This window comes from Schistocerca nitens, chromosome 5 (assembly GCF_023898315.1).
Source record: "Schistocerca nitens isolate TAMUIC-IGC-003100 chromosome 5, iqSchNite1.1, whole genome shotgun sequence".
NCBI classification, from domain to species: domain Eukaryota; kingdom Metazoa; phylum Arthropoda; class Insecta; order Orthoptera; family Acrididae; genus Schistocerca; species Schistocerca nitens.
In genome coordinates this window covers 83,340,020-83,628,377 of record NC_064618.1, presented here as the reverse complement: position 1 = coordinate 83,628,377, position 288,358 = coordinate 83,340,020, and the positions used below count along the sequence as shown (strand labels likewise).

The following is a 288,358-nucleotide window of genomic DNA, read 5'->3' as shown; positions in this document are numbered from 1 at the left end:
AAGAAGTTCCGTTCTGATGAAGAGTGACGCCACGCGGTGCATGAGTGGTTGCGCGGACTACCAAAAGAATTTTTTTCGAAAGGAATTTATGCACTTTGTATGCGCTGGAGGACTTGTATTGAGCGTGGGGGAGATTATGTTGAAAAGTGATACAGCTTTGTACCACTTCTGCACAATAAATAATATTAAAAAAAATGTATTTAAGGTTTTCATTTGACTCACCCTCGTACAATAGTCTACTAGCTTTTAACGATATGTTGTGTCCCACAAAGACAGTCCTTGATCAAAAACTGCATCACTACCTACTTTTACTTTATTGTGGTTGCAGGTAGGCGTATTGCCACTCAGCCTGAGGAAGTCAGTGGAGAGCGATATCCTGAGAAGAACGCACGTTCCCAACGGATGTTTTCTCGCCTTGTGTCGCTTCACGAAACAGCAAGATTCAACCTAAGGTAACTCATCAGTCGTACGACTCGCACAGACGAAGTTACTAATAGCAATAATTCACGTGGCTCAACGGCCGGGTATTGGTCTCTCAACTGGACGCCAGTTCGGCGACTTGCGTGTTCCCAATCTGCTTGTTACCGAACTGGGGGAAGTTTAATGTGGAACCCGAATCACGTGTCGATCTCACATCGGTGAGAGATGAAGGATAGATAAAAGGCAGACTGAAAACTTCCAGGATTCCATCCCGCGACCTCTCGAGATACAGGCATCCCACTTTACCACCAGAGCACGAGACTCGACACGAAATCACTGATCTCGCTTATGTAGTAATGAATTCACACGTCAGTACGCGGCAACTTGGACAGGAAATCCGTATCGTCAAAACCAGTGTACATCGCATTCAACAGTCCCATTCTTATCTCAAATAAGAAAACATTATTGCTGTTACTATCCCGCTAACTTTCATTCTCCATAGATGAGCTTCTCTTCGTTGGTGTAGACTGTACTCACACAAACCTTCAACTGAAGTCGATTGACTGAATGACTGGCGTGCATTTTTCTTCTCTTTCCATTTGTTAGTCTAGCAACTGGATGTGCTAGTTACCTGTGGTACTTGCACTGTGTGCTGATACAGAAGAGACAAAAGCAATTTTGTGTTATGCTTTTAATAACCTCATGTTTACGTGAACAGTACACTGCAATACCTCTTTGAACAGCTATTCAGGAGAGGAAATGGATTACCGAATTAAAAAAAAAAAAAAATACGGTGCTAGTTACACAAGACATAGTGCTGTCCACATCTTCGTAACGAACAAAGACACGAGAAAAGCAATCATGCTGGCTTAAATCCCCTTGTTAGCTGGCAACAATTGCTTGATTTTGAATTTTGGTGAGATTAAGGAAAATTATTTAAGGAAGATAATACTTATATTAAAAAACAAACATATAGCTCCATCGGACGGCATGTCAAGTACTGTAGAAAAAAAAATGCATGAAATAAGTAATTAAACCTCTAACCTGCCTCATGATGCATTATAGAAAACGTTTATCCTAGTAGTCCAAAAAGAAGCATTGTTAAACGAGTGCATAAGAGGGGAAGCACAAAAGAGGCTTCAGACTGACTGCCCGATGTCATTGGTCTCTGCTTTTAGTGAGATTTTTGAAATGGTTACCCTTTCTCACGTCTCTGGTTGTTTCACACAAACAAATCTTAACAGAAACACACCATGAGCATGATTTTAGGAAAGGTCGCTGCTCAACAACTGGAGTTATTGAAATGCTCCATAAAGTGCACACCCTCCTACACGAAGGAGTGAAGACAATTAGTAATTTATAAATCTTTTCAAAACCTTTGACAGTCCACCATGGGCTGCTTATTAGGAAACTGAAGGCATGTAGTATCAAAGACTCATCTATGCAGTTACTGTCCACACACTTAACAAATGGAAAGCAGTGTACTCAACTTTCAAGCAAAACACATAATAAGCTCGTAGATTTCCAGTCTGGAGATACAGTAATCCAGGAGGTGCCGCAGGGATTAGTCCTCGGTCCCTGGCCGGCCAGAGTGGCCGTGCGGTTCTAGGCGCTACAGTCTGGAGCCGAGCGACCGCCGCGGTCGCAGGTTCGAATCCTGCCTCGGGCATGGATGTGTGTGATGTCATTAGGTTAGTTAGGTTTAATTAGTTCTAAGTTCTAGGTGACTGATGACCTCAGAAGTTAAAACGCATAATGCTCAGAGCTATTTGAACCATTTGAACCTTGGTCCCTTCCTCTTCTTGGTGTCAGTGACATGACACAACCCTTCAATACACGTCTAGTAAGCTATGCTCTCTTATTTTACTAGAAAGACTTTGAGGCATCACACTCTAAGGGTGCAACTAAGGGTGTAACGGGAATAACCACATATTTATTACACCAAGGCCTAAACACCAACATCAGTAAATCCCAGCCACTAACATTTAAAACATGTGTCTCGCATGAAGTTGAAATAAACAATATGTGTGATATTGCTTCAGTAAATACAGATAACATTAAATTTCCTGGACAAAAATCTTCGTTGGGTAATCCATATTAAGTCTGTATTTGAGAATATCAACAATAGCTTGTATTTGATAAGCCAACTGGCAAAAATTGTTCCAAGTCAAACCTCAAAAACGGTATACTGCGGAACAATTTATCCATTTCTTAATTATGGTACTGAACTGTGGGGCGGACATACATCTGAATAGAATATTAATATTACAGAAGAGACCAATTAGGTTAGGCCATCGACAGAGATCGAGAGAGTCCTGTGATGAAACATTTGTGCAACATAAACATTTAACAATATATTCCTTATATCTGTATAAACTAATTATATTTTTGTGAATAGTTAAGACAAAGTAAATCAGTGCAATGATACATAATGATACTAGAGGTAAGGGTAACTACTTTAGGCAGAGGATAAAATTAAAAACAGCTGGCAATAGTCCTTGCGTCAGTGGGCAGACACGGTTCAACAAACTGCCACATACTGTAAAAATTTGTGAAGCAAAGCTATTTCATAGGGAGTTTAAAGCTTTCCTAGTAACGAAGTGTTTGTATACACTCTGCGAAGTCTAAGTTACATGTCCTCTCTTACAAGATGTAATATGTTTAGAATATTAAAGTAAATATATGTACAACTACTACATGTGTTATTTATATTAATTTACGACACAAACCATGTATGAAGTTGGCAAAAGCCATAAGTTCGATGGTAACATTCGAAAAATGTAAATAAATAAATAAATCTTTTACTTCGCTTGAGGACAAAAGTTATTTGGGATGTCCAAAATAAATGGGACAGCCTATATACACCGTTAATCGTGTGAAATGTAATTAAGCCGAAAGAGTGCCCGCACGACCATCCTGCCAGTAGGAAAAGACGTCTGAGGGTTTCGTATAACACGATTGTGACAGGACGTATTCTTATTTAGAATTTCATCCAGAGCAGAGGATACATGAAAAGCTATCCTGCCTGAATAGAGAGTGCGTTTTTACACATACTTGTTTCCTTAATCTTTGCCAACTTTCACTTAGCTCTTTCCCATCTTCCGCGAACGTCTCAATCGAATAATGAGGGAGGAGGCCCGCAATATACACTCCTGGAAATTGAAATAAGAACACCGTGAATTCATTGTCCCAGGAAGGGGAAACTTTATTGACACATTCCTGGGGTCAGATACATCACATGATCACACTGACAGAACCACAGGCACATAGACACAGGCAACAGAGCATGCACAATGTCGGCACTAGTACAGTGTATATCCACCTTTCGCAGCAATGCAGGCTGCTATTCTCCCATGGAGACGATCGTAGAGATGCTGGACGTAGTCCTGTGGAACGGCTTGCCATGCCATTTCCACCTGGCGCCTCAGTTGGACCAGCGTTCGTGCTGGACGTGCAGACCGCGTGAGACGACGCTTCATCCAGTCCCAAACATGCTCAATGGGGGACAGATCCGGAGATCTTGCTGGCCAGGGTAGTTGACTTACACCTTCTAGAGCACGTTGGGTGGCACGGGATACATGCGGACGTGCATTGTCCTGTTGGAACAGCAAGTTCCCTTGCCGGTCTAGGAATGGTAGAACGATGGGTTCGATGACGGTTTGCATGTACCGTGCACTATTCAGTGTCCCCTCGACGATCACCAGTGGTGTACGGCCAGTGTAGGAGATCGCTCCCCACACCATGATGCCGGGTGTTGGCCCTGTGTGCCTCGGTCGTATGCAGTCCTGATTGTGGCGCTCACCTGCACGGCGCCAAACACGCATACGACCATCATTGGCACCAAGGCAGAAGCGACTCTCATCGCTGAAGACGACACGTCTCCATTCGTCCCTCCATTCACGCCTGTCGCGACACCACTGGAGGCGGGCTGCACGATGTTGGGGCGTGAGCGGAAGACGGCCTAACGGTGTGCGGGACCGTAGCCCAGCTTCATGGAGACGGTTGCGAATGGTCCTCGCCGATACCCCAGGAGCAACAGTGTCCCTAATTTGCTGGGAAGTGGCGGTGCGGTCCCCTACGGCACTGCGTAGGATCCTACGGTCTTGGCGTGCATCCGTGCGTCGCTGCGGTCCGGTCCCAGGTCGACGGGCACGTGCACCTTCCGCCGACCACTGGCGACAACATCGATGTACTGTGGAGACCTCACGCCCCACGTGTTGAGCAATTCGGCGGGACGTCCACCCGGCCTCCCGCATGCCCACTATACGCCCTCGCTCAAAGTCCGTCAACTGCACATACGGTTCACGTCCACGCTGTCGCGGCATGCTACCAGTGTTAAAGACTGCGATGGAGCTCCGTATGCCACGGCGAACTGGCTGACACTGACGGCGGCAGTGCACAAATGCTGCGCAGCTAGCGCCATTCGACGGCCAACACCGCGGTTCCTGGTGTGTCCGCTGTGCCGTGCGTGTGATCATTGCTTGTACAGCCCTCTCGCAGTGTCCGGAGCAAGTATGGTGGGTCTGACACACCGGTGTCAATGTGTTCTTTTTTCCATTTCCAGGAGTGTAGAAGCAAATTGCTGCCAGCTGTCCGTCACACCTCTGTCGGATTATTGTAGTATGGAGAGGACAGTAGGAGGACGTATTCAGTGCAACAGAGTCTGTTTTGTTCCTGCCAACAACATCTAACATCCTCTTTCTTTATTGGTGTGGTTATCGCTCATTTATTTACTAGAAGTTAGCCCCGCCACTCTGGGACTCCCACTCTCAGAACTTCTCCCGGTATAAACCACAGAATACGTTTATGCGCTGGTGTCCAACATTAAAGCAACAAACCGCTATTTCCCCGTCCTGCGTCAAATTCACGATATAATCATACTGTCAACCAGATGTCCCTACGATCTTGTTCCGCATGGAAGATGGCATTCCGCTCAACGGACAACAATCGCTGGGTACGCATTCACAGACGGTGCAGTGTGGTGCAGAGAATATGCCTACCAGACTCTCTATGGTGGAGAGCCATACAAAGAACGGAAGCAGGACAGTTGCAAACCGATGCGGCCTGATGGCTTAGGGTCAATCGTTCTGTTGTTTCTCGGATGACGCGACAATTTATAAGAGACCGAAACTGTATCCCGAAGACCACGTGTGACTTCAGAAGAGACGACTGTCATTTTGGTGTAAGGGCACGACAGTATCGCCTTAGTACTGCACGGGATCTGGCATGTGAGCTCGCAGCATCCACTGGACGCGTTGTAGCGAGGCAAACGGTGTGCAGAAGGCTTCGGCAGAGTGGCCTTTACTGTCAGAGACCTGCGGTATGTCTATCTCTGACGCGTCTTCACAGAAGGGAACGTCTGAAGTGGATTCATCAACATGCCACCTCGGCAGTCGAATAGTGGTCCAATGTTGGTTTCACAGGTGAGTCCCGATTTAGTCTGGAGACTGATTCACGACGGATTCGCATCTGGATGGAAAGTGGAATACGATTTCGGGGCCGGCCGGAGTGGCAGAGCGGTTCTAGGCGCTACAGTCTGGAACCACGAGACCGCTACGGTCGTAGGTTCGAAGCCTGCCTCGGGCATGCATGTGTGTGATGTCCTTAGGTTAGTTAGGTTTAAGTAGTTCTAAGTTCTAGGGGACTGATGACCTCTGCAGTTAAGTCCCATAGTGCTCAGAGCCATTTAAACCATTTGATCGACCCAAACGTTGTGGAAAGAGACCGATATCGAGGAGGATCGGTAATGGTGTGGGCAGGGATTATATTTACCACTCGAACACCTATTGTACAGCTGAATCGGCAAGGTTTAACTGCTGTCAGGTATCGTGACGAGATCTTGGGGCCTCATTTTCGGTTGTTGCGACGTGCTGTGGGCCCAGACTTCCTATTGATGGACGATAATGCTCGACCTTACAGAGCACGGGGGTTGGCGTTTCCTTGAAAACGGAAGATACTGTACGCGTGGCGTAGCTTTCTCGCGCTCCCCATTTGAATCCCATAGAGATGTTCAAATGTGTGAAATCTTATGGGACTTAACTGCTAAGGTCATCAGCCCCTAAGCTTACACACTACTTAACCTAAATTATCTTAAGGACAAATACACACACACACACACACACACACACACACACACACACACACACACACACCCATGCCCGAGGGAGGACTCGAACCTCCGCGGGGATCAGCCGCACAGTCCATCACTGCAGCGCCCTAGACATAGAGATGTCTGGGTAGCACTAGAGAGTCAGCTGGCATCACGTCAGCATCCACCAATCACTCTCCAAGACTGCTTGCAGCTCTGCAGGAAGAGTGGGTGTTACTGCCTCAACATGAGACTGATTACGTCACTCACAGTATACCCCATCGTTGTCTGGCCTGCATTGCTGCCAGAGGGGGTTACACCCCATACTGAACAAATTAACCAGTTGCCAGAATGTGTGTGCAAATCCGTTTTTGTTGGAAAAAATGTTTACGTTCTGAATTCTTTGCAGTCTTTCTACTTTATTATCACCTGTTTATACTGTTTTGTGGGATAATGAAAACAATCTTGCAAAATTTCCGTTTGTTTCTTTAATTTTGGACACCAGTGTACATTAAAGGAGTGAGCATAGCCTACTGCGCATGTTCTCAGCATTACACTCGGCTAATCACGAGATTTTGGGACGACACGACTTGTTTACAATTTGCACTAATGACGTAACTTCAATATTACAAGTTTTCGCCTTGTTTTTTTATGCGTTTCCGCACATTTGAAATCTAGTAACAGGTATGGTCCAGTAATGTCTTTGCTACAGATGTAAAGAAAAGTATGCGAAAGTAGAACCAGTTACTTTTCGTAAATATGTGCAACACATGCCATAATGATATGAGGCAATTTATATGTTGAAAAATATCAGGACACAGTATTATAAAGTCTTGCATTGTTGAGATAATTTCTGCCATTTTATGGCTGACAGGTGCTAGCAGCGAAGGTTGGAACTTGAATAGCGGCAACTATTTATTCACAACCGATACAAAAGAGTTACATGTTTGCACCTGTTACTGTCCTTCAAACTAGTCACCAGCCTTGTCTAGAACCCGTTGGCAGCGATGTTGAAGGCGTAGTATACCGTTAGCAGAACGTGTTCTGTTGATGGTGCGAACAGAGCGATCTACTGTCTGTCGAATCTCTGGAACAGTTCAGAAGCGAATGCCACGAAGTGGTTCCTTCATCTTCGGAATCAAATCAAAGTCACAAGGACTTAGGTCAGGGGAGTATGGTGAATGGTACAGTACTTCCCAGTCCCATCGGCCGAACAGGGCAGCCACAGCTTGCGCTGTATGCGCCCGCTCATTGTCGTGCAAAATGATGAGTGGGTTGCGCAGAAAGTCTCGCCGCTTCTTTCGCAAAGCTGGTCGCAGGTGATGCTCCAAGAACGAACAGTAGTACTGTGCAATGACGATCTGCTGTGGAGGAACGTAATGCGCTAGGATAACACCATTACAGTCGTACACGAGAATCACCATAACTTTAGACCGCTCCATTCGCACCATCAACAGAACAGGCTCTGCTAACAGTATACTACGCCTTCCACATTGCTGGCAACGGCTTCTACACAACGCTGGTGACTACCTTGAAGGACAGTAATAGGTGCAAACATGTAACTCTTTTGTATCGGTTGTGAATAAATAGTTGCCGCTATTCAAGTTCCAACCCTCGTGTAATGCAAGTGTGTTTGTATAAACAGCTAGACAGTGCATACCAGGTGTAGAAGTATGAAACCAGAATTTGATTGCAATAATTACACGTCTATGTTTTGAAACTGATAAACAATATTTTATTCAAAATAATCTCCACTGATTTTTATACATTTCTCCCACCTCCCCGGCAGACCGTGAATACGACGCAAAAAAAAAAGGCAGTTCTTCTTTTGAAGCGAACCAGTCAGCGAGCCATTTTCGTACATTTTCATACGAATTGAAGCGTTGTTCAGCGACAGCGTGTCCAAGAGATGTAAATAGATGATAATCCAAGTCTGGCGAATAAGCCTCATGCCCTAGTATCTGCCAACTGAACGCCTCGATCGTTTCTCTGACGCGTTTTGCTGTGTGTGGTGGGGAATTATCATGGAGCAATATGACTTTATGTTGCCTTTTTCCATATTCCGGTCGTTTTTCACATAGTGATCGATTTAAATCGATCATATGCTGTTGGTAGCGATCAATCTTGACGGTTTCACCAGTTTTTAGCAGCTCATAATTGCTCACACTCTTCTGATCCCACCAAACACAGAGCATTGTCTTCTTTCCAAAGTGATTTGGTCTTGCAGTGGATGACTATGGTTCGCTTGGATTCACTCATGTTTAGGGCGCTTAGTATTATCAAAATATATCCATTTTTCATCACCTGTCACTATTCGATGGAGAAACGATTTTCTTTTGTATCTGGCGAACAGCATTTCAAAAATGGCTTTTCGATTTGCTTGGTGTCTTTCATTCAGTTCATGCGGAACCCATTTTCCCTCTTTCTGCACCTTTCCCATAGCTTTCAACCGAAGAGAAACGGCTTTCTACCTCACATTCTATTGTTCCGCGATTTCCTGTTGAGACTGAGTATCATCTTCATCCAATAAGGCCTGCAATTCGTCGTCTTCGTTTTCCATGTTTTCTCGCGCTCGCGGTTTCTCACGTCAAAATAACAATTTTTTATTTTTTTTGAAACACTCGAAACACTCTTTTCCCAAGAGCATGTTCGCCGAAAGCTTCGACAAGCATTCGATGCTATTCTGCAGCAGTTTTCTTCAAATGATAACAGAAAACTAATGCTGTGCGCAAATCGTAGTTCGCATGCACAAATGTCGACTTGTTTACAGTTTGTAATAGACACCGATGTATAGAAATTGGGTTACTGTGTGTTAACATTAGTCGTCAGCCGTTGCAGGAAGCAGATGGCACTGCAGATGCGGTCCCACGGGCCCGATATTGACGGCTAGCACCATCTATAGGGAAACAGCGGTTTCATACTCCTACACCTGGTACATACGAGGTGCGGCTAGAAAAAAACCGGACTGATGCCGGAAAAAACATTTATTTACAATTATTTACAATTTCATGTTATCTCCTTCAATGTTCTCTCCTCCTCGGTCTCTACACCGCTCCATACGAATTTTCCACTGTTCATAGCAATGCTGCAGATCATTTTCGGTAAGTCCATACATTACTTCCGTCGCTTTTTCCTTTGCTGCTTCAACAGTCTCAAATCTAGTTCCTTTCAAAGCTGACTTGACTTTAGGGAAAAGAAAAAAGTCACAGGGGGCCAAATCAGGTGAGTAGGGTGGATGATCTAAGATGGGAATGTTGTGTTTTGCCAAAAACGTCTTCACTGACAACTCACTGTGAGCTGGGGCATTGTCTTGGTGAAGGATCCATGACTTTTTTCTCCACAAATCGTTCCGTTTTCTCCGTACTCGCTCACGTAGGGTAGCCAGGACGCTAATGTAGTAATGCTGATTCACTGTTTGTCCCTCTGGTACCCGATCAATGTGCACAATCCCTTTGATGTCAAAAAAAAAAAAAAACAATCATCATTGCCTTGAATTTCGATTTTGACATTCGTGTTTTTTGTTGTCGTGGAGAACCAGGAGTTTTCCAATGCATCGATTGGCGTTTAGTTTCGGGATCGTAAGTAAAAAACCACGATTCATCGCAAGTAATAACATTTTGTAAGAAGGTGAGATCACTTTCAATGTTTTCCAGGATGTCAGAACAAATCATTCTTCGGCGTTCCTTCTGTTCAATTGTGAGACACTTTGGAACCATTTTTGAACACACTTTGTTCATGTTGAAACTTTCATGAAGAATCTGCCTAACACTTTCCTTGTCAACTCCTGTTAACTCAGACACTGCTCTGATTGTTAAACGGCGATCTTGTCGAACAAGTTTACCGATTTTTTCAATGTTTGCATCAGTTTTTGCTCACAATAGTCTGCCAGTGCGAGTGTCATCACTGGTGTCTTCGCGGCCATCTTTAAATCGTTTAAACCACTCAAACACTTGTGTCCGCGATAAACAATCATCGCCGTACACTTGTTGTAACATTACAAACGTTTCACGTGCAGATTTTCCTAGTTTGAAACAAAATTTGATGTTAACACGCTGTTCTTTCTGTACACTCAACATTTTCGGACGCACAGACAAAACGTCAACTACTTAAAACAGACGCCACGGACAGACTGAGTGCAGGAGGCAGATGAAACTCGAGCAGTAGGCGGAGCGAGAGTCACGTGACAGGCCACGCGACTTTCAGAATTATTGCATTCGTTTTATTGTTTCACCAGTACTAGTCCGGTTTTTTTCTAGCAACACCTCGTATGTTCATACGTTTACATGCAGATAAAGTTTATACATGACAGTCTGATTAATTTGCTCCATTTTATGCAGGTTCTCAAAACTTTGCATGAAACAGTTTCCTATATAGTGTCATTGTAACGTAATTAATTAGGACAGAGATTCGACAATATGAATAAGTGCAATAGAAAGTGCAAAACAATATTGTTGGCTGCCACCTCTGAGCTACCATACTGCAGCGAAAAAGCATCTATTCCTCTCACATCTTTACGCCAGCTTCAGTCCCTGGTACCTGTAAGAGGAGTGCGCTGCCTGCAATAGGCAAGACATAGGAGTCTCTGACCAGAGAGCAGTATGTTGTTAGTTGTTGCTTGTCGCTAGTCTGCAGTAGTCAGAGTAGTCTGCGCGTGTCTGCAGTCTGCTCTGGTCGGGACTCTGGAGGATGAGTATTATTGTATAAGGTAAAGAAGTAGCCTCGCGCATATCTAGTAGTGTATGTGAACTGTCATCCAATTTCTTTTAAAAAATGCCCTAATAATAATTTTTATAATATAAAGTAATTTTTTTTAAAAAAAAGCATTCATTTCAATTTAAAGAATTTATCCAATGCATGATCATTCCTTTCACGAATCACAAATGTATAGGCCAGCATTGCACGGAGGTGTGCCGAAAATTTTTTGGGTAAGAGCAGATATATTCGCCGTTTTTATTGAGGTAAGAATTTTTGCTTGTTTATTCAGAATACAGGGCCGTGGCGCAGCGCTGCTGTCGTCCTAAAATTTACCAGGTTACTGAATTTTTTTTATTATTTTGGGGTTTAGGAATTTTTCTGTTTCGAGCTTACATTCAATGAGAAAAGAATTTTGTGGGTACATTAAATGTGAATGCATTTCTGCACAGAGATTGTAAATGGGAACCAATTTTGTTCAGAGGTTACATTAAATTAGAATCACATTCATTATTCATATTTTTATTATTACGTGTGGGGAGGTTACACTCGGCGACATCCGACCAGGGTCGTATTTCTTTGTGAATCTCTGAGAAGTAGTCATATATCTGCTCTTATTTATTTAAACGTAGTTTGCATCTGGCGCAACGCATTTACTAATTTGTCACTCTTTCTTTCACAGATCATCGGCAATTTATTGCTCTTTGTTGTAATTGTTTGTTCCATTTTTTTGCTTTGTCTTTGTTTCATTTTGTGCTTAATTTTGATTAGTGAAAATGCCGCGAAAAACTGTTAACAGTATATCGCGATGTACAATGAGTGAAAAAGCTGACTCGAATAATTTGACCGATCATACTAGCGACAGTTTGTGTAATAATGATAGTCCTCCATTTACAGACAATCAGTGCGTACCGACCACTAATAATGATTTCGATTCTAATGATGAGCAAAAAAATTCAATTGTGTCCTCTTAATTTAACGACAATTGATGACGCGGGACGTTCTGTTACAATGAACGCTGCCCAGCTTGACACCCCTGGTTTGCAAAATTTAGGTAATGAACAGATAAATGTTTCTAACGAAAATGAACAATGCACTCAAAGTACGTCAAATTTATTTGATTCCAATTTAGCGACCAATAGTGCACATCCGAAGGGCAAACCTTTTTGTGAATTTCAGAATGACAAAATGGTTACAGAAAAAGTGACAAATGCAGATACACCAACACACAGCATAGAAAATAGAGTCGCTAATTTTGGCTTGGATCAAATTATGGCAGTATTGCTACAACAGAATGAAAGACAAGACAACAATCACAAACAACTTAGTGGAAATTTCAAACAACTTAATGAACAGAACAAACAACTTAGTGAAAATTTCAAACAACTTAATGAACAGAACAAACAACTTAGTGAACAGATTACAGCCGTTGCCGCGCAATGTCATGATACTAAAGAACAATTACGTGAGGAAATTAAGGCTTGTGCTAGGAGCAGTAGTGAAGAAATTAGATCTGTGGCACAAGAATTAAATAATACACATGCAGCTTCTACTAAATTACTTAGAGACGAAATTAGTGCAGTCGCTAAACAATGCTCTGAAAACGCAACACAGTTACGCGACGAGTTTAAATTAATGTCAGCAGAACTTTCACGCACACTGGATGCAAAAGTAGATGTGAAATTTGACCAACAGAACAGCCAAATTGACGAACGTTTTAATCACCACCTACAAAACAGTGAAACGCGTTACCGTAAATTTATACAGGAACAGAATAAAGTAAAGCGACTAGTCATTGAAACAATTACCGCACAGAGACAGGAAGATAAACGTAAATTGTTTACGAAAGCAAAAACATACGTAGACAACAATATTGCTACAGTATCAGACGAAATTAATACTATCAAACAGTTGAACACCGAATTGCATGATGAAATTTCCGATCTTAAATCAAAAACAGATACACACACATTAGACTTTCAGACAGTGACCGACAGACTTGAACAATTAGAACTAATTCAGGATCCCGATGCCATCAAAGCAGACTTTAAAAAATTGAACGAAACTACGCGTAAAATACAAAAACAAATTAATGCTTGTGGCACTAAAAACGATGATCAGGTAAAAATACTGACTGAAAAATATGATGATTTGGCCAGTCGTATTGACGTTATCGAAAGTAATAATGACACCAAATCAGACGATACGTCACCTGTTTCGTTTAATCAAACACCCGAATTCCAAAATTTACAGCAGACAATCAGTGAGATAGGTTCGTCCAATAATACATTACGTAGAAAATTGTCAACTTTACAGTAAGAGGTAACAGAGATGAAAAATGTTTCAGCGTTTAACACGTCACAGCATACGCCACTTTGCGAACATTTGTCAGACTCACACAGCCAGTATAATTTAGGTAATTTACAGAGAGTACGTGGGTTAGATTCCGAACAGTCACAGACAAATAGATTCTCATACAATCCTGAACCTGTTCAGACATAAAGAGACGATAATTTTTATTACAAGCACTTTCTATCCGTGAGAAAATTTAAAGTATTTAAAAATGACAGAATACAGATCCACCCCTTGGATTGGATACAACAATTTAGCTTTGCTTTTCCACCGACTTGGCCCGTAACACACAAACTGGAATTTATTTGCAGTTTTTTGGAAGGCGAACCGGCAACTCGTATGAGACCAATCGCGAGACAATGCTATTCGGTAGAAGAATTTCAGAATGCATTTTTGTCAGCGTATTGGTCGAAGACGACACAACGCGGAATCAAGGATCAATTAATTAGTTTACCGAATTATGAGAACTCAAATTTTTCCACTGCCACGCAATTTTTTGAACACATGGTCCAACAAAACCAGTACTTAAGTGAACCATAAAGTGAATCTGCACTTATCCAATTATGTATTTCTAAATTACCACGATCATTAAGACTATCACTTTTAACAGGACAGCAGAAAGAAAATATTTCGGCATTCAGAGATCTGGTACAGCTTTTGGAAGTTCAGCAATCAGATTATTCCTTCATAAACAAAACTTTTTCACATAATAACCAAGGTCAACAAGCATACAGCAATTACGATCAGTCAGGCTATTTCAATAGCAAAGGTAATAGACGCTTCAGGAACGACAACCACCAGAACTTTAATAACAGACAAAATTTTAATTATCAGTATCGTCAAAATTATCAGCAACAGGAACCACATTTTGGTAACAATAGAGGTTTTTCCCAACAACAGGATGAAAGCCAGCCGGTTAGCGTACCTAACCAACAATGCAGTCTGCGAGGTCAACCAAGCTTTAATGTTTCGCCGCCTACACGTATAGCGTCAGCTCCAACAAATAGTAACGCACAGCAACAAGGGAATCAGTACGTACAGAAAACACACCATTTCAATTGCTATCGCAATGCACCGTATAGAAATGACTATCATGACAGACGTAAAAGTAATGAGCACAATTTTCAGCGTACGTTTAATAACAGTCGGTCATATCAGCAGCAAAATCATCCGCAACAACATATTATCATGAATGAACCAGACAGTAGATATCATCCCGAACGTAATACGTCAGGACGAAATAACAGAACAGTACAAATAGTGGAAATGACACAGCATCCTCCCGAAAATAATAGCACGTCAGATAGAATTTCACTAGATACAGTACAGGTTGCATCTTCCAGTAACGCAAGCAATACTTTTGACACGCAGAATCTTGTTCACGAAAATGTTATTACTTTTGACGACATCCGAGACACTCTTTTGCAGGAAAGACCAGTTATTCAAAAAAACATTTCACACCCTGTCATCGAAGTAAAAATTGGATCATCCAAATTTTCAGCAGTAATCGATTCTGGATCTCCTATGTCAGTCATAAATGAGGAAACTTTCAACGAATGTAACAAAGAGAATACCTATCCTACATTACCATTAGGCAAAACTAAAGTAAAAGGAGCAGTATCTGGTAAAGGAGTAGATGTAAAATTACAGACACATTTATCATTTTGTATTGCAGGTCATACATTTCACTCAAATTTTTGGATTGTTCCCTTATTGACGACAGACGTTATTTTAGGTACGAATTTTCTGGTACAACACGACACAGTTATTGACTTTCAAAACTCCTATTTAATGTTAAAAGGATAAAAATGTACAACTGGCTTTAGAATTTCAGCACTCTTTATCTGCAGAAGAACAAACAATTAATCGTATAGAGGTCATTTCCGCATCACGTAACATAGACTGTCATTCCACATTGTTAACAGATACGTACGTACACAATTATAATACTCCAGACGAAGCCGACTATGACGTTATACAGATGATTTCTGACCAGTGCCCGCATCTCGTGGTCGTGCGGTAGCGTTCTCGCTTCCCACGCCCGGGTTCCCGGGTTCGATTCCCGGCGGGGTCAGGGATTTTCTCTGCCTCGTGATGGCTGGGTGTTGTGTGCTGTCCTTAGGTTAGTTAGGTTTAAGTAGTTCTAAGTTCTAGGGGACTGATGACCATAGATGTTAAGTCCCATAGTGCTCAGAGCCATTTGAACCATCTGACCAGTGCAAATACAGACGACGAACGCACGCAACTACGCAAAATTCTTTTACAGCAAGCTCCAGTTTTTGACAACGTTCCTGGTACTATGTCCGGTTTTATGTATGAATTTCAAGTTAAACAGCACGACACATTTAAAGCCAAACATTATCCCATTCCGTATATTCACAGAGAACAAGTTAAGAAAGGATTGCAAGCTATGCTTGATCAAGGAATTATTGAATCGGCAGTTAGTCCGTACATAAACCCGCTCCATATTGTTAAGAAAAAGGATGGTTCACTTCGCCTAGTACTTGATTCGCGTCACATCAACGACATTATTATTAATGAAACAGATCGCCCACAGACACTAGAAGAACTTCTACAGAAATTTCATGGTACTGCTATTTATTCCACATTAGATTTGAAATCGGTATTTTGGCAAATTCAACTCCATCCGGACTGCAGAAAGTACACAGCTTTTCTCTGTTTTGGTAACTGTTATCAATTTTGTAAATTACCGTTCGGTTTAACTATTTCTTCAGTAGCATTTATTCGCGGTTTGAATACAATACTTCCGACAGAACTTAAAAACAGAATCACAACGTATGTAGACGACATTCTTATTGCAGAAGCTAACTGGTCTGAACACAATATGATTCTTGAACAACTGTTACGAACTTTTCGTGCACAAGGACTCATAGTTAATCTCAGTAAATCGCTCTTTGGCAAAACTTCTATAAAATTTCTTGGACATGTAATTTCAGCAGAAGGCATTGCGCCTGACCCGGAAAAACTTCAAGCTTTACGTGACATTACTGTTGCTACGACGAAGAAACAACTACGCAGCTTTTTGGGTTTAATTAATTTTTTTCGTAAATTTATTCATTACTCTCCTTTAGACACCCCTAGATTATGTCAATTGACAGGTAAAAACACTATTTGGTCCTGGGATAGCCAAGCACATTCTGAATTTATGAACCTGAAAGAAGCTTTGTTGAATGCACCACTTTTATCACATCCAGATCTTACTAGAAATTTTTCTATTGCCACCGACAGTTCTAACACCGCTTTAGGCGTACACATTTTTCAGGAAATTGAAGAAGATGGCACTACAGTAATTAAAAACATCGACTTTGCAAGTCGCATTCTGTCACCCGCTGAACGCAATTATTCTGTTACAGAACTTGGAACATTGTGTGTTGCATGGGCATTTACGAGATTTAGGCATTTTCTTTATGGAAGACACACTACCGTTTACACAGATCATAGGGCTATACAGTTTTTACTTTCCGCTAAATTTACACACGATAGATTAAGCAGATGGAAATTTTTTTTACAGGAATTTAATTTTACAATTGTTCACATTCCCAGTACACAAAATATTGTAGCAGACGCGCTATCCCGTTCTCTCAGCAACAATCAGCAAGACATCGCAACCAACTTCTGCAAAGCAAATTTCAGCGTCATGTATATTCAACAAGTTGCATTTGAAAATTTCATTTCGTCGTCATTACTAGACATAGTGCAAGAGCAGAGTAAAGATAACGTGTGGAAAGAAATTAAACACCTTTGGCAAGATAGGAATAATGTTACCATTAGAAACCATTACACTATACGCAATAACATTCTGTTTCGCCGATCTCACCCTGACAGCAACAATTGGTTATTATGCATTCTTGGCGAACTTGTTAAAAATTAATCTGGTATACTCATTTAAGTTACGCTCATTACGGAGCCAGAAAATGTTTTCTTATACTGAGACAGAACTGTTATTTTACCAACATGGAGAAACGTATTCGACGAGTTTTAGCGTCATGTAAAATCTGCCAGAAACTTAAGTCAGATACGACTTCACATATTCCTCCATTACATCCCATTGTACCTGTTAAATTGAGACACATGGCCGCTGTAGACATTTTTGGTCCGATTCCCAGAACTAATAGAGGTTTTGTCGCTGTTGAACTCACTTCGAAATTTTTTACCTTGACTCCGTTACGCAAAGCTACTGCTAAAACTGTTTCGAAAGCATTTGTAAAACATTTTCTATTTCAAGTAGAGCATGTATTGAAAGTAATTTCCGACAATGGATTACAGTTTCGATCTGCTATATGGACACGGATGTTACGAGCTAGAAACATTTCTCCGATCTATATATCCAGGTAAAATGCTTCTTCGAGCCCTTGTGAACGACTAATGAAAGAAATTGGTAAACTGTGTAGAATATACTGCCATAAAAAACATATTGATTGGGACACACACATACTCTCATTCCAAGATGTAATTAATTCCATACCAAATGAATCTACTATGCTATCTCCGACAGTTATACTGAAAAATGTTGAACCACCTAACAAAATTAAAGAATTAGTAACCTTTCCTACATCTCGTCGACTACGACACCATGAAATAATCGACATTGCGCTGAACAACATCAAACGTGCCGCAGAGCGCCGGAGAAGACAGCAAAAACGGGTTTGTACACGCCGTGACTTTCACATTGGACAGAAGATATTAGTAAGCACACATTATTTATCTAACAGATGAAAAAGTAGATGTAGTAAATTTGAGCTTATATATGCAGGTCCATATCGAATTCGCAGCATTCCTCACCCCAATGTAGTACATGTCGAAACTCTGAGAACCAGAAAAAGTAGAGGCAATCACCATGTCTCCAATATTAAACCCTTTATTGGATGAACATACTTTATGATTTATCACACTGTAATGCCATTTCCTGATTTTTTATATAACCACTTATGCAATTATATTTACATGAACACTTACTGATGATTATCGTATTTTTTCTTGGCAAGTGCCCAGCAAGGTAAGGTTAACAGGTCGCTTTTCTTGTCGTTGCACATCAGACCGTGCACATTTTTCCAGATAAACTTACATATTTTATGACCAATTATGCCATTCTATCTAGTGACATATGAATTTTACCAAATTCTTTCTCCATGGAAGTCTTCAACTCTCGCCTCTATCAACTACACAACACACAAGCTGTACAAAGAGAGGCATTTCTTGTCGTTACACATCAGACCGTGCACATTTTCCATTCTTCATGTATGTTTGATTGTTTTCCTGTTTTGTTTGTAAGCACTATGAAATATTTAAGATATAACAAACACCAGTTGACTGACATTTTGCCTTATGATATCTCAACATCGTGACTATTTTACATTTTTTTTTTTTTTTTTTTTTTTTTTGCTGCTACATTGTGATACTCTGTGTACAATTTTGCACCTGAACGCTGTCTATGTTTTTGACATATTACGTTTTCTGTCATGCTATGCTGTATGCTTAATTATATCAGTAGAAACCAGTTTCTATTTAATGGGTATATGATTTAAATGTAAGACATTAATCATTGTTCATCATTTTCAGAAAGAAATAACGTGTCAAAGAAATAAATTAAACAAACCACAGTGGATTACTATGAAATGGGAATTTCACCTTTGGAATGAACGAAAGAAGATGCAATACCTCGTCACGAAGAGTAAATGGATCAGAATTAACAAGCATTAACAAGAATATACTATACACATCGTATGATAGCGGTCTTAACTAATTTTTTCTTTCAGAATACGAGGCGATTGATGCAGGCTGTCAGACAGAACTACACATCTTAGTTTTAGTGATGAAATATGCTAGAAATAAGGAACTCTATACTATGAATAGTTGTATGATGAAGTGTCTTTTTGCAGATGATAATGAATGGTGATGAATAGTGATGAAAAATATAGTAATATGAATAATGAAGTTTTTCTTTACAGGTGATGATAATAATGGAGTTATGGTGATATTAATAATGAAGTTTTTGTTTACAGGTGTTGATAGTGATAAACTTTATATGGCCACTAAACGCACCACTTTTAAGTTTTTCTTTGCAGATGAGGATAATGTTGAAGTTTATGTATTTATGCTATGTAGTTATTTAAGTATTTGTTGCAGTTCATCTTGACAGTATGTCTTATGTCGCATGGTATGATGACTGAAGGTTTTGGAAAGGACAGCTAGAGAACATATATATTGAATACACATTTCATTACCTGTTAATTCGAAGTTCACTACTTTTCAGCATAATATGCGTTTCTTCTTTCAGCTTAATAGTCCATTTTGTATTTTTTTTTTTTCAGGAGAAGCTATTCATGAAATTAATGTGCTATAAGCAGTTGGTGATTAAACCTGTTCTAGTACTTGCATTTTTTTTTACCCATTTGTGTGTGTCATTCATGAATGTGATCACATATACTTTATTTGTTTCATAACTTTGCTACAGCTGACTCATGACGAATGACGTTACCTATCCTCATTTGCAGCAATAAGTCAAAAGCAAATATTGTTATGCCTCAGAAATTGATTATCGATCCCAACGCAATGACCAGTCCCAAATAATGCTACCAGTTTAAGAGAGTTCTAAGTAATACTGAATGATGTTTTCTAACCACACACTTGAGTAATAGTTAATGTTACATTTTAAATATGTCATATGTCACTTGAATGATGAAAAATGTTTTGTAATATTCAATACTTGCTGGCCAACGAATGCCACTGTTTCTTATATTTTAAATTTGTATTATGTCACTTTCATGCTATATATATGAATACCAGTAGCTTGATGCTACACTCATTAGCTCCTGTTTTGAATGATGACTTCTGATGGTTTGTAACTGGTCAATGAGTGCCAATGTTCTCTGTAATCAGATGACGTATGAACATTATTCTGTAATACTTCGTACATGGTACGGAAATGTTCAGTAACTGGATGATGAGTGCCACCAATTACTCAAATCAGTTGATAGACTAGTATAATTCTTAATAATGACTGGCATAAGACTTAATGTCCTTCACCTTCTGACCTAATTACCAGAAATTACTGCAATATCCGTGTGTCCTGTCTATCCTCATGATCATGGAGCACTATATTTAGTTTTTGCACTAATTCTACGTTGGTGTACCTTACAAGAACGTGGTGTTGACACGACATGCTGTCCACCACCTTGAGCGATGGAGATGTTATTATGGTCCCACTGTTTGGTGTACCTAATGTACTACCAAAATGATAACATGGAATATTACTACGACATTTCAGTGTGTTGGCTACACTGATTAATACTTCAGGGAAAAGAACTTCAGATTGTCTCACTTGGTGTTGTGCTTCTGTAGAAAGATATGGACTTTCATTGCAGCTGCGTGGAACCTAATGTGCTACAACCACGATGCAATCCTTCCCTTTCCTATCCTAGTTCTTGTAAAATAGTGAAAAAACTACAGTGCGTGTGAACTTTATGTCATTTGTTAATATGATTTGTACTCATTGCGTATACATTTTGTGATTTCCTGATATATTCTGTACTACAGTGCGTGTGCACTTTTGTCATTTGTTAATATGTTTTGTACTCATTGCGTATACATTTTGTCATTGCTTGATATGTTATGTACTCAGGGCATGTGCACTATATTTTATTTCATGTTCTGCACTTATATATATGTATATATTCTGTGATTGTAAACTTAGTTAATTAAGAAAAATTTGTTGCTCATGGCAAGTCCAATTTACTCACCATCGCTGCCAAATTTTTGCCCCCCCCCCCCCCCCTCCCAGTGGAGGGTTATGTAAGAGGTAAGCGCTGCCTGCAATAGGCAAGACATAGGAGAGTCTCTGACCAGAGAGCAGTATGTTGTTAGTTGTTGCTTGTCGCTATTCGGCAGTAATCTGCGCTTGTCTGCAGTCTGCTCTGGTCGGGATTCTGGAGGCTGAGTATTATTGTATAAGGTAAAGAAGCAGCCTCGCGCATATCTAGTAGTGTATGTGAACTGTCATCCAATTTCTTTTAAAAAATGCCCTAATAATAATTTTTATAATATAAAGTAATTTTTTTCTAAAAAAAAGCATTCATTTCAATTTAAAGAATTTATCCAATGCATGATCATTCCTTTCACGAATCACAAATGTATAGGCCAGCATTGCACGGAGCTGTGCCGAAAATTTTTTGGGTAAGAGCAGATATATTCGCCGTTTTTATTGAGGCAAGAATTTTTGCTTTTTTATTCAGAATACAGGGCCATGGCGCAGCGCTGCTGTCGTCCTAAAATTTACCAGGTTACTGAATTTTTTTTATTATTTTGGGGGTTAGGAATTTTTCTGTTTCGAGCTTACATTCAATGAGAAAAGAATTTTGTGGATACATTAAATGTGAATGCATTTCTGCACAGAGATTATAAATGGGAACCAATTTTGTTCAGAGGTTACATTAAATTAGAATCACATTCATTTATTCATATTTTTAAAATTCATTAAATTATTTTGTGGGGAGGTTACATACCAAATCGTTAAGGTGTCTGTAAAATAAGTATACAATGTTTCACGGTACTTCTGAAGGTGAACTAGCTGTAGAAGGGAAGTAATAACACTCAAAATACGCAAAGCGCTATACGGCCTAAAATGCGCTGTCCCACAATCGTGTGACTTGAGCTACAGGAGATGTTGCGGACAGAAATCTCTTCCTGCGCGTCAGAATACTCATTCCACAGATACTTATACAGGGTGTTACAGAAAGGTATGGCGTGACTTCAAACACTTTGATACAGGAAATGTTGAGAAGCGTACGAACACTTCGACTGAAATGTGCAGGAGCTCCATCGTGCATGAACCACATGTTGTGTCGTACTTGTAAAGGCACATGTTCTAGCAGCACAGGTAGAGTATCCCGTATGAAATGATGATAACGTGCTCCATTGAGCGTAGGTGGAAGAACATGGGACCCAATCATGACATCACCAACAATGCTAGTACTGTAGAGTAATGAGTCGCATGTCAACACAAGCACCGAAGTCAACATTATCTTCTTTCAATTGGATCAACTGGCGGTGAATCGAGGAAGTACAGTAAATACTGACGAAACTAAAATGAGCTCTAATATGGAAATTAAGCGTTTCCGGACACATGTCCACATAACATCTTATCTTTATTTGTGTGTGAGGAATGTTTCCTGAAAGTTTGGCCATACCTTTTTGTAACACCCTGTATAGACTGCTCTGTGTACCGTACGAACAGTTTTCCAACGGCTACGCGCCTACCCACAAGCGACGGTTCAGAATGGGAGTGGCTCGCTCGGGCTAGAAGGCACGCGGAAACCGCGCTAGCCCGTTAATGACTTTCACGGATTTCGGAGCAATCGGCGGTGTTTCCTCTTCCGCAGGCCGTTGTTCGCAGAATGTCGACCGGGTCGACACGAGCAACGGAACCACGCCAGGCCGGTGACTGGCAGTGATTACCTGCGACAACAGCCCCGCAGGGACGCGAATGGCAGGCCGCGCGGAAGTTTCAACGGGACTGCATTGTTCCCACCCTGCAGAACGTGCGCGAGTGAAGAGAGGTAAGCCAGCGGTAAATTTCTGCGCTCGTAAACGACGGTGTCGTGCGTAGAGAGCCTTTCCAGTCGTCACCTACACATTTCCGGAAATGTAATTCTGGAGAGGACAGCAAAATAACTGACGATCGAGGAAGTAGAGAGGAACCAAAAGGTAGACTGTCAATACCAAGAAACGCGTTTCGGAAAATTAGAAACAGATTAAGATATTGTGTAAATATAAATGATATTGATTGAATTTCACGTCGGTGCTTGGCAGAACATAACTATAATATTAAACAGGAAGCACATTCTGATGCTCTGCAAAATTATACGAGGTGTGGCTAGAAAAAAACCGGACTAGTACTGGTGAAACAATAAAACGAATGCAATGAGGCTGAAAGTCGCGTGGCCTGTCACGTGACTCTCGCTCCGCCTACTGTTCGAGTTTCATCTGCCTCCTGCACTCAGTCTGCCCGTGGCGTCTGTTTTAAGTAGTTGACGTTTTGTCTGTGCGTCGGAAAATGTTGAGTGTACAGAAAGAACAGCGTGTTAACATCAAATTTTGTTTCAAACTAGGAAAATCTGCAAGTGAAACGATTGTAATGTTACAAGTGTACGGCGATGATTGTTTATCGCGAACACAAGTGTTTGAGTGGTTTAAACGATTTAAAGATGGCCGCGAAGACACCAGTGATGACACTCGCACTGGCAGACCATTGTCAGCAAAAACTGATGCAAACATTGAAAAAATCGGTAAACTTGTTCGACAAGATCGCCGTTTAACAATCAGAGCAGTGTCTGAGTTAACAGGAGTTGACAAGGAAAGTGTTAGGCAGATTCTTCATGAAAGTTTCAACATGAACAAAGTGTGTTCAAAAATGGTTCCAAAGTGTCTCACAATTGAACAGAAGGAACGCCGAAGAATGATTTGTTCTGACATCCTGGAAAACATTGAAAGTGATCCCACCTTCTTACAAAATATTATTACTTGCGATGAGTCGTGGTTTTTTACTTACGATCCCGAAACTAAACGCCAATCGATGCATTGGAAAACTCCTGGTTCTCCACGACAAAAAAAAAGCACGAATGTCAAAATCGAAATTCAAGGCAATGATGATTGTTTTTTTTTTTTTTTGACATCAAAGGGATTGTGCACATTGATTGGGTACCAGAGGGACAAACAGTAAATCAGCATTACTACATTAGCGTCCTGGCTACCCTACGTGAGCGAGTACGGAGAAAACGGAACGATTTGTGGAGAAAAAAAGTCATGGATCCTTCACCAAGACAATGCCCCAGCTCACAGTGCGTTGTCAGTGAAGACGTTTTTGGCAAAACACAACATTCCCATCTCAGATCATCCACCCTACTCACCTGATTTGGCCCCCTGTGACTTTTTTCTTTTCCCTAAAGTCAAGTCAGCTTTGAAAGGAACTAGATTTGAGACTGTTGAAGCAGTAAAAGAAAAAGCGACGGAAGTAATGTATGGACTTACCGAAAATGATCTGCAGCATTGCTATGAACAGTGGAAAATTCGTATGGAGCGGTGTAGAGACCGAGGAGGAGAGTACATTGAAGGAGATAACATGAAATTGTAAATAATTGTAAATAAATGTTTTTTCCAGCATCAGTCCGGTTTTTTTCTAGCCGCACCTCGTATTCGTACGGTCACGAACAGGCTTTCGGCTTCTCACGTCATCCTCAGGTGACAGCTGAATGTCACAAACACGCGACTTACACAGATGTTATTTACACAGAAGATACAAAAATGATGACATGCTGAGTGCTAACATAGGAAAGTATTACGCTTTTGTCACTCTGAAGCAATTTCATTAACTTAAAGTGACCAGACATTCCGTATTAGCCGACTCTCCCTCCTTCGTTCAGGTCTCTGTCCCGTTCTTTTTCTTTTTTTTTTTTAAATAATGGTTGAACAGAGCCCCAAAATGTCCCGTTTTTATGGTAGACTTATCGGTATAAAAGACCGTTAACTGTGGTTCCCAAAAATTCAAAATGTCCTGTTATTCATCAATTTGATGAAAGATTTAAAGATACTAACAACTGACAAAGCAAAGCACTGTTTACACACTGAAGCGCCAAAGAAACTGGTATAGGAATGCGTATTCAAATACATAGATATGTAAACAGACAGAATACGGCGCTGCGTTCGGCAACGTCTATACAACACTAGCGTCTGGCGCAGTTGTTAGATCGATTACTACTGCTACAATGGCGGGTTATCAACATTTAAGTGAGTTTGAACGTGGTCTTACAGTCGACGCGCGAGCGATGGGGGACAGCATCTCCGAGGTAGCTATGAACTCGGGACTCTAAAGTATGGTCATTTCACGAGTGTACCATGAATATCAGGAATCCGGTAAAACATCAAACCTCCGACGTTGCTGCGGCCGAAAGTGATCCTGCAAGAACGGGACCAACGACGACTGAAGAGAATCGTTCAACGTGACGGAAATTGCTGCAGATTTCAATGCTGGACCATCAACAAGTATCAGCGTGGGAACCATTCAACGAAACATCATCGGTACGAGCTTTCGGAGCCGAAGGTCCACTCGTGTATCGTTGATGACTGCACGACACAGCCGGCCGGTGTGACCGAGCGGTTCTAGGCCCTTCAGTCTGGAACCGCGCGACCGCTACGATCGCAGGTTCGAATCCTGCCTCGGGCATGGATGTGTGTGATATCCTTAGGTTAGTTATGTTTACGTAGTTCTAAGTTCTAGGAGACTGATGACCTCAGATGTTAACTCCCATAGTGCTCAGAGCCATTTGAACCATTTGACTGCGCAACACGAAGCTTTATGCCTCGCCTGGACCCGTCAACACCGACATCGCACAGTTGATGACTGGGAACATGTTGCCTGGTAGGACGAATCTCGTTTCAAATTGTTTCGAGTGGATGGGCGCGTACGGGCATGGAGACAACCTCATGAATTCATGGATCCTGCACGTCAGCAGTGTACTGTTCAAACTGGTGGAGGCTCTGTAATGGTGTGGGGCGTGTGAAGTTAGAGTCATATGGGACCCTTGATGCGTCTAGAAACGATTCTGACAGGACAAACATACGTAAGAATCCTGTCTGATCCTGCGCATTCCTACAAACTTGGGCAATTCCAGCAGGACAATGCGACACCCCACACGTTCATAATTGCAACAGAGTGGCTCCAGGAACACTCTTCTGAGTTTAAACACTTCCGATGGCCACCAAGCTCCCCAGACATAGGCATTATTGAGCATATCTGGGATGCTTTGCAACGTGCTGTTCAGAAGAGATCTCCACCCGCTCGTACTCTTACGGGCTTATGGACAGCCCTGCAGGAGTTATGGTGACAATTCCCTCCAGCACTACCCCAGACATTAGTCGAGACCATTCCACGTCGTGTTGCCCCAATTCTGCGAGCTCGTGGGTACCCTACACGTTATTAGGCAGGTGTACCAGTGTCTTCGACTCTTCGGTGTATTACGCGTCCAAATTCATATTCACCTGAAACCGTGTGGAGTCTGCTTGGAAAAGTGCAGGTGCGGACGATAATTGAACTCTTGTTTGATGTGAATGCCGCCAACAGTAATCGGAAATGTAAATCCTTAAGCTTGAGTACGAATAATAAGAAATTCACTACAACAATTCTGTGTTGTGCATTTGTGAGTGCTAAATCACTTGAAGTTAATATTGCGCCACTACCAAAAAGGAAGTGTGTTTTCAATAGCGACCTACAAAAGGAATACCCATCCATTGAAAATACAATTTCTGACTCAGATTTTCGATGCAATAACTTCGTATCTATTTTCAGTATAAGCCACGGGAGGGGCGATCGAATATATCACGACACATAAAGTGAAAAACCTGAAAGAATTATGCACGCAAGTGCTTCTTCTGGCACTGTAGTGACTAACTTTTTAAAGAAGTTAAAGTTTTGGTAATAAATTGGCAACTGTCCACCACAATCAATCTTTCGGATCAATGGAATGCATTGCTAAAGTTATCCAATGTGCTTTCCAACCAAACTTTAACTGTGGCCATAACTAAACCGAGTACTTATATTAAATGCATTAATCCCATTTGCCATTTCTCAACTAGAATCTGATTTACTGTAGGCTATTGTACTTTAATAGTGACTGATGCATCAAACTATAATGACGTAAAAATATTTCTTTTGCTTGTAAGATACTTTAATCCTACAGATGGGATCCAAATTCTTAACCTGGAGAAACTTCAGAATTCATTGCTATATTTTTGAGTGAATGTTTGAAAAATAATAACTTAAAAGAATAAAAACGCTCGCTCTTTGTGCAGATAATAGGAACTGTAATTTTCGTGGGGTAGAGTAAAGCATAACAAGGTGGCCCGCTTTATTCCCTGCAGTCGAACGTCTTCTGAGTATGTGTTCTTCTGATATCGTATTTAGAATGTCAAAATAAATTCTTTGAAAATCCTTTATCAGAAGTTTGAGTGTACTTTCTTCACAACCAAGCATCAACTTTTCACACTGCATTTCAAAGAGTAGAAAGTTAAACAATTACACTTTTACAAAATTGTTAAGGCTTTCGTGGCCACTTGTTGACAAACTGCTTATTGGCGTCTGTCTCGGGTTCTTCGGCCGACGTTCATCTAATGATTTTTCTGACGTTTCGCCAGCACGAGTGGCTGGCATTGTCAAAGCTTCACCCTCCATTGCGGTTCACCACCGGGAATGGAGGGTGAAGCTTTGACAATGCCAGCCACTCGTGCTGGCGAAACGTCAGAAAAATCATTAGATGAACGTCGGCCGAAGAACCCAAGACAGAAGCCAATAGGCAGTTTGTCAATTACACTTTTGACGTAATTTCTGAATGAAATGATTTGGGAGCTAATTTAGTTTCGAAGGGTGAAGATTGTTTCATAACATCAGCTATCAGATCAATTCTTGGTACACTGAAAATGATACATTACTATCATAGATTGCAAAATTAGAACATTTTATCAAACTGAAGCTGAATATTTAAATAAGTAGCTGAGTTTGCGGGACTGTAGTTGGGTAACACTTAAGGCAGGAGTGCCCTAATGGAAGGATACACAAGAGACAGAAGATTTCATTAGTGAAATGGCTCCTTCAACTATAATAGACGATATTGGCCTGTATAATAAGTATACATAGGTTAAACAATATACGAGTGTAAGTCAATTATTATCCGCAATTTAGCTACATTTTTGTTTTTTTTTGGTAGTAATGCCGTTTTACGTCGATGACGCATGCTTTGTTTATTTTTTGTTATATCTGTGCAATTTTCAAGCTGCTAGGTTAGTGTCGTTATCGCTGCCGCGCTGTTAATCATGGCTATTCCGCTGTCTATTTGCACCAAAGAAAAGCAATGTTCAGTGATCCGTTTTTTTGTGGTCGGAAGGCTACCAGGTGCCGAAATTCGAAGACTTTCGCTAACTACGGGAACAGTGTTTTGCCACAACGGAGTGTCTACGAATGGACTGAAAAATTCTGAAATGGTCGCACAAGTGTTACGCACTATGAAGGAGCCGGACGACCGTTTACCGCTACAAATGAAGAAACCACTGCGCGTTCACGTGAAATGATTTTCTTAGATAGACTATCAAGTATTGACGAAGTGGCACATCGTCTGCAAATTAGACAGTTCTGCCTACGAAATCATCCACAACAGACTTGAGTTTCATAAAGTTTGTGTAAGATGGGTCCCAAAACAACTCACACAGTTGTATAAACAAACGCGCTCGGACATCTGCAAAAAACATTTGGATCGCTATGGTAACATAGGGGACAACTTCTCAGTCAGGATCATTACTGGTGACGAAACATGGATCCATCATTACGAGCCGGAGTGTAAACGGCAGAGTATGAAATGGAAACATCCAAATTCGCCGTGCAAGAAAAAGTTCAAGACCCAACCATCCGCGGGAAAACTGATGCTTACCGTTTTTTGAGATGCACAAGGTCCAGTACTGGGACATTATGGGGTAAAGGGCACAACAGTAAACAGTGTACGTTACAGTGAGCGCATCAGGAAGCTTGTACAAGGGTGGACCAAGTGCGTTGAAACGCAAGGAGAGTATGTCGAAAGATGATGTGCTTGTCTAAGTTTCCTATTTGATTACAATAAAATTTTATAACTACTTTGCGGATAATAATTGACTTACCCTCGTACATCCCGGAAATATTAGAAAAATGGAAACTGGAAAAAACATCACCTAGCGACTGTTGGGTAGAAATAATTTCACATTTTAATATGAACAATACGCCTTAGATAAGTTGTTTTTTAAATATTAGAATTTCTTCTTTGCTTACTTGGAACTAACGTCCCCACTGAACGAGTGTTTTCCCGTATGAATGGTTTGTGGACAAATGACAAGAACACTATTACAGTACAGACTTTGAAAGCTGTGTTGACAAATAAGGTAACTTTATTCACACTTCCGTAAATTTTTAGAAACTGTTGTGTGGTAAAATGGACTTACTGAAGAATATGCAGCAAAATATCAACGAGGAATGACTAATGTACTAATAGTTCTACAGAATTGTTTGGCTGGAGTGAATCATAGCTACTATGTATGTAAGTTACACATTTTTATATGTTTATTAGTTTCGAAACCTTGATATTTATCACGAAACAATTTTATGCATTCTCTTTTGTCCCTTTTTCATCTAGAAATATTTATGACGTTCTTTTGTCTTGTTTCAAAAATATGGTCACCTTACGTTAACTGAAAAAAGGCCACAAAGCTTTTTGAGGAAGTACAACCAACAATTGATGAATAATTTTGAATTTACAGTTTCAGTCTATCATCATAACTAAAACTTAATTTGCAAATAATAGACCGAATTGGTAAATTCAAAATTATTCTTCATATGTTGTTAAACTTACCTCCCTTTATAGTTAATGGAATTATTTCTGCGTGACAAAAAATGTCCTACTTTCCTGTGTTAACACTCTACATCTCATCATTTTTGTATGTTTTGTGTAAATAATATCTGTCGCACGTCTTTGTATCTGTGTTTCCGACATTCATTTGTCGCCTAATGATGACTTGAGAAGACGAAAGCCGGTTTGTGTACAAATAAATACACTTTTGCGAACCATCAGGAAGTGTCTCCTATTTAATATTATAAATCTGAATGTTAGGATGTCTTTTCTGGCGGTATTTGTCTGGAGTGTAGCCCTGTACAGAAGTGAAATGTGAGCGTCAAACAGTTCAGATGAGAAGACAATAGAAGCTTTTGAAAAGTGGTGTTAAAGATGAATGCCGAAGATTAATAGAAGTAAAAAGAAGAAGAAGCTGTAAGATATTTTATGTGCAAAGTTCAGTTTTAACTTTATAAAGCATCGTAATGTTCCCTGTCAGGGAATATAAAGGTCCGTAGAGCTGAGCCATAGCTGCAAGGCCACTGAACGAGTGTTTCTTCATGTTCTGCTTCACTAAAGATTTACCCATATTTGTTCCTATATTCTATTCTTTCTTTCCTCTTACTTTCTTTTGTTTTTCTACATAGTTTACATCTGTTACATTAAATACAAATAGGCTCCGCAAAATGCTAAGACAACTATCACTCTTTCTGTAATTACTCTGCTGACAACCGGGACCTACACCTCCTGTTTGATCCCAAGGACAGAGCGTCCTTTAATTCAAAAGTATGGGGCACAAAGACGACACCTGACCTGACCTTTGTCACACGCGGCGCAACGGGCGTACCAATGCAAGCTACAAGAAGAGTCCTCGAAGCTTTCCCACGGTCCCAACACCTCCCGATTATTGTGGAGATCGGCCTTTCCATCTCGATCATAAAGATCCCCCCCCCCCCCCCCCGATTCCACGGTGGAATCTGAGAAAAGCAGACTGGGGGAAATATAAATCTTTTATTGACAAGACAATAAATCGAATACCACCAAGTCCAGAGAACTACCAAAGGTTTGTAAACCTGATATATAAAGGGGCCCTAAAGACTATCCCCCGAGGGGCCCGGAGGGAATACATTCCTTGCTGGTCAGAGGAGTGCGAGTCATTGTTAGAGCAGTATGAGAGCAGTGGGGAGGACGAGACTGCAGAACGACTGATCAACACTATGAACGAGGAACGTAGGAACAGGTGGAAGATGGTAATGGAGAACCTGGACTTTACCCATTCTAGCAGGAAGAGCTGGGGTCTACTACGGAAACTGGGTGGTGCCACAACACCACGAAGATCGGCTGCGGGTGTGGGCCCATCCGAAATAGCGACTGCCATGAAACAGACCTCCAAAATACGCCTGAAGACTGAGGAGAAGAAAAGGACCTCCAGGAACCTAACCAAGGAATTAGCCAATAATCCAACTAATCTAGATATTGTCAAAGCAGTAGACGGCGAGGAGATTACCCAGGCCCTAACACTAATGAAAACAGGGAAAGCAGCCGGACCCGACGAAATCCTCCCAGAATTTCTGAGGGAGCTGGGACCCATTGGGAGGAAATGGATGGCCAAGCTCTTCACGGAATGCATTAAATCAGGTGCACTCCCGAAGTTATGGAAAGAAGCTAAGGTAATAGCGGTACTGAAACCATGGAAGGATGGAGATAATCCAAAGAACTATAGACCGATCTCACTGCTTTGTACCTCTTACAAACTATTTGAGAGAATATTACTGGCCAGACTAGCACCATACATTGAGGCGAACCTCCGGGACTATCAAGCAGGGTTCCGTGTGGGAAGGAACTGCTGTGAACAAGTTTTGTCCCTTACAACATATATAGAGAAAGGCTATCAGAATAAGCTGAAAACGGGCCTGGTATTAATAGATCTTACATCAGCCTATGACACTGTCTGGACCGAAGGACTACTGCTCAAGCTTACTCGAATTATCAAATGCAATCAGACGTACACATTACTAAATAATATGCTGACAGGCAGGAAGATCAAGGTCTATCTCCATGGAAAGAGCAGCAAAAGCATGGTCATAAACAATGGCCTGCCGCAGGGATCAGCCCTGGCGCCGACCCTTTTTAATTTATACATATCTGATATGCCGAGCACCAGGTCGCGTAAATTTGCGTATGCGGATGATCTGGCCATCGCATACCAAAGCAAAAATTTCGAAGATCTTGAAAAAACATTGAATGCGGACCTTGAAGCGCTGAACACCTACTACCTTAAGTGGCATTTGCATCCCAACCCCAATAAAATGACCAGTACCATAATGCACCTTAATAACAGAGCTTCAAGCAGGAAACTACAGCTTTCCCTGAATGACCGGCATATCAGACATGAAGATAAGCCCAAATATCTGGGAGTAAAATTAGACCGTACACTAACGTTTAGCTCCCATCTGGAAGACACCGAACAGAAATTAAAATCTCGAAATGCCATTATGTCTAAACTGGCCGGAACATCACGGGGGTGCGGAGCTAATACACTAAGGACGTCAGCGTTAGCCCTCGTGTACAGCGTGGCTGAATATTGTTCACCAGTCTGGGCGAAAAGTGCGCATGCAAATAAAGTAGACACCCAATTGAAAGAGACGATGAGAATTATCTCAGGCACACTTAGGGCTACCCCATGTGACTGGCTCCCAGTCCTTGCCAACATAGAACCCCCTGATATGAGGCGCTCCATGGCGACCTCAAGAATATATAGGAAGATCGTACACAATCCAGAACTCCCTATACACCAAGACTTATCACCCATCAACAGGCTAAAATCTAGGTACCCCTTTTGGAAGATTGGCAGGGAATTACAGGACTTCGACCCAAAGCTAGCCTGGGGGGAATCATGGCGCAAAGGGACACACAAGAACCAAAAGCTTATCGATGACCCCAGCAAGAAGATAAATGGTTTTGATCTCCCTCGGAAGCTATGGGTTGCCTTAAATCGCCTTAGAACAAGCGTGGGAAGATGCAAACATCTAATGAATAAGTGGGGACTTGCGGAGAGTCCCGTGTGTGAATGTGGTGAAATCCAGACAATGGACCTCCTACTGGTGTGTGAAGTGGTAGGATACAGTGGTGAACTGAAGGACATACATTACTTGCCTGACCTAGCCATCGATTGGCTGAAAACTATAAGTAGCATTGTGTAGTGTTTTAATTTCCTGATGGATTGTAATGACACTGTAATATTTGCTTTGTATATGCCGAACGAATAAATAAAATAAGTAATTACTCTCAAACAAAATTGTATAACAAGCTGTGAATGAATGCAACAATTGTATATGATTAAATAGTGTAATTATGAGTTTTTGTCGTGTAATTAATAGATTACAGTGTCTGTCATAGTATCTAGACGGCGGACCGTAATGTTCACGTAGGAAGTAAATAAATAATGTTAGCTTGGGGTAAGCTAACCCACCAATCGATGACAGTGTCAAATCTTGCAGCGGTCGTAAAGCTGCGTTTGAATGAAAGTCCATTTCTGGTTGTATATCTTTAGGAAGTCTCAATTTAAACACCAAAGGCCACGCTCCCGGAAACCTTTTGCATTCAGAGGATAATGAGGTAAGCTGTTTGTAGCATTTGTGTAAAACATTTTCCAGTGAATATCAATTGTCATAAGAATGACCTGGAGAGTTGTCCCACAACCAGCCTTAATATTTTAAACACTAATTTCAGGAAGGAATCTGGATGAACGGCGACAGCTTCGGGAACTGCAAGGGGTGAGTGATTAATGCCTTTGGAAACTCTCAGACGAACTATATGAATCGCAGAGGTGCAGCATACGATATACTCCCCCCCCCCCCCCTCCGCTTCCACCCTTCTTTCTTCTTCTTCTTATCTCTCTCTCTCTCTCTCTCTCTCTATCTCTCTCTCTCTCTCTCTCTCTCTCTTTCGCCTCTTTTTTCTTTGTATAAACTTTCTTCTGTGCATATTCTGTCTAAAAAGAATGAGTGATGGATAACTTTACAGATGATGTCTGTGTTTTTAAATGTTAACATTTTACGTTATGTTTTACAGTGGCTTATTGATATCGACCGAAACAACACGTTTACCGCTAGCAGTCACAATTTATTTTACCCCACTCTGGGTTTCTAAGGTTTAAACTCCACCATTGCGTCGGTTAATACTACGTGTATGTGGCGTGTGTATGACACTGGGATAGCCCCTAACATTGTCTCCAGTGGTCACAGGCTGTGCTGTGTAACTTCACAAAAACATTGTAAATATAGAAGTGTTTTACCATGAAGGGAATGAATATGTCACAAATGACATCCCGACTTCGTCATAACGGAATCTGCAGATAGAACATACAAGGGCGTGCTGAAAAGTAATGCCTCCGAATTTTTTATGTGGAAACTCTTGAAGCTTTTTAAATAAAACAAACGTTATTAACATTCTACATCTTTATTCTTCATGTCTACATATTCGCAGCCTTCTGCCGCTACAGGTTTCCGAACTGTAGTGTGTAACATGGCGATCTGTAACGTGAGTACGTCGGTGAGTGAGAAACAGCGTGCTGTAATCGAGTTTCGAATGTGAAGAGTCCGTCGACACGTGGAACACCCTCCCCTTGAGTATGACAATGCCATACCACCCACTACAAGTCCGACGCCCAGGGTTCACTGGCATCGATCATCCTCCATACAGTCCCGACTTGGCCCCATCCGATTCTCATCTGTTTCCAGAACTTAAAGAACACATTCGAGGAGTTCGAGATGAGGTGGTGCAAGCAGAGGTGAGATTGTGGCTTCATACATAAAGTCAAACATTCTGTTGCGACGGTGTCAACAAACTGATCTCTTGTTGGGAGAAATATGTTCGTCGCCAGGGTGACTATGTTGAGAAATGAATATACAAATATGAAGAATAAAGACGTAGAATGATAATAACGTTTTTTTTAAAAAAGCTTTAATAGTTTTCAGATAAAAAATACGGAGCATTAATTTTCAGCTTGCCCTCGCAGCTCCTCTCGTACCACGTTAATGGCTCAAATGGCTCTGAGCACTATGGGACTTAACATCTGAGGTCATCAGTCCCCTAGAACTTAGAACTACTTAAACCTAACCAACCCAAGGACATCACACACGTCCATGCCCGAGGCAGGATTCGAACCTGCGACCGTAGCGGTCGCGCGGTTCCAGACTGAAGCGCCTAGAACCGGTCGGCCACAACGGCCGGCTACCACGTTAATATCCAAATAAACACAGAATTTCAGGTATTTATACACTACCACAAATAATTTTCACAAAATTTTACGTTGGGTATAAGCTTATTGATCTACTATTGCTGTTGCTGAAAGATGGCCCAGAAGTCGCCTATGTTACTGAACAGTTTTGTGACAGTTAACAATAGCACTACCATGTAGTTTATAAATAGTCTGAATAATCAGATAAATTTCCCCGTAATGAAAAGAAAATAGAGCCGAATATTTTTATTAAAAATTTATCGGAAGCAGAGTAGGAGAGGATTAGTGAGGTCGACTTGCGAAACATGGCGTTTGTAATGGACCAACGCCTAAACGGTCAGGATTTGGACGCCTGTCTGCATAGTTTTCGAAACATTTTGCATCAGAAGTAAATAAAGGAAAGAGATGTGTTCCAGGAGTACTCGAAGTACTGAGAACGTGTAGAAAGGTAAACATGCCCTGGTTCAAGTAAACGTTTACATAAATTGAGAAGACAGTAGCGGAAATATAGTTGAACTCGGTTGTTTGTGTAACATAATCAACAAGGTGGTACAAGAAAGTGTATCCCTTCTGCATGGTGAAACGTATCTTGTAGATAGCGCGAATGGTGGGCTGGCAGTGCACGGCGTGACGTGTGAACACGTTATCGGAGAGATACGGCAAAATAAACATCAAACTTCAGTTAGTTGCCACAAGCTATCATGAACTAGCATTTTCTTGCACTGCACAAGTACAAGCCCCACGAGAATACAAATTCTATCGTGCCCTCTGCTGTGATTTTAATGTACAAACACATTTTAAAGCGATGCATCAGTTTGTGAGAGCCGCTCCTTCACATCGCCATTTGTTTTAAATCACACCACAGGATGTGCCATACTGTGTCTCACAGAATTCGCACTATGAAAATCCGCAAAAAGGCAGAAGAAAGCTAAACATCAGCTCTTAGCCTAATAGAAGTCCTTTCAGGTTCTACATGGAATCTCTTGTTGAATTAGCGTCGACCTTAACGATAATTAACGGCCGATCCCTTGAGCAGATCAACAATTGGAAAAAGAGAACACGGCTCACTAATGTACGAAAAGGGTAGAAGAATTGACCCACGGAACTATAACCTTAAGACACTCATATTTGTCTGAAGCGTAATTTAAGGGCACATTTGGATTCCACGATTCCACGTATAATGGTCTGCCTTGAGCGAAACAACGATCTTCGTGAGAACCAGCATGACTTCCAGTGTAACTAATTAGATGAAAAGTAGATGGTCAACTTTCCTGCATACTGAAATTGACGGATACGAAGCGTATGAGCAAGTTGGTTGCGCATATTACTGCCCTGCGTTGCGGATACCGGTAACGGAAGAAACATCATTTCCACGCCTAAGTAACGTTCAAATGGTTCAAATGGCTCTGAGCACTATGGGACTTAACTTCTGAGGTCATCAGTCCCCTAGAACTTAGAACTACTTAAACTTAACTAACGTAAGGACATCAAACACATCCATGACCGAGGCAGAATTCTAACCCGCGTCCGCAGCGGTCGCGTGGTTCCAGACTGTAGCGCCTAGAACCGCTCGGCCACTACGGCCGCCGCGCGGGATTAGCCGAACGGTCTCGGGCGCTGCAGTCAGGGACTGTGCGGCTGGTCGCGGCGGAGGTTCGAGTCCTCCCTCGGGCATTGGTGTGTGTGTTTGTCCTTAGGATAATTTAGGTTCAGTAGTGTGTACGCTTAGGGGACTGATAACCTTAGCAGTTAAGTCACATAGGATTTCACACACATTTGAACACAACTCCGGCCGGCTCCTAAGTAAGGTTTATACTGCAGAGCGTAACTGCAGTTAGAAAAGCAATTATGTTTGACAACAAAAAGTAGAGCAAAATATTAGTTATTACAAAAAATGTTGTTCAGATGTGTGTGAAATCTTATGGGACTTATCTGCTAAGGTCATCAGTCCCTAAGCTTACACACTACTCAACCTAAATTATCCTAATAACAAACACACATATCCATGCCCGAGGGAGGACTCGAACCTCCGCTAGGATCATCCGCTCAGTCCGTGACTGCAGCGCCCTAGACCGCTCGGCTAAAGTTATTACAGACTCAAGAAGTGCTTTGTACAATTAGAGCACAGCAAGTGGATATCTATTAACAGCTGCATTTATGACGTGGTGGCTTTAGTAATGAAAGCCAAGAAAGAAAACAAATCTTCATTTATGTGTTTAGGGGAGCAATTAGATATTCGGTGCAACGAAGTACTGGATAGTCTTGCAAAAGACACATCAAAACGAGTAACCGCTACCTATATATCTTACGTATAGCAGTTTTTTCCACATACCAATAAAAGAGGCATTTCTGCAATTAGAAAATTAGTGACGAATGTCGCAGCAGAAAAAAGGGGATACGCATGCTTCAGTCCAGCGCAGAAAATCAACAAAAGCAGTGCTACAACCAGAAGAATCTTCGGAAGAAACATGTGACTCCAGTTATTTGAATAAAGTTGAGTCACACGTGTTTCAACTCTATGTTATTGGAATGACATACATGTAACGAACATCCAGAGGCCGAAGGAGGCGTAAAGACGTCATACTGGGATGACTAAATGTTAAATAGCGAATGAAAGGGCGCTCCGGTTGCTGATACGTAATTTATTAACGCTTTGTGGACTTAAATGTAGCTCATATCAGCAACTGGAGCAGACTTTCATTAACTGAGTACTCACTTGCGTGATAACAGCACTCTCTGAACATGTAGAAATTAATAAACGTACTAAATAAGATCCTCAAAAATATAAAGTCAAGAAAAACCGCACAAAAATGTGGTTTCTATTGCTAACAACTGTTCAAGTCACAGCAGTCTCAAAATTAACAGATTAATATTATGTTGTTTGCAAGAAGCGGATATAAATCTCTGATTAATCAAACGTTTGTAATTTTATATATATACAAAATAACTGTATACAGCAAGACTAGGTAATAAATTGAGCTGAGACCTGGACAAACTGAAAGGACCAGATGTTGCTTGGAGTTTCAAAGAGAGCATTAGGCAATTACTATTGACTGACAAGGGAACATTCCCAAGCGTCAGTAAACGACCTCGATGAAATCTCGCAGATTTGTAGAGAGGGTAAGATAATGCAATACGTATATTTTCGTTTGTACCCAATTTTACTTTTAAGTGGTAAAACACACCCCAAAACATAATTTGGCATATTAGGTTTGGAGGGAATATCTTCAAAACGCTTGTGTATAAAACGTTTCTCATATGAAAGTTGATACATAATAACCGTTCTTGAAAACTGTATAATCGAAGTTTGTAATAATCTAAAGTTTTGCAAAATATAGCACCACTGGAGCAGACATACATTAATTTTGATAAAAGGAAAACTTTTGATACAACATAAATAGAGAAGCTGTAAAACTACATACATTCGTGTGTAATAAAGCTGGTTTCTGAAATACCATTTCTGGAAAATAAGCTCTTATAAGTGCAGTCTGCTTTCTGTACAAGTTGCAAATAACCTTCGGTCCCTGTATTTAACCTTTACTTCCCTCAGAATTTAAAAAAAAAAAAAATGTATTCCAGTCAACATTGTCCCAATCTTTCTTTAAATCTACAAATGCTGTAAACGTAGATTTGCCTTTCTACAACCTACCTTCTAAGTCGTAGGATCAGTACTGCCTTGTGCATTCCTACATTTTTCTGGTAACCAACTGATTTTCCCCGAGGTCAGCTTCTACCAGCTTTTTCCATTGTTCTGCAATTAATTCTTATCATGTGGCTACGAAGGCTTTCCCAGCGTAATAATTGATAATATTCTTCTCGGGTATGCAGCCGGATCATAACGTCTTCATGACACAATATTTCCGCCGTCCATCTGGCCGCCATCTTCAGGTGAGAGTGCTGGTGCACGAACTCGCCGGAACTGACTTCCTAGCTTTTCTTTTTTTTTTACTTTATTGTTATTTTAAAGTCTGTACAACAGGCAGGCTGTCAGCAGCACTCTACGCTGCTCTTCAGCCATAGAATAGACAAGGAGCAAAAACAGTGAGAAGACACATAAGTTACAGAACGGTGGGCAATAAAACAGGAGACACATAGAGACAAACACGGAGCCGTTCACACTCGTCGATAATCCACACTGCTAACTGATGAGACGACGCACAAACACTGAAGATGACGATGGCACTGGTGAACGATGGAGTGTGACGGTGAACACGGAACGCTAAACACGACGGCACACACGAAACACTGATGGCGGTGATCTCCGGCGCGCGAATGTCCACTTAGCGTGTGCGAGTCCGGGGACCTGCCAAGAGGGGAACAGGGGTGAGGTGGGGGAGAGGGGAGAAAAAGGATGCCAATGGCTGAGGAGACGGGGGCAGGAGGAGAGGGACAGGGGAGGGGAGGCCCGGGGGAGGAGGGGGGAGAAAAGGAGGGAAAAGGGAGAGAAGGGAGGGAGGGTGCCCAGAGGAGCAAGCACAGGAGGAGGGCGGGAGGATCAAAGTTGGTAGGAGGGGTAGATGGAGGGGAGGAGGGCATCATCAGGGAGGGGGAGCTGGCGGAAGCCACCTTGGGAGAGGGTAAGGAGGGTGGAGAGATGGAGACCGGGTGGGACGTGCGAATACAGGCGCGGCAGCGGGCGGGGGTGGGAGAGGATCGGGGAGACGAGCGGGTGAGGAGGATCGAGTTTGCGGGAGGTGTACAGGAGCCGTATCCTTTCAAGGAAAAGGAGGAGGTGGGGGAAGGGGATGAGATCGTGCAGGATCCGCGTGGGGGAGGGGAGACGGATGCGATAGGCGAGGCGGAGAGCATGACGTTCAAGGATTTGGAGGGATTTATAAAAGGTAGGGGGGGCGGAGATCCAAGCCGGATGGGCATAACAAAGGAGAGTTCCTAGCGCAGCTGCAGCCCCTATATAGGCCGCAGAAGACCCACAACGCGTGCGCAAGAAACTGCCCTCTAGCGCAGTAAACATACCGCGCCGCCAGGGGTGGAAATAGGCGAAATCGAGATATCGCTGTCAAAAATTAAAAAATTTAAAAAAAAAATTTTTTTGTTCCGACGATCGAAACACAGACCGTTGTTTTTTGATGTCAGATAACACCGGGTCCCAAGTCTTACTTAAAAGATAGCCCTTGTCTCTATTAATAAGATTGTCAGATAAACGAATCTCTATGGATTCTTTTAAAACACAGTCCCATTAGCGAGATGCAGGAGCAACCATTTGTGTCTTGTCATAGAGCATTCTGTGTCCCTCGGTGAGACAGTGCTCCGCCACTGCAGATTTCTCAGGTTGAAGCAGCCGTGTGTGCCGCTGATGCTCAACACATCGGTCCTGAATGGTCCGGATTGTCTGCCCAATATAAGCCTTCCCACAGTGGCAAGGGATCTTGTACACACCGGGCTTCCTCAAACTCAAGTCATCCTTTACAGAGCCAAGGAGCGCTCTAATCTTGGCTGGCGGACGAAAAATACTTTTGATATGGCATCTTTTCAGAATTCTTCCTATCTTCGAGGAAATGCTCCCAGCAAAAGGCAGAAAAGCCACCGATTTGCAGGTATCTTCTGGTGGTTAGGGCGAAGGTCCATACTGCAAAGCACGACGGATCTGTTTATCTGTACAGCCATTCTGCTTGAACACAATCTTAAGATGGTCCAATTCTTGTGTCAAGCTTTCTCCATCTGAAATGGCATAAGCTCTTCTCGCCAACGTCCGCAAGACCCCCGTACGCTGGAACGATGGATGACAGCTAGAAGCATGCAGGTAACGGTCCGTGTGCGTAGGCTTTCGATAAACACTGTGCCCCAGTGTCCCATCATCCTTTCTGTGCACCAGAACATCCAGAAACGGAAGCTTCCCATCACTTTCCACCTCCATGGTAAACTTGATGCTAGGATGCAGGGAATTAAAATGATCTAGGAGGCGGTCAAGAGCTTCTCTCCCATGAGGCCACACCATAAACGTATCGTCAACGTACCTCCAGAAACAAGTTGGTTTTAAGGACGCCGTCTTCAGCGCCATGTCCTCAAAATCTTCCATAAAAAGATTGGCGACTATTGGGGACAATGGGCTCCCCATAGCCACTCCGTCAGTCTGTTCAAAATATTTGTCATTAAATAAAAAGTACGTCGACGTCAGCACGTGGCGACAAAGCCTGGTTGTTTCCTCATCCAGTTTCTCACCAATTAATTGCAAGGATTCTTCCAGAGGAACCCGGGTAAAAAGCGACACGACATCAAAGCTCACAAGTAAATCCGAGGGACTAAGAGACAAGGACTTCAATCTCTGAATAAACACCATAGAATTGGAAATGTGATGTTTGCATTTACCGACGTGAGGGCCAAGAACAGATGCTAAATACTTGACTAGATTGTAGGTAGGAGCACCCAAATTACTCACGATCGGACGAAGCGGGACGAAATATTGTGTCATGAAGACGTTATGATCCGGCTGCATACCCGAGAAGAATATTATCAATTCTTATCATCACTGTGTGCCGGACCGAGACTCGAAATCTGTGAGAACGGGCCGTGAGTCGTGCTTGGGTAGCTCAGCTGGTAGAGCACTTGCCCGCTAAAGGCCATGGTCCCGAGTTCGAGTCTCGGTCCAGCACACAGTTTTAATCTGCCAGGAAGTTTCATATCAGCGCACACTCCGCTGCAGAGTGAAAATCTCATTCTGGAATTCTTATCATCATTTTGCAAGTATGCCTTATTAAACTGATAGTTCATTTATATTCATACCCAAGCGGTTCTAGGCGCTACAGTCTGGAACCGGGCGACCGCTACGGTCACAGGTTCGAATCCTGCTTTGGGCATGGATGTGTGTGATGTCCTTAGGATAGTTACGTTTAAGTAGTTCTAAGTTCTAGGGGACTGATGACCTCAGATGTTAAGTCCCATAGTGCTCAGAGCCAATATTCATACCTGTCAGCACCTGTTGTTGTGTGTCATAGAAAACCTAGATTTACCTCAAGAGGAGGTCCAGTGGATATTACGACACACATAAAATATTATGATGTGTCGGCAGCTGGGCCAACACCTTGTAGATAGAGGTGGCTTAAAAGGCACGCGAGACTAACGCAGACGGGCGTGAAGTACTGGAACAGGATACGTAATTAATGCTATGAAGAAAAGTACGTAGCTGGTATCATACTTATCTTTAATCACTCATTGTGGTACATCGCACAAAGGAGACTTTAATTACAATCACTGTAAGGCTAATGGCGCCTTGCTAGTTCGTAGCCATTAACTTAGCTGAAGGCTATTCTGTCTCTCGGCTAATGAGAGAGAAAGGCTTCGTACGTCTAGTCGCTAGCTCTGTCGTCCGTACAACTGGGTGAGTTCGAGTCAGTCTCTCGAGACCTGCCTTGTGGTGGCGCTAGGTTTGCGATCACACAGTGGCGACACGCGGGTCCGACATGTACTACAGGACCGCGGCCGATTTAAGCTACCACCTAGCACGTGTGGTGTCTGGCTGTGACACCACATATTAGTTAACTTTAACATAACACTTTAATATCGAATAGCTAACTTTGATGCAATCCATGCCCACTTCAATGATAATACACAGGGTGATTAAATTTAAACTTTCAAAACGCTGTGGAAATAACACCACTGGTCAGAATGACGTCAAATTGCAGCGGAATATTATCGGAGAAGGTGGAAAAAGTATGGCAGAAGAAAAAAAATAGTGTGAAAATTAATCAGTAGATGGCGCTGTATGTGTCAGAATACGTAAGTGAAAACACCTGTCATGCGCACGACCCATTGAAGTTGGTATAAACACGCCGGGTACACGGCTTTTCCTCCTTTCGCGTATGCGGCCTTCACCATGACTGTCTCAATGTAGGATCGCGCTCTGCTTGTAAAGCTGTATTACAAGAATGATGACTTTGCACACGTCGCTCTACAGAAGTTCCGGACACTGAATGGTTTGAAAAAAGGCGTTGGTCCGATGACTCCCGTGGGTCTGGAGAAAATGATTCGGAAATTCTAAAAGACGGGTTCTTTTGAGTGCAAACTAGTAGAGGGAGGAAACGAATTGATTCGGCGTCAGTGGAAGCAGTGGCCATGCAACGCAGGAGGAGAAGAGCGGTGGTGTGCAAACGTGTAGTGCACGGAGAATTGTCCGACCTATGGACATACCCGTGAGCACAGTGCGTAAAATCCTACGAAATATCCTTCTTTGCTATCCATTCAAAATTACCCATGTGCACCAATTGCTTCCTGTTGACCTGCCAGCAAGGGAGATCTTTGCTTTAGAATTTCTTGCCCTCATGGAAGTGGACAATGATTGGTCGTGGAAGATTTTGTGGGCAGACGAAGCCCACTTCCATCTGACGATATGTCATTACACAGAATTGTCGAATATGGGCAACGGAAAATCCACACGCAAATCAACCAGTACCTCTTCATCCTGAAAAGGTCACTGTGTGGTGCGGGTTTACGGCATCATTTATCACAGGGCCATATTTTTTCGAAGAGACAGATGCTTCCGATCCTGTTACCTGTACCGTCACTGGTAAGCGCTATGAGTGTCTTTTGCGCGACTACGTCATTCCATCTCTCCAACAGCATGGATGTGTGGATGGGATCATGTTCATGCAAGATGGCGTACCTCCGCACTTTGCGAATCCAGTTAAGCAGCTGCTGAAGCACCATTTCGGTAATGCTACAATTATCAGCCGCCATTTCCCTACAGACTGACCACCCCGATCACCTGATCTTAATGCGTGTAACTTCTGGCTGTGGGGCAATCTGAAAGATGTTGTGTTCTGTGTTCCGATTGCAAACTTAGTTGCATTGAGGGCACGCATTGCGCAGCACATTCTGAACGTGACCCCGGAAACACTTCGATCAGTTGTGGAACATGTTGTTTCTCGATTTCAACTTGTTGCAGAAAACGGTGGACGGCATATTGAAAATGTTTTGCACCAGTCACACGGAAATTAATAATCCGCTCTGATTTTGATTGATGCTTTTTATGTGGTTTTTGGCCTCAGCACAATTAAAAACCGATGTGAGTGATGCTTTTTATGTGGCTTTTGACCTCAAGCTTCCCTCATGAACCATGGACCTTGCCGTTGGTGGAGAGGCTTGCGTGCCTCAGCGATACAGATGGCCGTACCGTAGGTGCAACCACAACGGAGGGGTACCTGTTGAGAGGCCAGACAAACATGTGGTTCCTGAAGAGGGGCAGCAGCCTTTTCAGTAGTTGCAGGGGCAACAGTCTGGATGATTGACTGATCTGGCCTTGTAACATTAACCAAAACGGCCTTGCTGTGCTGGTACTGCGAACGGCTGAAAGCAAGGGGAAACTACAGCTGTAATTTTTCCCGAGGACATGCAGCTTTACTGTATGATTAAATGATGATGGCGTCCTCTTGGGTAAAATATTCCGGAGGTAAAATAGTCCCCCATTCGGATCTCCGGGCGGGGACTACTCAAGAGGACGTCGTTATCAGCAGAAAGAAAACTCGCGTCCTACGGATCGGAGCGTGGAATGTCAGATCCCTTAATCGGGCAGGTAGGTTAGAAAATTTAAAAAGGGAAATGGATAGGTTAAAGTTAGATATAGTGGGAATTAGTGAAGTTCGGTGGCAGGAGGAACAAGACTTTTGGTCAGGTGATTACAGGGTTATAAATACAAAATCAAATAGGGGTAATGCAGGAGTAGGTTTAATAATGAATAAAAAAATAGGAGTGCGGGTTAGCTACTACAGACAGCATAGTGAACGCATTATTGTGGCCAGGATAGACACAAAGCCCATGCCTACTACAGTAGTACAAGTTTATATGCCAACTAGCTCTGCAGATGATGAAGAAATTGATGAAATGTATGACGAGATAAAAGAAATTATTCAGGTAGTGAACGGAGACGAAAATTTAATAGTCATGGGTGACTGGAATTCGTCAGTAGGAAAAGGGAGAGAAGGAAACATAGTAGGTGAATATGGATTGGGAGGAAGAAATGAAAGAGGAAGCCGCCTTGTAGAATTTTCCACAGAGCATAACTTAATCATAGCTAACACTTGGTTCAAGAATCATAAAAGAAGGTTGTATACCTGGAAGAATCCTGGAGATACTAAAAGGTATCAGATAGATTATATAATGGTAAAACAGAGATTTAGGAACCAGGTTTTAAATTGTAAGACATTTCCAGGGGTAGATGTGGATTCTGACCACAATCTATTGGTTATGAACTGCAGATTGAAACTGAAGAAACTACAAAAAGGTGGGAATTTAAGGAGATGGGACCTGGATAAACTGAAAGAACCAGAGGTTGTAGAGAGTTTCAGGGAGAGCATAAGGGAACAATTGACAGGAATGGGGGAAAGAAATACAGTAGAAGAAGAATGGGTAGCTCTGAGGGATGAAGTAGTGAAGGCAGCAGAGGATCAAGTAGGTAAAAAGACGAGGGCTAATAGAAATCCTTGGGTAACAGAAGAAATATTGAATTTAATTGATGAAAGAGAAAATATAAAAATGCAGTAAATGAAGCAGGCAAAAGGGAATACAAACGTCTCAAAAATGAGATCGACAGAAAGTGCAAAATGGCTAAGCAGGGATGGCTAGAGGACAAATGTAAGGATGTAGAGGCTTGTCTCACTAGGGGTAAGATAGATACTGCCTACAGGAAAATTAAAGAGACCTTTGGAGAGAAGAAAACCACTTGTATGAATATCAAGAGCTCAGATGGCAACCCAGTTCTAAGCAAAGAAGGGAAGGCAGAAAGGTGGAAGGAGTATATAGTCGGTTTATACAAGGGCGATGTACTTGAGGACAAGATTATGGAAATGGAAGAGGATGTAGATGAAGATGAAATGGGAGATAAGATACTGCGTGAAGAGTTTGACAGAGCACTGAAAGACCTGAGTCGAAACAAGGCCCCGGGAGTAGACAACATTCCATTAGAACTACTGATGGCCTTGGGAGAGCCAGTCATGACAAAACTCTACCATCTGGTGAGCAAGATGTATGAGACAGGCGAAATACCCACAGACTTCAAGAAGAATATAATAATTCCAATACCAAAGAAAGCAGGTGTTGACAGATGTGAAAATTACCGAACTATCAATTTAATAAGTCACAGCTGCAAAATACTAACGCGAATTCTTTACAGACGAATCGAAAAACTGGTAGAAGCGGACCTCGGGGAAGATCAGTTTGGATTCCGTAGAAATGTTGGAACACGTGAGGCAATACTAACCTTACGACTTATCTTAGAAGAAAGATTAAGAAAAGGCAAACGTACGTTTCTAGCATTTGTAGACTTAGAGAAAGCTTTTGACAACGTTAACTGGAATACTCTCTTTCAAATTCTGAAGGTGGCAGGGGTAAAATACAGGGAGCGAAAGGCTATTTACAATTTGTACAGAAACCAGATGGCAGTTATAAGAGTCGAGGGGCATGAAAGGGAAGCAGTGGTTGGGAAAGGAGTGAGCATGAAAGGGAAGCAGTGGTTGGGAAAGGAGTGAGACAGGGTTGTAGCCTCTCCCCGATGTTATTCAATCTGTATATTGAGCAAGCAGTAAAGGAAACAAAAGAAAAATTCGGAGTAGGTATTAAAATTCATGGAGAAGTAAAAACTTTGAGGTTCGCCGATGACATTGTAATTCTGTCAGAGACAGCAAAGGACTTGGAAGAGCAGTTGAACGGAATGGACAGTGTCTTGAAAGGAGGATATAAGATGAACATCAACAAAAGCAAAACGAGGATAATGGAATGTAGTCAAATTAAATCGGGTGATGCTGAGGGGATTAGATTAGGAAATGAGACACTTAAAGTAGTAAAGGAGTTTTGCTATTTAGGGAGTAAAATAACTGATGATGGTCGAAGTAGAGAGGATATAAAATGTAGACTGGCAATGGCAAGAAAATCGTTTCTGAAGAAGAGAAATTTGTTAACATCGAGTATAGATTTAAGTGTCAGGAAGTCGTTTCTGAAAGTATTTGTATGGAGTGTAGCCATGTATGGAAGTGAAACATGGACGATAACCAGTTTGGACAAGAAGAGAATAGAAGCTTGCGAAATGTGGTGCTACAGAAGAATGCTGAAGATAAGGTGGGTAGATCACGTAACTAATGAGGAGGTATTGAATAGAATTGGGGAGGAGAGGAGCTTGTGGCACAACTTGACTAGAAGAAGGGATCGGTTGGTAGGACATGTTCTGAGACATCGAGGGATCACCACTTAGTATTGGAGAGCAGCGTGGAGGGTAAAAATCGTAGAGAGAGACCAAGAGATGAATACACTAAGCAGGTTCAGAAGGATGTAGGCTGCAGTAGGTACTGGGAGATGAAGAAGCTTGCACAGGATAGAGTAGCATGGAGAGCTGCATCAAACCAGTCTCAGGACTGAAGACCACAACAACAACAATTGACCTCAAGACAATTCGATACAGGTTTTTCCCATCCGATGTGAAATGACCTTGCCGTGCTGGATGGGCTTAAGTAACTAACAGTATCACACCTGTACACCCATGCACACTGTGTAGTAGAGTTTGTTTAACGTCAAACAGCAGGCATTGTTTTATGATTCATTTGTCATTTGTAGTCGACCACGATGCTTACAGCCCCCTTCTCCGTTAATATTCCATTGCATTCTGACCAGTGATGTTATTTCTACAGCGGTTTGAATGTTTAACTTTAATTATAATCATCCTGTATATTTATCACTGTTTATAAAATTCAGTAGCACTGAATGACAACAACATATCAATGTACATTTATCTATCAACTTTGGGACACAGTTCTGTCTAATAAAACTAGACTGCCGGACCTAAGCTACGGTGATGCTACTGTCATAGCCGGCTGTCACGGAGTGGGGCGAGCTATACTGCACTCTGACGTAAGTGTCTTCCAGGAGTGGCAGTGTGATGGTGTTTGGTTTGTGGGGCGCTCAACTGCGCGGTCATCAGCGCCCGCACAAAGTCCCCAATTTTTACACAGTCCAATCAAGCCACTGTTACGAATGATAATGCTTAAATGATGAAGATAACACAAAAACCCAGTGCCCGGGCAGTGAAAATCCCCAACCCGGCCGGGAATCGAAAACCTGGACCCCGTAATCTAGATACATCAACGCTAGCCCCTAGACCACTAACTGCAGACGGAGTGGCAGTGTCCCGGACCCCTTGAGGACCTGTCTTCATGGACGTTTCTCAATCGTGGCTGCATCTGTCAGTGACTGTCTTTAGCTTGTGGTTCCATCCTGGGGTACCAACTGTAACCTGGAACCTCAGTCTTCAGACACCACAGTACACCTCCCGTCGTCGTGTAGTACTGAGTCATGTGACGACAGTGAAGGGGAGGTCTGAATGCCAGTTTAGATGAGGCGATAGGGACTGTAGCAACAGCTATTTTAGTCTTTTGTCGTCCAGCGCGGAAAGTTTGCGAGAAAATACCTACCCCCCTTAATTAGGGGGGGGGGGAGGTACACTATGTACAACCTATCAAATGATACCTAAGTCCTGTTGTAAATCACGGCAAAGTATGTAGATGAGTGCTTGTAAGGTACAAAATTATGAAGCCAGAAAGAGAGGAGATCCATTGACGATTGGAGATCCCACAAATGGGTTCTCCCGAGCTAGCGACAGAAAGTAGATATTTAGATTCAGTTTTAACATTAGAACTGAGTAGTATTTAGGAGGAACCGACTCACTGGTATTAGTTCTAGCTTATAGCTTAGGAGATTTCAGTGGAGAAATGGGCCAGAGTAAGACCCGAGAGTTTGGGTCTTCTCTGTGAAGGTGCGTAACGTACCGTCACAGTCTAAGTAATATGAAGTGGTAAGTTAGTTACAAGAAGGATCGCTTTAGTCACCACGGGCTTGAGGCCGCCCAGGTGGGGGCATTCATAACAGTATAAATAGACAGGCAAACAGGCTGCACAGTGAAGACAGCTGGCCCCAACAGAAACCAGGAGAACGCAGCAATAGCCACTGCAATAGGAGAGATAATATCACCATACCGAGGCTGGTCTCTGTGATGAATGATGTGACTAGCTGCAAGTTTTAGGGAAACAAACGTGCCACAGAGGAGTATCAATAGTGCTGTACTTTGAGACAGGACAGATTCATAATTTATTCCTAATGTAATCGTCTTCTCCATATCGCTGCTGAGTTCTGCAGCAGCACCACGATGGTGGAGCCACAGTGAGCCGTGCGACGAGGGGTGTGTGGTCAACAGCAGCGATAGGTTCGAGTCTAGGCTGCACATGCCACTTTCAGTGCTATGTTCACGGCGGGACTCAACGCCCCAGCGCTGCCAATCTGCCGCCGTAGTCTGCTGCCGCCTGCACTGAGTTCCAAGGGGGACTCTGAGCAAAAGCGCCAACCACCGTCTGGCTCCTGCACAGGGACAGTAGGTCGAATCCTGAGCGAAGCAGTCTCCACGTCCCACTACAGTGAATGCATGCAGGCCAGAGGGAATTGTCCAGATGGTGTCGCCGCTACCACCGAGAGAAACAGTGTGCTGTCGACGTCACGGCCGTGGCCCAGTAGACTGCCGCTATCCATGAGCCTTCTTTCAGCATCAGCATTCTCGGTGCACGAAACTGTGCGTATGTCACTGCTGGACAGGGTCAATGAGCAGAGGCATGTTTACCTCACTGAACCACAAAGCAATGTGTACAGAAGCTAATGAAGACATGGTTTGTTGTCAGCAATGTTTGACTGGGCCACTTCGGCTCACCACTTACCCCCACACTCTTCAACGGCATGTATTTCGACTTTAAGGTCAATCTCATATTAATGATCACTTATAAGTGTCCAGCTACTTATAGTGTTACGGATATATCTGTGCTTTCGTCCACGTATTGGAGTTCTGTCTACTGAAAAAAAATGGTCAGTCCATTCAAAAATCTGACCCAAAGTTGGTATTCTTTGTTCGTTAAAGCGAACCAGTACAATCAAGGAAACTGTCCACTGAATGGTGAGCAGGCCTACATGGTAAAATGTTGTCGCCCCTGGTTTCGCACCATATCCCAGGCACTCTCTCACCCATTTCACGATAATACAAAAACGCACCACCTTTCCTTCAGCTTTTTTTCGATCTCATCCATCAATCCTATCTGGTAGTGATGTCATGCTGTGCAGCAATAATCGAGAAGAGGGAGAACAGTGTAGACAATCTCTTTTAGCATAGATCTGCTGCATCTGTGAAGTGCTCTGGTAATAAACAACAGATTTTGCTTCACCTTTCCACATGATCGTGGCCGAGCGGTTCTAGGAGCTAGGTCGCAGGTTCGAATCCTGCCTCGGCCATGGATGTGTGTGCTGTACTTAGGTTAGTTAGGTTTAATTAGTTCTAAGTTCTAGGGGACTGATGACCACTGTAGTTAAGTCCCATAGCGCTCAGGGCCATTTGAACCATTTTTCCACATGATCTAAACACTGTTGTAAAGGATAATCACATTATTCTGTACCATTTCTGTGTATGTAGACATGTTACTTAGAACCCGAAATACATATCGAAATGGAATGGTACTGTTGCATCCTGATTGGATTCCTAGAGAATATTATGCGACAATATCTCGAAACTAAACATTTAAAATGCACTGAAAATCCCACGCACATGTCTCAGTCTTACCACTCATGATTTTATTTTCACATATGGCATGCATTCTGAGCAGTAGACACACCCCACATTCATATCAAATAGTATGTATCCAGTTACTTTTGTTCAGTGTATATGTACGTGTAGTATGGATTACAGATTGCTAAGATGAAAGATGAAAATAGCATCAGGCATGTACGCTTTTTGAATAAATTTTATAATCAGACATGATTTTGTTAAACGTTACACGTGGTCCTTGAGTATCAGCTTTCATGTAGATTCAGCCTCTGGAATGTGTATTGAAGAGACATGCCTCAGGTGTGCTACTGGGAGGTGTGGGACACTCATATGTTTATAGACATGCAATAGCAGCATCTCCCCTAGCCTCACACTGTGTTGGGGTAATTCATCCCACAGTGCGTGGATGAACCATTACTCAAACTCCAGTAGAATAACTGTGCATGTAGAGGTAGACGCACAGTCACAGCATTGATAGTGGTACTGGAGGTCGTGTGGCTGTAGTGTGGAGTGCACCACGGGAGACACTGTTCCACATTTTTTCTTGTTGATAGTAAAGACACTGTTATTGTTTCTGTACTGTTCCAGTGGTGGTGATAGTAGCACAAGTGTGCAATATTGTATAGACTTAGGATATTGGTGCAGTTTAGCAATGTCTTGTGTGTGTGACCTGCAGTGCGTTTACATACATCTGTAGAAACGTTCCTACTCGGAATTTTTTTAATTTCCTGCTGCTTTTACACTTATGTCATATCATAATGTCAGCCTGTCAGTGAGACCATAGTGTGACACAAATTATACTAATTAAGATAAGGGTGACATATAAAGGATGATTCAGATGCCCCTACTGCTGTCGTTTTGTGCAGCCCGCAATATTATACCTGACCTTCACATGCCACCTTCCAGATTTTCATATTCTCTTGCTCGTTACATACGAGGTGCGGCTAGAAAAAAACCGGACTGATGCTGGAAAAAACATTTATTTATAATTATTTACAATTTCATGTTATCTCCTTCAATGTACTCTCCTCCTCGGTCTCTACACCGCTCCATACGAATTTTCCACTGTTCATAGCAATGCTGCAGATCATTTTCGGTAAGTCCATACATTACTTCCGTCGCTTTTTCTTTTACTGCTTCAACAGTCTCAAATCTAGTTCCTTTCGAAGCTGACTTGACTTTAGGGAAAAGAAAAAAGTCACAGGGGGCCAAATCATGTGAGTAGGGTGGATGATCTAAGATGGGAATGTTGTGTTTTGCCAAAAACGTCTTCACTGACAACGCACTGTGAGCTGGGGCATTGTCTTGGTGAAGGATCCGTGACTTTTCTCCACAAATCGTTCCGTTTTCTCCGTACTCGCTCACGTAGGGTAGCCAGGACGCTAATGTAGTAATGCTGATTCACTGTTTGTCCCTCTGGTACCCAATCAATGTGCACAATCCCTTTGATGTCAAAAAAAAAAAAAAAACAATCATCATTGCCTTGAATTTCGATTTTGACATTCGTGCTTTTTGTTGTCGTGGAGAACCAGGAGTTTTCCAATGCATCGATTGGCGTTTAGTTTCGGGATCGTAAGTAAAAAACCACGATTCATCGCAAGTAATAACATTTTGTAAGAAGGTGGGATCACTTTCAATGTTTTCCAGGATGTCAGAACAAATCATTCTTCGGCGTTCCTTCTGTTCAATTGTGAGACACTTTGGAACCATTTTTGAACACACTTTGTTCATGTTGAAACTTTCATGAAGAATCTGCCTAACACTTTCCTTGTCAACTCCTGTTAACTCAGACACTGCTCTGATTGTTAAACGGCGATCTTGTCGAACAAGTTTACCGATTTTTTCAATGTTTGCATCAGTTTTTGCTGACAATGGTCTGCCAGTGCGAGTGTCATCACTGGTGTCTTCGCGGCCATCTTTAAATCGTTTAAACCACTCAAACACTTGTGTTCGCGATAAACAATCATCGCCGTACACTTGTTGTAACATTACAAACGTTTCACTTGCAGATTTTCCTAGTTTGAAACAAAATGTGATGTTAACACGCTGTTCTTTCTGTACACTCAACATTTTCCGACGCACAGACAAAACGTCAACTACTTAAAACAGACGCCACGGACAGACTGAGTGCAGGAGGCAGATGAAACTCGAGCAGTAGGCGGAGCGAGAGTCACGTGACAGGCCACGCGACTTTCAGCCTTATTGCATTCGTTTTATTGTTTCACCAGTACTAGTCCGGTTTTTTTCTAGCCACACTTCGTACAAACTATTAGTCCTACCGAAAATGGGCAGGGCCTTTTTGTAGGAAACTTAATGTGGTTAAATTCTGTACTGGGATACGTTTTCGGTGGAGACCACAGTTCTCGAGTACAAAAGCGACCTTCAAGGGCACGTCCGGCCCACAGTCACCCTCAACAATAAGGATTTCTAGTATCTTGATCATGCACTCCGTCCTACAGCTGTACAAAAATTTCCGAGAACACGCAATATTCCCGATGTTCGACCTTTTGTGGACTCCATTGATTGGGCTGTTACGCCACCGGCACAGCAGGTTGTTTCGTTAACATTATTAATTTAAACGTGCCAATAAGGATAATGAACGAAAAACGACTTTTGTAAACGACACGGGTAAAACTAATTACGTAGACAAGCACAATAGTTTCGTAGTCAAAAGACCTGACGAATACAACGATGCTGCTGTTTATTTTATGCTGCTATAATTTACAGAATTGTTAGGCAAAATTTACACAAACGTCAATTTTACAATTTGTAAGTGCTCGATTAAGCCGATGGCGTAATAGGGCCAGTCATTAAATGAAGACCAAAATAGGTCGAATGTGGGAAATAATTCGTGATGTTGCAACAGTGGTAAGAGGGAGTGCCACGAACAACATTCTAGAAATACTGACCAGTGGGAGCTGAGTGTGGGAGTAAAAGTGCGTTTGAAGGTCACTTTTGTGTATTTTCTTGAATAACTCGAAAATTACGGCCTGAAAACTTATCTCAATACAAAATTTAGCTACCTAAAACTTCCTACGAAAAGACCCTTTTCTTCTGTAGGCCTAATAGTTTTCACATAACGAGCGAGAGAATATGAAAATCTTGCTCATGGCTTATGAATGCCAACTGTAACATTGTGGGTTACATAAGGGGCAGCTGAATAACCCTGCATATAGAGGCAACCATGTTTGATTGTAACGTCATTTTTAGGTCATAAATTATAGTAATTAAGGTAAAGCAGCCTTGCAGGCAGCACCACACAACAGGATAATGTTATTTTGAATATCTCATCTCTCAGTTGGTGGAGTGGGGCAGGAGAAAATCTTAAGTGGCCATTTCCTGGTCATGTATTATGGTAATTAAAATAAGGGTGGTGTAAATATAGTGGCAGCTGTCTTTTGGTTCATAGATTATGGTAATTAAGATAGAGTTAGTAATGTGTTATAGTAGCAGGTCAATATATCAAAGATGCAAATATGATCTGACAGGATTGGATTGGATTGTTTGGCGGAAGAGACTAAACAGCGAGGTCATCGGTCTCATCAGATTAGGGAAGGATGGGGAAGGAAGTCGGCCGTGCCCTTTCAAAGGAACCATCCCAGCATTTGCCTGGAGCGATTTAGGGAAATCATGGAAAACCTAAATCAGGATGGTCGGACGCGGGATTGAACCGTCGTCCTCCCGAATGTGAGTCCATCAAGATAATGTTTATGGTCGTATCCATTTCGGGTCATAAATTACAGTATTCAATATAAGGTAGCATAAATATAGAGGCAACAATGTTTTGGTAGTGGGCTATAAATTATGGGCAATTGAGAGTAGGGGGAGGGAAAAGTGACCTTGAAAGTGACAGATGGTCTTTGTTTTTGTGGTGGTCATAAATCAGAGGCAATATCTTGCAATATAAAGTAAACTCATGGCCAGGTAACTGGCCAGACTGTGTGTACAGCATTTCTTCGCCTCAGCACTTGGCTGGGGGAGGATGGTGGATATACCAGCCTGGCTGCCTTTTCACCCATGGAAAGCTGCCTGATACTCATTTGGTGGCAGATTGTGTGGAGGTGGTGCCGTCCTGGAGGGTCTGGAACGAGGATAAATCCTCAGTTCTGTCCAGGAGTAAATTAAATATCTCGATGGCCAGATTCTAATGCTCTACGCGCTCGACACGTGCAATATGAACGCAGAACTACTGGGAAACTGTGTTTATTAATCGCTGAACAAAATAACACTACCACTTTTAATAACTAGCTATCACTTACAATGTACTTTACTGAGAGTATGTACTTTGTATGAGAGTTATACACATTATTTTATTGAATGTCAGGTAATTTTTAGGCATACGGGAATATTTTTATATTCACAGTGTTAGCAGTTTATGATATTAGCTGGTAACATGAGAAAAAAATTGTGAACCGATAGTATAACGCTACTGAAAGCTTTTAGAACTCAGAGCTACACTGACAGTTTCAGGTGCAAGGGAAATTCTGTCGAACGGCGAAGTAGTTATGAGATTTTGCGACCGACAGCTCTTGGTGTACACCACGAACGCACCCAATGTTATTAAACATGGATGAATATAGTCTTCGTAATTTGCGCTCCATTTTAAGAAAAGCTAGTTTTCCATGTATGTCAATGTTTATGATGTCACACCTCCTGAAATGTGTGTTGTAATATAATTTCCAGATACATTCAGTCGTATGTGTTGATACAGTTCCCAAAATGTGTTGTGAATAGAAATAATTGTAAGAATATAATAAATTAAAACGCCATGCCTGATGTTACAGTTTTACTACATGATTAGGGAAAATGTAGTAAGAGATAAACTTTTCTCCTTTCATTATTTTGTGGGATGTGTCAGCGATAAAAAGTTTCGAAAATGTTTGCAATCCTGTGTTCCGAAGCATATCCAACTCCTGAGTGCACATACAAATTTTTAAAGTTATAACTTTGCACAGAAAGCAGAGAATCAGGTCTGAATCGTACTGTATGTCACAGTCGGTACCTGGATCATGCAAAGGGTTCAAATGGTTCAAATGGCTCTGAGCACTATGGGACTTAACATCTGAGGTCATCAGATGAACTGAGAACTATTTAAACCTAACTAACCTAAGGACATCACACACATCCATGCCCGAGGCAGGATTCGAACCTGCGACCGCAGCGGTCGCGCGGTTCCAGACTGAAGCGCCAAGAACCGCTTGGCCACACAGGCCGGCCATGCAAAGGGTGCCAGTGTTGCAGAAGGTGGACTGTTGCTCATAGTACATATCTACATCGAGCCAAGCCATAATGAAGGAGTGCAAGTGGCGCAGTACAAAAATACCCAATACGCTATTTTGCGAACCTCGCAGTATGGAGCCACAATGGGTAACTTCTGAACTCGGCCTCTCCAGGGCGTCCTAGCACTGATAGGATGTGTGAAGGCGTGGCGGTCTGACAATAATTGAGACGTCACGGTAGGGACAAGTCCACTGAAACCTACAGATAATGAGGGCAAATGATCGCGTCACTGACCATGATGACATTAAGTCCATATTAAATACGACCGTTCCAGAAACCTCTGTCTCAGTATCTGGTCATCCCATGTGCGTCTGTAATTCCGACGGAATGTCAGTCTCGCTATTTACAGGATAACTTGGTTGTCGAATCACAATGCGCTGCCTGCTGCCGGGAGAAAACACCGCCTCCAAGACTGCAGCCGAACGGCTGTAGTGGGACTTCTGCTGCTAGATGCTGCTGCTTGGTACCTCCATGACAGAAAAGGCTGTGGACAATCTTGTGTCTTCCCCTGGTGAACGGTGTAACACGACAGCCTATTGTATAGGAAAGAGACACTTTATTAATCACTAACACGCGACCGCGGAAGCACGTGCTGCGGCTAACGTCGTGTCAAATTCGTGTTGACAGTTGAAATCAGCTTGACGGGAGCATGTGGAAGGCCAGTTTCACACTGTGCTCACGGATGGGGTTGTCACCGGAAAACCCCGTCCGTTGGGCCATACAGTGGCTTCTCGTTTCTCATAGCCGCTTTTCGCGTCCAGTGCAAAATTAAAGCTTGAACCCAAAATTAATAAATAAGGAACCATACGTGTCACTGAAGAGCCAGTAGACTCATTTGAAACGGAACAGATGGAGGATTACGCGTGTGAAGACGCGCCTTCGATATCCGCATTAGTTTATAAGCATTAGTTTGTAAGTTATTGTATGTTAAATGTTATAAATAATTCCTGCACTGTAAAAGTTAAGATATCGGCAGCGCATTAACCGATTGCAACAAACGAGGTGTCTACTGATACATCTCGTAGAACTGTATCGGAATGTGATAGAAGATTTACTGAAATTATTTACATATTTAAATCAGAGGCCGGAAAGTGGATTTCTCGCAATTAAAAATAGCTTTTCTTACTAAACAAACAGAGAAACATTAAATGTAGCGGCAGTACTCTAAATTTTAGATATGTAGGAAATTATTTAATGTATAATTTAAATTGTTTGTTAGTATTTACACTTATAAATCTGAAAATGAAGCAAAACAATGGAAATTATTGTTAGTGAATAAACTGATGATGATTATAAGGTCCCTTACTCCGAGGAGCGTAGGGGACGATGCGGGAGACCCGTAGCGTTGCACTAGGCAAGGTCCTAGCGGAGATAGTTTGCCATTGCCTTCCTCCGACCGCAATGGGGATGAATGATGATGATGATGAAGACGACAAAACAACACCCAGTCACTCGAGGCAGGAAAAATCCCTGACCCCGCCGGGAATCGAACCCGAGACCCCGTGCGCGGGAAGCGAGAGCGCTACCGCAAGACCACGAGAGGGGTGATCAAAAGAAAACTGATACCAGCATAATATTTCTCGGAAAATTTCCGTTTGATTTCGTGTATAATATGTGTATAAAAGGTTAAAATCAAGAATTTAAGCACTTTTCGTGTACAGTAGTTTAACTGTCTTCAGTGGTGCTTGCCCTAGGTTTCCTGGGTGAACAGCGGCAATTTGGAAGGACTCCACGTTTGGACGCCTTTGGAGGCGAGCAGGCTGTCTTAGTCTGTTAGAAGAAAGTTTTATCCGATGAGCGGTGAAATAGCCGCCAGTTCGCGTGTGTGTTGTTCAGAGCTCCTGTACTTTCAGACATAGATATTTTTCCGCATCTGATATTACTTTTCGAGTTGCGTGTGATGCAAGCCGCACTCATTCAGGGTGGAGCACGATATGTCACCTGATTTGTTTCATGAATAACACATTTGTTGTTGACAAGATTTGTAATTTACTGGTGTAGAAGTAAAGAAAACGGCTTGGAAATACAACCTAATAAATCACATGTTCAATATGACTGCCGTCTTGGTTTCCAACTTCTTCAAGTCGCACACGCGCATTTGTGACGATTCTCCGACAGAAATCTTCTGGAATGGCACGGCATAACTCCACACTGATGGCCCTAATTTGCACTGGATTTTCGGGTTTTCTGTGGTACACCTTCTCTTCAAGGAATCCCCAGAACGAAAGAAGTCACATGGGTAATGACCGGGCTGTGGGGCGGCCACATTCCTCCTCCTGCATAACGTTCTGGAAATCTGTTTGACAATACCCTAAGGCCAAGTCTTTCGTGTAGGAAATCAAACACAACGTAGGCAGTATGGGGGCGTGCTCCATCCTGCATGAACCGTTGTGTCTGCAGTGGAAGGCATGAGGCCATGACTTGAGGAAAGAAGTGGTTTCGCAGCATGTGTAAACAGAGTTCACTGGTTACTGTAGCATCGAAGAAGAACGGACAGACGATTCCATGGCTTGACATCGCGACCCACACACACACTTTCTCAACATAGGTGTCTTTCGTGCGAATTATTCGTGGATGTTCACGTGCCCAGAATCAAACGTTCTGTTTATTCACAACACCGTTCACGTAAAAATAAGCTTCGTCAAATGGTTCAAACGGCTCTGAGCACTATGGGACTTAACATCTGAGGTGATCAGTTCCCTAGAACTTAGAACTACTTAAACCTAACTAACCTAAGGACATCACACACATCCATGCCCGAGGCAGGATTCGAACCTGCGACCGTAGCAGTCGCGCGGTTCCGGACTGAAGCGCCTAGAACCGCTCGCCCACTACGGCCGGCAAGCTTCGTCAGAAAACCAATTGTTGTGTAGCACTGCCTCTTGGTCTCGCTCGATTGCCCACCTTACAAACTGCAGTCTCCGCTCCTTACTACTCGCAGTAAGTTTATGCGCCACAGTCATATTGTATGGGTACAAGCGAAGGCCGAATTGAATTCTTTGAAAGAACCGGCGTGAGAATCCCAAGTCGGCACTGGCTCTTTTTGTTGATTTATTCGGAGTATGAGTCAGAGCCACTCGAACTACATCAATGTTTTGCGACGAACATACGGTACGTGCATGTGGCCGCTGACACTCCTAAACAGACCCAGTACCTTCAAAGTTTTGATGTAGTCTGCATTTTTTTATGCGACGGTCAACCGTCTTTTGTCCGCCATCGCGGCAATCTGAAATGGCGGAATCACAACGGAAGCGATGAACTCGACATCTGGCGTAGTTTCCATGAGCTGCACGAAGTTGAGCGCACAATTTGAAAGCTATTGCCCGAATAGTATACTTGTAGGATCAAAATTCATACGGGTGAGGATCAAAATTCAATCGGGTGACTTAACGTGCACCACCCTGTAGGATTTCAGGGCGTAGCCTTTGTGAAATTTATAGTTTGGTATATTGTGGAATTTTATCGGTTTTCTAAAGATAACTCACACAATTAATCGTGGTTTATTCAACCGCCTCCAAGATCTTAAGAAACTCGGTCAAGCTCTGAAATTAATTTATTGTGAACTGTAGCTTTCGGTTTTGTGTTCTTACTGGAAATAAATTCGAATTGGCGAAACTTTAAAAAAAATATGTGAGTGTGTGCGAGATTTTTGCTTAGCAAATCATGCCTGTATTTATATTAAATATTTTTGTGGAACATTGCGACGGATCTGAGTTGGCGCCCCATAGACGAAACGTAGCCAAACTTGTAAGTCCAACCACATTTACGGGGGCGCATTTAAGTGTTTATGCCGTTAATGTGTGGGTAGATCTTTTCGTCCAGGAGCGTGTGGGGGCTCCGAGCTGATATAGAACTTGTCAACCGTTTAGAACTTTTATTTTCGGCGAGTTGGTGAGAGAGATTGTATTTTATTTCGTCAGCCACACCACATGCACATCGCAAACAATGGCTGTACCAAGTGAATGCAATCTATTGCCTACAACATGTTGGGCGAGACACCGGAGTAACGCCTCCCTGGCTGTACGCTGTTTTGCTGATTTGGGTGATGGACTTCCAGCTTCGTGACCCCGCGTCCACTTCATGATGTTGACACTCGCTTAAGCACACGTCTGTCTTTGAGAGCGCTGGGGCAGACCACACGAGTCATTGGCGAGCTGCCGTAGGCTTGCGCCTACAAACTCCGCTTCCAGCAACCTGCACAACATCACTGTTGGGTCCTGACCCAAAAGTACCCCACGTCTGCAGCTCATGGAGTTGTGTGTCCGCATTCCTTGTCACACTCGCGTGTGCAAAGCAGCACATCATCCATCATATTGGGAAACAGTAAAACCACTAGTAACAATTATGTTTCCAGACAACACTGTTTCACTACCGTCCTAGGGCATATGACAGCGGTCCACAGCAGCTCCCGATCTCGTCCTCCTGCACCAGCGGCGTCATCACCTCACCAGCTCAGCCTCTGTGACCACTAAAAATCCTGACACGATGGGTGACCACTACACACGCGTAAAGGTTTTTGGAAGTGTTCTCATTCTCAAACACTGGAAGAATACAGTCTGGGTAAATTCGCACTCCAAGAGTTACAGTACCTCAGGACATACAAATGGCTTGTATGTTTGGTACTTTTCTTATTTTATTAAACCATTAAAATAAGATTATATCTCTTAATGTGTAGTTTATAACAGCCAGAAAGTTTTAACTCTGTTAATAATTAATTTAAATACTGAAAATTAAATTTTTGTTGACCCTGGGAGACGTTAGGTACGCAACTGGAACTGTATGAATTCTTTAGCTTTTTAGTGGTACAGATGGTGCTTGTCAGTAGGCATGGCATACTCTGATATTCTTCAAATACACTCCTGGAAATGGAAAAAAGAACACATTGACACCGGTGTGTCAGACCCACCATACTTGCTCCGGACACTGCGAGAGGGCTGTACAAGCAATGATCACACGCACGGCACAGCGGACACACCAGGACCCGCGGTGTTGGCCGTCGAATGGCGCTAGCTGCGCAGCATTTGTGCACCGCCGCCGTCAGTGTCAGCCAGTTTGCCGTGGCATACGGAGCTCCATCGCAGTCTTTAACACTGGTAGCATGCCGCGACAGCGTGGACGTGAACCGTATGTGCAGTTGACGGACTTTGAGCGAGGGCGTATAGTGGGCATGCGGGAGGCCAGGTGGACGTACCGCCGAATTGCTCAACACGTGGGGCGTGAGGTCTCCACAGTACATCGATGTTGTCGCCAGTGGTCGGCGGAAGGTGCACGTGCCCGTCGACCTGGGACCGGACCGCAGCGACGCACGGATGCACGCCAAGACCGTAGGATCCTACGCAGTGCCGTAGGGGACCGCACCGCCACTTCCCAGCAAATTAGGGACACTGTTGCTCCTGGGGTATCGGCGAGGACCATTCGCAACCGTCTCCATGAAGCTGGGCTACGGTCCCGCACACCGTTAGGCCGTCTTCCGCTCACGCCCCAACATCGTGCAGCCCGCCTCCAGTGGTGTCGCGACAGGCGTGAATGGAGGGACGAATGGAGACGTGTCGTCTTCAGCGATGAGAGTCGCTTCTGCCTTGGTGCCAATGATGGTCGTATGCGTGTTTGGCGCCGTGCAGGTGAGCGCCACAATCAGGACTGCATACGACCGAGGCACACAGGGCCAACACCCGGCATCATGGTGTGGGGAGCGATCTCCTACACTGGCCGTACACCACTGGTGATCGTCGAGGGGACACTGAATAGTGCACGGTACATCCAAACCGTCATCGAACCCATCGTTCTACCATTCCTAGACCGGCAAGGGAACTTGCTGTTCCAACAGGACAATGCACGTCCGCATGTATCCCGTGCCACCCAACGTGCTCTAGAAGGTGTAAGTCAACTACCCCGGCCAGCAAGATCTCCGGATCTGTCCCCCATTGAGCATGTTTGGGACTGGATGAAGCGTCATCTCACGCGGTCTGCACGTCCAGCACGAACGCTGGTCCAACTGAGGCGCCAGGTGGAAATGGCATGGCAAGCCGTTCCACAGGACTACATCCAGCATCTCTACGATCGTCTCCATGGGAGAATAGCAGCCTGCATTGCTGCGAAAGGTGGATATACACTGTACTAGTGCCGACATTGTGCATGCTCTGTTGCCTGTGTCTATGTGCCTGTGGTTCTGTCAGTGTGATCATGTGATGTATCTGACCCCAGGAATGTGTCAATAAAGTTTCCCCTTCCTGGGACAATGAATTCACGGTGTTCTTATTTCAATTTCCAGGAGTGTAGGTATGGAACAGATGCACTACTGGCCATTAAAATTGCTACACCAAGAAGCAATGCAGAAGATAAACGGGTATTCAATGGACAAATATATTATACTCGAAATGACATGTGATTACATTTTCACGCAATTTGAGTGCATAGATCCTGAGAAATCAGTACCCAGCACAACCACCTCTGGCCGTAATAACGGCCTTGATACGTCAGGGCATTGAGTCAAACAGAGCTTGGATGGCGGGTACCGGTACAGCTGCCCTTGCAGCTTCCATACGACAGTTCATCAAGAGTAGTGACTGGCGTATTGTGCCGAGCCAGTTGCTCGACCACCTTGGTGAGAGATCTGGGGGGATGTGCTGGCCAGGGCAGCAGTCGAACATTTTCTGTATCCAGAAAGGCCCGTACAGGACCTGCAACATGCGGTCGTGCATTATCCTGCTGAAATGTAGGGTTTCGAAAGGGATCGAATGAAGGGTAGAGCCACGGGTCGTAACACATCTCAAATGTAACGTCCACTGTTCAAAGTGCCGTCAATGGGAACAAGAGATGACCGAGACGTGTAACCAATGGCACCCCATACCATCACACCAGGTGATACGACAGTATGGCGATGACGAATACACGCTTCCAATGTGCGTTCACCGCGATGTCGCCAAACACGGATGTGACCATCATGATGCTGTAACCAGAACCTGGATTCATCCGAAAAAATGACGTTTTGCCTTTCGTGCACCCAGGTTCGTCGTTGAGTACACCATCGCAGGCGCTCCTGTCTGTGATGCAGCGTCGAGGGTAACCGCAGCCATGGTCCCCGAGCGGATAGTCCATGCTGCTGCAATCGTGCAGATGGTTGTTGTATTGCAAACGTCCCCATCTGTTGACTCAGGGATCGAGACGTGGCTGCACGATCCGTTACAGCCATTCGGATAAGATGCCTGTCACCTCGACTCCTAGTGATACGAGGCCATTGGGATCCAGCACGGCGTTCCGTATTACCCTCCTGAACCCACCGATTCCATATTCTGCTAACAGTCATTGGATCTCGACCAACGCGAGCAGCAATGTCGCGATACGATAAACCGCAATCGCGATAGGCTACAATCCGACCTTTATCAAAGTCGGAAACGTGATGGTACGCATTTCTCCTCCTTACACGAGGCATTACAACAACGTTTCACCAGGCAACGCCGGTCAACTGCTGATTCTGTATGAGAAATCGGTTGGAAACTTTCCTCATGTCAGCTCGTTGTAGGTGTCACCACCGGCGCCAACCTTGTGTGAATGCTCTGACAAGCTAATCATTTGGATATCACAGCATGTTCTCCCTGTCGGTTAAATTTCGCGTCTGTAGCACGTCATCTTCGTGGTGTAGCAATTTTAATGGCCAGTCGTTTACATCTGTATACGTGGCGGGCCAAGTTGTGAACTCTATTTGGGAAGGTCATAATCTATTTCTACGAGAGGTGGGGAGAGGGGGGGGGGGAGGAATTCTAGACATATCCCTTGCTGGGTACACACTGTGTAGTCCTATAACTTAAGTCAGTATGGTTCAATAAAGAAATTTAAATAACAGAGATCAACAAAGTGCGAGGATTTGAAAAAAAATGCACTTACATGCTTTAATAAAGATACATTGCTCAATAATATGAGATGTGAAATTCCATACATACTCTGAAAAACAGTGTGAAGTGCTTTGTAAAGGGTACTTGCCTATGTCCACATTTAGTAATTTCTTCCTGGTCATTTGCTTCAGAGAGACTACTTGTTCATGCTAACTGAAAAAGTCCACCTGAAAATGTCTCAAAAGGCCCAATGGTACTCACCAACCGCAGTCTCATATTCAGTCAATAGGCATCACGGGATGCGGATATGGAGGGGTAGGTAGTCAGCGTACTGCTCTCCCAGCTGTTTTCAGTTTTCATGACCAGAGCCACTGCTTCTCAATAAAGTAACTCCTCAGTCGGACTCACGAAGTCTGAGTGCACCCCACTTGCCAACAACGCTCGGACGGTCAGCCATCTAAGTGCTAGCCTAGCCTGACAGCGACCTGGTGGGACCCGATATTACTTTTGTAAACAACTTGTGAGTTCGTGAAACGGCTACCGATGCATTACACTGCTAAGACAATTTCTCCCTGCCACTATTACACAGCTATTCCCCAGGGTCAAATAAGACGATAGGAAAACGAAGGTTCTACAACACTCCAACAAATTAGTAACAAAGTTACGCAAACGAGTTAAAAAGGTTTATTTATCTTTGTGACTTGTTGAATTATTAAGTCTGCAACACTGCTTGTAATATAATACAAAAATGTCCTCAATGGCTAAGTGCAAATAATCATAGGTAAACTTTACAGTATATAGTAAATGAAATTTACAATAACCGTCTGTTCATTTCTAAGAGTTCACTAAAAGATGTTCCCTGACTAAATCAGCGCTGGACGATGATCTATAAGGAATTGGGCGAGAGCTGCTCTTCTAGCTTCCGAGTAGACTTCTGTCTGTTGTCGACCGGTCATTGGCGGATTGTACTCGGCCGGCAATTGACCGAGGCGAAGTCGATATCTTCACCCTCAGCGCCGCCCGTGGCGCAGGTGGCGAGTCTCTATGGCACCTTTGTGCCTATGGTGCTTTTGCCCTGGCTGTGACTTGTTCGGACGACACAACAGTTACCACTCCGGCAAGGTTGTTGGCTTCTTGTACGTACTGTAATTAGTCTAATTTTGTCTTCACAGTTTCTATACGAGAGATATGTTGGAGCCTGTAGTGTATTCATAGATTACTCAATGCTGATCTTGAAACTTTGCATGTAGGCTTCCGCAAGATAGCAGGCGTCTTATCTTAAAACAGCAACCGGTTCAGCATCTTCGTGATGCTCTTGCGTGTGTCAAACAGACCTGTTCCTATGCATGCTGTCCTTCTTTGCACGCGTTCAATATCACCTTGCGACGGTAAATCACTGCTCAGTGATTTCTTTTGGACTACTTTTCAGGATTACAATTTGTAATAAAATAGCTCAGAAACCCACGTGCTTTTGTACCAACTAAGAATGAAATAGAGTTAAATACATCACCGTTCATAGGGCCTAAAATGCGTGACTGTACTTTGCAAACGGCTTGGTTGCCAACCACATGCAATATCACAATTACTCTAGAATTAGTCGCACAAATAAAATGCAGGTAGGAATTATCGCGGTGAAGGAATCACAACTCAACTCCCAATGTTTGTAGGTTTAACAATAAACCTGTTTACTCGCTTTGTAGACCACTATCACATTAGCTAATACATACACATTCTCAAACATCATTAAAGAGCGAGGTCGTAATTAACCTGGTGGCTGTCTTGTGTAAATTCTGAAAATTGTTCCGGAAAATTCTTTGTAAATCTAATTTTAAAACCAAAGTTTCATGTGGGAAATTACTCAAAAAATTGCAAGTCCAGACTGCAGCAACATTGTAAGATAAATTCGGCATTCGTCTGACGTGAAAATACGACAAATTCCACAGTCTACCACTGGCTAAAAATATTCTAAGTATTTCACAACATTGGACGCGATAAATACAAGTCCCAACCCTTACAACTATTTGGAAACAATTTTAAAGTTCTCCTTGCGTGAAAATATTTATATGTAGTAGACTATGACACTGGCTGAAATACATTATAAGTAATTTGCAGTACTGGGCGCGAGAAACACAAATCCCAAACTGAATACTTATAAAACTTCCACACTGTAACTAAACGTGATTCGGTCGTCACTCCACGTACACGATAGACCTGGACCACTTTCCCAACGCGACTGCCCCAAAAATCCCCAAAATGCCCACTACATATGGCCGCCGACTATTTACGGCCTCGCTTAGAAATTATCCGAGTGATCTTCCGTTTTTCGGAATATTTAAAATTACTAATTTATACTTTACATACAATATTATACAATAGTCTAGGCTAGAATTTTATCAGCTTTCCATTGCTGTACTCAGATTTCCAATCAGGTAAATAGTTTTCTTAATATTAATGAATTTGTCCATGTTGAGACTGCTTTGCCTTGTTTCATTACCAAAAATTAATAATAAAATAAAAGGAACATAAATATATAGTTGCTCCTACTATTATCTGTTGCTACTTTTAAAGTTTCCATAATATTTTTGGCTAATTTCAGGTTTTTATGGATCAGAATGCATATTTTGTCTTGTAGTTCAAAGTTGTATACAGTTTATTAGAATCACATTAGTGTCTCCCGATAATGCTCGTTGTGCCCTGTCCATAGACAGTTTGTTTACGAAAATCGAGCTACACGTTCTCGAGATATTAATTTTTCAAATACATTTTATATGCAACCCCATTAAACCTAAATATTTTGAAAACTACTGATCCGATTAAAGGTGCATAACCGTCAATGAATGACACTACTGATTCTTGTGTAGCTACTCTGTGTTCATTTTTTTTATTGAATATTGAACTATATTTCTTTGTGTTCGAGTCGGCTATAGCTGTAGCCTTCTTTCAGCTGCCGGAAGCCAAGGGTTTTTCCCGTCCACCGCGTGTTACAAGCGCAATGAGCAAGGACACAGGTAATTGTCATACCGACTGTGTCCACCAATGACCTCGCTTCACAAGTGCCGTTATCTATCGGCGCTGCCTACACGCTCTTCGGTCCACAGTCCCAATGAAGCTCGCTCCTCTTTGGTTCTCAGCAGACCGAGCTAGGTCAGCGGCGCCCAAACTCACATAAACACAGGCCGCGCCCATTGTCGTTTCAGCATTTTATCAGTCTCCAAAATTTCATTTATGGCTATACCCTCTCATCCTGTCCAGCACATTTAATGTTTTGCTATCTGCTTCACCCATCCCTCACGAACTTTAACCAACACTTGAAACAGAATGCAAGCACAAACATCACAACAATCTGCAATCTGAGGTGTTCAAGGCTTATGATCACACATACTCAACTCCCTTCACGTATCCTCGTAGACAGAAAACTAATGGGTCTAAATCTTCGACCATAGATATTGGTAGACTGGTCATGACGTATATTTCGTGGCACCAACATCTCTACTTCTATACCACGTGACTATTGGCAAAACAATGGTGGTATCCTGTTGTGCTTATGGTTGTACCGAGCGTTTTGTGAAGGGAAGTAACATTAAATTTCACGTGTAAGTATTATTAGTAAAATTTAGCGGCATTTCTTGAATACTGATAAACTATTGTATCATATCCTTACCCAGAACGCCACAGTTACGTAAATGGGCGGTTTGAAGTGCTGTGTGTGTTTCCAGGCGCACATTGCAATCGTATATATTTCTTGAAATGGTAAGCTACAAAGCTGCTTTTTCTCTTTCGTATAGGTTTCCAAAGGATGAAGGGCGCAGGCAGATGTGGATACAGGCAGTGAAACGAAAAGATTTCAAGCCTAATGCGCACACACGCATCTGTTCGAAGCACTTTGAAGAATATATATATATATATATATATATATATATATATATATATATATATATATATATATATATATATATATATATGGGCAACGGCCTTGCCTCAGTGGATACACCGGTTCCCGTGAGATCACCGAAGTTAAGCGCTGTCGGGCGTGGCCGGCGCTTGGATGGGTCACCATCCCGCCGCCACGTGCTGTTGCCATTTTTCGGGGTGCACTCAGCCTCGTGATGCCAATTGAGGAGCTACTCGACCGAATAGTAGCGGCTCCGGTCAAAGAAAACCGTCATAACGACCGGGAGAGCGGTGTGCTGACCCCATGCCCCTCCTATCCGCATCCTCACCTGAGGATGATACGGCGGTCGGATGGTCCCGATGGGTCGCTTGCGGCCTGTAGACGGAGTTAGTTAGTTCGTTATATATATATATATATATATATATATATATATATATATATATATATATATATATATATACGAGGGCAGTTCAATAAGTAATGCAACACATTTTTTTTTCTCGGCCAATTTTGGTTGAAAAAACCGGAAATTTCTTGTGGAATATTTTCAAACATTCCCGCTTCGTCTCGTATAGTTTCATTGACTTCCGACAGGTGGCAGCGCTGTACGGAGCTGTTAAAATGGCGTCTGTAACGGATGTGCGTTGCAAACAACGGGCAGTGATCGAATTTCTTTTGGCGGAAAACCAGGGCATCTCAGATATTCATAGGCGCTTGCAGAATGTCTACGGTGATCTGGAAGTGGACAAAAGCACGGTGAGTCGTTGGGCAAAGCGTGTGTCATCATCGCCGCAAGGTCAAGCAAGACTGTCTGATCTCCCCCGTGCGGGCCGGCCGTGCACAGCTGTGACTCCTGCAATGGCGGAGCGTGCGAACACACTCGTTCGAGATGATCGACGGATCACCATCAAACAACTCAGTGCTCCATTTGACATCTCTGTTGGTAGTGCTGTCACAATTGTTCACCAGTTGGGATATTCAAAGGTTTGTTACCGCTGGGTCCCTCGTTGTCTAACCGAACACCATAAAGAGCAAAGGAGAACCATCTGTGCGGAATTGCTTGCTCGTCATGTGGTTGAGGGTGACAATTTCTTGTCAAAGATTGTTACAGGCGATGAAACATGGGTTCATCACTTCGAACCTGAAACAAAACGGCAATCAATGGAGTGGCGCCACACCCACTCCCCTACCAAGAAAAAGTTTAAAGCCATACCCTCAGCCGGTAAAGTCATGGTTACAGTCTTCTGGGACGCTGAAGGGGTTATTCTGTTCGATGTCCTTCCCCATGGTCAAACGATCAACTCTGAAGTGTATTGTGCTACTCTTCAGAAATTGAAGAAACGACTTCAGTGTGTTCGTAGGCACAAAAATCAGAACGAACTTATCCTTCTTCATGACAAAGCAAGACCTCACACAAGTCTTCGCACCCGAGAGGAGTTCACAAAACTTCAGTGGACTGTTCTTCCTCATGCACCCTACAGCCCCGATCTCGCACCGTCGGATTTCCATATGTTTGGCCCAATGAAGGACGCAATCCGTGGGACGCACTACGCGGATGATGAAGAAGTTATTGATGCAGTACGACGTTGGCTCCGACATCGACCAGTGGAATGGTACCGTGCAGGCATACAGGCCCTCATTTCAAGGTGGCATAAGGCCGTAGCATTGAATGGAGATTACGTTGAAAAATAGTGTTGTGTAGCTAAAAGATTGGGGAATAACCTGGTGTATTTCAATGCTGAATAAAACAACCCCTGTTTCAGAAAAAAAATGTGTTGCATTACTTATTGAACTGCCCTCATATATATATATATATATATATATATATATATATATATATATATATATATATATATATATATATATATATAAACAAAGATGATGTGACTTACCAAACGAAAGAGCTGGCATGTCGATAGACACACAAACAAACACAAACATACACACAAAATTCAAGCTTTCGCAACCAACGGTTGCTTCGTCACGAAAGAGGGAAAGAGAGGAAAAGACGAAAGGATGTGGGTTTTAAGGGAGAGGGTAAGGAGTCATTCCAATCCCGGGAGCGGAAAGACTTACCTTAGGGGGGAAAAAAGGACAGGTATACACTCGCACACACACACACACACATATCCATCCACACATACACACCTATATATATACACTCCTGGAAACTGAAATAAGAACACCGTGAATTCATTGTCCCAGGAAGGGGAAACTTTATTGACACATTCCTGGGGTCAGATACATCACATGATCACACTGACAGAACCACAGGCACATAGACACAGGCAACAGAGCATGCACAATGTCGGCACTAGTACAGTGTATATCCACCTTTCGCAGCAATGCAGGCTGCTATACTCCCATGGAGACGATCGTAGAAATGCTGGATGTAGTCCTGTGGAACGGCTTGCCATGCCATTTCCACCTGGCGCCTCAGTTGGACCAGCGTTCGTGCTGGACGTTCAGACCGCGTGAGACGACGCTTCATCCAGTCCCAAACATGCTCAATGGGGGACAGATCCGGAGATCTTGCTGGCCAGGGTAGTTGACTTACACCTTCTAGAGCACGTTGGGTGGCACGGGATACATGCGGACGTGCATTGTCCTGTTGGAACAGCAAGTTCCCTTGCCGGTCTAGGAATGGTAGAACGATGGGTTCGATGACGGTTTGGATGTACCGTGCACTATTCAGTGTCCCCTCGACGATCACCAGTGGTGTACGGCCAGTGTAGGAGATCGCTCCCCACAACATGATGCCGGGTGTTGGCCCTGTGTGCCTCGGTCGTATGCAGTCCTGATTGTGGCGCTCACCTGCACGGCGCCAAACACGCATACGACCATCATTGGCACCAAGGCAGAAGCGACTCTCATCGCTGAAGACGACACGTCTCCATTCGTCCCTCCATTCACGCCTGTCACGACACCACTGGAGGCGGGCTGCACGATGTTGGGGCGTGAGCGGAAGACGGCCTAACGGTGTGCGGGACCGTAGCCCAGCTTCGTGGAGACGGTTGCGAATGGTCCTCGCCGATACCCCAGGAGCAACAGTGTCCCTAATTTGCTGGGAAGTGGAGGTGCGGTCCCCTACGGCACTGCGTAGGATCCTACGGTTTTGGCGTGCATCCGTGCGTCGCTGCGGTCCGGTCCCAGGTCGACGGGCACGTGCAGCTTCCGCCGACCACGGGCGACAACATCGATGTACTGTAGAGACCTCACGCCCCACGTGTTGAGCAATTCGGCGGTACGTCCACCCGGCCTCCCGCATGCCCACTATACGCCCTCGCTCAAAGTCCGTCAACTGCACATACGGTTCACGTCCACGCTGTCGCGGCATGCTACCAGTGTTAAAGACTGCGATGGAGCTCCGTATGCCACGGCAAACTGGCTGACCCTGACGGCGGCGGTGCACAAATGCTGCGCAGCTAGCGCCATTCGACGGCCAACACCGCGGTTCCTGGTGTGTCCACTGTGCCGTGCGTGTGATCATTGCTTGTACTGCCCTCTCGCAGTGTCCGGAGCAGGTATGGTGGGTCTGACACACCGGTGTCAATGTGTTCTTTTTTCCATTTCCAGGAGTATATATATTGTGTGTGTGTGAGAGAGAGAGAGAGAGATATTTATTACCAGTAACCCTTCCCACTCCAAAAGCAATGGCAATGTGCATTGCTACTACATAAAAAGAAAGGTTGATTTTTACTATCCTGGATTAAATCTGACTTTGATACAAAAAGGGGTGAATTATGCTGGTATTATTTTAAAGAACAATTTGCAAAAACAAGTTAGGGGTTTGATTTCTCATCAGGTTTTAGTTTTATTTTGTACTTCCCAGTTACAAAACATACGGATATCAGAAACAAATACTGAATACCATCTGCAAAAAGGTAGTTGTATGGCCTATGTTAGTTTCCAGATAATAAGCTGTAATGTATGGGATAAATAATATGCTGCTACAAAAATCTTTGATCATTTACCAAAAAGCATTAAAAGCCTGACAGATAGCCAACCAGCATTTAAAATCAAACTAAAAGGATCTATGAATGACAGCTCCTACTCAGGTATAAATAAGTGATTGGAAGAATTATCATGTAATGATAGGTCTACCTTTCATTAAACTGACACATCATTGCGAAGTATTGTATTCATGATCTGTGGAACAAGTATTCATGTGAGTAGGTACTGATTTTGTAGGTATCTTATTTGATACATCTACGAAACAAACTGTTTAAACCAAAAAAGAGCTTTCAAATGAAACTGCTTTACGTTTTGTGGGTGAACGACACAATTGAGTTCGTTACATTCGATGTGAACACGTGTGTTTACGTTACAGGTTTCGTTGTTTATGCCGATTTATGAAGTCTATAACACTTTCTACAACCAAGGCACTAAAACACAGACACGCAATATTTAATTTTATGCAGTGCATAACGCGTATTGTTAGTAGAGAATGCATCTCATAATTGGTAACACTGAAATATTCGCGGCGAATATATTGCCGAACATGGAAAGTGTTTCAGCAGTTCACAAAGTTCATTGTGAAGTAATGGCTGTAAAACTAAATTTGTACCGAGCGAGGTGGCGCAGTGGTTAGACACTGGACTCGCATTCGGAAGGACGACGGTTCAATCCCGCGTCCGGCCATCCTGATTTAGGTTTTCCGTGATTTCCCTAAATCACTCCAGGCAAATGCCGGGATGGTTCCTCTGAAAGGGTACGGCCGACTTCCTTCCCCATTCTTCCCTAATCCGATGAGACCGATGACCACGCTGTCTGGTCTCCTTCCCCAAACCCACCACCACCACTAAATTTGTACAGTGGTTACGCAATAATTTATCACTTCTAGCTGTGTTTACATAAGCTACATTTAATGTGGTGAAGTTAGCAGGAAATCCACTGAGAAATACTGGAAGTGAAATCAGGAATCAGAATGCTGCCTTGAACTCCCGCCGACGTTCTGCCAACAGTCACGTGATTCTATGTTGCAGCCACGCCAGATGTATAGCGGCTGCACTGCTTGCCCAGTCTATTAGTATCTATGGTCGAAGGTCTAAATTTAGCCCTCGCCTTGTTCTGCACAAAATGCGACATAGCTCGAGAATGATTCAATGTAAGAGACCATTGTTTTTCTCGTGTAATTCTCTATTTGTTTGAAATGTCATGTGAGTCTCTTCCCACCTGAGAATTAAGAGGTACATTGAAGATGGCGGCTACCAAAATGGCTGCAATGTGGGTAACATAGCCTCAAGGGTTTTCTTCCTCTGCCATCTCCTACTACACTGCGCAACACAATTAATTGTGCAGGCCAAAACGTCAGTTCGCAGTGCGATGAGAAACAAGACAACGTTATTGACAGTCTTTGACACTGTTAACATCACACAGACGATTCAGTTCGTCTTGAATTGCACCGTGGATCTGAAACCTCGTTGAACGTGATTGCACCCCTGTGGCGTGTTCTGCAACCGCAATTTTTGCTCTCATTCAAAACCATTCGTTGAAATTTGAACTTAATCTGAAGCAGCGAAGTGTGTCGATGCTTTTTCAGCCCTACTGTTTCGTCCTATGGTGTGACAGCCGTGCGGGATTAGCAGCGCGGTCTAGGCGCTGCGGTCATGGACTGTGCGGCTGGTCCCGGCGGAGGTTCGAGTCCTCCCTCGGGCATGGGTGTGTGTGTTTGTCCTTAGGATAATTTAGGTTAAGTAGTGTGTAAGCTACCTTAGCAGTTAAGTCCCATAAGATTTCACACACATTTCTTTTATGGTGTGACATTGACACATGTGTGGATAAAATGGCGAGTGGTTTCTCTTAGACCTCCAATTTGGCAACACAATCAGTGTCCTCCAACGAGGGAGGTGGTGCTGTGATTAGCAAGGGAACAGCCAACTTCCTTTCAGATCCTTCGGTAATCTGATGGGAGTGGTGATCTCTCTGTTTGGTCCACTATTTGAAATCAGCCAACCAACCAATCAGGGTCCTCCGCGCACCTTTCTGGCCTTTAAAAATGTCCCTGTACAGAGACAGCCATTCATTGATTTCTAGGCTCCAGTGTGACAGGCATCGATTTTGACACATCTCAGCTGACTGATGATGACATTTGGTTTGTGGGGCACTCAACTGCAGGGTCATCAGCGCCCATACAAAGTCCCAATTTCTGCACAGTCCAATGTATCCACGGTCACAAATGATGATGATGATGATGAAATGATGAAGACAACACAATCACCCAGTCCCCGCGCAGAGAAAATCTCCAACCCGGCCGCGAATCCAACCTGGGACCCTGGGACCCAGAGACAGCAACGCTAGCCACTGGGTCACGAGCTGCGGACATCTTAGCTGATTGGAACTACACCACTAAACTACCTCCTTAGGGCCACATCCGAAATCTAAGGGGTGACGAAAGAAATACTTTTCACGCTTACACCCAGGAATCAGTGAATGGCTGTCTCTGTACTGGGACATTTTTAAAGTCCATAATAAAAGTGACTTTTAAATAGCAGGCTTTGATAAAAAGAATACCTATTGTTTCAGCTTTACAGTTCAACAACTTAAGAACTGATATAACCTTATTAATTTACACCAATCACTTGAAAAAAAAACAACAAACTTTGTTGTTTATTTGTTTGGGTGGGTTTAAGCTGTACAAAACTTCGTCTGCACCATAAAAAATGGCCTCAGGCTTTGATGGCCATTTCCAACTCTTCTTCGATCGCTCCATAACTGAAACTGTGTAACCACCAACCTTTTTGTCAGTGGCCTTCCTTGGGAACAAATTATCCTCAAAATTGACGACAACGTAATTTCCATTTGAAAAGTGTGTGTTATTATACTCTTCAGGTGCAAACGTTTCCTGATTATCATTGTTGAAAAGTCTGTGTTATTATACTCTTCAACTGCAAATGTTTCTTGATTTTCATTGTTCGTTCCTTCAAAACAGTTGTCTTCATCAGGATTGGGCAACGGTTTACGTAGGAAGTCCAAACCAATTTCACTGGAATGCTGTAAAGAAAACGTATAAATGACGTTAGTTTCATCATCCGACTGATTCGTCTTTCTTTTCTGCCGTTCCTTCTCTTTCCTTAAAACATCTGATGTTCCAATGCTCTTCCTTGTTAGTACACGTAACTTCTTACGTCTTTTCTCTTCTCTTGGCTTTGTATCACTGTACCTTCTCTTATGTAACTACTCAAGAAATGACTTTCCAGTGAGGTCTGTTATATCACCCAAACTGTTGTCTAGGCTAGCGTTAGGAAACCTCGACAAAACTTGTTGCCTGTTTAGTGGGAAAAATTCCTGTTTTGCGTAAATCAGACTTCACATTTTTCTTCTGATTTGATCCATTATAAATGGCTCTATGCGCTACGGTCGCAGGTTCGAATCCTGCCTCGGGCATGGATGCGTATGATGTCCTTAGGTTAGTTTGGTTTAATTAGTTCTAAGTTCTAGGCGACTGATGACCTCCGAAGTTAAGTCGCATAGTGCTCAGAGCCATTTGAGCCAATGGCTCTATGTTCAGTTCCACGGCTGCCATAAGCTTCTTTAACAGGCTAGGAAATTCATCCTTGGGAGTAGATGAGCATTTGCTGTCATCTTCCATGAATGCAGTATTTCCCTCGAATGGCTTTTTGAAGTCCGAAAAAATGCCACAATGTGAGGTTAGAGCAGGTGGGTCGTATTTGGTGGGAGAGCTATAAATTTTATTTAATTTTCCTCACATCGGTGTTGCACTTCTAGATTGATTTAGGAGATCAAATTATCTGGTATTAACACCCTGACACCCTTTTCTTTCTTCAAAATAGGCAACAAGAAAGAAATGAACCGATATTCATAAACCTGGTGATCCAGCCATCCAGATTTCCTACTATTGTAATACCTAGACTCATTCGGTCCATTCTCGATCCAGCTAAACCAGATCCTTTCTGCTTCATAGTTATTACATAAAGTGCTAGATTCTATGCGGTATTTCCACTAAACATCAAAGATGTACATGCCGTTGCTGGGTTTCGGATCTCCTCTGGATACCTGCATCCATGCTGTGTGATAACCTTTTTATTTCCTGGATCATCGACGAGATTTGTTTCATCATAGTCCCAAACTCGTTCTGGAGGTACATAAGCAATGTCCTTCTCAATGTTTGAAAACAAATCATTCATACTTTTTTCATCAATTGAATCCTTTGAATACGTAACATTTTTGGCTATTCTTTGGGAAACGAAATCTTTGTGGTCTTTCAGAAATGCTATGACCCAGTCATTGCCAGGAAAATTATTTTGAAAAGCAGGCACTTTCCGCCCCGTCCTATCCAGATAGCTCTTAGCAATGCAGCGAGAGCTGAAACAGGTAATTGGAAAGCCACATGTAGACATGGAAACAGCATGTACTGCAAATCCCATTTCCTCATCGTCTGTGAAAACTGGATGACCACCCAGTGTTCTCACTGTAGTACTGGTGTTGCAATTGGACATTCCGCACCTCTTTTGTCTTCAGCCACACTTTTTTCTTATGGATGCTGTACCCGAGAAGAAAAGATAAAATAAACCTGTGCACTGTAATAAAATGTATTCGCAATAATTCAATCTGTGAGTATGTTAATGACATGCCGGAAGCGTGGATCACGTTTTTCTTCCAGAAAAATCGGCATGATCTTGAAGCGACATATTGTTTAACGTGTATTTCGTCCACCCCCTGGTACATCGACACTACTAGGCTCAGTGAAAGATGGACCCACGCAGTCGCAAAACCAGTCTACCAAATCCCTTGCCAGTGTGGTAAAGCATACATTGGTACAAGAGAAGTGTTGTGAACAGAGACCCCGCGCAGAATCACGCCAGACCACAAAATCAGGCTTGGCCGACCATAGTATAAAAACTGACCATACTATGGTCTACAACAACACCACAATGCTTAGGCAGTCTTCCTCTTTCTGGGACTGCGTGATTAAAGAAGCCATTGAAATCAGGGTCCAAGATTGTCTAATTAATAAAGATTGTGGCCTACAACTGGGTCAGGCGTGGAACCCTGCACTGAGCCTAGAAAAAGAAAAGAGTCCCCATACAGCAAGGTCCGCATCCAACAGTGATCACACGGACACTGGAGACTTGGATAGTTGGTATATTTAAAAATATCGGGAATCGGATGTATCGATATTGTCGCAACAGTCCCTCGATATATCGAATATGTGTCGATATGTCGACGGAAAAGTTATTGACACATTGGCCTATAACAATATCGGCTGCACATAGTAAATGTAGTGCTGGTTTCAGAGCTGTATATTGAGTATTGATTTATTATTAAATATTCTGTATATCGAGTATATCCCCCTCAGAGCAAGAATTGAAAGGAGCCGGCCGGGGTGGCCAAGCGGTTAAAGGCGATACAGTCTGGAACCGCGCGACCGCTACGGTCGCAGGTTCGAATCCTGCCTCGGGCATGGATGTGTGTGATGTCCTTAGGTTAGTTAGGTTTAAGTAGTTCTAAGTTCCAGGGGACTGATGACCTTAGAAGTTAAGTCCCATAGTGCTCAGAGCCATTCAATTGAAAGGAAAACAATGCACGTTCACGATTGGCGATAATCACGTTGCTATCAATGACAAATATATGTAACAATTTAGAGAAGGAAAGTTGCTACTCACCATATAGCAAAGATGCTGAGTCGCGATAGGTACAACAAAAAGATTCACACAATTATAGCTTTGAGCCATTAAGGCCTTTGTCAGCAACAGACACACATACATGCATGCACACACACACTCATGCAAATGCAATTTGCACACCTATCTACAGTCTCAGACAACTGAAACCACACTGCAAGCAGCAGCACCAGTGCTTGATGGGAGTGGCGACTGGGTGGGGGTAAAGAGGAGGCTGGGTCAGGGAGGGGGAGGGATAGTATGGTGGGTACAGCGAAGTGCTGCAGTTTAGATGGAGGGCAGTAGAGAAGGTGGGGAGGGGTAAGTAGCAGAAAGGAGAGAAACAAAAAGAAATTAAAAGACTGAGTGTGGTGGTGAAATGACGGCTGTGTTGTGTTGGAATGGGAACAGGGAGGGGGCTGGATGGGTGAGGAGAGTGACTAGTGAAGGTTGAGGCCAGGAGGGTTACGGAAATGTAGCATATATTGCAGGGAAAGTTCCCACCTGAGCAATTCAGAAAAGCTGGTGCTGGTGGGATGGATCCATATGGCACAGGCTATGAAGCAATCATTGAGATGAGGGATATCATGTTTGGCAGCGTGTTCAGGAACAGGGTGGCCCACTTGTTTTTTGGCCACAAGTTTGTCGGTGGCCATTCATACAGACAGACAGTTTGTTGGTTGTCATGCCTACATAGGATGCAGCACAGTGGTTGTAGCTTAGCTTCTAAATCACATGAATGGTTCCTCAACTAGCCCTTCCTTTGATGGGATAGGTGATGTTAGTGACCAGACTGGAGTAAGTGGTGGTAGGAGGATGTATGGGATAGGTCTTGCACCTAGGTCTATTACAGGGGTATGAGGTGAGGGTTTGGGAGCAGGGGTTGTGTAAGGATGGACGAATATATTGTATAGATTCGGTGGACAGCGGAATACCCCTGAAGGAGGATAGTGGGCAGGACATTTCTCATTTCAGGACACAACGAGAGGTGATCGAAACTCTATCGGAGAATGTGATTCAGTTGCTCCAGTCACAAATGGTGCTGAGTTATGAGGGGAATGCTCTTATGTGGCCGGACTGTGGGACATTGAGAAGTGGTGGAAGACTGGAAAGATAAGGCATGGGAGATTTGTTTTTGCACAAGGTTGGGAGGATAATTACGGTCAGTGAAGGTTTCAGTGAGACCCTCGGTATATTTTGAGAGGGACTGCTCGTCACTGCAGATGCGACGACCACGGGTGACTAGGCTGTACGGAAGGTACTTCCTGGTATGGAATGGGAGGCAGCTGTCGGAGGTATTGCTGGTGGATAGTAGGTTTGATATGTAAGTGCCACAATAAAAGGTGTCTGATGGATGTGTCGCTCAGTTTCGTCACATATCGGATTTGTCCAGAACACTTCATGTTGATTTCCCTGTTTCTTCCATTTCTGTAAATGTAGAGCTGTATAGTCGAAATTCCGTTGGGAAGCTAAACGTTCTAGTTTCTGGTAGTAGCATCGAGAGTTGATTACGTCACCATTTCCGCTCACACGTCTCCACCCACTCCAAAGACTAATCTTGTCATTTAGATTTTTGCTCATCATTTTCAGCAACTGTTTTTGAAGAATGCCGAAGTCAAGAAATAGCATACTAGTTGCATTAAAAATTGTTTTAGAACGCAACTGGTGTGCTATGCCTTCACATAGGAAATCTTGTTATTTCGTTCACACCGCCACCCCCCAGTCTTCTTTATTCTTCATTCCACCTACACTTGCTTCACATGGTCAAAGAGAAAGACCCGACATGATGAAAGCTCAAAAAGTAGAAATACTCTTTCACACAGCGAAAGGAAAATTATGTTCTATTACAATTCAAGAGAACAATTTCCTATATTTACCGAAAATGGCGAAAAAATATAATAGAAAATAAAAATTTCGGCTCTCAATAATGCCATTTCTATATCAATATATTGCTGAGAGGAACATCGCCAATATTTTTAAGAAAAGAATATCGATAGTTTATCAACAGCCCTGTTGGAGACCAGATTTCAGAACCAGACGGCACTACCCCTAATACGGTCCAGCGCAGTGGCTGCACAGATAACAATAGGAGTGAAGTACTGGGGTTGCTAATGGCAAACATATGGAGGACACCGACAGCTGCAAAGCAGTAGTCATCTAGGACCAACAAGATTGTTCGACAAAATATTGGGGAGTAAATATGACGTGACAGTACTGGGGCTAAGGGGGTGCGAGTCCATTTTATTAGTGCAGGTTGCCTGCATCAGGGGCAGGTAAGGACTCAGGGGCAAACCTGTTGTTCTCCTTTGATTGACAGGTACTTAACATATTGTTCTCCTGTGATTGACAGGTCATTAACTTATTGTTCTGTTAAGTGGTTTTCCATGTCACCGCACTTAACCTATTGTTCCCCCACCCCCTCCCACTCCCCTCCACCCTCAGGAAATCCCCCACCCCTCATTGCTACAGGTACACTTTCAGGTCAGAGTTAACCTATTGTTCTGTTAAGAGCTGTTCCATGTCACCCCATTTCCTTTTGATTGACAGGCATTTAACCTATAGTCCACCCTCCCCCCTCCCCCTCCACAACCCCCTCCCCCCTTGCTGCTATGGGTACACTTTCAGGTCTGAGTTGTTGGAATAGGCCCTGTAGTGGACTGTTCAGGCAGCCAGTCCACAGTGAAGTAGCTGAAAGGGCACGCGTCAACTCACGCCGTCTGGCGTGAAGTCTGGAACAGGATACGTGATGAATGTGATAAAGAAAAGAACGTAGCTACTAGAACACTTAACTTTTATATTGTCCTTTGGTATACAGCATTCTGGATGATACAAGTGAGACTCTATCTTGAGGTACATGTAACGTTACAAATGGTTAATGGCGCCTTGCTAGGTCGTAGCCATTAACTTAGCTGAAGGCTATTCCAACTGTCTCTCGGCAAATGAGAGAAAGGCTTCGTCAGAGTAATCGCTAGCAAAGTCGTCGTACAACTGGGGCGAGTGCTAGTCAGTCTCTCGAGACCTGCCTTGTGGTGGCGCTCGGTCTGCGATCCTGACAGTGGCGACACGCGGGTCCGACATGTACTAATGGACCGCGGCCGATTTAAGCTACCACCTAGCAAGTGTGGTGTCTGGCGGTGACACCACAGGCCCCATCTCAATCTTATCAATTTGATTGACAACTTAATTAAATTGATCAATTAACTAACCTCTCTGGTGGGAAAGTGCCATGGCCCCTGCCACGCCCCTATGGCAGAAACTTCAAATTCCATCAGGACAATGCAACCTCTACTGATCTAATAATGGCAGGAAGATAGGTCACTTGGGCTACCACCACTAACCTAAGTAATCCGACTGCCACCTCTTCCTAGAGATTGGTGCTAAGTTTGAATTTTGGAGGGAAGGTAGGTCAGTTTGACTATCTCTACTAACCTAAGAATATGGCGGACTAGGGATTGGTGGGGAAGGACTCGATCTGTGCTGGACGTAAGTCTTTATTTTGGCTGCAACAATCTTTATTTAAGCAATATGAGGCCAATGTTTTTGCCATGAGGTCCGGACCTAGTACACAGTACTGCCACCAGACAGGACTTTCGTCCATTCCGTGACATAATCCTAGATGCCAGGGAAAATGGCGAAAAAACAGTATGGTCGCCATGGGCTCCAGAGTCCAACTGACCTAATACACAGTAGCGCCACCAGAGGGCACTGTCGTCCCTTCCATGATGTAATCCAAGATGGCGGTCTCGTGGTGGAGAGGAAGGGTCTCATATTAGGATAGTCAAGGGTATATTGCTTATCTATAAAAAAAATTAGTTTGTAGGGGTTGGATTCCTCTTGCTCATCATTCTATGCTGTTTGGAAACATGTAGGTCTTGTAAGAAGTAATTACATGGAGCAAACATGTTGCAAAACCTAATGTTCGGCACTGGTCCTTTGTCAGCACTTAAACTATTATTCTTTTAAGTGGTTTTCCATGTCACCCCCATTTACTAAAACGATTCTACCGCCTTTAATAACAAATTAAGTAATTAGATATATCCTCCCACCATTTTCTGGTACACTTTTCGAATTTCACGTGCTTTTGAACGCCATCTCTGGCGCATTCTTCTTGGTCACTCACCCCCTTAAAACTTTGTACCGCGTTTTACATAAAAATTATGCAAATAATTTAGTGTTCTGCAGTTAACTTGCCGTTGCGCTCCATGTCACCCACTCACACATCCCCCACCCCTTAACTGTTGTACCGCTAACACCACATTTATATAAAAAAATTATGCAAATTAATTAAATCGATGTTTTTCACATGGATTTTAATAAATGTGTGTGAAATTTAATCAAGTTCTGTTTAAAGTTGGTCACCGTCAATCTGCTACTCCAAGCGTGCAAGTGGCATTTCTATCGTCTGACCTAACAGCAGAAGATAAACACGCCACGATAAGACCACGAGACATATTTCTGACACTCGCCTATTTCGCTAGAGCGGCAAGTAAAATAATCTGATGGTGTATGTACCTAAGGTCTTACAGTACGCACACCACAGAAACATGTAGGTCTTGTAAGAAGTAATTACATGGAGCAAACATGTTGCATAACCCAACGTGCAGCACTGGCCCTTTGTCAGCACTTAACCTATTATTCTCTAAGGAAGTCTTCCATGTCACCCCCATTTCCTTAAACTATTCTACCGCCTTTGATACCAAATTAAGTAATTAGATATGTCCTCCCACCATTTTCTGGTACACTTTTCGAATTTCACGTGCTTTTGAACGCCATCTCTGGCGCATTCTTCTTGGTCACTCACCCCCTTAAAACTTTGTACCGCGTTTTACATAAAAATTATGCAAATAATTTAGTGTTCTGCAGTTAACTTGCCGTTGCGCTCCATGTCACCCACTCACACATCCCCCACCCCTTAACTGTTGTACCGCTAACACCACATTTATATAAAAAAATTATGCAAATTAATTAAATCGATGTTTTTCACATGGATGGTGTAGTTTTTATTTTTAATTTACAGCATCCTATTAGTCGGTGAAATCGATGAAATACAGTTTAAACAAAATATCGCCAATAAAAAACACATCCTGCCATTCGACGCCCTACGCTGCCGCCGACCCCGCCGCCCCGCCGCAGCCATCACCCCCACCGCTGCCTCCAGCAGCGATCCCACCCCGGATGCGGCAGCCACAGCATCGCTCTGGCGTCCATGGACCGCCCTCCCTCAGACTAGCAGGTTAGGGCTGCAGCATCCAGGCTGCTCGCAGCGACCCGATTCCGCAGTTTCTCCTCCTCTGCCGTCACGTCCTCACAGATCACGTGAGGTACAGCACACACCCCCGTTCAGCTCGCCACAGAACTCCAAGGCATGCTCACAGCGATCCCATACACGAAACGCCTCTGGGCAGCACGTGTGTTTACCATTGCTGACGCTATATCTATGGATACTGACGTCACTGACCGCGCTATAGAAATCTTTTCCACAATAGCACAGGCTTCTTTCTCCCTAGAGATCCTAACGGACCATACGAGACGCTTCGAAGCCGCTGCTACCTGCAGCGAGCAGGTGAAATTTGCTTCTATTTTCGGGTACACAGAGTTCTCTGTTATATTGACGTCACAGAACTCCAAGGCTCCCTCATGCTGGTCCCATATGGAATGACGCATAGCTGCGGTATGGTCCAGCACCGAGAGAGATGTTCCAATGCTTCCCAGAATAGCACAGGGTGCACTGTTCCTAGCAATCCTTCCGCTATTGTTTTTTGCAGATGAGACTTTTAGCGGTAAACTTATTTTGCACAGATCGCTAAATTCCACTGACAGTTAAACTCCGCAAACGTTGTCTACAGGTCATCAAATACATACAAGACTCACAAGGTTATTGGAAGCCAGGAACATATTTATCAGTGTAACTACAATTAAATATTACGATTGCTGCTACATTCTGAGACTGATCGATTTCTCCTCTTGACGGTAGTGGTTCTGGAACGAATCTCAGTAACTATAGCGAACTCTCGGAAATACTTAACGTGCGCTTTCTGAGGAGTTTTCGTGATGTCTCGGCTAGTAATTACGGAATTCTTGCCCTAACAGAACCTGTTTACGAAAATAGCGCATAATAACGCTGAATGCATTCCTCCTCGAGGTGCTAACCGGCAGCCCATCCATCACGTGTTACCCTTCCTGCTTTCAACATGCACAAACGTTCTCACCGCTAAAAGCATGTGCACGCACGCGAAAACACCGTTAATCATAAAAGCATTCTTGTTGTTTGGAAAGAGAGCACTCTCTAAGCACAGACGGGGGGAAATCAAAACAATTACGCAAACAGAATTCGAAGCACTGTCTTACAGAAGAGAAAAAAACCCGGCCAGAATTTTCGGTATCCTACAGATACAGGTCTGGAGATCTCCTAGTGCCACAGTGACGGATGAGTGATGGCATCCCCACCATAGATGGATGGTCTGCTTCAACTTCTTTGAACACTTGCTTTTGCAGAACTTTCCATACATACCTTGCCTCCATCCTGTTCCAATCAGTTTGTAGACACACCTACGTCCCAGCACAATGGATGTCTTGTGAATGAATAGAGCATTATGATTGTATTTTGTGCAGATCACCAAACTGAGTGGACAATTAAACCCTGCAACTTGCCCTACATATCGTCAAACATGGAAAGACTCTTACTCAATTACACTGCTCTCCCACTGAGGACAGGAGCTTGAATATTAGAGTATGAAACAGATCTCCAACCCAGCAATATATCACTGTGCACCATGTCGAGGTAGTAAGTATAGAATCCATATCCTGTGACATACAAAATTAGCCGTTTTACCTCATTCGTACATATACTGAGATGACAGACAGCACCATATACACTCCTTGCAGCACTAGATATTTGCCTGCGAGGTCAGCGCTCATCCACCCCTGAAGGGTGACCAGAGCGCCCTCAGCAGACCGAAGTCACTCTCACAACTGTTTTACAAATTCGGGCTCATTTCCCCCTTGGCACAAATGCATTACTGTTTCTGGTCCGGACCTGCTTGCCTGCTCACTTTTCTACACCCACTCCAGACTCTGCGATTACAAGAACATATATATTTTCGCATGGTTTCCCATAATATTATAATATTTTCGCGGTACTTCTCGATATCAAGCACACAGCACTAGCCGCCCGATTGCTCACGCAACATAATTCCGAAGATATAGGCTGGAAATTATTTCTCTACAAACCCAAAACATTAGCTAGGTGGGGTGTGCTGTAAACCACTGACTAACTAGAAACTTGTCACATCTGTGAAGTCAGTTACCCAGAAACTCGGGAAAAATAGGAAAACTGTTATTTCCACTCGCAAATACCAATGCCAATGATGTAGCAGATTCCAAATCATCCCTATAGTTTACAAGGTCAACTAAGGTGTTTCTCCTGTCTGGAGAACCGGTAAACGTGTCTTCCACATGCTAAATGCACACATCACAATCGATTTTCACTCAACTAAATAAAGGCGTGAAGCATGCAGAAGCAGTCAACCGGACAATTTACATGGGAGGGAATAACGGTCCAGCGTAAACACACGTCCATATTGAATCTTCTCAAATTTCCACGTGATCATGAAAGCTATCCAATGCATACTAAGTATTAGTTCGCTAGTCGGCCGCCTGGAGAACAACAGTTAAGCCAGCTACATTCCTACACTCCGACAGGCCTCTGCATTCGGACGGCTCATACAGTTAATGGGAAACGTGAATCATTCCTGCCACAAGTCACCAGCACTGCATGACAAGCAAGCATAGACAGAATCGTCCTAGGAAAAAAACCGGCCTCACATATATTTTATCCCTGTACTTACAACTAAATGTTATGATGGCGGTCGCAGTTAAACGACATTCAGCAATGAGCGAAGTATTGGAAATACACCCAGCTGAGACTTGATATACTCTTCCCTTTGCTATCTCAGTACTCCACGTCAAATCCATATCTTTCTTACGACTGGACATATTCATTTCCTTTGTGCATATCGGAACACAAACACATACTTTAAATGCGAACATTTATAGGTTAGGCTTTACCGTGACTGTTACTGACATTAAATGAAACAACAAGTTCACTGTTACCAGTCACCGTTTTATTTACCGTTTCTCCACTAGGCAGTGGCACAAGTTCCTCCAAAAATCGTAACACAACACACACACAAATGTAATACTTACTAATGTAAATCCACCCGATGATGGAGGTTTAAACCTTCGAAACGCGTCGTGCAAATAAATAAAACGGTGACTGGTAACAGTGAACTTGTTGTTTCATTTAAACACATACTTTATAAGCCTGATGCTCAAGGTGAACCTATCATGCACCCTCTACTACTAAGTATAGTACTTCATCAATAACAGATTGCTGGTGATCAGAAGTAATACTGACCTAAAATCAACGATGGGTCGACATGTCTCATAAGTTTTTCTTTTGAGTGCTACCAATGCGTCTTAGGAGGAGAGGTGTAATCGTCTTACAAATCGCCAGATTTGAAAAAAATCCGATCCCCCACAACTACAGTATGTTACTGTCACAAGCGATCTTGGTTCTACATGTGCACACAAGTATCCGTGTTAAAAGCTATATGGGCTTTATAAATCCAGGTATGCCATTACCTGCCAATGAATTAGTTTTCCAGACAAATACCATGACACTGACAGTGCACCCTCTTAATCAAATTTCCGAATCTTGAAAGTGATTCGGCTAAGGAGCGTGGTGTGGAACAGGTATTTGCAACGCCCTCATGCCGCCGCCACTAGACATTTCCCCAGTATTTGTAACGCATTATGCCTCGATGCCATATCATATTTCTGGCACTCTCATATCTCGAAACGAGTCACCTTTCTCGAACCTATCTGCTACAGTAAATTTGCAACGTGGTTTTAGTCAGTCCCCACACATCTTGCGACTGCTGCCATTTCTGCAGCTTTGTGCATGTGATCATTCCAATTTAAGTCGGAACTGAGCAGAAGTCGGAGAAAGCCACCTTCTGCAACCCGTGTAGAAACAGAGTGACCTGAGTTAGTGCGACAGGACCGTGTTTTGACCATTCGATGGAAATGGGCGCATTGTGATGTATCCCCAAACTACATACAGATACTACAGTTTGAAGCAGATCCACATCCCTCTGATCCCATTCACGTCTGCCAGCCCAACATGCTATCATTGTTATTCTGTACCATCCAACAGTGAAAAATTACGAACTATTAAAGCTCCACTAACTTCATCCGATAGAGAATTCGATAAGGGTTTTACCGCATCTCTCCCCCCCACCCCCCACCCCCCTCCCTCCCATACATCGAAAACAAATACCGCTTGCGTGCTGGCATCGAGCAGATGTGACGATGCTATTAAATATACAGGTGTTGATCCACTGCACCGACCATTTTAAAGTTTCATCACCCATACTGTAGGAGAATGAACGTATCCCACACACTATACTGTAAGTCGCAAGAGAAGCTCCCTGTGACCCAGTGTCATTGTTTGAAACATTGTTTTTTTTCTGTTGTAACACACTCGTACACTGCCATATGTTTTGTTTTTCTTCCACGACTTCGAGGTCCATGTCAGGTTCTAAAGTGACATTAACACATTCTGATCCATTGCCTCTCGCGCACGGTGCAAATCATCTTGTTACTCTGGCTACCATAACACGCCACACACACTGGATGATTTTAAATAAAAGACAGCTACAACATAAGAAAACTGGATGAGTTTGGCGGCGTTGTGGAGAGTTTCCAGACTGCAGTCCGAAGGTGATTGACGACCTCTACCTTTAAACTCATCTGTCACAGTGACGGAATAGCTGATGACTATGCAGTCCGCTTCGACTGCTCCTCACATTGCAGCCACATACGCGATCGGTGTTTCGGCGCCACCCATCACCAGAAAGTGTTGTCCCTCCAGCAAAACTCTTTCTCCAACTCAAACAAGCGATGTCAGTCAATTATTATGTGGTAACCAAAACTGTTCCAGTGGACTGATGGGGTGGAAAAGACACCATCAATGTACTCTAGTAATAAGCATCACAGTTGATAGTGCAAACAATTTTAGCAATATTGTACAATAATTTCAACACCGAGCAATGCCGCAAGAGCATGTTGCTGCAGCCCTAGTTAGTCAGGCCGCTAGCCTGAGGGAAGGCGGTCCACGGACGCCAGAGCGACGCTGTGGTGGCTGCAGACGGGGTGGGGTCAGGGCTGGAGTCAACGGTGGCGGTGGCGGCTGCGACGGGGGCGGCGTCGGGCGTCGATTGGCGGGATGTGTTTTTTACTAGTGGTCTTTCTTTAAAAAAGTATTGCGTCGATTTCACCGACTAATAGGATGCTGCAAATTTACAAAAAAAAAAAAAACTACCCCATACATGTGAAAAATATCGATTTAATTAATTTGCGTAATTTTTTTAATATCAATGTGATGTTAGCGATACAACACTTAAGGGGTGGGGGATGTGTGAGTGGGTGACATGGAGCACAACGGCAAGTTAACTGCAGAACTCGAAGTTAATTTGGATTGTTTTAAGTAAAACAAGTACAAAAGTTTAAGGGGGTGGGTGACAAAGAAGAATGTACCAGAAATGGCTTTCAACAGCATGTGAAATTCGAGAAGTGTACCATAAAATGGTGGGAGGACATAACTAATTACTTAATTTGGTATCAAATGTGGTAGAATAGTTTAAGGAAATGGGGGTGACATGGAAAACCACTTAAGAGAATAATAGGTTAAGTGCTGACAAAGGGCCAGTGCTGCACGTTGGGTTATGCAACATGTTTGCTCCATGTAATTACTTCTTACAAGACCTACATGTTTCTGTGGTGTGCGTACTGTAAGACCTTAGGTACATACACCATCAGATTATTTTACTTGCCGCTCTAGCGAAATAGGCGAGTGTCAGAAATATGTCTCGTGGTCTTATCGTGGCGTGTTTATCTTCTGCTGTTAGGTCAGACGATAGAAATGCCACTTGCACGCTTAGAGTAGCAGATTGACGGTGACCAACTTTAAACAGAACTTGATTAAATTTCACACGCATTTATTAAAATAATAAAAATCATAGATTTTACGTAACTTGATTCTGGATGCTGTTAACAATTGACAATCTGAAGTTCCTTTGGTCTTGGTACGTTAATCTTATTCTCACATATCTCTGATACCAGAATGAGATTTTCACTCTGCAGCGGAGTGTGTGCTGATATGAAACTTCCTGGCAGATTAAAACTGTGTAGTCTCGGTCGGGCACACAGTTTTAATCTGCCAGGAAGTTTCATATCTCTGATACTTGACAAAGTGTCTATACATTTATCTTCATGGCTATGTACAGGAATATGATAATCTTATTAGGCGCAGACTGAAACTTGACTATAGACTAATGCAGACTGACTGATCGGAGGTCTGTACACTCGTTATAATACCTCAAGCGTTCAGGTATCACTGCGCGAGTGTGATCCATGAGGAGAAATGGTTCTACATTAACGGCAATCTCATTGGCTGCGTTACATATTAATATGCGGATCGGCGGAAGCAGAATTTGGTCCGTCTCTAAGACAGCACCATCTCATAGTGCGGAGATGGACGAGCACTGCGCCTGCGCTGTTGTGCTTAGCGGGGCGCGCTCTAGTGGGAAAGTTGTGTACGCGCTGACTACGCGGAACTATGTACACAGCAGTTTCCAAACAGCATGGAATGATGAGCAAGAGGAATCCAACCCCCACAATCTAATTTTTTTTATAAATAAGCAACATACCCTTGAATTTCCTGTTATGAGGCCCTTCCTCTCCACCACCAGACCGCCATCTTCAATTACGCCATGGAAACGACGACAGCGCCCTCTGGTGGCGCTACTGTGTACTAGGTCAGTTGGACTCTGGGACCCTTGGCGACCACACTGTTTTTCCGCCATTTTCCACGCCATCTTGGATTATGTCATGGAATGGACGAAAGTGCCCTCTGGCAGCACTACTGTGTACTAGGTCAGTTGAAGAACAGGACTTGTGGCGAAAACATTGGATGGTGGTACGGCCTCTAATTGCTTAGAACTACTTAAACCTAACTAACTTAAGGACATCACACACAGCCATGCCCGAGGCAGGATTAGAACCTGCGACCATAGCGGTCGCGCGGTTCCAGACTGAAGCGCCTAGAACCGCTCGGCCACAGCGGCCGGCGGCAAAATAAAGACTAATGTCCAGCACAGGTCGAGTCCTTCTCCGCCAATCCCTAGGAGGAGGTGGTGGTCAGGTGACTTAGGTTAGTGGAAGTAGCCCAAGTGACCTATCTTCCTACCATTTTCTTTGGGGAGTAGAGGCTGCATTGTCCTGATGGAATTTGAACTTCCTCCCAGGGGGATGTGGCAGGGGGCACAGCACTTTCCCACCAGAGAGGTTAATTAATTGATTAATTTAATTAAGTAGTCAATCAAATTGATAAGAGTGGGAGGGGGGCCTATTCCAATAACTCAGACATGAATGTGTACCTGTAGCAGCGAGGGGGGAGGGGGTTGGGAATGGGGAGGCGGTGGGAGGGACAGTAGGTTAAGTACCTGTCAATCAAAAGGAAATGGGGGTGATATGGAAAAGCATTTAACAGAACAATAGGTTAATGACCTGTCAGTCAAAGGAGAACAACAGGTTAACTCATACCTGAAAGTGTACCAGTAGCAGCGAGAGGTGGGGGATTTCCTGAGGAGGGAGTGGGAGAGGGTGGGGAAATAATAGGTTAGGTGCAGTGACATGGAAAACCACTTAACAGAACAATAGGTTAATGACCTGTCAATCAAAGGAGAACAATAGGTTAACTCATACCTGAAAGTGTACCAGTAGCAGCGAAAGGTGGGGGATTTCCTGAGGAGGGAGTGGGAGAGGGTGGGGAAATAATAGGTTAGGTGCAGTGACATGGAAAACCACTTAACAGAACAATAGGTTAATGACCTGTCAATCAAAGGAGAACAATAGGTTAACTCATACCTGAAAGTGTACCAGTAGCAGCGAGAGGTGGGGGATTTCCTGAGGAGGGAGGGGAGTGGGAGAGGGTGGGGAAATAACAGGTTAGGTGCAGTGACATGGAAAACCACTTAACAGAACAATAGGTTAATGACCTGTCAATCAAAGGAGAACAATAGGTTAACTCATACCTGAAAGTGTACCAGTAGCAGCGAGAGGTGGGGGATTTCCTGAGGAGGGAGTGGGAGAGGGTGGGGAAATAATAGGTTAGGTGCAGTGACATGGAAAACCACTTAACAGAACAATAGGTTAATGACCTGTCAATCAAAGGAGAACAATAGGTTAACTCATACCTGAAAGTGTACCAGTAGCAGCGAGAGGTGGGGGATTTCCTGAGGAGGGAGGGGAGTGGGAGAGGGTGGGGAAATAACAGGTTAGGTGCAGTGACATGGAAAACCACTTAACAGAACAATAGGTTAATGACCTGTCAATCAAAGGAGAACAATAGGTTAAGTACCAGTCAGTCAATGGAGAACAATAGTTTTGCCCTTGAATGCATACCTGCCCCTAATGTAGGCAACCTGCACTAACAAAACACCTGAGAAACACCTGAGAATTCTGCTAAATACTTACATATGTTCTGGGGATACTGGAAGGACTTACTGTGCTAATATAGTTGGCTCATCTGACGATAAACTCAAAGATAAAAAAGGCATAGCAGGGTGACTTTTGCAATAAACTACATTTGTCACGTAGTCCACTCCACCAACATTTGAAATTTTTGTTGTGTCTGTGTAATTTTAAAACAAGTTAATAAATTTAAGGTGTTTCAACGTTAAATGATCGCAGACAGGCGAAGGTATTGATATACAGGATGATTATAATAAAATTTAAACTTCCAAAACGCTATAGAAATAACATCACTGGTCAGAATGATGTCAAATAGCAACAGAATATTAAGGGAAAAGTGGGAAAACGTATGGCAGAAGGACAAAAATAGTGCGAAAATTGATCAATAAATGGTATTATATGTGTCAGAATACGTAAGTGAAAACACCTGTCATGCGCACGACCCATTGAAGTTGGTATAAACACGCCGGGTACACGGCTTTTCCTCCTTTCGCGTCTGCGGCCTTCACCATGACTGTCTCAATGTAGGATCGCGCTCTGCTTGTAAAGCTGTATTACAAGAATGATGACTTTGCACACGTCGCTCTGCAGAAGTTCCGGACACTGAAGGGTTTGAAAAATGGCGTTGGCCCGATGACTCCCGTGGGTCTGGAGAAAATGATTCGGAAATTCGAAAAGAGGGGTTCTTTTGGTGTGCAACCTGGTAGATGAAGGGAAAAAAAATGATTCGACGTCAGTGGAAGCAGTGGCCACAGCAATGCAGGAGAAGACGAGTGGTGGTGTGCAAACGTGTAGTGCATGGAGAATCGCCCGAACATTGGACATACCCGTGAGCACGGTGCGTAAAATCCTACGAAACATCCTTCTTTGCTATCCATTCAAAATCAACCATGTGCACGAGTTGCTTCCTGTTGACTTGCCAGCAAGAGAGACCTTTGCTTTAGAATTTCTTGCTCCCATTGAAGTGGACAACAATTGGCCGTGGAAGATTTTGTGGTCAGACGAAGCCCACTTCCATCTGACAGGATATGTCAGTACACAGAATTGTCGGATGCGGGCAACGGAAAATCCGCACGCAAATCACCCAGTACCACTTCATCCTGAACAGGTCACTGTGTGGTGCCGGTTGACGGCATCATTTATCGTAGGGCCATATTTTTTCGAAAAGACGGGTGCTTCCGGTTCTGTTACCTGTGAGTGTCTTTTTCGCAACTACGTCATTCCAGCTCTGCAACACCGTGGATGTGTTAATGGGATCACATTTATCCAAGATGGCGCACCTCCGCACATTGCAAATCCAGTTAAACAGCTGCTGAAGCGCCATTTCGGAAATGCTAGAATTATCAGCTGCCATTTCACTACAGCCTGGCCGTCCCGATCACCGGATCTTAATCTGTGTGACTTCTGGCTGTGGAGCCATCTGAAAGACGTTGTGTTTCGTGTTCCCATTGCAAACTCAGCTGAATTGAAGGCACGCATTGCGCCACACATTCTAAACGTGACCCCGGAAAAAAACTTCGATCAGTGGTGGGACATGCTGTTTCTCGATTTCAGCATGTTGCAGAAAACGGTGAACAGTATCTTAAACATATTTTGCACCAGTCACACGGAAATTAATAATCTGCCTTGATTTTGATTGATGCTTTTATGCGGTTTTTGGCATCAGGACAGTTAAATACCGATTTTTCCCATCCGAAGTGGTATGACCTTGCCGTGGTGGACGGGCTTATGTAACCAACAGTCTCACACATGTACAACCATGTACACTGAGTAGTACAGTTTGTGTAATGTCAAACGTACATCTTAGGCGTTGTTGTATGATTCATTTGTCAATTGTAGTCGACCACTGTTAAATTATGATGCTTACAGCACTATCTATTGCTACATTTTGTAGCTATTTATTTTTCTTCCGCCTTACGTTTTTCCTCTTCTCTGATAATGTTCCGTTGCAATTTGACGTCATTCTGACCAGTCGTTTGAAAGTTTAATTATAGTCACTCTGTATTTACCCGTACAAACGCAAGGTTTGCAGGATTTCTCTTCCATAAAAACACATGATTTTAATTGAAGTACAGTAGCAGCCATGTCAGTTCGCCTTGAAGTACAAGAGATGACCCGTAAATAGCAGCACTTGCCAGGCACCTGACAACCGTTCCCAGCCCTTTAACAAGCACAAAAATGGCGCAATATTTAAACTAGTCAAAAAAGTTTGCGTATCACAGTGTCACCCCGGTAGTCACAAGGTAATTTTGTGACTACCGGGGTGATATGTGACACGAGCCAGCAACAGACAGTTCCTGTCTAGGCCTGTGAACGCCTTCACTACCTGTTACTGAATTTAGTAAAGCGAATGAAGGATTCGCGTAAGAATTTAATGACTTAATTAATTAGATTAAAAATGCAATATGATGAAACTGCTCTTCTTAACATATTCCTTTACCATTCCAACAATTGCTTCGCATATTTCTTTCACTATAAATATAATTCAATGTCTGGATATTTTGAACTAGTACTGAAAATTCGTAAATGCATCTCCGGTTGTACAGAAGTGAAACGTAAGGCTTATCTCTCCGTAGCCGTAATAGCTTTCCTGTAATGTGTATCTTGCCTGTGTGCTTTCGGTCCTACTAAATTTTCAGTCCTTTCGAAATCTGTGGAGTTATCCTTATGAAGTTTTTGTACTGTCCAGAAAACATGTAGTTTTTCAGAATATTCATAAACAGTAAATCACCTGTTTCGTTTTTGTACTAGTTCAAGATGGAATAACATTTCTTTTTTTCTTCGTCTGGAGTAAGGAGAAACTTAGTCACATCCAAGAACCACGTTCGACATCGTTGTCTGACATCGCGACTACGAAATAAACCCCGAGCACCGTCAGGTGCAGCACTGGAAACGATCGTGTTACGCCTGCGCGCCACCAAGCGACGTAATGTAATCATCACCGCGAATTTTACATTACGCGCAAATGTACAGGTCAATCGCCACCTTAATACCACTCTCGCGAATGCTATGAAAAAAATATTATTCTCAGTGGAAAGTGTACTGTTTCCTTACGTTATAGTTACTTGCAGAATTGAGGTCTATACTGGTATGTAGAGCCAACGGGGGGACACACGTTGACTAACAACAAGCGAACTCGCGTAAAGGAGTGGCTGCTTTCACCGCACTGTATGGGACTGTGCCCAGTACAACGCGACTCGCTTTCTCTGTAACGCGTCGCTTCTCCAGGTGCCAGTACGTACTCGTGTTCACTCCAGTGTATCGGTTATGGAACGAGTCATGTGAATATGCCTTGTCGATCAATATCGCTGTCATTTGGCTGTTGGGGTCTTTCCTTGTTGCAGGTATATTTTTTGCTGTACTTTCGTGATGCCGACATTATAGATAAGTTATCAGCCAGTATCCGAATATAAAACCTCTTGTTTTGACCACATACTAAGCTCCAATAAGTAGTTTTTTGTTTTTGTTGAAATACTCAGTAACCAGTTACACAAAATAAATTTTATTTCTTAACAAGTTTTAGGCACCTAGTGCCCTTCTTCTGAAGACGGGCAGGCGCCTGAAACTGGTTAACGGCAATAATGCCTAGCGGTACATATTTCGAGATTTATTCGACGAGCTGAAATTGCGTATCTTCATCACGAGATTTCACCAAGTTGTTACCTTTTGTGACATTCTTGTAATATCGATGACAAATTCAACAAGAAGTAAATAATGCGTGTACTGATGTGGAAGAGATGGTATCACATTGTGCGTTATATTGTAAACGCATCTCACAGCTTCCTTCGTTTCGAAAAGAGTCCTTGAATTCTTAATAATAGTACAATAAGTTGTGTTGTAATGCCTAAGGAATAGCGATAAGAACTGCCTGTCTCGAAAAACAATTATGGTTAAAGTTACGCAATGAAATTAGGCCACAACAATCACGGTGAATGTTGTGTGTCAAGGGCGCATGCGCACGTACCAGCTGATTCTCATCTGTTCATTGCGGTTCACCGCGTGCTGTAGTGAGAAGAGATATCGTGATGAGTGTTTGTAATACAATGAAAGTGCCGGCAGGAAAGTGACACCAATAAAGATGTTGACATTTAAGCATCAGTCACAAGTATAATAAAGACTGTGGTATGTTGATGATCTTCTAATTCCTCTCTTTGGGAAAAAATAATTTATATATATATATATATATATTACTGTGACTGTTTTGTTTGGAATGTACACATTTTCTCACAACCGGGGAAAAACTTATTCCCCTTCGTTAATATAGTCTACTGCTGAGTAACGTGTTACATTTAAAACAGTACCGGTTCACAAGCTTGTTATTTATCTACTTGACCTAAATTGCTACAGATTTTCAGGAAATCCTAACACGCTAGGATCTTTTTTATATAAGTATTTAATCAATTCGCCCAGTCGTACAGCAACATAAGTGATATTTAACAACGAAACCGTATTCTGTCGTTGTTATTCGTCGGGCGCCATAAAATTTTTGATGCATGAGGTAGATTTTGTTAGATTTGCCTTGCCCGTAGCAGTAATGGTGAGAGTATCACTATTATTAAGTTCCATTATTGTGACTTCTATACTTTCTTATTGCATGTCATTGGAATGTCGTACTGGTCTGTAAATACAGGGTAAAATTATTCACACATCACCCTCTTTCAGTTCTTTAATTCATGTGTATGAAGCCCGACATTTTTCTAAAAATAATTTATTAGATGATGATGATGTAAGACTTAGTTGAGGTTATTATCCAATAAACTACCTTACGAACATCAGAAGCAGGCACTGATATACACATAGGTCCTTGGTATCTCTGTCAGCCAAGGTAAGCCTGACAGGAGCTAATCACACGAAATAAAATTGTTTTAGATATCCACACTTAACATCCCATTGGTGTTTCACATACTAATGTATTAGATGAGCAAGTAAACTGTGTATTGCTATTTTCACAAATATGTTTCATTATTATCTGTTACAATGATGTCAGATGTCAATAACGGACAGTTTATTACTGATGTTATATGATAGAACACAGTACACAGGAATTATCTGTATATTGTGAAGCTATCTGTAATTACTGTTCAAAATTGTGTGCAGCACTTTGCGACATATACTTCAAGTAGCCCACATTAGTTAAAAGCTGTTAGCTACAATCTACAGGTTTTCAAACCCAAATTGGAGCCATATGTGTCTGAAATACTCCTATGTGATACAGACAAGAGGGAGATTGCGTAAATAATTAAATCACTGAGGACTAAGGACTCTCTTGGTTATGATGGAGTGTCTAGCAGAATATTTAAGTACTGTGCTGCACATGTTAGCCCTCTATTTAGCCGTATTTGTAACTTTTCCTTTAGGAATGGTCAGTTTCCTGAACGATTAAAGTACTCACTAGTAGAGCCGCTGTATAAGAAGGGAGAAAGGGATAATGTAGATAATTTTAGTTCCATTTCTATGCCATCAGTGTTTGCTAAAGTTACTGAAAAGCCTGTGTATGTAAGGATAATTGATCATTTTATAGCAAACGATTTGCTATCAAATGTACAGTTCGGCTTTAGAAGTCATTTAAAAGCTGAAAGTGCCATATTCTATCTTCTCTCTGAGGTACTGGATGGGTTAAATGAAAGGTTTTGAATGCTAGGCATATTTTTTGATTTAACTTAGGCATTTGATTGTTGTGATCACAAAATATTGCTCCAGAAGTTGGACCATTACGGAATACGGGGAGTAGCTCACAATTTGGTTCACTTCTTTTTTAGCAACAGACATTGAAAGGTCATTATTTACAATGTTGAGAATGGCTTTGGTGTGGGATCTGAGTGGGGTACGGTCAAGTGGGGGCTGACCCCAGGGATTAGTGTTGGTGTCACTCCTGTTCCTTATTTATATAAATGATATACCCTCTAGTTTTACAGGTAACTCTAAAATATTTCTGTTTGCTGATGAGTTTCAAAGAGTGCAGTACATGACCTAAGTTCGGCTTGTAGAAAATAAACTAACGCTAAATCACAGTAAGACTCAGTTTTTACAGTTTCTGACACAAAATTCAACAAAACCTGACGTTTTAATTTCACATAATGGGCATATGATTAGTGAAACTGAACAGTTCAAATGTCTAGGCATTCAGATAGATAGTAAGCTGTCGTGGAAAGCCCATGTTCAGGATCTTGTTCAAAGACTTAATGCTGCCATTTTTACTATTCGAATGGTATCTGAAGCGAGTGATCGTTCGACATGAAAATTAGTCTACTTTGCTTATTTTCGTTCACTTATGTCGTATTGTGTTATATTTTGGGGTAACTTTTCCCATTCTAAAAGGATATTTCTGGCTCAGAAACGGGTGGTTTGGTCAATAAGTGGTGTAAGTTCACAAACCTCTTGTGGACCCCTGTTCAAGAGTCTGGGTATTTTGATATTGGCCTCTCAATATATGTATTCCTTAATGTCATTTCTTGTTCACAATATTAGCATATTCCCAAGAATAAGCAGCTTTCACTCGGTTAATACTCGGCAGAAATCAAACCTGCATGTGGATCGCACTTCCCTAAGTCTTGTGCAGAAAGTTGTGCAGTATACTTCTGCATCCATTTTCAGTAAGATACCACTTGAATTCAAGAATCTTAGCAGTGATCCGCACATTTTCAAGTTGAAACTAAAGAGTTTCCTCGTGGGTCACTCTTTTTTTTTTTTTTTTTGTCTGTTTTTACTTTTATGTTGTAATTCCATGTGCTGACACGTTCAATGACCTTGGATATTTGCTCCTCAATTTGATCCTACGGAGCTTGGTGTGTAAATGAAATAAAATGTAATTTATCGGAGCAGCCCACAGTACCGTTCTCCACCCCCCTCCCAATCATTTTCATAAGCCTCCATAACATTTTTGACTAGACTGGATGATAAATGGAGAAAAGTATTTATTCTTTAAATGTTAGCAAATATCGTTTTCTATCATCACTGTATTAAAAATGTCGAAACTCCCAAACTTTGGAATGTCATAAAATGAAAATGGAGAGCGATAAAAATGCTAAAATTTGGTATGTTTACCTGTGTAGGGAGAACAAATATGCCAGGTTTCATAAAAATCTGTGAAAATAGTTCTTCTTTTTTTTTTTCATGGATTACCTATACATTGATGGTCATACACAAGAGTTGGACAAAAGTATGGAAACACTGTGAGAAATGCATGTTTGAACATAAATGCAGATGCTAGACAGCATGGCACCTGTGCAATGTTCTCAATACATTACAAGTGTCAGTCATGCTAATAACAGTGTTCAATGTAATTGTGAGTGGATTTTGTCAGAGCTAAATGAATTAGAAAGTGGGCAAATTGTTGGTGCTTATACAGTGGGTGCTTCCATGACAAAGGAATCCAAACTGTTTGGTTTTTCAGGAGGCACTGTATCGAAGATTTATACCACGTACAGGAAAAACGGTAAAACGTCATCCACTGAGTCATAGTGCAGGCAAAACTATATGTTGAGTGATTATGACAGACTTCGTTGAAGAGAATTGTGATGAAAAATGAGGAGACAATGGCTGAAAAATCAGTGCAGAAATGAATGTCCCATTCGTGAACCCTGTCAGAACCAAAACAACATGAAGGGAACTCAATAAGGAGGGAACTGCAGGGTGAGCTGGAATTCCAAAACTACTCATCAGTGATGCAAATTACTGTAACTAGAAAATGTGGTGTTGAAGCCGTAAAATGTGGACTGTGGGGTACTGGAAGAAAGACATTTGGTCAGATGTCTACAAAGTCGCATTACTGCCAAGGATTATGTGACCTGACCATTCTGGCTGATCAGGTCCTTCTCTTGCTGTGTTTTTTCCCCAGGGGTCATGCTGTGTTCCAAGATGACAGGATGTGTGTTCACACAGCTCACATTGCCCATCACTGGTTTTGTGAGCACAAAGGTGCATTGTCACATCTCCCCAGGCCACCATAGTCACCAGATCTCAATATTATTGAGTCTTTGCGCTTTTGGAGAGAACGTTGTGTGATCACTACCCACTTCCATTATCATTATCTGAACATACCATTATTTTGCAGGAAGAATGGTATAAGATTCCCTTGAAAACTATACAGCACATGCATTACCCATTCCGAGACAAATGGAAGCTGTTGTAAATGCAAATGGCTTTCATACACTGTATTAGATGTGGTAAAATATTGTGGTTTTTGTGTTCCTGCATTTTTTCCCAACCCCTGTACACTTCTTATGCATTTGATTCCTGTCACCATCAATGTTTTCGTATTTCGTGAGTATTTCTGTGCCATTTTTACCTTGAAATGTTTTTTCACTCTCATTATGTCTGGTTTCCTTACCAGTTTCTATTGTTCTTGAAGCTCAAGCTGCATTTTTGCTAATATATTTACCTTAAATTCTATGTATTCTCTCTCTATAATAGAGGATACAGGTACTCTCCACCCCATTAATTTTCAAATTTTGGTTTATTCTGTAGTTTTTCTTTGACACTGATTTCAGTGGTTGGATGATCCTCCACCATAAATCATCATCATCTTGAATCCGCCAGTTCCTCAGTGTTTTCCAATAGAAACACTCGATGCTCTGTCATCACCTGTTTACCATCTTGTATTGTTTATAATCTATATGCTCTTCATCACAACAGGCTGATGCAGCCACCATAATCAATGTCTTACATAGACCCCATGTCAGTCCGTGATGTTTAACTATTGACGAGTCGATATATTATGAATGTTTTTCACTTGTCATCTGCTTTTTTAATTGGATCACTTTCTTTTGTTTCATACTATTTAATAAGCGCTGTTGTCTTAGTCAGTATTTCCATTGCTTAACAGTCAAATTCTTATAAGATAATTGTATTTTCTTTGTGTATTGTAGTCCAGGGGTACCATCTTTTTCTACTAATCAAATATCCTGGGTCCTGTATTTAACCCCAGCCATTGCTTAAATTTTGAATAAAAATCATCAGCAACGGTAACAGAGTTCTTCTGCCATAATGAGTCACCCTCATTTTGCGAAACATCCTTGTGAAAGGAAATGGAGGAGTGGAAAGATGTTCAGGGTATTCTGCTGCCAATGGGTGGAAAAGTGCCACTAAAGGTTGAAGAATCGGCAACTATTAGCAGCATTAGGATGTTGAAGGCAGCTACATAAAAGACACACAATATGTATCCACAGGACGTGTGGCCTGTTTTTGATAAAAATGTCATGATGATGTTGCAGAAAACTTCAGAGTAGACCACCAATCATATCTCCCAGAGGGGCCTGCCAAGTGGGAGGTAACCATAAGAGAAAGATTGAATAACCAGTGAAAGGATAACATATTGAAGTTGGAGCGTGGAATGTCAGAAGTCAAAATGTGATAGGGAAGTTAGAAAATCTGCAAAAAATGCAAGGCCTAAGTCTAGATGTGGCGGTGGTCAGTGAAGCAAAACAGAAAGGAGATAAGGATTTCTGACTAGCTGAATATAAGGTGATATCAAGAGTGGCTGTAGATGGTGCAATGGGAGTAATATTCATTACGAGCAGGAAGGTAGCACAAAGAGTGAGTTACTGTGAGCAGTTCAGTGACAGGATTATTCACATCAGAATCGATGCAAATTTTTGCCGTCAACAATAGTTGGGATATGCATACCGGCATCATAAACAGATGATGATGAAGAGAGAGAGAAAGTGTATGGGGACATTGAACAGGTAACCCAATATGTAAAGGAAGAGAAAAATGTAATAATCATGAGGGATGGAACACTGCAGTAGGGGAAAGAACAGAAGATAGTATTACAGGAGAGCATGGGCTCAGTAATTGAAATGGTCTCGTGGCAATATGAATTAATCAAATCTTCTCAGGCTTCAGCCATGTCAGGTGGTTAAACCCCATGAGTTTTCAGCTGACCTCTCCTTGGCCATTGTCAAGTGGTAGTGTCATTTACTACATGACCGAGAAGAGCTCAGTCAAAAGCTTGTGGGATTTTAACCACCTGATGTGGCTGAAAGCCCGAGAAGATTTTATTAATCCTTCAGTTCAGCAATAAGTTTCAGTAAATAATAGCAAATAAAATGTTCAAGAATTACAAGAGGAACAGGTATATTTGGAAAAGGCCTACCAACAGGATTAAGTCATGGGAAGAACACATAGATTATGTTGTGGGGAAGGCTAACCAAAAGCTGTGTTTCATTGTCAGGACACTTAGAAAATGTAACAGACCTACTAAGGAGACTGCCTACACTACGCTTGTCCGTCCTCTTTTAGAATACTGCAGCGCGGTGTGGGATCCTTACCAGGTAGGACTGCGGAGTACATTGAAAAAGTTCAAGGAAAGGCAGCATGTTTTATATTATTGTGAAGTATGGGAGAGAGTGTCACAGAAATGCTACGAGATTTGGGCTGGAAATCATTAAAAGAAAGGTGTTTTTCGTTGTGACGGAATCTTCTCACGAAATTCCAATCACCAACTTTCTATTTTGTTGACTCCGACCTACATAGGGCGGAACGATCACCATGACAAAATAAGGGAAATCAGAGCTCGTACAGAAAGATATAGGTGTACATTCTTTCTGCGTGCTATACAAGATTGGAATAATAGAGAATTTTGAAGGTGGTGCGATGAACCCTCTGTCAGGCACTTAAATATGATTTGCAGAGTATCGATGTAGATGTATACACGCAGATTTCAAGATAAGGTAATGGATTTTAAGGCACATCAGGGGCAGATATAGACTTGGATCACAAGTTAGTAATGATGAAGAGTAGGCTGAAGTTCAAGAGAAATGCAAGGATTCAAAGTGTAGGTAAGTGGGATAGTGAAGTATACAGGAATGATGTTTGTTTGAAGCTCTAAATTCTGTATTCATAAATAGCACATAAGACTACTCACAGAAGTTGGACAGACAAATATAGGTATGAGGAAGTCAACTATGAAGCAGAAGAAATGCTTAAGTTATTTGACAAAAGGTTGTGGTATAAAAATGCTTAGGAAAAGATAGAAATACAGCAATATAAGTCACTTAGAAATGAAATAAATAGGAAGTGCAGGGAAGCTAAAGTGAAGTGGAAGAAATCAAAGAAGTGATGGTTGACGGAAGGACAGACTCAGTATACAGAAAAGCCAGAACAACCCCTGGTAAAATTAAAGGAAAAGGCATCAATATTAAGAGCATGAAAGGAATTCCCCCATTGAACTTGGAGGAAAGGGTAGATGTGTGGAAGTACATTTAAGACCTCTACAAGAAAGAAAAATTGTCTACAGATATGATAGAAGAAAAAATGGGAGTTGATTTGGAAGACGTAGTGGATCCAGTTTAAGAGTTAGAGTTTGACAGAGGTTTGGAAGAAGTGGCAGTGAGTAAGGCAGAAGGAATAGATAACATTCCTTAGGGATTTGTAAAATCATTGGGGGAAGTGGCAACCAAACAACCATTCAAGTTGGTGTGTAGACTGGATACATACCATCAGACTTTTGGAAAAATATCATCCGTACAATTCAGAAGGGAAGGGCAGATAAATGGGAGAATAATCATACAACCAGCTCAACAGCTCATGCCTTTAAGTTACTGACAGGAATAATATTCAGAAGAATGAAAACAAAAATTGAAGGTCTGCTAGATGGCAATCGGTTTGGCCAGAAGAAAGGTAAAGGCACCAGAGAGAGGGTGTTCTGGCATTGCACTTAATAATGGAAGTAATACTAAGAAAAATCAGAGTTTGTTGACCTAAAAAAGAATGCTTGACAAAGTTAAATGTTGTAAAACATATGAAATTCTCTGACAAATTGGTATAAGCTTTAGAGAAAATAGGTAACGTACAGTGCGTACAAGAACCAAGCAGGACCAACAAGAATTGAAGAAGAACAAAGATTAGAAAGGGCATAAGACAGGTTCAGTATTTCACCACTACTGTTCAGTCTGTACATCAAGGATGTGATGACAGAAATAGAAGACAGGTTCAGGAGTGGGATTGAAATTCAGTATGTAAGCACATCTGTGGTAAGATTTGCTGATGACATTGTTATCCCCTGTAAAATTATGGAAGAACTGCAGGACCTGTCAAATGGAATGAACAGTCTAATGAGCACACACTGGATTGAGACTGAGATAAAGAAAGGCAAAAGTAACTAGGCATAGCAGAAGTAAGATTAGCATTAAACTTACACTAAAATCGGGTTCCACTAAGTAGATGATGGGAAAGAATTCTTCTAGGCTGGAAGCAAAATTATCCATGATGCACTAAGCAAGAATTACATAATAAGCAGACTAGTACAGGCAAAGAGGACATTCCTGGCTAACAGCTGTGTACTACTATTAAACACTGCCATCTATGGGGAAACCCAAAAGAAGAGAATAGAACTGTTTGAGATGGATATTATATATTGAAGAATGTTGAGAATTAAGTGGATTCGTTAGCCAAATATTGAAGAGGAGCACCACAGAACTGATGAGGAAAGGAGTGTGATGAAAACAATAACAAGCAGAACTGACGGACTGCTTGAAATGTCTGAAGACACAGTACTAGACTGAGCTGTAGATAGTAAAAACTGTTGGGGAAGACAGAAATTAGGATATATCAACAAGTAGTTGTGGACATTGGGTGTTAGTGCTACTCTAATATGTTTATGTTGACACATGAGAAGAAGTTGTGGCAGGGTACATTAAACCAGTCAGAAGATTAAAGACTTTGTTTTATGCTGTTATTTGATTCATATTTAAAATAATTTGATGCAGACATGGAAAGTAGTTTGCGGAATATAAATAATGGACAGAATAAGGTAATGACTCATTGTGTAGTTGAGGTTTAGAGTGCTCAGTAGAATCATAAACAAGATTGAAAACGTTACAAGTTGTAGTATGAATCCTCCTTGAGGACTGACAGAATACACTTGCATATGCATGTTTACAGTTTGCTCACTCTGCAGCTCAACTGGGGTGAGAGGTTGCACAAGGATGAGTGGGCAAGGGGCAGATGGAGGTGGGGAATGGAAGGAAAAGCTGGAGGGAAGGGTGACCGATGACTGGGAGGGAGAGTCAGCAAAAACGCAGGTTAGGAATTTGGCACAAGTGAGCTCGTTCTGCTACAGTAAGAGTGGTTAGTGTGGCATACAGTGACATGGAGGAATAGACTGAAAGGGGCAGATAGAACAGAGGAAGACCAAGCGAGGTTGCACAGTGGTTAGCACACTGGACTTGCATTCGAAAGGATGACAGTTCAGACCCACATCCGGCCATCCAGATTTGGGTCTTCCGTGATTTCCTTAAATCGTTTAACATTTTAAAGAACATAAGTTAATTCTTATTATAAATAAACTGGAAGCAGTCTTTATCACATAATTTTTTTAAATTTGGTGACACCACCAACCACAAGCAAGAGGGTTGCCATACGCCGCTGCCTCCGGCAGACATCTATTGTCTGAAGATGATCTTATAATAAGATCGATGCTATCAAGACTGCTTCCAGTTTATTCCTTAAATCATTCCAGGTAGATGGTCGGGGGTTTCCTTTGAAAGGGCACGGCTGATTTCCCATCCTTGACATAATCTGAGCTTGTGCTCTGTCTCTAATGACCTTGATGCAATCTTCATCCCTTCTTCCTAGACCAGAGGAAGAGCAAGACTGTGGAAAGTAGGGTATGAGGGTACAGCAATTGAAGTGAGAGGTGTGGGGACAGGGATTAGTGGAGATTGATTTCCAGGTGGATTGTAAGGACATTTCCCATCTATATACTTCGGAGGAAGTATGAGGGAGATCCAGAAATTATGGAGTGTGAATCTGACATTGAAGTTGAGCATACTAAGCCCTGCAGCATGTTCTGCCTGTTCTGCCTCTGTGTGGTCACTTCTGCTTTTGGCCCCCATTTCACAATGGCTATTCATTTGGGGAGACAGCTGGTGGTTCATTTGAGTGGACAGGTTAAAGACTGCACAGAAATCACAGCAGAGAAATGTAAAATGTGATGTATTCATTTCGTTGCATACAATTTTCAAATCATTTGATCTGAGTTTCTATAGGATAGGATAAGCCTATTATGGGACTGGAACAGGATATTCTCTGTCTTCCATATTTACAGATCTTGCACATGTATGTTCCACAGGAGTAAAACCGTTGGAGCAATGTGTTGTGTGTAAGTGCAGTGTAAGTATGTACCTACTTGTTTCATGGATTGGACCAACTCCAGCTTTATCGTTTATAAGATCCACCTTATCAGTTGGCTGAATGAATAGTGTGATCTATGTTACAAAACGTCCAATGTGGGATCATGTCCCACTGCTTCCTGGGCATCAAAAATTTGATTTTAATTATTCCATATATTGGTAATTATTGATGAAATTTAAAAACTTAAAATGCTGTCATAATGTGCTCATTAATAGCCATAATTTTATGTTAAAGATTGAATGGAGTAAGACAAATATTGTAGTTAGAAACTGTATATGAGTCTTGGGGAAGTGTTAACTCATGGCATGCAAATCACCCTGACCGTATCCTTCCAGTTTTCAAGAATGAGAGCAATTAATAACTTCCAACAAACTTTACATATTATTTCAAACCTTTATGAAACTTTTACTTGCTGACATGATGAAAGGAGGAAAGTTTATCACTTACTAAATTTTTCACACATCAAAACTTCAGCATCAGACATGAACTTTTACTTTATTACTTCCTCACTAGTAACTCTACTCCCAACACTTTTCAGACGGTATCCACAGGTATTATTGAATGTACCTGAAAATTTGTATCATTGTATGACACTTTGTTTGGGGGATATTAATTTTTGTACATGGGTTTTTGAGCCTTTAAGGAGTTGGAGGGTAGGGGATTTACGGATTTAGAAAACTTAAAACTTCAGTATGAAGCATGGAATTTTAATTTATGACATCTTCACTAATAACTTGATTCGCAACACATTTTGCAACAGTATCCACATGTGCTACTGAATGTAGCTGAGAATGTATGACACTTTGTTAGGGAGGTATTATGTTTCGTACATGGGTTTTCAAGTCTTTAAAGAATCAGAGGGTGGTGGTTTACAGGTTGAGTACTAAGAGGAGAGCAGAAAAGAGTGTATGGGTGATTTATGGTTGTGGACAAGATCTGTGGGTTAATTGTGTGAGAGATTGTTGGTATAGGTGTTGAGGTGCAGGAGGTTGGAGCAGATACATGTACCATACATTTTAAAGGTAGTTTTCTTATGCACAGTTGTGTTAAATTCATTCTTAGTTACCAGGAAGTGCCGACAGATTATCTCACTGTTTGTGTCCAAAACTGAATCTATCTATTCCTTACTTGTGATCTGCTAGAATTCTCTTACTTTATCTGTTAATATTATAGTATCATGAACTATTCGCCCTTGTTTTGGGAAGATCTGGCACTGCCGATTAACTAGAGGTTTCTCCTTTATTTATTAGTCTGTTGGTTGATTTGGACATCCTTTATGTGAACAAGGGTGGTGCATTGGATTATGCATTGGATTCTGATTTAAGACTAGTGGAGGCCAAATTCTTATCTGACCATCCAGATTTAGGTTTTCTGTCATTTCTTTATATCACGTAAGACAAATATAATTGCTTTGAAAAGGACATAGCCAATTTCCTTTCCACCGATGTTCATTTTGAGCTTGTATTGTATCTTTGATAAGCTTTTTGCCTACAGGATGTTAATCATAAGTTTTCCTGCTTTACTTTTCAGAACTTGGGCTGCTCTCCCCTTTTCCGTGCTTCTTTTTGTCATATTAATACTTATTCTACAGACTCTTGAGACTCTGTCTCAAGAGTAATGGTCATCAGTGATATGACAGGAATGATTATTTGAACAAAAAAAATTGTATTTGTTGTAACGTTATACAGACACAATAACAGAAGTAACACCAACCAAGTTTTATTCTGCTTCTGCATGAAGAGATCCACAATAACACTGAATGATGTATAGAACAGTACAAAGTCTCATAACTACAGAACACATCAGTATACAGTCTCGTAAGTAAGCATGCCATAAGCAAGTAAACATGAGTGAGGGTGAGGGCCCGGTGCACCAGGCTTATGTTGGGCTGTTCTGTGCACTTATATCACGCACTCTTTGATTATGCATGCTCACTCTGTAGAGTTACAACAAAATGGACATATGCCCTATTCTCAATGGTTTCCAAGATTAATGTACAATATTATTTATTTTCTGTATTATTCAATATGTTGTCAAGTTTACAAAGTGAAAAATACGCATCTTTAACATCTAAGCATTATTGTACATGTCACACCTAAGGCGGCTGCACCCCCTTCTGAAGGGGACCCCCAGTTAGAAGGAGCATGCCATCAGAGACACTGGCAATCATGGTGGATTTTCTTGCAATGAGTCAATCATCTTCACAGTCAGCGGCTATGAAATGTAGATGGAATGACGCTAATGATTCAAAGACCCTCCCAGCTGCACCAAGGTCCCTCATGGTTTCATGTACTGAAGACGGTTAGTCCTTCGCTGCTGTAAATCCGTTTATTATTCAGAAAGGTGTTGATGCAATTGCTGGCCCTGTGAAATCTGCTCTCGTTTACGCAATGACACTTTGCTTTTGGAGACTACTTCTGATTCTCAGGCACAACTACTACTTGCAGCTTCGCTCCTCCATGGCTATCCTGTTCATATCGAGGCCTATCAAACACTGAGTTCATCTCGTGGTGTTATTTGCACTAGGCTGCTCGATGGTCTGACCGAGGCAGAAATCCAAACGTACCCCTCTGATCAGGGCATCGTTGCCATCCATCAGGTTATGAAAAAAAGTAGATGCCTTCATAGTGCCCACATGCACTTTCTTTCTCACTTTTGATAGAGTGGTTCTTCCATAAAAGATCAAAGCAGATTATGAAGTTATCATAGTCAAAACATATCTTCCAAACCCAATGCACTGCTTCTAGTGTCATCATTAAAACCACAATCGAGAGTCCTGTTGACACCCAGCCAGATGTGTAACCTTTGTTGATCCATTATGGATCATGGGACGATGGCTGGCATGAACTTCTTGATGCAATAATTTACCAACACATACGGCTGTTGGTAAAGTATTGCATCAAGATGATGTGTAGCCTGTGGTAGGAGTGCTCACGAGGCCAATTGTCTGCCTCCTCCTCCCTACTGCCTCAACTGTAATGGCAACTATGCTGCTGCTGCCTCCTGCGATTGTCCCATGTACCTCAATGAGTAGGCTGCCCAGGAGATTCAGGTCAAAGGAAAAGTGCCTTACCTGCTTGTTTGCAAGTTGTTGGCTAGTCAGAAACCCTGCGTTCTACCATCTGGCACCTACGCTACTGTTCTTGCTGCAGCTCGCTCCATGAAGGACATGGCCACGCAGACATGCCACTTCAAATTTAGCACTGTGGTTGCGAAATTGCCCAGGGTCATGGTAGCATCCCCTATCCTCTTCCAGCTGTGCACCACCAAACTCTTGCCTCACGGGGCGAAGTCATCAGCTACATAACCAGCATGCCGGAAAGGACAGAAGGAACAAGGCGTGAAGACTTCCTACATCCCTCCAGCCAACCAACAACTGAGTCTTCCTTTGCTAACTGGAAAGGCTTGAAGAAGTCAAACAAAGGCAAATGGTCATCTCCTTCACCGACTTGAATATCCTCTTTGACAGTGTTGTCATGTGATATCCTCGCCCGGCTGCTCTCCGTGTTGCTGGTGCATACCACCAACCATTTTTCTGCCCTGGACTCTGCAGGCTGACAGCAGAAGAATGCTGATGCTTCCGTAAACATCATGGATCAGGATTCTCCTGCTTCAATGCCCTGTAGCAGCAAGTCTTCGAAGGCTGCCACATGGCAGCCACCAACATGACACCCCTTCCTTTTTTTCCTTGTCATGACTCTCCTCCAATGGAACATTTGCGACATTTGATCCAACAAAGAGGGTTTACACTGCTCTTAGAATCTGTTTCCACTTGTTCTCTGCCTTCAGGAAACAAAATTGCATTCTCACGACCACTTTGAGCTGTAGCATTTCTTCCCGATCTGTTTTGACCTTTCTCCTGAGGTCAACATTCCATCTTATGGGAGACTCATGCTGCTAATACGGGATGACGTTCATAGTCAACCCGTCTTTCTGAGTAGCTGCCTTCAGGCTGTTGCAGTTTGCCTTTTCCTTCCTCACTTGACCTATTCCCTTTGTACTGTTTACATCCCTCCTTCATTGGATGTCACCAGGGCAGACTTCCTCCAGCTTATTGGGCAGCTACCTCAGCCCTTTCTGCTGCTCGGTGACTTTAATGTGCATCATCCCCCTTGGGGCTCTCCCAGAACCTGTCCAAGACGTGCCCTCTTGGCTGACCTTCTTAATCAACTCTGCTTCCTGTGTGCTACCCATTTACTGACCCCTACCCTACCACTGTGCACACCCAAATGGCAGCTTACTAAGGCCAACTGGAGGTTTTACTCCTCCTTGGCAACCTTCGACAAAAACATTTCCCCAATTGTGATGACCAGGTGGAATATCTTACAAATGTTATTGCTGCAGAATGTTCCATTCCTTGCATTTCCTCCTTACCACGCTGTGTCCCGGTCCCTTGGTGGACTGAGACATGCCGCGATGCAGCTCTTGCACGGAGACATGCTCTCCACGTTTTTAACTGTCATCCTATGGTGGCAAACTGCATTCATTATAAACAGATGCGTGCACAGTGTCATTGCATTCTTCTGGATAGTAAAAAAACCAGCTGCATTTCATGCACTAGTTCTTTTAACAGTTCCACTTCCTCTTCCGTACTGTGGGCCAACCTCTGGTGGCTCTGTGGGATCAAGATCCATTCCACAATTTCTGGCCTGACAGTAGCAGATGATGTCATTGTGGACCCTATTGCTATCTCCAACACCTTGCGCTGACATTTTTTGGAGATTTCAAGCTCCTCCCACTATCATCCTGCCTTTCTCCATGAGTGGAGGAGACTCGGGCGGTACCCTTTTCTTCTCCGAATTGTGAGAGCTACAATGCTGCCTTTACTATGAGGGAGCTAGATCATGCTCTCACTTCATCGTGACCCCCTGCCCCAGGGCCGGACGCTGTTCATATTCAGATACATACAACGACATATGGGCAGAGGGCATGTTTCCAAGACACTGGCGTGAAGCCATTGTCATACCACTGCCTAAGCCCAGTAAGATCAAACATCTTCCTTCTAGCTACCGCCCCATTTCAACAGCTGTTCTTGCAAGGTGATGGAATATGTGTTTCTTGCCTAGCTGATACGGTGGCTCGAGTCTCACAATTTACTAATCACTGCACAGTGTGGATTTCGAGCACACCATTCTGCAGTTAATGATTGCATCACTTTGTCCACACAAGCCGTGTATGGTTTTCTGCGGAACTACCAGACTGTGGCTGTCTGTTTCAATTTGGAAAAAGCCTATGACACCTGTGGGATGCTGGTATCCTCCGTACTCTCTACATGTGGAGCTTCCATGGCCACCTGCCCCATTTCCTTTTTAAAAGACTGAATTTTCAAGGTAAATGTAGATTCAGCCTTCTCAGTGACTTTTATCCAGGAAAATGGTGTGCGTCAGGGTTCTGTCCTGAGCATCGTCCTCTTTGCTGTTGCCGTTAACCCTATAATGGCCTGTCTCCTGCTGGGCATCTCCAGCTCCCTTTTCATTGACGAGTTTGCCATCTGTTGCAGTTCTCCACGGACTTGTCTCATTGAGCGGCGGCTTCAGCAATGTCTCGATCATTTTTACTTGTAGAGAATCGACAATGGTGCTTTTCCATTGACAAAACCGTTTGTATGAACTTCTGGCGCTACAATTGGTTTCTTTCACAGTCTTTGCATCTTGGGCCTGTTGCTCTTCCATTTCTTGAAACTGTGAAATTCCTGGGACTCATGCTCGATAGGAAACACTCTTGGTCTTCCCACGTGTCTTATCTGGCTGCCTGTTGTATGTGGTTCCTCAATGTCCTACGTGTCCTCAATGGTACTTCCTGGGGTGCAGATCGACCACCCTCTTCCTTTTGTACCGGTCCCTTGTGCATTCAGAACTAAACTATGGGTGTTTCGGTTATGCACCTGCACGTCTGTCCCTCTTACGCCATCTCAATACCATCCACCATTGTTGGATCCATTTGTCCACTGTCACCTTTTACACTAGCACGGTTGAGAGTCTGTATGCAGAAGCTGCTGAACTACCGCTGTCCTACCACCATGACTGACTTCTCAGCAGATATGCATGCTGTTTGTCTGCCATGCATGATCATTCATCCTGTGCCTCCTACTTCGATGACTCCTTTGATCACCAATATAGGGCGCTTCTCTGTTACGTCCTGGAGTTCACTTTCGGCTCTTGCTCTGGTAGCTTAACCTCAAGCTACCTGCAACTTTCCCAGTGGGTGTGAACCCTTTGCCACCTCAGCTTCGTGCAGTGGCCCATTCTCCTTGGTCTTCATTTGCTTCCCAAGGGTACTACTCCAGCCTGGTTGCACCACCTTCAGTTTCACAACCTTCGCATGGATTTTCGTGATAATACCTTTGTGTCCACTGATGGCTCTTGGACTGACTGTGGTGTCAGGTGTGCCTTCATCATTGGCACTGATGTTTTTTGGTATCGGCTTTCAGGACACTGCTCAGTATTGACAGCAGAGCTCTTCTCCCTGCATCAGGCCACACAGTACATCTGGCGACGCAGGCTTTTCAATAGTGTCAGTGCCCTTCAAAGCCTCTGTGTGCCGCACACCGTCGATCCTTTAATGCAATGGGTCCAGGGTAGCTGACACTTGCTCGCTCTTGATTGAACCACTGTGATGTTTATGTGGGTTCCTTGTCGTGTCAGTCTGATAGGAAACGAGGCTGCTGATGCTGTTGCCAAGGCTGCAGTCCTTGTTTCTTAGGCCACTAGTTCTTATATTCCACCTGAAGATTGCTATGTTGTCATCTCTCAGCAGGTAGTGTCACTTTAGCATCACCATTGGTCCTCCCTTCGTGGGAACAAGCTGGTTATTAAGCCTCGCCCAGCAGCTTGGATGATTTTCTCCCTGCCCTCCCATTGCGAGGAGATAATTTTGACTAGGTTGCGTGTTGGGCAGTGTCTTATTAGCCATTGCCATTTGTTAAGTGGTGCTCTCCCACCATGTAGTGCACATTGCGTCCAACTTTTGACTGTCCACCATTTCCTGATGGAATTTCCTTTTTTTTAACCGCTTACAGTTCCGTTTGTGTTTACCGTCTGAGTTATCAGCCGTTTTAGGAAACGACACTTGGGCTGTCAACCACGTTTTACTTTTTGTCTGTCGTAGCAATATGGTGAATGCCATTTAATGTTTAGTTCTGGCCCTCCGTTTCTCTGTGGCATATTGTGTAGACCTTTCGCCGTGTCCCTGTTTTTAGTGGTCTTCTCTTCCGTTGATTGGGATTGACGTGTAGTCATTTTTAAGTCCTCTCTTCGTCTTCGTGTTCTACAGTTGGTTTTGCATTCTAAAACAAAACAAATGTTTGGTTATCCCACCAACAGTGTCGGTGCATTTGTGCCCTCTTTGGAGAGCAGGTTGTGTTACTTGTCTGAGTGCCTGTGCACATTCCCTTATGAGGGCAACAGTCTCCAGGATGCGACAAAGCAATTGTCTCATGGATTCACCTTTCATTTGTGTACCTCAGACTTCATATAACCCCATAAACTAAAAAGGTAATGGTGTAAGGTGTGGCGATCTTGGTAGCCAGTTAATTGTACTATTGCGCCCATTCCACTGATTACGGTAAGTGTGGGTGAGATGTTCCCTCACATGTCTGGTAAAATGTGGAGGGGCTTTTTCATGATGGAAGTACAATGCAGTTCATGTGGCAAACGGAATATCCTCAAGGCATTCAACAAAAGCATTTTCCAAAAAATGCAAATAATTGTGTCCCATCATTCACTCTTCTAAAATGACATCTATCAACATGTTACTGATCATACTACACCGAAGTTTGATTGAAAAACAAACTTGCTTGGAAGTTGGTTTCCACAGTAGCATATGAATTTTCCTGTGAGCACTTATGGATTTTACATGTGTTGTTGATTCCATTCTGTGTAAATGTAGCTTCATCAGTGAATAGTACTAATGAAAGAAAATGACTGTTGTCATTTAATCAGTGACAGAATTCAAGGCAAGTGGCACTGTTGCCAATGTGAATATTGTGGACATGCTGTATGTGAAATGGGTACAAATTTTCTGCATTTAGTGTTCACCATAAATATATTTATAGGACATTGATATATGCAGAAATTCACTGTGTGCTGCTACTAGAACTGTAATGCACTATTTCAACAATGTTTTGCTGTTGCTGCTAAAGTTATTCAGCTTGACTTTCAGAAGGAAATTGGGAAAGTGGAAGGATGACTTGTTTCATGCCGTCATTTGCTGCAACTTGATTCAATGATCATTTCAGCTCAACTTACGGATGTGTTTCCAGTGATTGAACAGACCAGTCCTGGCATAAGTTGTGTCCACACAAATCACACTGAATGGTTGGAAGAGGACAGGGTTACAATTGATGGAGCTTCCTTGCTTGTCACTTAGCTTCTTCATGTCTGCAGCATTCTTTTTCAAACAAGTTGACAGTTGAGGATATAATGTTCCCCACATTAAGCAATCCACAGTGCATTCTTCCCGTGTCTGTATGTTTATTTTTCAGTCACCTTAATTATGTGTTTTAGGTGGTCCTTAAAACATCTAAGAGGGACTCAATGAAGTCTGCTGCCAGAGCACAGTTCACCATAGATGATTTGGTGGGGATATGTGATGAATGTGACATAACTATCTCAGTTGATGAGCAAAGTGGTTGCCTCAGTGCTATTATATGCATTTTCTTGAGAGCTGTGGTGTTGGCCACATGTTCCTCTCACTAAATGGTCAAGGTGTATCTAATTTTTTGTTGGTGGGAGCACTCAAGTCTTTTGATATCATGACAATAGTCTCCAAGTTTCACAGCCATACAAGAATGTGGAAATGACAACTGCTCTTTCCACCATGAGTTTGGTATGTAGCTTCATGTCTTCATTCATGAAGGCTCTGTGTATTAACTATCCCAAATGCAGCATGGGCAGCCCCAATTATTTTATCAACATCCTGTTTGCAGGTACTGTTTAGACAAGATGCTTCCAAGATACAAAAAGTGATCAGCCTACTCCAATATTGAGTCTTAACACCTATATTGAACTCAGGAATAGTTAACGCTTGGGCAGATTTTGCGAGTACTTTCACTTTTCCCGCATTGACGGTAAGACCAAAGTGATAACAAGCAGTTTTAAAGCAGCTGACTGACAGTTGTAACTGCCTGTGCCGGAGCAGGAGACGTAGTGTCATCGGCATACTGTAGTTCTGTCACCCATACAACCTGGCTACTTCTTTGTGAACAAAGACTTGTCAGATTGAAGAGACCACCATTGAAATGTAACTTAATCTCCATGCCTTGCTTGTCTGCAGATGACTGATACAGAATTGCAGCCATTTACAGTGCAAAGAGTGTTGGAGTAAGAGCTCAGCCTTGTTTCAAACCCTGAGTGATTGGGAACAGATACGATGCAGAGTTATCACAAAGAACCTGCCCAGACATGCCGTCATGAAGAGCTTGAACCAGTTCCACATAGGGCTCAGGACACTGAAAGTCTCTTAGTACCTTCCACCTGGCAGATCTAGGTACCTTCTTCAAAGGCTTTTTCCAGGTCACAGAAAAATAAATATAGAGGCTTTTGTTGCTCGCTGTGTTCTTCCTGGATTTGTGTAGAACAGTTGTTCCTGTGAATGTTCGGAAAACACACTGAGATTCAGGCAAAATTCTCTCTAAAATAATTTGGGATTTAATTGAATTCTTGTGAGAATTTTACCTGCAACTGACAATAGCGATACACCACAGTAGTTTCCACATGCACTGTGGTCTTCTTTCTTGAAGATAATGATGTTGGTAGCATTTTTCAAGTCATCAGGTACTTCTCGAGTTTCCTAAATCAAGAGGATCAGTGTAAAAAGTCTAGTCTTCAAGAATATACCTTTCCTTTATCTTGTATCGATTCCAGAGGAATGTTTTCAGGGACACGAGCCTTTCTTGGATCTTAGTTGATATTGTGCATCGATAAAGAGTGTGTATGTGGATGGAAGTGCCATCCACAGTTATTGGGTTTGCTGCTGATCACTGCAAAGTCAGTCCTCAGCAGCACTGGAGGAACAATTCGAAAGAGCAGAGAAATATTACTTCCAAAGCTTTAAGATTGTTCTCATTGTCGGTTAAAGTGGTGAAATTGTCAGCAGTCTTCAGTCACCCTGATAGGAATTGAACTGGGACATATAATTCCTTTACACCTGCTTAGAAATTTTACAGGTCATGGGCATTGGATAATCTTTGCTGTTTTTGTTGAGAGCTCTGGTAAATACTCAACAATCAGAAATTAGACAAGTTGGAAAGTATTCTTGGACAGCAACAGGAGAACTACCATCATAGAAGCTATAAACATACAACATATCTGCATGTTCTTCATTTGCACAAAGACAGTTAACTGGTGTTTCTCTCTGACAACAATGTCAGCCCCTTGCACTACATCGCTCACAACACATCATGGACAACTGCGCATTCGACGAGCTAGCATCATGGCAGAAATACATCCTGAAAAAGGAATTAAAAGCAGTGAGGTAGGTTGGGCTAGAGTAAAATGTCAAGAGTTTGGCTAGGTAAGACACACACATGCACACCACTAGCCCAAAAAGATATGTGTTGTATCTTGGAAACCATTTGGAATAGGGCACATGTCTACATAAAGTTTTTTGTTTCAAATGAGTGTTCTTGTCTTGTCCCAGAATATTGACCATTCGTCGTGGGACACCTCATATTTCTGTAGTAGTAATATTTCTGGATAAATTGAAACACGGAATCAATAAAAAGAGATATTTTTTTATGCAATAAAATTGTAAATGTAATGGTTGCATCTAATTTTTTACCACAATTTTGTCCTTTTTTATATATTTTCCTTTGTTACAGTGACTTCATGATGATATTCAAGCAGACTTTTACTGTTATCAAGAGAATATCAAGATTACACTCCACACAGCATGTTAATGGAAAACTGCATTCATCAAGGAGATATGCAAAATATGGTTTGTTTGTACTGGCTGTGGGAGGAGCTGCTACAGCTTACTCACTACAAACTGAACAAGAAAAGAGGGTCCTGAGGGTAGCTGTGAGTGGGGTGGGCAGATTTTTGAGGTGTGTGCTGATACTACCCAGTAAAAATAATCTTTTTTAGTGGTATATTCTGTTCAAAATTTTACATATTTCTCTGTCATAGCAAGTTGACAAAATGAGGATTTTCTTTTCTTTTCATGTCCCATGTGCGACATTTTATATCAGACCATCTGGTGCTTAAAATAACTTTGAGATTAGTTTATAAGGAATGTCATGTAACTTTTTATGCTCCAATCTGTGCTGAATGTTAAATGATTTATTCGTAGAGCAAACAGTTACAAATCCTTTTTAGCTGTGACACACTTGTAGATAGTTTTCTTTTGTGTGTATGGGGCTCATCTTATCTCTTTGCCTGTAACGAGGTTGCATTTTGATTGTAGCTTTTTATGGTGAATCAGTAGTTATGAAAAAATGGCTGTAGTTTTTATACTAAGAACAATATTTGCTTGACTTGAGCAGAAAGTCATTCTAATCATTCCAGTATATTCAGAAAAAATGGATCAGTGAGTAGTTACCACACTGCAAGTATGCTCCAGTCTGTTGAACGTTGATTGCCAGAAGTTAAAAATCATGCCTGATCAAGTGTTCTTCACTCCATTGTCATATTGCTAAGAATTAATTATTGTATTATGAATTAAACCTGACTAGATGTTGAAAGTTATAATAATGGCCATTCCAAGAGAGAAATGTTAAACAAAAATGAAGAAAGGCACTCACTTTGATGAATGGTGTATATTGTGGTTGTCAGTCCAAAGACAGGTTTGATGCAGCTCTCCATGCTTATTTATCCTCTGCAAGTCTCTTCATGTTCCTGTAAGTACTGCAAACTGCAGCCACTTTAATGTGTTTAGTGTACTCTTGTCATGCTCTCCCTCTACAAGCCTTATACTTGATGTGTGTAAACTGGACTTGTGTTTTGGGAGGGCAGCTAAATTACTAAAGGCAAATGCCAGCATTTTTCCTTTGAAAAGGGCACAGCCAATTCCTTCACCGGTTGAAAATTGTTTTTACTTCATCACTGATAGTGAATTAAACTCTAATCTTCCTTCCTTTTTCTCACTGCTAGCAAACAAGCATTAGTAGCCCTGTCCTCAGTGCAGTTATTAAGGCTGTAACTAGTCAGCATGTGGCAATAGTGGCCCTTGAAGTGTATGTTAGTGTCTGATGACTGCTGAATTTAGCTAGTATGTTGATGATTTGATTGCTTGAGTAACATACGCTCTAGACGTATTACTCCATGCAGCTACACCTAACACTGCCACCTTAACACTCCCTTACTAGATTGTTGCAGATATTCAGCCTTGCAACACTTGTGATATGCCTCAGGCTCCAGTGATGCTGTGCCCTGTTCTTCTCTGGCATCGAACTTCTTGTTGTGACTCGCCGATCATTCAAAGTGCCGCCGCGCAATTACGCGCGTCCTCTACGTGCGGCGCTGTCTGCCAGCCATGCAGCAGCTGCGCCACCTAAGCGGCCAGCCGAGCAGCGGCCGCTAGACTGAGACTCAGTGCTCATTCGAATGCTAACGTGTACACATGTCTTGCTTGTCAACTTACTCTGTGACTTATATGTGTTGTGTCGTTCTGAAATATATTTGTTAAACTTGACATTATAACAATTGGCGACGAGGTAGTGGATTTTTCCTTTTCACCGTTGACCCACAGGGTTCCATGGCTACTGTCGAGCAACTATTGCAAAATCTCCTTGAACAGCAAATGCTTCTAACAGCTGCGATTTGCGATTTTGTCATGGCGTCAAATGCGGTGCGTTTCTCGTCATTGGCTGTACGTCCTTTTCCTCCTTACGACGAGACGGTGGAAGACTGGTCTGATTATGAAAAATGTCTTCGGCAGCACTTCTTGGCATTTCATGTCACGGACGAACAACCATGTAAGTCTCTGTTCCTTTCCTGGATTTCACCTCAAATGTATTGGTTGTTGTTGCAATTGTCTCCTTTGAAGGATCCTGCATCTTTGTCCTTTGCTGAAACGTGCTCACTTCTGTCTGTCTATTTTCAAAAGCAAACACATGTGGTAGCCTCTCGTGTTGCCTTTTATCATTGTTAAAAACAGCCACATCAATCCTATCGCGCTTGGGCTGCTGAACTTCACGGCCTCAGTTGAAAATGTCAATTTGTTACTGACGTTCACAAAGAACCCTATGCCGATTCCATGGTACGGGATGCTATTATCCAGTCGGCGCCCGACGAAGTTCGGCTACGTGCCCTTCAGTTGGCGAATCCGACTCTAGATGAAGTTCTCTCAATTGCGCAGTCTTTTGAAATTTCTCACGCTGCTGGGGCGCAAATAGAGGGGTGATGTCGGGGAAATACAACCTCTGTGCGCTGTTGACGACGCGTGCGGTGCGTCCCCGCCGGCCAACGTGGCCGCAGTGCGCTCCCACGTGCAGCCTCGGCCTAGCCGTAAACAACCCGCTAAGAAACTGCAGCAAAACCCCTGGCAACTTCCTTCATGTCCGCGGTGTTTTACGAAACATTCACGCGAGGATTGTCCCCAACGTTGGGCTGTGTGCTACAATTGCAAAAAGAAAGGTCATGTGTCTTCCGTTTGCAAATCCGACCGCATACATGATGTTCATGAACATGACGCTGATTCTGATTCTGTGTTGTCTGTCAATTGCACTTCTTCCCTCTCAGGGAAGTTATTCCTCACTGTCCAAATCCTTGGTCGAGATGTTCGCATGCAAGTGGATACCGGTTCTGCTGCCACTATAATTAATTCTCAGACGTATCTTCAGTTGGGTTCTCCACTCCTGTCACCTGTCACTCGGCAATTACGGACGTACAATAAACAGAAGATTTCTCTCTTGGGACAGTTTAATGCTGAGGTATCTTACAAATCCGTCGTTCGCACTGTTCCCATATTTGTGGTCGACCAGAGCAACACAGAAAATCTTTTTGGTTTCGATGCCATTCGCGTTTTTGGGTTCTCCATAGATGACTCTGTCAGTATTGTCTCTGATGCTATTCCTTATGCTCAACTGGATTCCTTGTCGACGACATTTTCGTCCCTTTTTTTTTCCTGGGTTAGGTCGTGCAAACGACTTTGAAGCTCCCCGAGTTGGATCGTCTCACTACTTCAGGGGTCTTGCTTCCTGTCACTTCCAGTGAGTGGTCCTCTCCTGTCGTTGTCGTTGCTAAGCCAAATGGTGATATTCGTCTCTGTGGCGATTTCAAAGCCACTGTAAATGCTCGATGCCTCATTGACACTTACCCTATGCTCCGTCCTGAAGAACTGTTCACTAAACTTGTTGGAGGCCAGTATTTTTCTAAAATTGACCTGTCAGAAGCTTATCATCAACTTCCTCTCGACGCTGCTTCCCGGCAGTTTCTGGTCCTTAACACGCCTTTCGGCCTCTTATCAATACCAACGCTTGCCATTCGGGGTTGCTAGCGCCCCTGCTCTCTTTCAGCGATTCTTGGAACAATTATTGCTCCCTGTCCCTGGGTGTATCAATTAAATGGACGACATTGTTGTCACTGGCTCCACCACTGAAGAACATCTTCAGAATCTCCGCACACTTTTTCATGTCTTACAGACTGCCGGTCTTAAGTGTAATCTTCAGAAATCACTTTTTTTTCAGGCATCTATCACGTATTTGGGGTTTCAACTCTCTCAGGATGGTATTTGTCCGCTTCAGCAAACTGTCGCTTGTATCGATGCCCTTCCTCGCCCTACATCTGTTAAGGAACTGCAGGCCTTCTTGGGGAAAATAGCATACTATCACAAGTTTTTACCGTCTGCGGCTTCGGCGGCTCAGCCGTTGCGTCGTCTGTTGCATAAAAACATGCTTTTTCACTGGTCCGCGTCATGCGATGCGGCTTTCCAGAAATTGAAGACTACGCTGAAACAGGCCCCGTGTCTGGCTACTTATCGACCTGGCCAACATCTTGTTTCACCGAGCGAGGTGGCACAGTGGTAAGACACTGGACTCGCATTCGGGAGGACGACAGTTCAATCCCGCGTCCAGCCATCCTGATTTAGGTTTTCCGTGATTTCCCTAAAATTGCTCCAGGCAAATGTCGGGATGGTTCCTTTCAAAGGGCACGGCCGACTTCCTTCCCCGTCCTTCCCTAATTCGCATAGACCGATGACCTCGCTGTCTGGTCTCCTTCCCCAACCAACCAACCAACCAACCAACAACATCTTGTTCTTGCCACAGACGCCTCTCAATACGGAGTCGGTGCAGTCCTTGCGCACTGCTTTTCTGACGGTTCGGAAAAAGCCATTGCTTATGCCTCCAAAACGCTCACGGATGCCCAACAAAAGTATTCTCAAATTGAAAAAGAAGCTTTGGCCATTATTTATGCTCTTCATAAATTTGGTGTTTTTCTCTATGGCTCAAAATTTCGTCTTGTTACGGATCACAAACCACTTGTTTCCTTGTTTCATCCATCAACATCACTTCTCGACAAGGCTGCACACCGCCTCCAGCGTTGGGCTCTTTACTTGTCTCGTTTCAATTATGAGATTCATTCCGGCCAACGGCTCAACATGCAAATGGCTGATGCTCTGTCTCGCCTTCCCATGGGTCCTGATCAGGCATTCGATAGGGACGAACTTTTGTGTTTCCACCTGGATGTTGCCGAGGAGCAGGTTGTGGATGGGTACCCCATCACTGGGGACAGGCTGGCGGCTGCTACGAGTTCTGACCCTACCCTCTCCCGGGTTTTACGCTGTATTCAGAAGGGTTGGCCAGATCGCCCGTCCTCTAAGACTTCTGATCCGTTGCGGAACTACTACGCTTTGCGCTACCGCCTCACGGCTAGGGATGGTGTTATCCTCCTCTCCACTGACAATGCTTCGCCGCGTGTCGTGGTATCTGCGTCTTTGCATGCTTCGGTCTTGCACCTCCTTCACCAAGGGCACTGGGGTGTGTGTCTCGCACAAAATCTATGGCGCGCCGTCATGTGTACTGGCCTGGCATCGACTCTGAAATAGCACACATGGCTGCTGCCTGCGGCCCTTGTGCGTCACAGGCCGCTGCCCCGAAGTCATCTTTGTCACCGTGGCCTTCGCCTGAGAAGCCCTGGGAGCGTATTCATGCTGACTTTGCGGGATCCTTTTTAGGTACTTATTGGCTCCTCGTAATTGACGCCTACTCTAACTTTCCTTTCATTGTCCGTTGCACGTCGCCTACCACCGCAGCAACCACCAGTGCTCTCACCCACATTTTTTTTTTGGAAGGCCTCCCCTCTACTCTTGTTACTGATAATGGTCCGCAATTTGCCTCTTCCGAATTTGCAGATTTTTGTGCTCGTCACGGCGTTATGCATGTCACGGCCCCGCCGTTCCATCCACGATCCAACGGTGAGGCTGAACGACTGTTCCGCACATTTAAGGCTCAGATGCGGAAACTTCTGACTTCTTCTGCTGCTGATGATGCGCTTCTCCAGTTTCTGGCGTCTTACCGTTTCACCCCCATGGGCGACCACAGCCCGGCTGAGCTCTTACATGGCTGACAGCCCCGCTGAGCTCTTACATGGCCGACAGCCCCGCACGCTACTTCATCTTCTGCGGCCTTCCACTTCATGGCTGTGGGTGCCTTCCCTTGGCCGGTTCACCGCCGACGACCTCATCTGGGTACGAGGATATGGCAGGCGGCCAAATTGGAGCCCAGGCCGCATCTTAAGACACCGTGGCAGACGCCTGTATGAAATCCAGACGGACACGGGTGTTGCAGTGCGTCATTCGGACCAGCTTCGGCCTCGTGTGCCAGCAACGCCTGTTCCGAATGCCGCTACACCACTTTTGGTCCTACCTGATGCTCGGGATCTTGGCATCTCTCAATACTCACAACGCAGCCCTCTCACCGTCATCGCGATGCCAGCACAAGAACAGACGCCACCAGGAGACGTGCCCATGCAGGAACCGGATGACCATCCTCTGTCAGAGCAAATCTACTCGCCTCCTCCTCCAACGGACGCCGACACATCGCCCATGTCTCCTGTCATATCAACTGGACTTGCCGCAACGGGCAGATTGGTGCAGGGGGCCCCAGCAGATTCGACCCCTACATCTCCTGTCATCTCGCCCCGTTATCACAGGGGACACTTCCGTCTGTACGGGAAGCCTCCTCCTCGAGACTTTACGGCGAGTCAAACAACGCCTATGGACGTTAGCCATCTCCAGGACACCTCCATCAAGACCAGTGCAACAATTTCAAAGGGGGGAAAAGTGTTGTGACTCGCCGATCATTCAAAGCACCGCCTCACAATTACGCGCGTCCTCTACGTGCGGCGCTGTCTGCCAGCCGTGCAGCAGCTGCGCCACCTAAGCGGCCAGCCGAGCAGCGGCCGCTAGACTGGGACTCAGTGCTCATTTGAATGCCTGTCAATTTACTCTGTGACTTATAGGTGTTGTGTCGTTCTGAAATATATTTGTTAAACTTGACGTTATAACAAATACTTATCTGTTTTTTCTTCTGGAAGCAGAAAATTGTTACTGCAGCTGTGTCTGCATAACTGATCATGTCAAGCCTCTTATTTTCATACCTAGTCAAATTTTTTTCTCAAGTGTTGTGTTTAAGTTAGTAATGATTATTTAGAAAACTGCGATTCTGGTTTATTTTTATGGATAAGTCACTTAATTGTTGACAATCATGTTCGTTGTGTGTGCCAGAACCACCACAGCTGTATTAGGTACATTTATTATGTCACAACCCATTTCATTCAGTGATCATCAGATGACAAAATTCGCCAACAATCTTTGCAATTAATTCTCTCAGAATTGTGTTGATATTATGACTTAAGAAGTCTAACTATCTACATTAAAGTTACATTCTTGAACATCATGAGCAGGGAATACAAATATGCTGTGCACACTTGACTCAGGTCCAGTGTGAATAGTATGTTATTTCCCTGCATTTTCAGTGTTGCTTGATGATTATTGAACAAAAGTGGTTGTGACATAATAAAGGTTCTTCCTATAACACTAAATTGTTGGTTTTTGATGTTATACAGCAGGGATTGTTTTAGGTTTGTATTTTTGTAAGAGAGAATGGTGGAGTTCGTTGTGTCTTTTGAAATGCAGCTGTATAATAATATTGTGTCTGTAATATTCTTAATCTCAGTAGTGGTGTTTATTTATTAGTATCTGATCCACAAATATGTGATTCCTGATCACCACTTCATTGTGTTGCTAATGTTGTTGCAATGAAATTCTTTGGGTGATTCCAGTACTGCTGGTGAGATTGTCTTTTGTGTGACTAGAAGACTGCCAGTAGATCTTTCCATTTAGCTTTTGATATTCAAAATGCTGACCATTCAGCTTTTGATATTCAAAATGCTGAGGAAGTTTTGTCACACTGTGCAATATCAGATTATTAATTTATGTGACATTATTAGGAATGGATATATAATGGAAGTTTTTTTGTCACAGATCATTGCGAGTGGGCCTAAAAATCTCATTTGATTATTGGTGGTCTTTACATGGCCTGGATGAAATGTCGGACGAATATGTTGAGGCACTGAAACCAATTCACCAGAGAGCTGCAGATAGTATTCTGGATGGCTGTCTGAAGAATGGTGGACTTTATGTCAAACTGGGTCAAGGTCTTGTCTCATTAAACCACATTTTGCCTCGTGAATATCTCGAAACGCTTAAGGTTTGTATTTTTCTGTATACCATGTTACATCATTAATCATAGATTACTAAACCCTTGTAAAACTTATGGGTTGCGCTAGGTATAAAATAAGACATTCCGTACTTAATTAGGTATGTAATGCCCCGCAGAGATCTAATAATTGTAATTAACTAATGCATAACCTCTACACATGGACCCACCCCAATACTGATGTTGAAATTATGCTCATTGATATGATTCCTACTAAAGAGATGGTTCAGGCAGAGGCTGAGACATGACCAATCTTCTTAGTTCCTTCCCACCCCCTATAAACATCATCCAGGGGAACTGTAATGATTGTTTTCGCCACATAATGGAACTTAGACACCTTCTTTCATTTTTTCCAGCAAGCTCTTGAGGAAACTGATTCCCTGAAACATATAACACTACCCTACATAATCATCATGCCTGTTTCAAAACTAGAGTTATCCCTGAAACTGCATCATGCTGTGTGCACATTGACGTTAGCATAGCCCGAAGTCCAGGTTTGAAGTCCAGTCAGAAGATTCTGCACACAAATAGTGAAGATTATCTGGTGTCCCTTTTTTAGGTTAGATGGCCTCGGGGAGGTACAGAAAGGGCAACAGCGTCAAAGGGTGCGGGGCAAAGTCAGGACATGCGGGGACCAAGCAGCAATCGGTATGGTAATTGTAAACTGTCGAAGCTGCATTGGTAAAGTACCGAAAACTTCAAGCGCTGATAGAAAGCACCGAAGCTGAAATCGTTATAGGTACAGAAAGCTGGCTGAAGCCAAAGATAAATTCTGCCAAAATTTTTACAAAGGTACAAACGGTATTTAGAAAGGATAGATTGCATGCAACCGGTGGTGGAGTGTTCGTCGCTGTTAGTAGTAGTTTATCCTGTAGTGAAGTAGAAGTGGATAGTTCCTGTGAATTATTACGGGTGGAGGTTACACTCAACAACCGAGCTAGGTTAATAGTTGGCTCCTTTTACCGACCTCCCGACTCAGCAGCATTAGTGGCAGAACAACTGAGAGAAAATTTGGAATACATTTCACATAAATTTTCTCAGCATGTTATAGTCTTAGGTGGAGATTTCAATTTACCAGATATAGACTGGGACACTCAGATGTTTAGGATGGGTGGTAGGGACAGAGCATCGAGTGACATTATACTGAGTGCACTATCCGAAAATTACCTCGAGCAATTAAACAGAGAACCGACTCGTGGAGATAACATCTTGGACCTACTGATAACAAACAGACCCGAACTTTTCGACTCTGTAAGTGCAGAACAGGGAATCAGTGATCATAAGGCCGTTGCAGCATCCCTGAATATGGAAGTTAATAGGAATATAAAAAAAGGGAGTAAGGTATATCTGTTTAGCAAGAGTAATAGAAAGCAGATTTCAGACTACCTAACAGATCAAAACGAAAATTTCTGTTCCGACACTGACAATGTTGAGTGTTTATGGAAAAAGCTCAACGCAATTGTAAAATGCATTTTAGACAGGTACGTGCCGAGTAAAACTGTGAGGGATGGGAAAAACCCACCGTGGTTCAACAACAAAGTTAGGAAACTACTGCGAAAGCAGCCAAAACCTCTCAGACAAACAGAAGCTAAACGATGTCAAAGTTAGCGTAAGGAGGACTATGCGTGAAGCGTTCAGTGAATTCGAAAGTAAAATTCTATATACTGACTTGACAGAAAATCCTAGGAAGTTCTGGTCTTACGTTAAATCAGTAAGTGGCTCGAAGCAGCATATCCAGACACTCTGGGATGATGATGGCATTGAAACAGAGGATGACACGCGTAAAGCTGGAATGCTAAACACCTTTTTCCAAAGCTGTTTCACAGGTGGAAGACCGCACTGAAGTTCCTTCTCTAAATCCTCGCACAAACGAAAAAATGGCTTACATCGAAATAAGTGTCCAAGGAATAGAAAAGCAACTGGAATTACTCAATAGAGGAAAGTCCACTGGACCTGACGGGATACCAATTCGATTCTACACAGAGTGCACGAAAGAACTTGCCCCGCTTCTAACAGCCGTGTACCGCAAGTCTCTAGAGGAACGGAAGGTTCCAAATGATTGGAAAAGAGCACAGGTAGTCCCAGTCTTCAAGAAGGGTCATCGAGCAGATGCACACAACTATAGACCTATATCTCTGACGTCGATCTGTTGTAGAATTTTAGAAAATATTTTTTGCTTGCATATCATGTCTTTCCTGGAAACCCAGAATCTACTCTGTAGGAATCAACATGGATTCCGGAAACAGCAATCGTGTGAGACCCAACTCGCTTTATTTGTTCATGAGACCCAGAAAATATTAGATACAGGCTCCCAGGTAGATGCTATTTTCCTTGACTTCCGGAAGGCGTTTGATACAGTTCCGCACTGTCGCCTGATAAACAAAGTAAGAGCCTACGGAATATCAGACCAGCTGTGTGGCTGGATTGAAGAGTTTTTAGCAAACAGAACACAGCATGTTGTTATCAATGGAGAGACGTCTACAGACATTAAAGTAACCTCTGGCGTGCCACAGGGGAGTGTTATGGGACCATTGCTTTTCACAATATATATAAATGACCTAGTAGATAGTGTCGGAAGTTCCATGCGGCTTTTCGCGGATGATGCTGTAGTATACAGAGAAGTTGCAGCATTAGAAAATTGTAGCGAAATGCAGGAAGATCTGCAGCGGATAGGCACTTGGTGCAGGGAGTGGCAACTGACCCGTAACATAGACAAATGTAATGTATTGTGAATACATAGAAAGAAGGATCCTTTATTGTATGATTATATGATAGCGGAACAAACACTGGTAGCAGTTACTTCTATAAAATATCTGGGAGTATGCGTGCGGAACGATTGAAGTGGAATGATCATATAAAATTAATTGTTGGTAAGGCGGGTACCAGGTTGAGATTCATTGGGAGAGTCCTCAGAAAATGTAGTCCATCAACAAAGGAGGTGGCTTACAAAACACTCGTTCGACCTATACTTGAGTATTGCTCATCAGTGTGGGATCCGTACCAGGTCGGGTTGATGGAGGAGATAGAGAAGATCCAAAGAAGAGCGGCACGTTTCGTCACAGGGTTATTTAGTAAGGGTGATAGCGTTACGGATATGTTTAGCAAACTCAAGTGGCAGACTCTGCAAGAGAGGCGCTCTGCATCGCGGTGTAGCTTGCTCGCCAGGTTTCGAGAGGGTGCGTTTCTGGATGAGGTATCGAATATATTGCTTCCCCCTACTTATACCTCCCGAGGAGATCACGAATGTAAAATTAGAGAGATTCGAGCACGCATGGAGGCTTTCAGACAGTCGTTCTTCCTGCAAACCATATGCGACTGGAACAGAAAAGGGAGGTAATGACAGTGGCACGTAAAGTGCCCTCCTCCACACACCGTTGGGTGGCTTGTGGAGTATAAATGTAGTTGTAGATGTAGGTGAATGTTCTGAGGGAACATTCAAATGTGATGTACTGCTTGATGCCGTTCACAGCAGTCACATTCAGGGTAGGACTTCTTCCCCATTGGTACAGCAATGCTCCACATCTGCCGTGGTCAGTTTTAATCCAGTTCAGTGTGCATGAAAGCCCTTGAAAGATTGCATGACAAGCTGAGGACCATTGTCTGAAACCAGGGTGCAAGGCAAACCTTCCAATGGGGAATGTCTTTGACAGGACCTTGACAGTTGCATCTGCCATTGCAGATAGGCTGCACATGACATAAAGACAACAAGAAAAAGCATCAGTGGCGAGCTACCAGAAAATGTCTAAAAAAGGACCAGCAGACTCTTAAAAGATTCCTCAGGGGCCAGCGACAGCAAAAAAAAAAAAAAGTGTGCAGCATTGCCTGCGACCCTAACACTGGGTGAGAGGGGGGGGGGGGGGCGTCACCACAACAAAGTGTTCCACCTCCCGAGATAGATGCCCAGCCAAAACACATGGCAATGCAGCAACAGTTTTGTGTGTGAGATTCTCCTGTGACTGTGATGCAGTAAGCAGAGAACCTCTCATATTATGGGGTCTGGAACCTGACAATGGGAGTAAACCCATCTGGTGACAGGGGAGGCGATGTCTCAGCACATAACAATTGTGGAGCAGCTCTGATGTCCGGCCTGTCAAACGCCCAGGCCACCCATGTTGTACCATGCATATGACCTGCCGGAGCACTGGATCTGGTGCCACAGCAGAGGCAGTATGGGAACTGGTGATGAGGAAGCAGTCCACCATATGCCTTGCCTCTCTATACAGTTGAAAACAGAGCAGTTCCTTGTGGTTGAGTGGGGCATCAGCGCCCATGGGGAGTTGCGTCAGAGTGTCAGTGTTCTCATGTTGCGATGTAGGACAAAAATGGTTCTCAAAATTGTACCTGAACAAGAACAGAGTCCACACTGAAAACAATGAGCGGCTTTGTCCATTAAGAATGCAAATGGACTAAACATGACACCAAGGGCTTACCGTCAGTAATTAAATGAAATTTTGCACCATACAAGAACACATGAAGTTTTTTGAGAATAATATTACTGAGCTGAGGTGAGCGTTTTTGCCACAAAGGCAATAGGCTGTTCAGAGCCATGTGGATGGCGATGGGCCAGGGCTGTCCACCCAGTACTCGGACCCATTGGTAACCAAGACCAGATGCTTGCCAGGACAAAATGTTGCAAGATGTGGTGCAGAGTGAAGACAGTCCTTGAGCTGCACAAAAGCATGCTGACAAGCAGCAGACAAAACAAAAGGGCAATTGTAGCTGCTCTGGGAATGAATTTTTAACAATAAGCTACTTCATTGAAGAATGCCAGAAGTTCTCCTAAATTGGATGGGTGGGGCAAAGCCGTAATGGCAGTAACATGTTCCATGAGGTCCACACTACTGGGTAATTTCATGACCCAAGTAAACAATAGAAGGCTGGAGAAATTGAGACTTACAAGCATTGCATTTGAGGGCCACTGCCTGTAGAGCTGCAAACAGGGAACGGATGTTACGTAGGTGAACCCCCATGGTGGCATTTGTTACGATATCATCAAGATAATTGATGCATTGAGGGACACCCAACATAACTTGTTCTAAAAACCGCTGAAAGATGGCAGGAGCACTAGCAACCCCAAACATTAGCTGTTGATATTGATAGAGGTTGAAAGTCATATTAACCACAAGGAACTCGTTTGAAGCCTCATCCTACGAAATCTGAACGTAGGCTTTGGCCAAGTCTATTTTAGAAAAGAATTGTCCTCCAGCCAACAGTGTGAGCAACTCCTACATCTACATCTATACTCCGCTAGCCACCAAGCGGTGTGTGGCGGAGGGCACAATTAGTGCCAAACTCATATTTCCCCCCGTCTGTTCCACTCACGGATCGCGTGAGGGAAAAACGACTGTCTTGAATGCCTCCGTACAAGCTCTAATTTCCCTTATCTTTGAATGGTGATCATTGCACAATTTGAAAGTTGGTGGTGATGATATATGCTCTACATCCTCAGCGAAGATCGGATTTCGGAATTTAGTGAGCAGCCCCTTCCGCTTAGTGCACCGTCTATCTGCAAATGTGTCCCCCTTCAAACTTTCTATGAGATTTGTAACACTCTCACGATGGCTAAATGTACCAGTCACGAATCTTGCCACTCTTCTTTGGACCTTCTCAATCTCTTGAATCAGACCCAACTGGTAAGGGTCCCATACAGACGAACAGTACTCTAAGACTGGACGAACTAACATATTGAAAGCTATTTCCTTTGTTGAAGGACTGCACTGCTTGAGGATTCTACCAATAAACCGCAATCTAGAGTTCGCCTTGCCCATTCCTTGTGTAATCTGATCATTCCATTTGAGATCATTTCGAATATTCACACCCAGATACTTGACGGATGTTACCGCTACCAAGGACTGGGCATTTATTTTGTACTCGTACATTAATGGGGATTTTCGCCTTGTTATATGGAGTAGGTTACACTTACTAATGTTGAATGGTAACTGCCAGTCATTACACGACGCATTTATTTTCTGCAAATCGTCATTGATTTGTTCACAACTTTTGCATGATACTACTTTCCTGTAGACTACAGCATCATCAGCAAACAGTCTTATGCTGCTGGCAATACCATCAATCAGATCGTTTATGTAAATCATAAAAAGCATTGGACCTATTACGCTGCCCTGGGGCACACCTGAAGTTATACTTGTTTCTGTTGAAGTCACCCCATTCAGGACGACATACTGCTCCCTGTCTGTTAGAGAACTTTCTATCCAACCGCATATGTCATCGGATAGACCATAAGCACACGCTTTTTGGAGCAAGCGATAGTGCGGAACTGAGTTGAACGCCTTTCGAAAGTCGAGAAATATGGCATCAACCTGGGAGCCTATATCTAGAGCCCGTTGTATATCATGCACAAAGAGGGCCAGCTGTGTCTCGCATGACTGCTGATTCCTAAAACCGTGCTGGTTTCTGCAGATGAGCTTCTCAGAGTCTAGAAGGGTCATTATCTCTGAACACAAAATATGTTCCATGATTCTACAACAAATAGATGTCAGTGAAATTGGCCGGTAATTATTTGCATCCAATTTTCTACCCTTTTTATAGATTGCTATGACCTGGGTCTTCTTCCAGTCCTGTGGAACTTTCCGTTGTTCCAATGATCTCTGATAGACGATAGATAAGAATGGTGCTATATTTGTAGTATAGTCAACATAAAATCTTACGGGGATACCGTCTGAGCCAGATGCCTTCCTGGTGTCTAAGGATCTTAACAGTTTTACAATCCCAGATACGCTAAACACTGTCATCCCTCCTTGCGTTTGCTCAGTAATTGAAAGGGGGAATGGTGCTGCAGTCCTCTACCATAAATGAGTTTTTGAAAGCTCGGTTTAGAATTCCGGCCTTCTGTTTATCATCGTCAGTTACATTACCTGTACTGTCAGCAAGAGAAGGTATTGAATTATTTGTATCATTCATAGATTTTACGTACGACCAAAATTTTTTTGGGGTTAGTTTTAGAGTCGCAAATGAAATATTGCTTTCAAATTCGTTAAAAGAATCTCTCATTGACCTTTTGACAGCTGCTTTCATTTCCCATAATTTCTGTTTGTCAGTGGGGCAGTGACTACGTTTAAAATGACTGTGCTAAATTCTCTGCTTTCTCAGCAACTTCCTAATATGTTTGTTGTACCAAAGTGGATCCTTTCCCTCCCCTAACTACTTCAATTTCGCGGCAAGTTAAACAGCAACAAACACGCCACCGCCAACCGTGTTTAGCCTCTCCTTTCGGAACACCGTTAGGTTCTTCGCAAAAATTTCGTCTGAGCTTATATTCGGTTTTAGCCAGCTTTCAGTACCTATAATGATCATCAGTGCTTTCTATTAGTGCTTGGAGCTCTGGTACTTTCCCAACACAGCTACGACAATTTACAACTGTTATACCAGTGGTTCCTGTATCTACATTTTCCCTGTGTTCAGCCTGCACCCTTTGTGATTGAAGCCCTTCTTGTGTTTTCCCGAGACCCTCTAACCTAAAAAACTTCCCAGTCCATGCTACACATCCCCTGCTACCTGTGTAGCGACCTCCTGCGTATAGTGGACACCTTGACCTATTCAGTGGAACCCGAAACCCAACCACCCTTAGTCTGTTTGTTGCCAAGATATCTTATTTGTTCCCATCTCGAGTTGGTTTTCTAACCAATTGGTCGAGGTTGTATGTTGAGAGCGCTCCTAGAATAACTTCACATGAGTCTTTGCCTCTGCCCCCTGTGATAAACATGTAATTTTCCCATTCAGTGGATGCCAGATTAAAGTCTCCACCTATAACTAATGGATAATTTGGTTATTTATTTCCTGTGTACTCAAGACTTTCCGTGAAACATACTGCGATGTTTGTTGCGGGTGCTGGTGGTCTATAAAAACATCCTAATAGAATGGTCAATCCTTGTCTGATTGACAGCTTTATCCAGACTATTTCACAGTCCGACCTAGTATCGATCTCAACTGCTTTTAAACAGCTTTTAACTGCAATGAACACACCACCTCCCGTAGCATCAGTCCTATCCTTCCTAAACATTGCCCAATCCGAGTTCAAAATTTCACTGCTATTTATGTCTGGTTTCAACCAGCTTTCGGTACCTAATACAATATTGGAATTGCTACTTTTTATTTCGGAGAGTAACTCGGGGATCTTGGTACAAACACTTCGCCAATTTACTAACATGAGATATAGCATATTTAAATCCTTTGGAATGACCTGCTTAGGTCAACTAACAATTTTTACAGTTGGTACACCCACATCAGTATCGTGAACTGGTAATTTTTCAGGCCAATGGTTTGTTTCCCATAGGGAGGAACATAATTAAAAAAAAAAAAAAAAAACCACCATGTGCACGCCACAAGTACTGTGCTACCGATGTATCTGCTTCCTGTCTGTAGCGCATACCTGATCTATTGAGGGGCATCCTACAACCTTCCACCCCATAGCGTAGGTCGAGGAATCTTCAACCATTTTTGTCACAGAGTCAACGTATCCTCTGGTGTAGATTCTCCACTCGACTTCAAACCAGAGCACTCGGGTCCACCCTGGGTACGATGCTGCAGATCGTCAGCTTGGCTACCATGCCTCGAGAGATGGAGGCCGCCTTCGCCAATTTAGCCAGCCGTTGAAAGGACCCAAGGATTTCCTCAGAACCCTGGTGACAGGCATCCTTGGTGCCGACATGTGCAACAATCTGCAGATGGCTGCACCCTGCACGCTCTATAGCCGCGGGAAGAGCCTCTTCCACATCCCAGACAAGGCCCCTGGCAAGCACACCGAGTGAATGTTGGACTTCTTCCCCATCCTAGCCGCTATGTTCCTGAGGGGCTCCATGGCCTGCCTAACATTGGAACTCCCAATAACTAACAAACTGCTACCCCCACATGCCTGTCCGGACCTCGCTGAAGGAGCGGCCACTATCCTGGCAGAAGGTGCATTCTGATCTGGCTCAGCCTCACCCCCTCAGCATCAGATAGCACACTGAATCTATTAGCAAAGTGCATTGGATTTGGCAGGAGCCTGTGTCCCCCATACAGCCTTCGCCTTGTGGCTCGAGACGTCGACACAGTCTGCCACCCACACTAAGATGAGAGTGGGCCAGCCGGCTCAGTCGCACCTGAGTGTGGCTCAGTAACAGGGAGATGTGACATCGCCACCTCCCCCCTGTACATCTAGCACAGCAGAGACTGCCCCAGGCACCCCATCCCCACCGCACCTCAAGGTGGCACACTAAAGCTTGTTGACTGTGACCAACAAAGCTTCCATTTCCAGGTGAGGTAGGGGGTACATGTCTCTGATTGCCTGTGCATTGATAGTGGCACAGAACTGAAGTCGACAAGATGGCTTCTTTGTGATCCCTAAGTGCATAGCCCATTCACTTGAGGAAGTTGTTTTAGTCACTCCCAGTGACATTAACCAATTCAGCTCCAGCTTGACCTGGTCACGTAAAGCTGCTGGCACTAGCTGTGCTGGAAAAATAGTGAGGGCATATAAAGGATTTGAGGTTGATGTGTGACATGAAATTGTTCACAGAATATTACCCTAGTGCAAACAAATCTGAAAACTCAGGACTCAAGGAATCCAATTTGTGATACGCAGCAGATGCACCACATTCGAAACAGAAAAATCAAAAGTAGCAAAGGCAGGTAACCCATACAATTTTCACACCTGCATCATTAACCACCAGGTATGTAACACAATGTACAATTGACTCCTAAAGTATATCTGATGTGAATTGACCAAGAATAGGCATCTGCTGTTTGTTACAGCTTACCAACCGACACTCAACGGGCATCAACAATGGGTACCCAAGCCTGGCCCATGTCTGGGAGTTGAATAGGGACACAGTGTCACCCATGTTGATTTGTATGGCACTTCCATGGAAAGTTTGTTCTTTCTTGCCTGCAGATAGTGGCTAAGACAACAACGTAACAGTATGAATATCAACACCCACTGATTCCTGCAGTGACTCTTGAGGGAGTCGAGATTGACATATCACCACTGTGTGACCCTTTTCTTTTTTTTTCATTTATGGCAAGAAGCCCAGAAGCCCAATGCTTGTTGCAGGCCATCCAGTTGTGTTGTATGAAACAAGAGGGGCAAGAAGAGAAAGATGTTCACTGTTCCTGCTGCCGATGACGTGTTTATCTGTGGCAGGCCGGTTAGCTCGTTTGTACTGTGGCTACCCCTTCTTCTCCCAACACATGAGGTTCCAAGCCCTGGGTCTGCATGCTGTCAACAACGGCTACACCACTCCAAGCCTCTAATTGGTGGCCTGTTGTGTGAGAGACCTCAGATGATTGTGAAATATTTAAAACTTCTGTCAACTTAAGGGCAACCTAGTGCACCTCCTTAACTTGGGCCGAGTGAATGATTGCAACACGGACCATAGTGCCTGCATAAGACTCCTGAGAGTTAGCCATGATGAACTGACATGATTTAGGCGGTGAATCTCGGCCGCCCAAGTGTGATACGATTGCTGTGGCTGTTTGTGGCATTGGTAGAATTCAGCACATGCAGCGACAAATGCATATGCTTCTGATGATACAAGGACAACAAATGACACATATCATCAAAAGAAAGCAATGCTGGTTCTTGCAGAAGGGCTAACTGGTGCAGTATGTGATGTATGAGGGAGTATCCATGACAAGGAAAGAGCCTTACACATCTCCTTCTCGATCACCTGGATTGCCATGAAATGTTGGCGAAGCTGCCCTTTTAAGCATCCCATTGTTCCATGGATTCATCATACAGAGGGAACAATGGTGGTGAGCAATTGGCAGTGGAGCCTGGATCAGCATAACTAACAACCATTCCAGCACAGCTGTTGTTGCAGGAGTGACTTAGAGTGGAGCCTCCATGGAAGAGCTGAATGGCAGAAAAACCATAGGATCCGGTAGCCTCGCTCGTCATCACTTGTGTTCTAATTAGAAACACAAGAAAACACATGGCTATAAAACAGAAACAGTTTATTAGGTCGCAGAATGACAACAGGGATGCACTGAACGTAGTTGCATATTTTGCACACATTGACGACTGAGGGACTGGAGACCCATGTATAGTGTTGCTTGTATGGCAGGTACTTCCATAACTGAAGTAGCCAAAGTGCTCTGTGTTTCAAGAGGTGCTGTAGCAAAGGTTTAGACCACGTACAGATGAAAAACATCACCCAATAACTCACAGATGGGTATACACTCGCACGCACACACACAGACACACACACACACACACACACATGTGTCTGTATATGTGTGGATGGATATGTGTGTGTGTGTGTGCGCAAGTATATACCCGTCCTTTTTTCCCCCTAAGGTAAGTCTTTCCACTCCCGGGATTGGAATGACTCCTTACCCTCTCCCTTAAAACCCACTTCCTTTCGTCTTTCCCTCTCCTTTCCTCTTTCCTGATGAAGCAACTGTTTGTTGCGAAAGCTAGAATTTTGTGTGTGTGTTTGTGTTTGTTTGTGTGTCTATCGACCTGCCAGCACTTTCGTTCGGTAAGTCACATCATCTTTGTTTTTATATATATATATATATATATATATATATATATATATATATATATATATATATATAAAGATGATGTGACTTACCAAATGAAAGTGCTGGCAGGTCGACAGACACACAAACATACACACAAAATTCAAGCTTTCGCAACAAACTGTTGCCTCATCAGATTGTGTTGATCTGGAACCACAACACCCTAATTCAGTACTTAACCTTTCCTCCAAACCTCTCTCCCAGTCCGAAACCTCTGTCCTATCCAAAGGCCTCACCTTCAGCCCCACTCCCAGATTCAACCAAACAGCCCTCGTCAAAGATTTACTGTCCTACACTCGTACTCTCTGCTGGAAATATCACTTTGCCACGAAGAAAAATGATCCTAATCCTACTCCTAATGATCCAACTCCCCAAGACACCATCCAAATTGAACCCTGCCTGGAACAGTTCCGTACTCCGTCGCAGTGGGACCCACCTCCTCTTCCTCAAAATCACCCTCTCCAAACCTTCCAGGAATTTCTGACTTCCAGCCTTGCATCTCAATCCTCCTTAAAAAACCTTAATCCTACTCCCAACATCACCACTGCTGAAGCCCAGGCTATCCGTGATCTGAAGGCTGACCGATCCATCGTCATTCTTCCGGCGGACAAGGGTTCCACGACCGTGGTACTTGATCGTCGGGAGTATGTGGCTGAGGGACTGCGTCAGCTTTCAGACAACACCACATACAAAGTTTGCCAAGGTAACCCCATTCCCGATGTCCAGGCGGAGCTTCAAGGAATCCTCAGAACCTTAGGCCCCCTGCAAAACCTTTCACCTGATTCCATCAACCTCCTGACCCCACCGACACCCCGCACCCCTACCTTCTACCTTCTTCCTAAAATCCACAAACCCAATCATCCCGGCCGCCCCATTGTAGCTGGTTACCAAGCCCCCACAGAACGTATCTCTGCCTACATAGATCAACACCTTCAACCCATTACATGCAGTCTCCCATCCTTCATCAAAGACACCAACCACTTTCTCGAACGCCTGGAATCCTTACCCAATCTGTTACCCCCGGAAACCATCCTTGTAACCATTGATGCCACTTCCTTATACACAAATATTCCGCACGTCCAGGGCCTCGCTGCGATGGAGCATTTCCTTTCACGCCGATCACCTGCCACCCTACCTAAAACCTCTTTCCTCATCACCTTAGCCAGCTTCATCCTGACCCACAACTTCTTCACTTTTGAAGGCCAGACATACCAACAACTAAAGGGAACAGCCATGGGTACCAGGATGGCCCCCTCGTACGCCAACCTATTCATGGGTCGCTTAGAGGAAGCCTTCTTGGTTACCCAGGCCTGCCAACCCAAAGTTTGGTACAGATTTATTGATGACATCTTCATGATCTGGACTCACAGTGAAGAAGAACTCCAGAATTTCCTCTCCAACCTCAACTCCTTTGGTTCCATCAGATTCACCTGGTCCTACTCCAAATCCCATGCCACTTTCCTTGACGTTGACCTCCACCTGTCCAATGGCCAGCTTCACACGTCCGTCCACATCAAACCCACCAACAAGCAACAGTACCTCCATTATGACAGCTGCCACCCATTCCACATCAAACGGTCCCTTCCCTACAGCCTAGGTCTTCGTGGCAAACGAATCTGCTCCAGTCCGGAATCCCTGAACCATTACACCCACAACCTGACAACAGCTTTCGCATCTCGCAACTACCCTCCCGACCTGGTACAGAAGCAAATAACCAGAGTCACCTCCTCATCCCCTCAAACCCAGAATCCCCCACAGAAGAACCACAAAAGTGCCCCACTTGTGACAGGATACTTTCCGGGACTGGACCAGACTCTGAATGTGGCTCTCCAGCAGGGATACGACTTCCTCAAATCCTGCCCTGAAATCAGATCCATCATTCATGAAATTCTCCCCACTCCACCAAGAGTGTCTTTCCGCCGTCCACTTAACCTTCGTAACCTGTTAGTTCATCCCTATGAAATCCCCAAACCACCTTCCCTACCCTCTGGCTCCTATCCTTGTAACCGCCCACGGTGTAAAACCTGTCCCATGCACCCTCCCACCACCACCTACTCCAGTCCTGTAACCCGGAAGGTGTACACGATCAAAGGCAGAGCCACATGTGAAAGCACCCACGTGATTTACCAACTGACCTGCCTACACTGTGATGCATTCTATGTGGGAATGACCAGCAACAAACTGTCCATTCGCATGAATGGACACAGGCAGACAGTGTTTGTTGGTAATGAGGATCACCCTGTGGCTAAACATGCCTTGGTGCACGGCCAGCACATCTTGGCACAGTGTTACACCGTCCGGGTTATCTGGATACTTCCCACCAACACCAACCTATCCGAACTCCGGAGATGGGAACTTGCTCTTCAATATATCCTCTCTTCCCGTTACCCACCAGGCCTCAATCTCCGCTAATTTCAAGTTGCCGCCACTCATACCTCACCTGTCATTCAACATCATCATTGCCTCTTCACTTCTGCCTCGACTGACATCTCTGCCCAAACTCTTTGTCTTCAAATATGTCTGCTTGTGAGATGTCTACTTGTGTCTGTATATGTGTGGATGGATATGTGTGTGTGTGTGTGTGTGTGTGTGTGTGTGTGTGCGAGTGTATATCCGTCCTTTTTTCCCCCTAAGGTAAGTCTTTCGGCTCCCGGGATGGGAATGACTCCTTGCCCTCTCCCTTGAAACCCGCATCCTTTCGTCTTTCCCTCTCCTTCCCTCTTTCCTGGTGGGGCGGCGGTTTGTTGCGAAGGCTTGAATTTTGTGTGTGTGTTTGTGTTTGTTTGTGTGTCTATCGACCTGCCAGCGCTTTCGTTCGGTGGGTCACATCATCTTTGTTTTTAGATATATTTTTCCCACGTGGAATGTTTCCCTATATATATATATATATATATATATATATATATATATATATATATATATATATATAAACAAAGATGATGTGACTTACCAAATGAAAGTGCTGGCAGGTCGACAGACACACAAACGAACACAAACATACACACAAAATTCAAGCTTTCGCAACAAACTGTTGCCTCATCAGGAAAGAGGGAAGGAGAGGGAAAGACGAAAGGATGTGGGTTTTAAGGGAGAGGGTAAGGAGTCATTCCAATCCCAGGAGCGGAAAGACTTACCTTAGGGGGAAAAAAGGACGGGTATACACTCGCACACACACACACATATCCATCCACACATATACAGACAATATATATATATATATATATATATATATATATATATATATATATATATATATATATATATATATATGTGTGGTGAAGGGAAGCATTCCCCGTGGGAAAAATATATCTGGGAGCAAAGATGATGTGACTTACCGGGCGAAAGCGCTGGCAGGTCGATGGACACAAGAACAAACACAAACATACACACAAAGTTCAGGCTTTCGCGGCAAACTGTTGCTTCATCGGGAGGGAGGGGGAGGGACGGGGGGATGTGGGTTTTGGGGGAGAGGGTGGGGAGTCGTTCCAATCCCGGGAGTGGAGGGACTTACCTTAGGGGTGTTAGTGGGAAGTATCCAGATAACCCGGACGGTGTAACACTGTGCCAAGATGTGCTGTCAGAACTCCGGAGATGGGAACTTGCCCTTCAGTATATCCTCTCTTGTTATCCGCCAGGCATCCTTCTCCGCTAATTTCAATTTGCTGCCGCTCATATGTCACCTGTCTCTCAACAACATCTTTGCCTCTACTTCCGCCTCGACTGACATCTCTGCCCAAACTCTTTGCCTTTATAAATGTCTGCTTGTGTCTGTGTATGTGCGGATGGATATGTGTGTGTGTGTGTGTGTGTGTGTGTGTGCGCGAGTGTATACCTGTCCTTTTTTTCCCCAAGGTAAGTCTTTCCACTCCCGGGATTGGAATGACTCCTTACCCCCTCGCTTAAAACCCACATCCTTTCGTCTTTCCCTCTCCTTTCCTCTTTCCCGATGAAGCAACAGTTTGTTGCGAAAGCTTGAATTTTGTGTGTATGTTTGTGTTTGTTTGTGTGTCTATCGACCTGCCAGCGCTTTCGTTCGGTAAGTCACATCATCTTTGTTTTATATATATATATATATATATATATATATATATATATCCTTTCCTTAATACCATAATCGTCACCTAAAACTGTCAGCATTTTGCAAGAGGAATAGTATAAGATTCTCTAGAAAACCATACAGTGTCTGTATTTATCCATTTTGAATGACAATGGCTTTCCTACACTGTATGGTAATGTTTTGTGTTTTTGGTGTTTCTATATTTTCATTGACACCCTGTACTTCCCTTAAAACAGTTTTATGAAACAGTTTTATCTTTGGCTTCTACATTAAAAAATAAAAGTCCATTTGAGCTTCAAAACAATATGTCAATCAAGAAGGCAGTGCAGTCTTCACCTGTGTGAATGATATCTAAAAATGAGCTGTCTCCCAGTGGTACCTTTTGTTTAAGCAGTTTGCGAGTAAATATGTTTGCTTAATATGATGAAAACCTTTGACTGGGTTAATCACAGACTACTATCACTGTTACTTCTGGGACCTGTTAGATAACATGCTAAAATCCTATCACGCCAACAAGGCAGCAAAAAGTCATAGTGAAAATTTTTGATTACCAATCAAGAGCAGCTATTGTATCAGAGTGAGGATTTATTCATCATGGAATCTCTTAGGATTCAATTCTGGATCTGATTCTTACTTATAATGTACTCACACCTGGTGATCATGAGGCTTGATTGCAAACAACATCTAAATTGTGACTGAAAGTTAGTCAACCAAAGGCACAAATAACATTCTATCCAAATTCATGAACTATGTTACTGTCAACTCTCCTTCCGACAATCCTTGCAAGACCAATTATAGCCATCAAACCGCTGTAGAAATAACGCCACTGGTCAGAATGACATCAAATTGCAACGGAATATTATCGGAGAAGGGGGAAAACATATGGCAGAAGAAAAATAAATAGTTACAAAACGTAGCAATAGATGGCGCTTTAAGCATCATAATTTAATAGTGGTCAACTACAAATGGCAAATGAATCATGCAACAATGCTTAAGGTGTACGTTTTACACTAAAAAAACTGTACAGGTGTGATACTGTTAGTTGCGTGACCCAGTCCAACACGGCAAGGACATATCACATTGGATAGGATAAATCGGTTTCTAATTGTCCCGAGGCCAAAAAACACATAAAAAGCATCACTCACATTGGTTATTAATTGTCCTTAAGCCAAAAACTGCATAAAAGCATTAATCAGAATCAAATCAAATTATTAATTTCCATGTGACTGGTGCAAAACATGTTCAGTATGCTGTTCTGCAACAAATTGACATCGAGAAACAGCATGTTCAACAACTGATTAAAGCGTTTCCTGGATCACGTTCAGAACGTGTTGCGCAATGCATGTCTTCAATGGAGCTAAGTTTGCAATCAGAAAACTGAACACCATATCTTTCAGATAGCCCCACAGCCAGAAGTCACATGGCTTAAGGTCAGGTGATCGGGAGGGCCAGGCTGTAGGGAAATGGCAGCTGATAATTCTAGCATATCCGAAATGGCACTTCAGCAGCTGCTTAACTTGATTTTCAGTGTGCGGAGGTGCACCATCTTGCATAAAAATGACCCATCCACAAATACACGCTGTTGGAGAGCTGGAATGATGTGGTTGCACAAAAGACACTCATAGCGCTTACCAGTGACGGTACAGGTAACAGGACTGGAAGCACCTGTGGCACCTGTCTCTTTGAAAAAATATGGCCCTATGATAAATGATGCCACAAACCGACACTACACAGTGACTTTTTCAGGTTGAAGTGGTACTGGTTTATTTGTGTGTGGATTTTCCACTACCCATATTTGACAATTCTGTGTATTGACATATCCTGTCAGATGGAAGTGGGCTTTGTCTGTCCACAAAATCTTCCATGGCCAATCATTGTTCACTTCCATGTGAGCAAGAAATTCTAAAGCAGAGGTCTTGTCTTGCTGGCAGGTCAACAGGAAGCAACTCATGCACATGGGTGATTTTGAATGGATAGTAAAGAACGATGTATCGTAGAATTTTACGCATCGTGCTCACAGGTATGTCTAATGTTCGGGCAATTCTCCATGCGCTACACGTTTGCACACTATCACTCATGTCATCGTGCATTGCTGTGGTCACTGCTTCCACAGACATCGAATCAATTCGTTTTCTCCCTCTACCAGGTTGCACACCAAAAGAACACGTCTTTCCAAATTTCTGAATAATTTTCTCCAGACTCGCAACAGTTATCGGACCAATGCCTTTTTTCAAACCCTTCAGTGTCCGGAACTTCTGCAGAGCGACGTGTGCACAGTCATCATTCTTGTAAGACAGCTTTACAAGCAGAGAACAATCTTGCATTGAGACAGTCGTGGCAAATGTTGCAGATGCGAAAGGAGGAAAAACCATGTACCTGGGTGTTTATACCAACTTTTTTTTGTGGGTCGTTCACGTAACGGGTTTTCATTTACATATTCTGACACATACAGTACCATTTATTGATTAATTTTTGCATTTTTTTTTTTTTCTTCTGGCATACGTTTTCCCCCTTTTCCCATAATATTCTGTTGCAATGTGACATCATTCTGACCAGTGGTGTTATTTCTACAGTGTTTTGAAAGTTTAACTTTAATTATAATCACTCTGTAGAAAACAAGTAGACAGCTCAGTAAGAGCTTTGAGCTCAATGAGGTTGCCATATGAATAAGCCTGATGTGGCTATTAATGGCTTTGTTTTGCCACTCCTACATGGTTAAAAAGCATACATTGTTGTCTTTTGTTCTACTGATCTGTTCTTTATTCTGCAAGTAGCTGAGTCTATCAAAAAACCTTACACAGTACTTTTCTATTGCCAAGTATCTTGGTGATTCTTATTTTGCCTAATGTGTCTTAACTTTTGTATTAGTCTAACCAGAATCATTGAACTTTTTCTGTTACTTACGCATCTGGAAATGCTGTTCCCGGTGTTTCATTTCTATGTACCCAGCTGTGCAAGACTGCATGGTGGTTAAGGCCCTGAACCCATATTTAAAAGAAGTAGTATTCAGACCCCTGTCTGGCCATCTATATTCAAGTTTTAAACGATGGAAAATCCAGGATGGAACATAACAGTATAATGTTTTCAATGTGAATTTCACATTATTTCATTTATTTTGATGACTGCTTCAAGGCCTGTGCCATCTGGATCCTTACCGCCAACACCAGTCTTTCTGAAATGCACAGGTGGGAACTTTCCCTGCAATATATCCTATATTCCTGTAACCCTCCTGGCCTCAACCTTTGCTAGTCATTGTCCTCACCCATCTAGCCCTTCCCTGTTCCCACTACAGCATTACACAGCCCTCTGTTCCACCAATGTACCCAGTCTTTTCACTTCTGTCCTTTTCTGCTAACCCCCTTCTCTCCCCCACCCTCTGTCTAACCTCCTGATTGCACCTAGGTGCCCCACTCTCCACCTCGTCCCTGCGTGCTCCCAGAAGCAGTTTACCATCCCCCACCAGTACCCTGCTGTTCCTCCCCCTTCCCGCACCAGCCTCCTCCTTACCGCCACCTGGTTGCCTGTCCCATAATGCCCTGCTGCTTGCAGTCTGACTCCAGCTGCCAGACTCTGTGGTAATGTGTGTGTGAGTTGCATTTGTGTGAGCATGTGCTTGTGTGTATTTTGTCCATTTTTTGCCAAAGAACTTGTTGGGCAAAAGCTAACTTTCCAGCAGTCTTTTTGTTGTGCCTTTTTGCGACTCAGTGTCTTTGCTTTATGGTGAGTAGCAACTATTCTTTTCATTAGATTGTTATATTCAAGTTTTTTGTTGTTTCCAGAGTTGATAAAGGCAAATGCCAAGATGATTCCTGTGAAAAGCGTTTCGACTGTTTCCTTTCCGATCCTTTTTGTATTAAGAGTTTTTTCTCGGCGTCCAGCAACCTTGCCATTGACAGGACACTAAACTGCCCTCTTCCCTCCTTTCCTTTTGTGTACTAAGCGACAGTGTTATCAAGTTGTCGTATGTGGCAGCAGCGACTTGCTCCTCACAGATGCGGATTGGACAGTAGGGACATCCTTGGGCTGAGCAGTTTATCTGGGTAGTCTTTGGAGTCTTCAGAGTGTGGATAATGTTTTCTCAATTCCAGATCCAGTTTAGCACTAGTTTTAGACAAAGAGATTACCGCACGTGGTGCTGGTATGAAACAAGGTGTACCACACTATTTAAAGCTCTGGTAAATTCACCATCATAATTGGAGCTTCTTTTGCTGTTTTAAAATTTCATATGGAGGCTAGAGTTGTTAGTTACGTCTTTGCTATTGATTTACAGTAGTCATTGCAGTTCAGAGGTCTCCATAAGAGACAGGTATAAATGCTTGTTTCGTGGTACAGCACACTTCAGTTCACTCAGGAAAAAGATAATAGACAATGTGTTGGACTTGTTTACATGCAATGAAAGATGGCAAGGAAAAGTGATTATTTTTTATACATGGTGCTTAAATTAACTGCATTGTGTAAGAATACATGATAATGCATGACACCATGTCACCTATGCTGCTCTGACCTTCCTCAGTGTGGAGGGGGTGTGACAGTTGCCATTCTTCAGGCCTCTTATCCACTGAAAATGTCTGATCATGATCATAGAATGAAGGCATTCATGGCCAGTGATTGTGTGCTTACTGATTCCTGCTTGCGGGTTTGACTCTAGTCCAAGTGTTACTGAGAGACTGGCACACATCAATTGCCAGCTACTATGATTGATGAATACTGGCAGAGAGTTGAAACAGCATGCAACTATGCTCTCACATCTGTCATTCAGCCTCATTTTCATTAGAGCCATTGCCATCTTTATATTTCATTTTGCACCCTGTATACCCTGCAATCACGTACAAATTTAATTGTATACTGTTCTGGCTGTATAGAAAACGCACAGCAAGTAAAATTTCATTATTTGCTATCCTTCCTGAGGCTGCAAGTTTAACACTAGCAGTGTAATTAAAAAATTGACTGTTTGACTACTATGACGTGTTGTTTTCTACATATGTCTAGTTATCATAATTTTCATAGTTATTGAGGCTGCATAGGTGTCTTAAGAGGTACTGGCCTTGACTCCCTGTGGCTGCCATGATTTAAGTTGCAAGTTTTACAAAACGTGCAGGCCACTCTAGTGACATAAGCAGCGTTCATCAACCACTGACCTGTATTTATTGTTCGTTTATTGATTAATTTGAAATTTTTTTAATAGATGTGTATGTTGAAAATTATTTGTTTCATATAATCAAAATAAGATTTCATTGACATTTCTGTTTTAGGCCCTTCAGGATAAGTGCTTGACTCGTGAAACAGGAGAAGTTCTTCAGTTATTTATGGAAGACTTTGGAAAACCACACACAGAGATATTTGAAACTTTTGATGAGGAGCCTATAGCAGCAGCTAGCCTTGCCCAGGTCAGTAGCAAACTTCATGTTTAAAGCTATATTAGACAGCAGTAATGTACCCATTTACATTTACAAGTTCTCAAAATGAAAACAGAATTGATGAAAATGAATTGAAATAGGGGCGGGGGGTTGCCCTTACAAGGCTTTCTTGAGATTAAAAGCAAATAAGAAGGGGGATTTAGATAAATAAAATGCAAAGGGAAGAAAAAGTAACTCAGAATGAGATTTACTTGAGGAGTGGGAACCAACTTTGCATATTTACAGTAGCAAAGTTACAAATTCTGTACACTGACAATGAACTACAGGCTGGTAGTTGATAAAACATATGGGATTCATTGGGGTAGTTTTGAGAATGGCTTGGTTCTGGTCTAGTATTACTTACTCAAGAAAGACAACCATTAGTAGGATCTTGTGTAAAATTGCTGCCAGCTATGCAGTTGGATAAGTTTTGGCATCTGCTCCCAGAGCAGTTTTATTTTGTGCAGTATTGTGGACAATTCAAAAAGTTTTTGACTGCTATTTTTTCCATTTTTTTGTGACTGGTTTCAATTATGTGATCATCATCAGATGCATGTATCTTTTTAAATTAGTAAACAAAATTTTGCTTACTAGGTTGGGAAGACAAACTCATTTGATGACATGTTATATGTAAGGAGCAGTAAATGCAAACAAGACAGGTGCAAGAAAAATCATTGCACTGTTTATTGTTATAAAATAATTGCCGCAACTGTTTCTACATTTATCCCAGTGTGAGACAAGGTGGTCAACACCTTCATGGAAAATGTATGTGGTTGCCTGCAGAACCATGATTGTACCCAGGTTTGCACCTCTTTGTCTGAAGAAAATCAGCATCCATGAATGTCTTTCTCCAGGTGACCAAAAATATGCAAATTGCAAGGGAGATATTGGGACTGTATGGAAGATAGGCAGGCCCACATGTTGCCAAGGTTGTTTCAGCTGTGCTGCAGAAATTCTGCTGGGATGCCCCTACACATCCTCCATATACTCCCGATCTCTCCCGATGCAGTTTTCATGTTTTTGGTGTCCTGAAGACAGAAATTTGTGGTTGGCGATTTGCTTCAGATTAAGAGGTGCAACGTGGATACAGTCGGGGATCCATAGGCAACTGCAAACATTTTTTCTTTGAAGGCATGTGATGACGTCACACTTCATACAGCTTAAGTCATACACAGAAAACAACCATGCAAGGATGTGTTATGTTTTGTGAAGAATGTAGAGCATCTAAAGCAAGTGTTATGTGGTCCACTTTCAAAGCAGTACAAGTGTAGTTCCCTGTAACATCTGGTAGTAATCCAGTCCTGGAAATCACAGATCCTCTACTCCGTACATCAAGCAAGTTGACAGACACCAGACTAAGATGACAGTGAGTCAGTCATTGTGGTGCCACAGTTTTTTCTGCTGAGGTGAGGCATGTGGTTTCTCCACAAGATTCGCTTATGGTGTTACTTAGAATGAAAGTGTGAGGAGCTGGCTGGCCACATTGTCTACAGACTTCTAACAGCTTCTTCCTCTCACAGCAGTCTACATTGATATTGAACTCTGATGGGAATGCGCCAAGGGAGAATTTTCTTACGGGAATACCTCAAGGGGGAATTTTCCTATGGGAATCCATCAAGGGAGAAATTTTTTATGTGGACTTGAGTGCAGTGCCTTAAGTGACTGCAGTTAGTATTTGAAATTCCTCCCTCTTTTGTGGTTTGTGGTATTTTGTTACTTCAGACAAAAAGAATTTTCTAGGAGATGAAAATGAGCCTATATTACTGGCAATGACAACTGCTGAAGAAAGCAGGACTCCAATCTCTGTCAAGCTGTCCAAATTTAGGTTTTCTGTGATTTACCTAAAACGAGCAAGGTGAACACTAGGTGGTCCACTGCACAGCCAGTTCCTTTATTATTATTAGTCTGTCTGAGCTTATGCTCTGTCTCTAATGATCCCACCATCCATGAGGCATTAAACTCTTATTCTTTCTCCTGCCCTTCTTTAGTATGCACCAGGATATACCACTTGCAGGAGAATTATTCAAGAAATATTGAATGTAGCTTTGGGAAAAACAACAATGAGCATATCTTTCCAAAATGTTCAACATGACCTTTGTTATCAGCAGAAGATAATGAGTAGATCAAAGACGTTACTTATAAAAATTCAGGCTGTAGGATTACTTCCGATAAGAGTTATACAAACTAATACACTAATTCCCAAAAGCTAAGTATGAGGTTCATTCAAATGAAACCTGGTCAGTGTGTCTACCTTTACCTTACACGTAAGGTGGCACCACATAACTGCGAGTATGGTGGCACCATCTATTTGTAGAGAGACTGATGTGTGCACACTGTTTGATGTTGCGTAGCGCCAGTGTGGTTTCACGCCAAAGAGGAGGTGGTCACACAAATTGTCGTCCACTACCGAACATGCAGATGAGTAAGCAGTAACAATGAGGAGTAATTCGATTTTTGGATGCGGAGGGAGTTGGAGGTCGTGAAATGTAGCGATGAGTGAAGGCTGTGAGTACAATCTGCGTCATTCAAGTGTTGTGGAATGGCACAAACGATTCCTTGAGGGGCGCGAGTCACTGGAAGACGATGCTTGAACTGGACAGGCTCACTGTGTCATCACACCAGAAATGGTTGCGGAAGTGAATGCTTTACTCTTGGATAACTGCAGAATCACTGTGGACGAGATCCATTGGTTACTGGCTATTAGTGTGGGCACCGCTCACACCATAGTGCATCAGCACTTGAACTGTCGAAAAATCAGTGCGCAGTGGCTTCCCCACCATCTGACTGCCGAACAGTGCAGTTTTCGAATGGCGCTATCTTTGAGTTGTACTGCATTTCTACTGTCATGTGTACTGTGTATAACCACATTTTTGAGTTAGTAAAATTGTTACTGTTACTTCACACTAGTGACTGGATTTCATTTGAATGCCCCTTATATAGTCAAGAAATGAGAAGACCTGGAGTCTTAGAGGGTCACAGAACAGTATAAAGCTTAGTCATCAGTGGTTTCCAAAATGTAAATAGAGAAACTTTATACCAAGTACATATTTATAAAAAAAAGTGACAAAATAGTGCTTGTTATGTACCCATGTCTATAGATTTAGCAACAAAAATAATGGATTTTTGAAAATATAATTTCATTGGGTAGATAAAAAGTCTGCTCACCAGTTGGTGGCAGAAGAAAACCCATTTAAAGGTATTGTAATATGCAAGATTTCATAGCCAGTAGCGCCTTCGGGCATCAGGGAAGGAAGAGGGTAGAGGGAAAAGAACTGGTGAGGTTTAGGGAATAGGGAGTGTTCAGGAAGATTGCCCAGAACCATGGGACAGGGAAGAATTACCAGATGGGATGAGGAGGAAAGATTGATTGTTGGGGACTGCTCTGGACGAGGTTTGAAAACCTGAGAGCTTAAAGGTCGGAGATAGGGTAATGCACCAGACGAAGATTTACTGATAAAACATTGTGTATGAGTTAATAAGAGTGGAAAGCTAAGTGTGTTGTATGTGGCAGAGGTGGTGGGGGGGGCTGCAAAAAATAGACAAGTCAAAAAATAAATGATATACAAAACTAAAAGGGTGTATAGAAAGGAACAGGTACTGAGAAGTTATGCTGAGGACGAAGAAAGTGATGTTAATTAAGGCAGGTGGGTGGCCAGAACCAAGGACGTGTTGTACACCTGCAGAGTACTGAGAAACTAGTGTCTGAGGGAAGAATTCAAATGGCATGTGTGGTGAAATGGGTACCGAGGTTACGACTGTCATGTTGTAGAGCATACTCTGCAACAGGATATTGTGTGGTGCCAGTATATACCCTTTGCCTAAGCCCATTCACTCTAACTGATAACTAGGTGGTAGTCGTGCCAATGTGAAAGCCCAACCAGTGTTTACATAACACCTGGCATACAACATGTTTCATTTTCAGGTGGCTCTCCCTTTATATGTTTTTCCTGTTACAGGATATGGTTGTAGGTGGGTGCATGGGGCAAGTCTTACAGTGCGGATAGTCACCAGGGTAGGAGCCACAGGCTAAGGTTCAAAAATGGGTCTGAGCACTATGGGACTTAACTTCTGAGGTCATCAGTCCCCTAGAACTTAGAACTTTTTAAATCTAACTAACCTAAGGACATCACACACATCCATGCCCGAGGCAGGATTCGAACCTGCGACCGTAGCGGTCGCGCGGCTCCAGACTGTAGTGCCTAGAACCGCTCAGCCACTCCGGCCGGCCATAGGCTAAGGAAATGGGTGCATAAGGAGTACAGGGTCTGATAGTGGAGATCGGGAGGCCAATGAAAAGCTATTCTAAGTGTGGTGGGCAAAATGTCAAACAGAATGGACCTCACTTCAGGTCATGATTTTAGGAAGTCATAGTCTTGTCGAACTAAGTGATTAATACATTCAAGACCAGGATAATACTGAGCGACAAGGGATGTGCTCCAAAGTTGTTTTTTGGAGGGATCAACGGTACCAGGATTGGATGTGACGGCCCAGGAAATCTGCTTTTGAACTAGGCTGGTAGGGTAATTAATCCAGTGAAGGCTGAGGTGAGAATGGTGGTGTATTGCTGTAAAGAGTCTGCATCTGAACAAATATGTTTGCCTCAGATGCCATGGCTGTACGAGAGGGAATGTTTGACATGGAAGGGAAGGCAATTGCCAGAATGATGGTGGGGATGATGTCAACATCAAGGAAAGTGGCATGGTATTTGGAATAGGACCATGTAAAATTCAGTTGGCAGAATGTATTTAGAGATTCCAAGAATTTGAACAGGTCAACCTTATCATGAGCCCATATGATAAAGATGGCATCAATGTATCCAAATCAAACCAGGCTTGCGGGTCCTGGGAAACCCCCCTCCAAGTGGCCCAAGAAAAGCTTGGCGTAGGAAGGAGCCATCGTGGCTCCCATGACCATACCCTTGTTCTGTTTGCATTTCTGCCCCTCAAAGATAGAGTAGTTGTTGGTAAGGTGAGTTGATTAGGGTGAGTAGGAAGGACATCATAAGTTTGAAACCTATGGATGCTGACTGAGTTAATGTTCAGCAGCAGACAGACCAGGTACATGGCGGATGTTGATATAGAGGGAGACGGCGTCAATGGTGACAAGCAGGGTGTCTTTGAGGAAGTGGTACGTCATTAAAATTGGAGGGAAGTCTTTGCAGATGTTAATCAACTTAGGCTGGTATATGTTTGGTGGGTGCTTTGAGGCCAGCAACTATGGGACGCCAGGGTGATTGGGATTGTGGACTTCAGTAAGAAGGTAAAAGGTTGTGATGCATGGTTTGGGTGGGATAATAAGTTCTGTAAATTGAGGTGTTGGTCCTTGTGAGAGCCCTGAGATTTTAAGACGGGACTGTAGGTCAGTTTGTATCACAGGGGTGGGATCTTGATGGCAGATGCAGTACATAGAGGCGTCAAACAGCTGATGTAGGCCCTTGCATACATATCCCGTTGGTAAAGTACTGCTGTGGTAGTTCCCCTGTCGGCTGGGAGGTTAAAGATGGTGTCATCAGTTTTTAGGGTACAAAGAGCCTGGACTTCTGCAGAGGTCAGATTAGGGTCATGTTAAAGGGGCTTGAGGAAGTGTTGTGAAGTAATGTTGGATGTTAGGAATTTTTGGAAGGCTTGTAAGGGCTTATTTTCAGGTAATGGTAGTGGATCAAATTGGGATCATTGTCAGAATTGTTCCTATATTGTCTGAAATCTTTGCTTGACCCACTCCCACCAAACACCTTGCTTGTCACCAGTGATGTCACCTCCCTCTATACCAACATCCCCCATGAACATGGTCTGTGTGCTGCTGAACATTACCTCAGTCGGTGCCCACTGGATTTCAAACTTACAATATTCTTTCTGCTCACCCCAATCAACTTTATACTTACCAACAACTACTCTACCTTTGAGAGGTAGACATACAAACAGAACAGGGGCATTGCCATGATAACCAGGATGGCTCCTTCTATGCCAAACTTTTCATGGGTCACTTGAAGAGGACTTTGCTAGGATCCACAAGTCTTCAGGCCCTGGTTTGGTTGAGGTACAGTGATGACATCTTTACCATATGGACTCATGATGAGGCTGACCTGTTCAAAATCTTGGAATCTCTAAATATATTCTCCCAACATAATTTCACATGGACCTATTTCAAATCCCACACCGCTTTCATTGATATTGATTTCATCCCCACCTTGGGTCAGCTACACATCTCTGCTCACATTAACCGTAGTAACAAACAACGGTACTTGCATTTTGACAGTCGCCACCCTTTCGATGTAGACGTTCCCTCCCATACAGCCTTGGCATTCGAGGGAAACATATTTGTTCAGGTGCAGACTTTTTACAGCAATACGCCACCATTCTCACCTCAGCGTTTATTGGCTGTAATTACCCCCACCAGCCTAGTTCAGAAGCAGATTTCTAGATCATCACATCTAATCCTGGTGCTACTGATACCTCAAAACACAACTTAGGAATAAACCTCTTGTCGATCAGTATTATCCTTGTCTTGAATGTCTTAAATCAGCTAGTTTGCAAGGGCTATGACTTCCTAAAATCATGCCCAGAAATGAGATCCATTCTGTTTGACATTTTGCCCAATAAACATAGAACAGCTTTTCATTGGCCTCCCAGTCCCTGCAATATCCTTATCAGCCCCTATACTCCTTCTGCACCCATTTCCCTACCCTATGGTTCCTGCTCCAGTGACTGTCATCATTGTAAGAGTTGTCCTATGCACTTTCCTACCACCACCTACACCAGCCCTGTAGCTAGCATAACATACGTTATCAAAGGAAGAGCCACCTGTAAATGACACATGTCGTATACCAGCAGTTATGTAAACAATGTTTGGCCTTTCACATTGGCATGACTGACAACAAGTTATCAGTTAGAATGAATGGGTGTAGGCAGGGGATGTATACTGGGATCACACAATATCTCATTGCAGAACATGCTCTACAACAGTTGTGACCGCTGAGACCTCCTGGCAGATTAAAACTGTGTGCCGGACCGAGACTCAAACTTGGGACCTTTGCGTTTCGCGGGCAAGTGCTCCACCAACTGAGCTATCCAAGCACGACTCACGCCCCGTCCTCACAGCTTTACTTGTACCAGTATCTTGTCTCCTGCCTTCCAAGCTGTGAGGACAGGGCGTGAGTCGTGCTTGGGTAGCTCAGTTGGTAGAGTACTTGCCCGTGTAAGGCAAAGGTCCCGAGTTCGAGTCTCGGTCCAGCACACAGTTTTAATCTGCCAGGAAGTTTCGTATCAGCACACTCTCCGCTGCAGAGTGAAAATCTCATTCTAGTTGTGACCTCTGTATGTGTTTCACTACACGTGCGTTCTGGATTCTTCCCCCAGACACCAGTTTCTAAGAACTGTGCAGGTGGGAAATGGCATTACAACATTTCCTTGGTTCTGGCCACCCACACGGCCTTAATTTACGTTAAAGTTTTCTGTCTCAGCATTTCTTCTCAGAAGATATTCCTTTCTTCACTCACTTATGTGTGTCCCACCCCCCACCTATGTCGCATACAATGCACTTAGCTTTCTGCTCTTATTAACTTGTGCACATTGTTTTGTAAGTAATCTTTGTCCTGCATATTATCCTATTTTCCACCTTTAAGATCTCATCTTTTCAAATCTCATCCAGGGTGGTTCCCAACAATCAATGTTTCCTTCTCGCCCCGTCTGGTACGTCTTCCCTAACCTGAGGTTCTGGGTAATTTCTCCAAATTCCCCCGTTTCCTAAACATCACCAATGTTTTTCTTTCAATGCCCTTCTTTTCCCTTCAACCCTCCTGCCAGAAAAAAGAGCTACTGTGGCTCTGGAAGCTTACAAATTTCAGTCCTTTTGTATGTGTTTTCTCCTGCTTCTGCTTGGTGAGTAGATTTTTAATCTATCCAGTTACATCATGTCTATAAAGTGTTTGGCCATGATACTCACATCAGAATACTTTTAATGATCTGATGATGGCAGTAAGCTGTAACAGGGCATTGTTAATTGTATAAAATATGTGATCAAGCGTGGAGGGTAAAAATCGTAGCGGGAGATCAGGAGTTGAATACACTAAACAGATTCAGAAGGATGTAGGTAGTTACTTGAAGATGAAGAAACTTGCACAAAAACAACTACTACATATGATCAAGACAAACATTTATAAATAAAATGCCAAATTAATTGCAGGCTCCAGTACAAACTTCATGTCTTCAATTGATAAAACTTAGCTATTAGTGATATGATTCCCCCTTGCTGACAGGCATGCCCGACAATGTTGTAGTATGCTCTTATGAATTCATAGTGACAGCTGATGAGCTTCAGGTCATTTCCGTAGTACATCTTAGACATATTCTTAAGGGATTCAGATTTGGAGACATCAGTGGCCAGTCTAAGCAGTGGGCATCTTCCCTCACCTAGGAGGTATTCGAGCACTAGAACAGTTGAGTGATGACTGGCACTTGGCCAGCAGTGAAGATACCAAAATCTAAATTCCGTGTCCAACATGGTGGCTCCCAGCAACAGAATCTCCCGAGATCCACAAAAGACTTAACAATTTTGTGTGATTATACTTCGCGAGCTTCTTTGAGAAACTACTTTGGTGGTAAGCATACTTCCCAAGGATCTTCAAAACAATGTTATTTGGTGCAGTAGATACTTCCCTCAGCTCTAAAAGCTATTTTCCACAACAAACAAACTACAGCTGGTCCAGTACACTACCCTTAGATGTAAGGAGTGTATAGAAGTGATAAAACGTATTTCCATAAACGCAGTAAAGAAATGCAGTTACTGATAAATATATATCCCCCCCCCCCCCACCCGACAGACTGCAAAAGGGTTAAAGTGAGATACTGATGAATAACTACATTAACAACTTCATAAGACTATCTTAAATCTCAGAATTTACCCAATTCAATCACAGTCTGTTACTTCACAGTGTTAGATAGAATATGGAAACTTGCTACCATATCCTGTCTTCCAGGCTTGGTAATCTAGCAGTGTTTACGGGAAGACAAGAACTTTGAACTGATTGGTAAAAAGATTTTATGTGCCACAGTGGGTAGAACTTCGCCTGCAGTATAGAAAGATCAAGTTTTGATTAGTGGTTCATCACACCATTTAATGGCAGTATGATTCGCAATGTGGAATTATTGTAAATTTGACACACACTGTATTGATCACCTAAAAGCACATTGTGAGTATGCCATTAGCTACTGTGGCTTACAGTGTCATCCTTCCTGCTTGCCGAAATGGAGCCACCATTCTTTCTATTTGCTGAAATGCAACCACTGTTTTCACAGTTGCAGGATTCAATGTGGGAAGTTGTGGACTTTATATTTCTGGAGATGACATTGTGTCCTGTGGAATGTAACAATACATTAAGACACACTTGCCTCATTGCATGAAGAGTATGTCTTATTCAAGTGCAAATGCTATGCTTTAATAAACTCATTTCCTGAAGGCCAATCTCGCCCAGTTTTCACTCTCTCACATGCTAATATTATGCTTGTGGGCACTGCTGAGGTGTATGGCCTCATACTTTCTTGTTTTCAGATTGTTTGATGATGCTTCACCTGTCTTCTCTTGGCATAATCCTGACCTTTCCTGTCACACGTGGGTGCCCATGGTCACATGTGGGTGCCGCCAACTAGGCACTCAAGTATTTCATCTTCTTTCTGTGACTTGAATCATTTATTGCTGGTAAACCATTCTAACAGCTTCTCAATTTAGACTCATTTGGGCATATTTTCCTGTGCCACATTTTACGCAAGCATTAAGAGTACTTTCATTTGCAAACCTGTGACTGGTCTTCATTCTCTCAGACTAGGCTATAAGGTAATTCAATTTTAATAAATCCCTTCCTTTAGTTGAATATTGAATACTAAGCCAGTGGAGTCATCCAAAGTTCATTCACCCATTCAGCAGTTAACAGCAGTAATGGCTTCAGTTAATTCTTTTATGGTTACAATAAAAAGATAAAGTATTAATGTATATTGGTTTATTTTCATAATCTGGTTTCAGGCTCTGCACCATCAAATTGCACTTCCTCCGTAGAGGTTATTTCAAAGAGAAATTACGAACAATATCTTGGCGTGCCTAGACTTCTAGCAAGCTTTATAGAAAGCCTTCCGCACTTGCTTCCACAATGACAAGAGCCACATAAAGCTTAACCTGCAGGTAACTGCTACCTTGCCTGCATACAGTTGTTTCCTCAAAGCTCAGGAACCTCTGAAACAATATCCAAAAACCAACACATAGCAACTGCTCCACAGCAAACTAGATCAATTATTTACATTATAATTAATTAATAACATCCTGTATTATTACTTCAAGATACACATGATTATGTCCTACAGACACAGAAATCATAATATATGAAACAGTGGAAACTCCAGATAGGAACATAAGCAATGTAGGTAAAAATAGATTGCTACTTACCGTAAAGAAGACATGTCAAGTTGCAGACAGGCATGAATGAGACGCACACTTATAGCTTTGAGCCACAGCCTTCATCAGTAAACACACACACACACACACACACACACACACACACACACACACACAAAGGAAGCACACCTCACGCACTCACGACTGCCAACTCCAGCATCTCGAGCCAGAATGCAACATCATGTGGGATGCAAGCAGCAATCTTGAGGGGGTGGGGAAGGGATAGTAGTATACAGGTTGGGAGAGAGACGAACACTGTCTGGTGGAGTGTGGAAGGACTAGACTGCCAACAGGTGCAGTGTCAGGAGGTTGTGGGACACGGAGGTGGGAAAAAAAGAACAAAAAGGAGAGGAGCGGGGAAAGACAGGTGCATGTGTTGGCAGAGGGCTGCAAATAAACAGGGTGGGAGATGAGAAAGAGGAGGAGATGATAGGACAGAGGGGGTGGAAAGCGTTGGGTGGAGGTTATGGGGTCTGTATGTTATCGTAGGTTGAGGCTGGAATAACTATGTGAGCAGAGAATTTGGTGTAACGATAAGTCCTGTCTGCGCAGGTCAGAAAAGCTGGTGGTGGAGGGAAGGATCCAGATGGCTCGGGTAATGAAACAGCCATTGAAATCAAGTGTGTTACGTTCATTTGTATGTTGTGCCAAAGTGTGGTATACTTTACTCTTGGCCACAGTTTTGATGGTGGCCATTCATCTTGGTGGACAGCTGGTAGGTAGCCGTACCAATATAAAAAGCTGCACAGTGATTACAGCAGAGCTGGTAAATGACATGTCTGTCTTCACAGGTGGCCCAGCCCCTGATCGAGTAGGATAAACCTGTGTCAGGACTGGAATAGGAAGTGCTGGTTGGATGGATTGGGCAGGTTTTGCACCTGGGTCTTCCACAGGGAAACGATCCTTGTGGCAAGAGGTTCGGATTGGGAGTGTTACAGGGTTGGAAAAGGATGTTGTGGAGCTTATGTGGGCGATGGAACACCAGTTAAGGAGGGGTGGGAAGTATCTCAGGTAGGCTGTCCCTCATTTCAGGGCACAGTGATAGGTAATAAAAGCCCTGGCAAAGGGCGTGGTTCAGTTGTTCCAGTCCGGGGTGGAACTGATGACGAAGGGGACGCTCCTTTGTGGCTGTTTTTTGGGGGTAGTGCAGGGATAGGGGTTCTGAGGAGCAATGGCATGGGAAATCTGTTTGTGGACTAGATCTGGGGGACAGTGCCTGTTTGTGAAGGTGTTGGTGAGGCCCTCAGCATACTGAGCAAGGGAGTTTTTGTCATTGCAGACATGCCGTTCCTAGGTATCCAGGCTATATGGGATGAATTTTTTGGTGTGAAAGGGATGACAGATATGGAAATGCAGGTACTGTTGATTGTTGGTGGTTTGAATGTGACAGAGGCGCAGATAGAGCCATTAGAAAGAGGAGGACAACAGCTAGGAAGATGGCATGCTGGGTGGAGGAGGACCATGTGAAGCAGATGGGAGAGAAGGTGTTAAGGTTGTGAAGGAATGAAGGTAAGGTGTCCATATCATTAAGATATCATCAGTGACGAGAACCATCCTAGGGGTTTGGTGTTTTGGGAGGCTAGGAAGATCTCCTCTAGATGGCCCATAAACAGGTTTGCATAGGAGGATGCCATGTGGGTGCCTATGACTGTTCCGCAGATTTGTTTATGTACTCTCCCTTCAAATGAGAAGTAGTTGCGGGTTAGGATGAAGTTAGTAAGGTGTATGAGGAATGAGGCAGTGAGTTTGGAGTCTGAAGAACATTGGAAAATGTAGTATTCAATAACAGTAAGACCACGGGCAGGATGGATGTTGATGTATAGTGTGGTCGTGTCAGCAGTCTTTGACGTGGGAGGCTATATTACAAGCAGTTGGTCAGAGTTGTTGGTCAGTGAGCACCAAAATTATTACAGTGGAGACACAATAATTAACCACAAGGGGTGTCCAGGATTGTTGGGTTTGTGGATTGTGGGGGGCATGTATAAGGTTATTGTGTGGGGCTGTCATAGGGGGAGGAAATACACTCCTGGAAATGGAAAAAAGAACACATTGACACCGGTGTGTCAGACCCACCATACTTGCTCCGGACACTGCGAGAGGGCTGTACAAGCAATGATCACACGCACGGCACAGCGGACACACCAGGAACCGCGGTGTTGGCCGTCGAATGGCGCTAGCTGCGCAGCATTTGTGCACCGCCGCCGTCAGTGTGAGCCAGTTTGCCGTGGCATACGGAGCTCCATCGCAGTCTTTAACACTGGTAGCATGCCGCGACAGCGTGGACGTGAACCGTATGTGCAGTTGACGGACTTTGAGTGAGGGCGTATAGTGGGCATGCGGGAGGCCGGGTGGACGTACCGCCGAATTGCTCAACACGTGGGGCGTGAGGTCTCCACAGTACATCGATGTTGTCGCCAGTGGTCGGCGGAAGGTGCACGTGCCCGTCGACCTGGGACCGGACCGCAGCGACGCACGGATGCACGCCAAGACCGTAGGACCCTACGCAGTGCCGTAGGGGACCGTACCGCCACTTCCCAGCAAATTAGGGACACTGTTGCTCCTGGGGTATCGGCGAGGACCATTCGCAACCGTCTCCATGATGCTGGGCTACGGTCCCGCACACCGTTAGGCCGTCTTCCGCTCACACCTCAACATCGTGCAGCCCGCCTCCAGTGGTGTCGCGACAGGCGTGAATGGAGGGACGAATGGAGACGTGTCGTCTTCAGCAATGAGATTCGCTTCTGCCTTGGTGCCAATGATGGTCGTATGCGTGTTTGGCGCCGTGCAGGTGAGCGCCACAATCAGGACTTCATACGACCGAGGCACACAGGGCCAACACCCGGCATCATGCTGTGGGGAGCGATCACCTACACTGGCCGTACACCACTGGTGATCGTCGAGGGGACACTGAATAGTGCACGGTACATCCAAACCGTCATCGAACCCATCGTTCTACCATTCCTAGACCGGCAAGGGAACTTGCTGTTCCAACAGGACAATGCACGTCCGCATGTATCCCGTGCCACCCAACGTGCTCTAGAAGGTGTAAGTCAACTACCCTGGCCAGCAAGATCTCCGGATCTGTCCCCCATTGAGCATGTTTGGGACTGGATGAAGCGTCGTCTCACGCGGTCTGCACGTCCAGCACGAACGCTGGTCCAACTGAGGCGCCAGGTGGAAATGGCATGGCAAGCCGTTCCACAGGACTACATCCAGCATCTCTACGATCGTATCCATGGGAGAATAGCAGCCTGCATTGCTGCGAAAGGTGGATATACACTGTACTAGTGCCGACATTGTGCATGCTCTGTTGCCTGTGTCTATGTGCCTGTGGTTCTGTCAGTGTGATCATGTGATGTATCTGACCCCTGGAATGTGTCAATAAAGTTTCCCCTTCCTGGGACAATGAATTCACGGTGTTCTTATTTCAATTTCCAGGAGTGTAGATTCAGGGGAGATGTTGTGGGAAGGGCCTAAGGCTTTAAGCAGGGACTGGAGTGTGTATTGGACTTCTAGAATGGGATCACTCTGGCAAAGTTTATAGGTGGAGGATTCAGAGAATTGCCACGGGCCTTCTGCCAGGTAATCACTGTGATTCATGACAACAGTGGTGGAACCTTTGTCTGCAGGTAGGATTTGTTTTGAATATGTGTATGGCTGTTCTTCCTTCTGTTGAAGAAGAGACCTGGGGAAAGATGGTGAGGCTAAGTTGGAGGTAAGAAATTCCTGCTAGGTGACCAGCAGATGGTTAGGTTTGAGAGGGGAGGGGGGGGGGTGTCACAATTGGATGGTGGTATAAACTGTAAGAGGCAGCATTCGATGTAGGAATTAGGGTGGTTTTGGTTGGAGGGGTTGGCTTCCATTGCAGGGATCGGGAGTAGACCACCATCTGGTACAACGTGCAAATGAGCATAATACACTTCATTTCAATAGCTGCTTCACTACTCGAGCCGTCTGGATCCTTCCCTCCACCCCCCAGCTTTTCTGAACTGCACAGATAGGACTTATCCTTACAACACATTCTCTGCTCCTGTAAGTATCCCGGCCTCAACTTACGGTAATGTACTTCTCCACACCCTCCAACCAACATTTTCCACTCCCTCTGTTGTATCATCTCCTCCCCTTTCTCATCTCCCACCCTGCTTATTTGCAGCCCTCTGCCAACACATGTGCGTGTATTTCTCCACTCCTCTCCTTTGTTGTTCCTTTTTCCTCCACTTCCCTGCCCCACAACGTCTGGACTCTGTGCCTGTTGACAATTTGGTCCCTGCACACTCCACCAGACATCGTTCATCTTTCTTCCCACCTGTACACTATTATCTCTTCCCCACCCCCTCCAGACTGCTGCTTGCATCCCACGTTATGTTGCATTCTGGCCTGAGATGCTGAGTTGGCGGTTGTATGTGCATGAGCTGTGCTTGCTTTCTTTGTGTGTGTGTGTGTGTGTGTGTGTGTGTGTGTGTGTGTGTGTGTGCGTGCGTGCGTGCGTGCGCGCCTGTGCGTGTCTCTTTACAGACAAAGGCTGTGGGCAAAAGCTATATGTGAGTGACTTTTAATCATGCATGTTTGTATCTTGATACATCTTCTTTACAATAAGTAGTGATCTGTCTTTTCCAACATTGTTGAGCTCATAATGTATGTCATATGTGCAATTATCTACTGTTACAAGCTCTTTTCGTGTAATTGTTATTCCAGCTTTAGTTGCATTAAAAAAAAAAAATTGTGCATGAAAAGAAAACAATGGAAACTCCAGGCTGGACTAACAACAATATAAGGAATAGGACGGATTGCTATTCACCAAAAAGTGACCCGTTGACTTGCAGAAGGCACAACAAAAAGACTGTTACACATGCAGCTATCGGCCAAAGCCTCCCTCAGCAAAGAAAATGTACACACATTCACACAAGTGAGCACATGTTACACATACTTGACTGACACCACCAGCAGCTCTGACCGGCTTTGGCCGATAGCTACATGTGTAACAGTCTTTTCATTGTGCCTGTCTGGAACCCAGTGGGTCCTATTTATGGAGAGTAGCAATGTGTCCTGTTCTTTATATTGTTGTGCACACAAAGACTTACTTGTATTGTACACTAAATTGTTCATGTAGGAAATTCATTTTCTTCCAGGTGTTCCGAGCTACCACTAAGAATGGTGAAGAAGTTGCAGTGAAAGTGCAATACATCGATCTGCAGGACAGGTTTATAGGAGATATATTAACGATAAAATTTCTTCTGAAGTTGATTGGTTGGATGCACCCAAAATTTGACTTTGAGTGGGTACTGTTGGTAAGTTTCAAACTAGTGGATTACTGTTGAAAGGATGTTAAATTGTAACCTTACTTCTTACATGGCAGTGTTAGCATCAATTTGCATGTAATCTATTCAGTTTATGTTGTGTTACCACTCTTACAAGTGTGCAAGGCCATACAGGGTAGTGTTTGATCCATGTCACAATTTGTGTACATGAAGCATACAGCTGAACTTTATTATTTCACATCAGTTTTTGTGGAAGATTCTGATTGTGTGAGATACTAGTGGTTTAATTTAAAAAAATTACCAGTATTTCAGTTTCAACATTTGTGCAACACACAGAATAAAACAGAATAAGAGGCTGAAAGAGCAGTGGTGCAACTGGCGGTGTTAATGCTCAACACCTGTTGTTCGAATTCCATAGACCCCTTGAAAGAGGACAACCTTTAGAGGTGCATAACAGATCAGAGTATACAGTAACAAAAGAGAAGCAACTCTTAGAAACTTCATTTCTACACAGTTTTAACTATAAACTATTGCTATTTGTGCCCATGCCTGATTTATGTTGCCTAGTAAATTTGCAGGAAAGCTGGTACTTCGAAAAATATGCCACTTGTTCAGTTATATTAAATAGTTACTGACAGTTTAAGATTTACAAGAATATGGACATATTTTTCAAAGAAAATAGGTCTGTTGATAATCTGTACTTGTTACATGTTTTGTAATGGGCATTGCTATTTATAGTGCAGCTTTCAGTCCTTGAAATTAGATAATCATATAATTTCTAGGAGTGGGTAATTAATGTGGTTTTCTTTTTTAAAATTTTCTTTTTCATTCCTAAACATTGCAAAATTTTTTTGCTTTATATCGATTTGAGCTTGCTGACAATTTTTGCACCAGAGTACACAACGCCACTCTGAGCCGTAGACAAGGGCACAAAAATCTACATAAAAATTATTTTTGTTTCTTCTAGTCAACAAAAGCTTGTTTTTATTGCTGGTGACAAAAACCATTAAGAGATAAATGCACTAGGAAGCAACTGTAAGAATTACAACAGCCTTAATGGGGGGGCTAGATGATGTCCAGTTACCAACTTAATATAATGTTCTATAAAATTACAAGGAGACAAAATGGCTGGCCAGTTCTTACCTTCTGGAAGTGAAATTTTAAGTATTGCCTATAGTTTCGTACAAAAGTAGGAAAAAAACTACCCTAGCTTTTGGGGAACTGTTATTTAGGACAGTTTTTCTACTTTATACATGTCTATCAACAGTAGTTACAAGGGAAATTCCCCATCACACCCTCCTCGGATTAATTGTAACATGGTCCAGTGGATAGCCTGTCAAAAACTGAGCACAGATCAAGCATGAAAACAGGAAGAAGGTGTACTGAATTGTGAAAAAAAAAGCAAAATAGAAACAATGAATGGTCCAAGAACAAGAAGTGCAGTAAAGAGCAACTTGAATCTGCAGCGGTGTCATGGGTAAGTGGTCATGATGTTGCCCTGCCAAGTGGGAGAGCCGTGTTCAAAACTACCCCATCCCATTTATTTTATTTTTTTGTTTTTCTCACAATATTATGAACTGTCTGTCCATTCATTGAAATGTTTGTTCTCTTTCAGTAGTCTTGACAGTTGTCATGCTATACATTGGTTATAGAAAATGAGTCACGTGGTAAGAACGTGTTACTGTCGCAAGTAAATGTGATGAAAGGTGAGAGCAGGTGAGACATAGACATCTCACAGAAGTGAAAACAACAAGTAACTGTGAACTATGTTACAACAGCGGAATTCAAGAGTCAAGACTTCTGAAATGAAATGCAGCTTCAGAAATGTTAAAAACATGTTTTGACAGAGCACAGAGAAACTGTGTGACTGTGAAACTGTTGCGTTCATTTGTGACAAACTAGTATGTTTTCATTATTTGCTTGGGAGTGATCACATTCACATTCATACGAACACCTATATTGGGCAAGGAGGCATATTTCACTCAGTTACCAGTTGTACAAATTAGGTGCGTCGATAAGAGACTCCTGTCATATGACACACCAGACATGTTTTGCGATGGAGGATTCATCTTGTCATCAAACATTTGTGGTTCCCATTTGAAAGCTATTTCCTTTGAGCAGCTAATAGAATAGTTGTGTTGAATCAGCTGTCATTATAGGTCCCTACCTTACACCTCACTGTTGCAAATGGACATTACATCACGACACAGACACAAATTTGAATAAAGAGAACAGGAAAAAAAGAGGCATGAGCGAGGTTTGAACACGGCTTGCCTGCATAACACCGTAACCACTTGACCGTGACGCCATTTCTTTCCCTGGATGCTCCATATTGCACTTACTGTTCTTGGATCATTCACTGATCCTGTTTACTTTTTTTCACAGTCCAATACACCTTCCTGTTTTCATGCTTGATCTGTGTTCAGTTTTTGTCAGGATGTCCAGTGGGCCCTCTTACTACTAAATCTGAGGGGGGTGTGATGGGGAGTTTTCCTAGTTAGAATTTTGTGTCGTGGAAGCAAGGACTGGCCTGCTATTGTGTTTCCTTGTAGCTTTATAGTGTTTTTTTTTTTTTCATCTTTTTTTTTCCAAGTGAATTTTCATTTTGATACAATTTACACAATATTTTTACAATCATTTCTGTTGAATGAAAGCTTTATTTTCTTGAAGTGCAGCTAGACTGCAATTATAATTTCATTACTTGCTCTCCTCTTTTTAAATTTGCTGGTATGTCATAGGTTTCATGATCAAAAACTGTTTGTGAGAGAGTTATTGCTTGGTGTTGTTGTTGTTGTTGTCTTCAGTCCTGAGGCTGGTTTGATGCAGGTCTCCATGCTACTCTATCCTGTACAAGCTTCTTCATCTCCCAGTACCTACTGCAACCTACATCCTTCTGAATCTGCTTAGTGTATTCATCTCTTGGTCTCACTGTACGATTTTTACCCTCCACGCTGCCCTCCAATACTAAATTGGAGATCCCTTGATGCCTCAGAACATGTCCTACCAACCAATCCCTTCTTCTAGTCAAGTTGTGCCACAAACTCCTCCCCAATTCTATTCAATACCTCCTCATTAGTTATGTGATCTACCCATCTAATCTTCAGCATTCTTCTGTAGCACCACATTTCGAAAGCTTCTATTCTCTTCTTGTCCAAACTATTTATAATCCATGTTTCACTTCCATACAGGGCTACACTCCATACAAATACTTTCAGAAACGACTTCCTGACACCTAAATCTAAACTCGATGTTAACAATTTTCTCTTCTTCAGAAACTCTTTCCTTGCCATTGCCAGTCTACATTTTATATCCTCTCTGCTTCAACCATCACCAGTTATTTTGCTCCCCAAGTAGCAAAACTCCTTTACTACTTTAAGTGTCTCATTTCCTAATCTAATCCCCTTAGCATCACCCGACTTAATTCGACTACATTCCATTATCCTCGTTTTGCTTTTGTTGATGTTCATCTTATATCCCCCTTTCAAGACACTGTCCATTCCATTCAACTGCTATTCCAAGTCCTTTGCTTCCTTTGACATAATTACAATGTCATCGGCGAACCTCAAAGTTTTTATTTTTGCTCCATGGATTTTAATACTTACTCCGAATTTTTCTTTTGTTTCGTTTACTGCTTGCTCAATATATAGATTGAATAACATTGCTTATAAATGTATAATATTTAAGCTTAAAATTTGTTAAATTTTTTAGTGAGAAAACATTGTTTAGGTATTGTGTAAATGTTCTTTGTATATTACCTAATGAGTTGGCTTCCTTCATTCACTTCCGTGTCCAGTCAGCATTTCCAGAACACAACACTCTGATCGGCTTATTACTTGCCTTGATCAAGTCCTGTGTTATGCAAGATTTTTCCAGTAGAGGGAATATGAGCAAGTGACCCAGATCTTGTTTTGTTCCACACTCCCAGGATGTTTTTCCATCAGCTGTAAGAGTTCCCCATTTTTGCATGTTGCTCTTGCAACAAGGGATGCCCATCTTAAGATGGTGGAGTAGTCTCCAAACAGAATAGGGCAGATTGTTTTCTGGGACTAGCTCTCCATTTGCAGGGATATCCAGTGGCAGTGTACTCTTCTATCTAGTGATGTGGTTAGACACTGGTGCTCCAACCTCGCAATGAAGCTCTTCTACATTACAGTTGACAGACTACAGCTTGATGATCATGCAGTGGATGGCAGGGATCATTGATCTGGTGGCATAGCGGTAAGACACAGTGCTCACGTTTGGGAGGATAGTGGTGCAAATCGCCAACTGTGCATCCAAATTTAGGCTTTTGTGTGGTCCCCTAATTTGTTTAAGGCAAATGCCAGAAGTTTCCTTTGAGATGGAGACTGCTGATTTCCATTTGCAGCCTTGGCCAGTCTGAGCTTGTGCTCCACCCCTAATGACCTAGCCATCAGTAGGAGGATAAACCTTAATTTTTCTTCTTTATTTACAAGGATTGGAACTTTAATAGTGGAAATTATTTATTTACAACTAATGCAAAATAGGCACATGATTTATTGTCCTTCATATTAGTTAACAGCATTGTGTACAACCTGTTGCCAGTAATGTGGAACTTGTAGGACACTTTAAGCAGTGTCAGTTGTACTGGTAGTTTGAATAGAGTAGTAGTCTATTGCTAGCCAAACCTCTGTAGCAGTTCTGAAACAAATGCCACAAAGTGCTTCCTTCTTCTCAGAAATCAAGTCTTACGTCACAAGGTATAAAGCCTGGGGATTATGATGAGTGGTGCAGCACTTTTCAGCTCCATAGATTGAATAAATTGGTCACAGCTTGCACTGTGTGCACCCAGGCATTGCCCTGCAAAATGGTGGGTGGATTCTGGAGCAATTGTTGCTCCCTCTTTCTCATAGCTTGTTTGTGGTTTTCTTCCATAAATGAACAGTAATAGAGGGCATAGATACTTTGCTATTTGAGAATAATATGAGTTAGGATAACATCCTCACATTTGTACTAAAAAATCTCCTTAACTATCATGTTGCTGAGGTTCTGCTGAACTTTCTGTCATTGTGGTGACCCATAAGCGTTTCAAGTGTTGCTGGTAAAAATTACCCCATCTCTCCTCCAGTGTAATGATACAGTGTAGGATAGCCCCTCCTTCACATTCATAGTGTTCTATGTGGATGTGTGCAGAACAAAGTGCCATTCTTGTCACACAAAGTATGTTACAGTGAAAGTGTTGTCTTGGCACAGAAGACAAATTGTAGGGAAAGCACACCTAGTGCAAGTAAGACACATGGTTTTGGATAGCAAAACATAGTTTTGTTTCTTAACTCAAACATGTTTCACTGCACGTTTAAGTAGTTCTAAGTCTAGGGGACTGATGACCTCAGATGTTAAGTCCAATAGTGCTTACAGCCATTTGAACCATTTGAAGTTGCATCCAGCAACTCCACAGTGATATAAACAAAGTGCACCCAAAAATAAAATTCATCATAGAAACAGAACACGACAAAGGGTTAAACTTCCTTGACCTCACAGTATATAGACACAACAACCAACACCAATTCTCTATATTCAGGAAAGTGACCACCACCAGCACAGCCATTCACAAAGATTCTAATCATCCGATTACACACAAACTAGCTGGCTTCCAATATATGCTACACAGACTGAACAAAACCCCACTCACTGAAAACGACTGCAAGAATGAATTACAGACAATCAGACAAATAGCAGTAGAGAATGGATATGACACAAACACTATAGATAAACTGAACCACAAAATTAAAAAGGACACCCAACACACAAAAACAAAAGCCTCCTCATCAACTTACAAACACACAGAACACACATATTAGTGCACATGAACAAGAAACACCCACAATGACAAACAAGTGGTTCACTCTCACCTACAACAACAAAGCAATCCACAGAATAGGCAACATAGTCTAAAAACAAAGGCTAAAAATAGCCTACGGGACATACAACTCAACACAGAGAAAACTAAGGACAACCAACACAAGCACAGACAAACACAACACCTCTGGTATTTACCAATGAACATGTCAGGACTGCAAGTCAGTTTATATAGGACAGACAAGTAGAAATGTTAATACCAGGTACACAGGACACAGAAGAGCATTAAAAAGTAACAGCTGTCATTCCACATTTGGTGAACACCTTATGGACAAGAAACATAACCCAACAAACATCAATACTGATTTGAAAATTCTTAAATGCAGCAACAGCCCCCCACAAAAACTAATAATTGAAGAAAATTATCAGATACAAAAAGCCATAGTGGAAGGAAAACAAGTGATAAATGAATATACAGTTCTCTGCAATGGAACTCTGTTCTCTGCCCTCAAAGAATTAGTAGACAAGACCAACCTATAGAGCTCACATCCCCCCCTCCCCTCCCCCACACACACACAAAATAAATAAATAAAAATAAAAAAAATGCACAGACACCTCTGAAAGATTCAGAACAACTGACAGGAACACCTTCAACTGTTCCACTAATTTATTTCAGGTATAGAAATAACGATTTTCAAATCATAATTTTGGCTTAAACAATTTATCTACTTTAAGGTGTAAGTGGTTGCATATGACAAACTGTGGAACAAAACTGTCACTGTAAAAACACATTACATCAGAAAAACCACACCATGTGGTCAAAAGGTATCAGTTCATAATTTTGCTTTTTTTTTCCAAATATCTGTAATTACAATTTAAAAACTAATAGTTACATGTATACAGACAGTAAAGAACATTCTTTATCTTTAACGGCTATAAAATAAAAGCCCACTGAAGATGCTGCAACTGCAGTGAAACATGTTTGGGTTAAAAAAACATACGTTTTGTTAAAGCAAACACAGAAAAAAGAGCTTAAACCTCAAGATGATTAAGACACATATGTTCACACAATCAATCAAATGTAGAATTGAGCTACTTAATTTGTAAATGTTCAACAATAATTTTCCACTTCCTTACCTGTATGTAATTTTTCTCAACATGCACTACCTTTTACAGTGATACAAAAACCCATTACTTGTAATGCAACAATGTAAAACCAAGTTGGGGCTGTAAAATAAACAGTAAATGTTGGGTAATGCTTTATTGTTAAGCAAGCATGTGTAAAGCGGTTATCCGTTTCTTAAAATAAATTAATGGATAAGATGTAAAATAGGTGTGGTGTTTTTTGGCTATTAAGAATATGTTGAACGTAGTAGAGTAATTACCCTTTTAATGTTTATGCTAATGTAATTTAGTTTAATGCTCTTATACTAATCTGTGACAAGAACATGTGAACTTGACAATGTGAAATGCATTGAATATGGAACATGTGGTATACTGTTCAAATGCAGCTTCTCAACACACACAATTGTTTCCTTGGCATAAATAGACCTCACACAGTTGAGGAGGCTACCTCCTTCCTAATCACCAGTTACGCCTTACCTACAGGATGATGGGAAGGCTGCTGACGTAAGTGTTTTTTCCCCTATTTTTTCAGGTTTCTTTGTGTGCAAGAGGCATAGCCATGCCAATACTGTTATGCAGTTGCTTAAGGTTACCTTATCAGCACACTTGTTTCAGTATAGTATCAATCATGTAACTGCTTTCTTTTATTAAAATTTTGTAGCTTTCTATTTAAGGATCCTGTCTTTTTTATACTTAATTTTGTTCTGTAAACCTTGTAATGTAGGAATTATTTGTTTTCAGGAATTGAGGGACACACTAGAGCAAGAACTTGATTTTTTAAATGAGGGGAAAAATTCTGAAAGGTGTGCAAGAGACCTGTCACATTTCCCATTTGTTTACGTACCTAAGGTTTACTGGAATTTAAGCAGCAAAGTAAGTTTCTACCTCTAGTGAACAAAGAGAAATTTCAGCATATTTACTATGCTAAATCCATTATTAGTCAATGTATTGTTCATCAGTTCTGTGCTGCATGTTGTTGGAGATTTATCACTCATTGCGATCTTAGAGCACCTTCTTTGTTCTTTTTCTTTTCCATATTAACCCAGTAAGCATCATCTCAGTGCTAAATTCTCATCTTAGAAACAGTGTATGAAGTTAATACTCTGCTTGTCTGTACATAACCTTGAATGGATATTCTGGCAGCAATCAGAGGGGATTAGTGGGTTGTCTATAGATTATAAAATATATTAGCTACAAGTCACTAAACAGGATTGATTATCAGACAGGAAACAGTCATTTTATGTTTCTTTCACTGAAAAGAGAGTCTGTTTCACCTTTCTCATTTTGGTGTGACACTCATGCTTCTTTGCAGGGCCTGTATTGTACACTACTTTATTAGCAAAATTAATGTATCCTTACACACACAGTTACTTTAATGTGGTTTTAATGTAAGAGGTCTGTTCAAAACATTCCGGAACTTTGTCCACAAATGTCTTCTGAGTTTACCTTTTACTTATTGTACATGGTCTCCTTCGAAATACTCTCCTTCATAATTGCTATGGCACTCTCAATGCTGTTTCCAGTTTTGGGACACCTCTTGCTGGATTGTGCAAAGCACCGTCTGCGAATTTTCTTTTATCTCATCTATTGTTGCAAATCTCCATCCTTTCGATGGGGTTTGGAAATAAAAAAAGTCTGCAGTAGCCAGGTCTGGAGTGTACAGAAGATGAGGCAGCACACTGATTTTGTTTTTTGTGAAATAGTCGCACACCAACAGGAATGAATGTGCGGGTGCATTATCGTGATTCAAGAGGTAAGAATTGTCGCGCCACACTTCAGGACATTTCCTTCTCACATTTTCTACCAGGCATCATAACAGATCTCGGTAGTACCATTGATTAACAGTTTGTCCCTGTGGCACGAATTCTTGAATAACTAACTCTTCAAAGGCAAAGAAAACAATCAGCGTGGCTTTTGCATTTGACCTGACCTGGTGAGATTTTTTTGGTTTTGGAGAATCTTTCCCGACACATTGTGAAGATTGAACTTTGATCTCAACATCATAACCATAACCCACGTTTCATTACCAGTTATGATTCTCTTAAGGAACATTCGTTCTCATTTGCGTGATCCAAAAGCTCCTCACAGATTGCGAGGTGAAGGTCTTTCTGGTCTTGACTCATGAGCCTTGGCACGAACTTGACGACAACACAATGCTTTCCAAGATGCTGTGTCAAGATTTCATGACAAGATCCAACAGAAATGTCACATTCTTCTGCAGCCTCTTGGACAGTCAGTCTCTGATTGGTGCACACAGTTTCTTTGACTTTCTTGACATGAGCGGCATCAGTAGATGTCAAAGGACGTATTGAATGAGGGTCACCTTTAATTTTTGTCCGGCCATTTTTAAACTGTGTGAACCATTCGTAACACCAAGTACGGCTTAAGCAATCATCACTGTAGGCTTCCTGCATCATTTGATCTGTCTCTATAAAGGTTCTCCTGTGTTTCAAACAAAACTTAATGCAGATGTGTTGCTCCTCTAGCTCTTCCATGTCTTAATTCACAAAGTGTACGACATAACATTCTGCTCAATGCAGCACTGAACAATAACTAACAGACACACAACAATGAAACTTCTGGCAGCTACACATTAAACACAGGTGCGTGCAGGGATGCCAACTGGATTTTGCTCCAACACACCATTGGTGTGAAATTAAGAAAGATCTGGAATTTATTGAACAGACCTCATATGTGTAAATAATTCAGTAACTTACGAAAAAATAGTTTGCATTTACCATGTAATCATTGTGAGTGGAGGCATCAAGTGAGATAGCCCTTCCCTGAAGTAGTGTGGGCGTTATAATTCCTAGATCCACAGTTCCACATGTATGCTGAGTATTACCCACTTGAACAAATGAATAGTGACACATTTTCAGTAATCTTTCATGAAGTAGTTTTTATGGACAAGACTGGGGGTGAGAGAAAGAAGGAACTTTTGGTGTGCGCGAATAATCCTTTAAACCATTGCAAAGGTTATTTCGATAAAAACCGCCCAGTGTTTGAGAGGTTGATTGGTCACTCTACATTTACATTTGCATCTGTGGTCCACAAGCCACCTTACGGTGTGTGTTGGAGGATATTTTGTGTAGCACTCTCACATGTCCTCTGCTGAGGTGACAGGCATCAACTGCTTCCTGCAGAACATACATCACGGTGACGGTACTCCAGTCTGTGTGAGGCGGAAATTGAAACCAGCCAACTTACTAGCAGATCAGTAGAGGGCGACACCAGTGGTTGGGCCAGCAGCAGTTCCAAGGCGCATGCACAGCCCTGATCAGCGCACTCAGGCTGAACTACTTCCTACTTAGACCCAAACTAAGTTTGAGCCAACCAAATAGCTGTGTTACTCCGTGAGTGGACTATTTACCCTGCGACGCAATGGCAGCCGGCAGTTACAGTGCAGCAGGCCACGTCGGAAAGACCTCACCTGGATTATGTGCTACCATGATCAACTCCTTTACCCATCACTGTCACCGTGAAATGGGACTTTGACAACAGGACACCTCTGAGTGGAGAGGCCTTGGTATTCTGTTTTTGCTACATCTCCCACACTTGGAAAGTGTCAAACTTAGTGCCATTGTAACAAATCCAGATCTAATGGATTCGATCTGTGACTGTTACTTGTGGAACTCAGTTATTCGAGCCTTCACTTAGTCAAGAAAGTTTTTTTGTGTTTCCTTTTTCTTCAGGAGTTAGTTGTCATGTTAATACCAAATCTGTGAAGTTATTTGTTGTGTTGCAAATAAAACTGTTCAGTGCCTGTACCTGGTGAATGTTTTGGGTGATATAACTGAAGTAACGGACATGTCACCCTCTTTCCCATCCTCCTGGATGTTGCACTACTAAAGAAACCTGTGGCAGAATGCAGTACTCTTCTTTGTATCTTCTCTCTTTCCTCTGTAGTGGTGTTCATCTGTTTGGTGACTCTTCATGAAAACAGGATTGACCTGTGAATCTTTCCAGTCACTTGTAATGCTTTTTTCTACAGGAGATTTGATAGAAAAGGAACAAGAAAATTCTTCCTCGTACTCTATACAGAATCATTTAGAAATGACATCAGATCCAGTTGTCTTTCCTCTGTTTGATTCTACATCTATACTCTGCAAACCACCGTTAAGTGCAGGGCAGGAGGCACTTCCCATTGTCCTAAATACTGCGTTTTTTTCTTGTGCTACTCACACGTGGAGCATGAGAAGAATGACAGCTTAAATGTGTTTGAGCATTCTGTACTTAATCTAATCTTGTCTTTGTAGTCACTACGGGAGTGATGCAAAGGGAGCTGGCAGTATCTGCTTAGATTACAAAAATATGTTCAAATGTGTGTGAAATCTAATGGGACTTAACTACTAAGGTCATCAGTCCCTAAGCTTACACACTACTTAACCTAAATTATCCTAAGGACAAACACACACACCCAACCACACAGTCCATGACTGCAGCGCCTTAGATTACAATAATTTTGTGAATGACATTTTAATGTGTGAGATGTAAAGGGCTACTGCCAGCCAACCATAGTCTTTTGTTGAATGTTGTATGATTACTGTGTTTCCTGTTTTGTCATTTCATACAGAGCCTTGTCAATCTTGGCTGGCTGCACATTGGCAACTCTACCTCCCACCACTGCAATCAATCACTATGTTATTTTATTTCAGCTATGTTCTATTCCTAGGTGGTCCTTGAAGTTTTGCAAACTGACTTTTACAAAATATTTTATGTCTCTCTCCAAGTATTTGCCAGTACATGATTTTTCAGCATATCCATAACACACTCCCATGCTCGAAACATGTGCTTCTCTTATCAAAGCTTTCTTTGTATTTTTTCACACACTCTAATGATTTGAAATAATCTTGTTGTATTCAGTTTATTCCATTGTGATCCAATTATCATTGGCTTGAAATTCACACTTTTCATTTAATAGCTGCTTTAGTTAGTTGGACATTTTTGTTTGCTTTCCTTGTACCTGTTACATCTTTTACTGCTGGAGAAGTGCATGTACCACTTTCATCTATGTCTGTATAAATTTTCATTTCTTCAGATGTTGAACAGTGCTTTAATTAAATTAGTATATCCATATTTCCATAGTCTTAAATAAAAATGTTGTGTCTAGACAAGACAGCCTAGACACAATGAGAGGAAGCCGAAAGGCACGCGCTTAAACTCACGCAGGCTGGCATGAGGTCTGAAACAGGATACGTAATGAATGCTATAAAGAAAAGTACGTAGCTTCTGGAATACTTAACTTTAATCCACATTTGTAGAACATCTCTCGTTACGGTACATGCTTCATAATATTAATTATCAATTGAATACGGCGCCTTGCTAGGTCGTAGCAAATGTAGCTGAAGGCTATGCTAACTATCGTCTCGGCAAATGAGAGCGTATTTGTCAGTAATCCATCTCAGGCAAAGTCGGCTGTACAACTGGGGCGAGTGCCAGGACGTCTCTCTAGACCTGCCGTGTGGTGGCGCTCGGTCTGCAATTACTGACAGTGGCGACACGCGGGTCCGGCGTATACTAATGGACCGCGGCCGATTTAAAGGCTACCACCTAGCAAGTGTTGTGTCTGGCGGTGACACCACATTCCTCCCCCGCAAATCGGCGGACGGTTGTGTTATAAGGCTTCCGCCCGCCGCGGGGAGGACCCCATGTTGACGTATGCGACGAGGTGGGGAGCCTAACAACAGGCGAGGCTGTGCCACCCGCACCCGGCCATTCGGTCCGAGGGGAGCTAGGAAACGCCTGAAAACCTAGTCCAGGGTGCACGCCAACATGCGGTTTATGCGCCCGTAGAGAGACAGGAGGGGCCGAAGGGTTGACCTCCATTGCGTCGGGGTACCCAACGGGCGAAGACGACATCTGGTCCGGAGCGGGCAAGAGTTCCATGTCGGAGGACAGCTGGTCACAGGAAGCGATCGGCGGCGCGTGACCCAGGGAGGCGCTTGGCGGCTGCAGCGAAGCGTCCACTGCGGGCGGCGCCGGCAGGAGAACAGGCGGCGGCGGCGCAACGCCATGGGGCAAAATGGAAGGCATTGTCAGTAACACCTGGGGATGAGGCGAGCCAGTAGATGGGTCCCCAGGGCGCTGACCGGACGACACCGTCGCTGAAAGCAGACGGGGAGCGGCAGAACCAGTGCGACGACAGAGGCACAGCTGATTGAGATGCCGACGCACCTCACCAGAGGCCCCCAAAACCAGATACATAGCGCAGCCGAGGCAGCGAAGAACGCGCCCTGCGAGCCAACGCCGTGAACCGCGATAGTATACAATGTCGCCTGGAGCAAACGCAGGTGGCTGCCGCTGCACAGGAACCTGATGCGGCAGATGCAGCAAAGACATCAAGGTTCGATGAGGACGACCGTGGAGCAACTCAGCCGGCGAGCGACCATCTCGGGGCTGAGAGCGATACGAAGACAAAAAGAGCAATAACGCCTCCTCCCGAGAATGCGACTCTTTGAACTTCAACATCTGTGACTTGAAAGTCCGGACCAATCGTTCAGCGGCACCATTTGACTGAGGCGAAAACGGCGCGGATGTCAGATGTTGAATACCATTGGCCTTGCAGAATGACTGAAATTCTGCGGACATGAATTGTGGGCCATTGTCGGAAACAATAGTCTGTGGAAGACCTTCAATGCAAAAGATAGCAGATAACGCTTGGATGGTGGCAGATGACGTCGTGGAAGACATCCGGACAACAAAAGGAAAATTACTGAAGGAATCTACTACAACCAACCATCGAGCATTCCAGAATGGACCAGCAAAATCGATGTGTAAGCGTTGCCAAGGGGAAGCGGCTTTTGGCCATGCAAAGAATTTCCACGGTGGGGCGGATTGTTGTTCGGCACACGCCATGCAAGAAGAGCACATTTTCGTAATCGCAGCATCGATTCCGAACCAAGTACAGTGCTGACGAGCAAGTTGTTTCGTGCGCACTATACCCCAATGTCCTTGGTGGAGAAGCCGTAAGACAGAGGACTGTAACGAAGGTGGGACCACGACCCTGGACTGATCATTATCAGAATGCAACAGCAAAACACCACGTCGTACAAAAAGTCTCTCCTTGTGAGCCAAAAATCGGCGAACCAACGGATCCTCGATCCGTGACTGTGACAAGGGCCATTGCTTAGCAACAAAACGCAAAACGGTAGCAAGGACAGGGTCAGCAGCTGTGGCTGTAGCTATACGACGAAAATCAATCGGAAACGATTCGACCACGTCATCGGTTTCCGCATCAATGAACATGCAAGCAAGTTCGGAAGAATCAAATGCTCTATCCTCAGCAACAGGCAAACGGGACAACGCATCGGTGTTTCCGTGCTTAGCAGTGGACCGATACAAGATATCGTAGCGGTACTGCGAGAGGAAAATTGACCAGCGAATGAATTTCTGCGCTGTACGTGGAGGTACAGGCTGGTTCGGATGAAAAAGCGATGTCAACGGTTTGTGGTCTGTGACGATGGTAAAGTGACGACCGTACAAGAAATCATGAAACTTTGTAACACGAAAGATGAGAGCCAAAGCTTTCTCTATCTGTGAATAATTTCTTTGCGCAGACGAGAGCAATTTGGACGCAAAGGCAATAGGGCGATCATGCGAACCATCTTTGTGCGCAATCACAGCACCGATCCCGAAATTCGATGCATCTACCATCAACAAAAGGGGTTTCTGGGGATCGAATGGCGTAAGGCAAGTATTTGAAAGCAACGCCGATTTCAGCTGGCGAAAGGCGCGTTCGCATTCCGTCGTCCAGACGAACGGAACACCTTTACGGCGTAAGCGATGAAGCGGAGCTGAAATGGAAGAGGCATGGGGAACATATCGGTTGTAATAGTTAATTTTTCCCAGCACACTCTGTAGCTGCTAGACGAACGGAACACCTTTACGGCGTAAGCGATGAAGCGGAGCTGAAATGGAAGAGGCATGGGGAACATATCGGTTGTAATAGTTAATTTTTCCCAGAACACTCTGTAGCTGCTTCAAATTCTGCGGCGAAGGCAAATCTTGTATGGCACGGAGGTGCTCTGGACTCGGATGTATGCCTTGTGCATTGATTACATGTCCCAAATATGGTAAGTCACGAGCAAAAAACACACATTTGTCCTTCCGCAAGCGAAGACCATTTTGTTTCAAGACCTGAAATAATGTTCTGAGATTGGCTAAATGTTCGTCTTCCGTCTTTCCGGAGATCACAATATCGTCCAGATAGTTTGCTGCAGTAGGGACCGAAGCACAAACAGTTTGCAGATATTGCTGAAACATGCAGGGGCGGATGCACACCCGAATGGCAGTCTTTTGAATCGGTACAAACCAAGATGCGTGTTAACCACCAAGACGCGCTGGGAGTCGTCGTCCACTGGTATTTGCAAGTACGCATCTGCTAGGTCCAACTTTGAAAAATATTGACCCGGGCACAGTTTGTCAAAAAGATCTTCCGGGCGGGGTAAAGGAAAAGTTGCAATCACTAGTTGTGGATTCACTGTGGCCTTGAAGTCCACACAAAGTCTCAATTTTCTGGAAGGCTTTGGTAAAATTACTAAGGGTGATGCCCAGAGAGAAGCCTGCACACGTTCAATCACACTTTGTGATTCTAAATCGTGTAATGTTCTTGTGACCTCATCACGCAATGCGTGGGGAACATTGCGCGCTCTGAAAAATTTTGGTTGCTCGTTTACTTTCAGTTCCAAATGTGCTTCATAGTTCTCAGCGTAACCTAGGCCCGGTGCAAAAATGTCTGCAAATTCTTCACATAGACTAGAAACACTGGCTGAAGGCACAGTCTGGGTCACTTTTAGGACCTGATTGACTATAGACAAGTTAAACAACTTAAATAAATCTAAACCAAACAAGTTCACTGCAGAAGAAGAACGAAGAACGTAAAATGACACAAGTTTGTTTGTCCCTTGTATGTTGCAAGAAGGCTGCACTGTCCTATTTTATTACAGAAAAAGCAAATAGCTTGGCGTGACGGGCAATTCTCACGCGAATGTCTGGTTGCACACCGCGGGCATGATTTTAGCACTGCATTTGCTTGCTGCCGCGGGACACGTGGTTGAGATCGTGGCGGCAGCTGCGCGGACGGGCGCGAGGGCTGTTTACAGTTCCGTGCAGCTCGCCCGGCGGGCCGATTAATGCGACACACGGCTGGCGAAGTTGCAAATGATTCCTCAGCAAAGTCAAGTGTGTCTTGCCTATCCAATATGTCTATCACTTGTTGAAGGGAGGGACTGACTAGTTTCAAAATTTGCTCCTGTATACGAACATCAGAGACGTTCTGTGCAATTGCATCACGTACCATAGTATCTGAATAAGGGAGTCCACATTCACACTCAAAAGCACAATCCCTAGTAGGGCCTTGCAAAGTTGCAACCCACTCCCAATTAGTTTGACCGGCCGTACGTTTTGTACGAAAGAAAGTATACCTTTTTGCAACTACATTGACTGATTCCTGGAAATATGCATCTAAAGCAGACAAAATTTCTTCGTAGGACAGAGTTGCTACGTCGCGGCGGGGAAATAATTTCACTATCACATGGTACGTCTGCACCCCGACACACGCCAATAAGTGAGGCTGCCGCTCGTTACCTTGAATTCTGTAGGCGGCGAGATGGAATCCAAATTGGCGTGACCACTCCGTCCAGCTTTCCATCGCCGCATCGAAATGACGAAAAGGTGGTGCAACTGCGTGTTGTGGCTGCGGTAGCGGTGGAGCGGTGGCTGCCGCATCGGGTTGCATTGCACGTTGACCCTGGACAAGCTGTCCAAGGGCATCCAATAACACCTGCGTCTGCTGATTCTGCAAGCGATAAAATCGGACAGTACATTCGGAGAATGTGGCGAAGCCATGACACAAATAAATCAGGGCAATACGAACGCTAAAGCCTCTTTTGAGACTCGTCGCCAAATATGTTGTGTCTAGACAAGACAGCCTAGACACAATGAGAGGAAGCCGAAAGGCACGCGCTTAAACTCACGCAGGCTGGCATGAGGTCTGAAACAGGATACGTAATGAATGCTATAAAGAAAAGTACGTAGCTTCTGGAATACTTAACTTTAATCCACATTTGTAGAACATCTCTCGTTACGGTACATGCTTCATAATATTAATTATCAATTGAATACGGCGCCTTGCTAGGTCGTAGCAAATGTAGCTGAAGGCTATGCTAACTATCGTCTCGGCAAATGAGAGCGTATTTGTCAGTAATCCATCTCGGGCAAAGTCGGCTGTACAACTGGGGCGAGTGCCAGGACGTCTCTCTAGACCTGCCGTGTGGTGGCGCTCGGTCTGCAATTACTGACAGTGGCGACACGCGGGTCCGGCGTATACTAATGGACCGCGGCCGATTTAAAGGCTACCACCTAGCAAGTGTGGTGTCTGGCGGTGACACCACAAAAAATATCTCATAATCTGTATTTCTAGTTTCTTGCTAACTAAAGCTTTATATTTTCTAGCTTTGTATCTAGTTTCACTGTACATCTCAAGAGTCTGTTTACACTTGTAATTCATAAGTGTTTGTAGAGCCATAATACCCGTACAACTTACTTATCGTTTGATAAAATGTACTACTGGCTTCAGCTGCCAGAGACTGTGGTCATCTGTGTGCAAGTTGTGTTTGCACGATTTTGTGTGTGTAATTGTCTGTTGCCTATGTTCGACAGAGGCCTTGTAGGCCGAAGGCTCATTTTGTGACAGTCTTTTTGTTGTACCCATCTGCGACTCTGCATCTCCGCTATATGGTTAGTAGCAACTATCCTTTCCATAATATTGTTACATTCCATCCTCGATTTTCCATTGTTTGATTTTAACTAAACTTCTTGTTGCAATAAGATGCAAGAGCTGAAGTAGCTGTATGTGCCCCATGGTCGTATCTATTACCAGAGTTCCCTCAGTCCACTGCTCTCAATATCATTTCACCTACATTGGAATACCAACAACCCAGGAACTCGCATGTTGTGTCATTCGTAACAGTTGAAGTCACCTGGTATTATAGTGCTATTGGTGATCTTTATATGAACAACAACATAACCAACTCTGTTATCTAGAAATCACAGTTCATGCATCCATCAAACTAAATCTGTGACATCCGAGACCAGTAACCCATTGGGTTAGGTTTGTAAAGGTTCCTTACCTGAAACATTTCTCTAAAACATCAAGAATGGCACACATGCAGGTTGGTTGATTTATGTGAAACATGGCATGGAGAGTTTGACATTGAAGTCTCATTCATCCAGGCAGTAGGCAAATCTGTTTCATAAAAAATCCAGCTGTTATCTGGGTTGTGGATGTATTCATGCTAGTCTGACCAGATTTAAAAGAGGAAAAAAACCGGGAAACTTGTGTTTATACTGTGCTATGGAGTGGAACACTTCTGCTTACCTTTCTTGTCATTTATCATGATATTTTGAAATCGATAATAGGTATATGATGATGCAGCACCTGAAAAACCCGTAACAAGAATGTATCTTCATTTTGTAAATTGGAAAGGAACATCATATAGGTACATTACACATAATTAAAATTCTTTTCTACAGAAATAAAAAGGCTGATGTATACTTTGTTATTGTAATAGTTGGAATATGTGTTCTCCAATGTTTAGTCACTTACTTGGTTTTAGATACGATTTGTTAATCCTAAGAACTGTATTATATTACTAATCAGTAATCTGATACCAATTATAGGCACTATGTGATCAAAAGTATCTGGACACCCGCAAAAACTTATGTTTTTCATACTAGCTGCATTGTGCTGCCACCTACTGCCAGGTACTCCATATCAGTGACCTCAGTAGTCATGAGACATCATGAGAGAGCAGTGTTACTTGTCATACTTCTGTAAGTGACATTTCCACTCTCCTAAACATCCCTAGGTCCACTGTTTTTGATGTGATAGTGAAGTGGAAACTTGAAGGGACACGTACAGCACAAAAGCGTACAGCCCGACCTCATCTGTTGACTGACAGAGACTGCCGACAGTTGAAGAGTGTAGTAATGTGTAATAGGCAGACATCTATCCAGACCATCATACAGGAATTCCAAACTGCATCAGGATCCACTGCAAGTACTATGACAGTTAGGCAAGAGGTGAGAAAACTTGGATTTCATGGTCGAGCGGTTGCTCATAAGCCACACATCATGCCAGTAAATACCAAATGATGCGTCACTTGGTGTAAGGAGCATTGGACGATTGAACAGTGTAAAAACATTGAGTGGAGTTACGAATCACAGTACACAATGTGGCGATCCGATGGCAGGTTGTGGGTATGGCAAATGACTGGTGAACGTCATCTGCCAGCGTGTGTAGTGCCAACAGTAAAATTCGGAGGCGGTGGTGTTATGGTGTGGTCATGTTTTTGTTGTTTTGCATGGCACTATAACAGCACAGGCCGACATTTATTTTTAAGCACCTTCTTGCTTCCCACTGTTGAAGAGCAATTTGGGGATGACGATTGCATCTTTCAACATGATTGAGCACCTATTCATAATGCTCGTCCTGTGGCGGAGTGGTTACATGACAATAACATCCCTGTAATGGACTGGCCTGCACAGAGCCCTGACCTGAATCCTTTAGAACACCTTTGGGATGTTTTGGGACACCGACTTCATACCAAGCCTCACTGACTGACATCGATACCTCTCCTCAGTACAGCACTCCGTGAAGAATGGACTGCCATTGTCCCAAAAAAAAAAGGGGGGGGGGGTGTTCAAATGGCTCTGAGCACAATGGGACTTAACATCTGAGGTCATCAGTCTCCTAGAACTTAGAACTACTTAAACCTAACTAACCTAAGGACATCACACACATCCATGCCCGAGACAGGATTCGAACCTGCGACCGTAGTGGTCTCGCGGATACAGACTGAAGAGTCTAGAACCATCGGCCGGCATTACCTTACATATGGTTGCCGTCCCATTAGGAGAATTGATGTAAGCGATAATCTATTATACCTCCTGTGGTTTTGGTTTTGGTTTTATTCGTCTTGAGGGCTGTAAAGTGGAAGGTGATCAAGTTAGAGGGGGTGGGTGGGGGGGAAGAGGATAGGTAATAACTGCTTTTTTTCAGCACCTCGTACCGTTTCTTTAGGAATAAGATGATTTAAACCAAATGCAGAAGGCCTTTAGGGAGTATTGTGAAAATATGTATTTCTGTAATGTTCCTCTATGAAACTTATTTTTAACAAAAATGTAATTAAATGAGAATTATTACAGTTGTGTGTGTAAATATATATATATATATATATATATATATATATATATATATATATATATATATATATATTTTTTTTTGGGGGGGGGGGGGGCACCAGGACATTTATGTGTAAAGCCGGGACTCTCCTGGCAGGACTGGTATGTCTGGTCAGCCTAATTCATGTTAATTTTTAGTGTGATGACCTTAATTTAAGAAAATTGTAGTTTTTTTTAAGCATTATTTATACTGGACTGAATGGAAGTGGACAAGAGCAAACTAGCATTCGCAAAAACAATTCATCAGTGTTCACCACCATTCGCTTGTACCTTTGAACAAACATTCACAATGGATGGAACAGACAAGAATATGTAACATAGCCTTCATGCAAAACCGTGATTTTCAGATAGTATTATTTTGCATGGTGCACTTGCTGATTTTTGGAAAGCAATCAAAATGACACAGGAGAACAAGAGTGTAGGAATCCGAATTTGTAGGCAAGCATGAAACTTGTTTCTGTAGTGCACCTAACATAGAATTGCAGCCCCAGTCTTCCACGGCATTTTTCCAGAGCTTTGCCCTGATGTGACACTTTTAGCTGACTTATCATTACAGTTGAGGGGGATTACTAACAAACAACATAATCTGAAGATAGTCTAGCATTTACATTGCGGTTGTTGTATTGTATTGTATTGTATTTTTTATTGGTCCTGTTGTCTACATAGCAGCTTATGCATAAGACATTGGACAAGTCAAGTTATAAATATACAGGCTGAAAGTCATTACAAGGCATACATATTTAAGGTTACAATAATACACTTTACACATAAGTATTTATATGACACATTTCATGTGAAAAGTACCTTTTTGGCACAGTGCTGTGCTGATTTGATTCATATGTAAGTTTCTGTTTTGTCTGGTAAAGTGCTCATGTATATCACAATTTTTTTGCAGTCTCTGGTCCTTGCCTATTACATTTAATTTAAAGAACAAAAGGGTTTCCATAATGTATACACATGGTAATGGAGGAATACCCGATTTCTTAAACAGGGGTTTACAAGAGTCTCTAGGCTTGCACCCAAACAAGATTCTAATGGCCCTTTTTTTGTAGTTTAAAAGTGCTATTAGCTGTTTTGGAGTTTCCCCAGAAGGTGACCCCATATCTAAGACGAGAATGAAAGTACGCATGATATGCATTCAATACTGTTGTTAGCAACTGGAGGCATTTCAATAGCTATTATACCTGAGATAGTCCATGATGCCTGCAGTGACAGATGCAAAGCACTTAATGGATTGTATTAAAGTACATGTAAGGTAAATAATGTCAGTAAGGTACGGCTAATGAAATGGGAAATATATATACAACTTTGTACAAGATGTTTGATAAAATTACACTGTACAGGATGTCCCAGAAATGCTGCAAGAAACTTTGAGGGGTTATAGAGAGTGTCTTGAGGAACAAATCGTGGATAGGAACACATGTCCAGAAATGTGATCCAGCAGTGCTATGGAGTGTCAAAGTTATATGTGCCAGCACCTGCCACTAGGCCACACCTTCAACAGCAAATGTGACTTTTTACTTTGATGACTGTGATGACTGTAGGTGTCACATCTCACAATATTGTTTGTTACCTAGCTATCGCAGCTGATGTCATGAATGCTAGTGGAGAAGATAGAGTTAACTGATGCATAGAAAGGCTTTGTCTTCTATGAATGCAATGCTCTGCTGCCTTGGTGTGTATTCATCTGCAGTTTATTTTTCTTCTAGAATACTCAAAAATCCCTAATGTTTTTTAGTGTATAGGAGAAAAATAAACTGCAGATGGAAACCTATGTCTAAAACTGTATTCCAGCGGGGCAACAGAGCATCGTACTTGTAGGATACAGGGTCTTTCTATGCAGCAGCTAGCTCCATATTCTTCACTGGTGATCATGGCAATAAGTCGTGGTTACTGAATAACAGACAAAATTGTGAGAAATTTCACCTACAGTCCATCAGCGTACAAAGTCATATTTTTTGCCAAAGGTATGGCATAGTGACAAGTGTCAGCACCTATAATTTCAATGTTCTGTAGTATCATTGGGTGGCATTTCCAGACATGGGTTCCTATCCTCGATTTTTTTCCTCAAGGCACCCTCTATAACCTCTCGAAGTTTGTCACAACATTTGTGGGACACCTTGTATAGTTCGTTAGAGGGCAGGGGAGAGAGTGTGATCATGGGAAAATGATTTTTACTTATTTGGTTATTACATTAAAAACCTGTAAAATAACTGTGATACCTCAGTGATGTAATTACAGGTACCATGAACATAAGCAATGAGAGTGAGCGGTCTTTCGTATCTTTTTAATTTTAATCAACATATACATACTCATATTTATTTACATTCAAGGAAATTTATTGCGGTGTTCCTTCTCAGTAAAAAGAAATACAAAGCTTGTGCTTATTCACTCTGTTTCCACCTGATGGAAACATCTAAAGGAAGTGTCATTCTCACATGCCCAGACGGACCTTTGAGAGCCTGATTATTTTCTACCAATTATGTTTCATTTTGTTTGACATTTTGTGCTGTGGATTGCTTGGATCCCACGAGTACGTATCATATCAATATTCTCCTATCTACAACATTACATTCTCTTCTGACCACTCCTTTGTGCAGGCAGCTGGTGTCAACAGCAAGAGTAGTTAACATACAAAATAGTAGAGAAGTGCTCTTTGTACTGCTAGAGCCAAAGTGCTTTGATGGTTTGCTAAAAAGACCGACAACCAGCGGTACATGAGAGAGCATATGCAAATACAATTCAAACACGACGAAATGGTGTTCACCTGCACTCGCCTATCGTTTACCAGGTGTACCGGTATGAAATGAGCGTTTTTTTTTTGTGAAAATGAAGCACTAATTTTGAATTGAATAGTAAAAAGATTTTATTCAAAGTGCTGACCACTGCTTTCTATACATTTTGACCACCTTTCTGGCAATTTGTGGACACCACGCCAATGGAAATGTTTGTCTTTTGAAACAAACCAATCAGATACCCAATTTTCGACTTCTTCGTAGGAATCGAAATGTTCCTCCGCCAATGCGTGTCCCTTTGATGAAAACAAATGGTAGTCGGAAGGGGCCAAGTCTGGTGAATACGGCGGGTAGGGTAGCAGCTCCCAGCCTAGTGTTTTGATTGTATCCTGAACCAGTTTTGCTTTGTGTGCATATGCATTGTCGTGTAAAAAAAATTACTTTGCCATGTCTTCTGGCCCATTCTGGTCTTTTTTCGATCAATGCATAGTTGAAATTGATCATTTGTTGTCTGTAGCGATTAGTATTCACAGTTTCACCGGGTTTTAGAAGCTCATGATACACCACACCTTCTGATCCCACCAAACACAGAGCATTGTCTTCTTGGCGAATTGATCTGGTTTTGCAGTCGGTGTTGATGGTTTTCCCGGATTAACCCATGATTTTTCCCGTTTAGGATTCTTAAAATAAATCCATTTTTCATCGCCAGTAACAATTCGATACAAAATTTATTTTCTTTCGTGTCTTTGAAGCAAAATTTGACAAATGGTTTTTCGGTTTTTCATTTTTCTTTCATTCGATTCATGTGGCACCCATTTTCCACACTTTTGGATCTTTCCCATAGTTTTCAAACGGTCAGAAATTGTTTGTTGTGCAACATTTAGCATTGCTGCCTTTTGCTTCTGACTCAAAGTATCATCTTCATCCAATATTGCTTGCAATTCGGTGTCTTTGAACTTTTTTGGTGGTCTTCCACTTTCTTCATATCTTACACCAAAATCATTATTTCTGAACCGTTGAAACCATCTTGTGCATGTTGCTTCTGATTGAGCATGATCACCATATGCCTCGACAAGCATTCGATGCGACTCTGCAGCCCTTTTTTTCAAATGAAAATAAAAAATTAATGCTTTCCACAAATCATCACTTTCTGGTACAAAATTCGACATTGTTAACACAATGAAAACGTATGATGTTGTTTGTTCCATGACTTAATGTAAACTAAATATCTTTGAGAGATGCCATACCAACCAAACAAAAAAAATTAAGGCTCGTTCACAACAAATGTTCCCAATCGACACATTTGTATCTTAACGCTCATTTCATACCGGTACACCTGGTACACCAGAGAGAATTCTTGTTCACTGATGCTCATTTGCTTATGTTCCCACTGATGTAAACTGGGCTTCAATGGAACTGTCTGACATGGAAAGTGTGTTTCCAAGTTGAAACTATCTTAAATTTTTGTATATATTTAAGGAGCAAGCAGATGTTGTTAATATATGTAGCCTCCAAATGTGGCGTTACTGTTTGTTATTTGCTACTCTAGAATTTTTAGTATCTTTTTTTATTTCACTTACTGTACTCTTATGTTTTGTCTTCATTAATCTAAAACAAAGGTTCCTCCTGAGAAATAAGTTGTAATACCTAGCTGAGAGTCTCATTATGGGAACAGTCTTGTTTTCACAATTTGTGTTTAATCGCAGTTAATTAGTATTGTTTATATTTATCTTTATTTATATTATAAGTTTATAAGTACCAGGAGAGACTAGTTGATTAAGTTGTTACTGTTGCTTTTAAGGCCAGTTTCAACGTGCACAGTATTTCTGTTGGGTCAATTATTTTCACGTAATAATGGAACATTGTTATTTCTTTCCACAGAGGGTGCTCACTACGGAATTCGTACATGCTACTAAAGTGAATGATGTACAAGGACTGCGGAATTATGGCTTTTCTCTTTCAGATGTCGATGAAAAGCTTTTCAGAGCATTTGCTGAACAAATATTTCACACTGGTTTCGTTCATGCTGATCCACATCCAGGAAATGGTAATTGCAATATATCTAATAAATGTTTGAATGTGAAATTAAACTTGAATGATGAAACTTGAAATTTAAATTAACAGAGTTCACTCTGAAGGTGATGATCTGGTACACTTTTTTAAGACTAGACATTGAGATAGCAGGAACGTAATACGTCATGGAAAGCTTTCCCACTGTTTAAAGCATTTGAACCACAGGTTCTGGAATTTTGGAAATATTTCTGTAGTAGTCTGTTGAAGTCATAAGAGCATGCAATAAACTCTCAGTTTTTACCCTATCATTCATCTGCCATCTGGTACTCCACAGAGCTGAACAAGTGCTAACCAGTTCTTCATTGTAGGGCGGAGACAGAAGGGTTGTCTTTGGAAAAGTGTGATATATTGTCAACAATCACAGTACCCAGTAACAACATGTTAATTCTATATGTTGTTCGACACCTCTACATGTTTTGTTTGGGGAAGCATGCAATATACCAACCACAAATACTATTGTGTACCCTAAATCAGGTCATTCACGTGCTCCAGTTTCTTGTCTGTGCTGGCAGAATGAGGATGGTGTGCATGGGACTGCTCTACGATGTCAGTATTTCCATTCCAAAGGCATTTATTTCACTTTTTCCCCCGGCTTATACTATTTCCAACCATATACAAATTATAATTCACATTCTATAATTAGCAATTCTTTTCTGTTGTGATAAATTTAAAATTACTCTTGCACAATGCTGGGATATTAAGTTTTTCAAAATGTTTATTCACCAATAGAATCACATATTCATAACATCAAAGCTATTTCTTGCAAGCCATCCTATGGTGTGTGGTGGAGAGTCTGTCTGGTACAATTATCATTTCCTTATACCCCATTCCATTTGTGAATGGTGTATGGGAAGAATGATTGTCAGTAAACATCAGTATTAGGTCTTAATGTCTTCATTGCAATTTTGCGAGACCTACTGTATTTGCCCAAGTGTAAGAGAACCCTGAATATAAGACGACACCATTTTTTTTTTTAGAGGCACCTTGAGAAAAATTTATTTTTAACATATTCTGACTAATCAAAATCACAAGGTTTTATTGATGTAAGGTGTCTCCCTAAAAAATTAACAGTACATTCTAAACTCATGCCATTTATTGTTTGTCTACATTTTGATAATACCACAAGAATTAAAACAAACAAAAAGAAATTGTTTGCATTAATCTTTGTCTTCATTGCCTTTTTTGTGGTATCACTATTTGTTATCATCATTGCTACCATTCTAACATGATAGTTTGTTGTCACAATTATCTGGCTGTTTCTTCCAAATACGTTATTGTTTTTGAGGCTGTGGTTGTGGTGGGACCTGAGGACATAACTTTTTCTGAACACACAGTGGATTTCACTTCTATACTGATGCGAGAATGTTACAGCGTCTCTTGTTTGCAAACATATCGTCTGTGCACTGCTCTCTCATCGGCTGATAAGAACCGACAGCTGACACACCCTCTGTTGTTCACATCATACCTCACAGTGAGCATCGACAACATTTCTGCACTAAACACATAAGTACGTCACTGGCCCCAGTCCAGAATTTTAGCATCTCATGCATAAATTTGTGCTATTGTTGAGTATTTGTCCAATTTTAAAGTTGATTCGATTCCTGCTGGAAATGGGTTCAGGCAAATGGCAGTTTAAACATGGTAGATGTTCATAAAAAGCTGAAGTACACAGTATATATTCTCATGGTTGATTTTACAATGAAATTTGTTGCCTGCTCAACACTCCTCTCCCTGCACTCACCATATTTCTCGGCCCAGCTGTTGGCACTGTTACCTGTTCAATGTCCCGTAGTGCTGTGCTTGAGCAACGGTGAAACATAGACAGCAGTGTCTGCCAGGGTACAGACTGTATGTAACAACAGTAACCAATACATAAAGAAAAGATCGCAGTTATGATTCTGTCCAGTTCTTGAACTTTCGCTCATCCTGTGATGTAGTGATGTCTGTTGGTAATATCTCCACACTCGGCCTTTCCACTGCAACTTATTTTGCAATAACAGTTGTAGTCAGTTTAATGTGATTTATTTCATTTGTAAAACATTTAATTCTGGACTAATTTTATTCTTCAATTCATGTGAGTGTCATCATCTTGTTATAATGCTGATTAAAACCTGGTAATCTTTTTTCCTGATATTCTAGTATATGAACAGCAACCAAATTTCCATGTGCAACCCACTTGATAAATCATTACAGTTTCTCATGACCAAATAAAATATTGACTTGGAAGAACAAAGTAGAGGTTTATGAAGGACAAGATTTTCACCTATGAATGTTATCTTTACTTAAAAAGCAGCAGAAATGTATGTATGCAGTATTTGTACATGTACGGGAACATTTATTCTAAATCTGTTCAGATACAACAAATTAAAGTTAGCAAAACTGTCAGTTTTTAAGCAGAGCATTAGACAGTTATAGTGGCCAGTTCTAAGTTTCTCACGTATCCCTTGAATATTCGAGCAAGGCCGATACTGTATCGAGTGCTTTGGCATTTTGGGAAATCTCAAGCCTATTTGAACACAAGTATTGTTTGCCAGGCCCTACCCTTTGGGATTATTCAATATAAATTTGTATGAAACCTCAATAGCCAAAGCTTCATCTGTAAATGTAAGATGACCCCCTATACTAATAGAATAGATGATGATCCTGTATTTTTCGAGTGGAAAAAAAAACCTCATAATTTGGTAAATAAGGTATGTGGGATGAAGTTCTTGGAATATACTCTCTTGAAATTTCAAGAGTAAACTTCTCTGTGATGCAAAACACCTCTCCTGTAGTGTTTGTCACTAGGGTTGTTGAACACCTCTGTAACATTCTCGCACTGACTGAACGATCCCATGATGAAATATGCTACTCTTTGTTGTATCCTCTGTATTTGTCTTTATTAACCCAACCTGGTAATGGCTCCAGACTGATGAGCATTAGGTATCTGTCAGATATTTGTGTTTGGGGTCAACTACCAACCTCTGTACAAACTGTCGATTTTCTACAGATCTTCCTGCAATTAACTGCACTCTTCTGTTGTTGCTACCTTCTTACAGGCATCTGCGTCATCTGCAAACAGCCCCATAGAGCTTCCAATGTTATCGACTATATCAGGTATATATATTTTAAATAGTAAATGTCCTATAACTCTTCCTGTGGGTATTCATGAAATTACTTTGCATTTTTCGATTTTGCTCCATTAAGAATGACAAGTTAAGTTCTCTCTTCAAGGAAGTCTTAAACCCAGTCTCAGATTGACCCAGTATTCAGTAAGCTCATATTTTGTTCACCAAACACCAGTGTGGAACTGTATTGGATGCTTACTGAAATGAAGAAATGTGACCTCCATGAGGGTGCTGTTGTCTGTGGCACTTTGGATCTTGTGGACAAAAAAAGCAACCTGAATTTTGTGAGAGCTCTGTTTGCAGAAAAATGATCATTTTTATAGAGGTAATTTACGTTCTTCAAAAGTGTCATAATACATTAATGTAAACTGTCCCCCACCTGTCCTATGACCTTTCTTGGAAATGGGCATGACCTGTGCTTTGTTCCAGCTGCTGTGCGCCCTTTGTTGCCCAGTGACCTGCGATAAACTACTGCTAGAATGGTAGCAAGTTCTGTAATAATCCTTGCAGGATCTCAGAATATCTCATCCGGTCCAGATGCCTTTTTGCACTATTGAGTGATTCTGGTGTTAGTGCAATAACTGAAAGAAGGAACCTTCTTATGATCTACATCCAAGCTAAATTCATTATTTCGGACTTCTCTCTCTCATCTTTCATTTCAGTGCCAGTACGATCACTGAGTAACTGAGTAGATGATATTGATCCAGTTGCTGACTTTCCACAATCGACAAAAATTACTTATGGTTTTTAGTCAGCTCAGTTGGCAAAATTTTGCTCTCAGTTTCATTGAATGGTTCTTAAATTGCTCTACTTGTATTCAGCTTTAGTTTGGCATTTGAGTTTAGACTTGGCTTGCATTTGTAATGAAGTTCTCTTTGCTTTCATAGAAACTTTCTAACTTGACTATTGAATCACAATGTGGCTTTCCCATCCCTTAAAACTTACTTGCAACCTACTTGTTTAAGATGTACTGGACTGTGCTTTTCGTCCTCCGATGAGTCTTTGATGTTGAGCAAATGTATTTCCCTACCTTTCCTGATGTTTGTTGTAACACCCATAGTCACTAATACTATCACAACATTCTGTTTACTGATGTTTTTCCTCTATGTTACCGGTTTGAAAATTTCGGATCTCTTTGTTACTAGGAGGTATAAGATGTTTCTCTGATGAATCAATTTTGTACCTCTGTGCTCACAGCGATTTTCACACATTGTACTATTGATTTATTTCTGGTTTTTGGTGCCACAGCAACCACCTTCAAGTCATATTACTACCTCTGCAGTACACTAACAAAGTAAGCTCAACTATGTTTAAATTTGCCAAGACAATCTAGGGGGAAGGGGGGTTTGAACTGTACCCAGTTCTCTTCAGATGTTTTTTAGGGAAGTTCACCCAAGAATGAGTAAAGGAATTAACTGGAACTGAAAACTGAACAGTGCATTTGCCAATGACTTGGTGATCCTGTCAAGAAACAGAGACAGGTGTGGAACTGATAAACATGCTGAAGGAGCACACAAAAAAATCTGGCCCCCAAATTTTCCGAGAGAACGAAGTACATCATCAACATCCAAAAAGTGCCTCATCACCTAAAAACAAACTAATGTAAAATAGGTAAAGTGGGCAGTTTTAGATAACTTTGTGAAATAGTACAGATTAAAACTAGCAAAAAAGAAGCTAATGACAGCAGGAGAGAGAAAATGGCCACTGCTTTTCATAGGATCCATGTTCTAGGAAAGACAAAGACAATCTCAATAAAACCTACACTTGGGCATTATGACACAGTGATTCAAACCAAATGTCTGTACACAAGTGAATAGATCATAATAATGCAGAAGGCTGGAGTGAGAGAAGCAGAGAAGTTTGAACATAAGATTCTTTGGAAAATTTTGGGTTCTAAGATAATAGACAAACAGTTTAGACTACAAGGCAGATAAGATCTGTTATGCAACAACAAATGGCTGACGCAGTCAACAAGGAAATGACTACAGAAGACCTACAGACTTCTGTTAGATGCAACCCAACTAACAAAGCAAATTTTTAATGTACTGAACAACAGACTTGAAGTCTCTGATAAATAGTTCAAGCAAATAAAGAAGGGTCTAGAGAGCATTGGACTGAATCAAGAAGATATTCATAATTGCGCAAGGTAAAGATCACTCAACAATAGCTTTAATAAGAGTTTCTACTATGAGCAGAAGCTGAACAGTGCCTGGATGGAGGAGAGAAGGCAGACTGCCAGAGAAAGAATGCAGTGCTTTCAGGCTGAAAAAAATGCTTCCAGAAATACCTTACAGCTACATGATGTGGTCTCTAATGGCACTAAACAGGAAAAAAATAACCATTTACAATTCTCATTTGTAACTAAGCAGTTATGTATAAATTTTTGTGGAAGTCTCTGCACACTCCCACAGGCAGTACTAGCATCTTCTCCCACCATTACCCTGCAACAGGTATGGGAAGGGGAGGTTGGCAAAACTTATAGGTGACAGCATAGGTGGGGGTGGTGGGATCACTCATGGGAAAATTCCGGTAGTTGTTGGTGTTAGAGCTGTACCTTTTTTAGATTGAAGTCAGCTGATAGGTATTCCTGCTTAAGGGAAGTCTCTCTAACAAAGAAACCACTTTCTACAAAGCTTGGGTATCCGATTAATGAAGGAATTAGTATATTTCATCAAAATATACAAGGTATTAGAGATAAAGTTAGTGAACTGAACTGCTTATAGATGTTGACTCTGAAATCATTGGTATATCTGAACACTTCTTAAATAAGGAGATAATTCAGAGGCTTCCTTTACCAGGATACAGGTTGGCTGGCAGCTTTTCTAGGAGCTCTTTGCGGTGTGGGAGAGTAGCCATGTATGTGAAAAACGGTATCCCATTTGAGTCAATTGATGTTTCAAAGTACTGCACTGAAAAGGTGTTTGAATGTTGTGCAGGTGTGGTTAAATTTAGTGGAGCTAAACTTCTTACTGTTGTTATTTATAGATCCCCAGACTCCGATTTCACAACATTTTTGCTAAAGCTAGAGGAGGTTCTTGGTTCACTTTATAGGAAATACAAAAAGTTAGTTATATGTGGTGACTTCAATATTAATTGTATAAGTGATTGTGCAAGGAAAAGGATGCTGGTAGACCTCCTTAATTCACATAATCTTATGCAAACCGTATTCTTTCCAACGAGAGTGCAAGGGAACAGTAGAACAACCATAGACAATATTTTTGTTCATTCGTCATTATTAGAAGGGCATTCTGCTAGCAAAAAGGTGAACGGCCTTTCAGATCATGATGCACAAATTTTAAGTCTAAAAGATTTTTGTGCTGCAACACATGTTAAATATAGTTACCAACTTTTTAGGAAAGCTGATCCAGTTGCTGTACAGACTTTTGTAAACCTTATCAAGGAACAAGAGTGGCAAGATGTTTATAGTGCTGATACAGTAGACGATAAATATAATGCTTTCCTCAAGACTTTTCTCGTGCTCTTTGAAAGTTGCTTTCCGTTAGAACGTTCAAAACAGGGTACTAGCACAAACAGGCAGCCTGGGTGGCTGACTAATGGGATAAGAATATCTTGTAGAACAAAGTGGCAATTATATCAAAACGTTAGAAACAGTCAAAATCTAAATGCAGCAGCCCATTACAAACAGTATTGTAAGGTGCTTAAAAAAGTTATTAGGAAGGCAAAAAGTATGTGGTATGCAGATAGAATAGCTAAGTCTCAGGATAAAATTAAAACCATATGGTCAGTCGTAAAGGAAGTGGCTGGTCTGCAGAGACAGGTCGAGAATATAGAATCAGTGCGTAGTGGGGATGTCCGTGTTACTGATAAGTCGCATATATGTATAGTACTTAATAATCACTTTCTGAATATAGCAGGTGAACTAAATAGAAACCTAGTCCCAACAGGGAATCATATAGCGCTCTTAGAAAAAAGTGTTCCGAGACTGTTACCTGAAATGCTCCTCCATGATACTGACAAGAGGGAGATTGAGTTAATAATTAAATCACTAAAGACCAAGAACTCTCATGGATATGACGGGGTATCTAGCAGAATACTGAAGTATTGTTCCACGTATGTTAGCTCAGTACTTAGCCATATCTGTAACTTTTCCTTTAGGAGTGGTCGGTTTCCTGACCGATTAAAGTACTCGGTAGTGAAGCCACTTTATAAAAAGGGAGACAGGGATAATGTTGACAATTATAGACCTATTTCTATGCCATCGGTGTTTGCTAAAGTTATCGAGAGGTTTGTATATACAAGGTTACTGCAGCATTTAAATTCACATAATTTGCTGTCAAATGTACAGTTTGGTTTTAGAAATGGCTTAACAACTGAAAATGCTATAGTCTCTTTTCTCTGTGAGGTTTTGGACGGATTAAATAAAAGGTTGCGAACGTTAGGTGTTTTCTTTGATTTAACGAAGGCTTTTGACTGTGTTGACCACAAAATATTACTGCAGAAGTTGGAACATTATGGAGTAAGGGGAGTATCTTACAATTGGTTCGCCTCCTACTTTAAGAACAGAAAGCAGAAGGTAATCCTCCGCAATATTGAGAGTGGTAATGATGTTCAGTCCCAATGGGGAACTGTTAAATGGGGCGTTCCCCAGGGGTCGGTGCTGGGGCCACTGCTGTTTCTTGTTTATATAAATGATATGCCTTCTAGTATTACAGATGATTCAAAAATATTTCTGTTTGCTGATGACACCACCTTGGTAGTGAAGGATCTTGTGTGTAATATTGAAACATTATCAAATAATGTAGTTCATGATATAAGTTCGTGGCTTGTAGAAAATAATTTGATGCTAAATCACAGTAAGACTCAGTTTTTACAGTTTCTAACTCACAATTCAACAAGAACTGACATTTTAATCAGACAGAATGGGCATGTTATAAGCGAGACGGAACAGTTCAAGTTCCTAGGCGTACGGATAGATAGTAAGCTGTTGTGGAAAGCCCATGTTCAGGATCTTGTTCAGAAACTAAATGCCGCTTTATTTACCATTAGAACAGTATCTGAAATAAGTGACATTTCAACACGAAAATTAGTATACTTCGCATATTTTCATACGCTTATGTCATATGGTATTATTTTTTGGGGTAATTCTTCTGATTCAAAAAGGGTATTTTTGACTCAAAAACGGGCTGTTCGAGCTATGTATGGTGTAAGTTCGAAAACCTCTTGTCGATCCCTATTCAATAGTCTGGGAATTTTGACATTGCCCTCACAGTATGTATTTTCTTTAATGTCGTTTGTTGTTAGCAATATTAGCTTATTCCCAAGAGTTAGCAGCTTTCACTCAGTTAATACTAGGCAGAAATCAAATCTGCATGTGGAATGCACTTCCTTGACTCTTGTGCAGAAAGGAGTGCAGTATTCTGCTGCATCCATTTTCAATAAGCTACCACAAGAACTCAAAAATCTTAGCACTAGTCCAAACACTTTTAAGTCTAAACTGAAGAGTTTCCTCATGGCTCACTCCTTCTATTCTGTCGAGGAGCTCCTGGAAGAGCTAAAAATTAAGCAAATTCCAGTGTTACATGCTTGATTTTCTTTATTTAAACTAACGACTTGTCGCCTGAATATGTTTCGCATATTTCATTTTATCTGTTTCTACAATCGTGTTATAATTTCATGCATTGACTCGTTCCATGACCATGGAGACTTCTCCTAAATGTGGTCCCACGGAACAATAAATAAATAAATAAAATAAAAAAATCCATTCTCACCCTAAGTCCCTTCTGTACCGCCACTACCCACCTCAGCTGAGATCACTGTTCTCCTCAGATTAAGTTGCAGTTAGGCCTTAGCACTGGAGATGACAGTAGTCATTAGCTAATTAATATCTAGCAGTCTTTATTCAATGCTCCCACTCAAAGCCTTCTGTACTTGGTGAGTAGCCAAGTATATTTTTCACATTGTTGTTATCTGATCCCATATTTTCTATTTTTTGATACTGCCTAGTGGTTCCTCTTCCATCCCACAACCCAGCAGTGTTCCCCTTTGTTACTGTTCACTATCGCATATGCCAGTGTCTGGCCTTTTCCTTCTCTACTTTCCTACATTTCATTGTTGCCTTCTGAACTGCAGATGATTTCCACCTGTAGAATGGGTAGTGACCCATCATGTGACACTCTGAGTTCGGAGCCACCCTGTATCAATGGACTTGTCCACACATAACACATGGCTACACGCCCGCATGGTCCCTATGTGTGGCACCCTGTGTTTTGTGTTCTCCTTGCCATCATAATTATTCCTGGACCTTCAAATTTATCCCACCAGCTCCCGCCAACCACATGTATTTTCATGTATTTTCCTGATTCTGCGTACACTGCACACATTTTGTATTTAACAGTCCCTACAGCCCTCATCAACTTAATCCTGTAAGCCCATATAAATCAGGCCCATGCCTCCTTGCATAACCTCTCCTCCATCCACAAAATCATCATCATTTGCAATCCCTAATTCCTACATCCAGTCTCCCAGGTTGAAATGCTTGCCCTCCAAGAACTAGAGAGGAAGCACAACACCACCTCAAAAAGCTGTCCCTTCTATTCACCTCATACTCCCATCCTGGATTACCACTGCAAGAGCCACCATCAAACCTCCCCCACATCCCCTCTAGCTGTCAAAACCTGCCGTGCTGACATATTATATTTCCTAAACCCTCAGAATCTTCCTCCCATCAGCATACAGAACCCAGAGCCTAAACAAACCCACAACACAATCAGGAACCAGCCCTCCAGAAGCCTCAATCCCACTTAAGTATTGGGCATTACCTTTTGTCTCATTCCCAACCCTGTCAGTAAACTTCACTGAAAACTCCCTTTTACCTCAACTCTGCCAGTCAGACTCAATCCAGAACCGATATTGAACCCTCCCAACTCAGTTGTCTCCTCCGTCTAACTGTGACAACTCCCCCCTCCCCGAATTGCTCCCTGGTAACTTTCCAGTATTTCCTAACATCGAACATTGCCTCACTATCATTCTCCAAATCCCTCAACACAGATAATAACCTCATATCTGCATAAAGAATACACTACCCAAAATTTGACCCTGGCCATGTAATCCTACTTGCTGATGAATGCTTCACCACCGTTATTATGAATAGAAAGGATTACCTGGCGGGTGGACTCCAGCAGCTGTCAGACAAGGCCCCCCACAAGTCTTGCCCCAGTGACCCCATTCCACAAATCCAGCAGAATCAGCAAGAACTCCTCAAAATTGAAGATCCATTCCCAAACCTGTCCCCTATGCCTGTCTGTCTCTCATCACCCTCACCTCTCCCCACACGCTTACCTTCTACATGCTTCCTGAGCTAACCACCCAGGACCATTGTGGCTGGTTACTGCACCCCCAGTGAGGGAATCTCTGCCCTGGACGAACACTTTCAGCCTATCACCTGTGACCTATCAGTATCCTCTATAAAAGAAACTAACATTTCCTCTACGGACTCACCACAGTACCTGTTTCTTTAACACCCACACCCTGCTCATCACTGTTGATGCCACTTCTCTCTACACCAACATCCCCAATGCAACTACTGAACACCACCTTTTCCAATGCCCCACTGACTCCAGACCTACAACCCCCTTCTTGGTCCACATGACCAATTATATCCTAACCCAAGTTGCCTCTCCTTAAGAGGTGCCACCCAGAAACAATTCCATGGTAGAGCAATAGGCACCCCCATGGCAACATCCTGTGCCAACTGTTCATGGGCCCTCTTTCCTGGGCATCCAAAATTCCATACCACTCAGCTGGTTCAGACTCTGATGACATCTTCATGATCAGGACCAAAGGTGAGGATACCCTGTCCACATTCCTCCAGAGCATCAACACCTTATCCCCCATATGGTTGCCTGGTTCTCCAACCAAGGCATGCACATTCCTAGATTTCCACCATGAGTGGCTTCAGCAATATCTCCATCCACACCATGCCTACCAATCACCAACAATACCTCCAGCTCAGCAGCTGACACCTATTCCTCAGCAAGATCTCCCTTCCATTCAGCCTAACCAACTGTGATTGTTGCATCTGCGATGATCAGACCCTCTGCAAGTATGCAAAGTGATATGTCCCACACCACTGGAGGTGCAGTAAGAACACGGCTCAGGTAAACAATGCAGGACAAGTTTATTAGTAAACTCATGAACTCATCTCTCCTTGGAATAAATTTTTACATTGACAGTATGTGGTTAAGTCAAGAGTTGCACTCGAATGACACAGTAACTGTTTGTTGGGCTGATGGCCCCAAGAAATATCAAAGTTAATTTTGGAGTTCACTTAGGGATGAAAAGGTTCATGACATGGAGCACTATGGCAGCCAATATTAAAGTCCACACATTCCTGGTGTGGAGGCCACATCTCGGCAAAGGACGTTGCTGCCTGGAATACAGTGTTGAACATCCTGATGGCTCCTCAGTGAGACACAGATTGATGAACCGCTACTGCGGTCGACACCTGGCTCAAAGAGCTCGTTAGGAATGAACTGCTGTAGCACAGCCCAGGTGCTGGCCTAAATACCATGAAGGTGTGAGGTGACAGCCAGGTGTGTTTGCTGCCATGTGACCCTTGGAGGTAAGTAAGTCCATTAGGCCAGTGGCCTCTCTTGGCAATCACACTGCAGTCTGCTGGCCCAGCAGGCATGCGAACTCTTCTGGCTGGTATCTGCTGGAGTGGCCCTTGCTGCTTTGCCATGAGGACCTCCTGCTTGATGCTGATGTGCTACGTGGGAGGGCTAACATCCCCAACATTGCATCCCTTTTGGTCCCACCGCCCTCTGATGGAAAAGAGGGTGTGGCACACTGTAAAATCTGTCGGTGACCGGAAACCATGCAGCCTTTTGTGGTGGTGTTTTGAGGTTGCTGCTGATGATCCTGGGTGTTGAGGTGCCCAACTCAGGAACAAAAAACTGTGAAGATTTTCAGTTGGAGGGACTGCTCCATTGTGAGGGTGCACCTAGACGATGTGTTTGTGGCCATCTTGGAGTTGCATCTCAGTTATATTCTGACCTATAAGATATGTTGCAGCTGCCGGCACCCAGTGTTGGCAGTCCTTGGAGAGATGAGCACCCAGACATCATTTTGTAGGGAGTTGCCGGAAAGGTGCCTGAAGGACAGTTGGGTGAATATTTGAGGGCATGACTGGTTTTGCATGGGGATAGGTGCTTCTATTTATTACAGACTATCGATGTCTGACGTCACTGTTGTAAAACTTTTAAGTGGCCCTCTAATATGATTGGCTAGTCATGACGTAAGGGAAGATGGAAAGAAAGAGGCTATTCGTGGATGTCCATGTCGTCAACGATTGGTAGCTATCCGCCAATCAGCGTTCGGCTTCTGGTCGGCAAGTTTTCCTCATGGTGTGCGCGGAAGTGGACTGACAGTTGCTCTACAGCTGTTTGTGCAGATACGTCTGTGTCCCGAGTAGCTTCTGCCCCGCGACCGCTCGCGGCCCGTTGGACTGGGATGGCCGGCAGCCAGGACGCCAGGAGTTCGTAGCCATCTTCTCTGTTGATGTTGTCAGGCTGTTTAATAATTTCGATCACCTCCCGTGTTTTGCGTTCTCACATCCACAATTCATTCACCAGTACTCGGGCCTACTGGAACCTGATAGGTTGTCCACAGTCAAGGTGGTGTTCCACTAACACCGATTTGTTATGTTGTTGTAATCATACATAGTGTTCGTGTTCTGCTTCGTAAGCTGACAGGTCTCCCTGTTTCTCCTATGTAGGCAGCTCCGCACTCACACCGTAGTTCATAAACACCTGCAGTGATAAGAATGTTGACTACATCCTTGGTGGAACCTATCATTTCGTGGATCCTATGATTGCTTCGAAAAATCGGTTTGAAACCTCATCAGCGGAGGACGTTGCCTAGCCGTTCACTGACGCCTTTTACATATGGTAAGTGTACCAGTGGAAGCTTCTCTTCTTTGCATTCTTCTCGTGTTCTGCTCCAAAACGTCGGTTTTAGTTTATTATTGTTGTTAGTTTTTAGCAATGACGCAAGAATTTTAATCACCATATTCTGCAGTAGTTGATGGAGTGGTTCAGTGATGGATACCACATGAGGAATTAATTTTTTATTGTAGTTTAGTTGCGCAAGTATAGATTATAGTTGTTTAGTGTATTTGGGAGTAGGGAGTTTGTGGACGGTCTGAATGTAGAGTGGCATGGACCATATGACCAATACACTGAGCATGTCCAAAATATTCTGCTTGTGGCAGAAAAACACAGGATTTGTTCCTTGTTACACTTGAAATTTGCTTATTGGAGCATGCCAAATAAGTAGTCGAAGTTGGCGGCTAAATTTTGAGATTTTTACCTGCAACAATAATGTCGTCTGAGTAGTCAGCCGTACACCTCATATGTAAGATGCTGTAAGTAGTGTTGAAAGATAGCCAGTCCCCTGGCAATGCCAAAGGGGAGCTCGTTATACCAGAAAAATCCAAATGGGGTCTTGATGACCAAGGTGTTTTTTGATGCCTCATCTAGTGGGAATCGGAGATATGTGCCATGAAAATCAATGTTTTTGAAATATTGCTGCTGGCAAGACATGCCATGATGTAGTCTACTTTAGGTATAGTGTAGACATCAATGAAGAACTGGGCGTTAATCACGGTTTTGAAGTTTCCACAAATCTTCAGCGAACCATCTAGTTTTTATATGATAAAAATGGAAGGGGCCTACTGACTGTTGGTGAGTTGGGTCAAGGCTCCTTCATATTCCAGGCATTGGAGCTTTCTCTGAAGCTTATCCCTAACTGCAAAAGAAACATTGTGTGCTTTAAAGAAATGGTGTGTAACCAAGCGGAAGAGCATGACTTGTGGTTAAATCTTATGACGCCAGTAGAGGGACATGTAAAACCCGATTTGTATTTGGTGCAAACACCCCGCAGGTATAACCTGACTACGAACATTTGGATGCTGTTAGTACGAGGGCCGTTCAGAAAGTAACCTCCGGTTGATTTAAAAAAATACACCAAGTTAAATAAAAATATTTTAATATATACATCTTACAACTACATCTTTGCACTATTTTTCTACATAGTCTCCATAGCGACTGAGGCACTTATCGTATCTCTTCACAAGCTTTGAAATTCCTTCTGCATAAAAATCACCCGCTTGTGCCTGGAGCCAGCCTGTGACCGCATCTTTGAGCTCTTCGTCGTCATCAAACCGCTGTGACCCGAGCCATTTCTTCAAATGCATGAAGAGGTGATAATCACTTGGCGCCAGGTCTGGGCTGTAAGGTGGATGGTTGATAACGTCCCACTTGAAGGACTCAAGAAGGGCCGTTGTTCTGCGAGCAGAGTGAGGACGGGCGTTATCGTGCAAAAAAAACGATACCGGAAGTCAGCATACCACGGCGTTTGTTCTGTATAGCCCGTCGTAACTTTTTTATTGTTTCACAGTACACGTCTTGATTAATGGTCGTACCACGTTCCATGAATTCAACCAACAACACCCCTTTGGCATCCCAAAACACCGTTGCCATCAGTTTTCTGGCAGAAAAATCTTGCGAGGCTTTTCTTGGTTTGGTAGGCGAATTTGAATGTGCCCACATCTTTGATTGTTCTTTTGTCTCAGGGTTCACGTACTTAATCCAGGTTTCGTCACCGGTCACGATTCTGTTTAACAATGGTTCTCCTTCGTCCTCATAACGTGACAGAAAGTCTAATGCAGAGGCCATTCTTTGAGTTTTGTGGTGGTCGGTAAGAATTTTGGGCACCCATCGTGCACAGAACTTACGGTAACCCAATCTTGCTGTCACTATCTCGTACAAGAGAGTCTTAGAAATCTGTGGAAAACCAGTAGACAACTCCGACATTGAGAAACGTCGATTTTCACGAACTTTTGCTTCAACTGTCTGAACGAGTTCGTCAGTCACCAATGATGGTCTACCACTCCTCTCTTCATCATGAACGTTTTCTCGTCCACTTTTAAATAAACGTACCCATTCACGGACAACTCCTTCACTCATAACTCTTGGTCCGTACACGGCACAAAGCTCACGATGAATAGCTGCTGCAGAATATCCTTTGGCTGTAAAAAACCTTATGACAGCACGCACTTCGCATTTGGCGGGGTTTTCTATTGCAGCACACATTTCAAACTGCCACAAAAACTAAACTAGCGCAGGTACGACGTTCACTCGACCACGGCTTGATGCCGACTGACCTGTTGAGTGCGTGAACGCACAGATGGCGTCGCTACTGCCCCCACAACCCGCACTGTGACCAATCGGAGGTTACTTTCTGAACCGCCCTCGTAGAATTGTGGACTTCCAACTTCAGGATGTTAAAAAGGTCTAACCCTCAAATGTCCGTAGCCCTCACTGCATCAACCACAGGAAGGCTTGCTGTTATTGAGGCTACCTGGTACTGGATTTGCCAATTAAGTTGGCCCCTGACCATGATGGTGTCATTGCTGTAGCTCTTGAGTTGTTTGGAGAACACCTAGAGTGAAGAAGAGCCCAGGCAGCAGTTTTGTGTTCCAATTGACAGTGTCTTTGATGAGCCTGTATCAATTTGGAAAACCACTGAACAGCATTGACAACCTCTGTCAACATGAGTATTATCATATATAGGGAGGCTGACCTGGACATGTAGTACATCAGGAGGGAAAACACCGGACCCCTCATCTATTCTGGATTCTGGAAGGTAGAGGTGAATACAGCCACATTCATTTTGAAAAAAATGACTGACAAATTTACATCTTGTGCTCCATTTTTCCAAGGCCAAGCATTTACCTATGTGACAATAGCACTGTTGACACCAGTGGGTCACAAAACAATTATTGCAGCAGGGCAGCTGTTGAGGGAATCAACTGCCTGCAGTGTCTGCCTGTCATGAGCACCTTGGGCCAGTGTGGAGGCCGAGAATGGGGCTGGGTCTGGCGGGTCAGGCAAGTGACAAATACTGAGCGGGGTCCTGCAATGCTGCCGAGGAACTAATGGATTGTTCAAAAACCGCAATGATAGGAAGGCACTTATCAAGTGATTGGTCTCAAGCTTAAGAAGATATTCTAAGTCCATAGAATACTTATCCGTAAGACTGAAATTCAGAATAACACCAACAAATACAGAGAGTACTTCATCAGATGAGTAGACAAGGATAATATCCTGAAATAAGGATGCTGTGTACGATTGTTTGCGCTGGGCTTTTCCTACTGAAAATACCCGTCTCTAGCTAGACCCTATAATCTTGCTGTCCACTTGCTTTTGATTGTCCACTGAGTTTATGGCAGCTGAAAAACTTAGGACAGGGAGCCGCTATGTGCACTTGGAAGTCAAAGTAATCTAGTAAGCATTGACTTCAGTCATTCATATGGCATGACATGCAGCTCAATTCCAGAGTTGAGCTGCTGTAATAAGTGGTACACTTTGTGGTCTGCACAGAGCAAAAACAAAAAGTGTTCTGCAGAAAATCACGTGGGATACTATTCCCCAGAAAATGTTCTTCAAGCTAAACAATGTAGTTTACCCACAGCTCGACCTTTTGTCAAATGTTTGGAATGGTTGTAGTGCCATTCAGAATCTTTTCACCAGTGAATCAATGGTTGGCAGGTAACTGGAGATTTCTGATGGCATCATGGTAATTGCAGCCATCCTCTCTAGTAACAGTTCTTGGCTTTGTTGAATATTGTGGAGAAATAGTAACACTTGGGTGGCAATGTCTGTTGGCTTAGCCACGCTGGAACGGAAAGTAAATGTCAGTTGACTTGAAACTTGGAAGTTGCACAAAACAAAACACCATCTACTTGCACAATAAGTACACAGCCCAGGTAAACTATCCAGAAGAAGTTTATTAGTAAACTCATGAACTCAGACCTCCGTAGAATAAGTTTTTACATTGACAGTATGTGGTTAAGTCAGAGTTGTACTTGAATGGGACAGTAACTGTTTTTGGACTGATGGCCCCAGCAGATATCAAAGTTAATTTTGGAGTTCTCTTTGGAATGAAAAAGTTAATAAAACACTACAACAGCCAATACCAAAGTCCACATATGTGCCAAGTGCAGAGGCCATGTGTCAGTGGAGCCTGGTGATGGCAAAGTCTGCTCCACTCAGAGTAGGTTTCTGGCTAGAATACTATGTTGAAGATGGTGATGGTTCCTTTGGGGAGACTCTGTTAGATGAACTGCTACTGTGATCAGAACCTGGCCCAGAGGGCCCATTAGACATGAACTGCCGTTGCACAGCCCAGACACAGGCCTAAATTCTGTGCAGGCACTAGGACACAGGTGGTTCTAGCTGCATCCATGTGACCCCTTGGAGGCCAGAGGTCTGCAGGGCCAGCGACCTCCTGTGGTGATCGTGCTGCCTCCTGCTGGTCCACCAGGGATGCGAAACATCCTGGCTATTTTCTGCTGGAGTGGCCCCTGCAGCAGTGCTGTGTAGACCACCCACTTTACACTGATGTATGACTGATTGCTATGTGATAGGACAAATGGGCCTGACAAAATTACTCTCCCCCTCTCTGACACCTCGTCTTCCCAGTCACCAACCGTCTCTTCCATTCCCACTGAGTAGCTACTAGTAGCAACCTCTCCCTGTCTTAGTATCAACCTGGACTAGAGCAGCTCAGTCATATTCTATTCCAATGTTTCAACTACCCTGAAATAAGAAAGGTCCTCTCCACCCATCCATTGCCCACCTAACTCATGCAATATTCTTATCCATCTTGTCTCCAACCCTGCTCCCAACCTCTTGCTCCAAGGTTCATATCCCTGCAATAGATCTAGATACAAGACCTGTCCCATAATCCTCTCCCTACCACCTGCCACTAATCTTGTCACAGGCGTTTTGGACTCCATTAAAGGCAGAGACACATGTGAAATCAGCCATGTTATTAACCATCTTCGCTGCAACCAATGTGTTGCATTCATGAATAATAAAAGCGGTCTGTCCACATGAGTAGCCATCACCAAACTATGACCAAGAGACAGCTGACCCACCATGTTGTTGAACATGCCTCACAAAATAATGTGCTTGACTCCAACAACTGCTTCACAGCCTGTGCCATTTGAATTCTTCCCATTGTCAATTTCTTTGAATTAATTACATTGGAACTCTCCTTGCAATATATCCTTCATCCATCCATATTTATTGAGAGAGAGGGGGGGAGGGGAGAGGGGGGGGGGTTGATTTGGGGGATGAGACCAAACTGCGAGGTCATTGGTCTCATCGGATTAGGGAAGAATGGGGAAGGAAGTTGGCCATGCTCTTACAAAGGAATCAACCTGGCATTTGCCTGAAGCGATTTAGCGAAATCACAGAAAACCTAAATCAGTATGGCCAGACGTGGGATTGAACCGTTGTCCTCCCGAATGCGAGTCCAGTGTGCTAACCACTGCGCCATCTCGCTCGGTAGAGAGGAAGGGGAGGAGGCAGCAGGAAAGGAGGGGGAGCAGAGTGTCTTTTTCCATCTTTTTTAAATCAGTATTCTGTGAACTGCAAATGTAGTGACTTGTTCCATGACTCAGGTGATTCTGAAGAATGTGAGAAGATGGATGAAAAGAATAAATAATGTGTAACAGTTTTGACCATGTTAGCTATTTATTTATTTTATTTGTTTATTTATTTTATTTTTATTTGTGTATTTTATCACATCAAGATTCTGGTTTCTTCATCAGAGCACATTTTAAAAGATAATACCAGTGACTATTACGTATACCCTTCTGTCAAAGTAGTGTCTGTTCTGATAATGTGTAAAGAGGAACTTGTGTAGATCTGTAATTATTATTATTATTATTATTATTATTATTATAGTAGTAGTAGTAGTAGTAGTAGTAGTAATCACTTTGGGCAGAGACATGTTATGTGTAGATGACCTAGCATTTGCAGACAGTTTAGCATTTCATCAGTACATAATTAGAGGCGAATTCGTGAACGAAACTGCAGAAAATGTTGGTCTGCAGACATCTTTTGAAAAGAAAGAATAGATGACCTGCAACAAACAAGCACCAAAATTCATGGAGACAAAATATGCCAAAATAAATGAGTTCCACAATTTAAATATCTTGATAAAACCAGATGGAAAAATGAAAGTAAAACAAAAACAAATGAAATTAGATCCCGAAAGATGGAAACTGATTATGGACTTACTCAAAATATCTACCACAAGGAATGCCTCTCCAAGCACACAAAACTAAGAGGTTAAATACAGTATGTAATTAAACCAAAATGCCTCTCTATATGAGAAATTCTAATTTTGGAAAGGAAAACGGAGAATGAAAACACTGAGGAAAGGAACACAGTCATAAGAAAAATTTTGGTCCAAAACTTGTAGATGAACAAAACTAAATTATGGGCAAACAAGAATCAAACAATACACAAATATTCAAAGTGACATTAGAAAATAGAGGTTAATGTTCAATGGACAAATTAAAAGAATAAACCCAGGCAGACATGCAAAATAAACAGTCAAATTATTTGACAACAGATTAAAGCCAAAATGCACGTGAGGAAATGGATAATTCTGGATCAAAAAAGATGGGAAATTGGCAGGAACTACATCAAATGTCCAAAACTGCAATATCTTCAGGTCCAAAATTTACAAATGCCAAAGTGCCCAAGAGGAAAAACCAAAGACGAAAACTGGAACACCATGGTATGAAAGAGAAGGAGAGCCAACAGGAAGAGAATGAAAGAAATTTTGGCACAAAGTAGAGCAAATGCTGATCGCTAAATACTTTGCATAGCCCCAAGGAGTAATTAAAACCCTTAAAAAGAATAAAACTATTGGAGAAGAATCCGTTGCAACAGAACTTCTGAAATGGTCTCTACCAATAATAATTAAAAGAAAAGCTAAAATTAATCTTCGATGCAGATTATAAAACAGAAAAAATCCCAGGGGTATGGATGGTAGCTTTGATACATACACTACATAAGAAATGCAATAAGCAAGACATTAACAATGGCAGAGAAATTTCTTTGCTACCAGTGGTGTATAAAACATTTCCCAAGATTTTACTAAACAGAGTAAAAACAACACCGCATCATCATTTAGATTACTATCTAGATGGTTTTACAAAGGGCATATCTTATTCTGAATGAATATTTAATCTGAAATCAGTCATTTGCCACAGATTACTGAATTCACAAGATATTGTAATAATGTTTGTTGATTTCGGTATGGCCTTTGGTTCCACTGATTGTCAGGTTATAGATAAAATATCTGAGAATTTGATGTAAAGTCTAAATAAGAAAATTAATTTGTGACACAAAGTATGTGAAGTGAAATTTGTGAGAGTAGTATTTCAGCCCACCAAAACAAAGAAATGTGTATGGAAAGATGATGGCCCATTGCCAATCTTTTTAACTGTGTTCTAGAAAAAGCTGAGAGAATTTGGTATGAAAAACTCAATCACTATAAGATTTTGGCAATAAGATTGGAAAGAAGAAACAAAAATAACAGAATAAACTGTCCCAGGTTTACAAATGATTTTATGGTTCTGCTATACTTTCTGAAAATGTGATACCTGCTGTAAAGCAGATGAATCATGTTTTGGCCAAATTGAAAAACTTAAAAAATTTAAATACTTTTGGGACATAATGCAAGAAAATGGTTTGGAAAAAGTTGCTGTAGAGGAAATGATATGACAAATGGGAAGGGCTTGCTGGATAACTAAAGACTTTTACAACAAAAAATGCAAAAATAAAACATAAAAAAGTAGTGAAGCCAGAATGGCTATATGCAAATGAATGTGTAGCATTAAACTATAATTTAGATAAGTCACAAATACTAGAAAGGCAACTCATAAGGAAAATATTAGACCCATGAAAAACTATGGAAGGATGGAAATTACATAGTAATGATGGAATTGATTGAAACAAAAAACATACCAGAAGGTGTGAGATAAAGAAGATTGGTATTTTTTTGGACATCTATATTGAATGCAAGATGGTAGATTAACCAAGATGATATTCAAATATTTGTAAATTAAGAAGTCAACAAGCTATATCTGTGAATTAAAAAAAGGAATTAGAACAAAAATTATAAAAGCTGAAGAAACAGCTGACAGAGAAGTGTTCAGGGTAAAACTATTGAATAAGGAAAGATTTCAAGGTACGGGAGTGAAAATAGCTGGTCTGAGTTGTCAGTAGACAGGAAGAGAGATCATCAGGAGGCAAAAGCTTAGTAAACCAATGAAAGAATGCTGGAAGAAAAAAAAAAAGAGAACAATTAATGAAGAATTGAAATTGGCACATGTTCCTCAGTTGTGATTGGAAAAATATGACAGTGAAATGGAAAATCATGGATAGAAGATCAGCATTGTAATGATCAAAGACAATCACTCATGGTATAGAACTGTATGTTTTTGTTTTTAATCACATGACTCAGTGCTCCTTTCTTATTCTTTTTTATTTGTAATTAGATTAATGCTGTTTTAGTTAAGAAATTAATGTATATTATTTTCTCATGTTTTAGTGCTTGTTCGTAAAGGAAAGAATGGGAAGGCTGAACTTGTGCTGTTAGATCATGGTTTATATGAACATTTACCATCGACTATAAGACAGTCATTATGTAAACTATGGAAGTCAATTGTTATGAACGATCATGCAAGTATGAAACGGTATGCAGCTGAACTTGGCGTTAAAGGTATTGAAATATCTGTTTATAAGTGAAAGTATTGTGTGTTGCAGTTGCACATGTGTATGCTATTGAAATTTCATGCATTATTAGCTATGTCCATATTTCCTTAGTCTTTTTGACAATGTTATTTGCTATTAAACCTTTGTTATTGTTTCTCCCTATAGCTTTTGTCATTATCAGAACCATTTGCTGAATATTCTCAATAACCTTGTGATGTACCAAAATGCAGTGGTGGCAGACTCGCCCTATTAACAGTATAACCTGCTAGTTCATGCTTTGCACTCATTCTCATGCGTGCATGCGCATTCTCACACACATACACATTCAACACTACAGTGGGGGAACTGAAGCATTATTCTTGGTTTGGTAGATTTTCTCAGTCAGCCACATCACTAGATTAGCACAAACATAAGGAGGGAGTGATACATAATAATAATAATAATAATGATAGATAATTTTATCTGTGTAGCGGATATCATATGAATCCAAAAATAAAGAAAGATGTAAAATATAATCCTTTTTTTTCTCCCAGATTGAACTACGTTAAAATTTCTATACCATTGTTTTGAAAATATTATCTTCTACATTTGTTTCAGCACAGGATTCAAAAACTTTGTACTTAATATAACCTTCTTTAATGGCTATTCACTGAAGAGCTTTAATTCTGTGATATTCATCAAAATATGGCATTATTAAATCACTCACAGTTCAATAGTCACTAATTATCTGTATTTTGCAGCACATCTGCTTCTTTCACATATTTTAAAAAACAGAAAAAACAATCTTTTCTGTTACCAGATAGTTGTTTTGCATTGTCAGTGGTGTTTGTTTTGGGACTAGGAAAAAAGTTGATTTAAAGGTTGTTGACTCAGCACAAAGTAATTTAAAACACATTGCCTCTCTATGGTAGAAAATTCACATTGTATGATCTTTTTTTCCATTTTAATAGATTATACTGACCCTTGAAAGTTGGAAATACTACATACATTATCATGCAGTTTGAGGGAAGTTTAAATTTAACTATCTTGGGAGTAAGAATCAGTTTTTTTAAAATAAATGAAAATGGAAAGTATTAGTAAATGCACAACTTTCAATTAAAAATTGAAATTTATTAAAAGTTGAAAAAAATTAAATAATTGTAATACATCTGTGGGGTGCAACAGTCTGTGGAAAAGTCTATATAATTTTACATTTATGATAGAAAACTTTCTCACTCTTAGCAACTAAAATTATTTATTTATTGTATTCTTCATGGCACAATGTCCCAGAGAGTTACAGTCTATGGCATATGGCCTTTGTTCCATTACAGACATTTTTCAGTTTCTATTTCCTTTTCCTCATATTAAAACATTTTTCACATTAATTCAAGAACATTATTTACACATTAATTTGGCTTCAGTTTGTGCAGTTCATATTGTATTAGGTCCAGGCAGAGAATTGCAGATATCTACAGAGTGGAGAAAAACAATCTAATAATAAGGTCAGAGCAGGCTAGGGAACATCAGATCTAAAAATCATTTTCAGATAAGTGGTGGCTGGAAATGCACTGTTGTGGAGCTACAACCATGAAACAATTTTGGTCAATAATATGTTCCCAGAACCATCTGCATTTCAATTAATTTCCCCCAGCTTGTATTTGTTATGTTAAAAAGAACAATTACTAAATAAGTTAGTTGAAAATAATCACTCCAGCCAAATAGTCAAAGGTGGGCTAATTTTAAATTCCTGTCCATTAATGGTTATGTTCACTGCAAATTTTCTGTATTGATTACTGGGTAAAGCTTGACTATTAAATAAATTATGCCAAAAGTACCATAATGCCATTAATTTGTGGAAATAAACTGCAGTCTAAAAACAGCTCTGCTGTAAGGTAATCAGCATGAGGTATTGTTAAGGTGCAGTGTTGTTAATAATGAAATCTGTAGACCACGTGTTTCGGATCCTGCTAATCTGTAGGAAGCATAAATGAATTTTTATTCCAATGATCAGTAAGTACGAATTAATACTATGAAAAAGCAAACATAAATCAAATTTTAGACACACTTTTATTTCAAGTCAAATTTTTGTACAGAAAATGTTCATAATTCCTGACTCAAGTATCACTACAAAGTTGACATTATGTAAGAAGTCATTGGCACACCCACTCAAAAATTTCTGGTATGTTGCGAATGATTGTCATGGCATCAAAAATTCTTGCAACTAGTTCTTCATGGGTGTTGATTGGTGGCTGGTAGAGTTACCTGAATGGATATAGAAACAGCAGCGCCTAGCTGACATTCACAGTGGTTGCAGAACAGTGGGCTGCAGTGCTGGGGCGTGAGAAGATGGTTGCTGAACTTTTCCCCACCAGAAATGAACATTTTTAAGGACTGTGGATCATCACCTTAGAGGATTGAGCAAGTTTTCAACCAAAAAGGCTGGTAAAGGAAGTGAAGAACTGAAATTTAATGAAGAGGTACAGCAGTGTTTCAAAACAGTGCCTGGAACCAACATCAGAGCAACAGCTCATGTGCAAAATGTCACCAGTTGGCTTGTTTGGAGTGCTGGAAAGCAAAACTGTATCGTGCCACCCTATGCACAAAAGATCTTAGTTTTGGAAGTAACAGATCATCCAAAGCAAGCAAACTTTTTGGGTTGGAAGTTAAGGCAGTGCCACCGTCCCAACAATGTGGAATTTCCCTACTTCATTCTGTTTTCGGATGCCTCAAAAATTCACTCCTGTTACTAATAGCATTAGGGAGTATGTATATTAACATGTAAGTGTAAGACTCCGTAGGTCTGATCTCTCAAATTTTCTAAGCGCGTTGGATTAGTTAGTGCTTGTGGGTGTTCTGGGAAGCTGTTCTTTCCATTTTATGCACAATATTTCGAGAACTGACCCAGCCATCATCTTAAGGTGCTGTGAATTTTGCTGTCATGTATACTCCAGACTGGTTGGAGCCCAAGTAGCAAGTACACATAAAAGCAGAACTCACAGCACCTGTAGAAGATGGCTGGGTTTATCGTTGAAATATTGTGCATAAAATGGAAACAACAACTGGGCAGAACATCTGGAAGCACACTATTAATCGCATGTTTGGTTATCATTTTTACACAATGTTCTTATTGCATGCTTCTATAGAAGAAACACTTTTTTCACCTTACCTGTAAATGCTGCAGAAGATTGTGCCATAGGACAGAACAGAGTGAGTGAAAGTATATAAAGTATGCCAGCAATCTTGTTTGCAGGTCAGTGCAGTGAGAGAGACATCTGAGTGCAAAGCAGGCAGAATTTAATCATCCAGTTTATTAACCATCTGGATACCCTTGAACTTCACACATAGGGTCTCATCCAGTGTGTTCCCATTGAGCTCTACTTCTGGTACACGAATGCTGTTATTGTTTGTTTGGAATTGCATAATGTGAGTTTTTGCAATATTAAGGGTTAAGGTGTTTACTGTGAATCAATTGATAGCCTGTTCCATTGTTCTCCTGGTTGTGTCTGCTATGGATAAGTTTGGACCTATTATCAATATACTTGTGTCATCAGCAAACATTACAGTTTTTGAAGAGTCTACACAGTAGGAATGTGTCCCTACCTGACCTACAAAATTAACTATGAAATTGTAAAATAAGATGTGGTAGACACTGCACAAAGAATAATGTCCACACATGGTTAAGAAACAACACATTTATTAAATGACTAAACTACTGCAAAAGACATGAAATAGTCTCAAAATTTACAGATGCTGAAGAAAGTCACTCGCTGTGAGGAAAAGGTGAGGTTCCAGAGTGAGGCTAGGTCAGTAGAAGCCTCACTATGAACTGAGCAATTGTCCTGTACTGGTAGGCAGTGACTGTAGGAGGCAAGTATCTTATCCCATGGCAGGATTGACAGCTTGGAGCAGAAGTAAATGCACGAAGGAGGAATCTCACTGCCTTAGTGGACAGCTGTAGCGAGCTAGGGATTTACAGCACTGCAGAGACAGATGTGCGGTGAGAGGCCACCACACTGTCATTCTTGTCAACAGAGAAACTGTATGCCATTTGGGACGTCCATGGTATCACCCTATTGCCCTCTGTTTTGGTGCAATGGAGGGTGGCGGTGAGTGGCTCCTGTGTAGCAACAGCATGTCTCAGATGGCAGAGGAAGAAGTTTAACATGCTGAGGAAGCGACACAGGTCCTTGAATGTCTCTGGGCATGCGTATTTCATTTGTCGAGCAGGGGATATTAGCCATTGGTGGAGATGACATGGTCCAGGAATACTGCCTCACTGCCAGCAAGAATGACTTTGCTGTGTTGATGATGGTGCCTGGCATCCTGGAGGTGTTCAAAAATACTGCAGAGGTTCTCGCGGTGTTCCTTGGGCATCGCAGACATAGCAAAAGTGTTGTCCAAGTAGGCGAAACAGCAGGGCAAGTCTAGCAAGACACTATCCAAGAAATGCTGTCATGTTTGGGCAGCGTTATGCAAGGCCATAGGTCATAAAGGTGCTCTCGTAGAGCCCAAAGGACTTGAAGATATGCAGTCTGCCCTCGAGTGCAGCCCAAATGAGGGTGAAAGCCTTGGTACCGTCATTTGTGCTGAAAATTGTAGCCCCAACCAGTGCGTTCTTGTATCTGGGAAGGATGGGATGGTACAGGCATTTAGCTTCTGGTAATTGCCATATGGGCTCAAAGAGCTATCCTTCTTGGCAAGGTGAAGGACAGACGCCAGCAGGGTTCTCGAAGTAGCACGCTGATGGCGAGCAGTCCGACAAACACAGCCTTCGTGATCTTGAGTTTCTGCAGTAGTAAGGACTGTAGCCAGCTGAAGATGGTGGTCGGGGGTGATATCAGTGTAGTGAACAGTTCAATGGCCTGCCTCACAAGGCTCACTGGACAGGCATGTGGGAGCAGGAAATTGCGCTAGGTGCCAGTGTATGGCCAGAGTACACCACCTGTTTTAGATCTTTCCCGTCATTGCTGCCAATGAGGTGCTGGCTGGCAACATCATGAAACCCCTCTGCAGTAGTGGGCTCAGTGATGTCAGCGATGGTCCTGTTGCAGGCTGAGGTCAAGGACGCAGGAATGTATGCTATAGATGGCAATGGTGGAGTTTTGCGCTGCTGTCAGGAGGATGGCTGAGATGATGCAAGGTCCTGTACAAGCCAGTGCAGTAAGATAAACAACTTGGCACCATTGCCGATAAGGAATGGTGTGTTGGAGTTGGCATCAGGATGAACTGCTACTGGGACACCGAGCAACAGCCTTGTACCCCTAACCCCGGTGGCCATTGGCATTTTGGGTGCCAAGAGCAGGGCTCCCTGCAGTTTGCAGCATCCTAGTCAAAATGCTTGTGGTACCAACAGAGGATGGATGTGTTGTGAGGTTATCGGCAGGGCAGCTAGAGCAGTGGCGGCAGTAGCCGCTATCATGCTGATGGAAGGGGCTATGCAGACAGTACCGTGCTAAATCAAGGCAGGCCATTGTTGCCTGCAGTCCTGTAGTGTGGCACTGTGCTGTGCTGCGGGCTGGCAGTGAGGGAAGCACGTGGTAATGTTATTATCAGCCCATCGAATGGTGAGGGGGAGCTTATGGCAGGGTGGCTTGAGAGTGACAGCCAGCAGACTGCACTGAGTGAGGGTGACACTGGCATGCAGCAGTCACAGGCAGGGAAGCCAATGTCTCATGGACCTTGTCAGTGGGGCTGGCAGCATCGATGAGGGGAAGGTTGGCATGTGACGCCACAGCTGTTTGTATCAGAAGTGGTAGGTGAGCCATCCAAATGTTATATAGAAGTCAGGGCTGGGAGGTGAGCCAGCCGAATGTTATATAGAAGCCGTCGGAGACCGTAGGTATGTCTGTCAGGCTTCAGAGGTGGCTTAGGAATTGCGAGAATTACTGGTTACCAAACTGCTCGAGGGAAAAGAGGACAGGGACATGATGCATTTCTGATGACACGAGTTGCATCATGAAGTGGCATCAGAGTGTCTCATAGTGGTTGGCAGCCAGAGGCGATGAGATGATGTCGCAAACCTCAGTTGCATATGTTGCCTCTTGGTGGCTGATCACCATAGCAAACTTGATGGCGTCTGGGTGATGCTGCAGCCATTGAGGATGGCATCAGCTGAGGAAAAGCACGGAAGTGGCTCCCACAGATTGTAGGGCAGCAGGTGAGCCATGTCAAGGCCAGATGAATGGATTGTGTGTCAGTGCATCAAGGTTGAGAGTAACAGCGGCAGCACCAGTGACAGAAGCAGGGGCTGTTGCGGGCATCAGCATGGAATCTGGTACCGTGGGCTAGGGCACAGAGGTCACATCACAGTGAGTTGTGCTTGCCAGTCAGCATTGCAGCGTTCCTGTTCCATGAGGCATACAGTCAGCTCGGCGATGATGTCGTGTGGTGCTGAAGCAGCAGCCCTGTGCGGCAAGGGATTGGCGGTAGAAGCTATGGTTGCTAGGTTGCACAATAAATAATAAAACACGTGCAAAAGAAACAGCTTGTGATGCGAAGCACACTAGTGTCTGTAGCATGTAAACGGAAGTTGCTAGTGCGTTGTGCACATGTGCAGGAGTTGAAACAAGTGCTAACAGGATGAGGCGGTCAACAACATGGCAAAATAGAAAATTAAGTTGGCTGAGTTCATTGGCATGTCACCATTGTAGGAATATTTACCTACTTACAAAACTAATTGTGAAATAAGGCATAACACTGAACAAAGACACTACCTCGTCCCTGAGTATCTCCGGCATGACACTGATATTTTTTATGTAAAGCAAGGAATTAATCATCCCTCCCCAAAGATGGGATGTAAAACATTGATTTACATGCCTGGCTGTGTAGCAGATCTAGAGACGGTGTGGGTGTGTCTTAAAACTTCATGATAAGCATCTCAGTATAAGGCACATAATCACGTGTTGTGTTAGTTGTGACTTGGGTGCAGAGCATAAGCCAATGTTGACACTGCAAGGAGAAGGTAAAGACTCAGAGCGAAGCTAGGTCAGTGGAAGCCTTCTTGGGAACCAAGCTGTTGTCCTGCAACTGTAGTATGTTGGTATTTGGTCACATGGTAGGGTTGACAGCTTGGAACAGAAGTTAATGCACAAAGGAAGTAATTTGCTGTCTTAGCAGATGGCCATAGTGAAATAGAGATGTACAGAACTGTTAAGTCATATGTGTGGCGAAAGGTCACCACAACACCATGAACAGGAGCATGCCAAGCACTGAACTTGAAACAAACAATATTTGATGCCTCTCCACTCTGAATATAATCATATTCCTGCTATATCATTTGCTACTACGGCCATCTGTCTTCTATGGTTAAGACATGACTTCAACCAGGCAAGAGGAAGACCTTTAAGGCCATACAATTTTAGTTTCCCTTCAGAATTTTATGATCTAGGCTGTCAAAGGTTTTGACAAGATCACAGAAAATTCCAAAAGGGTAATTTTTGCGCTTCTAAAAAGAATTGAGTTTGTGAGGTCACATAGTGCATTTTCGACATATATCCTTTGCAAAAGCCAAACTGAAATGTTGTTAGAAGATTATTCTCACAAAGATGTTTCAGTATTCTATTGTAAACTACTTTCTTAAAAAATTTGAGAATAAAGGAAGGAGTAAGATCACTGTATAATTAGTCAGTTGCTTATCTCCACTTTTGTACTACTGCGTACTTCAGAGTTTCATGAAAAACTGTTTGACTCATTGACTGATTATATTACCAAGTCAGCCCAAGATTAGAGTACTTTGGCTGAGATACTATCGTAACCAAGAAGACTTGCTACTTTTTAATGAACTAATGATTTTTGGATCTCTCTATTAAGATGAGGTGGTATAACTGGTGTCAGGTGGTGGAGTATGTATTGCAATATACGGTTTTTTCCCTTTTTGGTGATGTGCTGAAGAATAATGCAATACTGCTTATAGGGGATTTTTAAGTCATGATTAGAGCTAGTCATTTGCATTAAATAAAGCTGTCTCTTTGTAGCACAAGATATTTTGATCCCAGATGATAGCCATCCATTTTTCCACTGTAAACTTTCCTGGCCAATTGTAAAGGAAAACTGGATTCATAATGTTATAAGAATTTTTTTGGAAAGAATTAAGTTGCTCATCTGCAGTGTCCTTGGTGAATTTCCTCCCATATTTCATCCTGTAAATTCTTTCTGAATAGTGTAACTAACATAGCATTTACACTTCATCAAAATTCTTCTTTTCCTTTCTTAGTTAAATCTAATTGGTGGGAGTGTGTTATTGCTGTCATTTGATTGTAATGACCAGATAGACCATTTATTATGGGGCTCACATCTTTTTCACTGAAGACATATGGATGTAGAAATAAGTTATGAATTGTTGTTGCACTATGTTCTTCTGTTCCTGTCGGAAATGCAGCTATACTTGTCAAATCAAAGCTGGACATCTTAATTCTAGGTGGCCTCGATGAGAACTATACAAGATGAAGTCTGTATTGAGATCTCTGCAAACTATGATTTCCCAGTAATTCTACCAAGTCCTATTAATAACTCCTATAAATGCTTAATGCAGTATAAAACATCTGCTGTTGGGAGCATATAGACCATCAGAACTGTTATCTTTTATGCATTTCCAAGTATATTGTTGCAACACAGTACCCAAATAGGTGTTCTATGCAATATTCACTGAGGTATAGAACCTGTGATTTTATTCCACTATTTGTATAAATAGTCCTTCCCCCTTTCCTCATATTAGACCTACAGTAATGTGATACTAACTTGTATCCACCTAGGAGCGTCTGTTCAATCTCAGTAACTTCTAGGTGACTTTCTGTTGTGTGTAGCACATCTGTAGAAGTAAGTAGATTAGATGAGGAGCTCATTTTCCTTATTGTATAAGCTTTTTTATGTTACCAGGAAATGTTTTCAGTTAATGTCTGGGCAGGAGCTTTCATTCCACCTCCCCACTTAAATGAACACAATTGTTTACAATTTTTGCAATTGGAATTGTCCATACTGATGGAAGGCATTCTTGTCCACATAAACAGAAGAATGTTTCTTCAGCAGGATGGTGTACTGGCACATTCCACTTCGGCAGTCAGTTGAGATTTGGATATAGTGCCTGGGTGCATGTGGGATGACTGCTGTGCTCCCTGAGAGAGGCCTCCCAGATCAAGCAGTATAATACCACTGTCTGTGAGACATGCTCAACATGAGATCAGCACCCGAGGTGCACTGTGGTTTTTGACTGTGGATGGAGTGTCAGGAAATAAAGTGCATGCCCGAATGTCTCCTGTGAATGGCAAACACAATATGTCAGACATGCCGCTGTTTGAATGGTATAAACAATTTCGAGAAGGTTGGGTGTCATTAAAAGATAGCAATCGGCCAGGACAAGCTCATTGTGTTGTTATTCCTCATGTCATTGCCATGGTGGATGCTGCCATAGGACATGACTGACAACAGATGGTGGAAGACATTCATCTCCTGTTTGACATCAGTCACAGTACGACTCATACCATCATGACAGAGCATTTGAAGATCTGCAAAATTTGTGTGTAGTGGGTTCCCCACAGCCTCAGTGAGGAGAAATTGAACAAAATATCAACATTGCTGCAGCACTTGGAACAATATCATGATGAAGAACTGTGTTTCCCGTTCCGTATTGTCATGGGAGATGAAACATGGTTTCATCATTTTGAGTTGGAGAGCAAGCAACAGAGTTGACAATGGAAGCAAAGCACATGGCTTCATCCCCACCAAAGAAATCCAAAACCATGCACACCAACTCCAGAAAAGTCATGATTACCTTTTTCTTTGACTATAAAGGCTTGGTGCTTGTTAACTTTCTGCAACATTTGCACACCTTTTCTGGGAAACTTATAATGATGTTTCTCTTTGAGTGCAATGGCTGCAGTTCCTTGATTTTCTGGAACATGCCTCCACAATGAAAGCACAGCTGTACAGGACACTACGCCCGCCCACATGCTGCCAAGGTTGTTTCAGCTACGCTGCAGAAGAAAATGGTTTATATGCAGTTCATCCAGTGCTTAATACTTGTACTGAGATTCTCTGGCTTATCATCTTCTGAAGCTTTGTCTCCAAGTATACTTTTTTAAATAATGGGGATGTAGTCCCAGGTCATAGTTTCATTTAGCACATCTAAAATAGGAATGAGCTGACTGGATTTACAAAAAATTGCACTCCAGTGACAGAAATATTTAACAGAAACTACAGTATCACATTCATTACGTAACATCAGTAACTAAGAGAACATTGTACATGATAAACTTTCTACACAGAAACAAAATATACATTTTTACACAGTGCATGGTAGGTGAAATCCTTAAGAAATACACATTGTGAACACATGATGCAAAAAAGCTTGTGTAATCTACTATATATGTGTGAAAGAATGTAATAGTACTGCTGTTAGACACACATTAACGTACCTCTAATCCTAGAGTCTTTAGTGACCTGCCTTTCTTTTTAAGCTTCCCCAAGCTATCCCTCTCTGCTCTCCAAGTAAGGAACTAATAGTGTCATGTCATAATCATTCAAATCCAAAAGCAGGGAGATCATTAAAATGCAACAGGGTGATTACAGACACCAACCTACAGACAGGACTCGCTCCTGGACACAGTGCCACTATCTATACAAAACATCAAATATTCCAGAATATACAAACAAGTTCTCATTTGAGAAAACTACAGTACCCTGTATTTAGATCACGGCAGTGGTCCTCTGTACAACAGCATTGGTAGAGAGTCATGTTCCTGTTGTGTTGTTACATCTCTCCATCATGACGAGCGTAGAAGGTGGACCCCAGAGCCGGATCAGAAACATTTTTCCACACAAGCGACTTATCGTTTGGTGTCCCATGCCCCTACCCCACTTTTCCCTTGTACACTTTCACCTGCATCAGGTTTTTCTACTAATTGTGATGCTCACCATATCCAAATCTAGCACTTGGGTGCCCCACTCAGTTGTCACTCCAATGGCAGCTATTAATTTTGATTCATCCTGTATATAAATATTACAATTGTTAAATCTATGGCATACCTTGCAGCTTATCACCCCAAATGGTGGCTTGAGTTGATGGGGCCTTAAACCAGCCCTGGTGGTCCCTCCCGTAGAAACTTCGCAAATGCCAAGCAGGTCTTCCATTTCCTTCAGTGGGAAGCCTCCAGTGCCAGTCTGTTCATCGGGACTGGGATGGGACTTCATACAAAAGACATGGATGATGTCTCTGAACTATTGTCTTTTTGATGAAGGTCATAATCATTGACTTCATATGTGACACCTGACAAGCAACGAAGGATGCAGTATGGTACACTTCAACAATATTTCTGATCCCACTTTCTGCACAGGTGTAAAAATTCATATCAAGTCTGTCAAGGCTGTATGTCATTGGCCACTGCTTGGCAGCGGCACCCTTGGTCTATCTTGTCGGCGTCTGTGGTCCATATGTGAACCTTTGCTTTTGTTGTAATCGTCCTGAGTATCATCCTGTTGAAATGAGAATCGTGTATCCATTACCATTCCAGCCTGGCGAAAATGAAGCAGAAAGAACAGAGTGAAACCCATAGTATCTTGTTTCAATGTGTTGTACACAATCCAGTCACATTAATGTGACCACAATTTATGTTTGATGTCAGTGTGCAGCAACTACTCATCGAAAGCAGGTGGCAGGAGTAGCAGTGGAGGGTATGTAAAGAATATCTGGCGGACATGGAAAACAGTGCAGGCATTCTCGTAATGTGGAAAAGGAGCAATTTATGTGATGTCCAAAAGGGCATGATCATTGGCTTTCAGGCCAATGGTGTAAGCATTTCAAAACTGGCTAAATTTGTAAATTGGTAGCATGCCACCGTGGTTAAAGTATGCCATGCCTGGAAAAATGGTGCTATCCAAAACTGGTGCTGAGGCAACTGTGGTGCACCACAGGCCATGGATGACAGGGCTGAACTACGGCTGTGGAGATGTGTACAAATGAATAGACATGCAACTGTTGAGTAGCTGACTGGCCAGGTGAACCAAGGGACTACCAACAGTGCCTCCTCAACAACTGTTCAGTTAACATTGCGTGGCCCCCCACTTAGTTCATGCATTTGTGCTGAATGCTGTTCATCAGTGATGAAGGCTGGAATTGCATGACAATACTGCAATTGGATGTCCAATGATTGATGACAGGTGGCCTTTTCTGGTGAATCACTTTTTACGTTCCATCAGAGAGGCGACCTTTGGCGCATAAGGCGTGAAAAGCCTGAAAGCGAACATCCTGCAACAATCGTCGGAATGGTCCAGACTGGAGAAAGGTGCATCATGATCTGTGGAATAATTTTGTGGCATTCTCTGGGCAATATTGTCAATCTGGAAGGCAAAATGGATCTTCCATTGTGAACCATATTCACCTGTACATGCAATTTGTTTTTTCTTGTCACGATGGCATCAACCAGTAGGACAGTGCATAGTGTCACACACCTCGCAGTGTGTGTGTGTGTGTGTGTGTGTGTGTGTGTGTGTGTGTGTGTGTGTGTGTTGTGTATGTGTGTGGTTCAAAGAGGACCAGCATTAGTTTACTGTCCTCCCCTGGCTACCAGACTCCCGGGATTTAAACCCATCCTGAATCTGTGACACCACCTCAATCGGACTGTTAACTCCGTGGATTCTGTACCGAGAAACCAAGTGCAGCTGGCCACAATTCTGGAGTCAGCATGGATCTGCATCTCTGTGGTACCTTCTAGAACCTGCAAAAGGTGATTATTCAAGCTTTTGGCAGGTGGGCACATTAATGTGACTGGACAGTGTATGTGGATGCCACGATGGGCAATATTGTATCCCAGTGTCTATGTTCGACATCAGTGTACATTGAGAGCACATCTGCCAACATCTTATTGAAGTGTTCTTTGAAGCCATTCGTCTGTGGGTGGTAAGCAGTTGTAGTGCTGTGGGTGATGCAACATGAAATTACCTCCGATATTAGTCTCGAATAGAGTGCTGGGTGCTTCTGGCTTCAAAATTATGTCTTCTACAAGCAACCTTCATATTTATGGAGCTTTGACAGTTGACACAGATTTTGTGACAGCAGAGCATGTGAGGTAGTCAGTTAATGCTATTATCCATTGATTTCCATTTGTCGACTTTGGAAATCTCCCAATAAATCAATTCCATTTCAGTGGAATGGCACTGCTGCAGGTGGAAATGACACCATGTGCCTTGGAGGCAATTGCGTATGTGCTTCCTTCACTGGCATTCCTTACAGTGGCTGACATAGTGTCTAACGGATCAGTAGAGACCTGTCCAGCAGTATGTGCATCTGATCCTGTACAGAGTCATCACAAATCTCAGGTTAGCTCTTACACACTGTTCCATTTATTAACTGGAATCCTCTTTTGGTTGATTTCTCATTTCTTCACATCTTCTATGGCTTCCAGCAATGCTAGATTTTCTCTCTGCTCAGCACCAATGTCATTTAATGCAATGATGACTGAGATTTGGTCCACACTTCCATGCTCTGCCAAACAAGCCCTTGAAAGGCATTCGGTGTCCTTGTGTTGGTGTCCATTTTTATATACCATTGTGACATTCTCCTGAAGCTCAGTGCCCATCTCACCAGTTGACCCAACAGATCCTTCAGGCTAGTCAGCCAGCATGTAAAATGGTTATGAAATTGCTTCTTATTCAGAACATTGCAGATACATTGATAAGGATCAGTTGGGTCACTACGTAACATTCCCATAATGTCATAGGCATTGTCACAGTTGCTCTTCCTCCTTGGTTCGCACCCTGCCTCCAAGGCAGACCTGACAACACAGAATAAACCACCCAACCAGCAGATACAATGAAAGTGGTACGATGTCTATCATCATCCTGGCTTGCAGGTATACTGCATCCATCCATTCCATAATTCATGCACATAAACAAAATGTACATCCAAACAGTAGATTACACTAATTCATCATGAAAATAAACTTTTTATAGTGGCGATCATCATTCGTCAGTTCAGAAATGCTTGTGAAACACACCACTTCAACAAAGTGATGTATTGCACTATGTCACTGAGTTTTCCCTGTAAGTAAATCACACATCTGTGCCTTGTAAGACTTGAATTATGGCTTCTCACACTGTCACATACACAGGACGCTAATGTGATTCATTTCATTCAGCATTTTTCAAACTTGTCCTGTGAATAGTGTAGCTTTACAGCTTGGTTTCACAAAATGTATAGTCTGAAATGGCAAACTTTTCCTTATGTCACCAATGCTGCAGTGAATCCCTTGATGTCATAATCTTCATACAAATGTAGTGAACAGCCTTTTGAGAGAGGTGTTTATGCTGATGGTGTCAAAGCCATTTCTGCTACTACTTGTTGTTAGAATATCACTAATAGTTACATGAGAAACAGCTATGAATTTAAGTTTTTGTGTGGGGTAGTAAACATATTCATAGAGAAGTTTGGCATGGGTCAGTACCCCAAGCTTTGAAGCCACTGTAACGTAGCAGTTACTGTTTGGATTGCCTTCAGGATCACATGTTGTATACAGTGACACCACTGATCATCACATTTGTAATTTGTCTGCTGTGCCACTGAACAATCTATTGTTATAGAACAGATTGAATTAGCACCCTAGCAACAGGATTCATGTGACCATTACAGTCTGAGGAAGAACTAGTTATGTAGTGGCTTTCCTGGAAGCAGAAGTTTCATGCTGCATCAATCAATCTCCAACTTCCTCCAGTTGAAAGGCAGTGACAGAACTCAAACAGTCCTAACATTGTCTCAAGGTGGTGTTGCTTTCTCAAATCTTAATTAAAAGATGAGGAATCACTTTCACTATAGACACTTTTCATTATGTGAAAGATATTGATAAAAATATTGTCACTTTAATGAGTAGTTACAATAGGCATAAAATATAATGACTAGTGGGTTTTTGTAACTTTATTAATCACTGAGATGCATATACCAAATTAATTTTAAAATGGAGCTATGCAGTTTATTTTTATTCCAGAAAGTTTTCAGTTAGTTCTGCTGCTTTTTATGAATTTGATGACATTCTCCTTCAGTTAATACAAACCCTTGTAAATATTTTGCAAATAGCATAAGTGAAATGAACTTCAGTGTTTCTGCCAATGTATCTGAGCAACACAGACTTCAGTTCTACTTTGCTTGATAGTGAAGAGCAATACACTGTTAATCAAGAATGTCTTCGCTTGGTGAAGCACTCTGTTGTTGAGTGAAGCTCAAAACTATGGATGCTGCATCATTCAGTTCACTGTAAGAACATTAGAAAAATGTAATTTTAAAAATCTTTTTACTCCATAATTTCTTCTTAAACATTTGAAATACTTAAGGTATCAGAGAGAGAGAGAGAGAGAGAGAGAGAGAGAGAGAGAGAGAGTGTGTGTGTGTGTGTGTGTGTGTTTGGGGGAGGGGGCACCCGCATGCACATGTGTGTTTTGGCATATCTAAAATTAATTTGTTTTCTGATTATAAGTGTAACAGTCGTATTCTCACATAAAGTAATTTTGCAAGAAGGATTTATTAAACTGTATAAACATCAGTCTATCATTTTCTCTGTATGACGTGTAAAGCTAATTAGAACACACAGCTTCCGATGTCTGCCACACTGCCTCTCATCCAATAAACAGCTTATTTGCCTTGTATGATAAAATTGGTTAAAAACAAGGGTAACACACTAGTCAAAATCTGCAGCCTATTCACCAGTTAACCAAATTCATTGCCCAGCCCTAGCAAGATGAATGTGTGGCTTTTGCAAAAAAAAGACTGTTCCTTGCATGCCACAGTTTAGCTTCCTGCAGATGGCATAGAATCATTGAAACACACCTGTGTTGTTCTTTTGGATAAAGTCAAAACTGAGATTGCAGCTTTATGATTTGCTAGACACATGCAGATGCCAACTGCTTTCCCACAGTGGTAACACCAGTTCCTGTCTGATCACTGAGGTTAGGTTCTGTCGGACTGGGCTAGCACTTGGATGGGTAACCATTGGGTCTGCCGAGCGGGCTGCACTCAGCCCTTGTTAGGCAAACTGAGGAGCTACTTGATTGAGAAGTAGTGGCTCCTGTCTCGTAAACTGACATATGGCTGGGAGAGTGGTGTGCTGACCACATGCCCCTCCATGTCCACATCGAGTGACTCCTGTGGGCTGAGGATGACACGGCAGCCGGTCAGTACCATTGGTCTTTTGTGGCCTGTTCGGACGGAGTTTCGTTTTTAGTTTTAGACACATGCAGATAATACGGAGACATCCTGAATGGTCTAGTACCTCCTCATTCCTGCCTATAACTTTCTGATATCCACTAGTTCTGTTTGCACTAGTTTTGTATACACTGTCTTCATAACATGTCAAGAACAAGCTGAAATGTTTCTCTGTGACATCTACATTTCACAGAGACTGATGATTCTGCGCCATTGAAACTCCCTTGCTGATTTCTGCTTTTGACATCAATGATGTAGAATGATGCTTGCTTTCAAATTTCTTCTTTATTTGACAATTCTGTCCTGACTGAGGTAGCCATAACACTGAACTTCTGATTGTAAAAGAGAAGACCATGCTGGGTTATTGTTTCTGCCACTTCTTTACACTCTTACACACTTTCCACAATTCCATAATTTACTTGGTAGTCTCATTCCCGTCGATTTAATTTCTTCATTCTGTCTTTATTGACCTACCCTTACCATGCCATCTTTTCTATTTTGCATTTGTCATTTCTTCCCTCTCCTTCATTGCTGTATTACATTTTTCATATTGTTTTCGAATTTTTTATACTTTCCTATTTTGATCTTTCCTATTCTCTTCTCTGTAACTCCTTCCTTGGTATTCTCTTTAACTGGTTTTTTGTGTATCCTGTTTTGTTCTGTCACCATCCCTATTCATTTCTTGGCCTCATGCTGCAGTGACCTTCCTTTGCTGCCTATTCTACTTTTGTAACTTTTTACATTGTTTGTCCTTTCCCTTCTAAAGCATTCCACAGTGTTTGCTGGCATTACCTTCTTTTGTATTACTGTATTTGTTTGGTCATATTTGTATACACATCTGCATTTCTATGTAGTTTCATTTCATACTTGTCAGGCATCTCCTACTAATCAAAATCTGTTTTGCCTTTGGTCATACATATTACTGCCTGCAAAGTCAACTGCCTGCCCTCCACAGTGCACTATTAATGTTAGTAATGTATTTATTTTCTTAATGTAAGCAATGTAATGCTTCTCTCTCTCTCTCTCTCTCTCTCTCTCTCTCTCTCTGTGTGTGTGTGTGTGTGTGTGTGTGTGTGTGTGTGTGTGTGTGTTTTCTACTTTATTTTTTGTTTGTGTATAGCTACATTCTCTTAACTGTGATGAACATCTGGGTCTTGTGATCTTTTCTTTTCTTCAGTCTGCTGAAAGATTTTATTAAATAAGTTATAGATGGCCTAAAATCTCATATAGGAAAGTTTCATCTTTGCTTTGATGGAAAAAAATACTCACTTATATTATCAATGGAAAATCCAGGATGGAATGTAACAATATTATGAGAAGGAAAGTTGCTACTCACCATCTGAAACCACACTGCAAGCAGCAGCACCAGTGCATGATGGGAGTGGCGACTGGGTGGGGGTAAGGAGGAGGCTGGGGCAGGGAGGGGGAGGGATAGTATGGTGGGGATGGTGGACAGTGAAGTGCTGCAGGTTAGGCGGATGGCAGGGGAGAGGTGAGAAGGGGGGTGGAGGAGTGGAACAGGAGAGAAAGACTGGGTGTGGTAGTGGAATGACGGCTGTGTAGCGCTGGAATGGGAGCAGGGAAAGGGCTGGGTGGGTGAGGACAGCGACTAACGAAGGTTGAGGACAGGAGGGTTACGGGATCGCAGGATGTATTGCAGGGAAAGTTCCCTGCTGAATTGCGCAGGTGCACTGGTGCTGCCGTTGCGCAGGTGCACTGGTGCTGCCACTCGCAGTCTGGTTTCAGTTGTCTGATACTGCACTCACATGTGCGAGTTGCATTTGTGTGTGTGCGTGTGTGTGTGCGTGTGTGTGTGCGCGTGCACGTGTATGTGTATCTTTTGTTGAAGAAGGCCATTGGCCGAAAGCTTTAAGTGTGAAAGTCTTTTTGTTGTGCCTATCTGCGACTCAGTTTCTCCACTATATGGTGAGTAGCTACTTTCCTTCACTTAATATTGTCACTTATATTATGTAAGAGAAATGAAGTTATAGACACAGTTCGTTCAATTTTTGGAGTTCAAACAGGTGTATATATTGACAAGAATACTCCAGATATTAATTAACAGCAAATAGTCTGTTAGTCATCAAACATTAACTAAAATTGTAATCCTGCACTCATTATGCCATTTTCGTAAAATTTATTTTATTTTTTTCTATACAAATTGCCTTGTCGCACCATATACTTACAATGATCCAATGATAGCGGTTTTCATATACAAAAAAATGTCTGTAAATATTTCAAGTGATTCTGGCTATGGTTTTTGTTGTCCCTTACAGATAATTACCGTCTGTTCTGTATCGCAGTAGCCCAGCGCCCAATTTCTCAACCAAAGTCTAAAGAGAAGGATGTTTTCAGTTTATTCTATGATAAACGAGGTGGACAACTGTCAGCCAAAAAGTTCTACAAACTGCCTAAGGAAGAGAGAGAAAGAATACGCAGAGAAATTGCTATTATAGAAGATCATATGCTAACAATTTTTAGAAATATCCCAAGTAAAGTCATATTGGTTCTTAGGTATGATACTTTGTTACTTATATATACTTAACTTTCGAGAAAAGAGAACTTATATTTAATCACTGCAAATGTATCCACACTTTATTAGCAGTTATGCTATAGAAACATACCAGCAGTGCTGAATGTTGCCTGATGCAGCAAATAAGCATCAGTTCACACATTTTGTGTTGGAACTTACAACTGCAAACTTATTAGTGCCTAACTTCTTTCTGGTGACCTAGCACTACTGCAGTGTAAACGGAACTGTAGTAGCGATGGCTTTCCAAAAATAAAGAAATATCGCAAATTTAATAAGGAACTAGGATTTTCAGTTAAAAATAATTTATTTGCTCTTGCCCCCGTTTGGTGCAATGTTTTCTTCTATTGATAGACATTATTCTCTATAGTCATACTAGAATGCTGTTTCATGTGAGAGGACCAAGAATTAGCTAACTGCCACTAAATAATAACATATTGCTTAGTTGTTGCTATATGTATGGATATTTTTAGTTCAGACAATTAATAACTTAAATTATGATAGAATTAGCAATTATGATGGTGTTAGGAATCAGTGGCATGTTGTGTTATCAGTACTTGTGCTACATGCCACTCCACCCAGAGGCAGTTATAACTGAAGATTTACAATACTACTCTTAAAACTACATTGTATTTCCAATTATCTGTGTGATTTGGAGTTCAACCTTTTAAAGTATGCATGAAACTTGCACACTATAGGAACACATGGTAAAAACTGTGCCATTTGATTCTTATGGTTGTAGATTTGAGAAAAACATTTGATATTGTGGGGTGAAGTAAAGGATGGAGCAATCATCTGAAATGTCAAGATCATGTGGTTGCTTGGACAGGACAGTGAGTTTGATGAGAGGTGTAATATGGAGACTAATATCAGCACTGTACTCAAATCCCATGCCTTACAAACTTTTGGTGTTCCTGTTTTACTGCATTTCGTCAGAAGAGGATAGGGCGCAAAAAAGCCTATAGCATTTGGGTTCTTTGTCTCTTAATAGCTCATCCAGTTGCTGTTGAAGTTGGTGACCATCTGTACAATTTATATTCTCTGACTTCCCCTAGATAACTAGTATGACAACGCAAACATTTTCTTGGAACACTGGTGCAGTTCTTCTTGAATTCTAAGGTTTATCTTTAGTAATATCTTTGTGATGAGGTGGAAATCAACAGCAAGAGGTAATTAGTCAAAAAGAGCACTACTCTTGACTGTTACTAATATGCATATTGGAATACGGTTATGTCAAAAACAAATCACACAGGTGATGTAGAGTCGTCACACTAATGGGGCACTAAACATTATGCATAATCTGAGAACAGTGGACAGCAACTATTGGTAAGCTGTAATTCTGTGAAACACTCTTAAATCCATGGAAAAATACCTGGTTTTTACTGCTGCAATCAAATGGCGCTATGATGTGACTCTACAGTATTTGGGCTTGAATTGAATGTTTTTCACATTGCATTCCTTTACCAGATGTTTGTTCACTGAGAAAAGTTTTACTTATTAGTTAAAAATTCTTCTGTGGATTCTTTGAAGATGCTAGTTGGTAGAGGTGATATTCATGTATCGCATGGATTACTACACATTTGCTTTTTAGCCTAGTCTCTGAAAGCTTATACTGAATTTTATTCAAAGAGTTTGGGAATGCCGTAGCATGCTTCAACTATAGTCTTGACGGGATGTCATCACTAGCATATTACCCAGATCTGCTCTTATAACATGCTAAAATAGGGTTCCTACATACTAGAGCTTACAGTGCCCCGATACTGTTTGACGTAGCATTTAACAGCAGGCTCAAGTTCATCATACTGTGTCATCATGCCTGGCACCATCAGATGCAGTCTTTGTAACCAAATGTGCTCATAGACAATGTACCCTTGCACTTGAAGGGAGATAATCGAAATATCCTTCCCTAAGGACCTCCCTAAGCAAGCCCGTAAGTGGTGAATCTGCCTTGTTTAGGTACTGGAACTCCCGCCCACCCACCCAGCCACCCCCACCCCCTTGTTAGTTTGTGATTAATAATACATAGCATTGTAGGTTGTTGCACTGGAAGTGCCATTGAAGGTTGCAACTAACAAGAATGTTTTTTGGCATAAAGGATTATGACGGTACACAAAGCATAATATTCTCGGCTAACTTTGTAAATGGGGACTTAGTAGAAGGCCATCAAGTCTTCTTTCAGTCCATTCTTACACACTTTTTTCACTACTAATTCAGATGAAGCCAAATTATGAAACACAAGAGATATTCTTCACAATATTTTCTGTTGCTGTAAACAACATAACCAGCTCAGGGGGGGGGGGGGGGGGGATGGAAAAGGGGGAAAAAACCTACCTACCTCTCTCTCTCTCTCTCTCTCTCTCTCTCTCGTTGTGGGGTGTTACATGGAACCCTACTGTTACACGTCTTCAGCTTGTTGCAATGTGTGGGTGCCGGAAGCGTGCTTTAATCTGTCCAAGCTACTAAATAACCTAAACGGGTTAGTGGTAACTCTTGTGTATTTTAAGCGCAATGTTTGTCTTATACAGCTTCAATTACAATGATGGGTTAACAGACCTCATTGCACTTTGTGGTTCACGACAAACTACTATATACATGTGGCTTGCTCCGACACTACCAATCGAGAGACTGACAGTTCTTATAATAACAAGCTGCAACATGCAAAGCATTCTGCTACAGTGAGGGAAAAGAGTTATTTGCCATCGCACCTTGCCAGTGTCCGGATCTCACGTGACTTAAGACTTCTGCACAGACATTAAATGAGAGCATGTGTAATGGGACATTCTACACTTAACATCTATCTAACCTCCGTACTCACTTCTCATGAACATCTTTTGTCAGAAGTGGAACATGTTGCCGGCCGCGGTGGCCGAGCGGTTCTAGGCGCTTCAGTCCGGAACCACGCAACTGCTACGGTCGCAGGTTCGAATCCTGCCTCGGTCATGGATGTGTGTGATGTCCTTAGCTTGGTTAGGTTTAAGTAGTTCTAAGTTCTAGGGGACTGATGACCTCAGATGTTAAGTCCCATTGTGCTCAGAGCCATTTGAACCATTTGGAACATGTTATTCCTAAGAATCCCCTTTTATAAACACACACACACACACACACACACACACACACACACACACACACACTTTTTGCCTTGTAGACTTTTTACCATAACTATTCAGTTACAGTTGAGGCTTCAGAGGTTATAAGAAAGAATAGAAAATACATGTTTTATTTTTCACCATAGGAAACATTGTGTACCAATTTTAAAGTTTTCATGTACATCAGTCATATTTTAAGTTCACTGTTCTCCATTTTAATAGTTCAGCAAAGTTTGTGAGGAACATATTTGTTGAACTGATCTCTTGGATATCTAACTTGATAAATCTTTTAATGTTAAAGCAGCAAGGAAGTAGGCAGCTCCTGCGTACTGTAATTTTGCATATGTTCATATGGTGTTAATGAGGATGTGCGTGTTACCTACAGCTTGGTTGAATCATCCTATACATCTGTGGTTAATGTTCTTGGTTTCCATTGAGAGAAATGAAGTAGAAATCCTTATACGACCTTCGTGATGTCGGTTTTGTGCCTTCCCTAAATCACTACTGGCAAGTCTTGGGATCGTTATGGTTCCTGCAGTTAGGTATGGCCAATTTCTTCTCCATCCCTTTTCAGCAGGTGTAGCATTTCAACTCCAATGACTTTGTTGTCAATAAGATATTAAACTAAAGCCTTCCTTCCTTTTGGTCATATTATTTTAAAGTGCTGGAAGCTGTACCTCTGCTAGATTGGCATCTGGGGCTAATAGAACAAATACCATCCGCAGCTTCGGCACAGAAGCTTTCCATCATTTCATTCCATCAGGAACTGACTATGAAGCTTTCCTATTAAGTCAGTAAAATCCCAATCTCTTCAGCCTTCAGAATTGTACTCATCTGCCAGCAGGGGGCATCTATAAGATTATAGTATGAAGACTTTCACAACCGGAAGATCAATTGTACATATGAGACCATGAGGTTTGCAGGAACGAATACCCAATTAATTGTTTTGAGGTGCGGGGTGGCATTATCTGTGGTTAAGATTCATGAAACCCCCCCCCCCCCCTCTCTCTCTCTCTCTCTCTCTCTCTCTCTCTCTCTCTCTCTCTTTCTCACCTCTCCCCTCCCCCCCTGCCCCTGCCCCTGCCCCTGCCCCTGCCCCTACCCCTGCCCCAGAAGATACATCTATAAGATTGTTTGAAATTAGTGAAACTATAATATAGTAGCTTGATTTTCTAATTTCCTGTACTACAGTGAATTGTGTGCAGCAGCGTTATCTCCAAAGATTGGCAGCAGTCTGCTATGACGTTCCCTGTAGTTTTCTTGTACGTGATATCTTCATTGTTGAGAGTGAGGAATGGGTAGTTTTAGTTGAAAGGGTAAATAAATTGAGGTCTGTCAAGCCAAACCCCTTGGTTATTTACAGTGGATGAAGTCTCCCCTGCTCTGTTCAAAACTGGGTGTAATCCTCTGGCATAAGCACCCTCTTCCCATCTCTGGGTCCTTTTCAAGTGAGGTGCCCCACAAATGAGAATTGAATTAATACTGCATTGTACAGTGGAAACTGCCATGTAGTGTGGAGCAACTTTTGTTTGCATGCAAATCTGGGTTTTGTTTAAGTTTCTGATCAATTGTAGATATGAGACCATGAGGTTTGCAGGAACGAATACCCAATTAATTGTTTTGAGGTGCGAGGTGGCATTATCTGTGGTTAAGATTCATGAAACCTCTCTCTCTCTCTCACCTCCCCCCCACCCCCCCTCCCTGCCCCTGCCCCTGCCCCCTCGCATTCCCATAATTTGATGCCACGTGGTGGACAAGAATGCCTAATCCATGAACTGAACTGCAGAAGAAGAAGAATTCTTGCATTCTGAGAAAGTTCTAAATAAAGTCATTTCTCTTAGCTCTGGCCTCATGCACATGCACATAAATTTTAAGGAGGATTTGGGTTGCCCTGAATGTTGCAGATTGTGCCCATATTGAACTAGTGTAGGACTTCACTGAAAAGCTTGTCTGATCTTTTGACATGTCTTCAGTCATAAAAATGACACTGAATGCTCTGTTCTTGGCCATACCTTGAGGCTGCTAGTAACTTCTCATTACAGTGTGGTTGTTTCATATCACATATTTGTGGAAGATAAAAGTAGAGCCTGTGTGATATCTGCAGCAGTAACAAGTCCTGTAACTAAAGCTGTACATATCAATATAAAGTACCCAAACTAGAGAATGTCTTCTGCAACGACAAGCTGCTATATAGTTGTCAGTGATGCGGCATGCTCTGTGGGAAATTTTTCAACACCTCTGTTGACAAATCATTTCCTCCTAATAAGAGCCATGTGTGCACTTGAAGGGGTGCAGTTCACTACTTCAGCACATCGCAAATGTGTTCTATAAGATTTATGTGTGGAAACTACTCTTACCTGTCCATGCCATGGGCATCCTGGCCTGTGCAAAATTTATCCACCAGATCAGCTCAATGTGGATGAGCATTATTACCTATAACTAAGAAGCAGCTGCACCTCTGAGAAGTTGGTAAGGTACCAGGTGGTTATAACTAAAGTGCAGCTACTCGCAAAGGTTCACTGTGGGCTGTAATTATCATGTGGCAGCGAAAAATTATAGACATTCTAATGTATTAATGTAGAACCAATATACATTGGGAAAAAATAGTTCCAATTTTGGCTACCAGGTGCAAATCTGGCACTGTGAATGCAAGAAAGATGTATAGAAATGTTTCCGTAAATAACAGATTATGAGTGAGATGTGGGCAGGAAAGGCCAAACAGTGAGAAAGGCCATAATATATACATTGTTATTAACAGCTGTTTACACAATTTCTTTAATGTGAACCCCAGAAATGTTGACGAGACGCTGTACAAAGCCAGTTTTGCGCCTGGTCACTAAAATGGGAATTGCTGTAATTTTTTCCCAGCGTAAATTGGTTCTGCATTAATACATTAGAATAGCTATCATATTTCTACCTCAAGGCAGTAATAATAATCCTCTAATCACTAACAAAATTGTGAAGCTTTGTCATCTCACATATCATCATGCGTCGCTACTCCAGTATCCCACCGTCAACAAACAGGATTTTGTCACAATTTTTCTGTTGTTGTCCTGGCTCCCACTTTGCCATCCAGACAAGTATGACAGTGAATCTGTGAAAATTAGGGTTCAAAGTAACCATTTCAGAAAAAGTTTTCAAGTAGCACAGTCAATTGCAGATATTGTTGTTGCATTGCTTCAAGTGTGTGCTGTTGGCTTATGTGTTCCGTGTATTGAAATTGTTGGGACATATGTTTTAGAAGCTTTTGTATACATAGCCTGCTTGGATGCAGCTTCATAAATAGTGAATTGATGTAGCCTCATCGTACCATAGGTTGTTCAAGTTGTTAAGTTTCCACATACTGTTTTCAATGCTTATAATACTGATGCGCTTGTGAAAATGTTGCCGTCTTTCCTAGTTCCCGTAGTTGTTGAAATGTTGGACATTCAGTCTTCATTGTGAGGCTCAGATGTACTGTCTTATGGCTTGCTGTAGTTGAATGCATGATTAACAAGTCAGGATGCATTGTAGGTTAATGGCAAAGGGATTAATTTGGTATCATGTAGTTCCATGATAACAGATTGAAGTTTTACTCACCCTACTGCTGTCTGGAGTCATCAACAAGAATGACTTCCCTGAACACGACATCACTAGCTATACCATCTCATAATATGACTTCCCAGTGTGTATGAATGATATGTCATCTCCATTCTGATGCAGGTAGCTGATGTGTGAAACACTATATGCAAATATCATATGTGATATTGGATGGATAGCCATAGTACATGATTTGAGTCTGTTAGTCTATTTTGAGCAGATCCCATTAAAAACTAATGCTTATTATGTCCCGCTTGCCTTAAAAGATGAGCAATGCCATTCTCCTGATAGATACAAGTATATTGTACTGGGACCTACAGTAACCTAAAATTTCAATCATTTAATGCACACCTCATCTTTTTCAGCCTGTACCAACCTTGAACAGCTCTCACTTATTAAGCAGTATGTACAGGGTGTACGTCTGCTGCTCACGGTCTCGCGGTAGCATTCTCGCTTCCCGAGCACGGGGTCCCGGGTTCGATTCCCAGCAGGTTAGGGATTTTTCCTGCCTCGAGATGACTGGGTGTTGTTGTGTCGTCTTCATCATCATCGTTCATCCCCATCACAGTCGGAGGAAGGCAATGGCGAACCACCTCTACTAGGACCTTGCCTAGTAAAGCGGTGCGGGTCTCCCGCATCGTTCCCCTACGCTCTGTAAAGAAGCATGGGACTTCATTTCCATTTTTCCATTACAGGGTGTACATAAAGTCCAGGAACACTTTCAATTATTTATTGCACAAGAACCAAACATTGTACAGATATCATACATGTGTCATTTTGATGAAGAGAAACCGTGAAAGGTTTTTCATGTATACCGCCACAGCATAGTTTGGTAATTTGCTGATAGACACTGCTAGTTGCAAATGTGGCAAGTGGCAAGTTCAGGTGCGGAGCGAGCTTTCTGTGTGTTGGAGTTTGACAAAAGCAAGTGTGCTACAGCTGTTCAATGGGTGTTTAGAACCAGGTATGGTAAGAAGCCACCAACAAGGGAGGCCATTTATCACTGGCACAACAAATTTGTTACGAAAGGTTGCTTGTGCTCGGCAAAGAGAAATGGACGTCTCAGTGTGAGTTAAGTGAATGTGGAGCGAGCACGAGAGACATTAGTAAGGAGTCCAAAGAAATCGTTGTATCGTACATACCGTGAACTCGAAATGGCTCCAATGACAGTGTGGAAAGTCCTGCGACAGAAACTGTCTATGAAACCATTCAAATCGTGAAGTTCGTGGGTACCTGAAAACGGAACTGCCGCATCGATAGATCAGCCATGCTACAGAAGGGGAGAGCTGTTTCATGAAATGGCCTGCCTGATCACCAGATCTCACTCCATGTGACTTTTCTGTGAGGACACATTAAAGATCTGGTGTATGTACCACCTCTACCACGTGATGTAGCAGAGCTCTGGGAGAGAATATGGGAAGTGACTGCCACAGTCGACGATGCCATGCTGGGATGGGTATGGCAAGAATTGGATTACTGTATTGACATCTGCTGGGTCACTCATGGTTCGCACATCAAATGTTTGTAAAATAAACTTTCAGAGTTCTCTTCAAAATGAAATATGTAAGACATCTGTACAATGTTTAGTTCTTGTGCAATAAATAATCGAAAGTGTTCCCGGACTTTGTATACACCCTGTATTTTGCCCGACACTTCATCTCTGGCTGCCATTTTTCATCTACTGCTGTATAGAAGTTTCATCTGTACTTCTCCATATATTACAATCTTACTTTGCCCTACTGGTTTTCTGAAGTAATTAACCCATCTTGTGTTAGTTGACTTTCTATGTTACTTCTTTCCATGTAGGAAATGTCTGCATGTGCTACGCATCACAGTGAATTTGTGCAGTTTCTGTCCTGAATTGCATTATAACCAATAAATTATATCAAGAGCTCTAGTGTTAGTATGCTGATTTTATGTAGTCAATAAACAACAAGTGAATGTGTTGATGTTTTCATAGCATTTTTGATGCCATTTGGAACAGACAAAATGAATTGTGACTTGTTTATTCATTAATGAAAAGAGTAAGTGGTAAGAAAATTGTGCACAATGAGAGCTGTAAAAATTATAGATATACTGAATGAAACTGAAGTGAAACAACGTGGACATCTTTCCGTTGCGAGCAAAATTTTCGTCTGCCCAATAGCAGTCAATACACTGATTACTGATGTAACATGAAATAATGCACTGTGTATAGCACTGTTTATATACTGACAATGTAATTTATATTACAATGTGACAATAGTGACAGTTCATGATGTTATTATCTGACATCAGTGATTTTATATTCGTCTAATATATTACGACGTGACAACAGAGACAGATTCATGATTTTATTATCTGACATCAGTGATTTTATATCCACCTAATATGATGCTGTAAATGCTTTTAAGAACCTAATGACGGTCAGTCAATGGAAAGTAGTTTTATAAATGAAGATTTTGTCAGCAGCTAAAAAGTGGCAACCATGATATTTTTCAGAGTGAATAAAACATCTGTAAAAAGTCTTATTGGACCGCGTCTGTTTACAAGCACACGTTATTATCCTTTATTGCATGACTGCACTGATTTTGTTGTTTGATGTGTGCTTTTTCTGTGGATTGTAGCTACAGGGTGGACAAAATACAACAGGCCTGGAAGATATTTACAATAAGACTGGAGCAATGTTTTCTGACAGTTATGGTTTTTTTCACTACATGTTTTGTGTAATTTTGATACGAAGTTCTACACTGCAGACTTTGCTGGAGGTTTTGGCAAAACACTTCCAGTCTTGAAACTCTTGTCCAAACAGTTCTGCAGATTTTCCTCAAATGATGCTTTTTGTTGTATTCAACTGGTCAATAAACACATCTTCTTTTCTCACTTACTCAAATGTATTGACACAGCAAAGTACTCATGACACGGCATGTGGAAGATGTGCATGCACAGACATGTGACAGAAATTGATTGGTGCATCAAAATCATGGTTTCCAACATTTTCTCTGGTGGACAGTTTGCCTGTTGATTAACGAAGGCCAATTCTATGTCAGTCTTATAAATATTTTCTGGATCAGCTTTATGATGATATTTCCATAGGGCGTCTACCAATTAGGGCCTGTACCAATTTATCATATTTCATTTTCACACATTTCCTTGAGTGTGTGTGTGTGTGTGTGTGTTTGTTTGTTTGTTTTGTATAATGTTTAGAGTGGGTATTGCCTTCAGTGCCACACACACACACACACACACACACACACACACACAAGTCCTATGCTGTTAGACATTAGTAGAATTATTTTAGTTTCACTTGATTTGTTGTGCATGGACACATCTTTACATAATTATGCAGAATATTTATTTGAAACTTCCTGCAGGTTAAAACAGTGTGCCGGACTGAGACTTGAACTCGGGACCTTTGCCTTTCGCGGGCAAGTGCTCTACCATCTGAGCTACCCTAGCACGACTCACAACCAATCCTCACAGCTTCAATTCCGCCAATACCTCATCCCCTACCTTCCAAACTTCATAGAAGCTCTCATTCTGGAAACATCCCCCAGGCTGTGGCTAAGCCATGTCTCCACAATATCCTTTCTTAGAGGGGTGCTAGTTCTGCAGGTTCGCAGGAGAGCTTCTGTGACGTTTGGAAGTTAGGAGACGAGTTACTGGCGAATTGAAGCTGTGAGGACATGTCGTGAGTCGTGCTTGGGTAGCTCAGATGGTAGAGCACTTGCCCGCGAAAGGCAAAGGTCCTGAGTTCGACTCTCAGTCTGGCACACATTTTTAATCCATCAGGAAGTTTCATATCAGCACACACTCCACTGCAGAGTTAAAATTTTATTATATAATTTTTTTGTCTATTTTTTTTCATAATCAATGGCAAAAATGAGCTGAAGTCTGATTCTGAACTTTGAATTTCGCTAAATATTTTTTGTCCATATATTGTAATATGTTTTTGTCTGTATTTGTATTTTGTTTTGTATTCGCCAGTAAAATGTGTTGTCCATTTTCCTCATGTTTGCAAGATTGCCATTTTAAACCATTCATTCTTCTTTACAAATTTGTCCTGCCTTTAAAGTAAACTTCCAAAATAAACCTGTAATTGTTGATGGAGATGATATCTGATGCTACATCATTAGCCAAAATCAGCACTGTTAACAGTTTCTGTAGGACTTAACCATTAATCAATTCTTTTTTAAAAACTGAATTAGCAGTGACAGCTCTTCAAAAGAAACCTGTAAGTTAGCAAAAAAAAGTGTATTCACTTCCAAATTTGAGTATTTTATACACCACCTCTCTGTATTCATGGAATTTTTTTTTTATTTTTTTTTTAAATTTTTTTGTGACAAATAATTGAGCTAAAAATGTTAAAATTGGTGACATATAAGATTCAGTATAATTTGCCTTATTATTTATTACAGACTATGAACAGTTATCTGAAATTCTAACACAGAGGCCACTAAGGATGTCAAACTATGTATTGAAAGTGAGTCTTAGTGATGATGATATGAAATACATGACAGAAGTAGCTCGTAAAAAATTTGACAAAATAATGACAGCTCTCCGAACGATGCCAAACTCTATGCTATTAGTAATCCGGTATGTTGGCCTTAATGTGTAACAATTTTTTTATAATGTCATTAGACATTAATATGTGTATAAAAACGTTTTAGCAATGGGTATTGTATCTACATCGAGAAATAAATTTTTATGTTTCTTTTGATGAAGTGAAATGAATTTGAATTAAATAATGACAATTATGACTTTGTTTATTGGTTTACGTATTACTATGTTTATTTATCATTGTAAATGTTCTCACATGGGAGTTGTAGATATCATAGCATTAGTCTTCCTTCTTGTTTTTTGCTTTCAATAATGTTCTGTAATGTTGTAAGTAAACTGGACATGAACATGGAAGTGCAGTAATTAATTTTTCATTTGAACTCAGCTTATTATTTCCAAGAGGTTACAGGTAAAGAGCTAGAGGGGGCAAGATAGATTTTCTATAGTCGGCATCTGAACAGAGAATACTATATTGAAATTTGCAACTCTTTCTAATGAGAAATCATATGTGTATGAGGTTTATTCTGATGTGAACTAACCTTTTGCAGTGTGGATGAGAGAATAGTTGGTAGTAGAGTGATCCTTAAAAAAGGTAGGTAGGGAGGTATGTAGGTAGGTAGGTAGGTAGGTACAGATATGTGGAAGAGTTGAGCAGACACATCATCTGGCAAAGATTGGTCCCTTGTTATTTGTAGCTACAAGCAAGCAGGACAGCCATTTCTGTTGTGTACAACATTTTTATTGTTTTTGGAATGAAGGAACATGAAATACCTTCTGAAATGTTGACTAGAATCTGTGCACACATTGCTGATACTGTCCTACTTGTCACCCAAGTCAAAGGGAACCAACAATTTTTCAGTGGTTATGATGTACCTTTGTACCTAAAACTCACCAAAGCCATCTGCAGTTGAGTATCATTAATGAAAATATAGTTGCTGTTCCAAACGTTTTAGAACATGATCAATTGAATTTATGTTCTAAGGGTCTCATTTGAGGTTGATTTGCCCATTGCAAGTGTTCACAGTGTTCTAAGAAAACATATTAGTTGTCCCAAGATGTCAGCAAAATGTGTCACACATCATTTGAGAGGCATAGTGAGATATTCTTTTAGTGTTTTTAGTCAATTTTAGGGAGAAGGAGAGGAATCTTTGTAGCAGATTGCAAAATGCTCTATTATACAGTATAACACTAAATACTGGAGGACTTTTAGATTGTACAACCAGTGGTATGCCTCACTGTTGGTCAAACAATTTCTGTGCCCAACCACCTAGTCCAATGGTGACTTTTAGTGGCATTCAGGCACTTGCATTCTTTGTGGCTAATATCCAGAGTAGTGCTCACTGCACCTCACCATGAAGAACAGTTTCACAAATATCTTGCAGAATCTAACAGTGGTGTTTGTTAATAAAATGATCACTGTGTTGTCTGTAATACAACTTTTATTAGGCCCAAGTGACTGGATGTGAAAGATTCTTTGCATTAAAATTACACACACAAATTAAAAACAAAAAAATGTTCGGTGACTTTGCTACTAATTTAGCTAGGTTACATACAATTGTGATGGCTAGCATTATAATTGTCATTGTTACGGACAAGTTAATTTGTTGAGTACCAGTTACACAGTGTCCCAGCCAGTTCATGAAAAATGTTGTTCATTCTCGAAAAATTCCACTGTTGGTATTAGCATTTTGATTAGTTCCAATGCTTGTATTTGATACAAATGCAGTGTAAAACAGTTTAATTTAACATATTTATTAAAAGGAGTTCAGTCCAGGACTTTCTTATGTAATGTCTGCATCTACATCCAAACTCCACAAGCCACTGTATGGTGTGTGACAGAGGGTAACCTGTACCATTATTAGTCAGTTTCTTCTCTGTTCCACTCACAAATAGAGTGAAGGAGAAATGACTGTTTATGTGCCTCCTTATGAGCCATAATCTCTCTAATCATATTTTCATGGTCTGTACGCAGAAAGTATGTTGGCAGCAATAGAATCCATCTACAGTCAGCCTCAGATGCTGATTCTCTAAATTTTCCCAATAGTGCTCCACGAAAAGAACGTTGCCTTCCCTTCAGTGATTCCCATTTGAGTTCCCGAAGCATTTACTTAATACTTGCATGTTGTTCAAACCCATCAGTAACAAATCTAGCAGCCCACTTCTGAATTGCTTCAATGTCTTCCTTTAATCTGAGCTTGTGCGGATCCCAAACAATCAAACAATACTCAACAATGGGTTGCATAAGTGTCCTGTATGTGGTCTGCTTTACAGATGAACCACACTTTCTTAAAATTCTCCCAGTAAACCAAAGTTGACCATTCCCTTTCCCTATCACAGTTCTTATGTGCTCATTCCACTTTGTATTACTTTGCAGTGTTATGTCTAAATATTTAATTGACGTGTCAAGCACTTTCCCATACACCACAGCATCATCAGCAAATAGCTGCAGATTGTTGCTTACCCTGTTCGTGTGTCCGCAGCTCGTGGTCGTGCGGTAGCGTTCTCGCTTCCCGCGCCCGGGTTCCCAGGTTCGATTCCCGGCAGGGTCAGGTATTTTCTCTGCCTCGTGATGACTGGGTGTTGTGTGATGTCCGTAGGTTAGTTAGGTTTAAGTAGTTCTAAGTTGTAGGGGACTGATGACCATAGCTGTTAAGTCCCATAGTGCTCAGAGCCATTTGAACCATTTACCCTGTTCACCAGATCATTTATGTGTACAGAAAATAACAGCAGTTCTATATAACCCTTCTGCCAGTAGGTGCATTATATCAAAGTTATTATTGATGGAAATTTGCAACATGCCACGTGATCGGGCAGTGTATATCTGCCTTACGAGCCATATAGGTATTAAAGCCTATCACAGTATTGTGCCATCTGTCTTGCTTCATACCACAGTATGCTAATAATTTCAGTGTCTTGCATATCAAAGTTGCTCCACCTGATGACAATGATCAACCACCGGAATGCGTACTGGATGCAGTAAAAATTTTCTAACTGCTGCAGAATTACATTTTTCATTATAAGCCTTGGCAGTGACAGTAACTAGTTCTTGTAGGAATGGTTTCGATTGTTTTTATGGTCATCTCTGCCACATTTGCTTCATACACTCCTGGAAATTCAAATAAGAACACCGTGAATTCATTGTCCCAGGAAGGGGAAACTTTATTGACACATTCCTGGGGTCAGATACATCACATGATCACACTGACAGAACCACAGGCACATAGACACAGGCAACAGAGCATGCACAATGTCGGCACTAGTACAGTGTATATCCACCTTTCGCAGCAATGCAGGCTGCTATTCTCCCATGGAGACGATCGTAGAGATGCTGGATGTAGTCCTGTGGAACGGCTTGCCATGCCATTTCCACCTGGCGCCTCAGTTGGACCAGCGTTCGTGCTGGACGTGCAGACCTCGTGAGACGACGCTTCATCCAGTCCCAAACATGCTCAATGGGGGACAGATCCGGAGATCTTGGTGGCCAGGGTAGTTGACTTACACCTTCTAGAGCACGTTGGGTGGCACGGGATACATGCGGACGTGCATTGTCCTGTTGGAACAGCAAGTTCCCTTGCCGGTCTAGGAATGGTAGAACGATGGGTTCGATGACGGTTTGGATGTACCGTGCACTATTCAGTGTCCCCTCGACGATCACCAGTGGTGTACGGCCAGTGTAGGAGATCGCTCCCCACACCATGATGCCGGGTGTTGGCCCTGTGTGCCTCGGTCGTATGCAGTCCTGATTGTGGCGCTCACCTGCACGGCGCCAAACACGCATACGACCATCATTGGCACCAAGGCAGAAGCGACTCTCATCGCTGAAGACGACACGTCTCCATTCGTCCCTCTATTCACGCCTGTCGCGACACCACTGGAGGCGGGCTGCACGATGTTGGGGCGTGAGCGGAAGACGGCCTAACGGTGTGCGGGACCGTAGCCCAGCTTCATGGAGACGGTTGCGAATGGTCCTCGCCGATACCCCAGGAGCAACAGTGTCCCTAATTTGCTGGGAAGTGGCGGTGCGGTCCCCTACGGCACTGCGTAGGATCTTACGGTCTTGGCATGCATCCGTGCGTCGCTGCGGTCCGGTCCCAGGTCGACGGGCACGTGCACCTTCCGCCGACCACTGGCGACAACATCGATGTACTGTGGAGACCTCACGCCCCACGTGTTGAGCAATTCGGCGGTATGTCCACCCGGCCTCCCGCATGCCCACTATACGCCCTCGCTCAAAGTCCGTCAACTGCACATACGGTTCACGTCCACGCTGTCGCGGCATGCTACCAGTGTTAAAGACTGCGATGGAGCTCCGTATGCCACGGCAAACTGGCTGACACTGACGGCGGCAGTGCACAAATGCTGCGCAGCTAGCGCCATTCGACGGCCAACACCGCGGTTCCTGGTGTGTCCGCTGTGCCGTGCGTGTGATCATTGCTTGTACAGCCCTCTCGCAGTGTCCGGAGCAAGTATGGTGGGTCTGCCACACCGGTGTCAATGTGTTCTTTTTTCCATTTCCAGGAGTGTATATCGGGAGTGAAATGACACAGTCATTAAGGCAGTGGACATGTGATAAGGGGAACAGGATTCAAACCCCTGTCAGGCTGTCCGAACTTATGTATACTCTTATTTTTGTCAATTTCTGTGGGAATTGAAAAGGACAAAAACTTATTTCTTTTGTCATCCTTGTCCAGTTCCATCTCTAATAATATTACCACTGAGAGCACATTAAACTATAACTTACTTATTATTTAGTTTTTACTTGGAGGTAGCCTTCTGTGAGGCTATTTTAAGGCAAATAACACCATTCTTGAAATGTTTATAGTTGAATTGTAAATAGTATTATTTTAAAATTACTCGACTTGTAATTAAAATCTCATTAAATGATTTTAAACTAAAAAATATAGAAAAAAATTGTGTCCCTTTCAAATCCAAAGTGATCCCTAAAGGGCTGTGGAAACTAGTTTTTGGAATCAGATGTTCCTTCATTCATTAAAACTCGGGGAGTACAGAGGAAACACATCATTGAAAGATAAGTGGAAAAAATGCTCAGTACTCCTTGGCTGTGTTTTGCCAGATGATCAACACAGTTTTTGAAAGATAGTGTTTTAGCCTAGTTTTGTACAAATGCCTGTCTTTTTTCATGTGCTAGTACTTTCTCAAAATTGAGCTCTTGGACCCATTGAGATATATGTCATTAATTGCATGTGATGTTTAAGATTTAGGAAGACTGGTTGCATGATAGGGAGTTTTAGATTCTTCTTTTAAAAAGCTAAGTGTGTTAATGACGATGCTACGCCAAACCTATTTAGTAGTCTGTGTTTGCAATTTTTAGAAGTGAGAAACTTGTAGTACCTCAGGTGCATTTGACGTATACTTGGTATGGCTATTATGTGTAATAGTGCCTCTGGTGCATTTTACGTATACTTCAGACGGCCGTCATACATAAATGACAAAAATAAAAAAAAAAATTTGAAGACTAGCAGATATGGCAGAGGACTTTAAGGGGAAAGAGACATTTCTATTGCTGCATTGCAGTTGGACAAGACATTTGGTCAATACCATCTTCTCATTTGAAGTGTTCTGTATAAAATGATAAGAGCTTCACATATGATGACATATGCATTTCACTGTATCAAAGTTAGACTGTTTGTGGTAACTTGTAAAGCCAGAAACAAAGCCAGCCTATACAGAAAGACCTATAGGCCACCTGCTGGCAGCATTTCTTTTCAGCTATTTCACTCGTAGTTGGTTTTCTGTTTCTGTTATTATGTCATTGGTAGCATTCTACATTTCCTAATTACTCAGACAGACATATCCAGATCTCTTATGTGAAGCCAATTTTCCTAAAAATACTCATATTTTTGTGTTGTTATTACAGAATATTAAAAATTAGTTAATTTGTTTCACATGTGTGTAGATAATGATGATCTATCATTATCCCTGATTAACAATGTAGGAAGAAATGGATTGCTACTTACCGTATAGAAGACACGTTAAGTCGCAGACAGGCACAATTAAAAGACATTCACATATAGCTTTTGGCATAGCCTTCGTCAGTAAGAGAGAGTTACACATGCACTATTCACACACATTAGCAAGCACACATGCCCACTAACTCCAGCATCTCAGGCCGGAATACGGCCGGCTGTATTCCAGCCTGAGATGCTAGAGTTGGCAGTCATGTGTCCATGAAGTGTGCTTGCTTGTCCATGAAGTGTGCTTGCTTGTGTGTGTGAATTGTGTGTATTTGTGTGTGTCTTTTATGGCCGAAAGCTAAATGTGAGCATCTTTTAATTGTGCCTGTCTGTGACTTGATGTGTCTTCTTTACAGTAAGTAGCAATCTGTCTTTTCCTACATAGTTGATATTCCTACCTGGAGTTTCCAGTGTTTGATTATCTCTGATTATTAATTCGCCTTCAGCAGTTGGCACCTTTCACATGTATAATGGTTTTCTTTTATTTAATGAAAGAAAAAAATTGAATTATGGCACTGTTGTGAAAAAGCAATTTCCCCATTTCGATATTACAAAATACTGCTTCAGTGAACATAAGCCACACACAGTTACAGACTGTCATGAAGTTATTTGCTTTGTTAACAGCGTGCTAATGTACTAGCTATAGTGGCTGTTGCTGTGTGCCGTAATCTGTTTGTGGTATAAGGATGCAGTGTTACATGAGGAGGCCTACTTACTTCCAGCAAAATAGTCATTATGACAATGCACAAATTGATGAAACGGGCATACAAGAAGTAAAACTTGATGGTTCACATATTGCAGAGGGAGGAACTTGAATGTCCAGAGAAATGGAATTCAAGTACATACATCTACACCTAAAAATATACTTCATAGGCCACGTTGCATGGTATGCCAGAGGCTAATTTGAATCATTATGAGACACTTTCTCGATTATTTCAATCATGTATTAAGCCAGGGACAAAATAACTGTAAACTCGTCACAGTATGCGCTCTCAGCTATCCTATGTTATTGCTGTGGTCCTTATGCGTCTTTCTTGACTACTAGCTCTGTAAATTTATCCAACAGGATTCTGCGAGAACATTATCACCTTTTGTCCCAGAAATTCTGATTATAGTTCTTTACGTATAGACTACGTATTGCTTGTGATGAGTCTAGTACCAAATCTTTGATTTACGCTGAAGAGCCAAGGGAACTTGTATACCTGCCTAATATCATGTAGGGGGCCCACAAACATGCAGAAGTACCGCAACACAACGTGCCAGGGACTCGACTAATGTCTGAAGTAGTGGTGGAGGGAACTGATGCCGTGAATCTTGCAGGGCTGTCCATAAATCTGCAAGTGTATGAGAGGGTGGACATCTCTTCTGAACAGTATGTTGCAAGGTATCCCAGATATGCTCAATAATGTTCATGTCTGGGGAGTTTGGTGGCCAGCAGAAGTGTGTAAACTCAGTAGAGTGTTCCTGGAGCCACTCTGTAGCAATTCTGGATGTGTGGGGTGTCATATTGTCCTTCTGGAATTGCCCAAGTCCATCGGAGTGCACAATTGACATGAATGGATGCAGGTGATCAGACAGAATGTTTACGTACATGTCACCTGTCAGAGTCGTATCTAGATGTATCAGGGGCCCTATATCAGTCCAACCGCACATGCCCCACACCATTTCAGAGCCACCACCAGCTTGAACAGTCTCCTGCTAACATACAGGGTCCATGGAGTCATGAGGTTGTCTCCATACCCGTACACGTCCATCTGCTCGATGCAGTTTGAAACGAGACTCGTCTGACCAGGCAACATGTTTCCAATCATCAACAGTCCATTGTTGGTGTTGACAGGCCCAGGTAAGGTGTAAAGTTTTGTGTCGTGCAGTCATCAAAAGCACACGAGCGAGCCTTCGGCTCCGAAAACCCATATCGATTATGTTTCGTAGAATGGTTTGCACGCTGTCACTTGTTGATGGCCCAGCATTGAAATCTGCAGCAATTTGCAGAAGGGTAGCACGTCTGTTGCGTTGAACGATTCTCTTCAGTCGTTCTTAGACCCGTTCTTGCAGGGTCTTTTTCTGGCTGCAGAGATGTCAGAGATTTGATGTCTTACAGGATTCCTGACATTCACAGTACACTTGTGAAATGATTGTACAGGTAAACTTCCACTTCATCGCTACCTCGGAGATGATGTGTCCCATCACTTGTGTGCCGACTATAACACCACATTCAAACTCACTTAAATCTTGATAACCTGGCATTGTAGAAGCATAACTGATCTAACAACTGTGCCATACACTTTTTGTTAATATAGGCACCATATTCTGCCAGTATTTGAATACGCATGCGTATACCAGTTTCTTCGGCACTTTCGTGTATCTGGTGTCTGCTGTCATGCTGACTGTATAAGTACTCCTAATGCATGAGTGCTACTCTGTAATTGGTGACATTAGCTTTTTACAGTTTACCAGACCCCAATCTACAAAACTTAAGTTTTGTATTTGCTTTCCCTGCTTTGCATTTTCGCATTTGGTATCACTTTAGACTATTATCTGCAGCTGTTTAAGTGATGTTACAAACTTCAGAAGTTTATCGCTCATTATGTAATCAATTTCTGTCAACTTACTTCTCTTTTCTATGGGCATTATCTTCCATTTCTCTATATTAGGAGAGAGCTGCAGTGCGTAACACCGAGTGGAAATACTGCCTATGCTTTCTGTACTTCTATACAATAATTCCACGACAATACTTTTCTGTAGACAACAGAATTGTCGGTGATCAATCTGATAGTGCTTTTGACCTAATGTGATAAATCATTCATGTATTTTCTGAACATAAACAGACTTGTTGTGCTTCCTTGGTGACAATCAGTGCCACTTTTGTTTCTGTTGTTCTGTCCAGTGTAATATTCTGTTATCTATTAGTCCCTATTTCTTTGAGCTGATCACATATTTGCATAAAAAATTGAATCAGATTTCATCTTACTCATTAAAAAATGTAGGCAGACAGAACCTACATGTTCTTCTTTATGTTAAATAGTGTGTGTGTGAAAAAGGTAAACTGTGTTTCAGACATTTTGTTTTTCCTGAGGCCTTGCATGTTATTTGGGAGAAGTTTCTCACATAGTACCATTTATTTTCAATAAACATGATCTAGGAAAATATCGATTTAGAAAAATAGCAATTATGCAAAATAGATCAATGTAAAATGTAAAAGGAATATCGTTAATGCCTCGTTAACTTTGAGTCTCTGCCTAAAAGAACAAGAAATGGCATGTTCAAAATTGTCATCCATTAACATATGCTTAAATATGCTATTAGAGACTAATTTATCTAACACTAGGAAAAATAAAATGAGCTACTAATTCTTCTGAAACTTAATAAGTAATAATATGTATAAAGTGAAGTAATAAAATTCAGGTGGATATGAATGAAGACACTTTATGCAGTGTCTCTCTATGAGGTGCATCATTACACAAACAATATTGCATAGTTTGTAAACATTTTAAATATAAGCCTTTAGATACTAGTGGAAAAATATAGGTAAGGTAAGTACAGATTTACGTACTTACATGCATTTGCCCACAGTAACTGCATGCAAGTGAGAAGTCAGCAACCAAATGATATTTCATAACTAATCTGGCCCTTTCAGACTCTCCTCTGCCTGGAGTGTCTCTTTGGTGACTTCCTTACCTAACATTCAGAATAGTATATTTTTTTCCAAAATTTTCCTCTCTCTTTCCAGATAAAGGAACTTCACAATTCTGAAAGATGGTGTGTATCAGTTTGCTGTTGCTCCCTGGTCAACAGAGTTCCTCTTCTCTCTTCTCCCTTATATTTAGTGCCATTTTGAAGACTGTTTACATAAATGATTATGGAAATGGTAATGATTTGGCAAACCCAACTGTAACAATAATTTTTGTTTTTTCAATAAATAATTTTATTTCTGAGGATGTGTTGAAAACGGGGAAACAGAACTTGTCTTAAAAACGAAACAGTGGCAGAAAAAACTATGTAATATCAGTGAATATGATAAAATTTGTAAAGTTAACAACTTGCTGTACAGAGAAAGTGGGGAGGTATTGGCTAAGATCATAAACAAGGAGTTGAATCCATTATTTCTATTCTAATTTGTTCTTTTTTCCAGTATCACAGTAACAGTGATGAAAGGCATTTTTGTGGCAACAGATAACTATATTGGTTATACAAAATATTGAAGGCCATTACTACTCATCTAACACTGGAATGGAGGATGAAGAGGAGGAGGATCATCATCTGACCAGTGGCATTATACCTGGATCATAATTTAAAAAATGGTTGACACTAGCCTGTTTACAGTATGGCTACAGTAGCAGCAAACAGACAGATCATGCACTTGGTCACACCTAGTGTTCTGTTCACTGCCTTTCTATTGCTGCCCTACCTCAGATGATGATTACCACTATCAGCTGCAGATTAAGAATGTGACCACTAATGTTATGTGCTCTGTTCCCCTGTGCAGCATGTTCATTTTACGCAACAGAATGTCTAAAGCCAGTAGTGAAAGAGAGACAGAAAAGTTTTACAGTCCTTCAAAGCAAATTCAGTACTGTGCATTTGCCAGAAGTGTCCTGGTCATACTGCATGTGTGAGGTGACAATGAACAGAAAAGAACTGATGTTTTCCGTGCTCAACTGTCAACCACTTTGCCGTTTCGATACAAGTGTAGCTCAAATGAAAAATGGAAATTTGAAAGATTTGAGAATCCCTTCTCCCTCTCCTCCTCTCCTCTTTTTACCATTCATTTGTTCAGTTTTAAGGTGCATGGTGATTTTCCTACCACTAGTTAAAACTTCATTTTGAATACGTTATATACGTGACACTTGTTTCTGTGTGCCACATTTTTGTGTTATGTTCTTTTTTTTTTTTTTTTTTTTTTTTTTTTTTTTTTTTTTTTTTTTTTTTTTGTCAACTGTTCTGTCCTGAAGGTTAATTTCTGATGTAGTTTTTATAATTTTCTAATGATCTGAGTGTTGTCATTTGTCATAACATTTTATCTTATCTCAATTGCAGGAACATAAACACAATAAGAGCAATAGCAAAAGAGCATGGCGATCCCGTTGACCGCTACACTGTGATGGCTAGAAGTGCAACTCAAGGTGCCTTTAAATTTGAAGGAGCTGGTCTCTCCCATAAAGTCTTGGCCTTCAGAGAAATGACATCTTTTGAAATGAAATTATGGTGAGATAACAAGTGTTTTATTCTCAGTTACATAATAGTACAAGCAGCATTTGAAAGGCAAGTATGTCTCGAAGAGACAAATGTATCTTCATCTTCTTATTTGATGCATAATCTGCAAATAAATGGTGATAGTAAAGATTGCACACAAATTGCAAGAGACAAACATATGTTTATAGCATTTTAAAGGTTTAGAGAAAGCATCTGACAAAGTTAACTGCAATACACTCTCCGAAATTCTGAAGATAGCAGGGATAAAAGACAGGGAGTACATGGTTATCTACACAAACCAGACTGCAGTTTTAAAGAGTTGAAGGATGTGAGGGAGGCATTAGTTGAGGAGGAAGTGAGACAGGGTGTAGCATATTTGCCACCTTATTCAGCTTCTACATTGATCAGGCAGTGAAGGCAATGAGAGAGAAACTTGGAAAGAAGATCAGGAGAAGAAATAAGTGTTAAGGTTTTCCGATGTCATTTAATCCTATCATAGACAGCAAAGGAATTAGAAGGGCAGTTGGATGAAATGAAGAGAGGTTGTGAATATCAGTAAAAGTAAAACAAGAGTAATGGAATACATTTCAATTATATCAGACAGTGCTGAGGGGAATTAGCCCAGGAAAGGAGCAGCCATAAGTAGCAGCAAATGGCCTAGAAATATAATAGCGGAAACTTACGCAAGAATGCATTAGGTCCGCATGAGATAGTGCACAGTGGTGACATCTAGCAACTCGAAATGATAACTACATTATGATCGCTCACTAGCACGTAATACATGCATGAAATGAAGCAAGAGATGTCTTGGATTTGGCTCTCATACATAAAGAAATGGGCACAAGAGGGCATTTAATGAATCATAGGTTGGGAATCTTGGCATAAAGGAAATATTTTTGCTGTGGAATAAACAATTTTATTTGTCAGAGAACTGAATGTGAGACTAATCACTACTTACAATTGACGTCTTACAAAAGTTATTTCATCACACATGCATAATTTTCTGCAGTTTGACATTGTTTTTCATTGACGGAGATGCAGAAGAGTAATTAATTTTATTTACATATGCTTTAATCAGCACCAAAAAGTATTTGTTGTCCAATAAGAGGAAACAATTTTCACAAACACCCTCTACAGCAGCACACTGACTCGTCAGCCTTATTTAGGTAGCTAATTATTTAAAGGCCTGCCTCAAGGTTCAGGCTTGCTGCCCGTTTTCCACGACCACAGAACAACTGGAATACAGAAACAGTAGAATTCACTTAGTAATGAAATCAATAGGAAATGCAAGGAAGCTAAGGTAAAATTGCTACAGAAAAAGTGCAAAGAAATCTAACTGGAAATTGTATAGAAGTCAAAATAATTTTCAGATAATTCAAAATAAATTCTGTTGTTGAACACAAAGGAAAGAGCAGATAAGTGAAAAAAGTATGTTGAGGGTTTCTACTAGGGCAAGGAACTGTCTGCTGATGTGACAGAAGGTGATATGGATATCAACTTGGAAGACCTAGAGGACCCAGCATTAGAGTCTGAAAGAGCTTAGGAAGATGTGCGACAAAACAAATCAGAAGGAGTAGAGAACATTCCTTCAGAATTTCTTCCCCCAGTGCTCAACAGACTGTTTGTTCCACTCAACATATCCTGTAATTCTTCCTGATTTCCGCAGATGATAGCTATGTTGTCACATAATCTTATCAGTTGTATCCTTTATCCTGAATTTTGATGTCACATCCAAACCTTTTTTTATTTACATAATTGTTTCTTTGATGTACAGGTTGATCAGTAGAGGAGACAGGCTGTTGCATCTCTGCCTTGTGCCCTTTTTAATCTGAGAACTACTCTCTTGCTCTTTGATTCTTATTGTTCCATCTTGGCTCTTATATATAATGTGTATTATTCATCTTTCTCAAAAGTGTGCACTATCCTCTCCTCCTCCTGAGCACTGGTGGAAGAGGCAACTGACATAAATTTAAGTAGCATCACAAAATAAGCTTGACACCTTGGTGCAATATGTTTTCATTGTATTGGAAAACTGGATGCACTATCGGGAAAGATGTGTAATATACAATGTGTACAAGAAGCAAGATAGAACAATAAGGCATGGACACAGTCTGTCTCCTCTACTGTTCAACTTGCTTATCGAAGAAGTAATAAAGTCTATAAAAAAATTATCAGAAATGGCATTAAATTCTGAGTGAAAGGGTGTTTCTGATGAGATTCACTAACAGCATTGCTGCCCTCCGAAAGTGAAGAATAATTAAGGGACATGTTAAATGGACAGTCTCCTGAACACAGTTATTGAGAGTAAGCCAGACAGATGAAAGTTTTGAGCAGTAGCAGAAAGGAGTGCGACAAAAAACTTCACATGAAGTAAAGGAATTCTGCTACCTTGGAAGCAAAATAACACATCAAGGATGAAGCAAGGAGGATACAAGAAGCAAACTAGCACAGACAAAGAGAGCAATTTGAGAAAGGAATGTCTAAGAATGTACATCTGGAACACAGTGTTGCATGAAAGTGAATCGTGGACTCTGTGAAAACTGGGCAAGAAGAGGATTGAAGCATTTGACATGTGGTGTTCCAGAAGAATGCTGAAAATTATAGTGATGAGATAAGAAATATTCCCACAGAATCAGTGACAGTGGGAATATGTGGAAAAAGTGAACTGGAAGAGAGAGGCGGCAGGACGTGCTGAGGCATCAGGGAATAACCAGAGGGAGGTATAGCGAACATAAATCCTAAGTGGAGGTAAAGACTCTAAATTATCCTACAAATAAATAAAGGTATTGAGATGAAGAAGTTTTCACAGGAAATTGAGATTACACAAACCTACCAGTAGGCCTTTTTTGTGAGACCAAATTACAGATATGTTAAAGTAAATGCCGATTTTCCATTGCTAAATACATATAAATACAATAATTTCTTTGCAAATGCTCCATTCTCACAACACTTCTGAGCAGGAATTTCATTGAGTTTGAGCCTTGCGACTATGTGCAAACATAGCTGATAGCTAATTTGTGTACAATAATTAGCAGTTCTCATTTTTTATTCTGTAACCCCTCTGCGCACACACTCACGCACCATATGCTTATATAGTGTTATAAACTGCTATAATTATTGTCTGGAGTACAGTAATTCATAGCTGAAAACAGCATACACACTAGCTCTTTTTCTAGCAGTAGTACACACATTCAACTATACTATCACACATTATTGTCTCTTAGTTTTTCGAAAAATACTTCCTTATCTGATATTTTACACATAATTTGGTGCTATTGCATGTATGTGTTCCTGTGCAATATATCAAACAGTGGACAGTCCAGGTTAGAACATCAGCAGTTATGAAGGATAGATTGCTACTCACCAAAAAGATGACACATTGAGTTGCAGACAGGCACTATGAAAAGACTGTTACACACAGAACTTTCAGCCAAAGCCTCTTTTCTGAAGAAGGTTTTGACGGAAAGTTTAATGTAACAGCCTTTTCTTTGTACCTGTTTGCAACCAACATGTCGTCTTTACGGTGTGTAGCAATCTATCCTCGTAACTGAATGATATGTCACTAATTTCACACAGTTACATTTAGATTATTACTTTTTCAGTTTTAATTGGAAGTATTTATGTATAAGTTACTACTACCATTTCCTTTCCCCACAACACACAGTCTTAAGGACAATTTAATATTTGCTGAGAAATGTTGTATGATTAACATCTGTAGTTATGTTATTGTATGCCTCAGTTATGCAACAATGGTAGGTAAGTATTTGGATAGAAGTTTTAATGTGTCCACATTACAGCTTCACATATATTTTTTAGTTTAAGTGCATACTGTCAAAACACTGCTGTGACATCACTCACATGATCCCGTGTAAGGCTTGTCTACCAAAGATGAGTTTACACATCTTTAAAGTTGTTGTACAGTGCTAATATCCAGAATTGTGACTGGCTGTGGAATGTAATGTTTTCATGTTATTGATTTGCATTCTTTTTGTTATGAAAGGTAGAAATGAGTTCCGTTTGTGGATCTTCTCTCTGAAGAATAACAGATGCCATTTCTAATTATAGAAAGTCATTTCTCTATGTAGGAAACAGCAGAAGCCAGAAGTATTTAAACTGTCAGTGTTTATGTTTAAAGTTCCGCCAACCTTTGCAAGTAAATAATATTCTGGTGTAGTAACAGCTGTCGTGTCATTGCCACGAAATGTTGTCTTTGTTTTGTTCTGAACAAAAAAAGATTTCAATTTACTTGAAATATTTAAACTTTTGTTGCCTATGCAAGTCACTTTTAAATCGATAGTTGCTCCAAATGAGGACCGAAACAAAATTTCTATTTTTTTAAGATTGTAGGTTGTCATTCTACACAGTTCTCCTTTAGCACAAGTATTTGCTGATATATAGTAGCAAACAATTTAATATTTATTTCAATTGTTGCAGGTATGGTCGGTTAAGGTACGCACTGCTCCAGTACATAATAAGAATTTTACAACTGTTTGGAAGAGCACCAGATGCTTTAGTCAGAGCAATGAATGCATAAATCGAGCAGTTGTGATACCAAAGTTACTATTTAATATGTACATCAGTGTTCAGTATATTGGAGATCAGTGCAAATGATGTGTTATAATTTTGATACCTCACTTTGCCATATATTTTGTCACAAACTATTCAACAAATGTTATTGTTATATTCTTGTAAACAGCTTTAAAGAAATAATAAAATTTTAGTAATCATTTTTGTAAATAGTGTTTTTTACTTGCATCATCCATTCTGCACGTTATCATCGTAAGAAACTAATTTGAAATAAATAAATTCAAATATATTAGATTTATGGACAATTTTTAATACAGATCAAAAGAAAGAAACAAAAAGGAGTTCCAAACTATAATAATATGGCTTCTTCTTCTTCTTCTTCTTCTTCTTGTGCATGTCAAGAATTAGGCTTCACGAATTTCATGACCATGTTCATAGTGTCTTCCAAAGCTAATTTGGGTAGTTTCATTTTGTCCAGCCATTGTATATGTTTCTGACAGGTTCTGTGCTGTGGTATATGGGTACTCTACATTCAGTTTGTTCTACTTGTACAAAGTTATTCTACAAAGATTGGCCCTGAAGCAAAGTGAGCTCCTAATGGTGTTGGAATGACATCAGTGGCAAAGTAGAACTGTGAACAAGTGGTACACTGTACTGTGTCATCACAAACAATGATACTTGACAAACAAAATTTACTATCTGTACTTTGTTCACAGCAGTAACTTACCTTGTTAGAGCCTTGTAACTGTTAAGGAGTGCCACTGACAAGATTTTCCCTTCCATGATACTGCTTTCCCTGTATTCAGTTTCATTTTGGGGTAGCTCACTCTAATAAAAATTCGGGTCCTCGAGAACATTTTGATTACTTCCAGTGCCACGTGAGGCTGTTTCTACAAAATTATGGCAGCTAATCTCTTAGAGACATTCTTTTTTTCTTTTGACAGTGTCAGTTCCATTAACTGCATTGAATATACACCCATATTCTGAGACCTGTCGCATCCATTTCTCACATTGCAATAAGACACAACATCATGACAGAAATTCTGTCCATCCTCATTCTGTTGGAGGAAGACAAAGTAACTCGTTTGACAATGTTTTCGGTGCATTGTCATATTTCACAGACACACAAAAATTAATCTTGCATCCTACAAAAGTTATAGGTCCTCCAAGTAGTTGCTGTTGAGCCGTCTGCTTTGGTTTAAGATCAAATTTATCTACATTCTTATAGACTGGTAGTCTTGATCTTCTTGTATATCTTCTCCTTCGGTACGGCATGGCTGTCTGTACTGTGCGGCTGCCTCATTAGCAGTGACGTAGTTACTGATAAGAAAGGCGCGGCCGGAAATACGCGTCCTGAAAAGAGCAATGGCGTCACTGGAAATTATTGTTAGCAGCGGATCGCGCTCTGTGTCACCTGACACATATGTGAAACCTTCAGTATTGGCATCCAACATCATCAGTCACAGCAGACAGTGCAGCAGCCTCACAATGGAAACTCCTCTGTCTCTGTTTTATGATTTAGCATGGCCGTTGCTTCAGATATATCATGCAAAATTCCATAAAGCAAAGTTGACGACAGTACTTGCTGTGAGTTGTCATCTTGTCCGTCTCGTGAAGTTTTCAGCAGTGGATTGTCACACCTCTTATCTGCAGCAATTTTGATGCAATTCTGTTTCAGCCATCCTGTTAAAATGAACTTAATTCTGAGTGACAGAAAATCATAATGAAGATCAAACAATGAATTAAGCAAAGTTAGCAGGTCTTTCTGGGATGGCTGTAGTCACTTCTGTGTCAGCCTGCATATTTGTATATTTTTTTAATTTTTCTTTTTTCTCCATAGCAAGAACACATTTTATCAAGGATGCTTCTCTGGTGTTTCTCATTAGTCCCGTAAGCACTAACTAATGTCTTTTCGTCAACCATTCAACTAGAATGTAGAATGTTAGACAGAGTCATCAAAAAGCTGAAGTAAGTCTTGTCATTTGTTCTATTGATAGCAAATTGCCTTAGCAGTGGTATTCGAAAAAAGTTGGATCCGTCAGCAGCCAACCACATTATATGAAACAGAAATTGACTGTCTCATCTTCCAGTTGGATAGATGTAGTGATTATTGATGAATGGGACGATACCATGTGGTAAGTGGCTCATAAATATTTTAAGAAGCAGTCATAAATATTTTAGAAGGCAGTAGTAAACATTAATTCAAATAAAACATTTTTATACCAATGATACAACTCTCAGAATGTAACCGAAACAAATACTCATAGGTCTTAAGGAAAGTCAAATAAAGTTCAAATTTGATTTTCTGAAACTCCAATTTCAATGCAGTTTCAAATTCTCTTGACAATGCCAAGTGTATCTCTTGCAAGGGCATCTTTTCTTTCTTTTATAAGGACAACACTAATCATAATCTGAACAATTAATTTGTCTTTTGCCTTTACTTGTTCTTTGTAGATTTTACCTTTGAACCATCACCAAAGGCAGAATACTAAAGAGATACAGTTCAAGGACATTGGTGATCGAGAAAACGTTTCTGCTGATCTGTCTAACGAACAATGTTAGGGTTAGCTGTTCTGTCACCTTTCAGCTAGAGTGTGCAGGGGCCCTGTCATGCTGGACAAACATACCCATCCTTGTAGCCAAAGGAATTTCTCCCAATAATGCTGGAAACACACACGTTTCCGGAGAAGTGTTGTTCAAAATGTGTCTCCACAAAGACATGTGCATTTTTGTTGGACCATCAATGTGAGTGGCGAGTGTTATTGATACAATCGCAAGTGCAAGTGGTATTATCAGTAAATTGGGATTACTCGATGACTTGTAATTGGTCAACAACAAAATTCAATTGTCTAACTTCATCTCTTCGAATGCGTTTAATCCGCTGTAAAATAATAAGCCATGCATATTTAATGTCTGCCACATTCTTGAATGTAGAACACCAATACACATATAAATTCTGCAAATGCGTATTGAAGTACTCTGTTCTATCAAAATATTAATGTCCTCTGATTCATCCACTTTCTCTTAATTTGCAGTACAGATGAAATATGATTGCTGCACAGTGCACCAGTCTCATGCAGTTTAGTAAAAGCGTGAGTAAACATCCTGGAATCTGGTAGTCTGCAGTAAGGAAATACTACAGCATTCTCTACAAACACCAGCACCAGCATTTCCATCACAAAACCTTTACACATATACCATATTAGCGTACTCCGCATTTGTAAATATATGTGGTATGCTTGAACAATACAGTAGAATTAGCCAGCAAATTACAATTACTGTTGACAACATTATGAAAAGGGTAGACTGCTACTCACCATATAGTGGAGATGTTGAGTCACAGACAGGCACAACAAGACTACTAAACTGAGCTTCCTTTTAATAATGTTGTCATTATTCCACCCTGCATTTTCCACTGCACAATTACAATTGAGAAATTCGATTATATAAACTCAAGTACAACTTTAACTTAATAAGAAAAATGACAATTGATAAACAAACGCATTACAACTGAAAATGAAAACTTCTCTCTATAATCAATAAAGAATTAATGTGTTATATAAAAAAATGGAATGATCGTATGGTATTTATTGGTCGGAATACCCCCTTCGGGGTTTGGCCGCCATATTGCAAGTCTTTTTAGTTGACACCACTTCGGCAACTTGTGTGTCAATGATTATGGACACACCCAGTCCCCTGCCAGGAATTGAACCCGGGCCCCCTTGCAGGGTACGCGGTAACGCTACCGTTGTGCTACGGAGGCAGACCATATGTTATACGAAATATTCTATTTGAAATGATCATTACTAACACTTCCTAAAACATTTCTACTCTGCAAACACCCAGTATATATACTGACAACTTACAAGTTCATGACTGATTAAGTATTCCTATTCAAGAACTGCTGTATGGTATAGGAAGAGCTGTAAAGGAGAAATACACTACTGGCCATTAAAATTGCTACACCACGAAGATGACATGCTACAGACACAAAATTTAACCAACAGGAAGAAGATTCTGTGATATGCTTTTCAGAGCATTAACACAAAGTTGGCACTGGTGGCAACGCCTATAACGTGCTGACATGAGGAAAGTTTCCAACCGATTTCTCATACACAAACAGCAGTTCAACGGCATTGCTTGGTGAAACGTTGTTGTGATGCCTCGTGTAAGCAGGAGAAATGCGTACCATCACATTTCCGAATTTGATAAAGGTCGGATTGTAGCCTATCGCGATTGCGGTTTATCGTATTGCGACATTGCTACTCGCGTTGGTCGAGATCCAATGACTGTTAGCAGAATATGGAATCGATGGGTTGAGGAGGGTAATACGGAATGTCGTGCTGGATCCCAAAGCCCTCGTATCACTAGCAGTCGAGATGACAGGGATCTTATCCGCATGGTTGTAACGGATTGTGCAGCCACGTCTCGATCCGAGAGGCAACAAGATGGGGACATTTGCAAGACAACAACCATCTGCACGAACAGTTTGACAATGTTTGCAGCAGCATGGACTATCAGCTCGGAGACCATGGTTGCGGTTACCGTTGATGCTGCATCACAGACAGGAGTGCCTGCGATGGTGTACTCAACAACGAACCTGGGTGTACGAGTGGCAAAACGTCATTTTTTCGAATGAATCCAGTTTCTGTTTACAGCATCATGATGGTTGCATCCGTGTTTGGCGACATCGCGGTGAACGCACATTGGAAGCTTGTATTCATCATCGCCATACTGGCGTATCACCCAGCGTGATGGTATGGGGTTACACGTCTCGGTCACCTCTTGTTCACATTGACGGCACTTTGAACAGTGGACGTTACATTTGAGATGTGTTACGACCTGTGGCTCTACCCTTCATTCGATCCCTGTGAAACCCTACATTTCAGAAGGATAATGCACGACCACATGTTGGAGGTCCTGTACGGGCCTTTCTGGATACAGAAAATGTTTGACTGCTGCCCTGGCCAGCACATTCTCCAGATCTCAGGTCAATGGTGGCCGAGCAACTGGCTTTTCACAATACATCTACATCTACATCCATACTCCGCAAGCCACCTGACGGTGTGTGGCGGAGGGTACCTTTGAGTACCTCTATCCGTTCTCCCTTTTATTCCAGTCTCGTATTGTTCGTGGAAAGAAGGATTGTCGATATGCCTCTGTGTGGTCTCTAATCTCTCTGATTTTATCCTCATGGTCTCTTCGCGAGATATACGTATAAGGGAGCAATATACTGCTTGACTCCTCGGTGAAGGTATGTTCTCGAAACTTCAACAAAAGCCCGTACAGAGCTACTGAGCGTCTCTCCTGCAGAGTCATCCACTGGAGTTTATCTATCATCTCCGTAACGCTTTCGCGATTACTAAATGATCCTGTAACGAAGCGCGCTGCTCTCCGTTGGATCTTCTCTATCTCTTCTATCAGATCCCACACTGCTGAGCAGTATTCAAGCAGTGGGCGAACAAGCGTACTGTAACCTACTTCCTTTGTTTTCGGATTGCATTTCCTTAGGATTCTTCCAATGAATCTCAGTCTGGCATCTGCTTTACCGATGATCAACTTTATATGATCATTCCATTTGAAATCACTCCTAATGCGTACTCCCAGATAATTTATGGAATTAACTGTTTCCAGTTGCTGATCTGCTATATTGTAGCTAAATGATAAGGGATCTTTCTTTCCATGTATTCGCAGCACATTACACTTGTCTACATTGAGATTCAATTGCCATTCCCTCCACCATGTGTCAATTCGCTGCAGATCCTCCTGCATTCCAGTACACTTTTCCATTGTTACAACGTCTCGATATACCACAGCGTCATCTGCAAAAAGCTGTAGTGAACTTCCGATGTCATCCACAAGGTCATTTATGTATATTTTGAATAGCAACAGTCCTACGACACTCCCCTGCGGCACACCTGAAATCACCCTTACTTCGAAGACTTCTCTCCATTGAGAATGACATGCTGCGTTCTATTACCTAGGAACTCTTCAATCCAATCACAAAATTGGTCTGATAGTCCAAATGCTCTTACTTTGTTCATTAAACGACTGTGGGGAACTGTATCGAATGCCTTGCGGAAGTCAAGAAACACGGCATCTACCTGGGAACCCGTGTCTCTGGTCCTCTGAGTCTTGTGGACGAATAGCGCGAGCTGAGTTTCACACGATCGTCTTTTTCGAAACCCATGCTGATTCCTACAGAGTAGATTTATAGTCTCCAGAAAAGTCATTATACTCGAACATAATACGTGTTCCAAAATTGTACAACTGATAGATGTTAGAGATATAGGTCTATAGTTCTGCACATCTCAGTAAATAGTTTTACAGCCGAGTATTGCACCCCTTTCTGTGACAAGATTAGATTCACTAGAGGAAAGTGTAGATCATTTTTCCTTCTCGTATTGTATTGTGAATGTCTCTATTACTATCAAACTGCAATGGATTGCTGACAAATTTCGTGAATGAATAAATGTACTGCAAGTTGTGAAGAAGCAAGCTAGGATCTCTTTACTTCCTCTTGTTTTGCCATCTGCCTCCTTAAATTCATTTTTGCCTAATTACCATTAAAATGCAAGAGTATAATCGGCATTTCCATAAAAGAGAAAGGTTGGCCTCAGTCTTAAGGAATGTAGCACCAAGACTCATTTTGTTTTGTGTATGTAATTAATTTCCCAATTTATTTTGACCATTCCTAGTTAATACCTTTGTTATAAGGTGAAATCAGTAATTTTTTTGTGACTTTGATTCTATTGTTGACTAATAAACAAATATAAATTGTGAACCAATTCTTAAGTTTAGAAGAAGAACTAGTATTTATTTGGTTCTACTCGAAAACATATTAGTAAAACCAGCCCTTAATTCCAAACTAATTACCAGGTTTGTCAAAAACTATTGTTTGTATAACTTTACCTGTTAATTTCATTATTTAAACAAATAATTTGGCCTAACCTTTGTGGTAGAAGAAAATGTTAAAAAGATGCAATTTTTTGATGTATTCAGTTAATTGAATGAGTTATGTTTTAACTATAATTTCTGTAACTTAAACATCGAACAATGTATAGTTTCAGTGCCTATTTTTGTGAGTGTATATAAAGGACCAATTTTTGGTCCCGAGATGATCAGTCTGTGGGCGATTTTCAGACAAGAATAATTTATTGGTTACATTAACAATAACGTCTGTTCGATTTATTTGAGAAACAGTGTCACACGTACCGTATTATTCTGCAAGAACTGTGAACTGTGTGGTTAGGTTTTTACTGCTCATAGATGTTCAACAGCAAACTGTTGTGGGACTACTTGTATTTACTTAATGGCAACATAAAAACACACTGTAACTCATACGACTCCGATACTAGAAAATTAAACAACAGAACAGCATAAAAACAAATGAGGAAACAGAGACTTTGCCAGAGATAATAATTACAAATGGCAATCACTCGCACACAGCATTACACTGCATGTAACACGCATTTCACCACTCCCCCCCTTAGTGTCAACAGTACTTTCTGTTGAAACGGACATGTCGTCTGGACCGGGTAACAACGGGTCATGCACAGGCTGCTGATGGTGCATTAGAAGTAGCCTCAGACATCCATTGAGGCTGACCTGTGACGTGCAGTTGAGCTCCATTCAGCAATACTAAACAGTCCTCCAAAGTAATACGTTCAGTCAATGATTTAACAATTGCAAATTTCAGGGAAAGCCTACAGCAGTTAGACTGGGATGAGGTGTACCGTGAACCTGATGCCAATTTAAAATATAATTTATTTCATAACATTTTTGTAAATGCATTTGATAACTGCTTCCCCAAGAAAATAGTTAAATATACTCGTAAGAAACCTTGTAACAAACCATGGCTTACTAAGGGTATAAAAATATCTTGTAACCGGAAAAGGGAAATGTATCTGACAGCAAGAAAGAGTAGTGACCCAGAAACTATCAAACATTATAAAAACTACTGTGTTATATTAAGAAAAGTTATTAAAAAATCCAGAAGTATGTGTATCATGTCTGAAATCAGCAACTCTGATAATAAAATTAAAACAATTTGGAATATTATTAAAAGAGAAACAGGTCAACCAAGAGCACAGGAAGACAGTATTACCATCAAATTGAATGAAAACTTAACGAACAAAAAGTCAGAAGTTGAAAATATTTTTAATAATCATTTTCTAAATGTTGTGGATATAGTAGGATCCAGGTGTTCATTAGAAGATGCTAGGCTGTTAATGGAAGAGGCCATACCTATGCAATTTGATACAATTGAAATCTCACCCACTTCTCCCTCTGAAATTAGGAAAATAATAAACTTGCTTAAAAGCAAAAACTCACATGGAATTGATGGCATTTCCAGCAAAATACTAAAAGCTTGTTCTCAACAGATAAGTAAGATTCTCAGCCACCTGTGTAATAGCTCTCTGGAACAGGGCATTTTCCCTGATAGACTGAAATATGCTATTGTTATACCTTTGCATAAAAAGGGGGATAGATCTGATGTCAACAAATACCGTCCAATCTCCCTTCTAACAACTTTATCCAAAATCTTTGAGAAAGTAATGTATTCAAGAGTAGCTTCACATATCTGTAAAAATGAAGTACTAACAAAATGTCAGTTTGGTTTCCAGAAAGGTTTTTCAACAGAAAATGCCATATATGCTTTCAACAATCAAATTTTGAATGATCTAAATAACCGAACACCACCCATTGGGATTTTTTGTGATCTCTCAAAGGCTTTTGATTGTGTAAATCATGAAATTCTGCTAGACAAGCTCAAGTATTGTTGCATGAGTGGGACAGTGCACAAATGGTTTAATTCGTACCTAACTGGAAGAGTGCAGAAAGTTGAAATAAGCAGTTCTCATAATATGCAAAGATCAGCACATTCCTCAAAATGGGGAACTATCAAGAATGGGGTTCCACAAGGGTCAGTCTTGGGTCCTTTGTCGTTCTTAATATATATTAATGACTTACCATTCTATATTCATGAAGAGGCAAAGTTAGTTCTCTTTGCTGATGATACAAGTATAATAATCACACCTGACAAACAAGAATTAACTGATGAAATTGTCAATACTGTCTTTCAGAAAATTACTAAGTGGTTCCTTGTAAACGGACTCTCACTGAATTTTGATAAGACACAGTACATACAGTTCTGTACAGTGAATGGTATGACGCCATTAATAAATATAGACCTTAATCAGAAGCATATAGCTAAGGTAGAATATTCCAAATTTTTAGGTGTGTCCATTGATGAGAGATTAAATTGGAAGAAACAAATTGATGATCTGCTGAAACGTTTGAGTTCAGCTACTTATGCAATAAGGGTCATTGCAAATTTTGGTGATAAACATCTTAGTAAATTAGCTTACTACGCCTATTTTCACTCATTGCTTTCATATGGCATCATATTTTGGGGTAATTCATCACTGAGGGATAAAGTATTTATTGCACAAAAGTGTGTAATCAGAATAATAGCTGGAGTCCACCCAAGATCATCCTGCAGACAATTATTTAAGGATCTAGGGATATTCACAGTAGCTTCTCAGTATATATACTCTCTTATGAAATTTGTTATTAACAACCAAACCCAATTCAAAAGTAATAGCAGTGTGCATAACTAAAATACTAGGAGAAAGGATGATCTTCACTATTCAAGATTAAATCTAACTTTGGCACAGAAAGGGGTGAATTATACTGCCACTAAAGTCTTTGGTCACTTACCAAATAGTATCAAAAGTCTGACAGATAACCAACAAGTATTTAAGAAGAAATTAAAAGAATTTCTGAATGACAACTCCTTCTACTCCACAGAGGAATTTTTAGATATAAATTAAGGGAATATATATACCAGAGTAGGGAGAGCAGAAAGCTAGTTTGAGCCTGTTCATGGAGACAGTGGTTGGTGTACCCATCACATCAACATTGACTGTCTTGTCCTCCTACTGATGACACAATAAGGTCCGTCGTAGGGCGGCTGCAGCGGCTTGTGTACTGCGTCATGCTGCAAGAAGACATATTGGCATTCCCGTAGCTCGTTAAACACAAATGGGCGACGGGTCTGCTGATCCCTTGGAACAATGTGGCGTAGTTGCCAGATTTGTGTACACAGCATTTGTACAAAAGTGTCAATGCCGTTGTCTGGCACATTAGCAAAGAACTCGCTAGGAAGTCGTATTGGCTGGCCATGAACAAGTTCTGCAGTAGTTGTGTTCAGGCCTTCTTTCAGCAACGCACAGAGACCCAGGAGGACAATGGGCAACGTGTCTGTCCACCGCTGTGAGTCGTGACATCGAAGCGACACTTTCAGTTGGCGGTGCATGCATTCAATTAAACCATTTGCTGACGGGTGGTAAGCTGTAGTTCTAACGCACCTTGTACCCAGTAGGATAGAGAGTGCTTTGAACAAATACGACTCAAGCTGTCTTCCTTGGTCTGTTGTGATTCATAATGGCACTCCGGAACAGGCTATCCATCCCCTGAAGAATGCAGTCCATGACAGTTTTGGCAGTGATGTCAGCGATCGGGAACACCTCAGGCCAGCATGTAAAACGATTGAGGCTGTAGGGCAGTAGGTGTATCCTTCCAGTGGTGGGAGAGGTCCTACTAGGTATAGGTAGACATGATCAAATCTCTGATTGGGAGGAAGAAATGTGCCAAGAGGTGATCTAACGTGCTGGCTAACTTTATCCCGTTGACAGGCCACACATGGTCGCACATATTGCTTGCAATCTTTGTCCATTTGTGGCCAGAAAATAGCTCGCTTCAACATGTTGGTAATGCCTCATATTCCAGGGTGCGACAAGTTATGTAAAGAGGCGATTGCCTGTTGGCGAAAGTCAATAGTCACAAAATGTCTCGGTTTGTTGTTGGTGACACCACAATACAGCAGTACAGTTGACAGTGGCAGTGTAATATGGCAGAGTTGTGGGCCCGATGGTTGCGCCAACAAATCTCGGAGCTCACTATCAGATTGTTGCGCTACAGCAAGAGCTTCAAAATCAACTGCTTCAGTGATTGCTTCAATCCTGGAGAGTGCATCAGCTGGCACATTTAGTTCTCCTTCAACGTGGACAATATTGATAGTGAACTGTCCGATATAGTCAAGGTGTCGCAGCTGATGTGGCAATGCCGTCTCAGGATGCTGGCGGAAAGCATACATTATCGGTTTATGGTCTGTGATGAGAATGAACTGCTGTCCCCCCAACATGTGACAAAATTTCTTAATAGCAGCATACAGTTCACGATCATATGTGGACCAATTCTGTAGAGATGGCAATAGTTTTTTATTGAAAAAGGTTAAGGTTTGCCAATGCTCATCTATTTACTGCTGCAGTGCAGCACCGATTGCAGTTGCAGATGCGTCGACCGTCAGGGCGAGAGGCGCGTGCGGAACTGGGCGCACTAACAACGAAGCATCTGCAATGGCAGTCTTCAGCTTGTTAAATGCCAACTCTGTCTCACTGGAGGTCGTCTTTCAGCTTCGGTGAACCTTGCAAGAACTTATTCAGTGATGCAGCTAGGAAGGTGTGATTGCGAATGAATCGACGGTAAAAATTGGTTATGCTAAGAAAGCTCATAATTCTTTAATCGTCGTAGGCTGAGGAAAATTCAGTATAGCGTCTACTTTCTCCTGTGATGGCCGTATGCCTCGAGTGTTAATAGTGTAGCCTAGGAACTGTATTTCAGCTGCTCCAAAAATGCACTTCGATGGGTTAATGAGCAGGCCATGTGCACGTAAACGAGTGAAGATCTGTCGTAAGTGTGATAAGTGTTCTGACTCTGAATTTGACATGACCAAAATGTCGTCAATATACACATAATAGAAGTCTAAGTCACATGTCACTTCATCCATGAACCGTTGAAACGTTTGGGCAGCATTACAAAGTCCAAAAGGCATTCGGGTAAATTCAAAGAGTCCAAACGGCGTGCAGACGGCAGTCTTAGCAACAATGTCAGATGCCACAGGTATCTGGTAAAATGCACGAACTAAGTCCAACGTAGAAAAGATTCGCTTACCGTTGACACTGAAAGCAAAATCTTCAATATGCGGGACTGGATAACGATCTGGAATGATACTGGGATTGAGCTGTCTGTAGTCACCGCATGGACACCATCCATTATTCTTCTTTGGTACCACATGTAGAGGAGATGACCGACTACTGCTCGATGGGCAGGGCAGATTCCTTGTGCTAGCATGTACGGGAATTCCTGCTTAACTATGTTCAGTCTCTGGGATGTCAAGAGGTGCGGTCGAGCATGTAGTGGTGGCCCAGGTGTAGTCAAAATATAATGCACTGTCGAGTGCTGCACAGGTGCTAGTGTGGGAGTCTGGCATGTGATCTCTAGGAACTGTCTGAGGAGCTACATAAATGGAGAATCACCAGTAACCACTTGTACTGCTGTGTCTTCCACACAACGCACTCTACCTTGGATTGCTAGGTTGGTAGTAGTGTCAAGAAGGTGTCGGTGACAGGAGGTCAGGCAGGAGTCCAGAAAATGAGAAAAAATCTGCTCCAAGTAAGAGGTGCGTCACATCTGCTACGACAAATTGCCATTCAAATTTGCACCGCAGGCCCAAGTTCAAAACTAATGTGACACGACCATACATTGTTATTGTGGAACCAATGGCTGCGAAAAGGTGGCAGTCATCACATTTGCGACATGGCAGGCAGGCAGATGGATAGACTGACACGTCAGCACCTGTGTCTACCAAATACTGTAACTTTGTGCTATGTTCCGTCACAAACAGTCAACAGCTGCTGTCTGGAGAGCCAATGGTCATCATCACTGACGTCCTGCTGAGTTTCCCTGTTCACATGGCAGTTTACACTTGTGCGCCTCATAACCATACCGTCGGTTATATCACCAGATTCTTGCTGACAAAGGTAAGCAGCTGCGCTTACCTGGTGATTGGTGGCGACGAGAGCGGCGGCTGGTATTCTGGGTCCGTAATGCAGCTACTTGCGCACTGAGCTTGGCAACCTGTGCTTGTAGTACAGCGAGAGTGTTACCTGCCCGAGGTTGTGAGAAATTGTTGTGACGCATGCGGATGGATACATTTCCGCATGTGATCCGCAGTTTATGCGACTGCATCCAGATCGCCAGCACACTCTGTCAATATTTTCTGCGAGTCGGGTGGCAGGCGCAATAGCCAAATATTCTGCAAAATGTCATCATTGACCGCATTGCTCACTGATGTACGCAGTCGGCGCAGTAACTGCAATGGCGAGCGATCACTTAGCTCCTCTATGCGGAGTAGCTTCTCCAACCTCTTCCCCTCGGACTGCGAGAGCCGGGTAATCAGAGCATTCTTGATGGTTGTGTAGCGATCAGTACTCGGTGGTGACGCCAGAATATCTTGTGCTTCTGCAGCCATATCTTCATTGAGTGCAGCACCTACGTAACTGTACTTTGTTTCATCTGTGGTGATGTGCGCCAGCACAAATTGACTTTCTACTTGAGCAAACCACAGCACAGGATTCTGTTGCCAAAACGGCGGCGGTTTTACTGTCACGCAATTAATTACTGTGCCAGTAGACACTTCTGCAGTTGGTGGTGGGTCTGCCATCTTGAGTTACAGTGAAGTGGAACACAGAAGATGCGCAACGTGAATGTATTTAACGCGACACCGAACAATACGGAGCACTAGTGATCATCAAATTTCTCATTAGTGACTGGTAGATATCACTTCGGGATCACCAATGTTGCGAGACTAGTTGTTGTTGCTTAATTGCAACATAAAAACACACTGCGACTCATACGACTCCTTCACTAGAAAATTAAACAACAGAACAGCATAAAAACAAATGAGAAAACATAAGTCATACACTGCGCCAGGGAGGCTTATCAACACTTACCAATAGTGAACTGGCCATATGATGAAAATATGTTAACTTACGGATATCTGTGTCCTCAAACTTGGTAATCATTGTTATGTAGCAGAGCTTAACATTTTAGCAGGTATGCTGCATGGTTTTGCAAATTTGTAATCCATATGCACACCCAAGAAGTTACAACTCTCTATTGTGTTTATTTTTTTTTGTTGGTAAATTACATTCATAGTCCGAGTATTTTTGTCAGTACACATTGGATGAGCCGCATTATTTCAAAGTTTAAATCATTTGTGGTAGACCAGTTAAACTTTACAAAAATATCAGTTACTATTCTCTGTATGGTTTATTCTTTGATTGGCTTCCATCACTTAAAAAAGGACTAATTCTGCCTGCTGATTCGAATACAATAGACAGTGACAAACAGAGTGAGATCAATAAAGGGCCCACAGTCAAACCCTGTGGAATACCCTTTGTGATTTCTCCTCATGAGAATGATATGGTGTCCCTGTTTGTATTACTCAACCAGCCTAGTCTAACTTTCTACATGACGTATCTTCAATAGGAACTAATCCATGCAAGCTTTCACCCACATATTTCACAAAATTTAATTTCTGTAATAGAATATCACGACTGACAAAGTGAAATGCCATTGGTAATCCACAGAGTAGTGATAAATTTGTCATTTAAAATTTTTATTGTATGTTCAGTGAAGGTATAAATAGCTTCTTTGGAGGAGCAGCCCTTTTGAAATCTAGTGTGACTACGTATCCCAATACTACTAAAGTGGATGATGGCCTGTGAGCAAATTACCGTCTCAAAAACTTATGAAAATGATGTAAGATATGAGACTAACCAGCTGTTACTGACCATCTGTGGAGCCACCTCTCTTATATAGTGGAATATTTTAATCTGTTTGAAAAAATTCCCTGAACTAATGATGATTACTGACTGAAAACATTACAGATTATAGAGCCACAACTTTTTAGTGTTTTATTGGCAATTTCACCAACTCCACACAAAATTTTTACTTTTTTGGTTCATGATGATATTCCTTAGTTCACATGAGAATGTGTGACAAATTTTCATTTCACTAAATCTCCTCTGTATTGATTCTTTAGTATATTGTGTTAAGAGTCTGACTTCAGCTGCTGGAGACTGTGTGTGTGTATTTTTGACAAATGCCTTGCTGATCAAAGGCTTTTTGTTGTGCCTCTCTGCAACTCAACACCAGCGCTATTTGATGAGTAGCGTAATATTGTTACATTCCAGCCTGGATTTTCCTTTGTCTGATTTTACTTATACTTCCATTTTCTAACATATTTAACAAAATTTCTCACCTACTTTTAAAAATAAATTATTAAAGTATTTGCTACATTTTAACTGTCAGAGTTACCAGAAGTTTCCCCAAGTTAAATTCCCTGATTTCCAGACCAGGTTTCACATTTTTCCCTGAAAAATTTTGATCTCTCAAAGTTAAATTAAGATGTAAGTCGACAATCTGTCTTTGCAGCTAAGGTACACGAAACAATAGTGCAAATGAGGAAACATCCAAAAAAACTTGCAAGCAGACGGCATTTCCTGATGTGAGCAAAAATCTTAAGTACTAACATAAACATCGTTTGTAATGAATTGTTTTTAGGTGGAGAAAGCAAGCCAAATGGTCTTTGTGTTTCATTAGGACCACTGATGTTATTTTATTTCAATAAAATGAAGCACATCTGGTGGCAAAAAATACGCATTTCCTTGGAGTTGCAAGACAGATTTAAAATACCTTCATTGATTTCAGAAATAACCTCTGAAAAAAGTAGGCCTCTTGAAAGAAGTGTATAAGGCAAGGAAGAACTGTATGAACGAACACTGTAGGTGACAGTCAATAAAATGTTGGTGCTGCTTTGTTTTTGATTGTCAGTTATTACCTACTGTGTTATATTTATTATTTTACAGGTATTGTGCGATTTTTCTTTCGAGTACTATATTAGAACACAGTGTACAAACTGCCAGCGATTAACATAATTTTCTTCTTTTATAGTCCATACTTTCTAACATATAAACTACTTTTGAAGTGCCAAAATGTACTAAAACGAATAAAATGTCTACAAAATGCCACACTGTACAACATACTTGCAGTGAGACAGTCGCAATTCCTGAAATCCAACCCCCATGGCCTCTGGGCTGCTGAGCAGCACCAAAGTCCTGGGTCCTTGGATAAATCATGAAAATTGCTGCATTAGACCAACACAAACAGATCCAGCCTGCGGGTAGCTCGGTGAGACTAGATCTGGCAGGCATGGCCTGCACATTAGTGGGAACTGAACAGCTTCACATTGGCAGGCCCGATCCATTACAGATATAGCAGAAATGGCCTCCGGTTTAGGCTCTCATAGAAACCCACTCATGTGGCCAGCTATTCACAAGCCACAGCCAGTGTTGATGAAATGAGACCATGGTGATCCATCTATGCAACACATAACTTATTCAAATACTCTGAGAATCAATAATAATGAGGACAGGTAGCAGCTCACTGTGAAGATGATTGCTGAGCCGCAGACAGACACGTAGAAAAGACAATCCCACTATCACAACTAATTTTCAGCCATAGCTTTTGTCAGAAAATGAGAGCGCGCACACACACACATAATCACTCAGGCCCATATGACCGCTGTTTCTGACCACTGCATCTGCAGTCTCTGAGAATCAGATCCAAACAAACCACACCTCAAGCCTCCCTGCCTCTCATCGGCAGCTGCTAGACTAGTGGCAAGAAGTGGTGGCAGCACTGACTGCAAGCTGAGGGGAGTGGTAGGAAGGGAAGAAGCACTGGGAATGAGGGAGTAGGGAAGTACTGCACATACTATGCTGCACCCAACCAGCAACAATGCACAACACCTCAGTAAACAAACCATGTCATCTACTGAGACAAAAACGAGATTTTTCCAGTGTTTTTTTTTTCCAAATTTCCTCAATATTTCCACAATTTCCCTTACGTGTTTGAAATTCCGATTTCCAGAACCTGTTGCAACCCTGTATGATCTAAAAAAAGTCTGACAAGATGTGCATACTTCTGGATTTTTGTAAAATGTTACATTGCTATTTATATTATAAAAGAAAAGTACTTTGAGTTTTTTTACTGTTCTTGCTATTTTGTAAACTCCCCTTCTTCATTCTCAAAATACTGAATACCTGTATTGCTCAACGTTTTAGTATGTGTGTTTAACTTCTGCTTCTTACAGGAACACATTATGTGTCAGTGTGTTATTGTCTTGAGCTACTCAAGCAGGGAAACTTATAGCTGACACAATAAATAGATAACTTTTTCTGTCACATTCCTTTAAGAAATTTACATTAAAATCACTACAATTCAAGCTGTTGCTTTTTGTGTGGTTTTCTTCAACTGAAGAGAATTAAAGATTGTGTTATATTACATCTTGATTTTTATTTTTTACATAATCTATTTAAAAAAGTCAACAATTTTCAGTTATTAATGAGTCTTGAGCTTCCATCATCAATATGGTGAAATTATTTTTTTGTTTTCAAAACAATGGATTGATTTTAGGAATAAAAATCAAAAACTAACAGCACAGATCATATTTCAAACAGATAATTAAGGACACACATGCTACAGTATAAATTCACATGATTGCAAACATCAGTATATTTCTATACAATTCTTCTGTATAATACACAATTCAGTTAAAGGAAATCTGTTGTTTCACTTAAATTTTTCCACATGAGGTATGAAATCACTTAGTTAATCAAGCTGTCTTCGCTCTGATAGCAGCACGCTTTCCAGTAACAGCCTGCACAGAAATGAAGGCATCAGTGTTATTAACTGAAAACTTAGGCAATAAACTGAGTGCATAATTCTGAACAAATCCAAAAGCATTACATGAAAAATTAAATTCATCAGAAATATTCAAAAGGTATAAGTCAACTCCTCATACATATCTGCATAAAATCATATTTTTACAAGAGTAATTTGGAATAACTGTTAATGACCAATGTAAATAAATAAAAACATAATTTACATGCCATACCTGGAAACCAGATTTGATGCTAGCAACGGAACACCTAGAACCACAAGTTTCACATTGCAAGAAAAACAATCTTGTATCTTTCTGCAAAATAGTGTCAGGTGATCTACAAGTGTGACACGTCACATATTCCTTGATATACCTCCTTAATACATTTTCAATCTGTTTCTGCTGGAAGCGTCCTTTAATAATGAGCTGATTATTTCCATCTACAGACCCACTGGTTCCTAACTCTGCTAATAGGAAATCTAGTAAATGTTTTGGTTGCCGATGTAATCTGTAAAAAGATACCAAAATTAATATATAAAATTACAAAATAAAGTAAGTTATGTAAGAGAATATAGCCTCCGTACGTTTTACATATTTCAGTGAAGTTGGCAAAAGAGGTTTTCTTTGTTCCAATACGAACAACCTGTGGAGGTCTCATGACAAACTTTTGTTTCTTTCCTGCTACCATGTCAGGATTTTTGTCTCGCATTATATCAAAAACACGGGTCAGCAGTTCTTCATAAGTATAATCACGATCAACTCCAAACCATGTTGTCTGGCTGTCTTCAACTGAAAACACAAAAAAATGTCTCAGGGAAACTAGTGTTAACACTCTCAGTATGATGTTACATAGTGTCATTTAGGCATGAATGTACAAATATCAAATCTATTAATGATACAAACTTACAAGTTTCCTTACCAGGTTCTGGACACTTCTCAACCTCAGTGCAGCATGTTTGAGAAACACAAAATTATGAAAATGAAAGCCACAAATGCAAGAAAGCAGCATTACAAAAATACAGTATTGAACGGTATAATCCAAACTAGGCCTATTGCTTTTTCCTTTCAGAATCACAGCACAATTGAAAAAACATGGGCTGAAATCTGTACCTGCTATACCTTTGCCTTATTTAAACATACAAACATACATACCTACAAATATGCATACATACATAAAAACAAACAAAGAAAACATTAAGTATGACACTCACATAGAGTGAAAACAAAGCAGCTATCTTTGGATGAGGCATCTGATGATTTCTTCATTCATTTCGTAGAGTCTATTGATATAACAATAACACTAGACTCCTGCTAATCCAGCCATTCCTTGCACATATGGGTGCTGGATTAGTGGAAGTGTCTGATTACTGAGTGTGTCTGAAATTTAGATTATGAAAAGGATAATTGCTAATCACCATATGGCGGAGATGCTGAGTCATAGAAAGGCACAACAAAAAGACTATCGAAAAGTTAGCTTTCGGCAAACAAGGCCTTTTTCAAAAATAGAAAAACAAACACAAACACACACACTCTCTCTCCCTCCCTACGTGTGTGTGTGTGTGTGTGTGTGTTGCATTTGCCATGAGAGAGAGAGAGAGAGAGAGAGAGAGAGAGAGAGAGAGAGAGAGAGAGAGAGAGAGAGACGTTTTCACATTCGTTCAACAAGGAGACAAGAAGTGCAAATCAATAATGTTTAATTTATTCCAAAATTCTCTGATCAATGGTCTGAGTTGAGGCTGCTGCAATGAGTAGAAGAAAGAGTGCTTGTAGACAACTGGACTTGAGAGTCACATTAGAAAGATGACTAGGAGCTTTATCAATAATAAAGTTAGCTTTCAGTGAAACTGTTTCTTCTTCAGATTTTTTCTCATAGCTGTTACAAATGTCTTGTGCAAACAACTGGGAGAATATTTCTCTGTCCATCCAAGCTTTCTTCTGAGGACAATATTACACTGATAGTGTACTTCTGTTGCCGTGTTTATGGCAATGTGGATGCTTGAATTTTCCAATCACCATAGGCGGCTGTTTATGATTACCATTTACATTACAACACGCTATTATTCATGGCAGCTAATGTTTTTGAAGGCAGCATCTTGTAAAAGAGGCTGGTTTCATCAGCATTGTGCAAGGCACCAGCAGTTAAATATTCTCCCTCTATTATCTTACGTACCTTCTTTACAAGCTCATCTGGATGCTTTTTGCTAGATGAGTGACTTTCTCCAGTGACTGTCAGAGAAGCACTTTATGTCATAGTCAGCTCTCCCTTGCTGCAAACAAGTTACTGCCACCAAACTGTTTGTTATACGCAGCTGTGTCTTTCTCTTTATTGGGTGACTGAGTGGAATTATTTCACTGCACAGTAGTATGAACCATCTATAAACAACTATGTCCTGTTGTTCTTTCTCACAACCTTCCATTTTCCCAACTCACTCACTATTCCACACCTACATCTATACTCTGCAAACACCATGAGGTTAATGGCAGAGGGTATGTCCCACTGTATTAGTTATTAGCGTTTCCTCCTGTTCCATTCATGCATGAAGTGCAGGAAGAATTATTGCCTGTGTGCATCCAGCAATTATTATTATCATCATCATCCAATTGTGAGCAGTACATAGGGGGTTGTAATATATTGCCAGAGTAATCATTTCAAAGCTGTTTCTCTAAACATTGTTAATAGAGTTTCTTGGGATAGTTTATGTTTATCTTTGAGTCTTCCAGTACAGTTCCTTCAAAATCTCTGTTATACTCCTCCAAGGATTAAACAAAACTGTGACCATTTGTGCTGCCCTTCTCTGTATACAATCAATATCCCCTTAGTCCTATCTGGTATGGGTCCCACAAACTTGAGCAATATCCTAGAACTGGTAGCACAAGTGATTTTTAAGCAATGTCCTTTGTAGACTAATTGCACTTCCCATGTTTTCTACCAATAAACTGAAGTCTACTTACTACCTGTTTTACCCATCACTGAACCTATGTGATCATTCCATTTCATATCCCTACGAAGTGTTATACCCAGGTATTTGTATGAGCTGGATGATTCCAACAGTGGCTCATTTATATTATACTCATAGGATACTACACTTTTCATTTTGTGCAGTGCAAAATGTTACATTTCCGAACATTTAGAGGAAGTTGCCAATCTCTGCACAATATTGAAATTTTATCAAGATCTGACTTAATATTTATACAGCTTTTTTCAGATAGTACTTCATTATAGATAACTGCATCATCTGTAAAAAGCCTTATTTTGCTATTAATATTGCCTGGAAAGTCGTTAACATGAACAACAGGCATCCCAACACACTTTCCTGGGGCTCACCCGAAGTTACTTCTACTCTCCATCCAAGATAACATGCTGCGCCCTCCCTACCAAAATGTCCTCAATCCAGTCACAAATTTCACTTGACACCCCACATGGTCACACTTTTGACAATAAGCATAGGTGCAGTACTGAGTCGAATGCTTTTTGGAAATACAGAAATACTGCATCTAACTGGCTGCCTTGATCCAAAGCTTTCAGCATATCATGAGAGAAAACTGCGAGTTGGATTTCACGCAATCAACGTTTTCGAAATCCATGCTGTTTGCCACTGAGGTCATTCTGTTCAAGAGAACTTATTATATTTGAGCTCAGAATATGTTCTAAGATTCTACAACACATCAATGTCAAGGATATTGGACGGTAGTTTTGTGGATCTCTTCTACTACCCTTCTTGTGGGCGGGTATGATGTGCCTTTTTACATGGACTGGGCAAAGTTTTTTGTTCAAGGGATGTGCAATAGTTCATAGTTAGAAAAAGTAATCAGCCAAAACTACAGTGCAGAATCTAACAGGGATTCCATCGAGGCCTGGAGCTTTGTTCAATTTTAACGATTTCAGCTGTTTCTCAACACCACTGACACTAATACTTATTTCATTCATCTTTTCAGTGGTACAAGGATTAAACTGGGGCTATTCTACTGGGTTTTTGTTTGTAAAGGAACATTTGAAAATGGAGTTGAGCACTTCAGCGAAAGCTCTGTTGCCCTCTGTAGTGTCGGCAGACTTGCCAACACTACGCACACTAATTGAAAGAGGCGGCCAAGATGCACGTGCTAACTCATGAAGGATGGAGTGAGGTCTGAAACAGGATACGTAATGAATGCTATAAAGAAAAGTACGTAGCTCCTGGAATACTTAACTTTTAATCCATCCTTGTTGTATACATCGTTCTTGATGAGACAAGTGAGACTCTTTAGATACAAGCTATGTAAGGCTAATGGCGCCTTGCTAGGTCGTAGCCATGGACTTAGCTGAAGGCTATTCTAACTGTCTCTCGGCAAATGAGAGAAAGGCTTCGTCAGTGTGGTCGCTAACAAAGTCGTCATACAACTGGGGCGAGTGCTAGTACGTCTCTCGAGACCTGCCGTGTGGTGGCGCTCGGTCTGCGATCACTGTCAGTGGCGACACGCGGGTCCGACATGTACAAATGGACCGCGGCCGATTTAAAGCTACCACCTAGCAAGTGTGGTGTCTGGCGGTGACACCACACCCTCAATTCCATTTCCTGTTTCATTCACTAAGGACTGGACAAAGACTTTGGTGCCACTTTACAGCCTTTACACATGACCAGAATTTATTTGGGTTCAATGAAAGATCATTTGATGGTATTCTGCTATTGCAGTCATTGAAGGCATCACGCATTGCTCTCTCTACAGCCAAACATGTTTCATTCAGCATTCTCTCTCTCTACCCCCATGATTTTTTTTTCACCTATTATGCAGTATTCTCTTTCTTTACAGTGACTGTATACAATGGATGTTTCCTCCCACTATGAACTGTCCTACTGGGTACATATCCATCCAGTGCAAGGTGAACAATTCTTTTAAACTTGAGCCAGAGTTCCTCTACATTTCTCCTGCCTGTGCTGAAAGTTTCAATTTCCTCAATGAGATATGACACTACTGATATTTTATCTAGTTTACTGAACATGTATATCTTTCTGCTTGGTTTAGTTGGCCTTTGCACTTTGGTAATAATTGTTGCCCATTTCAATGTCGACATCCTCAAAGACATCATGTCTATTTGTTGCAATTAGATCCAATATATTTCCATCACCAGTGGGGTTCCTTACTATTTGTTCTATGCTGTTTTCAGTGAAGGCATTTAATAATGTTTCACAAGATGTCTTATCATGCCCACCACTAACAAAACTGTAATTTTTCCCAATTAATTGTCAGATGATTAAAGTCTCCACCAATGATTACAGTATGATTGGGGAACTTACATAGAAGTGAACTGAGGTTTTCTCTAAAGTTCTCGGTTACATCAAGAGACGAGTCTGGTGGGCAACAGAAGGATCCAATAACTTTATGCCCACACCTGCTACTGAGTTTTGCTCAATCAATTGCAGATTCAATTTCTATCTTGGTGGATATGTTTCTTGTCTACTGTGACAAATACACCACCTCCACTTCTCATTTGCGTATCCTTTCAATATACACTTAAATTTTACCAAAAAATCTCACTGATCTCTATTTCAGGTTTCAACCATTTGTGTTGAGAACTGTCGATTAACAAATAACACTTATTGCTTTTTGATGTCATAACTAGTTGCTCATCCAACTTTGTATTCAACAGCAATGGATTTCTGTGAAGAACCTTAGTTCAACATATCTTAAGTTTCAAGTTTCTGCTCGAGTTAGATACCACCGAACTGTAAAGAAAGCCACAATTTCAAATATGGATAACATTGCTTAACATCATAATGAACTAACATTGTTGTGCACAACAATTTACAGCTGTGCACTTCATTTCTGCTTGGACGACCGGAGGCCAGGCATGGCCTAGATTGCTGAGAATTTAGTGGATAATGATCAAATAAAGGATAACACAAGAGAGGAGGGGGGGGGGGGGGGGGAAATAATGGCACATGGTTACAAAGTTTAGGAACGAGTGCCAGTTTTTTAATTTATGCTGTCAGTGACAAACATTAAGAAACGATGAAGTGCGGCCCACAGAACATGGCCCACAGCTCTGGCAAAGAATGATCCCGTAACATAATGAGAGGAATACATTCAAAATTTTGCAGAAAACCGATCTATTAGATCAGATAGTTTATTAAAAAAATATGAATAAATAAAACAAATTTGAAATGTGGTACACAAGAGGAACTAGAGGTACAATGACCGCACAAGGAACCGATAAACACCAAACCAAAGTTTCCCTACAATCCACCAATATCTTCTGATACCATGACAAACTGCACTGACCAACTACACCATAATTTAGGAAAACAGCGCATTTGTGTGAACAATGCACACTAAAAAGCACTGATTAGTAAATTCATTCAGTCAAATTCATGATTTAATTGTTATGTATGTGAAGACAGCTTCAAAGATAATTTTGTGTGTGTGTGTGTTTTTTGGGGGGGGGTGCATGTTTCTTTTCCACTGACTGCTGCTATTCTCAAGAGTATGACGAGTATTGAAATTTGATGGGCATGCAATCCAAAAAACCACTGCATGTTTTATCATGATACTGACTTTGTATTTGGTGCAACCCAGTCTTCAGAGGTCTGGTGAATTATGGGGCATAATGATGACAACAGACATAACATCAGGATCACCAACAGTGGACATGGGCTCTTCCCAACTGTTTATTAGAACTATGGTTTTTCTTTTAGGGAAATCTTTCTCAAAGTGAATACCATCTAGAACTATAGATATGTAAGACATAATGCAGCATACCATTTTCTTTATCTTCTGCTTTCTCCTTCTCGTCTTCAGCAACAAGTTCATCCAGATCTTTCCTTTTCTTCTTTTTCTTTTTGGTCTTTGAGAAGTCCATATCTAAATCAAATGTGTCCTGTAAAATGATATGAACAGTAAAATAGTGTTTCATTTGACAACTCTTCACATTAGAGAAGCTTTGAGTTCGAACTATCCCTTTTCAAACAGATATTGTTCACTGGCTTTCTTTTTCTTTTGAGATGGGTCAAATCGTGTTCTCTACAAGCCTACAAACATCAACTGAATGGTGAATCTTACAAACTTGCAAATTTCAAATGGAAAGATAGTATCAAACTAGAGCTGCTGAATAGAACTTTGAACTGAACATTTTTTTGCATGAGAAGTTTTTTTTTGTGAGTTATATTTTGTTGTTACCATCAAAATCCTTCCTGGTATTCAGAAGATGAACTGTACATAAGGGAAGAAACAATTTGGAAGATGACGGCAGAATTGAAAAAGATTGGTAAAAGTGTACGTAGAGTGTCCGTGGCTCTTCTGTCACATGCCGATGTTGCTAATGGTTTGTGTGATGAATGCTAAGAGGTGAACTTGGTGTACCATGAGTCAGATGTGGATAGTCAATCACACTGCTTGTTCATAATTTCCTATGCTTTGTAAATGAAGTTTGTTGGTACTTTGTGCTGCTAGGTTTCAAGTTAACTACAGCCTTGAAAACTGTGCCAAATTCTGAAAGAAGGCCCATAAATAAGTGATTGCAACAATGAATGTAGACCTAAGGCTATGCTACACAACAATCTGTAACCACAATCATTGTTTGGTGTTCATATTCACTAGCTTTAACACAATCCATCCAATTTATCACATTCCAACCTAATCTATATCTCTGACAACACTACAGATCAATTTGTTACCACAATCATTTCATGGTCTCATGCTCACTGGCTTTGCCAACTCTCAACCAAATTATATAACATTCTTGTCAAAAGCAAAAGTAATCAATTCATATTTTCCATAATTCAACCATTCCCATTGCCTACCAAATTAACCATGATCAAAGGCAACGAACTGCCAACAGCAGCACACAACGGGAGAACCATGGACATTGCAAGTGCACTTAAACCAAAATATATTTTCAATGTTGTTGTGTGGGAAAACCTTTAACTTGTGGACTGCTATCACAATTATTTGCTATGGCAACTCATTTCTCCTTGGTTGTCAGATGTAATATAAATACAAATTTTGATGCTGACTGATTGTAACAGGCGGAATAATATTAACAGGCCCTAAACTTTAAAGAGGGAGTGCATCAACAGCAACCTGTAACACAAGAAAAACTGAAAGATGGAATTTTGCAGGTGACTGCTAGTTGTGAAGATACATCATGGAGCACAACACTACTTAGGACAATGTAGAAATTTCTTTTAGAATAAGCAAAAAAGTTCTCTTTTGCATTACTTTTTACCAAAAATATTTTTTACCAAATAAACGTTATTTTCTTGCTGTTAAATGACTAAAATATACGATCATTTAAAATTGAATTATGTACAAGTTTTCCTCTATTCTATACTGAAGAGGTATTTTAATTCATATACAGTATCCCACAAGATTTAAGTTTCCTTCCTAAAATACTGTTCAACTTAATAATGTCATGAAGAATTTCACACAACAGGAAATCACTGCATCATACATAAACTTTTGAGACAAAAAAGTGTCATTTTGAGGTCCCTATTTAATTGCACTAATTATGAACCAAATTATCCTTAGAAACTTTTTGGGATAACTGTAACCCTAGTTTCAGCAGATTACAGGAAAGGCACTGTTCTCCATCAAATTCAACTGGGAAAATTTGCCACAAAACCATTTCACCTGAAGACTAGATAAAGCAAGCAGGTCCAATATAGACAGTGGAGAACAAACATTACAGCACGTGAAAAGTTTTGGTTGCATGATACATAATTTCACACAGTATGATTAAACACCTTTCTGTGATATTTGCACTCTTACTTCACACCATAACTTATATAAGATACTTCAGAAAGTACGAACAGACACCTATTTGACACATACCAAAGTTGTAAGAAAAGTAGCCTACTATCAGTGGAGAAACTTTGAGTAACAATTTCCTCTTGTTCAAGGAATGAGAGACCTGACAATGACAAAAACAGAACATTGAAAGGCTAGTTTATTTGGGAAGTCAGTGACAGGTGTATATCTATTTATTGATCACCTTGTTAATAAAGGGTAGCTTCTACCTGTCAAGTCAAAATGCTTCACTTATTTTCTCTCTCAATTTGAAGCACTAAGAATAAAACAAAGACTGTGATTACGAAAAGGATGTATGGCAAGACAGGATTTCTTGATACAATCTACAATTCTGTGCTTCATATGCAGTTGAACTCTTTATTTTTGGCCACTTACTCTTATCTTTTGAACTTAGCTTCATACGACACCACCTACACAACAGTCATAAGATATGTACTCAGCAGACGGGCAAGTAGAAAAGACAACAGGAAACATTAGCTCTGAAAAAGAATTTCGATATTAACAGGCTAAGTAATTTTCATTTTTTCTGCTTATTACCTCCTTTATTTGGTAAAAAAATATCCACACACACACACACACACACACACACACACACACATACATTTATTATATTCTAAGCTGGATTTTTCATCAATGCAACAAGTTGTGGATCTCTTACAAGGTAAAACACACAACTTGTATGTCAAAAAGCCACGAAAGATCACAAAAAAGTAACCTGATAACATATCAAACCATGCAGGCCTGAGCGAAGGACTTGACACTGCACGAATATAAGTGTAAAAAAGTGTGACATTTTTGTACACTTTAAGTGCACAAAGAAACTGACAGATAAATTGTGACCCCAACAAATGAAAAAGAAAGTCCTTCAATTATCATATCAACATGATCTCTTCAAATTTACTGAACTTGAAGCATTATAATTAATTTCAGCTGTTAACGTTGTACCAGGTGAAATAGAAACATCTTCAGTCAATATGGAGATTTATACAGGGTGATTCAAAAAGAATACCACAACTTTAGGAATTTAAAACTCTGCAACGACAAAAGGCAGAGCTAAGCACTATCTGTCGGCAAATCAAGGGAGCTATAAAGTTTCATTTAGTTGTACATTTGTTCGCTTGAGGCGCTGTTGACTAGGCGTCAGCGTCAGTTGATGCTAAGATGGCGACCGCTCAACAGAAAGCTTTTTGTGTTATTGAGTACGGCAGAAGTGAATCGACGACAGTTGTTCAGCGTGCATTTTGAACGAAGTACGGTGTTAAACCTCCTGATAGGTAGTGTATTAAACGTTGGTATAAACAGTTTACAGAGAATGGGTGTTTGTGCAAAGGGAAAAGTTCTGGACGGCCAAGAACGAGTGATGAAAATGTAGCACGCATCCAGCAAGCATTTGTTCGCAGCCCAGGAAAATCGACTCGCAGAGCTAGCAGAGAGCTGCAAATTCCACAATCAACTGTATGGAGAGTCCTACGAAAAAGGTTAGTTATGAAACCTTATCGTCTGAAATTGGTTCAAGCACTGTCTGCAGCTGAGAATCGATTTCTGTGATTTTATCCTTGCTCAAATGGAAACAGATGAATCTTTCGTTTCAAAGATTGTGTTTAGTGATGAAGCAACTTTCCACACTAACGGGAAAGTCAACCATCACAATGTCTGTATATGGGGCACTGAGAATCCACGGGAAACAACTCAGTATGAACGTGACTCGCCTAAGGTGAACGTTTTCTGTGCCATTTCAGCCAATAAAGTTTTTGGTCCCTTTTTCTTCGAAGGTGCTACTGTAACTGGACTACAGTTTCTGGAGATGTTAGAGAATTGGCTGTTCCCTCAGCTCGAACAAGAAGCACAACAATTCATATTTCAGCAGGATGGAGCGCCACCACATTGGCACTTATCTGTCCGTAACTACCTGAACGTCAACTTCCCGAGGCGATGGATCGGCCGCCAGGCAACCCGTGACAGAGCACTTCATCTTACCCCTGCGATTTTTTCTTATGGGGGTATGTTAAGGATATGGTGTTTCGGCCACCTCTCCCAGCCACCATTGATGATTTGAAACGAGAAATAACAGCAGCTATCCAAACTGTTACGCCTGATATGCTACAGAGAGTGTGGAACGAGTTGGAGTATCGGGTTGATATTGCTCGAGTGTCTGGAGGGGGCCATATTGAACATCTCTGAACTTTTTTTTGAGTGAAAAAAAAAAAAACCTTTTTAAATACTCTTTGTAATGATGTATAACAGAAGGTTATATTATGTTTCTTTCATTAAATACACATTTTTAAAGTTGTGGTATTCTTTTTGAATCACCCTGTATTACTAGTGTGGAAAGGAATGTAATAAGTAGGTACAAGAGACGAGGTTTTCTGCTCACAAATACACAATTAAAAGTAACTTTAACCACGGAAAGTGACTTTTTGAACTTTGAGTACTATCACTGAAACGTACAAATCATTGCAACAAATAGTTTCCACTTTTGTTTAACTGATTCCACAAATATATCAAATGAAGGATCCATTGTTTAATAAGGATGTAAAAAAGTAGGTAACACGAACTGAACAAATGACATACAAATTTTTCTTTTTAAAACACAGAACTAAAACACCACTCAGTAAATTCTCAAAATGTTTGCATAAAGGATTAAATGCTCTAATAAACAATGAAGGACATATTTAGCAACAATAGATAGTTTTTCAGTTAAGACTAAAGTACTGAAAATGGGACTTGTTCATCTAAAATTCCAAAAGATTGTTGCAGTGTTTTGAGCTTTCTGATTCGCTTATGCAACTTTTAAGTTGTTTCCCAATTTTGGCACTGAGAAACAAGCTTAAAACGAGAACCAAAAACACCGTGAACCAAAATGAAAGTATAGATATAAGTATTCCATATTTAAAAAGACTTTCTTAAACTTATTCAAGAAGGCTGACATCAAAATTTCTTTTTGCACAAATAAGAAGTTAGGACACGGAGTACCTCACATCATAAAAGAATATACAAGATGTATTCAATAATTAAAGGCTGTTAGCTACATTTAAATGTGGTAGCTAAGAACAAAGTTGTGAGAATGTAGTGTCATTTATCGACTACTTACAAGACCACTAAGTCTCAGTTTTGACTTTTTAGTAATTTGACTATGGGTGGAATGTAATAATGTCTTGAAAAATCCATCTCCATGTCGAGAAATGTGTGCTGTAATTCAATCCGAGTGTGCAAAAAGGCTCTACAGTTGTTTAAATTTCAAATGGTTCAAATGGCTCTGAGCACTATGAGACTTAACATCTATGGTCATCAGTCCCCTAGAACTTAGAACTACTTAAACATAACTAACCTAAGGACATCACACAACACCCAGTCATCATGAGGCAGAGAAAATCCCTGACCCCGCTAGGAATCGAACCCGGGTGCGGGAAGCGGGAACGCTACCGCACGACCACGAGCTGCGGACTTTAAATCTATCGGGAGTAGTGACCACTTTATGGAGAAATATAGTAGTAAAAAAAGAAGGTTAGATAGTGGTTTCAATACTTTAAAAGAGTTTGCACAAATGGGTCTGATGAGCAGTGGAGTGGCAGGCTAAGCACCCAGACTGATAAAATCGTGCAACAAGTGGAGGGGGGACTGCAATCTGATTGGTGACTGGTGCTCTGACTGATGAATTTCTAAGTGTTAAATACATGTTAGCCAAAGTATGTGGTTACAAAAAAGTAATTACAAATACCCAGAGACGAATACCTGAGCCTAGAAATGCCATGCCACCTGGATTTGCATATTATCCTTTCAGGACATATGCCTCAAACCAAAACCTTGGCAACATTACGTTTGATAACTGCTTGTGATGCAGGTCCTAATTTTATTACCTTATTTTTCTTGTAAGGGGAACACTACAGGTGGTAAAACTATAATGTTCCATATCCTCATCAGCCAACACACCCTTTGTTTCAACAAGCCATAACTCATCCCCCACCGTCACTCCCTTTTCCAGCCATAATATTTCAATTTCAATCGAGCAGCATCCTGGTTTTGCTACAGGCAAGTAGTGCAATATTAAGTAGAAAGCTACAGTGTAATTAACTTCAGTGCAAGGTTATAACTTTATATACCGTGACTGCAACAGCATATTCGCATGTCACTGTTTCTCAAGTATACAATCCCATTATTTCATCCGAATCTTCAGGTATGACTACTTTGACTCTAGCCATACAAGTCCTTACATGTTTTACAATTGGCCAATTTCTCTCTCCAGTTTTGAAAGATATATAGGTTACTTCAGAATCTAAAAATTTCTGGTCTTTAACTGCCTGCATTTCCTGGACATCTGATACTTTACCTCAACTGCTGCTTCTTCCTGTAGAGCTTCAACTTCCATTGGCCCTTCCTCCTTTATTTTATTAGTCGTATCGGGTAAGGCCCCGTCAAGCTCTTCCAAGTTAAAAGTCTTCTTCTTCTTTTTCTTCTTTTTACCAAAATTTTCAAGATCGAGATTGGTATCTATGATAACCAAGCAAAAATTAATACTTATACAATGCTCCAGAACTTAATAAATTTTTTTATAAACATTAAAACTAGATGAAAATACTGCAAGCAGTAATACAAACTACTGAAATCGTTTACATTTTCAAAGCATATGCTTCTCATACTGAAACTGAGAGGAGGAAAGATAGCTAAACGACATCACGATAAGCTGGTAAGGATTGACTTAAAATGAAATTTTCAGTCTGCTGCGAAATGTGCACTCATATGAAACTTCCTGGCAAAATAATATTTTGTGGCAGATTCAAACTCGGGACCTTTGCCCTTCACGGGCAAGTGCTCCACCAACTGCATTACCCAAACCGTGACTCATGAAATGGGGTGGGAGATGAGAATGGGGATGAGGTGACGGCATGGAAGGGGTGGAAACTGTTGGGTGGAGGTTGTCGGGACAGTATGTTACCGTAGGTTGATGCCGCGATAATTACAGGAGCAGAGAACGTGTTGCACAGGTAACTCCCATTTGCAGAGCTCAGAAAAGCTCGTGGTGGTGGGAAGGATCCAGATGGATAGGGTTCACAGCAGCCACTGAAATCATGTGTGTTATGTTCAGCTCCATGTTATACCACAGGGTGGTCTTCTTTGCTCTTGGGCACCGTTTGGTGCCGGCTGTCCATCCTGATGGATAGCTCAATGGTAGTCATACCAATATAAAATGCTGTGCAATGATTGCAGCAGAGCTGGGAAATTACATGACTGCTTTCACAGGTGGCGTGACCCCTCAGGGGGTACAATAAACCTGTGACAGGACTGGAATAGGAAGTGCTGTGTGTGTGTGTGTGACCCCTCAGGGGGTACAATAAACCTGTGACAGGACTGGAATAGGAAGTGCTCTCTCTCTCTCTCTCTCTCTCTCTCTCTCTCTCTCTCTGTGTGTGTGTGTGTGTGTGTGTGTGTGTGTGTGTGTGTGTGTGTGTGTGTGTGTGTGGATTGAGGTGGTTTTGCACCTGGGTCTTTACAGGTAGGTGATCCTTGTGGCAAGGGGTTGGGACTGGGAGTGGCATAGGTATGGACTAAGATGTTGTGGAGGTTGGGTCGGCAACAACACCACTTTAGGAGGGTTGAGGTATCTCAGGCAAGATGTCCCTCATTTCAAGGCATGTTGATAGGTAATCAAAGCCGGCGGAAAATATGGTTCCGCTGTTCCAGTGTGGGGTCATGCCAGAGTATATGGGTTAAAAATTTACAGAAAACTAAAAGGCAGTAATATATTTAACGTGGAGTTAGGTTCACCGAAAAGACTACTACTCTACACCTGTCTGGTGGAAATGTATTCCCATTCTACTGAAGAATTCTTTGAGGACAATTTTACAGTCTGAACAAGGAAATTATAAATTTACTTCTTTACACTGGAAACTGTAGTATGTAACTTTGTAGCAACATCTCAGAAATGTATAAAAAACTATGTAAAAACCCGATATATCTCCATTACATCAAATCAGCAATCATTTGAAATTTTATGTTATGAGGTGAATAAATCTATTTATCTAACTTATGGTGTAATAGCCAAGTCTCAACAGAAGTGCACTTGCATCAGGGCCAGGGGACGAAGAAAGTGACTATAGCTTTTTAGCTCTTTACATGCCACACCTTCCTCATTAAGAAACAAAAACACTTGGAAAATACTTAAATTCTATGTGATATCCAGCTCAGCTACTGTCTGTCACCTAGCACATACCTGACATAAAGAGTAATATATGGATATAGTGAAGTAAAACCATTAAATTTTTTTTTAAAAAGTCAGAAAAAGATATTACTGACACTAATGTGACTATACTGTGATTATGGGGTGTGAACTGTAAAAATAGTACTACAAAAGCCATTATTTTTATAGCCTTTTATTTAGGCTACCAGTTTCTACTCCTCAATAGAGCCATCTCAGGCCCTGTAGTATGCATGACAAAAAGCATCCAATTGTACAAGCATATAACAGGGAACCAATACCTGCACCTGGTTTCCACAGAACACTTCACAAGCAATATTTGAACTTCACACATGCCCTATAATACAAGTGTAAAGAGCACACATTACTCATGATGTCTCCTATCGACAATAGGTACAAATATTGGTTCCCTGCTATATACTTGTGTAAGTATGCTTTTCGGCATTCATATCACAGGGCCTGCAAAATGACTATTGAGAAGTCTAAACTGGTAGCCTAAATAAAACGCTATACAAACAGCAGCTGTTAGAATACTATTTTTACAGTTACTGCACGTTGTCAGTGATCAAACACAGTATCTGGCGTTTGTATATAATTTCTTTGTAGATGAAGTGATGGCAAACTTCCGGAGATTTCAGTCAATATGTTACTTTTATTACCATCAACCTCCATTTCCTTTGGAGCTTCTGGTTCAGCTTTAGGCAGCGGCTCCTGATTTTGTGGTTCTTGGTTTTCCTTATCTGTTGTTGCTGGATCTCCCGTTTCATTTCCATCCTGTACAGTGCCCTCTGCTAAGGCTGCATCAATGTCAAATGTGGTCTTCTTCTTCTTCTTTTTCTTCTTTAATGTTGGGTCAAAAATCTTTCAATAAAAACAAAAGCAAAACAATGAAACTTTATGAAACAAGGACATAGGCTTTTTTATAATTTACTCAAGTTTCTATTGGAAAGAAGTTGACCTAATAAACTTGTACTGTGAAAGTTAATGCTGCTCTGAACACAAGAATGTTAGAAAATTTTCAATACGTGAATTTCTTTAATCACAGTCTGATCAAATAGTATAAATCTGGACGTAATTTGTCAACAAACTGTGTACTGTATTGACTGATTATTATGTTGTATTCCTTCTTAAGGAACAATTACAACTCTAAAGGGTAATACTTAATATTCTGCTTTTTATTTCTGAGTGCACCAACAACTATTTATATTTTGTCCTTAAGTGTAACAAGATACTGCACATGCCTTATATCAAGCACATGATTATCTTGTTTATACTAATAAATCAGAATACCTTCAGCAATAAGGCCAATATCTACCTTTAATCAGATGATTAAGTAGCATTACAATAGCATATTGGGTAAATAAGGAACTGTACAAAGATCACTTATGTATTTCAACCATACAAATTACTTTTGTGCTTCATTTCTAATAATGCACACAGGTATATTGTGGTCTGAATGACTATTCAGTGTGGCAACACAGTTGTGGCAAATGATGTGTCAAATACAAAGAAGACAGTATTCTATGTAAAATGGATAGCAATGAAGTTTCAAGGCAATTACATTTGTTAAATGGAGCTATGAATACAAATAATGATGACTTTTGTTAAAGAACACAATTCCCTTCTCTAGCCTGTAAGACAGAAAGCACATTAGTGTTCAACCTGCAGGCAGCCGCCATCAAATCAAGAAATTTGAGTCATGAGAAACTATCTGGTTGCAAACAGTTCCTAATCAAACAATGGATCAAAATCCTAAGTTAAATTTGAAACCTCTCTGCAGAGTACTGTGATGTGATGAGAAAACTGTAATGAGTTGTTGATAGAGCACAAGCTCATACTGGACAATGATAGGGTACAAAATTTGTTGACGCCAGTCTGAATTAATTCAAAGAAACTATGACAAACCTAAATCCTGATGGCTGGACAGATTTGAGGATTTGGGTCTCTCTCCCCACCCAATGGGAGTCCACCACATTAACCACGATACTATCTCAATCAGTGAGATTCTGGTGCAGTCTATTAGTAAGGTGGAGATGTCAAGTTTAACAGCATCTTCAGTTTCAGCCAAAAAAAATTGTGTGCCAACACAGCATATCAACCTCTCCCATTACAAACACCAACAAGGTTTCTTTTACAATTTTACTTATTGGATTTCAGATATCATCATATAACCTGCTTACTGTTTAGATAATATGAAAACTTATCAGGCATTTACTATTAATGCCAGTAATGTGATGACACGTGTGTGTGTGTGGTTTTTTTTTTTTTTTTTTTTTTGGGGGGGGGGGGGGGTTAAGGGCGCTCAACTACTGAGGTCATTAGCGCCCAGTCACAGTTGTTAGAGCACATGGAATCTAGTAAAACTCAAGGGGAGGGGGGGACACCAGAAAGTCCTGACAAAGATGCAGATAAAATACGTAAAAAAGTTAGATGTCTTTGGACAAGCCAGTCAAAGTTATAAAATGCAGAACACGAGCAGCTGCTCGAGCGTCATCAGCTAAAATATCCGGTAAAGTAGATGGCAGGGACAGGGCAACACGAGATTGACTAAAGTGGGGACACGACAATAAAACATGGCGCACTGTTAATGCTTGACCACAAGGGCACTGCGGGGCTGGGTCACCGGAGAGCAGGTAGCGGTGGCTAAACCGGCAATGCCCAATCCGCAACCTGCTCAGAAGGACCTCTTCTCGCCGAGATGGTCGGGAGGAGGATGTCCAAGCAGTTGGGAGCGGTTTTACTGCCAGGAGCTTGTTTCCTTGGAGGGATGACCAAGCATCCCACCACAACGACACAAGCCTCTTACAAACAACCCCACGAACGTCAGATGACGGGACACAATGGGAGGCTGGCCGAGGCAGGAGGACTGCAGCCTTGGCTGCAGCATCTGCAGCCTCATTCCCAGGCACTCCTACATGTCCGGGAACCCACAGAAAGCTGACAGGAGAACCATTATCAGCAAAAGAATGGAGGGACTGCTGGATCC

General features: G+C 41.8%; 2 protein-coding genes across 6 annotated transcripts in view; one reads left to right on the top strand and one right to left on the bottom strand.

Moving 5' to 3' along the window:
- Window positions 1–94,238: 94,238 nt before the first annotated feature.
- On the top strand, window positions 94,239–252,973 carry LOC126259810 (uncharacterized aarF domain-containing protein kinase 5). 5 transcript variants are annotated; one of them, XM_049956843.1, is made up of 11 exons: window positions 94,239–94,353; window positions 115,962–116,186; window positions 123,566–123,791; window positions 144,633–144,767; window positions 160,346–160,504; window positions 168,158–168,289; window positions 185,275–185,440; window positions 207,012–207,182; window positions 225,611–225,848; window positions 248,081–248,248; window positions 252,671–252,973. In XM_049956843.1, exons 2-11 carry the CDS (start codon window positions 115,969–115,971, stop codon window positions 252,768–252,770), a joined length of 1,713 nt encoding a protein of 570 aa, XP_049812800.1. In that variant the 5' UTR covers window positions 94,239–94,353; window positions 115,962–115,968; the 3' UTR covers window positions 252,771–252,973. The 5 variants fall into 5 exon arrangements, with proteins under 5 accessions (XP_049812800.1, XP_049812801.1, XP_049812799.1 ...); XM_049956844.1 differs by lacking the exons at window positions 94,239–94,353; window positions 225,611–225,848 and adding exons at window positions 94,994–95,131; window positions 236,927–237,104; XM_049956842.1 differs by lacking the exon at window positions 94,239–94,353 and adding an exon at window positions 94,994–95,131.
- A 17,194-nt stretch (window positions 252,974–270,167) lies between these two features.
- LOC126260202 (eukaryotic translation initiation factor 2 subunit 2) overlaps window positions 270,168–288,358 on the bottom strand; it is a 27,991-nt gene continuing 9,800 nt past the window's right edge. Inside the window, exons 2-7 of the mRNA XM_049957485.1 lie at window positions 286,032–286,233; window positions 283,507–283,667; window positions 277,134–277,251; window positions 270,983–271,187; window positions 270,633–270,906; window positions 270,168–270,395 (exon numbers count right to left, since the gene is read on the bottom strand). Coding sequence (XP_049813442.1) covers window positions 270,351–270,395; window positions 270,633–270,906; window positions 270,983–271,187; window positions 277,134–277,251; window positions 283,507–283,667; window positions 286,032–286,233 — 1,005 coding nt within the window. The 3' untranslated portion in view covers window positions 270,168–270,350. The remainder of the gene's footprint in view (window positions 270,396–270,632; window positions 270,907–270,982; window positions 271,188–277,133; window positions 277,252–283,506; window positions 283,668–286,031; window positions 286,234–288,358) is intronic.

Bases quoted from the DNA above. Each gene is read 5' to 3' on its own strand.
- LOC126259810 (XM_049956843.1), top strand. From the start codon at position 115,969: ATGATGATATTCAAGCAGACTTTTACTGTTATCAAGAGAATATCAAGA. The intron at 123,792-144,632 runs GTTTGTATTTTT...TTTCTGTTTTAG, and splicing joins AATATCTCGAAACGCTTAAG to GCCCTTCAGGATAAGTGCTT. The intron at 168,290-185,274 runs GTAAGTTTCTAC...TTCTTTCCACAG, and splicing joins ACTGGAATTTAAGCAGCAAA to AGGGTGCTCACTACGGAATT.